The sequence below is a fragment of the Symphodus melops genome (assembly GCF_947650265.1).
Source record: "Symphodus melops genome assembly, chromosome: 13".
NCBI lineage: Eukaryota > Metazoa > Chordata > Actinopteri > Labriformes > Labridae > Symphodus > Symphodus melops.
Window position 1 is genome coordinate 19,000,797 of NC_136703.1, and position 288,358 is coordinate 19,289,154.

The window sequence follows — 288,358 nt, forward strand, 5'->3', positions numbered from 1 at the left end:
TGACTGTACGGTATTTGGAAACCAAGATTGCAGTGGCACTATAAACACACGCTTGAAACAACAGACTCTTTCCCTTTTTTTTTCTCATCATTTTCTTACAAAATGGTACAAACAACAATACAAAATATTTGTGCTGTTGACAATTTACAAAAAATTCTTTCGACTCTATAACTGTGCAATCATTTTTTCATCATTTTTTTTCTCTCCTCCATTTAAAACTATGTGGGTATGGTACACCAGAATCCCTTCTGGACTGCAACCTTGATCATGCCGGCTGCGACACATTTTGAAATGTTGTATGGTTACTGTAATAGAACTCATCTGTCCATTATAAAAAGACACATGCAAAAAGCTCCAATTGTACAGGTACAGTTTGCCTAACTTGGTCTGTTTAGCTTCAAGCAAATACTACATTATGTACACTTGGACTTGAGCAGTATTTGGAGAACCATTATGAAACACTGCTGCCTGTCTTTGCAGTTCTGGCTGTAGCAGAGGGAAAAAGTTGTCTTCTGCAAGCGCCCGTCGTCGTGTGTTAATGTGTTCATGGTCAGGCAGTGTCCAGAGAGACCAAGTGTCCGTTAGCTAACTCCAGTCAGAGAGGTGGAGGAGTTAGAAGACAGGGGTGGAGTTCAGCAGTGCGATCATTCTTCCTTCACTGTATCCTCTGCTAATTCTTCCTGTTTTAGCAAAGGCATGTCTTTGCTTCCTTCATCAATCTTCCTTCCTTTCCTCTTTACGACTTGCATTTACATGGTTGTGTCAAGTGTGACGGACTCCACGAATGATGTTCTGCCATGTGTGACAAGTGGTTGTTAACATTCAGTATCATAATGGCATTGTGTCATGTAAATATGTATGACACAGTTATAGGTCAGTTACCTTGTGTAAAGTCTGTGTATGTGTGTGTGTGTGTGTGGGGGGGCTCCTGCTTTGTTTGGCCCTGAATCCAGTCTGATATGACAGCCTGAAGCTTGTCTTCATCCAGTGAACGCTGGATGGCCTTCAGTAATGTTGGCGCCCCGCAGCTAAATAAGAACAATGCTGAAAGGGCTTATATAATATAGAACACTCACATATATACAGTAAGGCCTAGAGGAGTGAGTGTGTGCTAGTAAAGACTGTACAAGTTTGTTTGAAGTGAAAACGTTTCACCATGATGAAGCTAATCTTAAACAGCGACAAGCGTATGGCTGTAAGCTCACATAGAATCAAACCGATTCTCATAAATGCAACATGGCTTTTAGTGGTGAAATATACATTGCCGGGTATTCATTCGAAACAGAACTGAGAGATAATGCCACACAAAAACGGATAAATCATGTTCCCAAATGTATAAAACAGTTCTGTATATACAACATGTATGAGTCAGAAATAATCACAAATAGCAGAAAGTAACAGCTGTGTTTATTTTGTGGAGATACTCTGCAGGCTGTGCAGCAGCCGGGTAGAAAAGAGCTGATCCAGCAGCACGCTTTGGAAACTGCTCTTTTCTTGAGTCAACTATGTGTCTTCTCAGACATGACATAAGAAATGCAAAAAAACGAAAGAAAAAAAAAATGCCACTGATCATTTCTACCCCATAAAGTACTTCATCAGCCATTTATCTATTAATCTAAATAATAATGAGAATCCTACCCTGATAACCTTAGTAATTATTCCACAACCTTCCTCCTCTTATTTATAGTGTTTCTGTTGGATGTCTGAGGCTGTCATATGACTTAAATCTTGTCACGAGTGAATTCTTCTGAGTTCAGTCAGAAGGCAGTCATAACAGAGTTATAACAATTGAAGAAACCTGGGGAAAAAACTGGGAATGTTTTGATTGCCAGTTATTCTCATGTGAACAATGAAAAGGTAGCTTTAAAAGCAGTGGGGAAAAAAGGAGGAAAAGAGCAACCTTCTCATCAAATCACATCTAAAGAACACTGTCCCTACCGAGATTTCCTTCAAGTATTCATCATATCCATAATTAATAGAAAATCTGGTCAGTCCACTTCAAGATGAAACAGGGTACAATTGAGTGTTTCAACGGGTACTCAGAAGATAAAGAATGATTAAACCTTTCTATCATTCACCAGCATCTCTCTGCTTTCCCCTTGTGAGATGTTTTGCATATTTAAATAATTTAATACAAAGACTAAAGCACTTTCTCCCTTTTCTCAACGTGCAGTTCTGGGGACTGAAACATGATCACAAAAGCCTGTGGGTAGCTCTGCCTTTTTCATTTAGACACAACAAAACTCTTTTTCATAATGTCTCTCTATTATAACGCCATTACTGGAGCTTTAGTTGTGCAAGTCTGCTTTGATAAAGTGTAGAGCTTCACAGCACACTTTCCGTTCCTCTGACTTTCTCTGTAAAACCTCTTGAACTTTCAGCCAAAAATTTCAGGAGGAAATTTCTGATGAATGAAACGTTGCCTGAAGAGAGACAGATTGTGAAGGCGCTAAAACCCTGGCTGAGACTCAATTCCCACAGTTTCTGTGACAGGGACGAACCCCAAAGTTTGTTTGTTAAAAGTTTGGCGAGCTAGAACAGTAAATCAACAAAAGAAAAAGGAAAGAAAGAAAGAAAAAGGAGCTTTTACGAGCTCATAACTCTGTTTGCAATACTTTCAGAGCTGCTCGAACTAATCCTGTTTTTCATTTCCTCCATGTTTGTACAGTTTTTATATATGTTTTCATACATTTACTGCACAATAACTGAGGCCATGGTAATTAGCTTTGGGTAACAGTTTAAGCACACTAACCTTAATGGTCTTAAAGGCAAAGATTCCTTAAGTAACCGTCATAACACTTTTTATACAGCAACATTATAGAGGTGTGACACAAGACCTTTAAAATGATATAACAAACCTTGTCAAGTTTGATGTGAAAATACAGAGAGCCCAAAACAAACACAGCTGCTATTGAAGCCACAATAAACAAATACACACAATGCATTCCTTCTCTAAGACAGTCCCATAACATAATTTTGTGATTTTAGTTATCACATTCAAGTTGGCTGTGATAAGAGCACAGAATGTCTTATAATGTTTTGTTCATAACTTACAGACACACTGTAGGCCTGTTTACAGTATGACTAAATAAAGCGCCCTCGTAAGCCAGTCAATGCTCCTCTGATATCTCCTGCAGCCACCACAGAACTGCAGGACCATAGAGATGACAAGGGAAGGTCTGAGTTAAAGGGTCAGGGGTCATACAGAGGCAAGTGAGCCCAGAAAATGGCAACCAATCCTGAGTTAGCGGGAGTCTGCTAAAATATGCACCACTGAAGGCACTTTTTTAAACAACAGTGCTTCTGTTCTAAGTAATTCAAGTTCAAGAAAGAATAAACCAAAGCCCTCCATGCAAGAAGGACTTTCATATTCATGTTGTTGTTGTTCTTCTTTTTTTCACTTGTGTTTCCCTCAGACAAAGCAAGCAGCTCAACCTAAAGCTTCTGCAGAGAGAGGCAAGAGGGGGCTGACAGTGTAGGAAAAGTGAAAACCTTAAGGAGTATGGAGCGGCTCCAATTGAAGGTGAGTGGAGACAAAAAAAAAAGCTACACAAACTCAAGGATTACAAAATCTGACGAGCGATAACTAAAACCTACGTCGAGCATAACACCTGAAATGAAACAAGTTTGAAAATGCAAACTCTGAGAAGCCTGCAATCCAGAGCTTCTGCTTCAATCTGAGACAGGCTTAAAAGCAGGAGACTCGTGGCAGCGGTCCTCTGTGGTGGGTTTGGTTGGTTGGTTGGTTGGTCAGTGTGAAGATGTCTTTGTTACCGTGTTCAATCAGGGTGTAGTAGCCCCATTTGGGAGAGTTGGACAGAGCATAGCTGGCCATCTGACAGGACGAGGGTGTGTGTGTATGCGTGTATACATATGAGTCTGGGCAGACTTAATCGTCCCCTCCTCCATACATGTCGGCCAGCTTTTTGAAACGAGGGCCCCAGTCGTTGAGGTAGTCATAGTCCTGGTCCCCCGTGCTCGAGGAGTTGAGGGAACTGACGGAGCCGGCTGTGGAGCCGCTGCCCTCATAGTCAAAGACAAGCAGGGAGTCATACGGAGGAGCAGTGGGGTCATTGTCTGCCGCTCGCAAACCCTGAACAAACACACACACAAAAACACAAAAGAAAAGGTAGTGGTCAATACCTACAAACCTACAGTGGAGAATATGAAAAAATGTAAAAATCTGGTTGACCAGTGATGGAAATGTAGTCAAATGTTGGAAGTAAAAAACAAACGATTAAGAAATGCCCAAAAGAAAAAGTGAAAATTACAGCAGGAGTTCAAGGTCCGTCGTTTGGATCAAGCTCTGAAAATACTGATAACTACATATCCCATGATGCCCCCAGACATTTATACTCAATTTCGAATTTTTAGCCCCTTTCTCTCCCAGTTTATTAGCAAAGGCAGAGATAAACAGTCCTGATGACATCACAGTGACATCAACGGGGGTTATTTCCTATTTTTCTGTTTTCTTAAACATTTCAGACACTCCCATGAAAGCTCCCATGTTAAAGCTTGGCAGACCTTAACAATGACAATAGTTGACAATGATAAACAAACATTACCAGAATCGACCATACACAACTAAAGAAGTCTGTACTTTGTGGATTCTATAAATTTCTCTAGGCGGGGTTCTTACAAATAAAAAAATATTTTACAAAGCGTATTTCTAAAATTTAGTTTGGTTCCATGAATAAGAAGAGGTTTGTGTATTTGCTGCTTATACTTGTTTCTTAGGATGAGAAATGAGGATGATGGACCTTAAGGTTAGGCAAGTAAGAAGAATGGACTTCATCCACTTCACTGGAATACAGAGAGATGCTACGTGCGGAAACCTAAAAAGCCTCAAACCCCAAGGGGACAGTGCATGACAGGAACACCATGTGTTTGCTGTGTTTGTGTTTTACCAGACTGCTGGAGCGAGATCAGGGGAGTACAAGTATGAGTGAGGGAGATAGAGAGAAAGAGAGAGACAGAGGGAGGAAAAAGGATGAGGGAGAACAAATAGAAAGAAAGAGAGATAGAAAGAGAAAGAGAGAGAGAAAGTCAAGGCTGAATGGATCAAAGCTGAACAGCTGCCAACACCTCTCGAGTGTGAACGTGTTGTCACGAGTCTGTCAATCAGCATTTTCTCGCAACAGTGTGCCAGCAGTTTGTGTGTGTGTGTGTGTGTGTGTGTGTGTGTGTGTGTGTGTGTGTGTGTGTGTGTGTGTGTATGTGTGTGTGTGTGTGTGTGTGTAAGTGTGGATAAAGCTGGCAAGGTGAGTGTAGCTGTAAAGTAAAACAAAACTCTGCATTTCCATCACTCTGCTAAAGTTTACATATTGAACAGCATCCAAAATGAGTAATCACATTAGATGTCAGATCGATGGAAAGTGAAAGTGAGAGGCTGGCTTGCTGTGGAAGAAACAATCTGATGAGGGATGAGATATAATGTATGCCAGATGTGACGCATGTCCATTGTGTCTGTGTTAATTCACCTCATGGATGAAGTCCCCGATGTCTCCAGGGTGGGGCACGACCGGTCTGATTGGGTACTGGGACTCTGGGATGATGGGACGTTCATCCACCCTGCGAACCCCGGGCGGCTTGCTGATGATGTGCTCCAAGGAGTCCGGCTGCTGCAGCTGGCTCAGGTCATAGTCCTACACAGACATCAGGGTGTGGGTGAGTGGGTGCAAGAGGGCAACATAGTAAGCATGCTTGGGTGAATGTCTTTAAGAATCTCACCTGGTCCTCTTCTCCTCCTCCCTCTTCATCGTATTTTAGGATATTGTCCCTGACGTCATCTTCAGGGTCAATGAGAAGCTGCTTGGTCTGCCTCTCTTTCTCTCTGCGCTTGATCCACACCACAAACAACAGGACCATGCCTGCACACACACACACACACACACACACACAACCATTATGAACATCTACGTTGACACTGTGATAAAATACCACAACAGATAATAGGGAAATACTCTACCCTTATCATATACAGAAAAATAGTTGCATAGCCATGCTAGATGATTGCTAAAATGCTAATTTGAGAGGGTAGTGTTTAAATATGGTTTTATCTTAGTATGGGGTGTTAGCACAGAAACATGCTAATTCTCTGATAACAACATATAAAGCTGAACCTGAGGGTGGTGTTACTAATATTTGTTCAGAGACTAGGGTGGGCTAATGTACAGACACTTTGACATGATAACTCCTAAGGGGACATGACTGCACCAGTCAAATTTGATCTCATCCTAATAGGTGTTCATAGCAATGTTTCTCTTACAACCACAGATGTATGAGCCTCAAGACAGCGCTAGGGGAAAAGTCAGGTGAGCACAAAAGTCCTGGATTCTTTTCTGGGATTCAAGTTTCTCAGTGTTTGGTCATAAGTGTGTGCCATTCCATCTGGTATCTTTTGAGATCCAGTATATTGCAGAAAAGTGGAAAACTTTGAACTGCTTGTGAATGAAGATGAAAGTCAAATGAGCACCAATGTCAATACACTATTTCCTCTAGGGACTGTTGATGTCTGTACACAATTTTCCAGCACTCCTAATTCACAAATTAACTTGACTTTTTGTGGCTCGTTGACTTTTATAGATTTTCTCTGCGTGTGACTGTTTTCTTCTTCGAGAGATATCTAAAAACGTGTTGGTCAATTCAGCATACACATTTTAGAATAGTTGGAAAATTCCTCCAGCTGCAATATGTCTATAGGACTAGTGGGTACTATTAAATTATGCAACCACAGCAAGAAAATAAGCTAACAGCATGAATCAGACAGAGGCAGAAATTTACTCTAACAGAAATACAAGACAAAAAAGTCCCTGTCAAAAGATGCAGGAATGGATTCCAGCTGTTGAGGATTTAATATATTATGCAAACTATTGTTCATGCTGTTGTTTCACAGCCTGGTGAATGTTTCATGACTGCACCCATGACAGCACTTTTTGGACAGAGGGGCATATGAACGCCAACATTCTGCGGTTGAACTTTCTGAGTTGTATGTATAAGAGTGTGTGTGTGTATGTGTGTGTGTGTGAGCAGTGCGTCAGTCCTTGAATAAACTATGAGAAGCTGTTACTCACTGAGTAGTATGATGATGCAGATGAGGATGGAGATGATGGCTCCGGTTCCTAAACCAGCAGCTGCCACAGCCCCAAGGGTGGTGCAGTCTCCGTTTTCATCGCAGGGACACACCTTCACTTTGATGACTGACCTATTGGACAACGGAGGGTTCCCCGAGTCTGACACAGTGATAGGGACCTCATACACCCCTGGCTCTAGATATATCTGGTATCGCAGCCCAAGACGAGCATAATCACCTGCGTAGTGGGAAAAGAGAGAGGATAATCGCTAGATGTAAATTATCATCACAATTACTGATATAAGCATTAAGCCAGTTCCTATTTGGGTCCTGCATGATCATTCATTTTTACAATAACTCTGAAAAAAAAGGCTTCCATATAAGGCATGGGAATATGGTTACCATGACATATAGAGACCGATGATTATTATATTGGAGAGGATTAAATCTCCAATGAGGAACTTTTATTTTGTACTGGTTTTGACCCACGTGGAGGAAGCAGTATGTATTACTTCTCTCTGATTTTGCCTATGTGTGTAAGAAGAATCTTCTGAAAATTCTCATCTTGTTTATCATCCTTTAAACAGTCACATACATAACAGGAACAGTCCTGTAAGATGACCTTGAGTGTCATGAAAGGCGCCCATAAACTAAATGTATTATTATTATTATTATTATAATGTAAAAAGAGGCTGTGTCTTCAGCGTGATGTAACTGTAATTATATAGAAATAGCCAATCATGTCGCTGACAGTTTGGTTTGCTTTTGTAGGATATATTTCAGTTGGTTACCTAATCAATTAAACATTCTTCGCAGGAGCTTAATGTTTTCTTGTGTATGGCATAGTAAGCCTGCAAAGTAAGGAGCCTTATGGTTAATTAGATCTGGTGAAAGTCACAGTATAGTAAAATATGTAAAGATGGTTAATACAGTATACAGTATATTCTTTTATGGTCATTAGTCCTGCACTAACATGTCCTCACCACTTATCCGAGAAATTGTCCAGTTGCGTCGGATGCTGCTGGGAAAGCTCGGCAGCTCGAAGACGAAGGGACCAGCGTTGGGATCTGTGTCAGCATCAGCGGCAGTGATGTTGACACCGTTGACGTTTCTGTTAATCCGCTCACAGATCTGAGACTCCTTGGGTATAAGTGCTGGGGGGTTGTCATTAATATCTATCAGATAGATCTGCAGGGTGCCCGTGCCGCTGGCAGCAGGAGAGCCTGGGAGCAGAACGAGGGAAGAAAAAATAGTATCACGATGAATGTATTGAAAGGGATGATTGAGAGGGAAGAGGGACAGAATTGAGGACCAGTAGAGGGAAATAATGAAAGAGAATTACAAGAGTGATTGAAAAAGAAGGAGAAGAGGTGAAAGAAACAATGTTTAGAGGTAAGGATGTTGTACAGCTGGAGGACAATTTCTGCCTCAAACAGAAATGCTTCTGACAGTTACGCTCCGAGCTCCTCTTTTTGCCTTACAGCCAAATCAAACCCATCAGAGTCAATCCAGATGCAGGCACAGCACCTCACATCGCCTAGAGAGGGCTTAGGTACAATAATGATGACTGTAACACAATCAAACAAGTCCTTGTCTAAGTGTATTTACACAGTACAAAGAGAGACATCTATAATTCTGTAAATAAAGGCTCCTCTGCCGGCAATATTAACAATCGACTTCAGAAAGGTGAATGTCGCATATTCACTGTGATACACAATTTCTTTCTTTTACATAATCAAGCAAAAATCTTATTCAACATACAAACATGCAGCTGTTGCTTATAGTGAAGCTATTAAAGATGTGGTTTCCTCTGAAATTAACATGTTTAGACGTTACACTAATGTTGCACCTTAGTGTAAAAGTGTTAGATTATTAAGAAAGTTGTAAACATTTGGTCTGGTGCTTTAAGCAGCAATTTCAGGTGCTGCCGCTCCACAATATTGTATGTATTGGACTGGACTGCAATAACATGATGAACTGATGCACGGACACACACACACCTCTTCCAACGATACAGACCTGAAGCATTGTTCATTGAACAGAGTAACATTCCATTTGCTCTAGCAATGACAGATATTAACAATACAACAGAATAGGATACACTATTGTCCTGTTGGGGTAATTTGTCCTGGACTCAAGCGCTTCACACATTCAGTAGAATCCCAAAAATTACAACACAATGAAGAGCACTGTGACACTTTAGGAGTAAAGTATAGATACTTTAGAAAAGATACAACTGAGCGAGGAGAAGAATGCATATATGTAAATGAGTGGTATGAAAAACTCGCAGAGAAAAAAAATAAAAGAAAGGGTGTAGCTGTATTAAGCTCAGGGCTGTTTATTGAGTGTGTCAGGAGGTGACGACCCTTAGCTGCCTCCAATTATGAGTCATTTCCCCGCCATGCCCCGCTGGCTGAGCCATTGGATGGAATCAAGCAACCTCTGGGCCCATCTCAGGGATGAGATAAGGGCGATGTCATTTAGAAAGATTTATGCAAAGCTGACAGATGTGCCAATTAAACATGGCAACAGAGCAAGACATTTGCCACAAGAAGATTGTGACAGTCTGACTCAGTGTAAGTGAGTCTGTCGACAGTTTGAACTCTGTTTGTGGTAATACTACCATTACTTAATATTAAAGTTGTTCTGAAGCTCCAAATACAGCATTTTTTTTTAATCTCAAGGGACCATAATTGGGTGGAAGGATGGATACCGGTAGCTTCATCTGCTTCCTGGTTGACCTGTTGCTTTGTTCACGACACTTTTCGACCGGAAGAGAGGCCTCAGGATTACCAAGCGTTACGGCTGATTTAAACTCTATATGAGACCATTATTTACAATAAACATCACATTAGGTTGGAAAAAATGTATCAATCAAAATCACTAGAAACATTTTTAGTGGGTAATTAACAAAATGAGAAGTCATTTTTTTTTCTTACTGGGTTTCAAAACAGCGACACATTTTTCTGCAAGCAGTAAAATGCCCCTGCTGGCCATTAAAAAGAATGCAGTTTTAAGACACTTCTGCATTTTCCCCACTTTTAAAACAAAGAGGCTCTTTGAAATTCAATCATTATTTTATATGTCAATGTTTTATATATATATAATACCGTCTGTCAGTTAATAAACAGACTCTGGGCTAAACAACTCACACAAAAAGTGAACAACAGCCTCCATATTTTTAAATTGTGTGAGAGGGCAGTGGTAACACTGAAATAAAAACTAAATAAAAGCTAGAACTACTTACAGCATCATGTCAGTAGGTGCTTACCAAATAGCACTGTTAAAACTACTATTGCATTTTTCTCTAGATGTAGTTTTATCTTTGAACAGAGCACATTTTGATTTAATATTGTGATAAAAGTTGAATATTGTAATATTATGATGACATCATGAACCCCTAAAAGCTTTAACCATGTTTACAAGCTCTTTAGAGGATCAATGATTGTCTCTATTTAAACAGATTTCAACAATTCTATCACCAGTGGCTTATAACCAGCAGATTATATGCATACACTTAAGTATGAAACGCAAAAGTAAGACATATAACACATACCTATTTAAACATAAACACATGGAATGAACAAACACAAAGGTTCAAACACACATAAGCACGCACAGAGGCTTTTCGTTGTGCTGGTTTGTTAATCCCAACCATGTATGGGGGACATGTGGAAGCAGCTTGCCACAGCTGATAGGAGAATTATGTGGGTTTTAACCAGCTAAATAAATAATTATGTTTGTGTAAATTCCTCAAAAGGATTTGTATTAACTCCTTTTTTTGATGCTGGCTTAGAGATGTGAGGCATGGTGAAAAGACTTGTGGCAAGCCTGCTGCCATATGTTTTTTTTTTGAAGAGCACACTAACACATAAACAATGCCAGAGGTGTTCAAAAAAGAAAAAAAAAAATATGCCAGAAAAGTCTGAGGCAGTTAGATTGTGTCATGGGGGCACATGAAATATGGTAGCACTTCTCTTTATGCTGTCACCATCTCTTCCACGACCAGTTCTGTCTGTTTATACCTCTAACCATAATCCCTCTCACTTTATGAGGTCTGGCACTTCAGTTACACTTTAACATTCTGACTGATATACAGGAAGCAGGCACATGCATGCACACACACACGCACGCAACACGCACACGCACACACACACACACACACACACACACACACACACACACACACACACACAAACACAGACAATTTGACCTGCTGCATTCCACCCTTTAGACTTGCCATAGTTCAAATATTAAACAACTCTTGCAGCTGAATGCCTGAGAGTAAATGAGATGTTGAAAATGAAAAGTCCAAACAACAGCCTCTAACTCGCTGCTTCTTTTTTCCCCATCAGCACAGCAAGGTACACGCCATGGTGTCTGACATTGTCAGTCATTGCATGTGTTTCAAATGAGTGCTTTTGAAATACATTAACGCTCAAACCTAAAAATACACCAATGTTTTGACGCCAGCAGAACTTTAGATAAATACACCAGCACACTGCCTGTTATAGATAAGACAACTTAGGAGGACGGGGAAAAGCTTTTCCCTTTTTACTAGGAGAAGAACTTGCCTCCACTTGAGAAAAAGGGAGTTTATTTACTTGCTTTGATTGAGTTTGTGCTCAGTTAAACATGAGGCTTGGTATATAGTGTATATACCACATTGAGAAAGGGAGGCAAAGGCAGTCATGGACTGAAGATAAGAAGTTTGAGAGGAGAAGAGAATAGGGGAGAGGATCAAGAGTGTGACCAGCTGTGTGAATCCAGGATTTTCTCTAACTCTTACCCGGCTGCACTGCATTTAAATGCTGCAGAGCTTTCACTTCTTTATTTCCCTCTAAATCCTCACAAATGTCTTCATTTCTATCAAGCACCAAGTAGCATTTTTATTTTTTTTATTTTTTTTAACATTTTTCTACTCTAACTTGTATTTACCTTGACATCTGATTGTTTCCAACAATGATTACAGCTCTTAGCATTCCAAGCACTCAGCTTAACTCTCACTGGAATCAACAATGACAGCCTCAAGCAAGTGTCAGTGCTTTCAACTGTGGGTAATAATCGGATTGTTTTGTATACTGTCGTATCAGGTATAGGTCAAGATTACTAAGAAATTGCCGTACCTGTGCTCCAGTACAATAATTACTGGAGTCAGAAAGGTAACATTTGAAATGTAGAATGCATTTATGTTTTAGGAATTTAAAAATCAGTGAACACTTTTATATTTATTCATATTTATTACACCGCATCACATGGATTCAGGCAGACTGCATAGAGCAGCACAGAAAACAAACATACTGTAAAAAATAAAGCTGTAGGAAAATTTACATAAATAAATAAGAAGGTAAAAAAAGCCTAGAAAGCTGTGACTTTACTCAAGCAGATTTTGAAAAAAAAAAAAAAAAAGAAGCCCAGGTTTAAAACGTGTCTTAAAAGAGGCACTTACCATTGTCTGTTGCCAGGAATGTAGCTTCATAAATATTGTTTTTGACATAGACAGACTCCCTGTCGAGCATGCCGGTGGTTATGATCTGACCGTTGGTCCTGTTGATGGACAGCCAGTCTGCCGGGTCGTTCAGCTTTGAATACCTATAGAGACACACAAGGACAGATCGATGAAGGAGTTAGCGCTAGCATTTCTGTGTTTACAAACAATTGTAAATGTTCTCCTGAGTCTATGCAGAGATAGATTGCCTGCGCATACACACACTCGCAAAATCACAACAGCCTGACCTTCACACAGTTTAATTCTTCATTGACTTCTCCTCTGGCGCCTGCAGCCAACAGTCAATTTCACATCATTTTTCACTCCTGTGTACCAAACATTGAAGTCAATTACCTCCCTAGTTAAGCACCAGTGCAGCTGCCTGTGTATTGTATGCACACATTCCAGGCTATGCTGACAGAGGCCAAACTTCATGACAGGGTTGTGTACTGCACATTAATGTTTTAGTACATGTATTTCTCCAAATGTCACGGTGTGTGTGTATGGGCAACTCTGTATAGGGTGGAGACAGGATGATAGGATCTTGGTCCTGATCGTCAAACAGAAAAGTGGATGTGGTAGCAGGTGGTGACACTCCCCAGGGATAAAGGCCAGCGGAGGAACAGGGGATCATCTCCAGGATTGAATCCCAATCTCTCTCTGATCTAACATTTCTTGTTTCACGGGCTTTGGTAGCTTTGGGCTCGTTCCACACTTGCAATTCTATCTGATCTCTCTAGAACCTGTGCCACCTCATCTCATCTTGCTGTGCTTATGTATTCATACATTCCCCCCCCCCCCCCCCCCTTTATCTTCTTATCCTCGCCTCTTTCTTTCTGTGACACACAGTTCATCAACTGCAACCTCTCTTGGCTGCGGTCTCCCTCTTTCTTGTGAAACACCATCAGTGGACACCCTTGGCTTCGAAAAGAACACTCTGTGTGATGTTGATTTTCTTGACTTCATGTCAGTCAAAGCAGCAAGACCATGTTGCTATGTGACATATACATCCAGCTTTTAAATCGATCTAAATTGAAATTGATTTGTCCTTACCCCTTGCTTTTTATTTATTGAATTATAGGATGCTTAAGGCCACTGTACAGCCCACTTGATTACTAACACTACATTTAGTATTTATACGGCAGGGATTGAAAGCCTAGAAGGGTGGGTGGCTGGACGGAGGGGGTACAGAGAGTATAATCTCTCTCCTGCAGAGAGGAAGGTGGGATTTTCCCAGCAGGCAGTGGGCATGATCCCAGGCGTAGCACAGTGTGGGGAAGGGGATCATAGAGATGACATTCCCACACTCTGGCCGTTTTCACACAGGCTAGCCAAGCCCACAGCCACTAACTGGCGGACTGTGAAATCACCAAAAGGGCTACAGCGAGTCTGTCACAGTGGGAGGGGGGATGTAAGAGAGAAGGAAATCATTTGGAATTGGTGGGAGAGGAGAAAGGGACAGGGAGTGGTGATAATGGAAAGTAGTAGCAGGGCTGTAGGATCTGGTTTTTAATATCCTTGTTACCTTTGATTTGATACAAAAATAATTGATCTTGTTTTATGACCAAGTAAAGAAACAAAAACTGAACTAAAATCCACTAATACCTTATGTCAGACACAGTCTGAATTGGTTTTGCCAAGCCAAATTGACTCACTTTCTGATACGGCAGAAGGAAAGATATATTTCGGTGAATCACTCTGTCCAGAGTTTTACACTTATTTTTCACCTATTCAAACTACTGTTTGTTCAATCCGTACTCAAACACAAGTGATCCTAACATACAAGGACAAATAGCTTGATGTAAAATCTAAACATCCTTTTTTTCCCCCTCATGTTTAGTAAAAACAACATCATCAACATTTTCCACCCTTCTTTTCCCCTTCTCTTAACCAGATCACAAATTCATCTTATCATCAAGCAGGAACAGACACACCACTCATAACGTTATTTTCTTATCCCTGCATATCACAGGTCTGCACTTGGCCTTTATGTGTACTAATAGTGAGATTCAGGAGCTGTCTTAATAAACCGGAAAGCAGCCCAAAAACTTATTGACCATAAAAGAAATGAAAAGCTGTGACAGCACAGATACCACCTTAATTCTTTGATCCTACACTCTAGTCGAACCTTGAAGATGAGGATTGGGGAATAAATTAAATAAGTTTTGGCAAATATCAAATAACTTGCTTCCATAAAAAAATATGTTATCTGCAACTGTTGAAGAAAGGTGAGGAAATGGGATTTTTTTTTGTCATTTGGTTGCACTGACCCTTAAAAATGAGTAACTGGCAGAAAAATGAGAAAAAAAGACAATGTAGATGATGGTGTGTGTGAGTGGGAGCAAGAGTTTCTTCCGCCATAATGGGCTATAAAAGACCACCAGAGACCATTCTTTCCTCAGTCACACTGCATGATAGCGAGAGTGACTGTGTGCTCTCTGAAGATAAAAGCTATAACACAAAGGTTGTTCACAAAGCAGAGGGCTCTGTCCACCACCGCACGTTAATTAAAGTCCCCTAAACAGCTCTCTACTGTATGCAGGTTTAATAAACCTTATATGAACAAATGAAGTCCTGAATGAACAGCTCTTGCAGCAAAAGTCATTTCCAACACGCTGAATAGACAATCTGCAGCATTATTATTTCTAGTCTGGAGAAAAAGTCCAGATAGGTTGAGGGCAGAATGTGTCTGCCATTAAAACATTCTTACAAACGGGGTTACTCTGGCCATTAGAATAATGATTACGAAAGCGGCCACACTGTTTTTATTTACAAGTCCCTACTGTCAACAACATTACTGGCAGTCCCTTGCATACTTTTACATAAAGAGTTAAGACAATTTAGTTTGTTGTTCTTGAAAAGGTGAACAGGTCCTGTTGACTCGGCTGCTATTCTGGAATAAAAATCTGGTTTAGCTTTTTTATTTTCTGTGTCACAGTTTTATATTTACTCAATGCGTCTTATCTCCTGTGTTATCCTCCTGTCTTCTCACCCTCAAAGTTTCTCTCGTCTGGGAGTTGGTTGGCATGTGAATATAGCTGGATGCATGATTAGGGCTGTCAGGTTAGTTATCTTAGCAAGTAGCAGTGAGAGGTATGACATTTATTTTTCAAGCCCCCGACCCTGAGGATGAAAAATGTATGTCTCAAGCTTAACCAAGGCGGTTTGGGCAATCATTTATGCCGGTGTCTTGAGTCCCATGTCTCGACCTCACTAGTCGGGTATCTGACAAGTGATGCACGATGCCTCACTCACCCCCCCCCCCCCAACACACACACACACACACACACACACACACACACACACACACACACACTCCTGTCCACATCGCTCCTCTTCAGCTCCAACGGGACTGTCAGCCTGTCCCTCTCTTGATAAGCACCTGTCAAGTTCAAACCTTCACCTGAAGTCAGCTCAACATACGTAGCTTCTTTTGCCTCGTCGTCCTTTAGCTCTTTTTTATTTTTAGTTTGGACTTTTATAGCTCCGTCTGAATCTTCACTTCATCTCTCTTTGCTTTTAGTATCTTCAAAATCCATTTACTAAGACACACAACTCTGTTACAAGTAAGGATGTGCCTTGACATGTAACACAAACTGTGTCATAATATCTCCTCCAGGCAATCTGACATGTCAATTGGCACGTGACTGATAGAGTTTGGAGGAATGCACAGTTCTTTGTATGCTAAAAATGAGAAAAATTATAATTTTTCCGGTTTTAGTTGATTGGTAAGAATCCGCCCCAGTATATTTATTCCTCCAGAATAATACACATTCAAGAGACAGATGGAAGAGCTGTGATTAGTGTCCTTACATAACAGTTGAGTTGATACCTTTTATTGGATTCATGTAAATCCACAGATTGATAGTGATCCCTTTCAGATGGATCCAATTGAATGAGGATGTAAATGTGCCATCTCCAGTCCTGCCTCCTCGTGTAGCTAATAGTGCACAGGAAAAGCAACTGGGCTTGTGTTACAGAGACTGTAAAAGACCTCAGTTACTGCTGTAAAAGACTAAGTTAATTTTAAGATGTTAAGTACTGCAGTGAGACAGAGGTCATGGAAAACCAGGGAGAAAAGCAAAGAGGTCAAAGTGAATTGAGAGAGGGAGAGAGAGAGAGAGAGAGAGAGAGAGAGAGAGAGAGAGAGAGAGAGAGAGAGAGAGAGAGAGAGAGAAAGCACAGCTGGCGACTTTGGTGTCTTTCGAAATTATAATGTACACCCAATTTACTCTCATTTGCTGGGAGATTAGCTGGGAAATTTGTTCATATCTTATCCCTAGAGAAAAAGGGGAATGAAAGAGCTTCTGGAGTGTAAGGGGTGGAAAGAGGTGGTATTAATGTCATGGCACACAGCCATTTTATCAACTGGTTATAAAATATGTGACCAAGAGGGGAAACCAGCCCGCACGGGAGCCTGAATGAAGCTGAATAGTAAATACTGTTAACTCTTTCAGTTTCGTGTTTTGATGTGACACAGAAGCCAAGTGACTTGTTTGAAAGAGCACAAAAGTCCTCTTAAAGAATGGTATTAATGTATTCAGGAGACCAGGGTGGAGTTCATGTCTCACAAAATAAGGACCTCTGTTATTTTCCTTCACCTCGCTTTATGTATTACAGATATTTTACTGACACCAGAAGCTGTGCTAAATACAGAAGTAAGGTACATGTGTTTGTAGTTTTTAGTTAGTTTGTAGTTAGCCCTACACATGCAGAAGTGACACTCCAGGACTATCTAGAAGATCCAGCTAAGGGCCATAGTCCAAGCTGAGTTAAAACCTATTAGGGATATGTAAGATTCTGTCTTTGCAACATCCGTATAAGTGAAGTCAATAGATTACCTTTAAGTTTAATAGGCTGTCACACAGTCACTGCTGTAGGTGAGCTGACAGCAGGTTTCAGGAAAAGCCTGCTGGTTATTTAAAGGTTGGTTTACATTTAAGATCCAGAGAGGCTTAGCGCAAAGAAAAAAAAACAAAAAAACACTGCAGGTGGACATAACGCTGTGTCAGGTGTTTGAGCTCGAGCCAGCTGTTCTCTTTATGCTCCCCTTCTCCCACTCTCATATGTTCTCTCTCTTTTCTGCTATGAGCTTGACGTGTGTGTGTGTGTGTGTGTGTGTGTGTGTGTGTGTGTGTGTACGTGTGAGTTGCGTGTGCTCAACTGAATGCATGTGCTCATGCAACCTGCAGAGAGCACACACATCTTATTACCCCAGAGGCTATTGCTCCCTATTAACCTTACCCTCCCTACCCAGAGTTCTTCCCTGGCTCATAAACCTTGCACAGTAAGACTTTGAGAGATGGGTGATGCCAAAATATAGTACCCTTGTTGGACTTTGACCCCTAACTACTGACATGGAACCAATCCAAGAGGCTTTTTAGCCCACTGTTAGTGTATATGGAAGGATTTATGACAGACTTTTACTTACAATGTATAGAACGCATTTCTTAAAACAGAGAATACTTTTTTGGTTCTAGAGACAAATTGAAACTATCTTATCACTTATAAAAGGATTTGGAATCAGAGGGAAATTCAATGAGCGACGCTATTAAAATGTCAGAATTTGCCCGTAGAAGTAGACCCACACGGTTGCAGTATCTACTGTAAACACTCAGTACCTGATTGTCTGCTGCATCTGCAGTCGGTCTGGATCTGAGGCTGAGAAGGTTGTCAGGCTGGTGCCAGCAGGAACGCCCTCCTCAAAGCGGATGTGTTTTGGGTTTGTTGGAAAGTACGGGGGCTCATTGACATCCTGGACAGATATGGTGACCCCTGCTGTGGACTGGAGCGAGGACTGGATGCCACTAGCTAAGTGGGCCTGGTTGGACACCACTACTGTGAGCATGAAGGCCCGGTTCATCTCAAAGTCAACTGGCTGCAGGGAGAAAGGACGTAAACAACAGAGTGCAAGACGTGAGAGTCTGTCATCGCCATTGAATGAAAAACAGTCAAATATAGTTTGAAGATCATGGAGCATGTGGATCAAAATGATGCACCGAAACACTTACTGTATACACACTTACACATTCTATTAAATACACTTGTTCCTTTTTTTTAATCATTTAAATTGGTCACTTTCACGCATTTGAAAACATGAAATCAAAGGTAGCCCCATACACAAAAAGAATCACATCTGTAAAAACCCAAACCCCAAATCATCAACTTCGTTTGTGTCGTGAAAAAACCAACAACAATTACAATATTTTCTGCTTACTTGATGTATTAAAAGAAGTAAAGCAAAACAAACAAACAAAAAAAAACAACAACTACAGCTGCCATGCTTGTTTTTTAAGGTGAAGTAACATGAACAAATGAAGCCTTTTCTCAACCTGTATGGTCAGTGATTATTACTGCTGTCAGTGGCATTATTATCATTATTGCTTTTTATGAGCAAACCATGTCAAGTGTTGAAGCGCAGGGGCTGCACTATAAATATTATGCTCATTAAAGTGTTACAACCCCTGTCAACATTTCTCTTTCAGCCTGAGGAGTATGCGTTGAACCCTGTTGACGATAAAGGACACAGTAAATGAACAGATGCCGTGTCAAGTGGTCCCCTGATGAATGGGACCCATATTCTCTGTAAACAACTCACCAACACACATAAACACATACACACAGACATGTACAGAAGGGCTTAAGTCTATTCACAGAGGCTGTCATGGTGCTGTCTTTTGAGGGAGTGTGTGTTTGTTTGTGTGTGTGTGTTCTCTACAGGGGTTTTGCCGGCTGAGTCTAAACCAGAGTGACAGTTGTGTGCTCTCCTAATGAAGACTACAGGATCAGGTTCAAACGACAACAACAACAAGCAAGGAAGTAAAGAGGAGAACAAATACGATGCTTGCAGGTACTGCCGCCACATTCCTCAGTGGGTGGATGATGATTGTGGTCACACGTCTTGTGTCTGTGTCGTTTGATGGTGACATAAATGACTTTGAGCACCTCAGTACATTGTGTTTGCTGACTGTTCTGAATGGCCAGTTTCTCAGTACAGCTCCGATGTTAAAGAAAATATGTTTTAATCAGGCGGCTTTGTTGACAAGGGCACTGGAGCGGATTTGTTTCCCCTGTGCTTAGATGTTAGAAAATGTAAGCACATGGATGTGTATTCGTGTGTGACCCCATGGTGCACTGGGAACAAATTTACAGGCAAACCACGCTCAAGGCCCTTTGATCTACAGCCAGTGGTATTCTGGGCACAGGGAGGTCTAGAGTATAGCTGTAGGCTAACTAAAACACATATACACACACACACCCTGAGGGGAGCTAGAGGGGTGAGAGGTCAATAACGCGGCTTCCATCTTTTGCCCATGAGCCATCCTATCTTACATCTCCCCTGCATAACCTCACTCGTTCCTCGTTTCTCTTTTCTTTTTACTTAATTTGTTCCGCTGGTCTCAAACTCCAACCTCCCTCTTCTTACCTCTGCTCCCTCTGTAAGCCTCACTCACAGAGATCTGTGTTCTCTGCAGTCTATAGCTCTCAATCCACAAGAATCTGTCATCCCCCTCATTTCTCTCCTCCTCTCTTTCTCCCTTGTCATCTCCTGTGTTTATCGTAAGCTGTGATTTACATACCTTAATGACTCATTGGAACCAAGTGGCTGTGTTCGTGGGTTTTTGTGCCTGCTTTAATTCATGCTTGTTTGTCAACAAGGTTTATAACCACACGGCTAAATGAGAATGCGTCTCACAAACTCTCTTGGGAGCTGTGTAAATGTGTGACATGTTCTGGATGGGACCCCAGACCTTGTTTACAGGAGAGCCCAGGTCCCTCTTGGGAGACTGCAGCATACCAGGGCGTCAATTTGATTTGAAACACAACGGCAGAGATAGGCCCCCCGAATTCATCGCCCTTCTTATGGCTACTTGACTTCACCTTTTGCAGGTTTTCTGATGCAACCATTCCACCTCCCTTTTCTCCAGAGGGAGCAGGAGCCCCTCTGTTTACTGGTCGAGACCGTCTTTTTTTCTCCCCCAGAGGGTGTCCTGTCTCTCATTTATGATTTCCTGATAACCTCCCATGGGTCTTCATGGAAGCTTACGGCTACCCGGCTGCCTGCTGAATTTTACATCAGGGAAGAGGAGGAATGGATTATAAAAGGCAGTCATCTAGATATAATGAAGAGAAGCAAAATGCCAATGCTCATTGCTCAGGGTGCTGTGGGAATTACATCGAGATGTTATTGCTACTTTTTAAACATTATTGCAGGACGTGAAGTGTGGTTTGCGAGAGGCAGATACACAATCAGAGCACCCCTGGGTCCTCAGGGTCACGCAAATAAACAAGTCATTTCCATAAAACACATGCAACATGATACGCACATTTATAGTGAGCCACTCGGGTGTGAAAACAGAAATAAAAATTCCAACGGCCATTCAACAGGACACACATCCACAATCACAGTCACAGCATAAGCTGAATTTCAAACAGTTTAGTTGTCCATGTTCCTTGTTTTTCGACTAAAACCCTCCACACAAACTCCATCTGAGGTTGAACACTAAAACAGTAGGTTGTTACAAGGCACAGCTTTGTTGTTACGGCCATTTACCACAGCAGCCAGAACATTATGAGTGAATAAAAACCGTTGCCTTGGTAATTGAGAAATCAATACCTAATTTGCTACAGTGGTCTAGCCAGCCATTGTGTTTAAGTCTGTGTGTGAGTGTTTGAGCTGCTCTTGAAGGGCACAGTGGCCTCCAATCCCTCATTTGGACATTAAGGGGCATTTGAAAGGCAAAGACCCTGGCCTGTCCCCATTTAACTCTGTAGTCTATTATTATTGCATGTGCTGAAGTCCAGAGGGGATGTGACAGACAGTACAGAAAAAGAAACAACACTTTGTCTTCAACACTGACCTCTATAAGGCCACATACTGAACATGTTTTATTAGGCTGAAGTCTTACCTTCACCACGGTGACCATGCCATCGTTGCTAACCGGGTCGGTGCGAATAGTGAAGTGACCAGTTGGGTCTCCGCTGATGATCCTGTAGATGGCATTCCAGTTTGGTGAGTGCGGTTGGTCGGCATCGATCACCGTCAGATTAGCTACCACAACGTCTACACGGTTCTCTGGGACCTCACCGGAAAACTGCAAGGAGTAAAGGCATATGTCAGTTTGTGACCTAAATACTCATACTTTAAATGTAGCTGACGTCTTTGAGGACACAGTGATTTGTGTGAATGTGGCAATTTCTGCAAATGTTCATGGCATTTTTCTTATGGAGCAAGTCCTCCTGTCAGGTTCTCAGGTAGAGTAACTTCTCCTATTAAGCACAGCTGAGTAGTAAGCAAGCAGTAAGCACTAGAATGCACATGCACACATCAACACTGTTCAAGTTTTAATCTTGTGTGCCATTCCAGGACGCCCATCCTGAGTGATACTATTTCATTCTCTTGAAGAAAGCAAGAGTGACAAAGGAGGAGAGAACAGATGCAGAGAAAGAGGCTCGCATCTGGGAGGGTTAAAACAGCAGTTTGAGTGTATATGAGTGGCTTTTACGTGTCCCCCTGCTGTACAAACACATGTGCTTTGTCCTGATAAGCCTGATGAGGAGTGAGCCGCTGTCTGTCATGTGTCTGTTGTGGTGGGGATTGATCAAAGCTGTGTAGGCTCAGGGGATAAAACCTACAAAGACAAACCCACAACAGCTAGGACTTTGCTGCTTCCCTCTTAAACATAAGTCCACTGCAGCCCTACCTACGCACACAACCCGCCGACTCGACACCAACCACGTGGGGTCCGGCAGCGAGCGTGTTGGCGTGTCTTCATCTCATCTGGAGTCAACAGGCATGGAGCATCATACAGTCACCGTGTCACCATGGGTAACAGGCGTGCATGAGCCTCTGAGCTGCTTATATGAGTGTAGGATATCAAAGAGCAAAGCCCCAGACCAAACACTCCAACAGACCATAATACCCTGCCTGGCAACCCTCGCATCACCCTGCAAACAGCCGACAGCAGCGGGCAGATTAGGAGGCTGCGTCAGGAGAGCTGTTCAGAGACTCAATGACATTCTTAAGACAACAGACAAGTCCGGGTGGTCCTGATGCACTGCTTGCATTGGATAAGTAGGCCGGCTGTCGTATGTTTGTGTCAGATCGAGTGTGTATGTGTGTGCTTGAGTGGTTTATTACTGTGTTTTAGTTCAAGGACTCCCCAATGCCAATTCAATAAAATAAAATTTCCGAGATGGCTCTTGAGCTCCAAAGGGCCCTCAAGCTTCTTCTTCCCCAGCAAAGAGTAACAACTGAGGGCAAGAGTTAACCAGATCTGATGGAAGGCTTTAAGGGGTCCACTAAAGCTCATATTATCAATACACCAGCTTAAGATTTCTTTTCTCATTATCTTTTTAGGGGCTGGGGGAGTTGGAGGGGCTACATCAAGCATCCACAGCTCTAGCAATCAACATTTATTCTTCTGATTGGCAATCTTACATGGCATAGCTGCACATTCATCGTCAGTTCAATCACTTACAAAATATGTTTCAGACAGTTTACTCTAAAAACGGTGAAAGGCTGCGTTAATGGCAACTATTGGGTATTCAGAAACTTTGCAGTGAGCTAATTTAGTAAGTTAGTAAGCTAACTTTGACTCAAGAGAATTCTGTCGTCCACAATTTGGCCTGCAATGCTGTGTTCACAATGTGTTTGGAGCTTGAAACTGAAGTATTGAAATTCATTAATCATCGCAAAAGAAAGCACACAAGTTTATGCAGCTGCAGTTAAGAATTTCAAGCACATGACACATTTTACTCATTATATTAAAATTCTATTAAAGTTCCCTTTATCAATAACAAAAAAGTTTTTCAACAACAGAAGATTAAACATCAAACCAGCCAGGCTTTTTGACTCTGACACTTTGACACTGTACACTTTTTCTAAGCCTTTGCTTTTACCTTTTTTCGAGCTGTTATTTGTGTGACAGTGAGCCTTGACTGTTTGCATCTTTGTCATCTATAATGGATAGTGATTCAACATTTATTGCTGATTCAATTGTGAAAAGAAAAACATTGTTGTCTATTGGGAAAATCTTCCTGTTTCTATTCCTTCCACTCATGTATTGATATATCCATACTGTGTTGAATCTGGGTCTTTCTGTCATAGATTAGAAGTGTCTTTTCGCAGGTCTGTTTCCCCAAAACTGTTAATGACACTGGAGTTGCAGTTGGCCATCAAATAGCACTTGACAAAGCAGCGATGCCCGCAACTTCCTCTTTCTGTCACTATTTTGGCAGTGAGGAGAGACTAAAGAAGGCAAGGTAAGTGGAAGAGAGGAGAAGTGAAAGAGGACTTCATCATAGTGATGTTGTGAGGGTGCTAAGGAAAGGAGGGAGCAAATGGAGGACTGCAATAAATTCCCAGATAGCAGGATTGTAATCCATAAATGGTTTAAGAACATCTCTTGGTATTGTGTATGCATACAAATGAATATAACTTTTTTTCATCTTATCATTTCAATCTGCATCACAGAAAAAATGCAAAGCATGTGTTCAGCCCTGAATAAGCACCCAAAGCCTTCACATCTGTACACATACACCACCCTTTGCCGCCTTGAAAAATAGGGCATCCTCTGATAGGCGTGATGAAATATTAATCATCCAACATTAAAGACAAATTCCCCAAACTTTATATTTCTGGGACACACTGAAAGATCTATGGGGTTTATTTCAAACACTAAATATTTGCATAATGGCCTGTATTCTCAACAAAATGGCTTTTATGTTATTCTACCGCTAAAGTGGTTGATTTATGAAGGAGGTGGGTATGAGTGCTCCGCTCATCTCGGCTCTGAAACCTCCAATACAGTTCATCATCAATATCCGTAATAATATTAACTTCCTGCTGTGGCGATGATGGAAATGCACTTAAACATGGTGGAATACAGTAAGAAACTATTAATCTATTACTGGACAGCCTCATCAATACACCACCGTGAGCAGAGAATCTTGGATGAGAAGGGAACACAAAGTCAGGGAACTAAATGGTTGCTGTAGAAAATACCTCCTGTGACCCAATCATCTGTCATTCTTCCCTGTATCACAGATTCTTCTCTCAACACCTTTTCCCCTCTCCATTTTTGTTCTTGGACTTTTCAAGGTGGTCCAATCATCACCCCCCCTCCCCCCCAACACACGTTCCCCTCCTTTGTTCTCTTTTCACTCATCTTCCCCTTTGTGTGTACTTTTTTCTTCTTCCTCTGCCCTCTCTTTGTACATTTCCTGCTGTGTGTGATGTCGCAGCTCTCTGATGAGCTCTATGGCTGACACATGCTTACCGCCAGCGCTAACTCATCATCATAGAGTCTTAATAGCCCCCAGGGCAAATGCTAATGCTAACCCCTCTGCTGCTACCTCAAAGAGTAGAGCCTATACTGTATTGCTGATTCTGCCTCAGCTGTTACAGCCTACAGCTGCAGAGCTAAGCACCTTATCTACCCAAAAGGCCTGTGCACTCATCACTACTGATAGAAGAGCACACTCACTGAATTATTTTGACAGCTGAAGGCATACTGACTTTTTCATCGTAACATGAAATTATAATGCAGGCACACTCACTCCACTTCTGACCAATCTTCACTCTTCTCAACAAATGTGTGTCTCTGCAGTACATCAAATACAAATACATCCTGAAAATTTTAAAGTCATGCAAATAATAGCTTGATTTTTTCCCCCCTACTTCCCAGCTATCAGTGTGAAATAATGCTTCCAGCTCAGCTTTCCATCCACAAATCCAAACATTTAGCAGCACTGAGGGAAAGTTCCTTTTATGTTATTCAACTGCTTGTTTTTAAGAACACTGAATCTCCTGCTTTCCTTATAAATTTAGGGATGATGTTTCAGGATTGCATCACATTTATGTAACACACAGCTCATTACATTATAGTTTTAATTTGAACCTGCTCTCCAGAATGACCTTCTCTAATGCAATCATCATTCTAAATATCACTAACATGACAACAATCATTAACAATTTGCTGGCTCTGGATTTCTTGCTGATGAAAGTCGATGATATGGATTAGTTCTTTCCGTGTGTGTGCATGTATATGTGTGTGCGTATCCTCTACAAGAAAATATGTAATTACCCCTTGCACTTTATAACCCTTCCTCACTGTCCTTGTTTAAATCTTTGTAGCACTCATTTCCTTTCTTCTTTCCTTGGTCAGTCTCCCCCTCTCTTTTCTTCTTCCATCCCTCTCTTTTTCGCTCTCAGCCTCTCTTTAGGCACCACCGTTTGTTCCCCTCTCCAACAAAGTCATCAATTCCACCCCCATCTATGAACCCAGGCCCCTCTTTTCAGTTGAATAGTTATCCCCTACTGCACTGCACTATTTGAAGCGACTCACAGTTCTTGAGGTCAGCATTGGAGGGTTGTCGTTGATGTCCGAGACGGTAATGATGGCAGTGGCGGTGTTGGAAAGGCCAAAGTTCAGGTTGCCCTCCATATCCGTGGCCTGCACGATAATGGTATACTGGGATACTTTCTGTAAAAGGCAGAAACAGGAGAGAAACCAGAGTGTGTGGTTATTCATCTGAAAAAAGCTTTATGTTTCCTGAGTCTACAGCAACAGATACAGCCTGTGACTCCCAGGGGAACAAAAAAAAAGGAAAGCTTAGACTGTGTTGTGTTCTACAGTAGCAGTCCACAGTCTTATTTGAAACACAGATTCACAAGGGTGAAATCTTTCATACAACTGAGTTGAAAACTCTGCAGCGGAACGTATCCAGACTTCACACCATCTGAAGGCTGCACTGTGAAGCCTCCCCACGGGTATCTCTTCAAAGATATTGCCTATTCAGTGCCACTGATGGACAGATGTGAAGACAATGATCCAACTGACAGAGATTAATAGACTGTCTATGAAGCTGTAATAGAGGGAATGATAAATGCAATTTTATCTTTTGAAACGACACTGTGTCACTTCGCTGGAAGCTGAAATATAGTTCTCTTATTTGTATTTTTGTACTTGAGGGCATTTGTGTGCGTCTTCCCGTGTAGCTCCATTCTCCTCCTCACGCTACCCTCTTCAGCCGCCTCCTCTGTCTCCTCTGCAGTCTCGTGGTGCAGTTAATGGGCCGTAGGAGGGATAGAGCCCAGGAGCCGGCTGTCTGGATAATGTGTCCCGTCACTGAGATTCCCAATTACATTCCCAGTGTCTCTCTCACCTGCTAATTACCGGGTAAATATCCCAATTAGGCCGGGACGCCACGTCAGGAGGATTAGACAGCTCCTCTCAGTTCCTCTCATCTTGATTCTCGAACTTCAACCTTGCGCAAACACTCTCATTAACACCCATATGGACACACAAACACAGATGAACACACACACACACCTCTCTTTCTCCATATCTTGTTTAGAGGCAGTGCATATCTGACGGTCCCGTCAGCCAGTGTACGGCGTGTACACAACACTCTCACTAATTAGACAAGGGAGTAATTATGTAGAGCTCCTCTGAACCTCTCTGCCGTGCTGCAACACCGGGGCATACCCGGCTTCCTCTAAAGGACTGAGGTCTGCTGCTGTCAACAAGCTCTCAGAAGTCCACTGCAGACTATGTGGAAACCTTTAGAAAATATCAGTGTGGGAGTTTTTAAAGGAGAGGAAGAAGACATTTCAAATGTAAAGAACAAAGGGAAGGATAACGGCAGGAGATGCAGCTTAAGCGCAAGGGAGGAGAACAACTAGAAATAGAATCTTCTGTGTTTTTTTTTCTTTACAGCAGCAAACACCTATAGCCCAGCCCAAGAAGAGACAAGAGATACACAAAGTTTCAAAGGGCCAAAGTGCTGACTAAAAATGGACCAGGAAAGCACTGCAGCATGCTGGGAAGCATCTTTCTGTAAAAGTTGATATACAGTAGATAAGCTCCCATTTCTTTCTGCAAGCTTTCAGACTTCTTATCAGCTTTATATTTGTGTTCCAGGAAAATAGAAACATGCCTTTGTATCTAGTAGAATAAGTATGTTAGTCTGCAAGCATTCATCATAGATTGTTGGATTCTTTGCTGTTTGAGTACTTGGTTTTACAGTGAAATTCTAGTTATGGATAAAATAATTATCCACATTGGGGTCAGGCATGGGGAAAAAAGATGTTAATTCATGTTTTTAAAAAAACATTACATTTCTGAGCTCTTGTTTAGTTTGCCAGCAGTTTTCTTCTCTGCATTTTCCACAGGGTACAGGATTCATTGATCTGTGGAATCAGTGGCTAATTGATCAGTGGAATAAAGTGAAATCACTGACTAAGTGTTTATTGCGTCCGCTAAATGCCCTTCCAAAAATGTCACAGAATGCATTTAGGAGAGTAACCAGGGGAACCAACTCATCTAAAGAAGCTACAAAGTGAAACTCGAGGTTAAAACTCTCCAGCGAACCTGAAGGAAACAATTGCTTATGTATATACACATACAGCATCTGTGGGGTCAGAGAGTTGTTTTCTGTCGACCTGGTGAATGTAGGTCCAATATTAACTCTCTTTCAGCCCCGCTTCTGGTTGCTATGAACACCTGAGGGAAATATGTGGCTCATAAGCTGCTAAGTGTTTCATTTTGCTAACAAGCTAATTTCTTACTGTGTCTTTCGTTTGGCGCTGAGTTGGTCTTAACAGCCTTATTTAAAAAGGAAACAGCTGCCTCTTTTTGCTAAAAGTGATACAATGAGTGGTAAGCCAACCAAAAAGGCAAAGTTGCTGAATCCTAAACAATGGGCTGAAACTTTCTATAAAAGCTATAACAGAATTGTTCACAGTTAATGTGAGCAGGGTGCTTCTGATCTCTCAGTGATGCCACCCTAAAAAAATTGGGGTCAAAAAAATCATTAATCTTTGCAGGTGAAGCAGAACAAAAATGATTGTGTGTGTGTGTGTGTGTGTGTGTGTGTGTGTGTGTGCGTTAGTGTGCAAAGTGAGGGTAGGGGTTAAATCATACTTTACTGGTGGATTAGCAGTATGCTGAAAAGAATAGTAAAAATAAGCAGCTGGGGTTAAGATGAGACATTTTTACAAAATGTTAGTCTCACACCTCTCTCTCTCCTTTTGGCAGCTCAATGTCTCATCCTGCAGCTCTTGCTCCATCACCCTATCTTCAGTACAAAATGCACCCTGACTTCTCCCAACTCCTCGTAATACTCCGTCTGTCTAGCTCTGTTTTTGTCCTATCGTGCCCTTAACTTTTCCTTTCCTGTCCTCAATGGCCTGTGTTTTATCGAGTGCAGATGTGATAATATGGGCTTTTGTGTTTACCTGACAGGTGTCAAGGGCATTCTATTTTAGACATTTCCCCTCTTTCTTCACCGCACAAACATACGCACACTCATAAACACACACACTTAAGCTCACACACAGCACAACGTGAGCAGCCCACTGCAGCGTGATGTGTTGTTAATAGGTCTGTCACATGTGACAGTCTGGGAGGATAATCTGTCTCTGAGATTTCTTGTGCAGAGTTGTCACTGGCACATTCATGTCGCGAGAATAAACACATTTGGATCTTGTCACAACTTTTATGGCTCCATAAACAAGGTGACCGCAGAAGAAGAAGGCAAGGAGGCAATTTACTGTAAAAATACACAAGTGTGTGTGTGTGTGTGTGTGTGTGTGTGTGTGTGGGGGGGGGGGGGGGGGTAGAGTGACAAATGGCTAGAAACCATTTGTAAGCTGCATATCAGAATAGAATCAGAGTAAAATCAGTGCGCTCCATCAATGGTGATAAATGCGTAACCATAACCAGGCCAGCTATTCAGACTGTGGGGAAACTCATTAGTTGCTAAAATCATTCACAATTGTGAATATCAAAAACCGTCAGTGAATGATTTGGATAAGAAGAGACTTACCTCTCGATCAAGCCCAGGTGCCACAGTTACGATATCTCCTGTCTCACTGTTTATGGTGAACATGTTGGGGATGGGGCTGTGCGGTGTCTGGGACAGGATTCGATAGCGCACCATCCCGTTAGCTGTGGTGTTGTCATCGGCATCAAATGCAGAGAGGTGCATCACATAAGTTCCTACAGAAGAAAAGATTATTTATCAACAGATAGATCCGTAAAGGCAACACAATATGTAATATCTGCTTCTTTTTTTTAAGCAGGATAAATCAGATCAGAGCAGAGCAGCAGCAATGTTGATTAAAAGATTGAAGGAAATTAATTATAAACTATTTTTCTGATTGTTGCTCCAATCATAAAGTTAATATGTTTGGTGATTCCAGCTTCCAAAAACAGTTTACTCTTTTCTGATTGCAATACAATTCAGTAGAGGGTAAAATATGAGCTTTTGGTGGGAAACCGAGAAGCAATTTGAAGACACTGCTAGTGGTTCTGGTACATTTGATAAGCCTGAAAAACACACGTTTTCTCACTTTAACACTCCCTGGGATCTTACAGCCTGGGTCAGTTCAACCCAAAGACAATAAATATTTATAGACAAAGTCTAAGTCACGCATCTGTAACTGCAGGGGGCTCATCGGCGGCTGCCACCATGCTAGAAAACCTGTCTCAGCCTGGACTCTCTGTCATCCCACCGACAGGCTGAGAGCCGGAGCTGAGCTAATCTAAACAGTTACGTTATTAAAGTATGTTTACCCCAGGTGTACAGATTACAATGTATGTGTAGACATCATTTTGGATATTCTTATGCGACCACTTTTAAAAATATTGACTATTTTCTATCTAATCAAAAGGAAATTAGACGAAGACATGACATTATTCATACACTAATCACCATGAAATAATATTGCATTAATATAAGTTAACAAATGAATGAGATGTTTGATAACCCTTATATATATGTTAATCATAAATTATTGGACACCTGGTGGGTAGATAATTTTCATTCAGACTATAATCACAAGTAGGCACGGACATGTTGGAGAGACTACACCTCCATCCATCCCTGAATGCACCACTTGTTTGCTGCCTCCACACACACTCATAACTCTGTGGGATCACTGCCTGTCACCCAATCTCTCCATCTCGGCCTCTCTCTCGCTCTCACTGTACCTCTCTCGCTGCCGACTCTAATTGCCAGAGATAGTGATATCATGCCAGTGACAGGCCCTGTCCGAGGATAATTGTAACCGCAGCTCCCATTTCAAACTTCATTACATTTCAAAGCAACATTTGTCAATGACTCGGCCAGAGGGAGCACTCTAAAGGCCTCTCAGCGAGACGAGAGAAAAAGCCGACAGGAACAAAAAGAGGGAGAGGAAAAGAGAAACGGAGGACAGACTCCATATTTTGTTTGATTCCAAGCTGGGTGACTATTAGTCCTCCAAACATCACTTTTCCTTTCAGAGATGGAGGGATAGAGAGAGATGAAGAATCACAGTGTGTCACATCGCTGGGGTAATTTCATTAAGCTATACTCTTCGGGGGTTTAATGTGGACCCTTTGTACAGGCGTCCTAAGCTGCGCCTGACAGGATTAGATCCCTGTAATGACTCTTTAATTTGCAAACTAATTCAAGTCTGTAATTGGCCTTCTATTGAAACCACTGGAGCTTTAAATTCTAAAACCCGTTTTTTTTAAACATTATTGTTCATCTGAATGTCACGCATGCCACAGGGACTGTTGCGTGAGGCAAGGCGTGGGGCGGTAATTGTAGAGAAAGAGTGACAGGATAGTTGTATTCAGACTGCCGTCTTCAAAGCACGATATTTGTGTCCCTGTGTTCAATTTTAATGTCGCAGAGGCGTAATGGGGGGATGAAGAGATCCCCCCTCAGTTCCGTCTTTGGAGGTAGTAACAGAGGCGTAACAGGGGCGTGACGAGGTCAGCTGACCCAGCGGGGGAGTGCAGCGTTGTGTATTTGTAAATGTGTGACTGTGTGTGTATGTGGAGCTCCTGCTGTGCCGAAACGCAATGTGAAATCACAAACCGGAGCAAGAATATGACACCATGGCAGAATCAATATGAATGTACTAAGGCGTAATGATGGGAGAGAGGTAAAGAAAAAAAAGAAGGAAAGAAAGAATGAGGAAAGATAAAGAAAGGGAGAGGTAATGAGCACCTGGATAACTCTCAAGATCTCCTCTGGAGCGATAAAATCTGGCTCATCAGGCTCACGCTCGCATGCACACGCATTCAAAGAGCTCATCTCTGTGGTTCTCCCTCTCTCAGGTCAGACATAAAATGACCCGGTGGCGCAACAGCGTGTACATTTAATCCTCAATCTCCTCTCCAGCCTGAGCACCCTCTTTGGTTTATGGTCACTGCTACAGCCGGCTAAATGAGGAGCCGCTGTGGTTGACGGATTCTCCCTCAGCTTGCTAAATCAAAGGGGGAATGGAAAATTCTTTATACCGTCAAGATTCACTGGTGTGGTCATATTTTTAAAGGACTCCAATCTCTGTGGATATACTAGGCGATCTGCTTTCATCTACCCATATCCAAACCTCTCACACGTTCAAGTTAGTTTGATCTTTTAAAATAAATACTGCCGTCCAATGACCACTCCTGCGTCACAATTCATTAACTGTCAGTCGAAGTGCAGCTTCATGCGTTATTACCTGGTTTAGAGCCTTCGTCCACAGAGCCGTTGTAGACCTGATTTTTGAACTCTGGTCTGTTGTCATTCATGTCAATGACAAAGATGTACAAGTCGATGGGGTTCTCAACCTGGTTTCCGTTCATGTCCACAGCATGGGCTCTTAACTGGAAAACACAAGAACACAAGAAATGGTTAGGTTCGTAACCACTTAAGGAGCAGAAAGTAAAGATAAAAATAAATATGTAATGTTAAGTAGATTGTGAGTTCTTGTGTTGGTCGTTGGCTCTTCATTTCATGTCTTATTTATTTGACTTTATGACATTTCTGGTGACTGAGATGTCTTTTTATGGTCATCATTTTGTGTCTCTGATACTTGTCAACTTTTAGGCTTCACAGACCCATTGTGCATGACTACATTGTTCCTTTAATCCCACATGTGTTATGTACAAAATAAATCATTAAATATTGATTTTATTTTCTGGTACAAGGTAGTTTTATCAATCCAGTAAAGATCAATATATTTAAAGAATAGACATCAAAGGACAGTAAATCACAGACAAGTATTGACTTCTGTTAGTTAAGGATTTGATATTGATATTTTTGTCTTGTACAGTTCAGTCCTTTGTGGGTTCAGTATGCTGTTATTTAGTTTTGCTTTCATTACGGTCTCAATTCATCATCATCATTTCTAAAAAGTAAACCTACATTTTTGGTCCACATTGATTGATTTAATTTAAGCTATAAGAACATTTAAACATTATTTGTCTTGGTCACATTGGTTTACAACTGACTCTATCAGGGATGGACAGAACGGGAGAAACAGCATACATTAACCAACAACCAGCCGAAAGCAGGGATTTATTTTTACCCTTCAAGGTAAATACTTCCACAGATAAAAAAAACCCAAAAAACATCTGCACTGTTTTTTTGTATTTGGCATTCAACCCTGCTTATGAAAACATGAGGCTGATAAAATCTGCATTATTGAATAACAAAGTGGGAAAGTTTTAAAAAAAGTTTTGCGAAACCTTCACCACCATATTAAACAGGGTCAGAAGTGGAATAGGGGATATTTTTCTTGCAGTGTAACTGCCGTTGCGATCTCATACTTTCTCCACTTCTTATCGTTTCACTCTTTTAGTCCCACAAGTTGTTATCTCAGCGAACAAACAAAAACAAAAACATCTTCTTTTATTGGAAAGTTGGCTCTGTTTTAAAGACACGGTGTCTGTTTCAGGATCACCGCGTTGGATCCCAGGCCAACATTCTGTCCGGTGTTATTTGACAGCGAGTTTTGAAATCTCTCCACTTCCCTCTGACTACACAAACACAGTCAGCCCATCTCAGATTCAACTCGGCCGAGCTCAGATCAATGGAATCAGCAACAACGGGTTTCTCACAAAGTTTGGACATACTGTAAAATGAGTCCTGGCTGCTTTCTCTCTTATGAAGGACGGACAAAAAGGAAAATAAATGAATTATCAGGAAAAAGGTAGGCTTATATAAATGCGTGTTTTTTTTCCCCGTCTGCATATGTGAAGGTCAAACTATCCAATTGAATTGGCATTTCAAAATGAACTCCTTGCTTCTCTCTACAGCTGCTTTGATTCGCTTTACCTTACATGAGAATGTTTATATTACAAAACATGACTTATTCAGTGATATTCCCGTCAGCGAGAAGCATCAAGGATGTGTAGTTTATTTTATACAAAAGGGGAAAAATTCAGATGCTATCTACACCCTGCTCATGTCAACATAACCGAGGAAATACGAATTCCACTAAAATGTCAGCAATCAATTTAAGGAGAAGGACCAGACATCTGGAATTCTTTGATTTTTGGGACATTCATCTAATGGAAGGCTTAGGGAAGGAAAAATGAAACCGTGTGAGGAGCAGATAGAGAAGAAGGATTTTATGAGCAATATTTGCTAACATCATGTGTAAAGAAAAGGGGACGTTCATCCTTTCACCTGAGCATGCTTGATGGAAGAAAATGCTAGCTGGACACTGCAGGAGCATGAGAGTCAGATAAGTGAAATAGCCTCCAGGCTTGTTGCGGCAGGAAATAGAATAAACAGCGTTCTCCATCGGCTTCTTCCCCTTAGAGAGGTGAAGATACTCTCCTCTGCCGCCCATCCTCTCCTCTTCACACGTCTGCTTCCTCTCCACACCTCCACCAAAATTGTGCCTCCAGGTCCTCCCAGAGGTTAATTTGACTTTACTTTTCCTCTGCATTGTCTGATCCGTCCTGCACCCAATATCCTCCCTGCTGCCATCGTGCATCGCATCTCCCTGTGCTGGAGCTGGCAAGGAGCCAGGCCCCCTTATCTCCACCCACCCTCATCCTTCCATCCCTTATGCACCCACACCTTAATTCAATAACAGAAGGAGTCAGGAGATTACCGCCATGTTTAAAGAAGGCATAATGTAGTTCTGAGTCCACATTAAAGTTATTATCTTGAAAGGCAGGGGGAGAAAACAGACAGTACCAGGCAGCGCGTGGTATTTGGCAAAGCACCATCCTGATAAAGAAAACAGCCAACTGAGAACCTGTGAATGCATCTTGTTACATGGTTAGTTTTGAATCTCAGTCTGCCTTGTCTTTTGAAATAAAAAGTACCAGACTGTAACTTTCTAGTGTCCTTGCATGAAACGGGAAGTAGACAAAGAAAGAGGACAAAGTCAACTCAAATTTTTATGTGTTGATTCTTTTTCAGGATTGCGGTGCTCTGTGTAAACCAAACCGTCCTTGCAGTTCTGGGATCGCGGATGTTTTTTAACCCCCCTTCGTGGCACACTTTAATTGGCTGCCTGTTGCTCTAACAGAATGCACTGTGAGAGGCCTTTAATTGAACTCCAACACCTTTCCTCATTTGTTGACTCGTACATCTTTCCCTCGTCCCATCTGGTTTCTCCTTGCACTTTGTATTCTGCACTAAACTAACACTTTCCCTCCACAACAAACACAGAGTTTAACTTGAACAGCCCTCTTAACAAATCACCTCATTGATTGGGTTTTTTCTCCTGGGTATAAATCTGCTCTGCTTGCACTAGGAGGTAGGGCCTGCCAGAGACGGTAAGTCAGACTAGACCTCAACATAAATACTAGGAAAGCTGCAGGTACAGAGACAAAAAAACAAAAAAAACAGATACTGAAACTTAGAGTGATGAAGCCTGTGCTGTTACTCACTTTATCAATGCATTGGGGCTTTATATTTTGACAGCAAAATAAATGTAATTGTTTCTGAGATTCTAAAGTACTTTGCCAGGTGAATAAAAAATCTCCTTCTCTTAACCAGCATGTAGAGTACAACAGTGAGATGAGATGTAGTATTTTCGATGTTATACCAGCAGAGGCTGAACCAAAGATGACTGTTTAACACACTGGACTGAAAGCACTCTGCAGAATGTCAGTTGACTTTCTGAAGGACACATTGACATTGCAGTGAAAGGAAAGTTTATGGGTATTATGCTTATTTGCTTTCACTCTGAGTATCATATCAAATATTGATTCTAGTCTTATTCCTGTACATCTAATATAAAGCCAGAGATGGGTGGCTCAGCTTTTCATAAAGATTAGCAACTAGCCCAGCTCTGGTGTTAAAAGACTGACTACATGTACTTGGACATTTTAGGTGAGATATATCAAAAGGGGAATCAATTGTTAACATTTGGAGGTACTGTCAGGCAGAAAGCCCCTCTTTCTTAGTCTTTATGCTAAGTTGAGCCGATTGCTGCTCAGAAGGTTAGAGGTGTACACATTAGAAGGATCTTTTCATCATACAAAGAAGACTCATACAGGCACAAAAAGGGAACACACATGATGTTGATTTGTTCTTTTGACACAAATACAAGAGAATGATAAATATTCTAATCTAGCTGTCAGAAAGAAGACAAATAAGAGTACAGCCCAAAATGTACATTCACATCTGACCAGTCGTCCAGGTTTTCATTTTCCTCCAAGGCCATTCCTTCTTCATAAACAGTGAGTCTTTTAGTCATTGTGAACTGTGACAGGCACTGCATTATAAAAGTCTAAAAGTCAATACAAAAGCACTGTGACTGTCTGGGAGCTGAAAGATTCATTCATTCTCTAATAAAGGTGTTAACAGATGCTTTGCACATCTCTACACCTGCAGAATGTGAGTGAATGAGGGACATATTCACAAACACACTTTTATGAACATAATGGATCCTGGCAAGGGATCAAAGTCCAAAAACAACACACACACACACACGCACACACACGCACACACACACACACACACACACACACACACGCACACGCACACGCACACACTTTCAATGTTTGAAATCGACATTGTTATGCTGAACTAATGTATGATGAAATAATCAAACCACTTCTTCACCAGCTGTCTGTTATGTCAAACATGTTTTCAATAATTACAAAAAGATTTAAGGGACATCTTCGTGAGCACATCTTTTGATGAATTCAGAATATTCTACGTTAGTTTTTCATCTCTACACTAAAGTGTATGCGTCACTGTCCAAAAGTCGCTGGCATGTGGCTGGATACATTAGCCCAAAATCAGCAGCAAATTAAGAGGGCATGCCATGACAGCTGTCACTCATTAAAACAATGGAAGTGAATGAAGGTGATGCAGATGAAAGAAATACTCCCATTGAGAGGTACTGAACGCTTTCCTTTGGTACTATCAGGTTCCACATGTGGGTTTCACAAATACTACTGTAAGAAAGGTAATTATTCTGTTGAGAACCACTAAAGAAACTTTTTTATGATTAAGTCCCCCTTTTGTTGATAGAGATGTAGTACACATGTGTCAGAGTGACTTGTGATGTCAGCGGGTTAACTGGCTGTATATTAAGGTGTTTAAAGGGCCTTGTGTGTGCATGACGGTGAGATAGAGAGAGAAAAACACTCACGTGGTAAGAGGAGCGATGTTCTCGATCCAGAGGTTTGGTGACAAACATCTTTCCAAGCACCGGGTCGATGTTGAACACCTCGTTCGGGGGCTGATCTGCTCCCACCCCTGTGATGCTGTATCGGATTGAGATGTCCTGGTCCTGATCTGAACGGATCTGCATCAGAGAAACACAGAGCACTCAGTTGTACTGTGTAATGTAGAAACACGTAACTTTCTTTGTCTCTGTCTCTTCTCTTAATATGGTTTCCACCGGCAACCTGCAACTTTTGGTTTGTTTTTTATTCAAGACGCAGTTTTTCTCTTTTTTTTCCTTCTTTTTTTTTTGATGAACAGCCCCGGAGTTTCATCATTTTGTACTGCAGGAAACGGGATATTGCATATAATCGCTTGAAACCTGCACGGAACACACAGGCACACACAAATATATATATACAGATTCATTGTTTTCATCAAGGTTGGCATTAATACCTTCTACATATTCAAGGATTCCATTAGCGTTGCTGCAGGGAGCATTCTGTTATACAGAATGGGACTGTCTCAAAAGAGAAAATTTAATTTCACATTTTAGGGGGGGGGGGGAAATGAAATCAACAGATACTTGCTGTTAAATATGAGAGTCAGGTAGTGATTTGTTATGATTTACTGGGGCAGATCTGGGATTACGGATGTGTTGTGAACAAAATTGACAATTAAAGGGGAAAGCAAATATGAGCTTTCTGTTGTTGTCTAATAAGAAAAGCCACAACAGACAACACAACAATAAATGCACTCTGAGGTGGCAAAATTAGGCCTGAAGAAAATAATTGTCTCAAATGTAGGGGATTATGCAAGAAAAGAATTATGTAATAACTGTAAGAGATGGGGAGCATAATGTTCTTTAAGAAATAGGCCCGTATTTGGGGTCAGCCTTCCTTTCCAGATAGACAGCTAATAGGTGCATTAACTGCACTGCTGAGCCTGTGATTTGGGTTGAAGTGCTGTGTAATTGGGACTCATTTGGTGGAGTTTTTCAATCTTGCGCCCAAATAGAGTCCGAACCTCCGAACATCCCATCCCCGTCCATTAGCTGCATGACATCCCGTGAACATCAGCTGGTGTATCAAAATGACTCAATCATGCACTTACTTCAGTATGCGGGAACATACTGTACTCAAATACACAAACACACACACTGAGCAATGGCGGCATTTTCTAATAATCAATGACTTTTTCAGGGATAGAGCCTGAGTGCAGCAGAAGAGGAAGAGTGTCCAAAGTTGTCTCCATCTTTCACAACTTGAGGAACCAATTTAGCCCTACTCTTGACACACCAGCAATCCTGCCCTGCCGAGAAAAATAGCTGGAGCAACTAACAAGGACGTACATACAGTATTAGACAGGTGCCATCCTGACTATCTGCAAGTGGAATGTGAACCTGTCTCCATCCCTGACAATCCCATTAGCACGTTTTCCCTTTTTCTTTCTTGCCATCTGCGTCAACATCGCCATCAGCTCTCTCTATCAGAAAGACCTTTTTGATATGTGTTTTCCAATCAAACAAATGTGAACAGGTATAGACACTGCAAGCTGTCACAACATCTATCAAATGCTATTTGTGTGTGTCTGTATGTGTGTAGTCTTTGGGGAATAGTGGTGAGGTGAACGTCAGAATGCTGTGCACATCCCTCCATGAGTTCCTGTTGACAGCTATGATAATTAACGAGCTGCAGGCATCCACTGCTATTACTTCAAAGAAACTCTTCCTGTTAAACACCAGCAAACTAACAAATAACCGGCCAGCAACTTGGCTGATCTCTCAATGTAGCGCCATTACCCTCCTCTACAGACGAAGCAAAGAGGCTGCAGCGAGTCGACTTCACCTACCTCTCCTGTCGCATTAGAAAATACAAGCAATTATTACACATCCCACTGCCAAACTGTCTCCCCTGCTCATTCATCCCCCCATTTCTCCTCCCCTCTCCTTGTCTCCTCTTTCCTCTGCCCTCCCTTTTCCTCTCCAGCTCCGTCCCACTCATTTCCGATACTCCCCTTTCCTCTCATCTCTACCCCCTCCACCACACGCTCTCATCTTTCTCCCTCCCTCTCTCTTTCTTTGCTTCAGGTCTCTGCAGGGACAGAAGCCATGCGTGAAAAATGAAATTACTTCAATCCGTTGGCCTTGGCAGTGGCATATAAATCCTCACCAGTTAGGAAGTGATAGCTCTCCATAATTCCATTTGGGTTTTCCCCGCCCCCCTGATTTCCCACCCGTTTCCAAGTTGTTCCTGCTTGGGGGGGAAAAGAGATTCAGCTGCATGTTTCCAGAGTCATTCCAGCCAATTAGCTCTCCCTCCCACAACGTTCAAGTAAACCCTTTTTCAGAACTATTGAGGGAGGGCGCCAGAATACTTTTCCTCATCTGTTTCTACTATAAATATTTGTGCAGCGTTGTACGCACACTTATTTGATATGAGTGTGCACGATTAGGCTTCATGACTGAGAGTAAAAGTACATACAGTACATGGTAACGCATGAAGGGATCCAATCATGGATGTGAAGGGATCGAATCCACTTGCTGTTCCGGCATGTTATCAGTTTCCTCCTTTTATCTCAGAATAGTATGACAGGCTACATGTCATTTTAAAAACGAGCAGCTCTCACTATCATTCTGCCATTTTAGCTTCATAAAATGATGGAATGGGTTTAAAAAATTCACACCATGAAGAGCTTCTCCTAACTGAACAAGATTTTTTTTTTTCATTTCCTTTAATGAAATGAGGGAAACACTCTCTCTTACCTCGTCTGACTACAATGCAATCTTGCACCTCAAACTAAACCAAACTAACAGACACACACACACACACACACACACACACACACACACACATAAAATTTCTCCCCTGGGTAATAAGTAACAAAGCATTTCATTTTCAAGAGCTCCAGTGATTATCAAATACAGTGTTTCAGTTGTTTCTCTCTGTGTGTTATTTCCCCTTGTGATAGTTTGCGTGCATGTGTATCTATAGGGGAGCAAGAATGGACGGGACCCGCTCAGCAAACAGAGATTGATAATGCAAGACTCAGAGGGAGAGAGAGGCAGAGAAAGAGAGTCATGACTGTATCATCCAGCATCAGAAACCAGACACTGTCTAAATGACCTATTTGTCGATGGATCAAAGCAATTCCCTTCATTACTGACAACTTGTCTGCTTCTTAAGGAGATCTTATCAGTGAGCTTAGCTCCCTTCTGCCAGGCAAAACTGAATCAAATGAGGAATTATCATGCTTCTGGGTCTTCGGGGAAACAGAGACGAGGAGATGAAGAGAGGAGAATGAATAACACAAGGAACTGGGGTGCAGAGGAATTAATTCTCATTTAAAAATTCATGTTAGCTAAAACCTTAGTTAAAACTTCCCAATGACTACCATTTACCGTAGATGTTTCATTGTGCTGCAAGTTTGAGATATAAACCATTACATATCTTTCTATATATCTTGAATGTACTATATATATATATATATATATATATATATATATATATATACATAGCAGTGGTACAAAACCTCCAGAGGGTTACACTCATAAAAAGCGAGTTCATAAAAAGTAGACGTTTATAATATTACTACACAGCAATAAGGTGGGGTTTGAAAAACGATTAAAAACGCCTTCCAATAAAAGCCCATCTGATGAAACGACCAAATAAACCCCAGCCTTATAAAAATCATTTGAAACATCCTAAGAGAGATAACACAAATTTACGGCAATAAAATCACAATCAATATTTTTATATTAAACAAGAATCCCATCGCTATTTGGGAGTGAAAGGGGTCGGTCACAGCCACGAAAAAGAGAGTTATCAACTGACTCTGCAGTTCAGATCCACAGAGTCTTACAGTTTGAGCTCATTGTTTTGGCTAACTTTTAGTGCTTTACATGTCAGTGTTGGCCATAAGCAAAATGTAGTTCAGTACGATTTTCTAAAATTCACCTGTACACAATCTGAAAAGCTCTAAACACCACAATAAGAGGTTGCCTGCCAAAGATAGTTTTACATAAAGCTTGAGCAACTGAAAAGGTGTAAGTTAATGCAGGACTTCAACATTTTTAAAATCATTTAAATTTAGCTGCATGTCCTGCCATATTTGCTAAATTTCCACCCCAAATGTGGAACCTCAGAAGACAGCAGATGTTCAGTTGTTTGCATAATTCTTGTCTGCCTCCTAATTTTCTTTACATGCTAACAAATATGTTGTGAGAATTCGTGTTTGAAAACTTAATCAATGGTTATTTTTGTAGTTGTAAGACCGGCTTGTAGGATCTTTTTAAATCACTTTTCAATCTTTAATGAATATTCATTTGTGTAGCGCTAATTCATGACAAATGTTATCTTGAGACACTTCACAAAAAGTCGATAAAAGATCTTTATTATTCAATATTTTAAAAGAGCACTTGTTTGGGCATATTGGCATGCAAACTGTAAATAAGAAGTAAACCCACAGTTGTCTTGATGTAAGTAATCTTTAAAGAGGATTTACATTTGTTTGTTTAAACCCTTAAAAATGATCTACTTGTTATGAACAACGAGTATACGTTAAAGTGTGTTCTCGAGTACGTTCAAGTGTTGTTCAGGGTTGTTGATGTTTTTCATTATCATATTGGCCATTTGAGATCAGTGAAATACAGAAACACATGTTGACAATGGTGTTGTTCAACAGTAGTTTAGTTTAGTTCTTTTACCGTTCACTTTATTGTGTTTAGCAGACAGTTCACCTTGGTTGGCCAGATGAAAGCCCAATTCAGACATCATTCACTATTTAGAGTGTTTCGGTTATTGCTACGGTAAATAAAGAAACATCCTTTAGAAACCTTAAACAACTGAGTCTACCTGCTCTGCTTTGCGATGTAACTTAACCTTGTATTTGCTGGCTCTTACAGGGCCTCTCTGCCTTATGTGATAGCAGAGGATTTCTTAGCATATTACCAGTGCATTTGTTTGCCTCAGCATTCAAGCTTTCCCTCAGCCCACACAACTCTCACCATGATTAAGAGAGAAGGCACTGGATGTAAACGAAGGGGAGGAACATGGAGAGGCTTAGCGCTCCAGTATACGCAGTGTGAAAAAAGAATTGTCTGTGTTCTCAGACACTGTCAAAGCCAGTATATACTCATTATGTTTACATGTCGGCTCTCCTCAGTACAGAATGGAAGTGCTGGGAAAGTGAGGATACCAGAAAAAGAATATCAAAAGAAGGCGGTTAAAGTCCAATCCTGGTGCTTTTGTCACAGAAATATTAAAGCAGATAGCAGGTTTGTTTACTAAACCAAACAAGGAAATAGAAGGAAGAGGTTCTTGTATAAATGATGGATGAGGAGATGTATGTGTGCCAGCCAGATGGATGAACTTGAAAAACAAGTGGGTCTTTCATTCAGTGGTGCCCATCCATCCATCAATCTTGTTAAAACCCCCCCCCAAAAAACGGTCTACCTACCTGACAAAACATTGCTTGTAAAACATTTAGCTTCCTGTCAAAAACATGATCAAAATCAATCAATATCAGGGCCTGAGAAGAACCACAAATGAGCTTGAAACAATGGTAGTGCTTTACTTTGTAAGCGCTCTTAAACTTTGATGAACATAAAAACTCAGCAACAGACTAACTGAAAGAAGGCTTTCTATTTGTTTCCTTTAGTGGGTATCATTTAAAACATCTATTATACATGCAGGACATTACATATTCTAATTGATCTTCTCGCTCACGGAAGCCTTTGAAGTGTAAGTATGGCATGTCCGCGATAAGCTGCAGTTTAGTATGTACAGAGAATGGCAATTACCATATGCATGCCTGTAAAAGACTAGGGATGTTGAAGGTGAAATTGCTAAAAGAAATTCAGAAATTCAGTTTGTGTGTATTGCCTTGTGTGTTAATTAGTTTGCATTAAAATCACAAAAATTAAACTTTCCTAAAGGAATATTTTAAATAATAGCTAAATCTCAAAGATGCACCACATAAACATGTAATGCCTGACCAATGATGTGCAAATGTTTAAGTTAATCAAAAATGTGTGCAGTTACACTTAAGGAAAAACAATACAGTCCTTGATCAGAGTCTCATAATGACACTTTATTCTTTAGTTGACACTTCATCTTTGGCTAAATTTTTAGTGTAGCTGCACTGTCGTTCATTTACTGCTTTGTGTGCCTTTGAATTTCTCTCCAGGGACAAATAAAGTTTTTTGACTTGAACTGAATTATATTGAATGTGATTGCATGCATTGGTTTGTTAAAAGAGAACAGCCGGCAGAGATTAATGTGAACTTATAGCCGTAAAACTCAGAGTTTGTCCAAAAATACTGTGAGGTGGACGTTTCCTTGCTCAACTATCTGCATTTGGTTAGTGTATATATACAGCCTTCAATTTTAAGCCCACTAAAACAAAGTTGAAATGTCTTGCAGCTTTGTTCATCCTATCTTCCAGACAGCTTTAAATAATTGGAAGGCTGCCTGTGCGGACCTCAGTTTAGGAAAAAGGGATATCTTGAGAAATTTGATGAAAAGAGTTTTATTTTTAAATAACTTAACACAAAGCCCAGAGATAGCCCTCTGTGTGTTCAGCATTTATGAATATGTATGTATAGTTATTCAAGACCCAATTATCAGTGCAATTAAATGTACAAAAAGAAACTGAAATTTAATCAAATATTCAAAGTAAGAACTATAACTATACCAGCTTAAGCATGTCAGGCACAGCATAATAAGAATCCAAAGTCAAATACACAAACACACCGTCTGTCATAAGTGTCCAACCAGGTGTGCTGAAGTGTGCCACTGGTTCAGTGAGCAGAAGGACAGCAACAGTCACTTGCAGACAACAAAATCACAGCAATCCCCTGAAGAGTTGAAACCAGGCCTTTTACAGTTCTTACAACCAGTAAACATAAAAAGATACATCAAGTACTCACACAGGTAGGGCTAAACGTGCCTGAGCAGTACAGTAAAGCTGAACAGGAAGGGATCAACTAACAGTTAAGGATGACACTGGTTAGCTGTGGAGAGACAGAGCCTTTAAAAGTTTCTTATCACACACACTGAAAGACAAACACACACACGCACACACACCTACACACATGCACACACACACACACCATCTGTCAAAAGCTCACACAAACTTTCAACAAACAAACAAAAAAAACCCTGTGTGTTTCACTCGAGTCAGCAAAAGTTTTCCGGTGGCCTTTTAAAAAGACAGACTGTTTCTCGAGCTTTCATGTTCAGCATTGTTTTCAGTGACCACTATGAGCTCCGTGCATGCAAGTAAACGGCTGCATTATGTTTTCTGTTCTCCAGTATGTTCTTCTCCAGAGCTTTTGTTGATGTTGTGATACGTTCTGTTTACGTCAAGTCTTCCCTCACACGACCCCCTGCTCCCCTTCCCGTCCAGCAGGTAACTGGGTAACATCTTAGAGGGGATTGAACTAACAGACATGATTGCAGGTATGTTTAAAGATTTACGCCCACTTCAAAATAATTCTGTTGACATACGTGTTACAATAATGCACATAATAAAGATGTTATTTGTTTGGCTTAAGAGATGTCAAGGTTGGTCATTTGCTGAGTTTAAGACGTCTGAAAGTCTGAAGTATCTACAAAATGCTGGATGCTGGATTGGTATGTGTTTTTGAAGTCAAGATTTCTAAAAATAAATAAATACTTCAGGCTCACCATGAGGTTGCCATTCGTGGTTTTGACCTAAATGTGCTAATTAAAAAAAGAAATAAACAAAAAAAACCCTGACAAATAATAAAAAAAATAATACATTCAAGTGACATTGTAATAGTAGAAAAAGAGAGAAAGTTGTCACTTTAACTGTACTGCATCACAGCTCATGTAGAGGGGCTTATGTCACTGCCGTGAGTAAACCTCATTTTTACCTGTCTGCGATAATTCTCTCACAGAATGCCATTTTCAGATTTGCAGACGGGACCGAGAAGACAGAAAAGCTAAAGAGATGTTTCCAGATCCAGCTGGCTTTGTCGTCTCTGTCAGAGTAGGATAGTATCTCTATGCTCTTTTGTGTCTTTGGAGTGATAGCTGGAAGTGACGCGGGAGAGATTGTTAAAAGACCTTCCATCACGTTAGTGAAAATAACACAGAGTAATTCAAGTTAAGCATTGAACGACTTTTCCAATTATTGCACTGAGAAAGGAGTCTGGTCTTTAATAGTGCTGGCTTATGGCAAATTAGAGGTGCTATTCTCCCAAGAGTTGACAATAGAATGACTCGCCCTCCTCGCTCATCTCTTCCAGACAGGGAGAATAAAAATAAGGCAGCCATTGTATCAGCAGACAAAGAGCAGCCGCGCCCCTTTAGCTTTAGCTTAGCACAGGTAGAGTGTTGGGGTTACGTCGAACTCTCTCTTTCTCTCGCTCTCTGTCACTGTTTTTCATTAGGGGAATTGATTAAATTGGGAAATCAGGGGTGGGATGGATGCGTGAATGACTTCTCTTGTCACTCCCCTAGGCTTTGACAAGGACAATATCAAGGACCCCTCTGTTACTTCCCTTTCCCCCCTTATCCCTTCATCCCCGGGAAACCCAATCTGGGTAATTAGAGTAAAGAGTGTTCGAGACTTGTAGGCGAGAACGAAGAAGAGAGAGAGGGTGACAGTGGCAGAAAATCTGCTGCTACTGCACTTTTACCAGCAATTTACCCCCCCCCCCCCCCCCCCCCCCCCACACACACACACACACACACACACACTCCAATAAATGCATTCAGCCACTTTTCCACTGTCCACCCTTAATACACTGCTCTTCCCCTCTCCCTGCCTTCTTTTCCTCTTCTCACTTTTTAAAGCCATCAGGCAGCGGTGAAGACCAGAAATGCAGACTAGAGGAAAAATGGAGGGAAAAAAGTAAGAGTGAGGGAGGAGGAAATGAAAGTGGCTGTGAATTGACTGCATCAGCACAACTCTGAAGCGAAGCATGAGCCCTTCTGGCATGAAACGTGGAAACAAGAGATTCATAGAGGTAGCCAGGACTTGTCTGGTTGGATATCTGTTCCGCAGGGTTGATGTTCACTGTGAGAAAGAGGAAACTTTTTTAACCTCTTGACCAGACATGTGACCTTTGGGTGGTCTGGTACTGCAAGAATTTTTTTTTTGTAATTCCCACATTGTTTTCAGTCAAGCCAGAGGAACATCCAGTTACATAATTGGCCAGACACAATGGTGGACACAGCTGGACGGCTGTTTGTAAGAAAAACAAACCTTTCCTCCCAGCCTTCATGGACAAACACTTCTGAGATATCATGAGGTAAACAGATGTCTGAGGACCCAGATGTGAATGAGAAAGGCAAGGGAGAAAAGGTTTTTTCAGGTAAAAGCAGGAGCAGTATGCATGTTTGATGTTGACTGGAAGCCTGACAAAATGGGCAGCTCCCTGCCAAGGCTGCCTCTGCCAAGCACAGAAAGAAACTGAAGAGAGGCTGGACCTTGCCATGCTGCTGCTGGCTGTTTTGAGAAGTTGCACATTCACAACAAAAAGACACACCCGCTTGCTTGTTTGTATGCCCGGACAAACACTCATACACAGACACACAGCAGCCTCTAAGTGTGTGTCAGAATGTTTCCCAGGATGTTTCTGGCTCCCACTAACCAAGCGAGGGATTCTGCTTGGCAAACTCCACCTCTGCAAGAGTCCAGCTGTCATCTTGACAAATGAACCTTGGAGGAGTGAGGAGGTGTGTGTGTATGTTTGTGTAGCCATGCATCTGTGTCTGTGAATTCACGCTTGTGTGTTTTTTTTTAAGCATGTGCATCATAAGGACACAGATGGCTGATGTACATGTGCTGTTTTCCTTTTTCAAAAGCCGCTGGCCTGTCAGTCCTTGATTGATACATAGAAAAAAATAATCAGAGCCAGTGTAGGTCAGTTTCTGTGAACCCGTTTTTCTATTCCCTGAAATATTTAGTGAAACATTAGTGAAAACTAGCTGCTCAGTGCTTTTTTACATGTCACATAGCAACCAATACAAATCAAACTTATGTAAAAGAAGTGCAATGCACAACCTCAGATGAACCACTACATCACACCCTGTATGCTGCCCTTCCTGGCACTCTGTAAAGAGCTATACATCACCCTGGTTTTATGAACAATATGGGATGTTTACACTTTTATAGAGCGTGAGGAGGAAATGTTCTTCTCTTCTCAAAAATGAGCAGCAAATAAAAACAGGTTAAGCAGCGTCGGGGAGTGTTGAGCAGAAACGCTCATAAGCGAAAAGCAATGACAAAGTTAAAGGACTAGTTATAAAATACTGCCATTTTTTTTAATCTGGTGCTAAAGTGGTTTATTTTAGGAGACTCTTCATCTTGAAATGCAGTGAAGCGTTTCATTGCACAGTGAGGCGTTTTACTACACACAAACTGTGCTGATGTCTCCTTGCTTGTATCAGATCTTTATTTCTCTGTTTGCTCCCTTGTGTGTGCATGTCTGTATTTGTGATAGTGTGTTTTACCAGTCTACAAAACACAATCACCCCTTAGCCGAAACCATTGTACTTCCATGAAAACATGACGATGAAGGTCTTTCATTGTGCATGAAAAAGTGAAGACGATCATTTTATTTTGGTGCAGACACTGATTTGGATTCTTTCTCACTTTTCTCTTCGGTAAAGCATGTGCTAAATAAGGGGAAATGGAAAAATACAAGCACATTAAGTGAGATTAGAATTCTAATCTTCCAAAAGCACTTAAATTCAATTCAATTTCATATCCAAGGACTTTTTCGTCAATCATTCTCTCTTTCATTTTATCTCAATGCCGGCTTTTTTGGTTAGGTCTGCCTCTCAGGCCAACATGAGAACGTTACTGAGCAGGTTAGAAGTATAACTTAACTTAACAGCCATGTCTGTCTGTCTGTCTGTCTGTCTGTCTGTCTGTCTGTCTGTCTGTCTGTCTGTCTGTCTGTCTGTCTGTCTGTCTGTCTGTCTGTCTGTCTGTCTGTCTGTCTGTCTGTCTGTCTGTCTGTCTGTCTGTCTGTCTGTCTGATCTACTTGTCTGACTGAATTATTTCCCCTGTATCTACTTAAACCTGCCTCTCAGGGTGTCTGACTGCCAACCTGTCTGTCAACCTGTCCTTTCAATTTTCCCGACCTTGTCTCGTATCACAGACAATCTCTGCCAACCTCAGCCCCCCGCTTCATTGCTGGTCCCCACCTCCCCTAGTCCCCTTTCGCATATCTTTCTTCCAATTTCACTGCACATTATTTTTTCATGTCTTTAGAGGAATAGAGATTCTTGGCTCTCCTTCATTCAGCATGATCCACAGGGTTGCTAAGGCCAACCTCCATGGGACCAGGCAGAGGCTGTTTGTTAAGCTGTTATTTATCTCCTTCATAAAGTCCTCCTCATCTCCTATTAAAGAGCCCAGAACTGTTGCCCTTGACTCACACATAACTCTTGTGTCTTTTGGTGCTATGATTTACTGTTTAATTTAACACCAACTGAACCCAGGAGGGAGCGCTCCTGGTGCTGCCTGATGTCATATCAGAAAGGAATGTGTTGGGGGGGGATTTGTGAACATGTGTGTTTTCATCCCGGTGTGTGTATGAGTGAGTGGGCGGCTGAGACATGTTTTTTTTGTGTTGCTGTTTATTTGGTTAGAGTTAAGCTGTAGCATTAGAGGCTCTAAACCTGGACATGGACAATAAGACCACCTCTGGTTCTCTTGAAAATAAACATTAGCTGAGTGTGCCTGATGAACATGTTTACCGTGACTTCACGCTGCTAATTTCAAAATAATGAGATATTAAACGATGAAAATTACATTTCAGTCTCACTTCCCTGAACACAGGAGAGAACAAAGGCCTATTCATGTTGACAAATACATGAATGTACTGACAATTACTTTTTCTTGTCAATACCAAGAGATTGCAGGAGACTCCATTTCCTGGAGCTGATAAATGTAATTACATTGATCTAACTAATTTAATTAGAGAGGAAATGAAGTTCATAAGGTATTTGTTATATGCAAAGACAAGACTACGACTCAAAGACAAAGGCTCTTGGGAAATAGAGGATAGTTGAGGAAGCATGCAGAAATAGAGCTTTCACAGAATCCATAAATGTATTCTTTTTTTTTTTTTATTTCATGATTGCCCTTGACCACTTCTTCGCCTAAGATATTAATGTGCCTCAGGTGCTCACTTTTTGTTTGAAATACCAAAGTGTCACGCTATTCAGAATCTGATCAAATTGCTTTTATGGCCACATGTTTCATTAATGACATGAACTGTCTAAAACGACAAGGCTGAGCTTGTTCCTCCATCACAAAGACTCCATTAGCAAGAGTAACAATGTAATGCACTCTCCACTTCCTGTGCTGTTTTACTCATGCTGCTATAACTACCAGGCTTAACCCGACTGTCATAAGAGACCCCCCCTTTTTTTTTTAAATAAATCATTCTTTTCATTTATTCGTTAAAGTTATCTGATCTTGAGCATGAATACAAAATGTGATTTAAGGGTTTATGGCAAGATAAAGAATCTTTAGCTCCTGAACAAGGGATTTATTTAGCACAGTGGTGTTTTTTTTTAGTCCAATCAAACTAGTTCAAAGTACCATGTTCTTCAATGACAACCAGCCAATACTTGAAAATATTGCTGAAAGTGTACAAGTTTCATACCCACTCTACCAACTGTGGCTAAGTTGGTAGAATCTGTCTTCTCTTAAGCCAGAAGGTTGGGGGTTTGATCCTGTTGCTACGTGTCCAATGTGTCCTCAGGCAAATAAGACATTGAACCGCAAGTTGCTCTTGTTGCTTCATCAGCAGCGTAAGAATGTGTATGAATCGTATTAATTACTCCTGATGGTCACTTTACATAACAACCTCTGGCATCACTGTGTGAATGGGTGTGAATGGGAAAGTGTGGTCAGCTGTGTAAAAGTGCTTTGACTAATAAGCTTTACAAGGTCAAGTTTATCTACCATTTACCATGACCATGTAACAGTGTTAAGACATGCTACGAAGTAAAACGCTAAGGTTAATGGAAATGTTCAAAGTTGTGAGTAAGTAATTAATAAAAGTAGTAGATACATTGATTTTTTGTTTGATGTAACAAAAGGAAAGGTTAAGCCATAACTAACAGAAATAGAAAAACGAGCATGTTTATGAATGTTGATGACTATGCAGTCCTACAATCTAGAGTGACTAAAAAAAGAGAACTGAATAACAGTCTCCAGCATGTACTGTACAGAGGAAAAATGATCTGCTATGTCTCCAAACATCGTTTGTTTCTGCTAGAATAAAATTCACAGCTGTGCTTGAGAGACAAAAATACTTTCTAAATTCTTCAGGAGGTGAAATGAAACCAAAAAGACAGAGACTTTTAAGCTATCCAGGATGTGTTAGTGAGCAAATCAAAGAGCAAATGAAATGCTGACCCGACTGTTTGCGCTCTGCCCCTCGAGTTGACAGAGGTCTCTCCTTACTTTCCTCCCTCTTCAATCTCCAAAGGAGGTCCACTCGCATCTGAAAGGAGTTTATTGTTTCTATTTTTCCCCCTGACTTGATAGTTTGTGTAGTGTGTGTGTGTGCTCTGTGTTGAAGTCTTGTGCTTGCCAAGAAAAAGGACCTTAGCGGTGCACAAAAACATCGAAAGAATACAAGACAAAACATAGCCTTGAACAAAATATGCTTAAATATATATACAGCAGTGCACATCCTGTACAGTTCTTGTTTGATAGACTTAGTGTTGCTGCACATTTCAGTGTTTTCACAGCCTGAATTTATTTATGCCAGAAGATGGGTTTACTTTTATAAAGCGTTCCATATGGTCAGTAATGCGCTTTCTTAGTAACCTAGCTCTGGATCGGATTGTCATCCTTAAATACTTGTATCCCTGCGTTTCCCCATCCTGTGGTTTATCTGGCGGACTAAGTTTAAAAAAAAAGTCCGCAAGATGGAGTCCTGTTTTCTGGCTTAGCTTTTTCCTTCTATTTGTTCAGGGATGAAGCAGCAATGCGACCAAACAAAACCCTGAACAATGAACATAAAGGCAACAACACGGCCCATGCGCTTTACTGATCCTTTGTTTGCTGCTTGTGTATGACAAGTAATGTGTCTCCATGCCTGTGTATGCATACGTATGTTTGTTTGTGATTGAGCGAGTGTGCTTATGAGCATATGTCACAGCAGGAGGGAGTGGGAAAACGATGAAGTGGCAGGCTGAAGCAGTGCAGTGCTGCTGTTGGCCGGCTGGTGGGGTGGCAGATGCCAGAAGGCTTCATTAGACTCGAGGGAAGAGGCCGTGAACAGCAGTTCTGCGGGAAGTCTATCAGACCTAAACACAAACACAGACGTGCCTCTAATCCTGGTCTAGCCCTTCATTCCATCGCTCACTCCTTTTTCTCTCTTTCCGTTTCTTTTGCTTGTTCTCAATCATACCCACAATGTCTCTACCCAGCGACAATTCTCCAATGCAACCGGCTTCAGCTCTGACTCACTCACGTACCGTTTGTCCCTTTATCTTCCTCCTGTTCTTTCAGATTGTCTTCTCATTTGTCTGCATTTCTGCTGTTTTTTGTTGTTGCCGTGTCTGTCAGTGAAGCGGAGCAGTCATTAATCACTGGTAAACGTACGCAGAGGAGAAAGCAGACACCTCAGGGGGGGAGTTCTCTCATTCTGCTCGGAAAACGCTTTTCTCAACATGCTCCACGGAGAGAGACGCAGAAACTGGAGCACAGGTGCTGCAGAGAGTGCACTGAACACAGCGAGATGCAGAGCAACACGCGCATCAAATCAGGTTCAAAGTCGGTGTTTAAAATACAGGCACATTTTCTGAAGCTGCAAGCACGAACACATTAGTGATACGAATGGCTTGTCAATACTGGATATGAAATCAACCTCTTTCTCTACATATCAGCCAATAAAGGACTTTAGACATCCATTTATTCGGCTTATTGCTCTTTCAGAATCTTTTTTTCTCCATCTAGGGTATTCTCGTCAATATAATAGGCTATGATTATTGAAGGATGGAGCCACACTTAATCGGAATATCTGGCTTCTTTGTCTCAAGGACAGCCGGCAGACAGAAACATTTTCTCCCGGAGAAATATTATCCAATAACACAAAAGTTCAGGTGAAATTGCTGCCATTTCTACCTCCCTTATTCCACATCTCAGAAATCAATGTCCTCTCTTTTAAAATAATGTCTTTTATGCAAACACTTGAATGTAACCCAGAGAAGAGGTTTAACGGTAATAAAAAAAAAACTGATCTAAGATGATAAAGGCTGAACAGAAAAGACTAAAGACGTGGACAGAATTGATGTAATGGGTGAACAAAATGAAGAAAAGAGGTAGCAAGAAAAGGCTAAAGTTGTGAGAAATAGGCATTGTAACTACTTTAAATGTCTACAATCACTGTGGTCAGTTTGTTGCGAGGAAGGAGCTGATTATCGACCAAAGTCCCTTTTGTGTGCTTGTAGTTTTTCAAGAAATACTTTGACATTTCAGGAAATAAGAGTCTATTTGAGAGCTGGAAGACAAGTTTGATGCACTCTATCTGTCCATGAATGAACACCTTGAGGCTCTATACATAAGAGAAGATAATCCTCCAAACAGAAAAATTCACATAAGTAATGGATACTAGTATATGTGCTGCAAAATACTGCCACGATTGTTGTTTGTAAGGCAATGCTGTGATTTGAATTGTGTTTTATGCTAAGTTAGGCCCGTCATCTTTGGCTGTCAATTCACATTAAATGAAAGGATTAACCAGCGATCTCAATGTTATTAACTTATTCTCAGTCATGATGTTATCAAGGACGAATCTGTTGAATTATTTCTTTTTATGTCTGTAATGCCCACACTTACAGTCTTTCAACCATTCTCATTTCAATGTGGTTCTCATTAGGACAGGCAACTTTGACAAGCAAAATCCACTCTTTGTCTGTCTTTGTTTTTTTTTTCTTCTTATTGCAGACAAGAGTCAGCAGTACAATAAAAAAGGCATTTTACTGGACAAACATTTATTCATAGCCCGTACTGCTCACTAAACTGTTGTTTCATCAGGGTTTTGTTCATTTTTCTGCTGACGGCTGTTCTAATAGGGGGATAAGGGAGTTGGGTGGTGTTGGTGGGGGTGGTTACGTTGAGTCTTTATTTACCCGAGCAGAAGAAATCGATGCCTCTCTGCCGAAGGAGAAGTGTGTGGATCAATGGAAGGTTTCAAAAAGCCTCTGTGAAAAATCAATGTCCCTTACATGCTATTGATGGCTGCTTGGCTGTGGAAGAAAGAGAACGACAAAGAACACCTGTTTATTCTGAAAAAAACGACTCCCCCCAAATCTTTGTTTTAGTCTTTCTGGATCACTTCATTCCTTTATTTTTTCCAGAACAGCCTTGTGTTTACAATTTTTATTTAGTCTTTTGATAAAAGCTTTGCACCACTTATACATACACTCAACAAAAATATAAACGCAACACTTTTGTTTTTGCTCCCATTTGTCATGAGATGGACTCAAAGATCTAAAATTCATTCCAGATACACAATATTACCATTTCTCTCAAACATTGTTCATAAATCTGTCTAAATGTGTGATAGTGAGCACTTTTGCTTTGCTGAGACAATCCATCCCACCTCACAGGTGTGCCACATCAAGATGCTCATCAGACACCATGATTAGTGCATAGGTGTACCTTAGACTGTCCACAATAAAAGGCCACCCTGAAATGTGCAGTTTTTGCTTTATTGAGGGTCTGGGGACTCAGAACCAGTCAGTATCTGGTGTGACCACCATTTGCCTCATGCAGTGCAACACATCTTCTTCGCATAGAGTTTATCAGATTGTCAATTGTGGCCTGTGGAATGTTGGTCCACTCCTCTTCAATGGCTGTGCGAAGTTGCTGGATATTAGTGGGAACTGGTACGCGCTGTCGTATACGCCGGTCAAGCACATCCCAAACATGCTCAATGGGTGACATGTCCGGTGAGTATGCTGGCCATGCAAGAACTGGGACATTTTCAGCTTCCAAGAATTGTGTACAGATCCTTGCAACATGGGGCCGTGCATTATCTTGCTGAAACATGAGGTGATGTTCATGAATGTATGGCACAACAATGGGCCTCAGGATCTCATCACGGTATCTCTGTGCATTCAAAATGCCATCAATAAAATGCACCTGTGTTCTTCGTCCATAACAGATGCCTGCCCATACCATAACCCCACCACCACCATGGGCCACTCGATCCACAACATTGACATCAGCAAAGCGCTCACCCACACGACGCCACACACGCTGTCTGCCATCTGCCCTGAACAATGTAAACCGAGATTCATCCGTGAAGAGAACACCTCTCCAACGTGCCAGACGCCATCGAATGTGAGCATTTGCCCACTCAAGTCTGTTACGGCGACGATCTGGAGTCAGGTTAAGACCCCGATGAGGACGACGAGCATGCAGTTGAGCTTCCCTGAGACGGTTTCTGACAGTTTGTGCAGAAATTCTTTGGTTATGCAAACCAATTGTTTCAGCAGCTGTCTGAGTAGCTGGTCTCAGACGATCTTGGAGGTGAACCTGCTGGATGTGGAGGTCCTGGGCTGGTGTGGTTACACGTGGTCTGCGGTTGTGAGGCCGGTTGGATGTACTGCCATATTCTCTGAAACGCCTTTGGAGACGGCTTATGGTGGAGAAATGAACATTCAATGCCCGAGCAACAGATCTGGTTGACATTCCTGCTGTCAGCATGCCAATTGCACGCTCCCTCAATGCTTGCGCCATCTGTGGCATTTTGCTGTGAGACAAAACTGCACATTTCAGAGTGGCCTTTTATTGTGGGCAGTATAAGGTACACCTGTGCACTAATCATGGTGTCTGATGAGCATCTTGATGTGGCACACCTGTGAGGTGGGATGGATTGTCTCAGCAAAGCAAAAGTGCTCACTATCACACATTTAGACAGATTTATGAACAATGTTTGAGAGAAATGGTAATATTGTGTATCTGGAATGAATTTTAGATCTTTGAGTCCATCTCATGACAAATGGGAGCAAAAACAAAAGTGTTGCGTTTATATTTTTGTTGAGTGTATATCTGTTGTTCGCAGGAGTGGGTCCAATTGACTCACATAAACTCTTAAATATTCTTTAATTATTTCAAAACGTGTACTTGTTTCATTTATCTTTGGTAAGTAGACTTTAGAGATCATTTCTAATGTTAATCTTTTCCCTGATTTTATTCATTTTCTCTTTTTGTGCATTAATTCATCGTCTGATCAGAGGCTGATGGTCTGCTCCTATCTCTGCGGGCAATCTGGATTCTTTAAAGCCTTTTGTGTAAATGTATGGCAGAATAATTGATTATAGGTGCTTTGAAGGTGGCTTGAATTAATATTATTAGAAAACTTGTTCCAGTGTTGGAAAATGTTTTAAGAATTAGCAGCTGATATTCCTGAAAGACACTCCTGCAGAGAGCTTCAGTTTCTTCCACTGTCCTGAAATCCATTCAGAAGTTACACAGAGCAGAAAGTTGTCTGCTGTGTTAACGCTATAGGTTAAATACACATTACCATGAACAATCATAATCTAAGTTTGAGCCTTTCGAGCAGCATTAAACAGTTGATACACTGCACATGTGTACATCTTATCAGATCAGGAGACTAAAGGAAAACATTTAACCATGTCTTTGCCTACATCTGCTGACATGTGTCTGTGGGAAAAGGAGAAATGGAAAATAAACTTGAGCCTGTATCGTGCTTTTCTAGTCTCAAGTGCTTTTACACCGCAGGTCACACCTACACATTTACACTGATGGCAGAGTAGGTTGCTATTTTAAGTGACCACCAGAGGTGAATGATCCCATTCATACACATTCATCATTGTCAGGTTAACTTACTTGTCTAAGGACACATTGTATATGTGGCTAGAGTTGGGGATCGAACCCTCAACCTTTGGTTGAGAGACTATTAACTTTGTCACTGAGCTACAGCCACTCCCCAAAAAATGGTGGTACATTTAAATGTATCCGTTTGAATTGGTCTGAATCAATCAATATGATATGTTTTTGTTTATGTGTTGACTTGATTTACTATGCCTACGATGCGTACTAATAAAACTGTGTTTTACTAGCATACAGTTTTTTGGCCACAACTCCAGTAGTAAGAAAGCATCAGTGGTGTCCATCAAAATGGGAGGGAGAACTGGTGTTGCTTTGTTGGGCTACATTCAGTACAACTCTGTGACACTAGAGGCTGATAGGGTTGTATATTAAGCCACAGAGTTACAAGACATGAACTCCACCTTGATGTACAGTGGAAGAGTCTGAAGTGTCAGAGCAATTATTTCCGCGGTGCTATTAATAAGAAGCAGTCAATAACATCTCTGAGCTCTGACGCTGTCTTGGCTTCAGAGAGCAAAGGGAGTACAGTCCTGCCAAGAATTTACCTAAGCAGTCAACATTTCCCTGGAGTCACGTCAGGCTGCAGGCTCGGAGGCCAGTCACTCGGGCCTCTGTCCTGACACCTGCCTGATCGTGTGGCAGCCTGATCAAAGTGACAGTGCTGCAAACCTGTGGAGATGCAGGTGAGGGCTGCTGTCACCCAGCCTGTCCAACTGATGGCAACTTGGTCAGCGTGGGGAGAAGAGCGGCGGGATGGTGGGGAAGGCCGCTGCCTGCATGTCACTCAGGGCTGCGCAGGATGACAGAACAGCCCATTAGGAAAGGGACTGACTTCACAGGCCATTAAGGGAAGCATCACACAGCCACAGCACACAGAGCACTGAGTAATGGCACAGTTGGAGGAAGACGGGAGAGGAGATGAGAGAAAGAAATGCTGCAAGCTTTGTTTTGCACCTGTTCAGTGGAAGTCTTGATTGTAATTAATTGTGATTAACATATCAAATGTCAAAGCAAGAAAAACACATTGTCCTGACTTCTTTTCCACCATGAAGCCTCAGAGTTTTTCTTCCAATTAATTGAGAGTAGACAAAAAACATTTTCACGCATGCACAGAGGCCTGAATTCTCAACAGAGTACACAAGTGGTTATAAAAGTGGACAAAACATATTAACAATAAGTGTTGCAAAATGATCCCCATGCCATCTGGCCTTCAGAGCTGTTGCCTTGTTAAAATCACTAGTTCTCAGTATGGCCCGGTCTGCCCTCCAGTCATCATTAAAGAGAAAGACGGGAGCCGGAGAGCTCAACAGAGGCATCAACACGCATCACTTCTCCTCTGCTCTGAAAGCTCAGCTCTCAGCAATCCACCAGCCCCTGACGGACTTATTTACTGCACAGAGTGGATTGTGTTGGGCTGCACACCACACTACCAAATGTTCCTTTGATATCCCCTCTCTTTCTCGCCGCCCCGTCACCTCTGTCTCTCTATCTGGTTCGGAACAGCTCATGGATTCAGCAGAACTGTCTGGCCAGTTTGTGGTCGGTGTAGCAGTACTGAAGGGCTCAGCGGACTCAGATATGAAAGCCACTCGGAGTCAGGCTGATGGGACACTCTTTAGCTGTAGAAGCACTTCAGCTCCAAAACAAAGACTTACAACAAATGCTCTTTGCCCTGATGTTTTTGATTCACAACAAATGAAAAAAAAAAAAAAAAAAAGTTTCCTTTAAGCAGCACCCCGGGATTTTCCCTAGAGATTGAATGAATCCTCATAAAAAGAAAAAGAAAAGAAAAAAAAGAAGAGACAGTAGAAGAAAAGGGGGAAAAATGCTTCTTTGCACAATTTAAGACCCCAAAGAGATCAAATGTGAGAGTTTTGTAAACAGCAAGGCAAAAAAAAAAAAAGAAGAAGATGGTTAGATATGCCAGATAACGAGACAAGGAAAGTAGGAGCTGGGAGTGTAGCAGCAGTCTTTTAGAATAATGTTTTTTTGATGAATTACAGCACACACGACAAGCTTGGAGTCCAGAGTTCGCTTTGAAAGAGTCAAAGTGAGCAGTCTGCTGTGACAGAATCTCTGAATTTAAAAACTCTGCAGCTGGAGCATTTGCACAACACTGCATTTACACAAAACTTTATTTATTCATGTGTTTTTTTTTCTCTCTCTCTGACAGGCTTGCACAGGCCCGACCTCAAACCCTGCCATGCTGTGTTTATATTTTGTACTTATTAAAACTAGCGATTTTGCAGAAATCAAATTTGATGGGAGTCAGTTGTTATTGCCCTTTTCCAATCTTGAATGTTGAATAAGGGGAAGTTGCCTGAATGATAAACTTACAACTGAGGTGTGACTAAGCTATGAAGTTATCTCAGATATATTAACATTAAATCAGCAGGTCCTTACTGGGGCAAGGGGGATGAACCTCCACTCTCCTTATTTTGGGTTTCTTTAGCAGCTTTTCATACTTTATCCCCCCGGAGTTCCAGAGTAACAGACTCACTTAAGATTGTGTGACAAATTGCTTTCTTATAAAGGAGCTATAGAAATAGTATTGAACTTCAGGCAACCTTTCTAAAGTAAACCGATAAAGGAAAGAAAGGATGCATGAAGGAGCTGAAATAATCATTCGTTTCCCTGAGAGCCCCATGGACCGCACACTGTGCGAGAGTTCAGCTGCTTAGTTGTTTTGGAGCCTGCTCTTTGTCCGAAGGGAACACTTCTCAGGGCTGTTTAAATACCTAAAGATTTTGTGGCTATAATTACATCAGGGAAACACAACGTAATCATCTTTGAGGATGTGGAGAACAAACCAAATATGCTAATCTGTTTCTTTCCTCTATCCCTGTTCATCACAAACCCACAATCAGCATTAGCTGTGAAGTGCACTCAAGAAATCCCGGCTGCTAGTTTGAAAAAAACAAAACAAAAAAAAAAAGTCAGAAATCGAGGACCATAAACGTGTCACTTACGCTGACGAGCATCTGAGGGAATGGTCCTCGTGAATTTTCTGCCACGTTGATTGGTGGGATCACCCAGTCCCTCTTCTGTCTCCGTAGCCCTTTGGAGTCATTCACAGGGGACCCTGAGAACATGATGACAGGAGGGGGTTCTGTGTCCTTCTTCTCTTTTCTCTCGGCGACTTTGCCCTCCTCGTTTGTGACCTGTAAGACAACGCAAGGATTCAGTCAGCAGGCTGTTGAAGATAACGCTGATGTCTTTTTCTATTCAAAACTAAAGTTCCAAGCGCAACAGTGATTACATTTTGTGTTTCAAGAAATATGGGGATTGTGTTTGAGAACTGACTTTTTGACAGTTAGCTGTGATTCCTTATAGCATAGGTTGTATCTTCAATTAGTGTTGGCACGTTTGGATAACTAAAAGTATAAGCATTGGATGATCAACTTTCTATGTTTGTTTTACTTTATTGGTAAACCTGGAAAAGAGGTGCAAACTTAAGAAAAACCAATACTAAAAAAAAATATATATATATATTTTTTTTTTTTAAAACCATCACAAGGTCAGGTGACAGTGCAGACAAAATATTCAGGTAGTCAAGTCACGTCACTAGCTAAGGGCAACTTTGCTAAAGAGAGTATGTTAGGCATTTTATATCAAGAGCTTTCCTTGTTGTGCTGCATGTGCAAACACGTGCACATGAACACACACACACACTCACACGCTTCCCCTTGTTCACAACAACGTTTTTTGTTCTTCCACTTTGGGATGAGTGAGCTTCACATCCAGAATCACTTATAAACATGCATGCTTTACCCCGATTAAATGACTCCATTGACTACTTTACGATATTGACACTGGTATCTAAGCAACATGTAGCAGGAAAATAAGACAGGTGAACACAATTGAAGTAACAGCTTCTTGATGAGATTAAATGTCTCCTTCAGATATAAACACACTTGACTCACCAAATGGAAGAATTTCTCTAGCATTGAACTTTTACCCAGCCTGGTTTGAACTTGGACATTTCAATACAATAATGTTTTTTCCGTCTGTGAAATTGCTGATTTCCGTCCTCCAACTGAATTAGTTGTCTTTATCCAAAGACTCCCAAAGAAGCTTAGATGAGCTTGGACTAAAACTCTAATTTGAAGTTTGTGTTTTTTGTCGGAGTGTCTTGCACTTTATTTAGAAAGGATAGCTTGAGATAGTCAGGAAATGTGGGGAAGAGAAAGAAGGGGAGGACATGTATCTTATAGTGTCAGGATCAGGAGTTGAACGTACGACCAATGACCAGTGCTAAGAGGACTACAATTCAATTCAATTTTATTTGTATAGCACATTTCATACAAATATAAACCCAGTGCGCTTTAAAGGAGACAAATATTAACACACAAACACAATACAAACGCATGAAAAATAATAATCATAATAAATCAAACAGAACAGAGAAAAATAAACTCGCAGCCAAAGGCGTGAGAGAAAAAGCAATGTTTTAAGACCACTTTCAAAAGAACTTACATTTTCTATAGACTGCAGATACAGCCTCTCTTCATGGAGCACTTGTTCTATCAACTGAGCTAAAAGCAGCCCCCTTACAGTTATTTAAACTAATACTGTCATAACTTCTCAAATAACCAACCCAGAAAGAAACATGCTTCAGAGTAGTAAACCACTTATTACAGTATTTAAGGCATAAAATCTTCTGTCTAGTGAACCAAACAAACAAATGTTCAATGATTCTTACATCTTTCTCGTTCATTTCACTCATCATGCATTACGCCTGAGCTGTAAAGAGATGTATAAAGTACAAGCAGAGATCTGAAGTCTCAGTGAACGCTTTGCATCCGAGAGTATGTGTGTATACGTGCATATATAGGATAGAGACCATAAAGCACAGACTTTGTCATTTACAACGGTTATAAAAAGTCTATTAGCGCAGAGCATGTCTGAGGTCCGATTTATAGCCTCTCTCCGCAGACAGTGACAGCTGAGTCGCAGACACAAGCTTCAATCATACAATAGTCTACTGTCATGCTCTCCCCTCACACGCTCCCTGCAGGCGGAGAGAAATGACCACCGCAAAGCTGTCTGTTTTTTGAAAGATGCTTAAATAAGGAGCTTGAAAGAAGCCATTTTACATCTCCTCCTGAACATTAACTCACCCAGGAGTCAGAGGAGCTGCATCAACAGCTGAAGCTATCAGGCATATCACCTGTTTAAATTCATGCGAAAATGCAGCAGAACACATGGAGGAGAAATGCTTCTTCATCACAGAAGCTTCCTGAGTGGTTAGAAATGAATACATGTAATTGAAAATGAGCTAAGATACTTTTAATAATCCAGCTTGGGGCTATTTAAAGCAGCAGAGTAAAGATAATAACATATGTTGAGTCTTATATCCAAGTACATTATAGATACGGAGGCCTCTATGTCGAGGTTACATAGGGTCCAACATCTCAAGGCTTAAATAAAGCATGCTAGGTGTGCTAGGGGCTACATAACTGTGCTGTGTTCAAGTGATTTTAAGGTTTTAATAAACAGACAATCTGGAGAGTTGTTCTACAGTGCCTTCCGACATATACTGGGGTTACACGCCGGTAAAAACTGCTTCAAGACTCAGTCACAAACATCATTGCGGCAGCAATGGATCAGTTGCACTTGCTATCTCAATCACTTCCCCTTCAGCTATCTCTCTCTCCCCCCCCCCCACCTTGCCCATCTCTTGCAGTATTATTGTTTTTCTCTCCGTCTCTCCTCCCAGTCACTGGGTCTGACAGCTTGTCTCAATAACAGTGATTCCTCGAGCACTGGGCTGTGTTAGGCTGATGGTGAAGCAGCAGGTAAAACAGCAGCATAAGGTTTCAGCTACCAAACACTCCTCATCAGCAGGCCACAACAATCCATGTCTTTGTTATGAATGCCCCAAGGACACCGGGGGAGGGAATGAACCTTTATTTACATAGGGTGGTCTGATGATTACAGATCTCTCTCTTGGGACTATAAGAGAAAAAGCGAAAGTCAAGCAATTTAACATTAAATTACACAAAAAAAGCAGAATACGTTTGATGTTTAAATCAGACCAGCCGCACTAGATAATTTACAAACAAAAGGAAATCAGCCAAAGCAACCTTCTCACATTAAATGCTTTGTTAAGTCATTTCAGGATTAGGGAAAGTCAATGTCAGAGGTTTAATCTGCTCTGGAAAAAAGCTTCTACACTTTAAATTCCTGCTGTATTTCATCCATATTCCTGCTGCTTTTATTCACCATTTATCTCTTCTTATACTTAATTTGGAACCAGCAGGAAAAAAGTGCACTCGATACGTACAATAGATCCAAAGTCATGGACCAGTGTCTAAATTAATGGACGGCAAAACAGAAAGAGGGAAAACAAAAAAGACACGTCTGCAATCTATAAGTCTTATTTTCATTTTTACCAGAATGATCTTAACAAACATATTAGTATTCTACATGGCATACATTTATTTTATCCAAGAACTGTGATTGTTATTGCTAATGTTTGTTTATTGCTGAATTTCTCATTGGCTTAGGAAGCTTGAAGACAATGTATAGTGATGTTTCTCAATTAGTGCCATTATTTTTATCATCATCATCATTATCATTCTTTAATTTAATTAGTTTGTCTTTGAAGGAAAAATAATCTTTTGGCAATTTTGATTGAATGTTGGATAAAGGCAGCTCTTCGACTTGATACTAAAGTCGCTCTCTGATAGCAATGTTCATCCTTACATGACTGTGTTGCACAAAGGATGGAAGGGTTCGAGAGACAGGGTGCGGGGGAAAAGAAAAACAATTGGAAACCACTCACCAGAGATGATAGAGAAAAGTGTTCAGTTCTATTATGTTAAAAAAGAGAGTACAGGCAGAGTGGGAAATGTATGTGTCTGCTCCTTTTACATGTACGCATGTATATGTGTGTGTGTGTGTGTGTGTGTGTGTGAGTAGGTGGGAGGGTGTTCACGCTAGAGAAGAAGAAAAATCTGGTGTTGTACTTGAGAAAGCATAGGAGAAAAAGGTTCAATCACCATACATTTACATATAAAGAGGCCTCTGTTTTTAACACCTCATCCAATGTTTCATTGTATTTTACCCCTGTGCAATATGTAGCCTTACAGTTGCTCCAGCAGTTGACATTTGAGTATAAAAATAAAATTGAGAACACAAATCGGCTGCAGCGTTGGAAGGTGGGAATGGCTTCTGGCACACATTGAAAGTTGAGGGTCCTGTATGATGCAGTCTATAAAAAGTGTTTTCTCTTTGACTCTCTTTTGTTTGTTCTCGCCTGGTCAAGATCCCTCTGAGAGTTGGGCTTGTATCTGCCAATGGAAACAGTGCTTTCAGGGCTGACTTCATTAGATGGCTGCCCAGGAGAAATGCTTTTAAGACTGCTTAAAAGGAAATGTGTCAAACTACCTGGCATCTGGTGTTTTTCGTGTTCCCGTGGGCGGGGCTGAGGGAAAGGTATCATGTTCAGTTTCATCAACCGAGTACTACATATCAGGTATCATGCAAAGTGCAATCGAGGGCACTTTCAGTCGAAATGCAGAAAAAGAGATGGAAACAGGTCGAGGAAAAAAGTAGAAGAAGACATCATATTTTCCATTAAGTTCACAGAAAGACAGAATTTGCCTCCTGGGCACGAGGAGTCAAAAAATATATATTTCTAACACATGCGAAACTTGGAAATTCCAACTGTTTCCAATTTCAAATGTTACTTTAAAGTCCAACTTTAGTTATGTTCTTCTGTTCTTTGAAGGTTGTGATAGAGTTATGAATCATCCACCTTCCCATCTCCTGATTTCCATGTAACCACTTTCAACAACTATGCTCTCTCTGTTCCTCCACCTTGGAAACTGAGCTAACTAGCTAACATCAACAGGAAAGATTAAACAATCTCTTCATTGAGGGATTCTAAAAAAATCACCCAGAGATCAGACAGAGCAGGACAAAGTCCTGATGATGATCATCATAAAATATTTGATATTTGAATAAAATTATTTGATAAAATGTGATTTTATGTCACGATAAAAAAAGGTATGTATTGTATAGTAATCAACCAGGCCTGGCTCTTGGACTTGAATGAATTTGAGCCATTTTGACTAAGGCCCTTGGAGATATCAGATTGTAGCAGGTTTGGAGATGATGAGAAACTTAAGTCCCCTACTGTTATTAGTCACGATTCCATTGTAGCAACTATGTAATAAAAACTTTGAGCAAAAATGTATTAAGTAAGACACCATAAATAACAAAAATGCATGTTTGAGAGCATTTGATGAACAGTGGTTGATTGCTGAATAAATATTGTTTGGAAATTAGTTGGGCTTGAATGGTGACTTGAGGGCAGTGGAAACACTCTGTTATGTAAAAAGGAACATTAAAACCTTTTACTTGATATGGCCATAGTGCCAGCTATTTTTAATGACTAGCAGTCATTCAAAGTTGAGTTAAATTGTATATGCTCAATGTAAAAGATTTTTGTATAACCTACTTTGCTGTCTTGCTGCTGCAATGCCCGGATTTCCCCTCTGGGGATCATTAAATATCATCTTATCTGATCTAAACTTAAACTCCATCTTACATTTTTTTTGTAGAGATGTTTGTCACCATGGGAAAATTGTTCACATACAGCACACATTGTGTACACATAATGATTTGCTATATTGCTGTCAAGCAATTAAGAAACCTTGGATATGTTAAAGAGTACAAATGTAAGACAAGACATTTCTGTTTTTTAGATGTGGGTGGGCAGAAGGTCCTTTTCAGACCACTAGGGGAGTAAGAAGCCCTTGTGGTGTGAAGAGAGAAGAATGGAGAATCAAAAACTCTATAATAATAATATTAATAATCTCACAGCTTAAAACCAGAAGTCTACCCTCACTTCTCGTATTGGCTTTCTGGCTGGTTTCGGAGATGAACTGTCCAAACACACATGTTGCTCAAAACAATGTTAATTCTTGTGTGTGACAAGTTCACTGCAACATGGACATGAGCCCTTCCCTTCAGTCCATATTCAGGAGACCAACCTCTGCCAAATATGCCTGTGTGCACAAACATGGTTTGTCAGCAGAGTGGGATGAGACAGATGTGAGCCAGGTCTGGACCAATGTATTCTTTTTCTTCACAGGGGGAAGGCTTAGTGGAGTTGACTGCAGGGGATGGTTGTCCTACATCCCACCAGACTGGCTGGGGAGGGCAGAGGTGGAGAAAAAATATGTTTTGGATGGAATAATGGGAATAAGGAGAAGGGGTTTCAGAAGCAGATGTGACCCCCCCTCTCCTCCGCCCTGACTAAATAAGTCATGCTCCAGATCCTTTTATCTACACATACTAACAGGTACTAGTGAGTTCCCAGAGGACACAAGTAGAGAGAAAGAGGTGAAGAGAAAAAAGGAGAAAGAGACAAAGAGAAAGAGCTGTGCCTGTCACTGTTACAAAAGGCTTAAGTGAGCTTTTCTCTAGCCATGGTGTAATTCTGATCAAACCCTGAAGCTCTGATTCTCTTTTTCTTACTCACACTAACACGGAAAATGAAAAAGTACATGAAGGTGATGAAATTGATTAAAAAACAGGTTAAGTGGGGATGTGCAGGTATTGAAACTATTATGAAAGATTGAGGGTAAGGAGAAGAAGCAAACTGAACTCAGATATCAGAATTCCTAACCACAGCTTTACAGATTCCAGAGATTTGCAGAGTTTTATTTCCCTTGATCCAGCACAGTGAGCAGTATATACTTTTCGACATGCAACCCTGCCCTTAGCAAAGTAAAAAAAGAAAAACTGTAAGCTCCAAACATAAGACTCTTAATGCTAGACAAAGACAGCATTGAAAATGTAACGCAACATTAGCATAATTCACATTTGATCCAACTTAATCTCCCACAAATAAAAAACATTCTCGATACACACACGCTTATGCACACTAACGCTATGAGAACAGGAGTGTGAAATGGATGCGGCCCCCCCATCACTGGTGCCACAAGTCCTAGCCAGCTGGCGGTGGTCCCAGCTCTTCCCCTCCACGCCAATGCCTCCCCAAAAACCCTACACACTTTGATATCAGCCAGCCCCTGGCTACCCAGACATCTGGAAGTTATTATTCAATAGAGCACGCTACAAAAGCACCATTTCCATAAAGAAACATAGCATTTGTTTCAGCGCACTGCTTTCTGCTTTGCTGCATACATGTTTGTTACAACATGCAGTGCATTTCTCGCCCATGGCCCTGTCTAACCCTTTTTATTGCTTGTCTTCAGTTCATGGCTCCTCAGAATCTTCATATCACTTGGAACAATTGATAACTTAAGAAGGATAGCCAGTCATCATCTTCAAATACTGCTGTTCAATACTGAGTCTCAAACAAAGCTAACCAATGAATCATTTGAGGCAGCGTGAGCTACACAAGTGTAAGAGTGAAGGCCAACCTATTCAGAGCCAGAACAACATACTCATCCTAACACCCACTCCCACTAATAGATCCTTTGTTGGCCCGAGTCCCAATCCGCCTCTCTGTTTGTCTCTGTGATACTGACTTTGTGCCATCTCTTTTGCTTTCTGGCCATTTAAAGAAAATCCAGCAGAAAGCTATTTCTTGTTCTGTTTTGAATGAGTTCAAATGGCACTTATCAAGGGTAATAATCACATTTTGACAAAATGGCCTTTGAGATAGAGCCACAATGTAGTGTTTTCAAGATCTGACAGACATATCTGACTTTTAAGAGTTAAAGTGACTGTCTGGCTTGGCATGGCATAAACATGACCACCTATGAAGAGGTTGAGCTGTCTTCTCGACTTGTGTGACTAGGCGTTAAAAATGTATATTTTTGGCTACTTGGGGGGCAGCAAAAACAAGCTAACATTGAAATGTGAAGTCTTTTTAATTTATTATGGCTCATGTTACAAAAACTAACCGCCTGTTGACCAAAATAAACTTTGTCAAGCTATGATTTGTACTCCACTCATGCCTGAAGTAGATCTCTCTTTATCTGCTGAATGATCAACTTTAACCAGCTATTTGCTAACATTGTCTTTTTGCTGGTGCAAGGGAGGTAGCAAGTACATATTAGCTTTTTAGAGCTATTTGCTTCATAATAGCTGCTGACAACAGCTGCCAAAAACAGTCAAAACAAGAATGCATTACAAGAGAAGTGAGATTGAACAACTAATTGGGAGCTGCAAACCATGGACGTATACGCAGCTTTATTGTAGGGCTGAGGGGTACTGCAGCTGGGTGATAAACCTGTGTGGGTTTATCACAGTAAGTAGCTTCTACATCACAATCAGTCAACCAAAACTGCATTAAGTCTGCCTCTATCTTGTGTCCTATTTACTAAATTAGTTTCAAAGACAGCTTTATGAAGATTACCAGGAAGAGCTGATTCTTGTCCGTCATTATGTTGCGTAAGTAATGCATCTGTCTCAGCTAGGTGCAGTATGAGTTTATCAGAAGCATCCCAGTCGACATGAGGTGAACTAAATAGGACTTTCATCATAATATGTGTTGATGTTACCTAATCTGATTCACACTCATGCAGATATTGAGTCACAGATCTGGCCTCGTTGACTTCTAAAATCTTAGGGTGACGGCTGAGCTCCAGCTGCAAAGTCCTTCCTCGACCTTTGACAGCTTTAAGATAGAGGAGGAAGAGTCGAGGTCCCCAAGGGTATCCAAGGCACTGGATGTTTTCCAATAACAGCTTATGGCTGAGGGGAATTGTACTCTCCCCCAGTGGCAATGTGATTCTATCACTTTTAACCATGTGCTGTTGCTACTTTTTTCTGCTCCTCTCTCTCTTTCTCTCTTTCTCTCTCGCTCTCTCTCTCTCTCTCTCTTTGAAACCCCTCAGAGTTTTGACCTGATTCTGGGACGTCACTATCACCAGACCACTGGAGAGAAATTTGATAGGGAAAAGAAACTCTATGAGCATGACTGAAATTTAAGCATGATATTTCAATATACAGTGTGTGTGTGTGTGTGTGTGTGTGTGTGTGTGTGTGTGTGTGTGTGTGTGTGTGTGTGTGTGTGTGTGTGTGTGTGTGTGTGTCCATGTGCAGTAAGTGTGAGGCTTACCTCATTTTCATTTTGTTGAGGTGATGGTGGGTCTATTACTGCCAGTTGGACCACAGTCCCCCAGACCTGTGTGTGTGGACCGCTTGCTGTCAGTTTAAACTGGACTGGCTCGTCCAGGCTGGCTCCCTCTCCCTGGGCAAAGATGGAACCATCTGTCTGAACGCTGAAGTTAGGGTCACTGCTCTGGAAAACCACCGCTTGGTTCCCCAAGCAGTCATCAAACTTCACTGTGGACAAGGAAATGGAGAAAATTTTCATATATTCAGTAAAGCAGTTCTTATTAAAAAAAAAAAAGCCAAAACAAACAAGTCTGTGCACATATACATACACTGGGTACATTTGCATTGCACACAAATATAAGAATGAAAGGCACACAAAGAGTAGTAACTTAAAAGATTACATCAGCGGCTGCATTTTATGCTATGTTTAAAGGGTTGTTCTCTCCAGCTGCTGCATGTGAAAATAAGCTGCAGAGGTATTATGCAGAGCCTTGTAGAAGGCTTGAATTAGCTACTTCGACTTAAAAGGAATGGTCATGTCTTAGTATAAAAAAGGAAAAAAAACACTTTTTTTTAATAAAAAGTTTCAACTTCTAAAAGAAAGTTCAAAGTCTCAAAGGGTAAACAGAATGAGACATACAAGCAGTTATCTGCTACCATTCACATTTATAAAAGTTTAAAGTGTACTGATCTGCCAGGAAATATTGATTCCAGTGTTGTGGTATTCAAAAAGTACAAGGCTTTTTTTATTTCCTGACTGTCAAACACAATGCTTTTAGCTTTTAATCTGAAGGCCAAAATCGCTCTATTTTTACTTCTTCCGCAGTTATCTCTGGCAGCTACACTCAGATCCTCGTCATGAGGTCATGTGCTTTCACTATGATTGCAACACAGGTCGACCCTTCCGCTCTTTCTGCAATTTGTGTCCGTGATGAGACAAACTGAAGACATATATGAAAACCAGAGGCACCAAATGCTGTGCTTTAAATGCCACAATGTGCTGCAAAGCATTTTAAGTGCACTGGCTTTAAACTTTGAAGCATTTTCTTGACTCCAGAAGATGGCAACGTTGATTATGTTTTCATCCATTTACTGCAAATCACTGGATGTGTCTGAAATCAAAGCAGTGGATTTGAGCAGTCTTCAAGTGAAGCTTCGCATCGTAACGCATCATGTTATATGTTGCTTGCATTGTGAATGCGGTTGTACACTTTTTTTCACAATGCATTGTGGGATATACAATGAGTCCATAAGGGAGTTTTTGTCACGCATGTATTTGGCCAAACTGAGTAAATTGTTCATAGAGGGGTCTTATAAAATATGAAAAGATTTAAATTCAACTCCAGTCGAAAAATCCGTGAAAGCAGCTCAAAGACCTGGAACTTTATTGTTGAAAAATTGAAAATGTTAACCTCTGCCTGAGGGAGCTTGTGAGGGGTCAAACTAGTTTTATTTCTCAGGATTCTGAATCCGTTGCAAACATTTTGCACAAAATCCACTCCTTGGTAAAAACAAAACAAAACTAAACTAAACAAAAAAAGAAAACGGCCACATCCACTTTGACATATAGGCCTACATTTAAAAGTAGCTTTATTTGTTGAATTCAATATCTCAGTTATGAGTAAAAAAAAATGATACTGCTCCATGATATCATTGCTCAGGTGTCGAGGTCTGAGTCTTCTCCAGACTCTACATCATTGGTTCCCAAAGAGGGGGTCTGGACCGCCTCGGTGGTCATGAGACAGATATGTTATATATGTTATAAGACACCTTTATGAATGAATTAGTGAAGAAATTAAAAGTCTTGGTAAGTAATGTACCGGTATTCCCATTTTTGGATTCCTATGTAGGGTCTGACACTCCTTAATTAGAATTCGGACAATGCTACAAAATGGTGTATTCCTAATATGGTGCAATGCAGTGTGAGGCGTGATTTCAGACTCAGTATGCAACTTTAAGTTAGTGCTATGCATTTCCTAAAGCTTTTATTTTCCACACATTCATTGTTGCTATCAAAGTTTACAAAGATAATATGAGTGAGAATAGAGATAGAGATCATTTCTGCTTACATTCATGTAAAACGCTTGTTGCAACTGTGCAGCACTGAATTTTAAGTTGATTTCTCCTTTATCTCTTTTCTCAAATGTTCCCACACCTAAGGACCAAAATCCACATCTTTCTTCCTGTTTTTTTTTTTTTTTTTTCATATATAACGCCAAAACACGACAACTGTTTGGCATAAATACAGTCATGATAATCTATTCACTGTTATCAACGTCTCTGCAGGAAACAGTTTCACAAACTTACAAAGAATGGCCTTTTTCCACCAGTGCATATGAATATGAATTCATTCCAAGTCCTTTTTATGTGTGAAGCTCAAAACAGCGTTTAAAGAAATTAAATTGAAATGAGGGAATAAACAGGAATAAACAGAAATTAATCATCATTTCATTATTTTGTTTCAGTGTGTGCATCTCTTCTTGTGAGTGTCACAGATTAATATGTGCATTTTCACATCATCATGAACAGAAAGAAACAGCCAGAAAAGAAAATCTCTGGATTTGTTCTCTCTTTAATGAACACGTTCAGTCTTTTCCACTTCATGTTAGAATGGCAGTATGTAGCAGCAGGTCAGTATATGGAGCTTACTGATTTGTCAGGGAAGTCCTGTGATTGATCTCTTCTGAAACTGAGTTCATGAGACGATGAGAAGATGAGTCACAGAGAAGTATAGCCTTCACTGGCCTTCCGTCCTCATCTCCTTCCTCCCTTGCGGCATCAACAGCCCTCCCTCTCTGGGATTACAATGTCTAGACGGCATATCATAAGAAAACCGGAGCTAAAGGTCTTAACTTACTGCTGTAACTTCTCTTTTTCTATATCCGCATCTGCAGTTGAAACAAAGTTTCCATTAGGGAAAGTATAAACTGCACAAGTAAATCAGGCTTTTGGATACAAATGGCCTCAAGTATGTCTGTCATCATGTCAGCACCCATCTCTGTGAGGCCACAAGGCCAGACAGTCACTCAGTCAGAGGGGACAGCTCTTTAACAACTGTCCTCCGAGGACGGCAGGTGCTGCAGAAGTGTCCAAGTCTAGACAGGACATAAAGGATGGATTACATCAACTCGAAAGAGCCAAAAAGTCTCTGCAATTCATCGGGTTGTTCCTGTCTTTGTGTAGCTGAACATTTCCATCCCAAATAAACCCCCTGGAAATAAACATGTTAGCTTGTTCCTGTTTGCTTCATTCTCTTGCCTTTTTGTCAAATCCGATCATATCTATTTTGCTATTATTTTCAAATATTCTCAAAGATTAGATTTGGTATGGGTGGGGAGGGGGGAACAACAACAAAAACACCAGTTGGCAAACATGTCTGTGCAGAACAGAGTTCTGAAAGGCTGACAGATTACATTAAGAACGAGAAAGTAAGAAATCTAATTCAAAGCATGCTTTATTATATTACTAAGTCGTCCTTCTCTGTGACAAAATCAGCGACAGGAAAAAAAACCCAAAACAACAAGCAGCAGGTGGTCTGATGCCCCTTCTCTCACTGTCCTCCAATTATTGTCTCGTCTCTCTGCGAGCCAGGCACGTAGCCAGCAGTGCAGCACTACTGCAGTCATGTCTTCTCCAAGACTGTGGGCTTCGGCTTCACACCGAGGCAAGTGGGGGATCGTTATCTATATTATAGAGAACATGAACACCCTGGCTTTCACTCCATACTAAAAAGTGTGATTGTTTCTTATTGAAATACAAATGACTTGTCTGTGTTTATTTTGATTAATAAGCTGCTGACAACAAGATGAAAAATGTGTCTACTTCCAGAAAAAATGGGGTGAGAATGACTTTCTGCACTTAATGAATAAAAGCTGCAGTGTTGCAGTGGTTTGATCAAAATGGTTTGGTTTCTTTTGGTTTGGTGAAATGTTCTCTTTAATCAGTTTTATGTAGAACTGACGGCGCAGGCCCATTATTTCAAAGTGACAATAAAGGGTTAAAATTGAAAATAAAATCACACACACTGTTTCACAATCTGTTAAAGATGCTTGCTCGAGTTGTACGGTGAAAGGGATGGTAAAATACTAAATAGAATATATATAAAGTAGTGTATTTAAATAAAAATCTGTTCAATCGATGAGCAACTTAATATTGAGATAAGTGGTTGTGTCAATACTGTGGGGGTATATCCATCCCTCTCTCTCTCTCTCTCTCTCTCTGTGTGTGTGAGCTTTTTTTGTTCAATGATTGTGTGCATGCCTCAACAATGACAAGCTGAGCTCACTGCACCAATGCCCACACACAAATGGAGTAACAGGCTGCACATAGAGCACCCAGAGGGTCTCATTCTTGCACCAATTAAAGAAAAAGACAGTGCCAATTTTATCCCTCCATCAACACACACACACGTACTGTACACACACATCATTCTGCAATAGCTCCTCTTTCACTCAGGCAAGTCGATACTGCTATGAGAGAGATTATAAAATCGTCTGACAACAAAGCAATGGAGCCCATTGGCACATAGCCGCACATTAACAAGTCGTCTATAAAGCAGCAGCCCAGGTTGTGCATTGATCTGGCAAATAACGCCAACACCCCATTGTGCCAAGCAGCCAGTACAGCACTTCACTACTACTCTATGGAGGTAATGTGAGCTGTTACGTCCCTGTAAAGATGCAAATTTTATCATGTCTTAGGGAATCAGTGTATTCCATGACTTCTTTACCACCATTGTTTTGAGAACCCCCCCCCCCAACACACACACACTCACAGACACTTTTCTAATTAAAGTTCCCTTCTCCCTCCAACAAGACAAGGACAAGGAGGACAAGGAGGAGAGCAACGCAGAAAAGAGTTGTGACCTTCTTCTGGTGTTCTCTGGACAGCCTGACAGGAAGTAGGTGACAAGTGTTGAAAGGGAAGTGAGAATGGGATACAGTCAGGGGAGACAGAGGAGCCGAGAGCTGAGGAGTGACAGGAAGAAGGTGAGAGGAAAGAGGGAGGAGGGGAGGGGGAGAGTTGAGAGGGAGGGACACTGACGATGGAGGCTTTGTGGAGTTGGAAATAAGAGAGACAAATGAATGATAGGCAATAAAGGGAAAAAAAAGGGAAGAGGCCTACAGGCTCATACGCAGTTTAGAGTTGCTTAGTTTGAGTTCTCCTGAGGCCTCAGAGTTTACAGCTGCAGCCATTTTAATTGGTTTACTGTACATTTAATGCATCACATATTCAGGAATATTTTAGTTTTCGTCGGCCTCGGTATGTATAGGGCTTGCGTTCCATGCTTTGCAGCTGGTTTACTTCTGCAGCCGGTGTAAACCACAGTGGACCGATGGCCTCTCGTATGATGGCTGTGTCAGATTAAACTGGATATAAACAATCCTCTGGAGCAATGTGTAACTACATGCATCCAGATGGCCAAACGGTCCTCAACCCTCGCTGCTGTGGGTTCAAAACCATCCTCAGCCCTTTGCTGCACGTCGTCCCCCGCTCGCTGTCGTCCTAACATTTCCTGTCTCTCTTCAGCTGTCCTATCTAATACAGACAAAAAAGGCCAACCAAGATAACTTCTATGAAAAAATTAAAACATTGAGCAAAAGCATGTGGACGTTAATCTACAAATGCTGTAGTGCTAGCACTGTCAAATGTTAGCAACACGTAGCAAACCAATCTGCCATCCTTTACCATGCAGGGTAATGCATGTTGACTGACATTAAAAATATTAACTAAGCCACACATTTTATCTAGTTTAGCCGTGATAAATAGACTGTGCTCAATGTGACTGAGGGTTTTCTTACTTTTAAACAAGTCGTTTAGTCTGAATTTAAATTCCTGCTGCATCAACATGGAAATTAGTCGCTACGAACGTCCCTATCAGATGTCACGCTGACCAACAAAGCAGCAAAGAAATGACTATAGCTTTGATTTGTGCTCCTATCACTCCGATTGAGGACACAAGAAGTGGAGGCAGAAAACGATAGGCGGTGGGAGAGAGTAGCGGGAGGAGAGGCGTAGGCTGGGAAGGGCATTGGAGGGGGCCATGGCATTGGGATCCTGGCACAGTGCAGCACAGGCTCTCTCTCACACAGCCACATTGGAATGGATGGGACGCTCAGATGGCTGTTTAAACAGGTTAATTGGGCTGGCCTCCCTAGAGATAGGGACAGATGGATGGATGGATAGAATGAGAGAGGAGAGATAGAGGGAGCAAGAGAGAGACAAAGGGAGAGCGATGGTGCTCTGAGGGGTGGAAACAGGACAGGGTGAGGAGATGGATGGTGAGGGACAAGTATGGCGTCTGATCAGAGGCACCGTGGGGAGTGTGTGGTCTAATCAGAGTGGATTGCGGATAAACAGAGCCAGGTCCTCTGTCCACTCCTGATAGACTATGAAAGCAGAACTAACATGTGATGGAAGGGTGTTTAAAGAATGTTAGAAGCCCATCAGGGAGGGTTTTCATTGAAGCAAATCACTGCTCATGCCTCCATTCTGTGCAGAAACCTACAAACAGTGACGAGCTACAGAAAATATTCAGCCACAGACTGAGAGGAAACAGGCAGAACACAGAGATGTATCCAACCCGTTATGAACCCCCCCGCCCCAAAAAAAAAAAGACTGCAGAGAAAAAAATTTGAACCAAATACAAAATGTCCTTTCATGAAAATAAATGAAGCTTTCCTACACAGAGATGCAACAATGTTTCAAAGTTTAATCTATGAAAAGCTAATCAGTCAAATATGCATCAGAGCTAAATGCATTTGTTTGACTTTTCACACCTGCTTGCAATGCTTTAGTTCTCAAACTATTTTATGTTTTTACTACATTTTAAGTCCATTTGCACTTGGGAAATTAAGAGAATAAACTGCAGTCATGTCTGACAACTACCAAGTTGCAAGGAATGAACAAACAAAATGCTTCTAATATGGTTAAAGTCTTTAACTCTTTCAAGATACCATAGAGAATGGGCTGATGTTCACAGGAGTGATTCCATGGGTCTGTTGGGGTCCTTTTTCACCCCTAGACAGATAACTCCTCTGCATGAACAAATGTTGGTTTTCAATGCTTGGCAGGGCATTGAGAGTAAGTGCTCAGGTCCGATTAGCAGGTTTCCTACTGTCGTTGCAAGATTTGCACATTTTAAGGCAACGATTTGGTTTAAAGTTTGTCGGCCCTCATGAGACCCCTGGTGGTCTGGGGCCTCAAGCAGTTGCCTGCTTTGCCTGTTTACAAGCAGCGCCTCTGGATGTTCATCACAGCTTCGCAACGCTTGTCATATTTCACTGTTCATCGGTAGTAAGTGCACCTGAAGGAGGCGGGGGGGGAAATGGAGAATTTTTAAGTGATGAAAAAGATTTTTTGTAGGCACAAGTTGTGTTTTCATTTTGAATGGGAATGAGGGAAAAAGTGCAATCTCATTAAAGTATTGCTTGCAGTCTATGCATTTAAATGTCATACTTGTTTTGAATCTCAGTCCTGAAACAATGTAAGCGTTTCCCAGTTTCTTTTCTGTCTCTAAACTTTTCCAGCCCTGCTTATGCAGCACCAGTGCACCACTGCAGTACATCGTAAAGTGAATGGAGAGTTGTGTGTGTCCTGGATATGGATGGCCTGTGGTGTCTTATGTAAAATTAAGCAGCTTTTCTCTGTGTTTTTGTTTGGTTGAACAGCGATGCATATTACCTCACCGCTCGGCTTTCTCTGGGTCAGAATCCAAAATGTCAGCGTGAAATATGAGGCTGCAGGCTGTGGCTGGGAACTTTTTACCCTTATACTCTTCTGTAGGTTTGCTAGAAAAATCTCCCAGTGACGTGTTACATCAAACTGTAACTGAATGAATGACTCAAAGCTTGGATACAAGGAAAGACTTGAGGCAATCACGGAGACAATTACAGCAGTGTGTTTGTGTGTGTGTGTGTGTGTGTGTGTGTGTGTGTGTGTGTGTGTACACTGCTGGCTAAATCTGGATGCACTCCTGTAAGTGTGGAGGTCAGACGCCTCCTCTAAACATCTGTGTTTATTTTAAACCACTCTGTCAGCAGCAGTTAAAGACCAATTAAAAAGATGCTGTGCATGGGAAGTAAGCAGCTGACTTTCCTTTAATGTGGATGCTGTAATACATCCTTTGGCAAAGGTTAATTTTGTTGATTTTCACTCGATAATGAACAGTAATATCACTTGCCAGCCAGCTTTCCAGCAAAGCTTTTGCCATGATTCTTAAGGTCCAGGCTTAAAAACTTAAGGTCACATGTTGCGTATAAATCTACCTGACCATTGAAATTGTCTCTTGGCACAGCTGAGGCTCTGTTGGACAGCGAATCAAGGGGTTACTGCTGCAGACGTTGATGCTTAGTCATTGAATGGGGGCCACTTTTACTAACAGGCTGGTTGATCCCGGAGCTGCTTGACTTGGCATGAATATAGTTGGGTAGTTACAGACGGTGTTATTTTTCTTTTATGTATCCGATTTGTGTTCAGCGTTCAGGTTTGTCAGCTCAGTGAGGTTCTGTACATTTTACCAAAGCAATTCAGCAGGACCTGGAGAACCTCAACTGTTTATTCTTAGACCGCGGGAAGAATAAAGACGTAGTGGGTGATGTTTTACAGTGATCTTCATTACAGTATGAAGAACCTTTTACACACAGAACCCTGAGCTCATAGCATGCACGTGAAGTAAGCCAGAGTGCATGCATTACATTCATTTTGTGAGCCTCAAATCGATAAGCACAAGGACACATGCCGTTCATACTCATATTCAAGCCACATAGACATGGTTTCTGACTCTTCAGCATCACTCTAATGACTGATTAGTATTCCTCTAAACAAGCACAGAAGCGCCTGATCGGCCTTCATCAATTCTCAGCCATCTCTTCCTGTGAGGGGAGCTGAACTTCTGCCTGAGCTCGCATCACGACTCCAAACAACCTCAGTGTGTCTTTCATCACTAGGGACTCATAAAAACAACAGAGAGAGTCAGAAACCTAGCAACCTGACCCAAGTTAACAAATTTCCGAGGCATCACTAAATAATATTTTCATTTCACATGTCTCGTGAAAAACAACATGAAGATATTGATTACACAGGAAAATACAGACACGAACATAACAATCTCCATAAAGGATGTTCTGTCACTATCATCAATTTGCCACCTCTCCTGTTTATGTCCTTATAATCAAAACCAAAAATTCTTGTTTGTTTCTTTGGTTCTGATCCATTAAATTAGTTTCTTCCCTCCTTCATGGAAGACAGACAGAGAGCGAGAGAGCAAGAAAAAGAGAACATGAGAATTGTAGAGAGAACACGTCTTTTGGCAATTAGGGATGGCTTTAGTGGTGATTACGAGAGAAGGCAGTGTGAGAGAGAGCGGGATCAGGCAGAATAAAGCCTCTTCCAGGAAGAGAAAAGCCTCTTTATGGAGAAAAAGGGAGGAGGAAATAATAGAAGAATAAAAGTGAGGACAAACTTCCTCAACTTTTTTTTTGCAGGGGCGAATCTGTTTAGCTGTTCTGGAGTCCACATACACACACACACACACACACACACACACACACACAAACAAAACCCAAGAAGACAGTTAACACAGCCAAAGGTATTTACACAGCAAACCAAGGGCACATATCCACAGGATCCTCTCGTTCTCCTCAGAAGTCATTTGGCATGCCTGTATGAAAGTGGGTGGGGGACAGAAACTGTTCTCTGTTCTCAGGTTTTCTTCAATGTGTTTTTTTTTTTTTTCTTGGATCAATAGCCTACACATTTCATGGTGGATATGATTCATACAGTACAGGTTAGTGTTCAGATCACCACTGTCTGCCTAAAGCCTCTTAGCAAGATATTTGATACAGTCTGACCAACAGAACATAAGAGAAAAGTGCAGCAGCCTGTCGTCAGCATGTGTGTGTTTGTGTAACGGGGTCTGGCGTCTGCAGGACTGCTCGTGGCTCCAGTGGTGTTGTGGTTGGAGTGAGACGGAGAAGGCGAGGTGGCTCTCTTTGAGAGTGTACAGTTTACTCTGAAAGGGGCGGCTCCTGTCAGCCTTCTGCATCCAGTCAGCCTTTGCAGGATTATATTTGCTTTTATGCATTCTGATTTGCATACCTTGTTACACTGTCTTGGCTGTTCAAGATCAACAAAGCTGCAGGAGCGCCTTTTCTCGGACAGTGATCTCAAAGTCTTACTTTGGTGTGCCTTTTCCCCATTGGTCTTTTATGTCTATCTACCTGAGCTGGAACAGCTCCCAGTCTCTGCCCAGTCTCATTTTACTCCATAAGCCACTGTATCTCTTATTTTGCTCATCACTGCAGAAAACATGAGGACAAATGCAGATGCAGTGTCATAAAAAGGCAGCTTAGTGGAGGCCATAAAAAGCAAAGACTTCAACTTTATCTCAGTGTTTGCCTGCAAGCGTCAAATATGCTTGTTGTAAAGAAAAAGAAATCATTTTCATATTGTTTTTTTTCTCTCTCAAGCTTCCCCAAGGAAGCAAACAGCACAAAATTGCTTTCCCCAACTGCTGCAGGAAATGGAGGCTGTTTTCTCAAATCTAATCAACATCTCTCCATCAAAACTTTAAGAAAAGGTTCTGTTTTTCCTATTGTTGGGGTCAGAGCATTAACCAGAGAAATCCCTCTAGCCTTTAAACCGTGGAAAAACATACATGTAATTACACAGTCTGTATGGAGGCTTAGGAACATGGTTTTTCAATACGAGGTTATATCAACTGTTTTTTTCCCTTGAAAGATAGCCATCAGGCTGTGATCCCTGAATTCCGGGGGCTGCTGGGGGACTTTATTGGCTGAACCGCATAATTAGTGGGTCTGAAGTTTCACAAACATAGGAACTCTGCTTAAAGTTCATCTAAGGGACAAATCAGAAGAACTCAAACTCTGTAAAATATGTCTTGACACGTAACACTTATACTTAAAATTGAAGAACTGTTTATTGATTTTTGAGTTCCTTAGCTAGAACTGGATCAAAACTTCTTTTCACACTTGAACATCAAAAGGAATAGATAAACGCCTTAATAGATAAACTATTGGAAATGAGACTCTCTCTTTCATATTTGTAATTGCTGATGAAGTCAAACTAGTCCAACATTCAAAGGAACTGTGACTATTGTGGATGATGATTTTGCACCACATGACTTACACCCAGTGCCAACAGTTCAGTCAGACTTTAAGATGTGTGCCCCAAAAGAGAGACACAACGCAAACTTAGGTGTGGTTGTTTCTGACTTGATTCAGGAGAAACAGTTTGTGTCCCATCATAGTGTGTCTATTTCTGACTCAAACAATTTTGTGGAACAATCTTCTCCGCTCACAGGCTTGTTTTACCACATGTTTGTTTTTATTCTTGCTGTTTTCTTCCACTGACCAAGTTAATTTCCGGTTCGCCAGATCGACGTTGTTGTTAATGTCCGTTTCGGGTTGGGACTGATGGAGAGGACACATTGAAGCCACTGAAACATCCAAATTGAGTCGGATCTGTAGGAATCACATTTGAATCACATTCGAAACCGCCTGTGTATGTTGTTTGACTCAGATTTGGAAACATCAGATCTCATGTGGCTTTTTGTGTCCAGACAGGCAAAAAAAAGAAAAAAAAGAAAACTATAATCTGGATATGCTGAAAAAAAATCAGATTTGGAGGTGCAAGGTGAACAAGACCTTCAACAAAAACATAAACTGTGCATGTTGGTGCAAATAGGATTGTGAATGTGTGTGTAAACCTATAAGCTACATTGTAGTGTCATAGAGCAGGCTAAAAAAGACAGATTAGTCACTGATAATTATTTACACCATCTTCCCAAAGAGTCTTTAGATGAGAGATTACATGATGTTTTGCAGCACTGAACCTTCCCCGGGCTGAATGACGACCTTTAGAATGAGGTGAATGTTGGGTCTTAATTCTTTCAGCTTAATGTGTTCGAGGGCCCTTAAAACAATAATAAGGCTATAGCCCAAAAAAAGAATGGCCTAGCCAAGTGGTTGTCGCAATGGTGAGTGAACACGAACGAGTTTGTGTGCACACACAGTCTGAACGGTCCACACATCTCTCCTGCAGGTGAAAGTGTGAAATACAGAAACGCTTTGCAGCAACTGTTGATTTGATGAGGCTGTCAGGTAACACCTATACACCGGCAAACATCCTTTGACTCATTTTCAAACACATGCACACACACACACACACACCTAAACACACACACGAACACACACACACACAGTAGAGAGAGTCACAGAAGCTCTGAGCTGAAAGGGGCTGGCAGAGACAGGATCCCAAAGGTACAAACACAGGCAGCAGTGTAACAGCCCACACCTCTTCTCTACATCCAAAAAAAACAAAACAAATCCTCCAGTAAACACAAACACATATGCTCTACAATCAAATTAATTTATCATTTGACAGACTGTCAGAGATGCAGCTCTAACCTCTATTGTTGTTAATTGTTGTGCAGTCTAGCAGAAGAAGGCCCCAGAGCTCTGTAGAAGAGGCCATGTGGTGTGTGTCTATGGGTGGGATTTTATTTGAGGTGGATGTGTGAGGGATATGAACATAAACAAACACATGTGCATCAGTATGAGTGTGCGTGTGTGCGTTTGTGTTAGTGGTCTGATAGCGGTATGTTCTGTGTGTGGGAAAAGCACATTTGCTGTGCTGGCAGGTTGCTCTGACAAGTCCTGTTAATGAGAAAATCCCCACAAGTCTTTTGGGCTGGGGAGAGAAACTAGAGACCTTGATCATCATCTGTTCAGATTTGAAGAGAGACAGAGAGAGAGAGAGAGAGAGAGAGAGAGAGAGAGAGAGAGAGAAAGAGAGAGAGAGAGAGAGAGAGAGAGGGGAAGGAGAGTGCAGAACAGCAAAAAGTATATGCACAATTAGACAAACAGTCTCCGGGAGTGGTGAGTGGTGCTAAGTAGATGCATCGACCAGCACAGGATAAGACACACGATAGGTGTATTGAGGAAGTGTTTCGAAGACGGAACAGTTTCACATCACATGCTGGATGCAAATAAGAGTGAAATAATATTTGTTTGTAATCTGGACATTTGCACTATTGTACTCACAGTGCGTCAAAAAACACATGGCAGTTTAAAGTTAGAAAGCCTGCAGGCAAACACGCCTCAGTGAAGTACAGCATCGGAGGAAAATCAAAACTTGCCAAAGGCAGGTTGTCCCCATAGGGTGTGTGACAGCTCCATTTGACTGAGTGAAACAGAGTCAAACATGTTATGACAAAGCTGTAATGTTGTATAAAAAGTCAGAGATGTGAAACAATACTTTGAACATTAGTCTGTCAAACATTCCTTTGATTTATGCACAGTGTAAAAGTGCTTTTATACTCATGCAGGTATATGATTATAATCTCTGCAGACATATTGTATACGTATGCGTGTGATTGAACGAGTGAACATACAGTGTGAGAACACTGGTACTTGTGATAAGCTGCCAACTTGGCTGCAGTTGAGTCACCTGCGCCTGGCTCAGTGAGGCAAAGACAACTGGCTCCTCGTGAGTTTGGAGAATCACACACCAAGTGGAGAGGGTTTAGAAATGCATGAAGGGCTCTGCTGTGTAGCATTACCATGATTCATCTTCACAAAACTGCAAAAGCTTGTGATAATCGCTTTAGCTAATCCTTGCACGCTTTGGGCAAACAAGCATGGAGAGAGTGAAGGGGTGGATTTTCTTTTTCACCCTGGGGGGAGGACTGAACTGGGGGATGGTGTGGGTAAAATATGGTCAGACATGGAGGAGTGTGGTATTTATGTATTTGTTCAGAAGAGTCAGTGCAACCACTTGCAACATGTCTTCATTCAAGATGCTGGGAAAAGGACTGTTGCACTAAATTGTTTGGCTTCATACGCAGGCCCAGAGCAAACCTACTTTATACGTTTCGGGGTATGATTGCCTTGATTGTCTGTGCATGCAAGCGTTTTTTTTTTTATCCTGGCCGATCCATCATTATCTGTGGCTCCTTTATAACCAATAAAGCCTCTCATTCTCAGCTCTGCCAGGTTGCCTGTGCTCTTTCTATTCCTAGACTTTGGATGCCTCCAGTAAAGCGCAAGCACCATGGTTTGCACCCGCGCTGACACTTTCCCAAGATATGGCCCGTAGACATGGCCAAGGGATCACCTCATTAGCATCTGAAGGTGATCTGCTCCCTGACAAGTGAGACTTCAGTCCACAGCTCTCCAAAAATAATGAGCAAATATCACCTCTAACAGCTAAATATACTGCAGGTAACGGCTGTCTCTAGCAGAAGAAAGCATAGGCTGTTCGGCGTGTCTTGAGCCTATCGAAGTTTCGTTGCTGTGTGGGTGTGAGGACAACACAAAGTAAACAAAAGACTTTAAGAGGAGGAAGTGATAGTTGAACAGTGTTTGATGAGAGCTTTTAGCCTGTAGCTATAGCGCATTAGGCACAGATGAGCCACAGCCAGCTCCCACACTGTTAATGTGGAACACATTACAACTGCACAGTGACTTATGATTGTCATTAAAGAGCAAATGATTCAGACTCCACCGCTGGATTTAAAGGGCTGCGACGACTGTGCCCTGTCCTTTTTCATTCCTGCCCACGCTTCCTCCAGCGACAACCGCTCCTCTGAATCTGCCTCAGTGAATGCGTCCGTTCACTTTGAACAAATCTGTCCACTTTTTTTTTTTTTTTTTTTGAAACACACAAAGAATACAGTCTCGTACTTGGATGATTCTATGAACTTATTTCCGTCACTCTGCGTGGAAGCAACCTTGGGCTGTGAAGTGAGTGAATACATTGACCATGAGAAGCATCATGAAGAGCATGCAGCATGTTCGTTTAAAAACACATGCACCACAAAGATCACAGCAGTCTCAGTCAACTTAAGAGCTTCATCTTCAGTCTCTCATAATCATCTTTTGTGTCTCTCTCTCTTTTCTTTCTGTTTTAGCAAGAGTTCTCCAAACGGCCTCATACATTTCGTTAGACCACGAGGAAGCAGTAGATGGAGACCAGAGCGGAGAGAGAAGGGGTACAAGTGAGAAAGGGTAGAATCACAGACAAAGAGACCTCTCTTCCGATTGCTCTCTCTCTTTCTCACCCACATGATCTATCTCTCCCTTTGGGGCCAGGAGGCTAGCTGTGAAATGAATGAGAGGCAGAGCGTGGGCAGGCGCTAACGCTAAGATAATGACGCCGTTTTGTCAGCCCTGGCCTAAAGCTTCATCTTTTGGCACATGAAAGAGGAGGAAGGTGGCAGGACGGTTTGATAGACGAGAGGCTATCTGGTGGTAAGCTAACAGTAGGCTACGGAGCGTGAGTTTTTCAGAGTCTCCAGGCGTCAGCCGTGGACAGAGAGAAAGCATTTGATACAGCAGTTTGATTACTACAAGCACAGTTAACAGGCTAAAAGATCTTTCTCATGGCGTCAAACGTGTCAGTGGTCAGAAACCTCAACTGTTTCTCTCCATCCACATCGCAGCTTGAGGAAGCTGTTTGCAATTATGGCAAAGACAAAATCTGCCCTTTCAGAACCGTGTATTTGAGGTGGCAGACAATTCTTACAGTCTGATTTAATATGAGAACCCCAGTGAGTTGGCCCTGACCGCTGTGAAGAAAACAAAGACGAGAAACCTGCAATTGTTATTAGGCTGGGATTCTGAACTGTGAAAAGTTAACCAAATGAAACCATCAAAGCATCGATTGGTACTAATTATCTCTGCTGTTAACATCAGACAAACAAACAAACAAGCACAGAGCAAATAATAAATGTGTTCTCCATGGGTTCGAATGAGCCTAATTTATTTTAAGTCCTGCTGGAACATGATTTGTGACTGTGAACACCCATGCTGTGCATCAGATACCCAGCAGATGCGTCGTTACGACTAAACCAGTTAAGACAACACTTAATGGTACAATCACGTAACCGGGAGGAATGGGGGGGGGGGGGGGGGGGGGGGGCACACAAAAATGATAAGCTGCAAGAAAAATCAGAAAGTGCAAAGCTTTGGAAACACATGATTAGATCTGTGACAATAGAGCACAATAACGATGTCAGCGGGGATGGAGACGTCTACATTGCATGAGACAACAGCACAATGCTCCAGTTTGAACGATTCTTACATATATCACGCTCAATGACTGAGTCATATTTTGTATCACAGTAGCGGCTAATATGAATAATGATGCCAAGATTAAGAGGAGAAAAAGTGTATCGTTCAATAAATCATTGAGTTTTTTTGGCAAGTATCCCCCTGAGTCATTGGGTCTTCTCCCTCTGTCACAGGCGATCACTGACAACAGCACAGCAAGAGACAAAAGGCCTGTCACTGCCTCATTAGGCTGCTCATTAGGAGGCTGCCTGTGTATTCAAACATTCTCCATGGCTGACCATTTGAGTCAAGGCGAAGTCATCTCTCTTTGCTCTCGCCAGTGAGGCTGAGGGCTCGAGGTCAGTAGGATCCGTCATTATTAGTTCCGTTACATTTTCTCACACTTGTTTGTATCTAACGACCCATTCCTGAGGTCAGACAGCCTCGGGCTCCGTCTGCACGCCTAGCCTCTGCTGAGACACAACCGTGCATAGTCTTCATGTTGTAAATGACTTCATTTTCATTTTCTTACATGACCCTCGCCTGAAGGTTCTTGACATTGTAGTTTGATCTGAACCTCACACTATAACTCGTCAAGAGGCAGCACTTATTAAAGAAGATGTGCTGAAAATCGATTTTGCATTCATTACTCTGTACAGTACGGGATAAACAGGCTTCAACAACAAAACGTATCCTTACTACTTCAGTAACAACAGGAGACAACTGTCAATCACACATACATAAGGTCTGACATTGTGGGACAGCTTGAATGTCTGGTGGGATTAGTCCCAGATGCTACTTACCACAGCACTGGTTGCGGTCAAGTATGGTCATGTGGAGGAGGTGGCACTGTCTGTCTCTGCCAAAACAAGCTTTCTGCTACAGTGTTTGGCACCTGTGTGTGTGGAAGACAAGCCTCTGGGTCTGCAACACAAGCTTCTCTCCACATCCATCCCAAAATAATCTTTATTACTTTGAAGAATTTTACACACAACCCCCATGTTGCTTCTAGTGCCAATATACTGTACTTTGAATATGAGCTCAAAGAAATGTGTTTTTTATTTATTTATTTGTTTCCCTTCAGAGGAAACGGATCTACTAATGTTCTATATGTTTGTTCTGATGTATTTTTTATCCTAAATCTTGGGTGCTGATTTGAATTCAGTTATGATACTGAACTATTTCAACACAAGAACGATTGGTATTCTCTACTTCTGAGTATGGTGGTAAACTTCTGAAGGAAAAAAAAGTTGATAGAAAAAGTATAAAACGGATAAAAACAAACAGGTGAGGAGTGTAAAAAGCTACTTGTTCATCCACTCCTTCTTCATCAACTCCTATAGGACCAGGCGAAGGGTGAGAGAAGACGGCAGAAGGTAAGAGTAGAGCAGGAGGTGCGGATGCAATTAAAAGGCAGGGTCAGAGGTGAGGGAGGATTGTGGGTGATAAATGCCCTGAGCACTACTGACAAAATCCTGACACACACACACACACACACACACACACACACACACACACACACACACACACACACACACACACACACACACACACACACACACACACACACACACACACACACACACACACACACACACACACACACACACACACACACACACACACACACACACACACACACGCCTAGAGAACCTAGTTTCATGTTTTTCTTTACAGCCACCTCTTGTTTTGTAACGCTCTTGTGTTGCAGAAAATCGAACTAAAAAGTAAGACTTCATTAAGCTGAAATTACAATGAATGCACCATTCTGTGCTGGTGGATTTGTGACTCTCGTCCTTGGCTTCAAACCTTTCTGGGAGGCTACTACAAAGCAGCACAAGTTGAAAAGCCCCACAGTCCATAATAGAATAAATTGCATTAGTAAACAAGCAAGTCCCCAATCACATTTAATTGTCTTTTTCACACTTAAATGAAAATATTGAATAACAATAGAAAAGTGTAGAAGTCTAATTTGTGTGCCCATTTGTTTTTGTGTATTTTGCTTCACTTAATCTGCTTTTTTCCCCTTCACAGTGGGTTAGAGCAGTGGCACACTCTTACAGAGACATAATGACTGTATCTTTGTGCCATAATTACTGAGTGCAACACAAACTGTCGATACACTTGAAAGGAGGAGATTCCACACGCACGCACGCACACACACACACACACACACACCTACACACACACACACACACACACACACACACACACACACACACACACACACACACACACACACACACACACACACACACACACACACACACACACACACACACACACACACACACACACACACACACACACACACACACACACACACTGAGGCACAACCACACTCACAGACAATGGGAGCAGAAAGTATAAATGGCTTTCATACGATCATTGATCTCCATTCAGCTGCTTCACAGCGGGACAGAAGATGAAAACAGCACTTTTGTTTATGCTGCTGTAAATGGTGAGCTTGTCTGGAGAAAGAAGGAGGGGGAACAGACCACATCGAAATACACCAAATGGTTATTTGTTGTTACAGTCCAGGACACTTAAATGTTAGAAATGAGACAATAGGACCTGACAACTTTATGAAAGTATAGCAGAGAAAAGAGGTGGGAGGGAAAATAACATTGAAGTGCCTCACAAGAGGTTTAGTCATTGGCTTGATTACAAAAATGACGTGATTTGTTTTCTTCAAACAAATTGAATTTCTTTTTGTAAACATGGTTAACAGTGACAATACATGAGTGATGTAAACAGTCGACACAAATGCAAAAGTGCAGATTCTTTCACATCTCTCAGAGAACTGTAATATGTCAAACTGAGGTTTAATCAGAAGCCAATAAATGACAGAGACAGTTAAGATATGAAAACTCCAACATCTGTGCCATCAACCCCGTTAAATGCCATGGCCGAGCCAACAGAGACTGTTCCTCAGTTAATATTTTTAAGCAGCACTTCAGTCTTAAGTACCAATTAGGACTGGCAAAACGTGAAGATGGTCTCAACGGAGCTGTTCTCTTTGAGTGAAAACACACCTATTCCCACAAACAGTGAGCGTGCCCACAACAAAAGCTACAAGTGAAGGGTGCCTATTAGTCAGTTGTCATTGCCCTCAAGGAATAAGGATGGTATTTTTCTTTGGCTGTTTAGGGACGGAGGGAAATCCAACGCTTCTGGCGACTCTCTGAGGGCTGAGGAACACCAGGTAATTCAGAATTGAGCTGTCACTGACAAACCCTGCCGGACACGTGGGATAGAATCTTCCTCGCTCTAGCTTGCAGAGAATAGAAGCTGATAAATAAGGACGAGCCCATGAAAAACACTAAACACTAAAGCAATCTCTCGTAAAACTTGACAGTCAGAGGAGAGTGAGGTTAAGGGTTGGAGCAGAGTTGGTTACACTGCTTCTAAATAAACAATCAGTTTCCAGGACAACCAGGATCAACTCTGCAAATAAGCAAAAGAGAAAAGAACAGAGAGCGACAATAGAATGAAGAGTGCTGTAGCGGAGGCTGGCGTGTGTGTGTGTGTGTGTGTGGGGGGGTGTCCATCGAGGTGTGAGTGTTCGGTACGAGGGAGTTGAGCATCATTATTCTAGAAAGAGAGTGGAGCCTGTGGAGAGGTAAATCAGATGATAGAGGAGCCTATGATCCCCCTTCCTCTCCTGTATCGCTGCCCACGAGACCCACCCCTGTGAAACTCGGAATCTGGAGCCGAGTGCGCAGCAGCAGGCAGAGAGCTACTCATCAGTATCGCAACAGCGGACGTGCTGTTGCATTTACTCCCGAATCAGAGCGCGGCAGGTGGGGTCGAGTGAGCTCGCCGCCTGTTTTGTACATAACCCGTGCACTCATGAATACAGACTCAAGTCATCTCTTCAAATCAAGTCTGCCAATCATTAAATCTCTGATCAGTTAAGGCATCGTTAAGCCTCCAAAGTGTCTGAAAATGATTTAAAAAAAAGCAAATACAAGAGGCCAGGAAGTCCAAAGGGATGTCTTCGTATTGCTTGTTTTGTTAAGCTAGCGGTCAAAACTCAAAAACTCATTTACTTTCAGACGATCAAAATGTTCAAGATGGATCCTAAATATGTCTTTGTATTTTTGTGATTGAGTTCATGTTTTCAAATAATCAATTGATCCACCAATTGTTTTGGCCAGATATCTATGTGGATAGCTTTCCATTAATTTTAAGGTTAGAATCTATATATACTATGTTATCTAAATATCTGGAAAATATCTCAAAGACAGATATCTCCTTATCTAATTTATGGTACATCTAAGACACTTTATACAGCAGCTTTATATCTTGGAAAACAAAAAGCAAAGATCTGTTCTTTATCTCCAAAGATAGGTAAGCAGCTGGCTTCAGTTTTATACAAAATCACATGAGAAGAGATTAATTGAAGAGATGAGGCTCTCATCTATTGCTGAAATTGTCCTTGCAGCAGATCTCAGGAGCCAGAAGAATAACAGGCTACACTAGAACAATTAAGTCGGCCTCCTGTCCAGATGCTATCAGGGCTGGAGGAGAGTAAACGAGAACAGATAGGACAAGGCCCCAGGATGTGAAATGAATCACAGTCTGGGTCTGAGACGGCAGCTTCTCTTTGGCTTCCGTACACACAGCTCCTGCTTTTCAGCCAAAGAGCTTCTTTTCAACCCATTTCAAATCAGCTACATGTTTTCTTAAACTCGAGATAATATTAGGCAGCCACTGTATGTGTTTCATTGTGAACTGTTTGGGTGAGCAGCTTTGTGTTTTCCTGTTGTGAGCATACCTGCCTGTGAAAGTTGGTTTATGTGGAAGCATGCACATGAATACAGTTTGTGAGAGAGTACAGCATGCCGGAATATTTTGGTGTCCCGTCATGTGTCCTCCTCTCTCCGTGTGCCTGTGTATCTGTATTTGGGCTTCGCCAGCGTACACAAACTATATAAGGTACAGAAAGCGGAGATAGAGATGACAGAGCTGACATGGGCTCTGTCAGCCAGAGGTGGCTATCTGCTGCCTCAGACGTCTGCTCCGCTCTTCCCACCAGATTAAGTGTCTGGCGTGCTCAGCCCTGCTCTATAACTGACAAACGTCACTCGAAATAGTTGTGTGTGACTTGTGATGGATTTGCGAGAGCTCGTCTAGCCCACCGAACAGACCCCACAGACATTTGGCAAAGTGAACACCGTTCGCGATCCACCAGGAAATCTATGAAGTCACATCATTCAAAACCGCCACTTCAACACAACACGTTGTGTTTTCTAGGCCGTCGTGAAGAGGCATTCTGTGTGCTGCATAATGATGCAGTCCTGATGTGGGAACAGGGAACAGGATGCACTTGTAGACCTGTGAACTCTGTCATCATTTATTGAGGATGACATGTACTTTTAGCACACATCGCTCCCAGGCTTTACTCCTCTGCGCTGCCGGTTTTAAACACACTTTGGGGAGCGCTCACTGAGAAACAGAGAGCATTACAGACACACATAAAACACACAGGAGCTCATAGTCTTTGATTTTAGCAGATAAAACACACCAGGGGTAGAGATACTTACTGTACACAAACACACACACACACACACACACTCAAATTAAAGTGTCTCCCAGGTCGTCCTTTTTTGTACAATAATCCTTGTTAGAGATGCAGAGGCGTTGTAATGACAGCGATAATCATTCTGAAGCAGTTAGTCTTAGTATCACCTCAACCCCTCAGTCTGCTTGGAAGGCCACTTCACACACTCCTTTATTGCCTTCATGACCATTAGTATCTCTATTTTATCGCTGTCATCGTCACCATTTACCTGACAAACGCAGCCTCAGCAGGATTTCTTTCTGCCCTCGTCCCCTCTCTTGCTCGCTCTCGCTATCTTTTTCTCTCTAATCCACACACGCACAGATTCAAACTTTAGTACTGATAATTAATTGATAATCATCACAAATGTTCTCTGAGTCAAATTTTCTGGTGAAAATGTGTCTGATAGTTTTAAACACCAATTCAGTAAAGGCATTTAACCCCTTGACGCCTGAATTTGTTTCCAAGTATTAAAACATTTTTTTACATGTGTTTCTGCTTTCAAGTAGACGCTAAATTAAGTTGAGAACATGTGTTTGAAAACAGCACATGAATAGATATTACATAAAAATAGCACATACACAAACGGATGCTGTTCTGTCTCCGACTGGTCCTATGACAAACTAATGCTTGCAAAAGTTTCCGAGGTATGTATTGAAAGTGTATCAACCGGCAGTGGAGGAATACGGACGCTATTTTGGCTGCATTTGGAGCGGAAGCGGTTTGATGCAAATTTGCGACAATAGGCGTCAAGGGGCTAACCTATTAAAACCTAATGTTATTATTCAACTTGATCATTTTTACGGTTGCTATGCACATTTTAAGGGAGTTGTCTTGCACAGACTGCAACTTTAATAAACAAACGGGTGAGCGGACACATTTCCTATCTGAGGAGAATGTTGCAAACATTGTGCATCATGAGAATCAAATCAGATTAGCTCTTTGTTAAGTGTCATTAGGATGTGTATCTTGAGCTCTCTCTGGACTCTGGTCATAGGAGTTAGTGGTTGTGGACTACAGCTTGAGTCATGGAGTGATTGGATCAATACTAACTGATCCTACTGTGCTGACAGGCCACCACACATTCCTCTATGGACACTTAAGTCTGGCCCCTGGCCTGATAAATGCTGACATCCTGAAACATGACACTACTGTGATGGACAAGGGTTTGAGTGAGAGTGTGCGTGCGTGCGCGTGTGGGGAGGAAGATAGATGCTTGCAGTTGAATCTCCAGGGCCGCTCAGATCTATCCCGGGATTTCTCTGTCAGTGTACAGTGTTTGGTGGCAGTGGTTAAGTCCAGTGTGGCTGTGTGTCTTGAATATCAGGGGTATTTTTTCCACCTTCGTGGCTTCTGTCCTTCATTGGAGCCGAAAATACTCTGAGAAATGGCAAGCCTGCCTTTATCCACAAAACACCTCTGATCCTGCGACTCTTAAGACAGTGGGATTTTCTCTGATGTTGGTACCGTGACTTAGGTTTGTGTGTATGTGAAACTGACTTTGTGTTTCTGTTTGTGTGCGCACTACCAAAATGCAATTACAGAGAGATTAGAGCAGATGATGTGCTCGGTAGAAATGTTGGATACAAGCGTTTCATCAGAGGATTTCATTGCTGAAGTGTGTTTATTTGGGCTGTCTATGGTGCAGGAGTGTCTGTGTGTGTTTAAGACCATATGGAATTAAGGGAATACATTTGTGTGTATCCATGAGGTGCCTTGTTCTTTTTTACATTCCTTCAGTTGTCGCTCTTGTTTCTTGTCCCTTTCCTTTGTTTGTCTTTCTTTCTCTGCAACCTTTTCCTCCTTGTTTCTCTCTATCCAGCTTTTGAAGTTTTAGTTTTCTTTAAATTTTTTTTTTTAAAGATTTATTTTTGGCGTTTTTATGCCTTTATTGTAGAGGGAGGACAGTGGATAGAGTCGGAAAGGGGGAGAGAGAGTGGGGAGAGACATGCGGGAAATGGGCCACAGGCCGGACGCGAACCCGGGCCGCCCGCGTGCGAGGACTGAGCCTCAATACATGGGATCGCGCGCACTGCCGCTGCGCCACCGGCGACCCCAGTTTTCTTTAAATTTTAAATCAAATTATAGGATTTTTTCTCATCTGTCGCTTTTCTTTATGCGAACAATACTAAAAGCATAACAACACGGCAGCCTATTCAAAGACCCCCAAAAAAGTACCTCCTTTGTTTCAACTCACTTGTTCAACAATAACTGCCTTTGAAAGAGGTTCTCATACATCCACTCGTGATCAAAGCTTTAGACAAATACCTAACATGGGAAATATGCACAAAAACTTTTGCCTACACATCTAGCTGAAAAGGAGAGGCACTGTTCATTTCTATTGTTGGTGATGGCGACAGGATCAATGAAATCCTACATGTTCTCTTCATTGTAGCCTTTCTTTGTCATCTTAATACAGAAGTAGTCAACTTCGCTTCTCATTTTGTGCTTGGAAGAAAAATTGGAGTGTGTATGGTTGCTATGCCACTGAAAACAGATGTGTTTTTCTGTCCAATGTTGAGGAGAGCACCTATAGAGAACCAAAACAGTGAAGTCGTGGGTCGCTAGAACAAATTAATGAGCAGGAAGTGAGGTAAGTCTAGAACTACAAGAAAACCCTCCTTTGATCATTTTGCTAGAGACTCTCGGTTACTTTGTATTAAAAAAAGAATCGGTCCAACAAGATTTGGATAAGATAGATAGACAACAGTAAAGGATACAATAACAATAACGTGAGACCTTTAGTTTCCATGGTAACTGACCAAAGTGCATAGCACATGGCATTGATTTCCCCATCTCTCCCTGTCCAGGTTCAACTCTGCAGTCCAGCATAATGGTGAGATGGCAGAGGTACAGTATTGAGTATCTTACTAACTTCATAAGACTTTTTCATCCATAATGTGTAAGGCTAATTGTCAAATTTAGATCCAGTAGAGGATACATTTCTGCTTTTCACATTTCAGTACAATAGATCACAAAACGAAATGGCAACTCTGCTGCTCCTGTCTAAGAAGGAGGTGTATGCTAAGAGCAGAAAACATGCTGTAGTTAAGATAATAGATTCTCCTTGTCGAAGGTGAATGTTCCGCCTCAGGCCATCTGCTGCTCTTTCTCAACGTAACCATCACCGCCATTTGTCAGAGATTAAAAGCCACGGAAGTTCAAAAGTGAGATTTTGAACAGACTGACAGTCATTACTTTATCTTCTGAGCAAAGCTTTTGATCTTTACTGTATTGAGCATGCCAGTTCTGAAAATGTGGGATAGTCATTGTGTCAACTCTATACGGAAGAGAGAGTCCAAAGAAACACGAGTGCACAATCAAAACCAACAGATTGAATCCCAGACGTCAGTTTCTTTTTATGTTGAAAGTAGACAAAGATTTTGTTTGTGCCACAAACCTCTGTTCGAATATGCAGAAAGGGAAAAAAAAGCATAATTTTTCAACCAATCTTACCAATACTTTGTTTAGGACCGACCATGTGTCATGTATGCATACCTGCTCTGGGTTTCAGTCTTTGTTTACTGATGGCATATTCCTCACAATACTCACACAGCTCCTCGTTTCACTTTTCATCTTAAACTCAATATCACAACCCTGCCCAATGCTTAGAACTCTCTTTATTGATTTTTTTTCCATCACTGCTGGTTTAGTGTTACAATTGCCATTTCTTTGTAAAAAACCAATGTCCCTCAAGTTTTCCACTAAATAATATTTAATTTGATTTATTAATCAATAATTTATAATACTGTCTTGCACCATATACCCCTCATAAAAGCTGCATTTTTTATTTATTTTTTGTCTTTTTTTTTTTTCGTTCAACGTGAACACAAATCACCTCCTGCCCGGAAGTGAGCTTAAAAAGATGAATCTAAGTCAGAAACATTTCGTAAGGAAACCATATTGTTTACAAAAATGCTCCGGAAAGTTTCGGATTTGATTGTTTTGAATTGTGCCTCTCAGATTCAATCTTGAAATACATTCTTGAAACTGATGGTCTCATATTCAGTTGCTGAAGGCATGCACACGATATATGTAAATGATATATGCAAATGTGTTCAATTCAAATGAGCCTCTGCAAGCACAACTCCCATTCCATAACATAGGAGATTAGACAGGCGGAGGAAAAAAAACCCCAACAAAACCCCCCTCTCATTTCCTGGGCTGCACAGCTCAGCAAACAGATGGACAGAGGGCAGACTGAGTGGAGAACCTATGAACATGATTCTCTTAGCCGAGCTGGAGGATTGTTGATCTAAACTGTCACGTCTGGAGAAAGAGGAAAAATGAAATGAACACAACTCTCTTCTCCTCATCCTTTTCCTGCCATGTCTTTGAGGAGAACGCTTTGTTCAGCTGTGTTATTACATTATCAGCAGACACACAATTTGTTTGACAGTGCTTCTAGAGAGAGAGCCGTGACGTGAGGAACACATCGCCTCATTCCCCTCTTTCTGATTTCAATTAAAGCTCTTCTGCTCTCCAAAACAGTTGATGCCCCCTTTTTTTTTCTTATTTGCAATCTGTTTTTTTTTTTCTTTTTCTGTAAGTCAAGAACAGGCTTTTAGGAGTTGGCAGAGCCTTCAAGTTCACTCATATGTTAATTGCTTGGTAGAAAGAAAAGTAAGAAATGTAAGAGAGAAAGGAATAAAGCAACCCAAGGAAAACTCAATACATCTGAAAAGCTTTCAACAACGTGGAAGTGTTGACTTGAAATGTTCCTCAGTGTTTTTACATTATGTCAATTTACTGGCGGCAGACAGTCACTCCAAACACAAGAACTGTAATACATGGATGCAGTGCTCACCACCCCATTATCTACTGTTTGCAGTGCTGTATTTGTCGACTGCACATTATCAAAGTTTGCATGCAAAAGTAGGAAGCTGTCAGGGGAGTCAGGTGGTTACTTTTATTGGGTCTGGCTTTGGCGGTGTGGTTTTGAGGAAATGCACTGAAAACACTCACTCAAATGTTGTGCACTCTAGTGAGTCCTAATTAAAGCTGAAAAGAATGACAGACATTGTAGTTGACCTATTCCCTCTTAGTGTAGCAGAAAAAAAAGACAGGTATGTCAGGAGAATGTCAGAGAAGGACATGTCCAGTGTTTCTTTTACTACTCTGCCTTTTTAAAAAAATGAGTTGCAGGAAGCCAGAGTGTGATACTTCATTACAATTCTTTACTGAATCAAACCACTGTGGCATCACTTTTAGACATCAGCAGCCTTTATTAAAGTGTGCGAGTGCAGAAACACACAAACACGCAAACGCAGTGGCTGTATGCTCTGAATGACAGTTAGAGCAGCTTTGCACGAGAATACAGATAATTCAGTCAGGTGGCGAGGGAAAACAATGTCAAACAGACAGGTCTTCAAACGAGGCACTGAGCCACCTACCCCCCCCCACCTACACACACACACACACACACACACAGTCAATGAACTGACAGCCTCTGGCCTGAGATTCAAACAGCGTCAGGATGTCAAACTCTGGCCTGCTTTGACACCCGGTGCTATCCTCAGCAAAAAAAAGAAGAAAAAAAAAGAGGCGAAACAGCAGTGGAGGCTTTTGTAAACACAAGAATTTACAGTCCATTTGTGTTTTAGTTCTTATTGAATGCACAAACAGGATGTGCAGTGAAGGGACACACAATTGCACATACACACGATCCCCAAAGAGGGAAATGTAATACATAACTCTTTCAGACATTGACTGTGAGAAATACTTTCAAGTTCATATGTCGAAAGAAGCAAATTTAAAATTTCTCTTTAAAATTTGCCTCATTGTTAAATTATCCAAAAACAATTATCCATATTGCAAGTAGAGGTGCACACAGCCAGCGTCGTCAAACGAGCACGCTTAAAGTTTAGTTCACTTTGATTAAAAGTTCCACTGAAACAAAGTGCACATATATAAAAAAGAACTAGTTTACTTTAAAACCTGTTCATTGTTTCTATTCTATGGAGCTACTCGTTTTCAGTAGTGTCCAGATGCTCCATTCCTTCTTGTAGTCATCATTCACACATTTGACCCGAATTAAGACAATAAACTGAAAACTATTGAAGTGTCTTGGTTATATAAATATGATGTTATTCCAGAAAGCAATCAATAAAATATAAAATGTATGTCAAGTTATTTTCAGTGTGCCATGGACTTATTTTTCAAGCTAGATATTCACTCCATATCTGGACAAAAAGTTCACAATGAAAGCATTGTGAGAAAAAAAATCACGGCTAATCCCATCACCCCACCATTTCTTTAAAAGATACATTAACGCAGCAGTGTCACAGACTCCATGAGTCAATGCAACTGGGTACAACGTATTAAAGAGGGGGCGAGGGAGTGAGAGAGGATGGGAAGAAGAGATAAAAGAGGGGACTGAGAGCACATCTATTACTGTAGTGATAGTGATTTGGTGCTTACTGGCGAGGATGGGGAACAGAGGGGTCCATTCATGTGACTCTTGTCCCAATAGAAGAGATAAGAGAGCAGTGGAGCTCAACTAACTCTGTAATTACACAGCACAAAAATCTGTGGAGAGGGCTCTTTTTTTCCCCTGTTACTGTTACACGATCCAACAGACACACTAAGGGTTAAAGGCATTTGAGTCTAAAATAATCCCAAATGTACTTTATCATTGTCTACCATCTGTAAATCTTGAGTGGATATTATGTGTGTGTCCAGAAGTGTGTGAGTCTGTCCTCTCTCATCTGTGTGTCATATTTGTCTTCACTCCGTTCCCCTGAACGGTCTCCATGCAACGCTTTCTTCCCATCTACTGTCACACGAGCCCTAACAGGAGGCAATTTTCTGACGTTGTTTGGGTGATTTTATTTGCTCAGTAGTGCACAATGCCCCCAACTGCCACTGACACATTTCCAGTTCTCTGCAGTCTCCCCGGTGCACAGCCCACCTGAGACATGGTGGAATCAGAGTAATGAAGTACGCAGCACACTGACAAAGGCATCTATCAGATGACAGCAGGAGGATGGACAACAAAGGAAGAGAGAGAGGTGGAGAAGCCTGAACAAAAGGAGAACGGCAAAAGAATCTCAACCAGGAGATGTAATTGTAATGTGAAGCAACAAGATGAAGGAAACGTGTGCACTGCCATGAAATATTACACAGGCATACATTAAGGAGAATGTTGGAGAGTCAAAGTGAGAGATACTTATGAAAGGGTCTGGTAAGGCAGAACAAGGCCAATAATTTGAGACCGGATACACCCTTCATGCAGAGTGTGTGTCTGGGTTCCCCTCTCTGACAGCTTATTAAAGTTTCATGCTAAAATGAGTCAATATTAGATATGACATTTTCAGGGTGACTAGTCTGGGGCGGAGATGGCAATAGGGTATGATTTCTGTTGCCATGGTGGCCAAATGACCAGTCCTGGCCATCGGGCTCCCAGACAGGAAGAGAGATGCACAAGTTTCCTTCGCCCAGGCTGAATGATCTCGTCTCAATTCAAACAAAAATAGCCTGTAATCGAGCACAGAATAAGAATCAAGCATAAAGAGCACTTTTTGCAAAGCTGCAACTACGTTATCATGCCATGAGAAATCACTTCTCCAGCTCTGCATCTTAAAGACGGACTCCGATCAATTGTTGAGAAATTCTTGAGTCAACTCTTAATTCCTGAAAACCATCTTTGCACTTTTTTTTCAAGTTGTGTTGGTACACAGATCGATGCAGAAACAGCATAGGAGGTCAACTTTATAGCCATTCAGTCTTTAGCATTCAAGAGGTCTTCACCAAAATGTCAATTATTCAGAGATGTGCCTTCCTCTACAAAGCTCTAACAAGGTTCAGCTGTTATGAAGCCTTTTCACATTGCATCCTCAACAGTTAATTATTGGTTTCCAAGTGTGTGATTTTGCACAATAGGCCTGGCACGTCAACACCCAGCGGGAGCGTCAGCTACACACAAACTCAGACGTGGGCGCAGAGAGCCAGCCTTAAGTGGACATCAGATGAATTCCATTTTTTCTTTTTTATTCTTCCTCATGCATACTTTATTCTTCAACATGGATTTAAACACAATACATTTCTGACAAGACATAACAGGGGCATAATTATCCTGCCTTGAACGGATGATGTATTATTGGCGAACGGATAAAACTTTCTCTGATGTCCTAGAAGTCCTTCAGTGGTCATTGTTCAGAAGGTTTTAACTTGGAGCAGGGTTCTCCACAACACTCCTACTTTTCTTAAAAACTTGTCAGTGTGTACTATCAATTAAGTTCTACATAAGACAATGGTGATCCTCATTTTGTATGAACACATGAGCAGATCCAAAAGCATGTACAAGCTGTTTGAAATGCTACGCTTTGTGCGGTGTGTTCCGTCATCCCTTACACTATTAAACTTAAGGTGTGATATTTATCCCTCATTAATTCATTTTGGTCTCATTCTCGTTTTTGTTTAAGCTGTCTTGATCATTGGCAGCACAAAGACACAAAGTGACTTGGATCAATCTGTGCTTTACAGTCCCCCAATGTGAAAGAAAATCACTAGGAACGATGGTTGCAAAATAAAAAAAATAAAAGATCCCTGGGTGTTTCGTTTCCTTTGAGAGGTGGGGAACAAAGTGAAGATTACATTAGAAGCTGTTTGAAACAAATCACACAGGCTTGTACAGATCTGCAATTTGCTACATTGTTTGAGGATACAAAAGGGAACGTGCATAACAAGAAAAAAAAAGAAAAAAGAGGCGGAGCACAACTTGGAAGAGTGCATAGATACATGAAAATGGTTAACATTTGTGAGAGACAAATGTCATGGTCTCCTCTTTTATCGTCTTCCTCTGCTCTTCCTGCCGAACCTTTAGAGAGCTCACTTGACGGGCCTGAAGCTGACCACACCGGAACTAGGCAGCTAACAATCACAGCGCCTAACCTTTTATTTCCTGGCTTCAAGTGGGAGATCAAAGACATGGAACAAATGACTCGGGACTGGGTTGATAGAGAAAAGGTGCTTTAAAAGACAGTGATAAGAGAAGTTAAAAGGCCGAGAGGGGCAGAGTTCAAGAGGGATGTGAGACAAATGATTGACAGTAAAAGACGAAGGTGACAGAGTCAGCGAGAGTGCTTTTAAAAGGGGTTGTGGGGGAACAGAGCAGCAGCAGGAAGGCAGCAGAATTGGCAGACCAATTAGTTGAAACGGATGAAAGATCACATCCTTCTTTATTTCCGTGCTGCCTACATGAGCTTTCCTCAGTCATGAGAGAACGCAGACACGCGCACAAACAGAAGTCTGAACAGGACAAAGGCTTTGCATGCATGTCCAGAGACTCTTCATAGGCTTATACATCCAGAGGACTTCTCTCAGATGTGGTTGATTCATGAGGTGAAACGACTACAGGTTGTTGTTTTTTTTTTTACATGCTGCATCTCTCATGTGGCAAACAGACTTAAGACGAATTAAACACACTAAATGCAAATTAATGCAAATTGCGACCGCTGGTGCGATCTAAGCAAATCTCACTTCACTCTTTACACACGATCTACTCAACATGCTTTGATCTGCTAATATCAAAGTACATGGCTGCACACAAGGGCAGCACTGTAGACTTAACCAGAAAATACATTCTTCTTTTCATCTTTTCCAGTTTAACAAGGACACATTTGGGGAAGTTTCTGAAAATGGCTCATGACGGTAAGGTAAGTCGGTGTTCCACGGCATTATCTGCCGTCCTGGTTTTGAGAAGTAGGAGGAGATAGTGTTAGGTTGTAATTTCACACCTTAACTTGCAGTACTTGCGTTGCAGCTGGGGAGCGAGAGAAAATGTTTAATTTCGATTCAGAGAAATTGGAAAATGCATACAGCGAATAACAATCTATCCAAAAGGAAATTGGTTTCATTACCAGGTTTTATTACGTGTGCGTGATGCATGTGCTTTTTGAGGTTGCCTGTAACCACACTGTGCACATTTTCACCGCCTGTGACTTGTAGGGGAACTGAGATGCTGGGAAGTGGCATCTCTCCTCTTTAATAAGGATCTCTGGAGATGGCAGGTGCATGTTCAGCCATCCTTTGACAAGCTCAGCAACAAATAGGCCAGTCCTCTCTGTCTCCCACTGCAATTACCTCGGTCATTAGCAGAATCACATTATCAACAACAGCAAACAAGCAATATTGCTAATAAACCCACACAAACACTCCTGAAGAACTTGCATCAGCATGTACAGCCGGATATTAAAAAAGAAGAGGCAAATCGAAAGAATCGTGTCAAAGACAGAAACAAGGGATCTTTTTTTTTTTTTTTTTGATGTCATGATGTGCTTGATTCAAGGGATAATTGAGTCGCTGACATCAGATCGTTTCTGTTTTTGGATTCACCTCCCTAATGAGTTCAGGCTCAGTCAGTCTCCTCCTTTCAAGCCCTTTTTTTTTTTTTTTTTTTTAAAACAAACATTTACATAATTAACTTTACTTAATAGTCCTTGAACTGCCTTTTCGTGTTTTATTTTTATGATGACTATTTTGGTGTTTCAAATCTTTCCCTTTAATGCAATCTTTCCCATTGTCATTCAGTTAGGAAGTCACTTAATGTGCTTTGAAAATGGCTATGGCCTTTAAGATAATGATGATGATGATGATGATGATACATGATAGTTGTAGTAATGCTACTAGTAATGGTGTCATTAGTTGTGGTGTGATCTAAGATTTTCACTCGTACATTACCCTCTCCCTCACTGTGGCGTTGAATAACAAAGTAGGTATTTGGAGCCGTGCATCCTATAGTTAAACAGAGAGAGAGCGGTACCTTTAGCAAAACCCCTGACACCAGTAGGTGAGCACAATTATTATGTTTACTCTTTAAAGCTAGAGTGGTAGCAGGGGAAATCATCTACTCTTCTCTCCCAATGCCAATTTCTTTTTCTCTTATGTTTTCTCTCTCTGGCTCAACTTTGTTCCTTAGACTATAGATAACAAACCCCTCTAGTGAGGTGCAGGGAGGCGTTTAAAACACAAACAAATAATGAACACATTTGGAATTTAAAACTCCTGAGGGGGACAATTCTGCGGTGGCATGCAGAGGCCTTTCATCAGCTTTCTTAAAAGTTTCCAAAAAGTGAGTTTGTGGACCCCCAGAACACAGCAGGGCAGGATAATGACTTGTATCCTGAAGAGGTGTGTGTGTGTGTGTGTGTGTGTGTGTGTGTGTGTGTGTGTGTGTGTGTGTGTGTGTGCGTGTGTTTGCCTGGGTGGCAGGCAGGCCAGTCTGTGCGTACTGATAAACTGAAGTTACAGTATCAAGGAACTGCAGTTAAGACATGAGTGGAGTGAAGGTCACTTGTCAAAATTGTTTTTTCTTCTGATCAGGTTTAAGTTTTTATATTCACCCAGGCCACTAGGTAGCTCTCACATGACAAACACTGAGTCCAGAATCTGCTTCACTGAGTCAGGCAATATGTAAGAGCTTTGGGGAAAAGCAAGAGTGAAACCAAAACAAGTTTGTCATGCCATTGATGTTGCGTGTAGGTTGGTTAACCTGCTCACACAGCTGGAGAAGCAGAAAGCAGTAGGACCATTAGCCTCACTGGGTGGTCACTTCTAGATGGAAGATCACACACAGTCTACACAAACACGTGGCCACTATCCACCTCCCACTCAGTCCTTTGGGGGGGGGGGGTCTGTGATTCAGCAGAGCAGAAGTGGAAGGGAGGGGAAGTTTGGAGGTAGTTCATCCCTTTGAATTCCTGGAGAAGTCTGCTATGTGCTGTCTCCAGTCAAAGCTCGCCCGGGGGGGTGGCAGGGAGTTTTTTTTATTTACTGGAGCTGACATGCCAGGGGCGGCATGGAGTCCTAATTGCTTCACGGCCTCCTTGAGCTGCATGATGCGTTCACTTTGAAACATGGATGTCTTGCGGAGAAGAATTAAGGGGCAGTGGTAGGGAACGTTGCCCTCGTTCACTTTTTAAGGCAACCTTGTTACTAGCATGCACAGCGTAATGCACTGACACACACCCAAACAAAACAAAGTCAGTGCTCTGTGAGGTGTGAGGAGGTGTCTCTGGCTGGACCAGAGAGGGCTTAAGCACGCTGCACAACACTAACACCCAAACGGAAAGCAAAACTTAGCAAAGATTTAAGTTCAACACATCTATGAATGCTTCAAATAATAATATGGGAGGCCATTAGTAAAATCTCATCTTTGTCAGACATTAGCATGATGCACAATGAAGTTAAATGACCAAGGCACATTATGCCGAGCCACTCACACAGCTCAGATTCTGCATAAATCCTGTTTAATCAGAACTAATTGTGAAGATTAGGAGGACTTGTGTATGTTAATGCCTGAACAAACACCCAAACTGGAACATCTATTGTCCCCGAGGAGGGTTTATACATTTAAAGCTGCAAGTCGGCTCAAGACAAATATGATAATAACTAGCGGATTAAATTAGCACTTCCCAAATAAAGGTCATCTGGCTTTATCCATGACTGCCATCATGAACTTCTGGGTAAAAGTCAACACTGGGTTTTTTTTTTTACGACATGCAACAAAGGATTCAAGATTGTGACTTGTTTTCCATGCCTTGCGTTTTCAGCTCTCCGACTTGTTGATTCAAGACATGTAATTTCGACGACTACATTTTTGCCTACTATTTGCACTTAGGCAACAACTTTGTACTGCAGCCACTTCCTTTTGAACACTCATCCAAACACAGGAATAGCATCTGACAGGTTAATTAATAATGAAAGCCTCCCTCCACCCTGGAATTCTATTCCTCCCCAAATAGGATTGCTACTAAAGTTGATTGACCCAGGCTCATGCAGTGCCACTCAGGCACAGCTCGCTGCTACCCCTGTGCCTCCTTGGGTGCCAGTGCAGGTTAGCAGATACATGAATAATTCCCAGTGGACATTAGCAGTGAGAAGTAGGGCAGAGGATTCGGTGGTGTGCTTCTCTTCCCACCCTCGCTCTCAATCCCCTCATCAGCAGGATGTTAATATTTAATTATACAAGCTTCATTTCATACTCTCCAGCCGAAACCATGAGGTGGAGACGAAGGTGCGGGAGACCACTATGAGGAGAATGATGAAACAGAATACTGGGCGTAGAGGGGGTTGGTTAAGGATACAAGGAAAAGAAGTAGAACGTGTATAGGAGAGAGATAGTAGAGCCATTGTATCTGAAAGTTTCACCAGGCAAGCCAAAGTCATACACCAGTTCATGTGTGGTGGCCTATCGATGCCTAATGAAGCCACAGATTCTGACAGACACTGTTAGTACATTAAAGACACAAAATCTTACCTGTATTATGCATTCTGGTGATATAATAAGTTTGTGTCTGCATAATGTTCATTGTGAACATTTGTGTTATCTTTACTTTGAATGTCTTCTTCATCATTTCTGTTTTCAGATTCAAGATAAAAATGCAGAACCTGTAGGTGCAGATTTAGTTTTTTTATTGGAAGTGTTCTCTTTTGCTTTTGTATTGACTTTTTTTTGTACTGATTAGTATTGACCACTCAGCAGGTATCAGCAGGTATTGGCAGTAGAGCAGAAGAGGTGGAACACAATCTGCCACCTTGGAGCCCATTGGTGGTTTCCTGACATCGATGACATTTTTTTTATTCATCTCAGTAAACAGAATCTGTAAACAAGTGCAGCTCAAACATATCCTACTGTCAGGGTACTTGTTGAGTGGCTAGTCAGACTTTAATAAATGACATTACAGAGAAACAGGCAGTACTGGCCCAAAATCCTTTATCGTTAAGCGCGAGCTACTGTGCCGGAGATACATGTGTCGCTCCCAGAAGCAAATGAAAGCTGATGGGTTCAGGGACTGATTCCTTCAAAACATTCCTGTTAAATAAACATTTCCCCTTCACAAATTAATGCAACAAATGCTTATGGGTTGACACAAACGGCTTTCCTTATTTCTGTTTTACGTCTTCTGTATCTATTCCTTTCAACTTCCCTTTTCACATCTATAAAGTATGAAAGCATTTCAGACTCTGAATGCTTCGTTTGTCCCCCAAATAAACGTAAAAACTTTTGGTACAAAGTTCACATTAAACTCCAGATAAGTCAGTATCAAAACAGAAAGTTGTTTTCTAATCGTTGAACCATAATTAACTCTAATAACAGGGGTAAGTGGATGCATGTCTTCCTAAAATGTTTCTCCGAACACCCCCCCCCCCCAACAGATAAGTGCTCGGGGCTTTTCATACCACATTATCTGACAGAGGAAAGGCCCTTAATGTTATAAACAGACAAATTAGGCTGCTTTGTAGGATTCCTCCACTCTGTTTACATTTTATCCATGACCAGTTTCGACCAGAGATTTCCTGTCAGGTCCCACCAGCTAATGATGAGAAGGTTCAAAGCGCTGCCAGAACTTTTTGGTAATGTGGACCTGAAATGTACAGTTTTCATAGAAATACCCACAGAACTTGTATGAGGCGTATTCAATGTGGAAGTTCCTCCTAGTATTAGACCCTTTGGGTTATTTCCTTTTCAACCAATCTTATAGGAGTGCGATCTTGCAGATGAAGTGGTAGAGCATTAATAATTTATGTCTGAGCCTTTTTATAGAGCACAGCCCTTGAGATTCATAATTCTATTCACATTAGGCATCAGAAAAAAAGTTGAAGTTTTAATAAATAGGTATTAAAACTTTAACTGATATTAATAGCAGCAATTAAAGGGCATAGTGTAGGGTTATGCATCATTTCTGTACTGGTTGGGTGGAAAATCCCACTCAGCAGAAGCTCCTTCTTTCTCTGCCATTCTCACTGTCTTCCTTCCTATGTCACTTCATCAATGTCTCTTTTCCAAACTAAGATAATATTCAGAATTGACACTCCATTGCAGGCATTGTGTAGAAACATTAACATCTGTGCAAACCATTTATGGCCGTCATAAAAAAAAAGAAAAGAAAATGTCTGCTATAAATGTGTTGGACGCAGCATTTTACTCCACCTCATCATTCCATAATCAATTCACCGAACATTACTACAGGATGAGAGTGCCTGACCGTCCATGTTGTGATTGATGAGCAATTTTTTCCGTGTCTCCCCACGTCACCATTTTTACTCTGTGTGCCAGGTCAAATGGTGTGTGTTAGTCGGCCAATAATCATCCATTTTAGTTTATGGAGTGGAACGTGTGCTGCGTTGGTCATGCCATTACGGACATTAGCATGCACGTCATTGCTGCAGGTACCGAGCGCATGCATGTGGCGCTGTTTTAACCAAAGCTTCATTTCACAGGTGACTGAAAATGCCTGTGTGCATGTTACTGCTGTTTGTCTCCACTGATTCGCCATACAAGTACATCAGGACCTTCGGCTTGGCCAGCTTTATTCGCACTACAGAGACTGTCTCTGGATTTTCAACCTCTCTCTCTTTCGGGTTTGCTCTGATGCACCAAATTTCCCAGGGAGATAGGGTAGGGAAAGAGACTGTGTGTTTCCTTTGTTCTGCAGCTTTGAACACAGCACTATTGTTTTCTCGCTGGAGTCAAGAGAAAGGGTTGACTTAAATAATGGCTTCTGTGTACTAATTTGTGTAGGGACTTATCCCCCTGCTTGGCGAGTGTAATGCGAGAGAGTGTTGCGAGTTGATCAGTAAAAGCAGAATGAAATAGTAGAGTGGGGAAATGAAGACAGAGAGAGTAAGAGCGGGAATGAGACAGAAAGAAGGGAAGGATACGAGAGGCTGAAAGAGAGAAGTTCTGCTTCTGTGCTCCGGTGATTCTCGATGAAATTGATTCTCATACCTCCAGAGATCCCACTCTGTCCCCCTTTCTCTCCCTCGTTCGCCTCTATTACATACCTGTCCAGGGGATGAATGATCTACACATTTACCCATGAGCACCGCTGACCGCTACATGCATCAGTGACTGCCATGGAGAAGTTAGGGACCTCAGAGACACGAAGAGACTCAGGGAGAAACAGAACTGGAAAGACAATCGAGATTTAAATGTAAAGGGATGGAGAGAACAGGAGAAACAATTAGAGGGGGAAGAGCTTGGGGGTGTGAGGGTCAGAATGAGTAAAAAGAAGTCCAGCAGACAGAAAGAGTGGAGGTTTCATTAGGGCGTCAGATGGAGTTGTGCAGGTGAAAGCAGTAGATAACGGAGGCAATGAGTTAGTGTATTAAGAGGAAGGCAGGGGAATGAAGGATGATGCTAAAACAAGAGTAAGGATTCCCTCTGAGAAAAAAATACAGGGATCAGATGGAGTGCACGTTTTAGGATGCAGGTGCATAGGCAGTTTATTTTTCCTCCACCAAATAGCTCAGAGAGACTCAATCAGGGATGTGCCTGCAGCCTCAACCCAGCAGTTCAACACTGTTCTCCCGGGGGATAGGTGTCACTCGTGTGGGGAAAGAGAGCAGCCACTTTAATGAATGGAGCTCTTTATCTGAGGCTGAACAGCGGGTTATTACCTACTGAGTAGACACTACGGAATGGGTTCTATTTCAACAGCCGTGATCCCCAAGGGCAGTGGAGGGGAGAGCAGGGGGGGAGGAAGAAGGGGTCATATTTGGTGCCTTATTTTGTAACAGGGTATGACATCTCTGGCCTCTACACTACAACAAAGCCCTGAAGCATGGCCGAGCATCGCTGACGAGAGGAGCATTAGTGTGGAAGGCTGCAGGAAAACCGCACAATAATAACACCCACTGGGAAGACTGCCGATTCTCTTCGTCTTCCTGCTGCATTTCTACCAAGGAGATGTGAATGATTAAAAGTATTCAAGCAAACATCCTCAGAGCAAAACTTCTCTTTCAGAAGTTTTTGAGGTTGTTATGAGAAATAAGGTCATACAAAAAGGAGGGTTTGGATTTACCAAAGTAGGGCGTGATTTCAATCTGATCAACACTGGGAGCAAGATGGAGCTGAATGAATTCTCTATTGGTTTGGAACTCCTGATTCAAAGTAGAGACGTGAACACATTTGAGTTATTTTCTTTTCTCATGGAGCTGAACTAGATTTTCAAAAGGCCCATAAGGCCTGGTGGAAATGTCAGCAACATGCAACATCACAAAAGGTGCTGGATTGCTTATTCTTAACTGCCCTTTAGAATAAGTATGAGTGATCACTTGTCTACATGCGTTAACCCTATAATAGACACACCTGACCTTCTGCTGGTGTTCACACAGCCTCGTGCGACTATGTGTGGAAACAATGGATCTAGAAAAACTACAATAATCTTTCTGTATTGGGCTAATTAACGCAAGTAGATGCATTACAAGAGATAGAACAAGACAGAAAAAAACAAGGCAATGAATTAATCTACATATGTAATTTAGAAAGTATTTAACGCGTGAATGTCCCAGAATCTCGAACTTGTATCTGTCTGCAGCTAGAGAGAGCTGATGAGGACAATGGAGCCAGTCTAAACCCTCTGTTCTGAAGCTCCGCAGGCTCTGAGAGCAGCGCGGCTCCCCTGACGCTGCCTGATGGCTTTAATTGGTCTCCTCTGTCTGGAAGCAGAGCACTGGAATCTCTACCCAACTAATGGAGTGAGCTGCAACAAAAGTGATATCACTCAAACCCTGGAGTGTGCAAACACATGCCCATTCAAAACAGACATACATGTGCACGCTCACCTGTATGAAAACACATACGAAGCTTCACACACACGCACAAAGTGAATGTTTAATCCACACGGGAACTCCTCCGTCTCCCATGGTCTCACTTCTCTGTGCATTTAGACATGAATACATATACCTGGAAACCTGCTGTACACACCTGATCCTGTGTGAATTTACTTGTTTCCCAGATACCCTCAGGAAGTGGCTGTTTGATGTCTATCTGTTAGAACGTACTGCTCAGGGACCACTTGTCCCCAGCAATGGGAGGTTAAAGTAAAAGAATGAGTTTCACACTTCAATAAAAAAAGGGGGAAAACACTTGACTGACAGACATGACTGCAAAACATGAAGGGCGAAGAAAAGATAAGTACCGGAAAGAATTGGAGGAAAACAAATCTGAATCTGATTTCATGTAAAAAAAAAAAAAAAAGAGATAAAAAAAAAAAAGAAAATGCTGCATTTTGAGAAAATCTTGTACAGTTGTCTGATAAATCCTACATTTGACATTGTAAGTTTCAAAAATAAAAACTATTTGAAAATAAATCTTTCATTCCATTGTTGACCCTTTGGATCGATTATGGATGTTGTAATTTTTCTTGACTGATGCTGTTTGTACTGAACACACCATCTCTTGAGCATTGCAAAGATGAGAGAAAGAGTAAGACAAAGAGAAATAGAGGCAGACAAACAGACTAATACCACTGGTGGAAGTACACAACAGTACACAAACCTCCTCTTTATCTAATGAGCTATCCAGACAGACGAAAAACGAGACCACTCCCTCTGTTTCATTGTTCAGCTGGGGATAACAGTGCTGTGGATGGGGAATTGCTAAAAGCTACATGAACATACGGCACATCCAGCAACTCCCAACAGTCTCAATATCACAAACAGACCTTGAAAAAAGTGCATGAAAGGATAGAGAGGAAAACGGCTGATGCTGAACGGGAGAAAACTCGATGCGCAAATGACATTGGAAAAGGAAGAGTAGGAGCGAACTATACAGCGGGGGGGGGGGGGGGGGGGGGTCCTCTTAAACATCTGAGCTGTGTGCATTAACTGACTGAATGAGAGCACAGGTCTCCCATAGCTGTGAAGTGTGAAGAAACATAGCTGACAGAGTAGATCAATCCAACAACACTCAACACATCCCAGCACCAACTGTCTCTTTAATTGCTTCACTCTACTGTCATCTTTAACATTAATCGCATGCTAACCCTGCAGCAGGTACCACCGGTCACATCAGCAAAAGATTCCCCTTCTTCTTGTGAGAACTGGATTTCCATAAGAGCAAGCATTTTTGTCTGTAGCGGCTACACACTGTCCATATGTAGTGTTAAGTTGTGTACTGGATCCAATGCTATTATGGCTTTGTGCCCATCTGGGTTTTTAATGGGCTCAGCAGTGTTTACTTTTCAAAGACTTCCACATGAATTATTGATGGCTGAGAGTTGATTTGTGCTTGGAATTAGCTTCGAATAATCCATCTGGGCCTACCTTCCGTCTTAGGTGCCATGTCTCTCTCCAGGGTACACAGGCTGACTGGAAACACAGGTAGCCTTGAACTGTAATTTGTTATCCTGATTTCTGCTGAGTGTGAATTGGTCACTTTAAGTGGTGCACTTAAAACAAACAACAACAAAAAACACTTAAGAAGGCAGGCTCTGTGAGCACAACAGGAAGGTGATGTACTGGATTTAGTTTTCTCACTGGAACCTTGAGACATGCATGGATGATCTTAAAAAGTTTTTTTTGAATAATCCTTCCTTTGTACAGCTGACTAATCATTTGCTAATGAGAAATACTGGATCCCTATATGTCGCTGTAGACAAAAGCAACTGTTGATTGAATTGTAGAATCAGAGCACAGAAATATTTCCAATTGAGACCTCCACTGTCAGTTCATAATTCAATCATATGTTGACTCTTACTCTCCTCTTTCTAAATCTTTTACTCTTACCCGTCGTTTTTCCTGAACGAATCAGCATTTGCTCCTTCTTCTGGTTATGAGATGTCTATTTATTCAATCTCTTACCACTACAATGGCTTCCAAAGGAGAATACCCCTAGGGTCTTTCTTTGTTTGGTTTCAAGCACTGAAGGGGCCCTGGGAATTCCAACACATTGAAGATAGGCATGTGAAGCCTGAGTACCTGCAGCAGCAAATGTCATCTCTGCATTTGATTCTTTTCTATTTTGATTCTTCTCACTGTTTTTGTCACCTGCACTGATAGAAGAAGATATTATTACATAGGCCTACAGTATTTCTTTAAGGCTACCATACAAATAAGTGACTCTATATTGGCCTGAACTGTTAAACAAATTCCTTTGTTAGATGTCCATAATTTTAAAAAAATAGGATAGTTGTCAGATTCGTTATCAGCCAAAGTGCAAACGATGTGGCAGAGGAGCTAAAGGAAGACAAAACTTCGACATTTGAGATTTCCTTCCTACTGCGCCTTTGTGAGTGATGCCAATTTGTCCAGACCCCGATTCGTATTCTTGGCCCTTTCTGGTGTCAGAAAACGGGGAGGCTTTTCATCTGAAGTTTAGTAATAAACTCTTGGATTGGATCCATCCCTCAGACAGAAATGAACCAGCCTCAGCAAAGAGTAAAGAGACGTCTTCTCAGCAGTCTGTCAGAGGCAACTAGCTCTGCTTTCTTTTCTGTCTTTGTGTGTGTGTGTGTGTGTGCGTGTGTGTGTGTGTGTGTGTGTGTGTGTGTGTGTGTGTGTGTGTGTGTGTGTGTGTGTGTGTGTGTGTGTGTGTTTAACCATTTACATGTACTTATTTTGTTTTGGCTTGAGAATACCCATCTGCCGTTACCGTGGTGACATCCCTTTGAGCAGTAGACGAGGTCTGGGAGCATTGCAATGTAAAGGAATAAGCTTTTTAATTAGTGTGACTGTGGAGTCATGAGATGTGTTTATCTCATTATGGACATTTGAATACATTTTCACATCTCCTTGCTCAGAAATGTTTGGCTGACTTCATGTGTAAGAAAAACAAATCAAAAAGTGTGAAAAGAGGAAAAACTATTCTCAATGTGAGGTTTAATGTGTAATTTTTAACATGGGCCTCGGCTAAAAAGAGATTGACTGAGGTTTGGGAATCTGTTCTGTTTTACTGGTGTAAAGTGTGCAACAGTGCATGAAGAAGACTATGAATCTCTCAGGTTTCTCAGGCAGGCGTGTCCTGAGCAGAGATTGATGTACTCTGTCTTCCACTTCCTGTATGTCCCTCCCTGTCTCTATCCCTCTGTTTCACCCTGCTGAGCTAATCCAAGCTGGCCAAATCCCTTTGCCAAGCAGGCCTGCATAGGAGCTGTCCCGCTGGGTGCAATATGCCACCCGCTTCCCTGGCAATGCCAGCACCATAGGGCATCTAGCCCAACTGTGGCGTCCTGTCAGTAAGAGGACACAGATGTATGATTCGTGTAAGTGACTCTGAGCAGGTAGTCCTGTGACAATAACATGTTGTTGAATCATGACAAAGAGTTATGTTCTCCATGAGATTACTGCACCTGAGTTCCTGGGTGGCTTCATACAGCAAGATAAAGCCGCATCCAGACACCTGCCACACATCATCACATACGTACAAACCCGATGCAACTTTTTTGATCAGCTGTACTCTCTTCATACAGTAGTTATGGTTGGCCTGTAGGGATGGCATGAAAACTCCATCCGCCAGTGCAATCAGGGTTTTGGCCAACAGGAGGCCAGAGAATATTAAAGTAGGTTTATCTGTCAAAGGAAAAAAGCCGTTCTAAGTGGCAGTTGAGGCTTAAGACCAGAATTCTATCAGATGTGTAACGATCACTTTACTTTTCATTCCATCTGTTTTTGTCGGCTTTTATCTGTCTTTTTCTGAGAAATGTTTCAATGCCCAGACGGATTCAACGTAATGAGTCGAAAATGGGGATCTGCTGAGGCTCTCTTTGTGTGATTTTGTCTTCGTCTTTATCTTTATCTCTGGCTAACACTCAATCGGACATGTTGCAGGGTTCAGCCTGGCAAACAAAATGCATTACCAGCCTATTGTGAGCAAAAAAGGAGAGCCTTTCGCATTGTTGCAGGAAAAGAAAGGCAAACTTTCATGTGCAGGTGACATTATCCACCACCTCATCATTTTCTACCAGTCATGTCATAGACATTTCAATTATGCTTATGTCCAGGTTTGGTGTGAGCCCACAGTGTCTTCTGTTGGCATTTAAATACCATATATGCTGGACCTTATTAGTTGGCCTGAGGGAGTTAATATAGGAATATCATGTCCATAGTGACCGCTCTCCTGCAGAGTACACAGAGCTAATCTCAGAAAATAAAAAAGAAAGGTCAAGGAAATCATGGCTCTCTTTGCAGGGATCCAGAGTAGCTTCTGAAGAACGCAGCAGCAGACAACCATACGCATCTAGACACTCTCATTAAGTGAGTTACTGAAGTTCTACTCAAATTGAATTCAATTAAATAAGTGCAGTCTTTTTTATACTTTTGGACGGCCAAACTATGACTAGAGATGAAACCTTTAACACAATAAAGAATGTTGCGGAGAGTTGATAGGGACATAAACGTATCTTGCATTGACAAAGGTATTTTCATATTCAATAAACTAGTTTATTGTTGTGCCAAGAGAGGAAGACTGTTGGAATGGGAGTTTAATATGATAATGATAATGACAACCAGTATCATCTTTGTGTCAAACCATCAGTAGCAGTTTGTGATAATGCTGCTATATATCTATTTGTTTCTTTAATGGCAATTATTTGAGGCTAATTCTGTTACTCCGTCGATGGCAATTTTTACATGTGTTTTAGCATCACGCTAATTAACTATAATCTTGGTGGATCTGTGGGAAGTTACGTTCCCCCCTGGAGAATAATGAACCAGCCGCCACTGATGAGCATTCTAAAAAAAATGGTAAACATAGAACAGCAGAGACTCATGGGAATGTAATAACTTCTGAACTTCTAAAACCAATATCTAAAAGAATTGGGTACAAAACAAGTTACTATATCTCATGAGTTGAAAAATGTAGAATCAATGGATGATAAAAGTATTTTTCATTCGGGGGGAGAGGGGGGCACGGATGAAGGAAAACATGATTTCACTCAAACAGAATTGTGACATTGTGTGTTTGGAAAAAAGGTCATTTGACGACCATAATTATGCCAAGGAACTTAAATTTCAGAGTAACACCAAGATCATTAGGAAATGACCTCTGGAGATCAGGAAAATACAAAATAAAATCTATAACAGTTCATCCATAACGTGGAAAGCTATTTGCATCCGGAATAAATTGGTGGATTCAAGTGAAGGAAATAGCTGAGAAAATGCAGGGGAAAAAAAGCCAAGAAGGAAGATTGTTTTATATTCAGTTTGTTGCTAATAGCAATCTGTTCATTGTAATGAAGATCTTTAATTGCATGCCACCTCTGAGAAAAACACATTTTCATCCCCTTTTATAAAAACAAGAGATGAAGGACATTGTTTTTTTGTTTTTTTTACAATCACAGAGTGTAAATGGCTGGGAAAATGTAAGAATCAAAGTGAAAAAAAAAGGCCACTCTCTTTCACAAGATAATTAATTTGATCCAACATAGCAGCACTCATAGATGGAAGTGCAGTCAGTGAAATAAAAACAATTGGCTACAGCTATTTAATGATGTTAGAAAATGTAATTTTTACTTTTTAATACAAAACAGCGATAAATTTGGCTGAATTTAAAAAAAAAAAAGATATGAGTGATATAAGTGGTGAGATGAAGAGCCGTTTGGGAGCTGAAAGAACCAACATTTCCATCACTCGACCACGGCTTGTCATATCCCATCTTCTGAACACTTTTTTTTTTTTGGGGGGGGGGGGGTGCATGGTCAGAAAAGCCTAAAGGGGTCATGGTGTGGTTTAAATTGCATTACTTTTTTCATCGGCATCCAAGTTTTACATCCCAGCAAGTAATCAACTCAATGGTCATAATTGCATCTCTGAACAATAGAGCATTTTCTTTCAGAAAGGCTGGATTTATAAGGCTGTTATTAGCTGAGAAGATCCCATGAGGATTACTGCATTATGATTATCAGTAACCAATTTGGAAAATTTCTAAATTCTGTGTTAAATATTAATGTTCAAGACAGCAAACAAACCAATTGTCTATAGTTTCTGCATGCGGCTTTTCTGTATTTTGTATTCAGATTAAGGATAACTGTTGTTCTTATTTGCATGCTTTCTTTGTACGTCTCTGCTGTGCTATCAGAAATTGCCCATAGCAAAATACAGAATCTACCAAACCATCAAGAGGAGGAAAGCAAAGTCAAAAATGAATTTATAATGAATTTAATCTTTTCTTTTTTTCCCCTTCTTCTTTTGAAGCTTTGGGCATAAGATAACAGTTCTTAACAATCAGTAACAGCAAATGCATCCATGATTAGACTGCCCTGGATCTGTTGGATTAAAATGCAGCAGCAAGACAAAAACACACATATGGACCTTTACATCTTCAAGATCAGATACGATGCTATTATGCAATCCAATGTTTTCTGCAGATAGCAGACAATAACAAATTTCAATTAATACAACTAAAAACCAAGAGTCAACATGGCAGCTTTGATTTAACTTTGGTTCTTGGATATGAATGAAATGCTCCTTTCAATAATTATATCTAAAAGTACTTTCTCCAAGTTCTTTCAGGAAGGCTTTGCAAAACAAGGAGTAACACTATGGAGGGTGGGAGCTGCAGTCGCATATTGAAAGCAATGCACATATCTCAAATCTTGTGTTTTAAGATTCCTCGACTTGGAACAAAATGACTGGTTCAAGAAAAGAATATGTTTCAAATGTAGCTGTAGAAGAAGTAGACTGAAGAAAATGAGAAAAGGGGAGAGATGTTGTGAAGTGTCCTCGTGTAGATGTACGTTGACAGGTAAATTAGCATGTGCGGTTAATGGGGCCGAATTTAGCCAAGCCCGAGCAGGAACCCTTTCAGTCTGATAAACAGGCAGCTTGTTGACCCAACCATTGCCTCTGTCACTCCATTTCTCAGCTTTTAGACACACAAACAACCTCACTCTAACACTATCATGCACACACACTTCAGAAGAAGCATACATTAAGCTGCCATGGAGGAAGAACGAGTAAGAAGCTTGAAGCTTGAAATGTTCACGAAGGATTTTCAGATATTAGACTTCTGATTGATCTTCTTTCATGTTTCTTTTTTTTGTGCAGAATTGAGAAGCAGGGAAAATCACAGATCACAGCATGCATCTTGAATGGAGCATGTGGAGTTGTTTGCAATTTGCTCATCAAGACGAGGGCTAAATCCCTCTCATGCAGCTCACTTTTATTCTCCACCTTCCTGCACATTAAAGGAATCAATAAGAAGATTGCTGTTTCTGACTCTCTCTCTCTCTGTCATCTGTGTTTCTCCCAATCACTTTGGTGTGTATACCCTCGATACCATGTTAGAGCCCAAGAGAGGAGTGGGAGTTTATGTGTGCACGCACATGCGAGTGTGTGCATGTGTTTGTCTATTGTATTCGTGCACATGCATAAATGATATGCATGAAAGACACTGCGGCAGGGTATTACCACATATCAGTGTGCCTGTCTTCTCGTAGCGGGTGTCTGAATGTTTCATCTTATCATTAAATGCTGACAGGCTTCACAGAGTACTGCCACTGATCCCCGTTAGAGGAATAAGGGGCCTGACTTCATTAGCCCTGTTAGTACTAAGCTGCTTTACCCTCACTCATGCCTGGCTTAACCTGAACAGTGATAAATGCTGAGAGGAGGAGGATAGATAGGGAGAGGAGAAGAGGGGTGAAGGAAAAGGCGAGAACGGACAACAGTGTTTCAAGAGGGAGGCAAAGGTGCCAAAGTCAGGTAGAGAGGAAGAGGAAGTGAGAAAACGGTAGGGGCACAGAGCGTGTGAACCTGCAGTGTTCAGAGGAAGGGGAGGGGTTTGAAGCTCAAAGTGCCGTTTGAACTGAGAGGGATTTACAAATGCAAAAAAAGAGGCAAAACAATCAATTCACTTGTCCTGCCATTAATCAATTATTACACTGAGGCGTTGGCAGGCGAAGTGCCTCACTGAGATTCCAGCGTGAGGCTTCTCCGTGCCGAAGAGTTAACGTTGACCTCTGTGCACATTTGCACCCGCTCCGTGCTTGCGCGTACACATTGGAGCGCAGATCATTGTTCTCAGCATATTTCACCAGTACATTCATCTGCTTTCCCTCCTACCAGGAACACCCCCCCCTCTCTCCCCCCCCTCCCCTCCCCTCTCCTCTCAACACTCGGGCTTTTTCTTCTGCCAGCGGAGGTTTTTTGGCCGGCTTAAATACGCCCACAGGCCCCTGAGGGACAGCCCGTGACGGATGGCACCGCGTGTGACTCCGATTCGATTCAGCCCGTTTGATAAATTTATTGCTGGCATTTTGAAAATGAAATTAGAGGGACGACTCGTGGAGACTGTTTTTCCAGCACAGGTGCCATAAATACACTTCATTTGGCAGAGCAGAGGGAGGAGGAGAGCAAGGGGGGCTGCGAGGCGTTGGATAAAGGATGTCACGGTAAGGGGGCAGATAGTGGGGATGTTCCACAGTAGATGAGAACTAAAGAATAAGGTCATGTTATAATGAGGTCCTGTATTAATCATTTTATTGGTGACTTACAACAGCAAAGGTTATTCAAGCATAGCATGACTACTGTGGACCTTGTTACTATGTGCTGGCCTTCAATCTTACACATATTCAGCGGCATTGTACCTGTTTGAACAGATGTGAGACCAACATCACTCATGCTGGATAATAACAGACTGAGACTGTGGGGAGTTGACATTGGCGGTGTGCACAAATGTTCATTTTTATCCATTTTCCATTCAGGTACGCTCATAAATGCACACACTTGAATGCAGGTCTTTTCAGAGATGTGCACAAAAAACGCTTGGGTGTATGTACGACTGTAAACGTTTGCCTCAAAGCATTGGCTTGTCAGAAGCAATAGCCGTTTCAAAAGGGCAAACCATCAATAAATTGTAGTGTACGGATAAAAACGGCAGGGCACGTTCCTCCTTGGCATGCATAGTATGTAACACAGAGCCACTGAAAGATTTTGCTGCTCTTTCTGGCTGAGCAGATTTGAATTGGCCGTACTGGATGGGCCAGAGACGAAAGTTCTACAAACCCAGAAGAGTCAAACACAGGCATGGACACACACATGCTAATAAAAGTGAGCATTCACTCATCCGCTGTCTGTGGCCTTTCTTATCTCCACTCTCACTCCAAAGTGTGCGCATGTGTGGCTGTGGATGGATGATGTACACCACGCCAGCCTCTGCTCTCCTCCGGCATTCATCAGAGAGGGAGGCCCAGGCAGCAACATCACTTACCTTTATGGGCCCTTCTGACAGCATCATACACCGCATAGTCGGCGCATACATAGGATTCACAAATCTGTGTGTGTGTGTGTAACCTGTCACCCAGGTGTACTCTATCAATGCCTATTGCACTTTATCTACAAGGAGCTCCAAAATATCTTAAAGCATATCAAGTTGGCAAATGTTGCCCGGTTCCCAAAGACAATTTCCTGCTGTTCAGTTTTTTCAAATAAACATTATATCAGATCGAGGTGACAATGGAAATAGTTTCAATTTCATTCTTGTCTGTTCTATTCTGTAAGAGCCGGTGCAAAACAACAGATATGTTCTTATGAGCACAGCTGGAAACCAAATACATTTTCAACAAAACCAGCAGGGAATTCTGCTGACTGACTGTCTGCTTCTGCTTTGCAATCACAACAGTGTGACACACCCTCTGCCACTACTTTACCCCCACTACGAAGACGAGAACGCCGGGACGGCTATAGTACCGTGCATACACCTGCAGACACCTGAGACCTAACCCGTGGAGGTGTTTCGACGGTTTGAATGTCCTATCATCTTTCAAATCAAAACAGGTTAGAGCTCCATCCCTGCAAACATATCCCACCTCCAACATCTCCAGTGTCTTCCTGAAGATCGGCTATGCAAAACATCACCTCCCATTAACAGGCTCATGGAGGTGTGGAGGAGTGGGAACAGAGCTGTGATGAGACCTCGCGTGAGACTTACAGAAGAAATGCATGAACACAGGCTTAAGGATGTCGATCATAGCAGGAGCGATGCATAATTTATTCTGGGTGTCAGTGGGTGTGAGTGATTGACTTTGTAATCAAACAGATTGTTCTGTAACAGAAACACTGGATGATTCAGTTTCAAATCAACATCAACACCATGGCGGAAATGTTTTTTTCATCTCATTAGGAAAATCCGAGAACACACGCACAGGCAGGGAGCAACACACCCACATGGCAACCATCTGAAAATGCATGGGGATCCACAGGTGACTGATGGAGTGCTGTCTTACCTTTTTGTGATGACACGATGGTATCTGTAAATAGAAGAGAGGAGACACACAGAGGAATATGTTAGGGGCTGACAGCAGGTTGTACAGCAGAAACATAAAATGAAGGCGATGACAGCAGCCGCAGTGATTTGCTGCGAGGGGTAACGAGCCACCCAAGAGGATAAACAGATAGGGGGGGGGAGCAGGGGGGTTGCACAGCCAGAGGGGGTCTCTCATCTCAGACCTGCAAGGAATATCCACTTCACCCTACTCATGCACACTTACTTGCATCTGAATATGCAAACACACATAGCGACACAAACAGTGGGGGAGCTGGGAAAACACACAAACATTAAGGCACTTTTTTTTCTCCACTCCACAAGAAAAGCCCAGGTGGAGAAAAAATAAATAAAAAAAGCATCTTGCCAAATGCATTGAAGGGAGAAGAAGAAGTAGAAAAATAAGAGTCTCCAGACCCCTGGAAACCCTTGATCTCTTATGCAATTTACCCTGAGTGAGCTTTCTAATAAGTAAAAGTAATGTCTTTGAGGTGCAGCTAGACAAAGCAAATCAAATCCTTTTAGTAAGCATCTTAGCTTCTTAGTCAGAGCCCACTAGAGACGCTCCTGGGCCGTGAGGTGTGGATGAAAAGATGGGTTGCTTCAAGAGAAGCAGGTACTGCAAAATTTACACTCCAAAATTACCAGAGGGAAGGAGGCATGTTTATGAAAAAGAAAATAAAGTCAATCTATTTTATTCTAAGCATAAAAAATACACATGACAAGTGTTTGTAAAATCACACAGCTTCATTTTTATTTAATAGACCTGTCAAACTTGCATGGAGACATTTTTTTTCCACAACTTTTTTTTTTTTAAACTTTGTACTTTCAGCAACTGAAATCCTACACAACAATTTCTCTCCTGGCCATGTGCCCGAAAAAGCCCAAATGGCCACAGACATGGGAGGGGAATAATTGAATCCAGGTGGATTTGGAAAGTGCTGGACTGAAGAAGCGATAATCCAAAGCTCTTCCTAATTGCCAGAGTAAAGATGGTGCCCATTGTGGGGGAGGCATCAGTGTTTATCAAGGCAGTGTGGCGTAGGATTGGACTGAGCATTAGGGCTTTACACACTTTTGTTTTGTGAGGTGTTACAGTGGATTTGAGCAAATATTGGACTTCTGGTTATTACATGGTCTGATTGTCTGCTATGCGACTGTCCATAAGCTCTGAACGTCGACCCTAATCTGAGAGGAGGCTTCAAATAATTAGTTAGTGAAGCACTCCCACAGCCCAGCGCAGTCAGCCTTATCACTAAAAGAAAATCCTCGGTCCATTTCCTTCTCACCCCAAAGGCTTACAAACTCTCACAACTGTTAAGACCTGCAGAATATCCACATGGATGATAAAATATTACCAGACTTGTCACTATTACTGGCCAATTGCCGGCTCTTTAAGTCTTTTATTATGTAAAAGAAAGGCTTTTAGGCTGAACATTTCCAAAAGACTTTCAGAACTACTTTGCATGTGCTAACTAAAATACTCTGGAATTTATTTCCTACGTCTACTTATTATAATAAAACCATCGCATTCATGGTGAAGTGCTATAAACATTTAAGCTAACTAATTTCATACAAAATGCTGGTCTTTAGGGAATGGTTCTATTCCAGTCTCTCGTCCTTCGTCTTTCGGCAGAACATTCCTTATAATACCAAACAACATGAGTTTAAAAGTTACACAAAAGTTCCTCTGCAGAGACCACAGCTGTGAATTGAAGCAGAAATCTACAGTGTTCAGTATTTCAGAACCCACTGGACCTGTCCATGTATTTGAAGCTTTCGGGGATTATAATGAAAGTCAAAACCACGAGTCGGACAAGTTTGAACAGCTGAGACAGCTGCATGTGTTTCATTCAATGCAGCACCTCTTAGGATTTACACACACTTCGAGCTGGATTTGTGCAGCATATAAGGTGCGGCTGTTTAAACCTTTTTTACGAGTTGATCACAATCTATTTTTGAGTTCAAGAAAGGATGGTGAACAGCACATATCAATCAGTGCAGTAGATGTTACAGGAGATGAAGGAGGAGTTAAAGGAGATTAGGAGGCTAAATCTAAGACAGCACAACATGGCCGTGATTTAATTTGATATAACAAGGCATAATGTTTATTATGGATTCATTAATTAGCCTGATGCACAGTTACCTGGAGTACACAGGAGGGTGCTACACTGGTGTCTCTTTCTCTCTGTGCACACTGGAAGGATATGTTGGGCACAGGGTAACATGAAGGAAAATGTGATGTGCTCTCTTTTTTTAACAGTTTTTAAAGCGATTATCAAAAGTACTTCTTCTCGCTTTAGAATTTGCTGGGTCAGAGCAGATACACCCTGCTGATTAGTTTTAGCACACTTAAATAACTCTCCTGTTTAGGGAGGTAAAGAGCCCCCCCCCCCTCCCCCTCCCAATCATTGATCAGTGCATGTCTTCCCACCTATCAGTGGCTTATATGGATTTGGAGACTAATTTGCAGTGAATATGTGAGTGGCGTTCTGATGTGCCAATGCTCCCACAGTAGTTCTCCTGTGGGTTTGAGTTCTATGTAAAGTAGGCCGAATGTCGATACAGGTTTCACACGAAGCGAAGTATGCATACAAGCCGAGTAAAGGCGAGAGTGGCCAAGGACATGAAGCTGGATCTTAAAGATGTAAAAGGGAAATGTACATTCTCTGAAATTGTTTGAAAAACAGTTCAGCATAGTATGTAAAAACAGCATTCATTCTGCAACTCTGTGATATTTGATGTTGCCTTGCATGTATTTACTGGGCCATAAATGTAAAGCCTAATATTTTTATTACTGAAAAACCAGTTTAGGTGAGCAAAGAAAGAATGTAAGCTTAGCAGACAGATCATTATGTCAACGGTTTATTGGTTGATAATAATATCCTCCTTTAGATGACGCTCTTTTTAAATTACTGTTTTTTATGTATTTACCAGTGAGGATTTGTCGACCACACCAAACCATAAAATCAACTTCTGCATTGTATTCCACATTTTGGTCCCTGTGCTTGGATGTGCTAAGTTGGCAGCAAGCAGTTTTACCAACAACCAAAGCGCCAGACCATTAACTACAATGAACCATTACAGCTTTTTACATCAGCATCTAATGTCACTCAGAATCAGTGGACTATTCGTTCTTTTTCTAGAGCTGCACACACACTAGAGAAAGGAGAGAAAACGATTTTGTGTAAAGTACAAGTTGCTCTTACATGACAAATAACACAAAAGTTGCTAAACGCAAAAAGTGCTGTGTTGAAAAAGTTGACAAAGTCTTTGTGCCACTGATGATTATCAGCGTCAGTCTGTTGTCAGCACTTTTTTGCACAGTGTGGCACATTTTGTACCATCTGTCACATGAGGGAATCAAAATAGAGAACATTATATGCAAGGCAAGCTTCAAGTTGATTGAGAATGCTTTCTCTGCTGTGACCAACGAGCGCCTTCTTTCTTCTCTTACTGCACGTCTCAATGAAAGATAGGCGCACCTGCACAGGGCTAGATTGAAGCTATAAACAGCGTGTGATGGATTTGACTTTAGTTAATAATGATAGTGAGAACAATGATGAGAACAGCTTCAAAAATAGTATCTCTCGGGTGCAAATTTCCTGGATTCTGCCCTCTTCCCACGTCTTCCCTTTGTCTTTTCTAATTTATATTTTCAACCTTGACTACTGTCACAAATCCTCTTTTAGTTTCTGGAGATTGACCCCTGTATGGATGACTGTAGACCCCTGGGGGGATGACTGTCGTGCTGTATTTTTACATTTTTTTCTGTGTTTTAATGATGTGGACTCTTTCTTTTGCTCTGTTATCTTAATTTCTGTTGCATTCTTTCCTTAAGCGCTGTTTTAATGTATTTCTGTAAAGCAATCTGTCAATTGCCTTGTGTCTGAACAGCGCTATATAAATAAACTTGCCTCGCCTAAAAATGGGATTTTTAGAAACTTATATATGAAATTAGAAAAACACTTTTTTTGTATTTCTGCTTTGCACTTCTAAAGCTTTAACATTTGGATTTGGAGAGACCTTTCGATGATTGCGGGTCATTAACTCTGATCTGAGCAAGAGCCGTTTACCATTCGCATCAATAAATCAAAAAATTGAAGGCAGTTCGTATCAAACCAAGCATGCAATGGAATTTTACATTGCAGAAAAGCTGTTACAGATGATGAGCAGATTCATGCTTTCTTTCTGGAACTGAAAAAAATGAATGTTCTATGTATGAAGGAGAGAATCAACCACTGATCCTTAACACACACAATTCATCCTAGCCTGATTGAATTAGACCACTATTGGAAACCTGTCGTCTATTGACCTGTTAAAGTTGTGGCCTTCCAGCAGTCCGCTCTGGGAATAGTTTTAATTACAGCCAGAAATTGGCTTCGATTTCATCCCGATCATGAAGTGAGAAATCCGTTCTGCTAATCATCGCTTCATCAGGACAAATGAAAAGCTGATCATCGTTGGAAGCTGCGGCAGAGGCACATGCATGGATGTATTTGTTTCTCTGTTAGCAGTCACTGCTTTAGTGTCTGCGCAGGAATGAAAATATATTCATTGCGTAGCTGGATGTGAGCTGTAGAATAAAGTGTGCAGTAAAGTGTGAAGACCGCAGTGGAAACAAATGTGGCTGTCTTCAGGTGATTAACCACTATTGATTTATTGTCTCTATAATGTAATTAGGATAAATTCCAACAAGGTAGCTGATCATCTGTTAATCCCCCTCACTGGTGGACAGTGTCAGAAGCTGCTATATGATGGATGGTGACACTAGAAAGTTGTTACCATTGACCTCCATGTTAATGATTCTAGCAGGACTTAGTGATGGTACAGCTCCTCACAGATGAGTTAAATAAATCACATGAAATCCCACATGATGTGGACAGGATTCAAACTCTCGGCAGAGCTAATCATTTCCCATCATCATTGTACATGAGTCGTATGTCTGCATGGAACCTGAGGATAATACATCCTGAATATTCATAGTGGGAAATGTTTCATCCTTTCAAAATGAAAAGATAACATGTAGGCCTTCATGACGTGAGAAACATATAGAATGTGTGATGACATTTGTTCAATAATGAGATAATCTGAATTGCAAGTACAAATTAGCTAGCTAGCAATGTCCTTTTCCTTTTTTTTACACCTGTTTGCAACATGTCCCTTCTTCTTACAAAAACAATAAAACAGTAAGTTCATGTGAGAGTAGCTAACAGCGAGCTTTATCATCAAAACACAAATCAAAGCTTCACATGCTGAGTCAGACAGCATTGCTTGACTACATTAAGTGCTTTTTATGTATTGCGATAAATTCAGACTTTCCCAACATGTTTATTGCAAAGCCTCATTTCCCGATAAACGATAAAATCCCGATTTATTGCGCAGCCCTAATGTCCACATTAAATTTATTGGAGGCCTGACAACACATTTACAGTTTCAACAGGAAGATGGAACCTCTGGCTGCAATTTTTCTTTTAAACATTAAATTAGCTGAATGGGTGTAAAATATGTAACTGAGCTGAACTCAGTCAAATCATTTACACGTTACAGCACAAAACATACGACTTTGCTTCAGACTTTGTGAGAGCAGGTTGTTGTATGCTAGAGAGACAAATACAGTGTACACGTCCTGAAAAGGTGAATTATGTTTTCTCTCTGTTAGGCAAAACACTTGTGTAAATAACATGATTCATTAAACCCATGTTTTAAAAGCGTGCGCCTGTGCTCTGCTTCTAAAGAAGAAAACAAAAAGACAGAACATAATCCCGGGTTTTAATTAGCGGAGTGTAGCGCATGCTCATCTGCTACGTGTGGCACAGGGAGCGCAGGGAGTGCTGCCTTCTTGCTCATTATGCACTAATGAGTTGTCTATTAATGAAAATGGAAAGCATTTATTTTGTGAGCACAAAGGGTTCAGCTGGATTAATTACTGCACTACAGCAACAAAATGAAAACAGAAAGTGCAGCATCACTCTTGTGTGGCACATTAGCCATTAACCAACTGTTATCAGGGCCTGGCCAACGCTGCTGCACGACACGCAGCGGGAGCAGAAAGTGATCGCACAGGCCATTAAAACTTCACATGAACTGCACATCGGAAGCATTTTTGTTTGCACACTTGCTCCAGTGCAAACATGGTTATTCTCGTACACGTCCACATAGAAAGGAACACCATGTCGTGGCAAAATCAAACACTGAATGCCATCATAATGATGCCATTTAAATCAGAAGGTACAAGTTTCATTGAAATTTATTTATTTTTGGTTGAAAATACAGTCTAAAGATAGATAGATAGATACTTTATTGATCCCGAGGGAAATTCAAGTGCACATATTCTAAAACATTGTCACAAATTTAGGGAAAAAACAACATCAGCATTTTCTCACCATGGGGGGGCTCAGAGGACGAGAATGAGGGAGCAGGATGAGCGGCCCTCCTTGCGATAATGGTGATCAGAGTCATTCAAATAGCCTGTTGATAGCTTGATTTCCCACTGGGCTCTCCTTGGAGAGGTCAGGGGCATGGGGAGCATGTGGACCCTGGCAGCCTCAGCAGATGGTTCTTGATCAGATATTAGAGTCTGGGCAGCGAGGTCATCTGGCCATGAGAATTCTGCCCTGCCTGGGGGATAACAACCCTGTCTGAACTTTTAGTCTCCAGCTCTGGTTCCAGCGCCAGACCAATCGCTCTTCGACAAATCGAGTCCATGCCAGACTAGAGGGACATTGGAGCCGTGACAGACTTCAGTCTTTAAGCCTTGTGACAGTCTGGGCAAAGACAAACTCTGAAACATTCTTTCTGCTGTCGTTTGTTCCCCTCCAGGAATTGGTTTCTCCAGGATGTGATGACAAATGCTTATGTAATTGCTAGCGCTGTCTTCTCTTGTAAAAAAAATAAAATAATCACATTGATAACCAAAATCCTACTTAGCTGGATTTGAAGAGAAGCTATCCTTTCATTATCCATCACTGGCTGTCCCTATTGTGGAAATGTCTGGAGGACAGACAAATCATTAAATAACAAGAGCGCATTTTAAAAATGTGTGATTCGAAGCATCAAATGTGTTGTATTAAACGCTTGGAGAAGGAATAACAAGGAGGATCAGGTCTTTGTTATTAAAATCGAATATTAATCTCGGGATGACAGTGTATGAATGTCTTTGGTGAAAAACAAGGACGATAACATAAATCGCACTTAGATGACTCTCAATCATCTATTGGCTTTCCTGTCTTCCATTTTCTGCCTCATCTGTCCTCGCTCTGAGTCCTCCTGCACTGACAAATCCGCAGAGAAAGTGGGGTGAATAGGCACGACTCTCTGAGCTTTATTTATCCTTTCCCCTGCGACAGTGGCAGTCTAAAATGGCAGGGCTTCGGACATGACCTTCAGTTAGAGTGCTTCTCCATCAGTCATCGCTGCCACCCACAGATCAGACAGTGGATGAGGAGTAGTGGCACCCTCTGTCCTCTTCCCCTCTGCATGGTAGATTTCTCTCCTATTTTTTTTTTTTTATTTGTCCTTTTTTTCCTGTCTCACGGTTTTACTCCCTCCTTTTCTTCCCCTTTGTGTATCTTTATTTGGTCGATGCCACTTTCAACATCACCTCTTTGTTTCCTCTCTGAGGTACTGTCTTGGTAAGTAGCACATGGAGCTCTGGTTTGTTTAAAGTGTAAACATCTGATAAATGTTTCGCAGGAATTGTAAAGCAAACAAAATGAAAGAGGAGAGAGGAGGATGATAGCTGTAAAGAACACAAAAGAGGAACATTACAGTAAGTTGTAATTTTCACATCCACTTGTTCTCTTTTGGCACTAACATACTGTCTGACTATGTTACACCTAAAAATGCTAAATCATTGGATCCCATGTTTCGTGTTGTTGGATCTTTTACAGAATACGACATGATAAGCAGTAAAGTTAGAGTTAAATTACAGTATTCAAAAACACAATGGTTAAGAGTCGCTATTAAACTAAAAGCAGGTAAGATAGCCTCACATATACTGTATACTTTTGAATCATGGAACCAGATGAAACACCCTCCACAGCTTTCTCAAACCGAACAGCACATCCTCCATCAAAGGGATGGTTTGTGCGAAAAAGACAGATGAAAAGTGTCCAATCTGCTTCAAAAACTCAGTTTGAAGGTGACACAGCTCTTCTAACACAGCGATTCATCATGAAGGAAATCAAGTAGGGACATGTGTTTTTATGATCAGCATACAAACACAAACACACCCCCACACACACACAAACACTGCAGAAACTGACAAAACGCATCATTATCAAAACAAAGAGAGCGCCAGCAACAAAATGTGTTCTTTAGACTTTATTATTGGACCAAATGAGTAGGAGTGTTCTTTTTTTAAATCTGCAGGTTTAAATCAAGCTCTTTTACACATCCTCTCCCTATCTCCTTCTTCTTCTTCTTCTTTGTGCCATGTTCCTGGAGGTTATTTGTGACAGAAATACTTCTGTTTACTCTGTTTCATATTGGTAGAAGTTCAAACTTTGCGTTTCTGCAACATAAATGATTCTCCTCTTTCCTGTGTAAATTCAAAGCTTGATCCAAAGGCAACCGGACCTAGTTCAAGATCTTCGGCTGAGTCCAGTTGCTTTTGTATCAAGCTTTCGATTTCCCATGACCTGGGTGACTGAGGACCTACACGGACAAACGCTGGATTCTGCTTTGAGTCAGAGGATGACAGAGGAGGGAAAACAGCTCACAGAGAAGGAGACGATCTGTAAGTTTACCAGCACGAGAACATTATTTATCTTGAAATCCACACTTTCAGAGTTCTTATTGCAATAAATATCATGACAAAATGATATCCAAAGCAATCATCTCTGTCAGAGCACATGTACCACAAAATAGCTTTCAGGAAATGTCTTGGTGACTGGTTGCATTTTTTAATAATTGTTTATTGCTTTCTATTTCATACACGCAGAAAAATATTCATAAGGAATGTTCTTATTTCGGGCCTCCGGCTTCTCTATAAAACCTTAATAATGAAGACTAGGTTTGAGCATGAGATGCAGAATTACAGAGGCCTCAGGCTAGACTGTGCATCTCCAAACTATTCATTCAGGAAGAGCGAACAGTGTTCTCCTCATCCTGCGTGGGGAACATTTTACATTTTTACATGAAAGCTAATGTTAAACATATATTCTTCCCTTTTTTTTGTGTGAAACAAATCGTTTACTCAATTATATCCTGGAAAGGAGAAAAGGTCAATGCTTTTAGTTCAGCTTTTTTAATTGGCAGTGTAAATACATGTAAAAAGTCCTGGGAACAGTAATTGTGACTCGTGTTTATGGAAAAGGAAACGCAGTAATTAAGGTCAACAAACGTTATGAGAAACTGTGCAGCTTTTGTTGGTCTACCCTCAGTTGTATTCATGGGGCCACACTGAATTCTTACAGTCAAAATGGTTGCAAAATGTCATGTCACTTCCAAGACTCGACTAAACACTGCATATCAGTGCCACTATAGTGTGCAGAAACCTTTAATACTCAGCGGCTTCTCAAAAGCTACTCATATGGAAACTCAACTCAGCAGGATATAAACAGCCCCGATTTTAATTAAGAGTTCAAGACTGGATTAACATACTGAGCAAGTTGAATGAAATAAGCTACATGAACGCGTATTAACTACGTAGGAGAACCAATGAACAGATATAGCTGTAGCTGTGGATGGCCTGGTCCTGTGGCTGACGGTCAGTCCCACCCTTTTCTTCAAAATCACTCTCACGCTCAATTTCTGACAAATCTTCCTCTTTATCACCGTTCAAAGCTTCCCTCTTTCTCTTCAAAAATCATTTCTAAGGCCCTCTTAGCAGAGAACATCTTTTGAACATCGTCATCGATTGTGATAAGAAGCCACACAGGCAAAGCTATTCATCTGTTGGACCCTGCTCCCAATTTGGACCTTGGATAGCGTGTGTGAAAATATAGAAAGGTTCCTGCAAGACAGGAGGTTAAAATGTGTGGGAATGTGTGTGCAGGTGCTTGAACTGAAACAATGTTGCAACCTTGTGTGGCAGAAAAAGAGGTGAAGACAAATTCAAACACACACGCACACACACACACACACGAGTGAAGTTACAGCTTCCAGACTCCAGTGGACCCAAACACCACACCTGTTGTGTAAAAGCATTCAAAACATCTTCTTTTATGTGTTCTTTGCAGAAAACAAGCCAAGGCCAATGAGTCTGAGGTTGAATAGATTCTTTATCGCATCATTTGATTGAAAGCAGGTCCCACAGATCTGAACACTTCACAAGGGTTAAAGGAAACAAAGTATTTATTCATTCAGTTCATAATTTCGCGTATTTGTTCCTCTTTGATTTTGGAGAATGCATCTTATGTGGCCAATCTCAGAAAACTCTGTGTGCCCCCATCCACACACTTACATATGAGTAATACTCGGCATGCAATTAAAAAAGCACTGGGAGGAAATTTACATATAACTCAGCACAACAGGATAGCTAACCTGAATATACGAGGTCAGGATGTTTTCTGTATCCATCATCTAAAATGATTCACTGAGTCAAAAATATGTTTGGTTAATGTTGGAAACGTGCCAACAGGTTGAGCTGAATAGATCCATCGAGACACTTCAACCGTGTGTGGTCTTTCAGTACGTGACACGCACAGTGTTCAGGTTATACTTGAGGCTGCAGGTCCTACACAACCACCTGTGGGTTGTCTGTAGAACAACATGGTCACACAACAGCCTCCGAGCCAGCAAAAGGGTGAAAGTGGCTGTCCATTTCAGCACCTGGGACAGCTCCCAGGTAGAAGGACGATAAGAAGGAGGAAGGAAGATGCTTTTCTATTTTTACATCAGTGAGAGCTTTGTCGATAAAAACATTAATTATATTCACAGCTCAGCAATAAAGAGTTTTACCAAATAAAAAAAAATAAAAAAAATGTTTTCTCGCATTTCTTTTGTATCTTATTGGAGATGCATGTCACATCTGACAATACCTCCAGAGACTAGACAACACCCTGATACAGAAGAATAAATCCAGCTTTGGACCTGGACACACCTGAGGCCCATCATCTTATCAGTGAAGCTTTAAATTGCCCAGCAGGTGGAAGGAATGGTTAGTCAGTTGGAAAGAGAGAGCCAAGCAGACAAGCAAAAGAGGCCTGTTCAAACCCAGCTGCAGCACTGGGAAACTGGAGGACCTCCTGATGGGGGGGTTTGACTTTGACGAGGCATTTTTTTTTTTTTTTTTAATTCTTTCTATCCATTTATACCTTGGTGCAAAACCAGTGGGTCAAAAACAAGGTTAAAGAGGGAAAACATCACAATAACACAGCTGTTCTGTGAGGACTGTGTATGTCGTCTCTCTGCTGTCCTCTGCAGCAGTCCCGTGGTGACAACAAACCGAGGTGAAGGATTAGACTGAGATGATGGGATGGCTAATGGCGATAAAACACTTTGAGGACAACAACAAAAGACAGGAAGTAAAGACAACCGAGACATATTTGCCCAGTGGAATGAAGAGTAAGATAAATACAGAGTGGAAGATGAAGGGAGTGAAGTGGGGGAAATGTGGTGATGCAGGGCCAGCCGAGGGATCAGGACACTCTGTCACACTGTCACACCCAACAGGCACCGCTGTCAATCAGACACACACACACACACACACACGGTTGACACCACAAGGAATTGAGCACCCCGACAAAACAACACACATATCCAGATATAAAACTATTCCTGTGGTGTTAACATAATCATAAAGTACCAAATAAGAAGCTGCAATGCAACGAACAAGAATACATTCAGCTTTCAAGGTTTTAAGACTGTCAAAGAATACAAAAGTAAGCCTAATCTTTTCTAAGTCTCAACAGCCACTGAGAAAAAAAGGTGATATAAGGATTTGCTGTAACATCAGCAAGCGCTTTTATTTTCTTTTCCACCAATTACTGAAGGAAACTGAGAATAAAGAACGGCGTAGGAGAGAGGTGAAACCTGAACCACACTTTCCAGAACAGTCTCTGGCTGTCGTGTCATTACTTCAGTTTTCTCCTGCTAAGGGTTTATTGCACAGAATTTAAAGAAACTTTATTTTTATGAACTAAGCAGTTTGGAGCCAAGAACTTCATTTGTGTGTGTGTGTGTGTGTGTGTGCGTGTGTGAATACACATGAACACATGAACTGAAAGAAAGATTCAGCCCACAAGGTCAAACTAATAAGTGTGAGTAAGTATGACAGAGTGCGATGCAAGGCACTTACTGTAAAATTAAGTCTCCCGCAAGTGAAGAAAAAAAACAAAAAAACATTTCTGCAGTTGACGGTTGAGTTAAATGAATTTTTTGCATTTCTTTCGAAACAGGGACATGTTTTAAAATGACAAAAACAAAACAAACTCCTCCGATGGACCTTTGGTGCTTTTAGCTTCTCATCCCCCTAAGTACATTTTCTATTGATAAACAACAGTGACACCTGCACTCTTCATTAAATTATATGCACTGCGCTGATGCCAAACGCACTTGACAAATCTGCCCCCATGGACTCTTGTGGAAACACATTTAACTCCCGGCATTAAACCTGTTATCACATGCACATATTAAACCATGCCAGGCTGTCCAGAAGTACAGAGGCAGAGCTTTTAAGCAAATGGCATTTGTGTAAACTAAAATGGCAATGTTGAAAAAGTCAATTCAATAATAGCTGAAAGCCATTACAACGTTGTCATTAACAAGGTTGCTGGAAATGCAATTAGCCCCCTCACACTGCTCCTGGCAACAAGCAGGCAAATGTTTCAGTGAAACAAAAGACCCTGGGAAAATACAATATTAACAGAGTGGCCTTAAAGAATGATGCTTTCTATGGAAAAGAGAGAAAGAGATTAAAGAGAGACTGGACACGATGTAGGAGAAACCAAGTCCAAATCTAAAACATAGATAGGACGGAAAAGAGGGCAAGTGTAGTGCTGCTGAAGCCTCATCCCCTCCCCCCGAAACTCACACACAGAGCTTTGTTTTATGTAAGACACAACTGAACGCTTGGTGGCGCCGTCACAGTTTTAGGAAAAATAATTCCATGTCATTTTTCAGAGTGAACGACTTGATTTTAGCGTACTTTACGGCGACGCGTCTCCCGCCGTTGTGCAAACACGGCATGTTGGCGTTCAATGTCTTTTGTTCAAGTTTCGGAGGCTGCGAGACTGCATGTGCTCAGATGTGAGTGAAGGAGGATGAGGTCGTGGCTTAATGAATGATAGGCATCACTGTCGCACAGCAGACTCTCCAGCAGGTCTCCTTGGAGATAGGGACCAGCTGTCTATCCCCAATACTCTGTCGTCAAGGTCACTGCTCGGCTTATCATGGAAAAAGACATCACAAAGGTCTTAAAGCTTTTTAACAAATACTGACTTCCTGTTCATGCTTTAAAAATGCCTTTAAATAACTGCGTATATGTAATAACTGAAACATGGCTGCTTTATTATCAGGGGATGTCATTCTAATAGGGCTGCATCTGTAGTCATAGTACGCTTCCTGAAATACTGTAGCATAAGTTCATAAGGAGTGTTTAGAGTGTATAGAGTTCTGTGGTTTGCTGTTCGTGTATCAAGGCGGCTGCCATTGATATCCCAGCGCAGCACTAAGGCAGCAGACGGGAGGGTAATGAGGAGGCAAATATGATTAAAACCATCTCCTCAGGCTGCCTTGGACCTGCCATTAAACCAGCGGACGCTCCTCATGCCTAATCCATCACACTGCTTAGCTCCCACTGAGAGCGATGGGAGAGGCGACTGTTTGTTAAAACACCCCTCAAACCTCCAATCTCCCCTCTCTGAAACATAACTAACACTCCAGGAGGCTCCTGCTTTATTAAAGATCTGCCATGGAGGCCTCCGGGCAGGGGTATGGAAGGGGAGTGTTGGTGACATCCCGATAAAACTGTGACATCCTCGGTAAAAAAAAAAAATAAACAAAAAATCTACATGGGGGGGTTCCTATCTCCCCAATAAAAAGATAAAACCATAAAAATAAATCTACAAAAAAAAATCTAGATAGAGAGTAGAAACCTATTTCCAATAGCTCCACAAGAGCAACTCTCCCTGCAATAGATTTAACCGTTCGCAATCACAATACAAACTACAGCCTGAACGTAGCTGCATACCCTTCAGAAGTTGGCATCGCAACTCATCTGCCTTCGATGAAATGAAACACAAAAGCCCATTTTCTGTTTGTGAAATAAAGCATGAAACATTTTCACAATGATGGGGACTCTCTGCCAAGACACCTGACTGTGTAAAACAGCGTGTGCCAGGAACAATAGATTACGCAGAAAATTAGCACAACATCACAATATCTCCTTCACTGCTTCTGCTGAAAGATCAAAAACACAGGGGCTTCTAAAAAATGTACAACTGCAACAAACTTAGCTGTTGCTCCACTATAAACATTTTATCAATGCTGGTATGGTGAAGGGACATACTCGGTATTGTTGTACACTGTTCATTCATATCTTTCTTGGAAACTAAAGGCATGCTTTTTTGGGCTATTTGAGATAAGACGGAATTAAAAGTAGTTAGTGTCCTTATATGCTGCTGTAAGCGTCTGCAGGCTATACTAAAACACCCCCTTTTTCTTCCCTGAAGACAAGAATCGTGCAGAATCCACAGGCAACTGTTGAGCCCAACATGTCGGATTGTTGTACAAGGGCCGCAGGATAATTATCAGCAGGAAGCACAGCCTGTGGAGAAAAGAGGCATCTTTTGACCAGGGCCTTTTAAATGAGCCCTGCAGACCAGCTGAAAGATGCTGATGCCTCTCTTTGTTGAAGAAACGAGAAGCGGTTCCATGAAATGGATGAGGACTCACAGTTTGAGTGTAATGCTAGGTGCTGGACTATCAGTGCAGATGGAGGTGGCTCGGCTCGTGTAACCCAGGCTGAAGTTGTTCTGTATATGTGGTCCTAACCCACGTCATGGTGAAGTGGTGAGTATGAAATGCAGCCTAGTCCGTACACTTACTTAAAGCCACAGTGAATGGTTAATGGTCGATATGAGAAATACACATCTCATTCTGTCTGTCTGTTGATGGTGCTGCATTATGTAAAAGTTCCGTGTCAACACATGTTCGTGGAAATGAGAGTGCAGCGGAACCATGTAGGATACAACACATATGTGCACAATGGTTTGTCATGTTCTTTTTATTCAAATGCTTATCATTTGAAGTAGAACGGCTTTTGTTTTAAAGAAGTCTGCCTAAAAAAAATGCCTCCTACAATTAGAAACGCTGATTTGTTTGGAGCAACTTTCTGGAAATAGCTGTTAAAATATCTGAATTAAAGAAAAGCACAGAGTATAATTGTTTGAGGACAGCAGAAGGTACTATGTCCAGATATCCCATTATCATCTCCGCCTCTTAGAGACTTCATAAAAATGATGGGTGGACTGATGGAGAAGACAGACTGCTAATGAACAGGAAATAGAATTTTCTTTTCTTTTTTTTCTTCTGTGAAGCGCACAGTCCTCTGGTCCAAATGTACGTTTTTTACGTTTCTGTCTCTGTGTTTGATAAAGATAGGAGGATGGTGTGGAGTCGTTCCATTTTAACAGCTTCTGCTGAGCCATATGTTTGATCTGGTCTTAATTTCCTCTCTTCATGCAATGGGGTCAAAATTCATTTTTTGTGCAGCCTAATGTTGTCAAGGCAAGAATGCCACCTTTTTCAGAGGATCTGATGCCAACACTGGGGCAAATTCCCCACTCAAAATATTTCGCGGGTTGAGCATGTGTGTTGCATTAGGCCTCTCCCTGGGGCGAGTCAGTTTAGCCGACACGAAGAGCGATGAGAGCCAGATAAGTACAAGACCCTAATGTTTTATGACACCCAAGGATGCTTTCATCTCCTCTTCATGACTCACACAAAATATAAACACTCACACATGGAACATGGAAGCATATGCGCTCGTACAAATACAAACACACACATCTCAGACACACACACGCGCGCACTTCAGCCGCCAGTTACAATTTAATCATTTCAGTCAGACATTGCGTGGCCTGTCCAACCAAGCATATCTTTCCATCTCTTTTTCGATTTCTTCTCTTGGCCGAAATTTCAATTTTGTGTGTCCTCGCCACAACTCCGTCTACTTTTTAGGCCGCACTGTCTGTACTTCCTGATCCCGTTTCCATACTGACTGCGACAGGACATTTCCTGTGCCGTGATGGATTTTAAACTAACGCAGCAGCCATGATGACACGCAGATCTACTCTGCTGACAGCGGGGATATCTCTCTCCTCAGACTCAAACTCTCACTGTCTGCACCCATTTCCTCGTTCCACACCTCCATTCATTAGCATGTAAACATTTCCAGCACTGACGGATTCCAATCTTCCCCACCGCGACTGCAGTGCATGACAGCAAGAGGTAAAAATATCGAGTTACATGCGGCAGTATAATCATCGGGCTTTCTTGTGTGCCATCAAACTGCAGGTGACGGGAAAATAGAGTCTACTCATGAGTCAGAAAATGCAACGTGCACAGCAATAAATAGTTCTAATCCGCAGCTTTTGCAAGGGAGGCAACAAATCCCACGAGGGATTTTTCTCACACACCTGTTCTGTCGGAACAGATTTACAGCTCAACACAGTCAATGCTATAATGCATATTGACATTAACATGCAGCACCTTTCTCCATCTACACCATACAGACCCGTGGATGACCTATATCCTATCCGTTGCCAGCCTAATGAATTTGCCATTATTCATTATTTCTTGAGAGCGGGAACAGGTACGGCACGGCTGCATGCTGCAGGGAAGTAATGGGAAGACTCCGCTCGTCTTCCTCGTGCCTGTTCCTTTTGAAGTGGTAATGGGCTTAAGGTGCGTGTAATTTCCTGCCGATAGCGGATGTGGGAGAGGGCCACACCTGGGCGTGTAGGATAAGGAAGTGGGACTCAGGTTCTCCCAGAGGCTCTCGTGCTCATCGTCTCTGCTATCGCGTGGCTGATAAAGGAACAGGTGTGGCACTGAAGTTGGATACAGATAATACCGGCGGAAAGATTGTCCTTTAAACCGTGACGAGATGAACTTCCCGAACACTGGAGCTGGGATATGTTGAGTTAACAGTCACTGGGGTCGATAGGAGCAACCAGTGTCCGAGTTGTTATGGAGAAATAAACTGGAGTCTTGTGAGGTTATTTGTGGCTCTCAGATTCTAAACCGGGTTTTAAGAGCATTTCATATATAACAAACTTTCACTTTTTTTTTAGAGAGGATTCCTTGTGTGGTTTACAATCCTTCCCTCTAACACATCACATTAAAGGAAGGCACTCTGATGCAATGCTCTCGACAGTCTGACACATCAAATTATAGATTATTCAGAAACTTCACAGTGTATCTGATGAAATACCAGAATGCGAGAGTGTGGTGCTTCATAAGACGACACAATTCACAGTACAAATTCCGGTGCGCGCTACAGAGTGCGCAGTGAAAGTTCAGGCGTATGTAGGTGGCTGGGAGGATGGATGGCAGCCTCTGTGTCCTCTAAAGTCTCCTGGTGTAGGCCAGAGCTGAGTTCACCTTCATCTATCAGCAGCATCGCTGTGACCACCATAACTCATCTTCACCTACACAACAAAATATGGAGGGGCGCATGTGGAGGAGCAGAGAGGGGACGGAGAGTGGAGAAATAAAGTCAGAGATCGTGGGGAAGAGGATCGTTGGTCTGCTTGATTGCGCGCTCTCAACGCTATACGTGTTGCATGAATCGGCTGGAACGTTTCCCCGGGGAGACGCGCAAAACGAACGCTGCAAACAGCTGGGTGAGGCGCACGCACACACACACACACACACACACACACACACACCTACACACACACACACACACACACACACACACACACACACACACACACACACACACACACACACACACACACACACACACACACACACACACACACACACACACACACACACACACACACACACACACACACACACACACACACACACACACACACACACACACACGAAGCCAGCGTATGTCAGGATCTGGCTCTATTGGATTACCTGAGGACACACTGTCTGTCTTTATTGAAGAGGTCCTTGTCGATTAAAGTTGCTGATAAATTGATTATGCCTCAAGGCCACCTGCTGGGCGCCGTCTGGCAACAATCAGGCTCAATAGCAAATCAATGTTACATAAACCGGTTATCATAGCGGATATTGACCTTATCAGGGTATATGAAGATAAAGATCAGAGCTTAACATATTGCCAAAGAGAAACAGGACGGGGTTAATCACCTGTCTGACCAGTGTCTTGGCAGAATCACTAAAATAAACAACGAATGGAGCCAAAGGGATTTTAACCGTTTCAAAGAATAAACATTTGCTTTTTTTTTTTTTTGATGGCGAACAGAAAGAGAGGCATTTGTGTTGATGCACGCGCCTGTTCGTTTTCCTCTCCCTGAGTGTGTGTCTTTTTGAGCAGGTGCTCCCCATTCTCCTGAGAGCTGTCCTACATACTGTCACCTTGGGCTGCGTCTGTCCTGGTATAGAGCACGGGGACGACTTGACTCGCTAACTCGGGGAATCCTGCTTTTTCCTTGAAACGAGGATGCAGAAAGAGGTAGAAGGGGAGGGGAGATGTGCAGAGGGAGAGACTTGTGACAGAAGAAAACAAAGAGACTGACAGAGAGGAATTTCAGGTCAGAGGGAAGATACACCACAGAGAGAGGGCAAACACAGCATCTCCAGGATAAAGGACAGGAGCAGAGGGGTTTTATCTTCAGCAGCAGAGAAGAACTGACACTGGTCTGATGTTGCGGGACGTGTTTTGTGCCCGTGTGAAATGGGCAGTATGGCGGCAGAGCTATATTATAAATGTGGGGCTAAAAATGAGCTGTATACCAAAACATGAATAAGGAGGGCAGAGGAGACAGACAGAAGGACTGAAGGGTCTCTGTCCCTGTCTCAAACATTCACCTTGCTCAGCAGAATCTGTCAGATGAGAGCAGGGCGCCGCGGAGAGAGTGAGGGGGGGGGTAAGTGAAGCAGAAAGTAGAACTGAAGAAGCGAGAGAGGGAGCACTGCGAGAAAAAAAAATAAAAAGCACCGCATTGACTCATTTAGTCACACATACATTTTTTAAATCTGTCATAAAATCCGTCATTAATTAAAAGGAGTTATGCATTTCTGCCAAATGGACTGTGATGATTCCACCTGTTTCAATTTATTAGTTTCCCTTGACTGGGAATCTTTCGGCAAAACAAGAGTAAATACCCTGAGGCCAAATACAAACACAAAATATGACACCTTATTACAATAAAATCCTTTGTATTTATGCTCATTAAATGAAAGAAAAAGAAAAACGTCTAAGTTGACGACATGTTTTTTTTTTTCTTCTTTTACAGTGCAAAATGAGTGCATTGGACTTTGAAATTAAAATAGAGGTGGCTTAAAAAAAAGGGAGAGAATGATGGATTGGGACTAAAAGAAACAGGAGAAACGAGCAAGGCAGAGCAGAGGGGAATTGGTGGGGAGGATAAGGGGGTCCATTTTTATGCAGTGTGGGGATTAGGGGCATGACACCAATCCAAACAAAGCAAAAGACTAGAGGGAGAGTTAATGGAGCACGGACAGAGAGGGGAGTTGGCCTTACACTGTTACAAAAGCACACACACACCCAAAGACACACAGACACACACACACACACACACACATACATCTACAATGAGTAGCACAACATTTGCTTTGGTCTGGATCATGAGAGTGGGGAGGGGGCCATTTGAGAAGCAGCATCACTGACAGAAGCTGCTGTGGAGTGAACATGTTGAAGACAACCACCTCTTTATGAACTGCATCCCCCTTCAGTCCTGGACCGATGATTGGCTCTTTGAAGCTGCGATGATGACTGATGAAACGATAACGGTTGGCCTCTGAGATATCCACTCTCAAAGAGAATCGTGCTTCCTGAAGATGCAGAGATAATGCAGTCCTCCAAAGCAAGGGAGCGAGAGAGAGAGAGAGAGGGAGAAAGAGGAGATGCGAGTGTGGCGATAACGGGCGTACAGAGAAATTCAAGCCCTTATCATGTCTCCGGGTGAGAGATGAGAGCCGTTTTCCCTGAGACGACACCGATCTACTCAATAGCAGCTATGAAGACTGACACACCTGTCCACTGACATCCTCTGGATTCTTGATCTATTACTTCCAAACGTCTAACGCAGTGTTCTTTGCCGTGTATGTAAGAACAAGATTTGGCACCTTGACAACTTTTTCACCTCAATACTCAGCCGATGTGTGACGTGACAAGAACAGATTCCTTGTTAGTATTCCTACTCTATGTGTGGTTTTTTTCAGGATCCTGAGCATTTAGAATTCTAACAACTTTAATTGGATCCCCCGTTAGTTTCTAACACCTTACATTTCCAAAACAGCCTTATTAGGCATTTTAGAGTCATTAGTCATCTTATTCTGTCTTGTGTTAACTCTTCGATGGATGTAACATTTAGACAAGAGGAGGAATGCTGTTCGGCTAAACAGAGAAGGGAGGAACACTGCCAGGAAACGCTGCATGACTTTACTTCAGCAAGAAATACGTCTTCCAACAGATTTGCATGTTGGAGCAAAATGCACGGTCATCATTATTATTAAAACACTCACTATTTGGGGTGTTTTTGTGACTTGAAGTTAGAATGATTAAGGTTCTTTGGTCCTCCAAATATGATAAGTGGTTGAGTAACATTTTTCACCGACACACAAGTAGAAATGTCCTTCAGAAGGTGGCTCTTTACTTTGGAGAATAAGTAGCATCAGTTAACCAAAAAAAACAAAAAAAAAGGATTGTTATTTTACCTAAGTAAAGAATGTGTGCACTTTTGCAGCCTTTGATGCAAGAGACAACCAGCAGTGTCATCCAATGCATTATGTAGTGTTTTAAAAAATGCTAAAGGGAGAACAGGATGGCTTTTACAAGTGGATTGGTCTGCCAACGCAAACTCTTTAGTGTATATGTGTGTTCTCTTTCTATGCCACTTTAACCTCTCCCCATTTCTACATAATTTAGTGCACCTCGGAGTAACAGTCCAACTTCACTCTGCTCTGAAATGACACATTTAAAAGCAATGTCCTTTGCCTTGAGCGCAATCTAATGCCACATAGTGTATGAGCCACTGGTAAATGCCCGAGTTGTGCCATCTCGCTGAAACACCTTCTCCCTCTCCTCTGGAATGCAATACAAGAAAACATGCTTTTTGTTATTCCATTCCCATTTCCATTAAAACTGACATTTCATCTAAACTGAAGCCTCCAGGGCAAAGTAAGAGCTCGGAAGGAGATGAAGCAATAAGTCTCGGTGTGCGTCTGCGTGTGACCATGTAGATGTGTGTGTCTGTCTTCTGTCAGATGCCAGTGTATGTGCAGTCTGTATCCTGGCTGAATGGGAGAGGGGCGGCACATTTTCACTGGGTGCGTTTGCACGTGTGCACGACTTTTTGATATAATGTTTTTAAAAGGCACGAGCTGGAGCCTGAGCGCATGTAAGAGCCTGTGTACGTGGCCCCAGGCCTCACGACTCATCCTGCTCTTCCACTGGATCAAGAGAAATGTCATTATTTGTAGCCATCAGTGAGAAATCAATGCTATTATGTTTGGAGTCTCCGCTCTACTTTTGCCTTTAATGCATAATTTGCAAAGTCATAAACGACATTAGCGCATGCTGCCTCCACAGCTCGCCTCTCTTAACCCTTGCTGGTTTGATCTCCTGCGATAGAATATTAATTATTCTGTTTGCAGTGGAGCCTTCGGAGCTCAACACGAGGGGGATCTGACACTTTCATACCACTGGGTTGGGGTGAAGCCTTTGTGCTTTTTATTTAACCACAGGAGAATGAGTGACAGGGAAGGAAATGCAACAAATGTACACTCAGACATGCACATACATTCGGAAACAAAGCAGCAAGGCCAGCGAGAAGGAGCTGAGCCCAGTGGTTTTTTCTAATATAATGAGACGTACTTCTGTTGGCTTCAAGCAAGCAAAGCTCCATCTCTAGTTAGTCCTTAAAAAAACACCCTGGAGTTAGATTGGAGGGCGCTGCGTACAATCCCAAACAAGGCCTCTGCTAAACCTGAGGACGGATCTGAGGCTTATTTTTAAACATTTAAAGAATTCAAGTAAGGTCGGATTTTGACATCCATAAGTTCAGCAGCAAAACGGGAAGAATGCAGATGCAACAAACACACTGAGGGGTACATAGATGTGAACCGACACACAAAGTTACTCATTATTCAATTTAACCACCACATCTTAACAACGAACTCCACCTCTACATGTATACTGTAGGTCTCTCTCTCCCCTGTCGCTCTCTCTTTTTGCACGAGATATTTAGTGAGCTGTATCAGTGTTTTATTATCTTTATGTTTGTATCGTGTTTCATGTTGTGGGATTGTGATGGCATTAGGAAATGTTTTTTTTTTTTTCTTTAAATGTGTCTGAATAATCCCATAAAAGGTGTGAAAATAAAGATTTATTCATTCATATAAAAAAATGTGACAGCAGATTCCCATGTTCTGGCTACAGTGAAATGTTTGATATTTCTGTCTTTCCTGAACGGAATATGAAGACGTAAGAGGTGAAATGTAAACTGAGAAGGTTCTTTTCTGCTTGTCTGAGTGTAATTTAGCAAAAACTGAGTTGACACAGTGAGTATGATAATGCAAATGAACAATTTCAGAGAATTCTCAGCGAGTGAAGATGGAAGCAGGTAAAAGTAACTATCAATAAAGCAGGAAACAGAGGCAGAGCTTATTTAGAGTGGCAGCAGGACAAACTTTGTCACTGCCTGTCACCGTGCATCTCGCCTTGCCAATCTGAGCTTTCTATTTTGAAGAGAATGAAGATGTATCGTGGCGAAAAGACACGTTTATTTCTCTGCCACAGAATATACTGTCAGCAAACAAAAAGACCAGCCAGCAGTATCTATCCCCGCTGATACTTCTACTAATAGAACCTGGACACTGATAGTTCTGAGTAAAAAGACGATCAAACTGTCATGAAGCAGTCCATAAGAAATCAAAGTAAAGGAGCAGACGTCTAAAAAAAAAAAAAAAAAAAACATATAGGAAGAATCCAGTAACGCAGTGTGAAACCCAAAGTACCCTCAAAGATTTGACGTCATTCGATGATGCAGATGAAAACAGACTGCAGTGGCCTCGTCTATCTCTATAAGTGGAGACCCTTACAATGGAATACAGTCGAATCACTGTCAAGGCCCATGACTTGATATAACGCAGGCTTTCCCAAAATCGACGTCCCGACCTGACGTGGGGTTGGATGGAATTCCAATGGTGCGCTTTACATTTTTTATTTATTGATCAATATAAAATAAATGATATATTAAAACCGACTACAACAGACTACTGTCTCTGTCTGTCTCTCATCCATTGTGCAGAAATGTCATTCAAGCAGTTCTTCCTCCGTCCACAATGAAAACACAAGAAAGCCTAACCGTGGTCTAAAACAAACGTTAACTTGTAACACTGTAGAAAAACTAAAAAATGACATGACAGAAAAGAAATTAATGTTTTACGAAAAAGTACATACTTTAGATTTTTGGGGTCGTCAGAGTTTTTTTTTAAGTCAAAGTGAGAAACAACTGATTTCTACACTTGGTTATGAAGCAAGCACGTGTTCTCATGACACTGTAACATTTGTGCCATTTCCTACGACGTCGAAGTTACAGTCAACCTGTGAAATCTTCCTCCTGATGCCGCTGCACAAACATGACATGAGGCCTCTTTTCTTATTCCTAACTCGGACCGCAGACTGTATTCTAGTGAAACGTCTAGTGAACTGAGTGATTTTATGCTCTGCAGAAGAGAGACCAGCCGTAGCTGTGGTGATGCTGGGTGAGAAGAGAAGCAGGAAGTGAAAGCGAGCACTTCTTTTCAAACAGATGAGTTTCTCAAAAATGAGTGGAGATGGAGGACTGTATGTTGCATTCCAGCAGAGTAGAATAACATGAATGCTTTTTTTTCTGTGAGCAAGTAAACAGCTTTTCCATAGTTTCTTTGAAGCACAATAATAATAATTCTGCGATGACAAACAGACATTTCTAAAGTTCTCTTGGAGACCATAAAATGAAACAGTCTGGACTGTGTGTCCATGTGCTCAAAATCCTGCAATGTTGCAGCAGTTTAAAAAAACAAACATCTCCACTGGCCTGTTGGAGGGGAGGACTACAGCGTTGCTGATACTCTTTTTCTGTCTGCGGTGTGAAGACACACACAGGCAGAGCGTGCTCTGTTTTGGGGGGTAGAGGGTGGGAGTTACTCAGTCTGTGCAAAGACTTTCTCCTCTGGTGCCAAAGTTTGGATGAAGCCAGAACTGCTGCACTCTAACAGTGGATAACGTCAATGCTGGTGATGCAATTTCGGTTAAGACTCCAAAGAAGTGCCTTTACACACACTGGGGCTGGATGATATTGTTATTTCTTAGTTACAAAGGAATAATATGAAGCAATATTGCATTGACTCTCACTGTGGAGAAGACCTTGAATGGATGTAGCAACACGTCAGATGGGACGTGTTGCTACCATGATTTGGTAAGTAGGCTAAAGGTTAAGGAGAAAGCTGTTGCTGATGAGGCGCCGGATTGCCGGGCAGTTTTAAGGAACGCCCCGTGAACAGAGGCTGTAATCCTCATCGCAGCAGCCGTGGGTTGGAGTCCAGCCTCGGCTCTTTACTACATGTCACCCCTCACTCTCTCCTCCCAACATTAACCATCTCTCGACAGCTGTGCTATCCAATAAACGCTAAATACATGTTTAAAAAAATAAGCATATAAAGATGTTGCTGACCAGTGCTTCCTGAAGAAGATACTTCACAGCTTGCCAAACTGCCTCTACCTACAGCTGAGATTTCTTTAAGGAGCTCTTACCACCACCACTTCTGACTGCAGGTGTTGTGGGGAAGCTCGGGAAACTTTCACAAGCGTTTAAAGTTGGATTGAGGATCAAGTTAGAGTAAACTTTGTAACAGAGAAACACAATGAAGAAGGATGAGGGATTGTATCTGAAAAACAGAAATCGCTGTGTAGAAGTAGATCTTGCAAGTGCTAAAAAAAATCCCATCTCTTCCTGTGACACATGTTCAAGTATAAACAAAGAGAAGCGCTAGGTGTTGGACAGAGCTCAATTCATAAGACAGAGTGTTTGAAATCAATATTTCCACATCTGAATACAAACCCTACTTGGATTTTCAGAAAAAAAAAGAAGAAAAAAAAAAAAAGAATCCATCTTCACTGTTATGGGATGCTCACACGTCTGACTCATCTCAAGCAGCTCCATCACACAGCTGTCAGACACTACACTCCTCTGTGTTCTCATTTCATTCAGATGATGTTGTTCAGACTCTCTGTGGAAGCTCTTATCCACACTGTGAAAAGCTTTTTTCAACTTCAGTTGGAGGAAGACAGACGGGAAAAGGTACATAAAGATCCTGAGGCAAAGAGTGACAGAAGAGCCCACTCTGAGTTTGAAAGACCTGTCTGCTGTAAACATGTGGTGGATATGCAATATATAACATGAACACATGACATTTGGAAAAGCATTTATCAAAGTGAACGGTGCACAGTGAATGGACCTTTAAAGGATGATTATTCAAATGTGCTCAACACCTCTGCTTATAGAGCCTCATAGGATAGGATAGGATAGGATATTACTTTATTGTTTATTCATAGGCTTATAGTTTAGCCGTCTAGCCAACTTCACTGTTTTCATTTGTTTACCCCACTCTAATGATCATTCTTTTTGACCACAGCAAGGAGACGTTTTAACGAAAAGAATAAAAAAAAAACCCAACTGTACATTGTCAGCCCTGCTCCAGACAGACACAGTCAGCGACCGTCTTCGCAAACATCCAGTTAAAAGAGCGATGACTGCTTGATGTGTAAATAAGTAACTGTTTGTCTCCAAGTTCACGATTCAGCTCAAGACAGAGATTCAGAGGCATCCAGCGGTGAAAGTGCAGATTTCCCATATTCAGTATAACAACAGCTCTCAAATCACTTTCAAATTATGTAAGAGGACTGGTTGCTGCAAAAATTGCGACGCAACACAAAAGGACCACTTTTCAGCTTTCACTTGATTTGTTGGTTCTGGACCACAGCAAAAACATGACAGAGCTGTGCAACAGTTTCACTCTAGGCTGGTGGGGGGGGTCCATGGGTGGAGATACCGGGGGAGAGGAGGGTATTGTCTTACCAGAATTCAAGGTGATGTCACAATTCGGGAACATTTGACATGGAGCATTTTTCTCTGTGTTGTAAGGACTGGATGGATTTATTTCACATTTTGTGAGGCGATAGACACCAAATAAGTTCAAAAACATAGTCAAAGTGGATTTTTCACAATATGTCCCCTTTCAGAGATTCTTTTTTTTTTATAATGCTGTTTTTTATTTCGAAAAGAGACGTCATCAGACTGAAGCAGACGGAAAAGAGGAGAATCTAAGGACGGTAAAGACTGCTGAGTGTGGGAGAAGGTCAGAGTTCAGGTTGTTCAGTGAACCCTTAATGGAGGGTAAATTAGTAAACCGAGGGGTCAGCCAATTAAGGGGATGACTCAGGATAGCATAATTCTCCTTCAATAATTTATTATCTTTTGTAAGTTATTCATTAAAAACCTGCATGCAGCCAGCCCCCTTTAGTGAGAGCTAATAAACATGGACCACTTATAAACATAGAGCTTAGCTAGTTCCTGAAATAACCAGATGTAAATGTGGGGACACTGCGAGTTCAAGGGTATCCTCCTCCAACACTGACGTCAATAGAGCTATAGAGTTGTTATCCTCAGTACTTTGAGTTTGCAGTAATCCTCCAAATCAAAGTCTGAAGTGAGGGCTTTCAGTTTTAAACACAATGTGATTAAGGTCAGAAATGAATGCATTCATGATTTTTATGGTGCCTTTTGAAGTTAAATAGCAGCAAAGGCACTGACAGAAACGATAGGCACAGTGATGGAAATGAAAGGCACCTCTGTGCCTTTCACAAAAAACCTCTCCAAAGGCTCCGTTGACAAGTCAAGATCACCTCATGACACTTTTACCGTCCACTTTCATGAGTTCCGTTTTTCTGTAGTTAAGTTAATGTTGTAACGGTCGATGGTCTTAGTGTGGTCTGAGTGATGCGTGTACACCATAGCTCTTTCAAAACTAATTCAAGGGAACGACAGGGCCTACTCAAACTCCAGTATGTGTGCTACATGCTTTGCCACCTTTTCTCTTGATAGCTGGTTTATCCCTCTTTATTGGGGTCAGTAACGTTACCCATACATTTTGGAGTTTGTGTGCGTAATTCATAATAAGATTGTATAGGTCTGCTCGTGAGATCGGAATGAAAGAAGGGATGGTCCATAAGGTACCCACACTCTTAATCCCATGCCCACCTCATGGCAGATCAAAAAAGCAGCCTGTAAGGCCATACAGTTCACCACAAATGTGTCAGAGCATACAGTAACATTACATCATGTGCAGATCAGAGCGATACCAAACACAGATAACAGAGGGGTTGATAGATCATTGAATCATCTTGGTTTTCAGATCTAGGATCTTAAGATTTTACAACAATAAGTATCTTATTGCTCTGAGTATAGGACAGTGTTTTTTTTTCTCCACTGAACGTCACCTGAAAAACGGTGAGATTCAGGGTCTAGACTGTAAATGACAGTATACTTTCAGAGCAGTAGTAGTACCACGTATCTGTACATGTGTGCACCGCTCATGACTGAGGCCAGCCCTCAATCACAGCTGCTGAGGCAGGGGGAGTCACGCTGATTGTCGGAACAAAATGGCTCAAAAGTAGGTCAGGTAAACTAAGGCGGAGTTATCATGCCAATTTTGAAATAATGGTTATCAATGCAAAGGCATTACCGAACTGTCAAGAGCCAAGAAACATGGTGTCACAGAATAAAGTCAGAGACAGTCTAACCGGGCTACTCAGTATGTTACTGAAATAAAAGGTGTGCAGCACCTTCGCTCAGACTTGAGAGGCTTCTGTCTTTTCAGGGCTAAAGGAGAAAACACTTATACCAACTGAACAACACTGACCCAACACCTGTATGCGTCTACATGCCAACTGGAGTGGACAAAAAAGTCAGTGTTATGTCTACTGAAAATAACCAAATGATACTTCTCTTTCCTATTCGATATTGGAACAAAAGGTTAAAAATCAGCACTTTATCTTATTACTTTTGAATATGAATTTTCTTCATTAAAACTAAATCTTCCCTTCAAAAAAAAAAATCACCATTTCTCGACTCACTCATTCTAATTCTCCCCAACATGTTGCCTAAGAAAAGTAATGTAATCTTGGAAAAGGTTACATCTCTAAAACAGGGCAATCATATTAACAGCTAATGGATACATAAAATCAGGAGCTCAGAGGTGATGATTAATCAACTGCTGAAATGCACTGGGTCTAAATCAGTTTAGACTGAATTAATCCCCGACCAGCCACTGTTCTTCCCCTCTGGGCCATTCAGTGAGAAAATACAATTATGGCCTATGAGTTACACCTGACTGATTCATCTCACCTCTGTGTTCCTCCAGTGTGCCAGCACATGACTGCATGGCTCAGTGTGTGCCTGCCAACGCCCAGGCTCAGTAATGTGATTCAAAGATATGCATGGTTCTTTTTTAAAGTAATGCATGTATTTTACATCTCTCCCTTAGGTCTCCTTATAAAAACATCCAAAAGTTTTACCTCATCTGTTTCAAAGTTTACGTCCACATCCTGAAAAGACATAACTTCTCATTTCAGACTATTCTTTATTTTTTTTTTAAACTCATAACTGCATTTATAATTTAAGGTCTGGGGGTGTTTTCGGGGTTCTTCCTCTCTTGTCTGACTTGAATAAGCGCTCACAACATAAAGCAAAACATTTTATCCTTGCTTTTCTTATTACCAGCTTATGCAGTGCTCCTGAGATCTGCTTTACCCCGGGACAAGCTTGATTCATCTTTAAACCTTACTTGTGTGTTTGTATGTATGTGCGTGTGCATGTGTGTGTGTGTGTGTGTGTGTGTGTGTGTGTGTGTGTGTGCAGAGTTTGTATTTGTTGATGTTAAAATGAGCGTTTGAGGGCTGAAAGTATTAGCATTAGGTTGCTCAGGGAAAGGAGGCGTTTGTACACAAATCCTTCAACTATAAATCCTCACAGCAACCTCAAACTGGCTGAACAACAGTGGACATTATGGATTTAGTGTCTTCAGGGTTGTAAACCCAAAATTATTTGTAATAAATTAACATGTAATAAATTAGCTGGGTTAGTCAATTTTCTAAGTGTGAGTTGTTCTTGAGAGTGACACTGAGTGCCAGTGTTTTCAGCTGTGAAATCATAATCTTAAATTGAAAAGGAAATGTTGCACAAATGAAGGTGAAATGCGATGAAATGTTGACGGGCATCTTCAGTATAACTGTTCAAATATAGCTTTGAATAAGACCACTGCATATGGTCATTAACAGAATAAGGAAGTTTTTAATTTTTTAACTGGTGAGGTCTGTTGCTTTATTGCGAAGCCAGATTTGAGTATTTGTGTTGAGATTTGAGCCAAACATTGTCTGAAAATGAATTCGAGTGTCGCTCACTCGCTCTTCCCAGCGGATGCTTTTAATGTAAGCCAGGAAAAGGGCACTGACTTGATATATTTGAAGAGTAAATGGCAGCCAGACAAACCGTCTGGCACTCAAACGCTCCACAGTCGTTAACATTTTTTAAATTTAAATGAATGTCTTCACTTCAAGAAGTCACCTCTCTGCTCCCTCTCTTTATTTCTTTCCATGTCTTTTTTGGCAAACTCCTCTCATCTCTGGAAAAAAAAAAAAGAAAAAAAGAAAAAGAAAAAAAAAAAGACACAATTTGTCACGCTTGTTCTTGTTTTCAAAGCCAAACAGGGCAGTGCTGGACTCCTGCGCGAGCATAATGTGTGTGTTTATGCGTCCATGTTTGTGCGTGTGTAAATCACTCTTGTTGTTTATCACTTGCTTCATGTCTGTAAATATGTTTTGGGAGGGAGTGTGTGCTCGAGTGTGTGCTCATTCTGTCATTCCGGGTTTCGTTCTCTCAGATGCCCACTGAGAGAAGCAAATCCACTCAGAGAAACAAATAGTCCCCCTGTTGTGAGTGTGAAGTGGCCATAAAGAGAAAGGCGGCCGTGTGAGGAACAAAGGAGGGAGAGAGAGGCCTTTAAGTGGGAGTATTTGAAAAGCCAGGTAGAAAGTGTGCTCCTCTTCTCTTCCCCACTATCTCTCTCTTCCTATCATAGCATTTCTACCAGAACGCTCTCTTCCCTCTCGCCTATACCTTCTGCCCTCATCTGCATGCCTTTTCACAGGAAAACATCCCCACGCCTGACACTGGAAATGAATTTCAGTGTCGCTTATCACAGGGAATTCTCCAGCGGTCTGCTGAGGAAGGATCTTGCTTTAGAATCCATTTATCCTTGAGAAAACCTTAGAACTCCGCTCGAGCATGCTTTGAAACACGCTGGTAATAACACACAATGTTGAGTTAGGGCGTTTCTGCTTTGGCTTACAGTTTAGCTCTGCTGATGTTATTACTGTGGTCAGTCCTTTGTACCCAGATCCATATTCAAATATTAGGGATTTATGGGTATTGATGTTTTTAACCTCATTCTGCTGACATGTTCGAATTCAAAATAGCATTCCTCAGTAATGGCAAAGCAGTGATGCGGAGGCATATTTTATGGATACTATTTGAATGTCAAACTGTGAAAATCACCAGCACAGCATAAGAGACAAAGGCGCACGCGTGTGTGCGCGCGTGTGTGTGTGTGTAGGTGGGTGGGTGGGGGGGGGGGGGGGGGGGGGGGGAGTGAAACACAGAGAATAAAAGAGACAGAAGGAGACAAAGAAAAACAGAAAGATTGAACAGATTAAGGGAGCAGAGCAGTGTCTGAGCTTCATAGACATATATGAGCTTGATTCATGCAAATCGTTGTGCTTGTCAGTTTGTACGACGCGGCCACAATGGTCCCTTTGTGCTGGCTAAAGCTTATCGCTCCTCTGGATTGCTACAGGGCAATAATTATTGAACATATCCAGCCCCAGCGTCATGTCTCTACGACAGAAACTGTCTACCCCCACGTTTAAATGACAGCGGCTCCATAATGCTGGAATATCACATTCAAATGTAGCACTGCTTCGTCTTACACACGAGCACACAGACTCCCTTCCCTCTCATTGACTCCTATTTTGGATTCCATTCTGTCGGCTCTCTGAGCATGGCTAAACAGCAGCAAATTAATTCAGTAGGAGGTGATGTGTGTCGCGTATTGGATGTTATAATGCATATTAAATTTCCATAATTGGAATCTAATTAGAGCGGTAATAAAGTAGATTTAAAACTCCAATGTAGTCATCTCTACGGTAAGTCTAACTTTTGTTCCCTTGAGACCTTTAGGCGGTAGAAGAAAAGCTGCTTTCAATGAGCTGTCATGGTGACAACAGCTCAACTCAGATCACTTTTTACTTTGCATGTTTCTGTTCATGTTTTAAAGGTGAGCGAGCTTTCAAAAGGTTTACGGCTTTGTTGTGTTTCTTGAAGAGAAAATGTGTCCATCAAAAGGCCTTAAAAAAAAAAAAAAAAGACTGCAGTTAATTGACCTCAGGCATCAGCTCCAGAGTGTCGCGACTATCACAACTAAACTTTCACATAAAACTAAACATGCAAGGCACATCAAATGTTATTCAGATGTGCTATAGCTCGCTCATAAAAGCCTGGGGATGATGACGGGCCATGCAGGTGTTTCAGGTAAAGTGTTGTCTCTGCCTTTTCAATGCATCATTAGCACCAGGCCTCGCAGTGACACCTCTCACAGGCGGAGCCACCTCCTTTCAAAAGCACACACACACACACACGTTTCTATCTTTAACGAATGTGAAAGTAATGGAGGGATTCTGAAGGTGTTTTGGCCGAGTCTGGAATGTTCACCTCATATGCTACTCAGCTCCGTTTCATCCTGTCAGCAGTAAAAAGCTCACACCTTCTGCACCATGTCCCAGTTTTGGACCATTTGCATAAACTGCCATCATAAATTATTCACAGCTGCTGTCTTGGCTTTTCTGACTAATTATATTTTGAGCTCCTGTGCTTTCTCTTTTACCACTTAGACAAGTATAGAGTCTAAATAAAAGCTCAGACTCACACACACACACACACCCACAGAGTGTACATGCATGTTCAGCAGCACCTGCAGCTTGCTCCTGTTGATTAGTGTTACTGATTTAAACTGCTTTTTACCCAGTCATTTTGCCTATCTTACCCCAGTTCCTCCGTCACCTCCAAATATTTAGCCAACAACTACACATTTTTGTTTGTTTGTTTGTTTGTTTTTTTGTTTGTTTGCTCTCAGTGTTGGTGAGCAGCATCCACAACATACACTGCAAAACAAAAGTGAAGCAGACACCTGGTGAGTGTCGTCACTGTGATGATGACTGAAGTTGGACTGTTGCTGACTATCTGGAGCACTTACAATATATTCTCTCATCATAAACCTTCATGTTTCTTCAACATCCATTGATTTGACTCCGAATCGACTTATCTGAGTTCAATAGTTACATTTGACAAAACTCACAGGTTCTGTAATTATGATAGGTCGTCCTCCTCCCTGCGAGCAAATACTGATTTATGGGTTCATTAGAAAGTATGAGGTATCGCATCCTTCCTCTTCTCCTTCCTGCACGTTTTCCTGCTTCTGTCCCTCGTGTGTTCCAGTGTAATTGAGTATGTGTGCATTTCTTGGACATTTTTAATATGATATTCTATAATGTGTATATAGTGATGTGTCAGCGACAAATGTACCGCTGAAGGGCATTCGTCATCATCTCCTGAAAGCCGCAGATAAATAATGCCAGGAAGATAATCAGAGTGTTGTTCTAGAGGCCACAACAACGTGTATAATACAGCCGCTTACTCACACGCAGTACATGTGTGGTGGTTTGTATGTGTTACGCACCAGTAGAGAGCCCTTAATCTAATCCAGGGGGAGCTCCTACAATAAATAACTGAAATTGTGAAATCTCTCATGAGCAGAGACGTCGGCTTTTAATATTCCTCCGCATACGCCGTGTCTCCACTCTCACCCCTACGTTCCCTTTTCACAAAGTGACGTAAGTAATGCTTTGCGAGAAGTTATGCCGAGGACTCTCACACGCTATTCTCAGCTCTGACGCTCACGTTCTCTGATCACATTGCAAAGATTCTTTCTTGAGTTTTTGTTTGTTTGTTTGTTTGTTTTTTCCGGACACTTTCTGAGCACAGGCTGCGTGAAAGTCAGGAAAAAAAAAAAAAAAAATCCAACTTGTAGAAACAGAGAGATGAGAATGTCGTTTGGTATAAATCTAGCATGTAGAGCTGCCTTCTGCTTTCTCCCCGTTTCCTCGACTCGGTCTCTCTCTAGAGATTGTTACCCAGGAAGCATTTTTGCTGAATAACTTTTTGCACATTTACATATTCTATTGCCCGCACACCTGCTCTGTTATGCAGAGGCCAAGCACTAGTATTAAATATTAAAGTTAAGTGCTAGGGAGAGACGATGTGTCACCTTTCTAACTGTAGACACGGAGGAAAGAGACTGTACATGAGCAGCATTTTGCGCGTCTCTAATCTATATGAATATTGGAGCAGAATAAAGGGCAGTTCGAAGGGGTGTGAGCGAAAGCAGAGCATGAAATCACCTCCATAAATCACACTGTTTACCACTGATGACATATCTCATTCATCAGTCTGAAGCCATCAGTTGATGTAAAATATGCCTGGGCCTGATGATGAAGCTGCTGATGTCTGAGGGAACAATAACCTTGTGTGACTGAGTGTGAGTGAGTGTGTAATGTGTTTGGACAGAGCGCTGCTCCCTGATGCTTACACTTTGATGGGAGGCAGGCTATTCTTTTCCAATTTGCATTCTGGCTCGGTTAAAAAAAAAAAAAAAAAAAAAAAAGAAGCATCTTTCTTCTTACGAAACTAAAAGTGACACTTCAATGATACAAAGTAATATGACACGTGTGTTTCTGAAGCCTTCTATTGCTGACAGTCTTGTGCACGGTATGGTATTGATTTGTTGTCTTGCGAAGGCTTGTGGGATTGAGGTTTGTCCAGACGAATTTTTTTCAGACTCAGTGGCCATTCTGTCAGCCGTTGCAGACTGTAAACATCCCCTAACTGCACAGTATGTGTGAGAGTCACTTTGCCATTTCAGCCCCTGTGCTGTCCTCGTGTCACATGACTGTTGACAAATATGCCGGACGGAGGCTGAGGACATCTGCTGTGACTGTCCGACTAACAGATGGATGAGTAGTGTTGCACGTAATGACAAAACATTCGAGCCTTCTGTACAGACAAAACATCATAATAGTTAATAATAACCGTCTATTTGTCTGACAGGAGAACCTCACTGACCCACAGCTCTATGACTAACGCTGCTCACCCTCACTTGTGACTGAGCGACAGCCCGGCACGACAGCTGATGTTACGCCTCGTCATTGTTTGCTTTGAGTGTTAGCCTGAGCTGAACCCTTGGGACTGCCGCTTATCGGTCTCGGACACACACAGACGAACACGCACACACATTGGAGATTCAAGGACAGAGAGGTTTGTGTTCACAGAGGGAGAGAGCAGACATGGGAACAGCTACGATACACTACACGTGTACTTCAAATCAAAATAGCATCGTCCCTCGACGGTCTTCTTTTTCAATGTTCGATGTTGTGCTTCATCTCAGGTGATAAAAGGCTTTTTAAAACTTCATATTAAAAACACAATGAATGTGTTTATTTCTACAAAGAAGGTTCATCCACTGGAAAATTCCTGAATGATTCGGAAGCAGGTTAATGATTGTCTAACATATTAATTTTGTAATCCTTCAGAATATTTGCAGTCTGGCAGAAAGACAACATTTTTTTCCTGAAACAGTTTCCTGTCTTCTTTGTATTCAGCATGTTCCTTTGACACATGGCTCATTAAATCTTCATTTAAACAAACTGTGATGTCTTTACCTAAATGCCTTCCATTGTCCAATCAGCATGAAGCACTTTGTTTTGTTTCTGTTAGAAAGTGAGTCATGTCCAATGTGCCTGCTCAATAAAGTTTCTCTTCTGTTTCCAATTTCTTGCTTATCAGGCTCTCCACAAATTCAATCACAGATTGCACTTCCAATTTTCACGAGGAGATCCTCAGATTGTCCAGGTGGGCTCTGTTTCTAAAATATTCCCTTTTTTTTTTCTTTAGATTGATCAGATTAGCTTCTTCTTTGTTTGTAGAGCAGATTTATTTGCGTTACATTTGTTTTGTTTTGTTTTATAGTTCACCGCAAACTCACTGAAGGGGGACTTTGTGAAGTTGCAGTGCTCGTCTTTGGAAGAACTTCATTCTAAGAACGAGATTTTGCTCAATGAGTGGTGTTTTTTTTTTGTGTGTGTTGTTTACTTCTAAAACGTTGCAGCGGAAGATCCTATATTTACTGAATAGTCAACACTGAATATGACGGTGATCATAAGAGGGCTATGTTGCCTCGAGAGGGAGAGAACGTAAGAGAGCGAGAGGAAAATAAAACGAACGTCGTAAAGCCCCGGGTTCCCCAGCTAATGACTACACTGAATGTGGTGACTTCAGGGGAGTCTTTGTAACCTTTACTCCTCCCTAAATAAAAGCTCCAGCACCAGCTCCTTCCAGCTCTGTAATCTAAATATAATTGAAGGGGGAGAATTACTTCCTTTGAGTCTTTGTGCTGAATATCTTCAAATTAAACTCTGTGCTGACGGATCAGCTTCGCCTGGAATACAACATGTGCTCATGAGACTGTGATAGAATCAGTGGGATGTTATCTCTTTAGTCTGTCGGGGATATGCGTTGCATTATTATGTGTGCACTAATACACATCTTAGTGTGCAGGATTATATTTGCTTCTGATTTTAAACTGCATCAGAAGTAGAAACCAAACAGAGTTTTCTGATGCAGTAGATCATAAGACAAACTACCCACCCACATTTTTGTTTGATTATAGGATTGCATATTGACTCCAAAAAGTTAAACGCTAATCACAACTAATCACAACTTAATTAGCTTTAATTAAAAACACCATGAGCATAACCGTGTCACTTTATGTCTTTCTTTCGATGCTTTTCCGATGACAGTAGTGTCTAAAACATTGATGAAGTGTTTTTGTCTCTTTCTTCAGAACACAACAGCCTGACATTTCAGTAGTCTAAATAAAGAATCCTGCAAACTCGATGTCATGCTGCCACAGTTATTATAACCAAGTGAAGCCCGGGGTGTGTGAATTGCTCTGCTGCTCTTATGAAACAGGTGCTAAGAGCTACTGGCAGTGAGTCGTGGTTTGCGCTCTGGATGAAGGCGATGGGAATGCGTCGGATGAATACGGAATAGTTAGTGAATGCAAGCCGCGGCTGCGTTTAGCTCTGTAGCTGCTATACAATTACCTCTGAAAGTGTAACACTGTGGCTTCTGCTGCCATTTTACAACAAACTGCTGTGTTGCTCGCTCAGGTACGCAGAAACTCAAAGACACACACCGACAGCGTCTGCGCTAGGGTAACCTCTGACAACATTATCATTGTGAGGGGATAGACAGAATGCAACTTTAATGAGTACTTACAACCACACAACTTTCTTCATTGTAAGTTGCAACACATCTGCGTGCTGGTTTCTTCATATCAAGCCACAGGAAGTCTTATGAAAGTCTTTGACTGAACCCCCTTATGTACCCAACCACCGAGGCTATAATTCCCTCAACCAGTTCCCTTTTCACTCTGCAATCAGTGGCAGTATGACTTTACGTTATTGAAATGTGTAGGCTATTACTTCCTTTGCCATTTTCTCTGAAAAGCTCACTTAGGCCGTTAGGTAAGAAGGAGAGATGGATGACGAGGGATGAGGGGAGGTGCAGCTCGATGTTTTACACAAATACACGTTTTCTTCTTACCTGGTTTCCACGAAGTCAAAGATGGTGCAGGAAGAACATGTAAAAGAAAAGGAAAACATATTTTCTGTCAGTAATACACTCATAAATAAAGAAATACGTTCAAAAAATACTTGGTTTTTTTTCTAGATGCATTTAGTTAGAAATACAGGTATGCTTCAGTTTTGCTGTATGTTTTTTTTTCTCCCATAAAAGTTGCATGGACAGCTGAAAGTTTGCAGCCTCCATGCTGCAAGAGATCAAGCGCTTCATTTTATGTTCTTCTTTCTTTTGCTCTTGTTGTTCCCTCTGCAGCTTTTTCTTTCTCTCTGTCCCTCGCTCTTACATACTTGCGCTCACACAAAGAGAAGTAGCTGGGTATGGTCTAACGCCTCTCAAATATTTTGAGCAGATCCACAGAGGTTCTCCTACCGACAAAATCTCACCCTGTCCCTTGGCACCAACAAGCCATGCACCAAAACAGCATAAAGTACTGGTGTGTGAATAATTCATAACCTGTGATTGTAAAACTCCAGCACAGTGTATGTATTGGTACTTTTTATCATGACAGATTTTTTTTTTTTTTTGTTAGCCCCATTTGCTGGCAGTGGATTGTGATTTAAATTGTGCGGCCATGCAGCACTATTCTCAAGCCAAGACACAGAGCTAATGGAGGCACACACACCGCTTTTATTAGCTGTGAAATCCAGTGGCATCAAATATTAAACACTTCATTATGGAGCACTGCTTGTCTTGTTCCACAGAACAGCCACTTAAACCTACAACAACCAGGAGAAAATATAGAGAAAAGGAATATGCTGTGACAGCTGTAATTACTGGAAATCTGTTTCATAAGATGTGCTTGTCATGGGCAATCGCAGTGTTGGTGCATGTGTTTGTTTGTGTATGCATGCGTGCTTCATGTCTGTCAATTTGTTGCTTGTTACTCATCAGCATGTTTGCCCTGCAACAAGCAAAAATAATGTTTGTTAATAATTCATCCTTATATATGAAAACAACCGTTTTCTCAGTGGACAGGGCGAGGAGTGTGTTTAACAAAATGAAATGCCCCTATTACATCTCACATCATAGCCTGTTGAGGCCTGACTTACCGTAGCAACTTACGACATATACAAGAGCAGCGTTGACTTTAGAACGAGAGGAGAGGGACTGGGATTTTTTTTAAAAGAGAACGAGGGATGATAACGTAGAGAGAAACGACGAGAAGGCGAAGAAACGGAGCGGCAGAGAGCGAGGGAGACGTGGGACTGGAGAAGAACCAGACAGACAATTGTCCCAGCGCGTGAGTGACAGCTCCACCGACGACCTCTGAATGATTTATCCCTGGACATGCTTCTGTCTATCAAGGCATCAGAGGCCATTAATATCAGGGAACGCAGTGGGTAGGGACAGAGTGGAGCCCGTGCTCATCCGTCATTACTGAAAAGTCGACCCTCAGGAGTGAGGGAGGAGCGCGTCTCTCCCGGAGCCCTCCTGTCCTGTAGTCTGCTGACATTCTTCTGAGGAACATTTACTCAGAGTTAAAGGTCTCTCCAATTTTCTTAGATGTAAAAAAAAAAAGAAATAGAGAGACCTTTTGAGCAAAGAACTTTAATCAATTTTAATCTGGTCCACCTTGACCAGAGCGAGAGGAGCTGTATTTGACTTCAAAAAGCACAGCCGCTCACTCTGACTCCCCATGATTGATATTCATAGAGGTTACCTTCAAGCAGCTTTGATTTGGAGGCAACAACAAGGGTTAAAGCCTTTGTTTTGTTTTTTATGTTTACAAAAAAAAAAAAAAGGGCTGGTAGCAATAACAGTGCTCACACTATGATAGAGCGAGAATTCCATCACCATAGTTAATGTATTCATTAATGCTACTTTATTGAACATGGTGTTCTTCAGTAAGCTGTTTGGCCTTTAGGCCCAACAAAACTGTTGCAAGCTGTGCCAAGATTGAGATCACAACCCCGGCAGCTTTGTAGCAGACCGCTGAACTCTCACTTTTCTGCACACGTAAAGAAGGAAGGCGAGGAAAACAGCACAGAGTGATAGCACCGCTGACATCTGTTTGTGCCCGGTCTCTGCTCTGAGCGAGAACGCACCAACGGTTATGCTCGTACATTTCCAGCAACCAAATTCGGCACTAACGGAGCATTAAAACAGTAATAAGATGGGAGCAATTACGCAGGGCCGCGGGGGAGATGGTAACACTGGAGTGAAGAGCGTTGAGAGGACAAGAGGTGGAGAAGGAGGGGGAGATGGACAAACAAACGGTGAGACTAAAAAAAACAGCAGAATTTAAAAAAAAAAAGAAAAAAAAAAGGCTACGGCTTTCAGAGAAGGTGGAGTTTGAACTTATCTCTGCAGTGGTCGCTGCAGTATCAGGGGTGGCAGAAATGAAAGACAGGGGTAAGCAGAAGAAAGTGTTTAGGATTCAATTAGCCTTGTCTCTTCTTGTTAGACGAGACCAGCGCTGACAGCAGGGAGGCAGACAGGCCGGGCACATGACATCTGAGCCACTATCACAGCACTATCAGGTGGGAGACTCGAGACTATATCTAAACAGTCTTGTTTACAACTATGAACATCACTTCCTGAATTACTCTCTGTCAGATTGAACGGGTTTCTGTTCTTGTGAGCACAAGCGCTGGCAGATCTGAAACATATCCCATCAAGCAGCACAGTCATTTCAAAGTTATCTCACTGCACTGAATGTCAAATTATTTGTGTTAAATTTCTCTCGAGTGGAGGCCTCGAATCATTAGATCAAACCAAAATGTCACATCTCAAAGTTGCTTTTTTCCCCTCCGGCTCTCAAAACGTTACATCCGTGCTTCAGGGAGGATGAAACTTTCATCACCTGAGTGTGTCTACGATAAGGATGTAAAGACTGCAATCATGGGTGTCAATAAGCCGAAAGCCACTGCCAAAGTGCGACTGTTCTGAAGTTAATGGTTGTTTGAACTGTGAACAATAAGACCTGACCTGAGGAAGCAGTGGATTATGATGTTGCACCTGAATGAATAATTTGGAAGGAGCCAATACTGAAGTCATAAACAGGATCCGTCCGCTGCCCTCGGATCAGTCAGGAGCAGGCAGAGATGGGGAAGCATTGATTTTCCTCCATGGCCCTGGATGTTCTGTGGATCTTGTCTGCAGACTGCCAACTCTGTGCATCAATACGGACGTGCCTTGCTTAGCCAATGGCACCCTTCAAAAAGTGGAAGCGGGGCAGAGGGAGCCCGTTTGTGTCCGGGGGTCATCTTACACGTTACTTGCCTTTGGCTTCCAGTCGATAGGAACTTTGTCTTCGAGCTGATAAGGACAATGTGTCCACGTGTGCGAAAATTCAGAAAAGTGAAAGACTGACAGAGCTCATGTGTTCAGAAGGCAATGTGGGACTTGATAGACAAGTTTTCAGTCTTTGTAAAAGTAAAGATAAAAAAGTTGCAGACGTATACAAGAGGAAGAACAAGAAAATATATAAAACTGACTTTAAAAAAAAAAAAGTCCAATTTGAAACATAAACACAATTCTTGAGATAGCATCGATGATACATGTCAATAGAATTTGACAAATGTTTCCTGGTGTCTCTATTTTAACTCTGCTTGGCAAAATCGTCCACCATCAGATAATGTTACGTACTTTTATGTTTATCAGAGAAGTTTTGTTTTTAACTTAATCTTTTCAGTTGTCAAAAATGAAGACACCATTTTGACTCTTTAATGGTTTGACAGTATATTTTGAATCTAAAGAACATATTGCTTTACCGCCTGTCAGCACAGCGTTATTAATCATGTTTGTGACTCACAGTTGAGCCAGGTGTTTGTCTGCCTCCAGCTGGACATCTTCCAGTCGATCTCTAGTGAAGCTCAACCAGGTATGAGCGTTGGGCTAATCAACCCTGTCACCACATGCATCACCACCGATGTTTATGTTTTTAATTAGGCCCCTCACTCACCTCATGTTTGGTGTGCACGTGTCTGAACCAATCACTTGTACGGGCTGCCGTGCGCAGCACTCAGCGGGTAATCATGGGACTGTCAGTGACGTGCCATCTCTGATGGGCATCCACCATTAATATTTATGATGCTCTGAATCAGCCCCACACTGAGCACGATGACAGCAATCACCCCGGTTTTTTAATATCCCCATCCAGATCAATTGTGATTAGCATATCGAGCATTTGGTGGAGCCACGCAGGCAGCTGAACTTCTGCTTGTTCTCAGACAGACAGAGAGAGAGAGAGAGAGAGAGAGAGAGAGAGAGAGAGAGAGAGAGAGAGAGAGAGAGAAAGCTGAGACAAAGTTCCACCCAAACTGAAACGTTTGGCATCGAGCAACAGCGGTGGAGAGAAACTGATGTCTTGTTCTTTAATGAAAAACGGAGTTACAGTGTTGGGAATTTAAAAATAAATAAAGATCTTCTGCAAACAATAACAAATTAGACGGCGTGTGAAGCAGTCACATGGCGAGAGACAGACGAGGCAGGAGACCCAGATGTAAAATCTTGACAAAAGTACCTGGGAAAGAATTTGCATGTCTTTATTGTTGATATGGGAAGTGACATTTTCTGGCATTAGAGGTAGGCTTCGGAGGCTCCGTCTCTCCTCCACCGCTGTGCTGGTGCCATTTTATAAACCTTTGTGTGAGCTGAGCTCCTTTTGTCTTCTCCAAAAGACAAACCAATCTGCTTATCTCGCAATCCAGAGGGAGCGAAGGCGTTTGTTTCTGCAGATCGAAATAATACGCAGGAGAGGATAGTAACCTTCTGAACAACTGAATCTCAGGGAGGAGGCGGGGTGTGTGTAAATGCGTGTGTGTTTGTGCATCTGTGCTAGTGTGTGTTTCTGTGCAAGAGGAAGCCTTCCCTGGCCTTGAGGCTCCCCCACAGATGTTTATTTGTAGTGACAGCAAGGTTTGTTCTCTCTGTGTTCCTACTTATCACACTGAGCTGATTGTAAGGCTGCGGCCAGATCCCACAGAGAGGACACAATCACAGCCACGACAGATCTGCATGAGTAAGCAATACAGCTCTATGAATCCACGGACATAATCTATCAGCTTGGATCAGCAGTCCCCAGGAAGAAAAATGAACGTAACGCAAGGAGGGGCCGCGGACCCTGCACTGAGTATGGGATGTTCATTTGTCCTTTCATACCATGTATTATTTATGAGGGATACACTGAAAGGTTTGAGGTGGATCTTAAAAGATCAGAGACGTTTCTTGAGCTCCAAGTGCAGAAAAGTCATCTGAGAAATAAACAAATGAGAGACACTGGCTGGCACCGGGAGAGGAAAGAATGGAGAGGAAGAGGCAGGATGGAGTGGGTAGGAGCGACTCCTTTGGGAAACAAAATGCTCTTTGCGGCTTTAGTGAAAATAATGACTCACCAAATGGAGCACTTTAAGGAAATTCACACTCAACTCTCTTGGCTCTCTTCCTTTTCCATTTTCTCTCGTCTCTGCTTCCCTCTCGCTCCGCTGCTACATTGTCTTTTTGCCTCCCCTGAGGAATATCACAAGCCTCCCAAAAACCACATGGAGACACTCTCACTGTTTCAGCCTGCTAACAGACATAGAGCTGTGCACACACCTCCGTCTACACACACACACACACAGAGCAAGGTGGCATACACCTGCGCATCCTCTGTGTGAATCTTGACCTTTTCACATGAGTCATGTTTCCCATAAATATCTTCTTTTGTCCACTGTCTTTTCATTGTGTCTATATGTGTGCTTGTCTGTCTGCACTGTGTGTGTTTATGTGTGTGTGTGTGTGTGTGTGTGTGTGTGTGTGTGTGTGTGTGTGTGTGTGTGTGTGTGTGTGTGTGTGTGTGTGTGTGTGTCCATATCTGTGTTTCACTGCAGAGTTGACCTTTCCATCCCTGCTTTGTCCCAGATTAGAACTGACACCGCCCTCTGCTACGGACCAAACTGATACAAATACTGACAACAACAACGGCACATCCGCACACCGGATAAAAGCCCATACATGCAGAGCCACTCAGACAGGAAGTGTTGACAGGTTCAAACTTTCATTCTACAAGATGTGACCAGTCAAAGACTTCCTTTGAGACATGAGGAGAAAAACAAAAGGACTGACTATTGATGATATTCTCAAGGCCGGTGGCTCAAGGCTAAACGTCCATAACAATGAGACTGTGCTGTTAGCTACATGCAAAGATTAGCATGCTATGATTCTAAAAAGCAAGTGTGACATTACCATATTGAACACCTTACTTTTGTCATCAGATAATAATAATTCAAGCTACATCTGTTGTCAGGCGATGATGAAGTACTTAGGGAGGATTACTACTCTTACATGGATGTTTATGAGACTTCATTGGCAATCCATACAATAGTTGGTGAGACCTTTCACTTCTGATCTTGGTGGGACTAGATAAAAAGAGAAAATGAATCACCAAAGCCATTGGATTCATCCTCTCCAAAACTTTTTCTACAGCAAAATTGACAAATTAGCACAAAATAGTTCAAGTATTCTATGATGCACAGAACCCAAAATCAAGTCACCGGGAACACATCCAGAGTTGGACTCGGTAAAAATGAAACTTGCAATGTAAGCCACTGCGACAACACCAACTGCTGTGGCCGCAAAAAGTTATTAAAGAGTTTTCTGAGTCAACTGGATGTGCTCAGCCATGAGGGAGGGGATCTATGAGGTGTTGGTGGTGGACGTGGCTCTGTCTCAGTGGGAGGAAGAGCGGAGAATAAAGCTCAGACTGAGCTGAGCAGCACTCCATTTCACTGATCGCTGAGCAGCCTCTCAGCCTCAGCCGCAGGGGGGAAAGGCTCACTTACCTGGCCTGAATGTGTCTAAACGTGTAGGTGCTCGCACACATCTATCTATCCCTATCCACCTCTGCATGACTGTGTGATACTGTTTTCTGTCGTTCCATCTGTGCGAGTGTGAGGGTTGATTTTGGCAGGTTGTTGGGATGCTTCAGCTCACTGTGTTCGTACTGAGTTTGTAGCTGCATGATGGGTTTGAGCCTGCTCGTTTAACCTAAGCACTGACCCTCATCGCTCATTGTTCTGGCGAGGAAGCTTGGACTAAGGAGCTAGAACCTTTGGAGCACACTGGTTTAAGGGCACCGCCTGGTCTGCGTGACCATCAGGGAGGATGTGTGTGTCACGTTTTTTTCTGACTGAAAACACAGCAAGAATACGATGATGAAGGAGAAAATCTAAAAAGAGTTCTGCCTGCACAAACGCATGTGTCCCTTTCATAAAAGTATACACCGTGCTATGAAAAGAGATTCCTCAAGCTCTTCTTTCAACAACAACAATACGACAATTGAACACAACAGGATCTTTTTTCGCTATATAAGCTTTAGTAAAAAGACGTTTAGAAGTCTGAATCTATCGCAATAAATTATTTCTCACTTATTCATTCATCCGTACATGATCTTCTGCTTATCTAGGGCCAGGTTGCAGTGTCAGCAGGCTAAGCAAGTCGCCCCAGACGCCCCCCTCCACAACAACCTTTTTCACCTCCTCCTGAGTGCTTCCAAGGCGTTCCCTGGCACGATGGGGTAGAATCCCTGCAGCGAGCTCTGGGTTCTACCCTAGGGTCTCCTCCCAGTTAGACGTGCCAAGAAGACCTCCAGAAGAGAGGGAGGAGACTAGGAGGCATCCTGATCAAATGCCCAAACCCCCTCAACTGGCGTCTTTCGATGTGAAGGAACAGCGGCTCTTCTCCGAGCTCCATCTGGATGTCCAAGCTTCTCCAAGGCTAAGGCCAGCTGACAACTTCCAGCCGCCTGTACCCGGGATCTCCTTCTTACGGTCGCTACCTCCAGCTCACGACCATAGGTGGGGGTTGGTATGAAGACTGACTGGTAAATTGAAAAGCTCTATCTTCAGCTCCCTCTTACTCAGTATGTGCACATTCAACCATTTCTGGAGGCCCAGATTAAGATATTGCAAACAGTGTTTTGTTGACTTTCAAAAAATCCTCGTGTCGACATTACAGCCAAGCAATTGGGACTTTTAAGGTCAGTGCTTCTGGCAGAAGGTCTTTGCATAAAACAGATTTCTGTTGGAACATCCTTTTTGTGAGGTCACATAAAGCTGATAGTGACTAAAAGACCATACATGGTATCACACATACCACTCCAAACAAACACAGACTCAAAGGATGTGGATGGAAAAGCAGTGGCACACAATCACGTCCCTTCACTTTCACACACAGGCATCCTAATTCAGTACCCACTGGTTGCATCATGGAGCTCCCTGCGCGGCGAAACGAGTGACTGGACAGCCGAGAGAGGCAATGGAAGAGTGCAGTGAATATGTAATATGTATGAAAATGAGACAAACACAAAGTATAACGATGGAGATGGAGGTGGTATTGAAAGGAAGTACAGAGAGAGAGAGAGCTGTGGGGCGGCATAGTAAGAGAGTGAGAGTTCGTCAAAGGAGTTAACATTTCATGAACTCCCATTGTCACTATGGGAGCAGATGCTAAGAATAAACCGGGCTCCTGTGAATATCTTAGGAGAGATCCATATGGGAACAATATTAAAACTGCTGCCTTTTGCAACGAAGACAGAATACAGAGGGGATTAAAAAAGTGACAGTTTGTTTGTTAAGTTATAAAATGTATGGTCACTAATATTAAATAAAAAGCCAGATGGTTTATGAACTACGATCGCAGAGACTTTGTCAGATTGTTTTAAACAATCTGCCACGTGTAGACTACGCCTCTCTTCCTTATTTAAGATTCAAAAGCTTCAACTTCCGTTCAACTTAAAATCGCCCTGACAGTGAGTTGAGTTCAGCTAACGACGCTTACGAATCACCGTGTCAGGACACCGTGAAGACAGAGAGCAGAGATTGTGAAGAAAAGGAGAGAATGAAAAAAAAAAAAAAAAAACGGTGTGACTGATGAGGAGCGATTATAAACATGCTGATTCATTCATCTGCAAGCACTGGGAAGCGCTTCCTTTGGGGAAGAGGGGTCAAACACATTAGCTGCCTGCATTTTGAGCGTGTGCAGCGCTTTAAGAGAACTGCTAGTGCGAGACCAATCGGATACGCGTCACCTTTGACTCCTCCCACCATCTCTCAAACAAAGCAAAAGAACTCCAGAGAGCGAGCACGGACAAAATGCAATTTAAAAAAATAAATAGAGAGTAACTAAAAATGAAACAATGTACATGTTCTTTAATAATTGCAAGCTTTTAAATAAAATAGGGTTTTCCATTGGGATGCAGACATTTTTTTTTAATGAGCACTGTGTAATCACATGTGAGCTTGGAACTTTAAAGTTAATAAACTTTTCATATTACTTTTATGTTTCGTGTATTTTTTTCAGAAATCCCTAAAGGCCTCTTTCAAAAGGCCTGAAGGTGTTACTAATCAGAGCCGGGCTTCTTATGAACACATCAATATTAATACAAAAACTGAAGCGTGGATTAACACAACTTTAATGCCTGCTGATACAAGTGATGTGGGGTGTGCTTTAATTACTGGAAAGGATAGTAGTTTATATTGCACGTTAACATTCCCCTTTGGAGTAGGGATGAGTCAATGGGGAGTTCCCAGGGCTATCAACATGGTGTAATTAAGACTTACACTTGGAAAAAAAAAGACGCACACTCCAACGAAACTTCTGTGCAGCCAACGTAGATGAAATAGAATGGATGTATGTCCAGGATGTAGAAAAAAAACGGCAAAGGAGATTGCTTTACAGTCTGCATGAAATAATAAAAGGACTAATTAAAGGCACGTGACAGCCACAGAGGCCAGCTCCAACTTTTTCTGGAGCGTTGATTTGTGTTCGTTGCTGTTGAGATGTAAGAGAGAGAATTTCAACAAACAAAAAAAAAATGCTTCTAAAATAGATCCCCCTTTCCTTACTCTTTTACTGATATACTGGCTGGTCTCAAGAGATGCAGTCATGGGAGTTTACTGAAGTGTGCGGATTCAACTTTTGCTGTGCCTTGTCCCTGCTGAGTAGCTAACACGAGCTAGCCAGCTGTCAAAGGGTATCAAACACAAACAGCAGTGGAAGATGACTTACTGAGCAGCCTTTTCTGCTGCTGAAACGGATAACTGAGGTGGATGTGTGCACACTACTTTGTTGAATTACAGATGCACGCATGATAAAACACAAACAACCTTTCTTTCTATTCTTTTGAGAATATGCACAATTACGACAGCCTTAGGTCTGAATCATCCCCAAGATAGAAAAAAAGGATCTATTGTCATATTGCCTTCAATGAGATTATTATTATAATTAATCAAGATCTATAATCTATCTTGTTTTCTTTTGGGTAAATTTCCCCCCCACAACCCCAAAGTCCCTGTCAGTCAACGAACCCCATCCTCAGCCAGTCAGCCACTTCCATCAAGAACCATCGCTGCGTGAGAGCACACTCAAGCCTCGAGTAGGAAACTGTGTCATCTGTGAAAACGTTCCATTTGCCATGGCCGAGTGAGACAGCATCCCCATGAGTAAATGAAGATGTCATTGATTACAAATAAAATTAATTAATGTAATTAATTAAATTACGCACAAATACATTGAAAGACTAGATTGGATGTAGCTTTAGGAATGGCTCTGTGTCGTTGAGGGAAGGTCGTACAGAGAACTGGTTAGAATGACACATCATTTTCTCCTACTCTTTATGTGTGTGTGTGTGTGTGTGTGTGTGTGTGTGTGTGTGTGTGTGTGTGTGTGTGTGTGTGTGTGTGTGTGTGTGTGTGTGTGTGTGTGTGTGGACACTGGGGGAGGCACGGGTGAGGGGGGGGGGATTCAGAATAATTAATAATTCCATCACAGGATCCGTGAGCTGTTTCCAAACCTGACAGGCTCAGGTGAGGGTACGGTGTTAAACCTCATGTCACTTCCCATTTCCCGTGTAACAGGTATGTGAGCAATGTTATCACAAAGCCCCCAGAGCCCAGATGAACTCGTATAATCAGCTGGCAAAAATGATTTAGAAAATTGCCTTTTACTATTAAGAGCACTCCATTACATCCTGAAATAAATGCATTCACTGCTTGGTGTGAAAGGTGTGAAAGGTGCAAACGTTTCCTCCTCCTCCTCCTCCTCTTCAAGCTGGCACCTTCCAGACCTCGTGCTAGCCAGAGCCTCCACAGAATAGCGTGCAAAATGTGTCGGATGCGTCGACACCCCATGCCTTAGTGGCTAAATGAAAAGGTATGAAATCAAACAAATTAATTCTGCTCTTTGACTGGCTGGCAGCCTTGCTGGCTGTCACTGCTGCTTAGTGTGATGCTGGAGGGGTGTTGGAGAGGACGAGAGGGGCCTGTGGTGGAGGAGCCAGGCCTCTGCGTCAACTGTCAAGCCTGGACATGATGCTCAGCAGGTCGAAGGGATACCAGCAGAGCAAAGAATGGAAGAGGAAAAGAGGGACCGGAAAGAAGCTGCACAGACGAGAGAAAGCTTTGTAGAGAGACAAAAGGGAATAAAAGGAAGAGAGACTACAGCGAGAGATAAACTGAATACTTGTGGTGAGGAAAGGTGGAGATAGTAGAAGTGTGTGTGTGTGTGTGTGTGTGTGTGTGTGTGTGTGTGTGTGTGTGTGTGTGTGTGTGTGTGTGTGTGTGTGGTTGAAATTTATTGCAAATAACTGCTCCTGATGCTCCGCCGTTTCAATTTCACACAACACAATTCCACAGCTCTGGAGCAAATGTGTCCCTGTCAGCATCACTTAGGCTCCCCCTGCTCTCTGCCTCACACCTCTGCCTTCTCCTCCTCCTCCTTCACCTTTACTCCTTCATCTGTCTCACACTCTCACCCTCACTTTGTCCAACCCCTCACACCTTATCCCCTCCCATCTCTTTTTAACGTTCTTTTTTTTTTTTTACGTTCTTGGGCCAGACGGACAGTGATAGAGAGAGGCAGGAAATGGGCAGCGAGTGCGCAAGGGAGACAATGGACGATGAATAAAAGGCGAAGACGGAGGAGGAAGTCAGAGCGAGTGGAGGAAAAAAAAAAAGTTAACTGACAAGAAACTATTCTGTTATGAACTGTAGAATAATTCAGAAAGAGAGAAAGATCTAAACAGATCAGCGAGATACGGGGAGGAGGGGGGGGGGGGGATTGGAATGACACTTTGAGAAACCAGGGGCAGCCTGTTTCAGCTTTGGTCATAAAAAGACGACTGTTGATTAGCGGGCTGACGCCAAACTGTCCTATATTCAAGTTCTGACAAAAAGGAAACTTGCCACAGTGCCTACACCCTCAAAACAGCAGGAGGAGGCAGGTTTTAGGAGAAAGACATAAAGGCAGAGGGCAAAAGGAATATTATTCATTTGGGCCATCTTTTGAATAATTTATCAATGGTGTAAAGCAGCTCCGGATCCATAATGAGGCGGAAGCCAGTGTTTGGATGACTTTCATCTCCCTCGTCCAGAGACCTTCTTTTTCACAATACAAATTACAATATAAAAGCACCAGTATAACTTAACTCTCTCCCAACTCACTGGATCTCCATATGCATGCACACACTGATAGAGACCACACAGCAAAGCTAAGCATCAGGGATGGGAATCAGCAGCGTTCGCTACATGGTACACCGTGGCTGGATTAGCGCTGAATGCTTCAGCAGCAGCATGAAGAGCGCTGGCAACTAAATGTGAGTGACAGGAAGAATCAGTGAGGGAATCAGCCTGAGAGACGAGTGCTGAGGCAGAGACAGGAGCATAGCACAGACAAGGAGGCAGAGAGGAGAGAAGAGGAGCAAGACGAAAGCGCTGCACTCGGTCTGCACGGGTTTGATAAGAGTTATTATTTCATTATCTCTCCCTGGGCCTAGTCCTGAGCTGGCATACACAGGCACATGCACATGCAAAAACATACACACACATATATCCATACATACATAAACACAGGGAAGAGATAGAGAGTGTGTGTGTGTGTGTGTGTGTGTGTGTGTATGGGGTGGGGGTGGGGGGATAGGAGAGATTAAGGACATTTTAATAAAGGGGATAAGAAAAAACAGGCCACGGAGCACTTATTACAAGTTAGTGCAGGAAACGCACAGGGAAGTAGTTCCACCATCTCATCTCACAAACCAACAGCATGTTTCTGCACTCTTAACGGAGCGGGATTTGCATCCGCCATGATGTGATAAAAGTGGAATTTTTCAGGTTTTTTCACATTTCTTTCAGAAATACTGGGACTCATCTTTGAACAAATAGGAGTTTAGTTTCCCTTTACTTTGGACATGTCTGACTAATGTTGTCAGAACTATGACTTCAATAAAAGCACTGCTGTGGTACAAACCTATTGCCCTATTTTTGTTTCATCTTTGAAAAATACATTTACAGCGGTTGTTTAATCATCACAGCAAGCTAAACAAATTTCCCGTTTCTGTCATAAGCTCAGTCGAGTTTAGGAGGACCTGGATTCAATTCAAAGTGTGGTGTGCTGTTTGATGTTAGCACTCTATCCTCAGTGGGATGTTTGTCCCCATTAGACATTTATTTGTCCCGTTATCTGGCATGGAGCCGAGCTGAAGCTGCAGGCATCCTCTCTCCCACCGTCACTGTCAAGTCGGAAGTGTTCGCCACACACACATCAATGACATGCAAAAAATGGTATGGGATCGCAAAATAATAACCCACCTTTGACCCTGCAAACTTCAAAAAATAATATTTCATTTTGATTATTTCATCTAATGATTTGAAAATGATATATTTTTTATTTTTATTTTTAATGGGAAAAGGTCAGAGGTCAATAAAGGGACACATCAAGATTGTGTCGGTGTGCATCCAGCCGACCGACCAGCGAAAGGCGAGGATCCCGCTCCTGACATGTTTGGGAGCGTGGTCGGGTCACAACCAAAACATGACAACAGATGTGGAATCACTGATGCGTACTAAGAATAGGAACTGACAGGTATGTCCTGTACAGCAGCGCTGTAGTCTGCACACACATACAAAACAAACAGGCCACCAACTGTGAACATTAAGAATGCTAAATAAAGCTTCTTTTTTTTCCATCTGCAACACAATGTAGAAATATAAAAATAAATATTGTATGTACTATCATTTAAAGGGATCGGCTTTATAGTAAGAAACTCACTGAAGATCTGGTATCAAATTAAGAAGAACTTTAAGTTGCCTGTAGCCTCTGTTTTAGCGCCTATCTGTCACAACCATGCATTTCCCCCCTCTCGGTCGGACGCTGTCTTTTCAACGTGGAATAGGAAAGGTCTTGTTACAATTAAAGACTTGTACATTAGTAAGGCATTTTCTTCGTTCACCCAACTCCGAGATAATTTCTCTCTGCAGCCATCTCGTTTTTTCAGGTAACTGCAGATAAGGAACTATGTCAGAAACCCACAATCCCTCCAACCAACTCCTGTCCCTGCTAGTAGCTGAACCGGATGCTAAAAAACTGGTCTCTAAGTTTGTAGATGTATTCATGAGTCAGACCGCCCCATCTACTCAACACCTGAGGGAGTCCTTGGAAGGGTGAATTGAGGCCTGGGTTGAATGTCTTCACGGCATAAACTCTTGCTCAATTAATTCGAGGCATCATAATTATAATTCAGTATAAAGTCATACACAGGCTCCATTACTCTTGTGTTAAATTACATTCTTTCTAACCATCCTCTTCCCCACTCTGTATTAAATGCAAACAAAATTCTGATGGAACTTTGGCCCATATGTTTTGGTTTTGCCCTTGGCTGAAGAACGTCTGGTCATCTTCTATTTTGACTCGGATGTGTTTGGACATGACCTCCACCCTGGCCCAGAGATAGCCATTCTCGGCTGGTCACAGCAGCTATTAACTTTTAGCCGTTGGAAAATCCCATCGATTCAATACGGGATGGTAATCGCGAAGAAAGTCATTCTTGAGGTCTGGGGCAAAGAAATATCTCCCTGTTTCGACGCTTGGCTCATAGAGTTTTCGAGCACTTTATATATGGAAAAAAATCAGATACGAGACCTGCGAGAACGCAAACAAGTTTAAACCCATTTGGCAACCTTTCCTTGACTACATCGCAGACCATAGAGGGACCCCATGACACCAGGAAGATTTATTTTCAATGTATTGATTGCTCTTGTTTTTTGAAGATGATATATCTGAGTCAGCGGATGAACCATACATACTCATGTAGCAGAGTACGCATGTGTGCGTGTGTGTATGGGAGAGCGCGTGCGTGTGTATGTTTGTGTGTGTGTGCGCATGGTTATGTGCGTAGATATCTCGATGCACATGTATGTGTACCCTCTTGCCATGTATCTCTCTGTTCTTGTTAATCACGCTCCTAAATGTGAGGGGAAGGACATGGAGATGCAGGTGTGTTTTTTTGTTTTGTTTTTTGTTTTATTTGTTGCCTGCCTCACTGTTCTGTTCTTTTTCTTTTTTGTAAAAGACATTTTTTTTTTTAATTAAATATTAAAAAAAATATTGTATGTGCTCAAACGGCCTTATAAAAGCTTCCTACGTTATTCTTCTTTTTTAACATGATGTAGCTCAAATGGATCAAGCGGACATGATGCAGTTACAGATGAGTTGCTGTCGGCTAAATCAGCAAACTTCCTGCTACAGCATGTGAGCATAAATTCAGAGCAGCATGGGGGAAACGCAGCAGCATATGAAGGGTGGAGGCTGGATTCTTCACACAATACGATTGTTCTTCAAAGATAACCCGATGTAGCGTTGAAGTCCCACACAAACGGGTGGACTTGAGTGCATGCACAAATGTGTGGGTGCTTTTAAAGTCAGGCCTGTTTAAATAACAGGAAAAGAGCACAGTTGAGAGCGGGCTGTGCGAGTGATACAGTAAAAGCTTTGACATTTTTCCAACGGCATTTTTATGGAGCTCTACAAAGTGCAAGGTACAAAGAGGTGAGAAGCTGAGAAGAGAGAGGAAGTTATTTCCAACGCTCGCCCTGTCTTGAAAAACGGTGCTGTAATTAAAAAAGATAGACCTCAAAATATGAAGAGTTATTGTTGAAATAGTTTTTACGTACAACATGAGCTGTCTATTTCTCCCCCTCTCCAGTGTGACCCACCTCCTCTTCTGTGTCCCTGGGGGGGGGGGGGGGGGGGGCTGGTGGTGCTTGGCAGGAACCATGTGGCCATGCTCAGCCCTTCATACTTCATTAGTGTCTCCCATTTACTCCCTAACCTTTTTTTTCCCTTCGTCTACTCTCTACAGCCGTCCTGACCTCATTTATCGCCACGCTCTCCTGGGGAATTAGTTCACCTGCAGAAATGTCCAACAAAGAAAAAAAAAAAAAAAAAGAAGTTGACCATGCACCTAGAAGATGAAACAGCTCTGCAGAGCATTACAGCCCATACATTTGGTGTTTCCAAGGCACCCTTGAACATGCCTTCATTCTACAAGCCCTCATTCCCAGAAAACTTTCAGTCCAACCAATCTCGGAAATTCTCGCTCGATCACCCAAAAGCAGAGCTCTCCACCTTGCACAGAAGGTGAAGCCCCACGTTTCTATACCTTGGGTTTCATTTGCTGTATAAAAGGAGGTAAAATTCAAGCAGTAAGAGTATCCATACACAAGCACTCATACACGAGAGCAGACAGGAACACATCCAAAAAGGACAAGTATATATTGGAATGTGCACTTGTGATGGTTTTTCTTTCAACGTGGATAATTCAGCCTACCTTGGGTCTGAGGAAAGTAGCAGGTACACACACACACACACACACACACACACACACACACACACACACACACACTTACATACATACACACCTGACTATAAACCAGGAGAAAAAATAAATTAGTAGCTCTACATTACAGAACAGCATCTGTGACCCTTGTAGCACCCTTGCAAGCCCTCTTTCTCTCCAGTCCTTCAGTTTCTCATGATTTCCATTATAGCTCATTCCAGCTTCACAAAGAGGCTTTGACTAATCAGAATTGTGTGTGTGTGTGCGTGTGCGTGTGTGTGTGTGTGTGTGTGTGTGTACGCGCATGTGTGTCAGAAACATACACATCTGGTAGAAACTGCAGCTCTTAAATAAAAGAAAAAAATAAATAAATCGAGGGATAAATACACTAAAATGGATGTATTAGAAACTTGTTATGGGTTCATGACATTACATCAGTAATGGCCTTGGCAGCACATTAAATCATGTAAGAGACTGTAATAAAAAATCAACCGCATACAAAGAGGTCTAAGAAAATGTCTTAGTCAAATGTCTTCAATAAAAATTCTTCATAAATTGCTCTTGTTGACCTGCTAACTCTTTTTTACCCAAGGATAAACAAGCTTTTGAAGATAAAAACAACAACGAAGAAATACAGCTTTTTATTTGTGAAAATCACATGAGGCATTAAATTGGGTCGAAATAAACTTGCTCCCACATGTGAAAAGGCTAAACATTTAAAAAAAATCAAAAACCAGGAAACACGTCTTGTTACTGTGACTCAGAAAAAAGAAAAGAAAAAGAAAAGTAAATGTTAGAGTCTCACATTTTCTGCAGTCCCCTCAGGAAAAGTAAATACCCAAATCATACAGTAATAACAGGAAGGGATATAGCATGGTCCAAAAAACAATTGTCAGCCTGACATGTTAGTTTTCTGTCCCCAAGAATGCTGGCTAGGGATTTTGAGAAGCAATGAGCATACTAAACACATGTGGCTGCTTTTAACAGCAAGCACCTAAACGGGACTAAAGCCAAGGCCTTGTCACTGAGATAGATCTGTGATTACTGTATAAAGCTGACCAAGGTGGCTTTGCCCAGGAGAAACAAAAGCAGTCTAAAAGGGAAGATCAAGGATCAAAGCAATAATGGAAAAGGGGGGAGAGAGAGAGAGAGAGAGAGAGAGAGAGAGAGAGAGAGGAGAAAAGAGAGAGGGAGCAGAGAGCAGAGGGACGAACGTGAAGCCAAACAGATTGAAAGTGTCAGCGCCCCACTTTACAGCAGATGGGGATTTCACGATGCACAGCTCTCCTCTCGTTCTCTATTTACTATTCTCCCACTTAGGCTTAGCGAGAAGCATCTTTTTAGTGAGACTGCCGTGGCTCTTGTCTAAATACATTCATATTCGGCTGCACAAACAAGTGCAACACAATTTAGTGTGGTGATATGAATTCATCAGCGGCCATATAAGGTTATTGTGTCTATAAGAATAAATAAAAGCACAGAGGCGCACAATTGTCCGTTCAAGCAAAAGATAGCAGAGGCAGAAGAGTGTATTTGGCCTGATATACACACACACACACACACACACACACACACACACACACACACACACACACACACACACACACACACACACACACATCTTGCTGTCTCCATCTTCAAGGACTGCTGTGGGGACAAGCTTAGCACACCCAGCTTGGTAATGAAGGGGAAAACTAATATTTGGAGTGCATTAATTTTGTTGGTGTGAGGTGGCGATGAGGCTAAGCAAAGCAGCTTCGTGGGAGATGCTGGTGTTTGTTTGTTAGAAGTGCAGGGGTGCTGTATGAGGAGCATCACTCCACCATACAAATGGCCAGCTGAACTCTGCAGAACTACTCACAGGTATTCAATCCATCCTGCAAACTCTGTTTACTTTTGCACATGCACGCAGTGTGGTATATGCACCTGCAGACAACGACAAACATCTGCTCATTGACACAGCCAGAAAATGGAATTGAACCAATTTCAGTTGCTTGTTTGATTTTACATTGTAACTGTAACTGTCTTCCCAGTAAGAGTAAAGACTAATCCATGATTTAGCATTTCCCATCAACATTTTCAAAGAATAGACTATCGTATTTTTAACACTAAAATCTGACAGAAGAGTCTCGATAATTGCATTGCTCGGCAGTTTTCAGGGTTTTTTTTTTTAAATGAAGTACAACTTTTAAGACGCCTGACTAATCTTCAGCACTTTGAAGAGTTTACTTTCTCCACTTTATTTAACCTGAAGCACACAGAGCTGTTTATGGTTGAAACGTACAAAGTCACTTTAAATTCTACAGTCACATTCAACTTTGAAAAAGTGCATCGTTTCTGTAACTTTATACATCAAATTAAGTACTGTGCAATTACTGTAATTCCTTGAGACGAGCGATTAGCTATAACGCTAAAATATATACCATAGCAACAAAGGGGGACCCCCCACACACATACACACAGAGAGAGAGAGAGAATTATTATATTTGTGTTTGTTTTTAAGAGAGGAGTTAGAAGGCTGTGAAGGACAAAAAATCCCCCTGTTGTGACAGGCACCAGAGCTTTGAGGTGCTCATACTCCGGGGGATTTTGGCCTGAGGTCACTTGAAAGAATCCAGAAGGATACATGGGATGTCACTTCAATTTATTCCTGCCTCCAACAGTCTGTTTTACACTGTTATGGTGAATCTGCTGCACAGAGAGATGGAAGGGAAAAGAAGGGAGAATAGTGCTTTTGAAATGTTAACCCCGGCTTATAACTTCTCTTCTCATAGAATAAACTTTATGGGGTTTTTTTTAATGATGCCACATCATTTTTGATTGCTTTTCTCCTTTTCTAACAAGCCTGGGAAAAGATTTGCTGGTCCAATTTTTTCCTTGTCTCAATCATTGGTAGGTCACTGAGGCCAGTGCCTGCTCATGGTCGCACACATTTGTCTTGTGCTCGCGCCAAAGCAGAGCTGACAAGGATGACACCGTAACAAGGATGACTCACCCTTTCAAGCTGGGAAAAAAAACACCAGCCATTTGCATTTGGCAGTCCTAAGTTACTTTGGTTTGATTGGTTAAATAAAAAAGTTTAAAAAAAAATGTGATTGCGTGCATTTTTAACAAATATATTTTTTATTCATCCCTGGGACATCCCGCTCCTGGTGTCTCCATTAAAAACTGTTATTTTAGTTTGCTTTCCTCACCGGACTCCCTGATTCTAAAAAAATAGAAATGAAAACTTTAATAAAGCTAAAATCTCTCATGGTCGTCAAAATCTCCCCCATGTGTTCAGGAGGCTAAATGTGGTCCAGTCCCTGACCTCCTGTAAACTCAAACATAACACACACTCACTTCCCACACCTGAGTCGGGAACACGCTATCTCACCAGAGTCATCCTGGCAACTGCTTTCATACTGATTGTATCTCAAGCATGGCGGTGTCAGGATATATAAAGGCCTGGTATAGGCATTAGCACATGTGGCTAACCAGGGGAGGCTGCAGATTGAATTACGACTGCCTCATGTGGGCAGACTGAACAGAAACACATGTGGGGCTGTTGCTGGTTTAATGAGCACATTAGGCACATCAGCACACTAACCATAAAGCGTCTGCACGGACATCTGTATGTTGTCGGAATAAGGAATCTTCACAGTGGATGAGAGTCTCATTTTTCATTCTCTGTGGCGGTATGTTTAAGGTTGAGATCTCTGGGAAAGATCTGCACTGGGTTGTCATTTTGGGAAAGCAATTTGGCTGTCAGCACGAGATTTGATGACCACTTTGATTTTATGAGAATAATTTAGTGCTGGTCTTATGTGGAGAGAAAACCAAAATGTAGCAGAAAAACTATATAATCCAATTAAGACAACTAACTTAGAAAATCTGAACATTAGCCGCCATCTTTTCACTCTGTCCTTTGCACATGGAGACGATGGACTTAGAGCACCAGCAAAGGATTAACACGATGACATAACATGCTATCAGATCCCCACTACTGCATATCTGAACATCTTGCATGACTAAAGCTAGTGCTACACACCCACAGATGCAAAGAGATCAATTAGCATAACAACATGTTAGCTTCAGTTGGCTCAAATCAATAGTTATTTACTCTCTCAAACTGGCTTGGGACAGAAAAGCAAGAAAGAGAGAGAAGGAAGATGTGTGTGAGTGAAGGAGCGATGGTGAGTAACGAGGCAATCAATTTCAGTTGTAAAATAAAGAACTTAAGTCCAGAGCTGCAAGGAAACGAGAAAATATATGAAGTGAAAACTAACTAATACATGTCAAACCATGTGTTCTTTTGTAATCATTCCATCCATCTTGCTTTATATTCTGCACATGGGGTGTGTGAGCAGTCCAGTGAAAATCAATCAGGCAAAGGCTGGTCTCTAGACCTGCTGATGCTGCCCTGTGATAGGCCGCTTGACAAAGAACTGCTGCTGTTATCCTCTAAAGCAAAGAGTGGGAGGATGAATGGGAAAGATACATGGTCTAAAGGTGTGTGGGTACATGACTGTATCCATGTGCATGTGTGTTTATGTGTGACTGTATCAGCCGGTGTGCTGGGAAACCTGTGTAGGGAAGTGTGTTGGAGAGGTGACGAGTCGTTCAAATGGGAACCTCTATTGGCAGACTCCGACTTCAAGAGATGGAGATGGCGAGGGCAAGGAGATAAGGGAGCCACAGCAAAGAGAATGTTGGACAAAGTAATTGAAAAAGGAGGGGGTTGAAAAGGGAGAAAAAGGGGATGGAAAAAAGACTGGAAAAAGGTATGCAGTGAACATAAATACCTGGGAAATTCTGAGAGGAAAAGCAGGCTGTCTAGCCTTGACATAGACTATATATATATATATATATATATATATATATATATATATATAACAGCTTGAACCAGTGTTTCGCTGTCTTGCTTGGCTGTAAAAGCTCAGATGGAGACAGCGTGGACAGACATTAGAGGTCACATCTCATCCTACAACACAAGCCCTGTAATTGAATCTAAATTATAGCCAGGGCTCACATAATCCATCCCAGAGATCACTGCTGAGTGTGTTACAACCAGAGCCCAGCTCTGTGCTGTACAGTACATTAAAACCCTTCATTACCATAAAAACATCGCCAAACAAGATATTGAGTACCAACCATTCTCGTCTGTATGAGGGGATCCCGATGGGATACGGAGTGAGAGAGGGGAAAGAGGGGAGTGGGTGGAGGCACATAGCGTGAGCAAGTAAAGAGAGAGCGAGAAGTGAGAAAGTCCAATCACTGTCAGAGACCATGAATTATACATGAGTTGTAGTTTTAACACTGTCTGCTCACTCCCCCGCTTTGTCACGATTAAATATTCACACCAACGTCTTTGGAGGCCATTGTTAATTACTCATCACAACAACAAAAGGTCTCAAACGGAAATTGCCGACGCTAACCTCCATTAGTGTGCGTATGAAGCTAGCAGATAGCGCTATCGCATCAGTCGGCTGGTGGTAACTTATACTGTTACTTGTCCTTTGCAAAACTGGTGTGAGATACAGTATACATCTTAGTGAAATGTGAGTGAATAATAAAAAAGACACTTTTTTTAAGGACCCCTCCTTGTTTGACCTCGAGCACAGAACAAGTCGGAACTGCGGATAAACGGCTGTGTTTGGCAGGTCCGGATTTATGTTTGGCAGGAAAACATTCACGGAGGTTGCGAAAGAACTGGAGACAAAAAAAAATCTTCAGGTTTTGTAGATGCTGAAAAGTCAAATGTGCATTGTTCATTTTATTTTACTGCTGGACTTTCCTTTAGTTGGACAAAGATAAATGAAAGGTACAGTATTCAACAGAAAATCACAAAATGAAGGTTTTCTTACACGTAGTATTTTATTTTATGTTTCTAAATGCCTCAGAAACAAATGTTGCTTACAGGATACTATAAACTTTATCTAAGTCAACGAAGTACTCCACCACTCTGGCTGGTGTTGCTGCTCGTACTGTTTTAAAAGTGATAATTGATTTTGTAAAGTTTTTGTGAGTTTTAACGATATGGTGAAATACTCTCTCTCTCCAATATGATTTCTGAATGTGATGTTTAAAGCTCCATTCAATTAGAGCTAAGAGTTTACATGAGAAACTTCCAACACGTGTCAACACTGCAGGCAAACACTGGTGTCTAACTTTGTTTAAAAAAAAAATGAAGCGACCACTCTTTTGTGTGTCGGCTGTGTGGCAATTTTGTCTGTTGCAAAAGAATAGCATTTCTTCCTTTAAAGCATCCGGCTTCCATCAGATACAGAGACATAAAGTAACACCAGTATGCTGACAAACATCCTTTGAAAAAATAAAAAAATAAATGTCTTTCACCACGGAAGAGAACAAAGTGGGCAGGAAGAAGAGTTTTGCCCCTGGAAGCTGAAATTTACACACTTTAATCCTGAGCTGTGCGCCAACACACAGGAACCGCGAGCTGTGTGGCTTCACTCTGCTGGCCTGGCTAACAAGGCTGCAGGGACATGCAGGAAAGTCATGAGGCAGAAAGTGGAGACATACTTCTTAAAAACACAATCTCTATTTTGTCACAATAAGTGCTTTCAGCGTTTACACATATGTAGATTTGGATTTGCACACTTGCATGATGATGTTTTGTAGAGCCCTGGCACAGTCACACTTCTTGAGTCAGCTGCTGACCAAAGTGAAGTGAAGTGTGTGAACTGAGGGTGGTTGCAGTGTGGGTGTGTGTGTGTGTGTGTGTGTGTGTGAAGGGGGGGGGGGGGAGATGGTGTAAACACGCCAGCCTACATGGATTGGGCTAATATCCAGTTTGTTCCCTCTCGCCTGAGCTCCACGGTGGCTGCAGCGCAATTTCTTCCAATTGACCTCCCTGCCACCGGCACAATCATTCTCCACCGGAGACACAACGGCCCCAGAATACGGAGCAGCCAGCAGCGCAGGCCTCACGCTGGAGGAGCCACAGCTGAAAGGAGGTGGGGAGTGAACCAACCACGGTGCGGAAATGAGATGAATTAGAGAGCGGGAAGAAGGAGGCACAGGGAGGTGAAAGAGTAAATTTATTCAGTGGTGTAGTGGCAGTGACAAAGCGCAAACATTCAGAGATCAGCTTAGGAGGAAATAAGAAGCATTACAGCCAGTCCTGCTTGTTTCCGTGTTTTCTTTCTGGCTGCCTTTTTCTTGTTTTAGTAAGAAAGGCAGTAGTGAGACTGTAAAACTAAAAGGATACTGATAAAAAATAAAAACAGATAAAGTTGAAAAACTTCTGTTGAATGATGTGAGCATTATGACAATTATATGTGAGCTCGATTTTGTCAGTTTACAAATGTCGATACATAAAAATGCAATAATATAAACGTTGGGGAATCGCCCAAAGGAAAGGAACCAGATTTATTGGAGCAATAGCCCAGCCAAAGGCTAAAAGGCTTTATAACGGTAAAGGATTTCCAATAAAAGTGAGGTTGGAGCCCTCTTAGAGCTGCACTCTGGAGTAATAGGATTAGTAGAAGTCAAGAGCACGGCCATCTTAACTCTTTATGTTGCAGAAATCGCTGAGAAGCATCTCTGCCACAGCCAATACATCTGTGCTGATGGAGCAAGAAAGATCCTGAACATGCTCCGTGATGCTGGGCTCTGTCCCTTTAAGCTCACACACACACACAGACACACACAGACATGCATACACACAGAAAAAAACAGACACACACACACACACATTTGTCGTCAGCGATGTTGACGAACAACAGGAAACAAGCTCTCGGTGTGATTTTTACACACCCTCTGCATCCCATCGATGTTCAGCGAGGGACAGACCGTTGAAGAAAGGATGGACAGGCCTCAGGAGATTTAAAGAGGTGTCGTTGAAAATGAGTAATATGCAGAGTAATGAATTGATGGCTCCCAGCTTATCTCTCACTCAGAATCCTTTCAAAACAAATTGCTGACTTCACCAGGTTTCTCCCCAACAGCTCGCCTCCCTCCCCTCGCCACTACCACCACCACCACAGCCAGTGGCAACTCTCCAGGACCCGTTCATGTCATTTCTTTCTAATGTTAAATAAAATTAGTGCAATGAGTCAGTGAGTTCATTTTTCTCCCTGAAAAATCACTTGGTAATCTGTTCTGCACATGAAAGGAAGGCACCAGGACACCTGAAGGTCGTCCACATCCCAGCGCTTACTATGCACTTTCCTTTTAAAAACACAGGAGTGAAGTCATTGATTTTCTCTTTTTTTTTTTTCGTCCACCTCCCTCTCTCACTGTATCCACAGTGCAGACATAGTCACGTGTTCTCTCTCTCTCTTCTCTCTCTGTCTATATGCTGCTCAGCTGAATTTGGAGTAAGTATTAAGTGTTTGGCTCTTCATTAAAGAAGGTGAGCCAGCAGATGAGTAGGGCATCTTTACCTGTGTTTATGTTGGCCAACGTAAATGAATTGTTTGTCCCATGTGACGGGCGCAGCCGAGCCCCGCCTCTTCGTGTTGTCGCTTCACTGGGCTTGTGTCCTGTGAGCGTGCGTGCGGTTGCTGGCGTCTGCGACTGTCCATTCCTCAGGTAGCGTTCGAATCATCCAACCGTGCGGAGCAGCGCCTGGGAGGTCTGAATGGTGCGCACCCATCATCTGAGCAACCAATCGGAGAGGAGCAGCCCAACATTACAGATTAAGAAGTCTGCCGGCGCGGCAGGCAGCGGCTGCTTTCGGACCGAGACATTTCGTCTGTGTTTGATTGACTGAGTCCTTCTGTTGACAGAAGGACTCGTTAATATCGAGGCTAGTAGCATTGTTGATGTAGTAATGTTGTATTCTTTTTGGATCAAACATTTAAATTCACTAATAGATATACAGTAACTCCTTTGTTTGGTCATGCCAGGTAAGTGGGGCTGTTTATTTGTTGTTTGGGTAGTTAGAGTAGTAAGTTTGAGTCCTCTTTCTGTTTTTCTTATTTATTGATTTGAACAACTCGTTGGCCCTTATCAGTCGCCTCACATTATATTGATTCACAATTTGACTTCTTTATAACAAATAACTTTATTTTACCAAAAACAACTGGTTTCATGTTGCTTCTCTTTTCCCTACACGAGCCGGGTAGTAACAGTCTTTAAGTGTGCATATCCGACACGCCACTGATTTCAATCTTTCCTGTGAGTAAACTTAAGGGGAGCCCACCTTATTAACCACAATGCCGGGTTGGATCCTTTCTGCACCTTCCCTTTTATGCTCTAATGCCTTGATGGGTTTTCAGTTCCAAGATCTGGCAGTCTGAATCACAACCCAAAATTTTTTGTGTCCCAAGCGCTCCTTTCGCTTTCTGCAAGCTTTCACAATGCTGACGGCTCTCGGCTTCTTTCTCCGACAGAGACAAACTCTTCTGTGGAAGTGCTATCCACCGCTGGGAATAAAGCTACAGGAGAATAGAGCAGAGAGCAATGAGAAGTGGAATTGCACAGAGATTTAATTCACCTCTGAGGAGATGGCAGCTTAATGTATATAAATGCACTATACAAGAAAGGAATGAGGGGCAAGAGGCAGCTGCTGCGAGGGGGATCATCACGGCTATCTCAAAGCTAAGGAGTAGAGACATAATACGAGATAATTCAATATATTACTCTCCTAGTGGAAGTGTACAGCCGCAAAGCTTAAGTGGCACGCTCTTGCTGTTTGTTTGCTGCTGCTGCTGCTGCTGCTGCAGGGGTCATAAAGAGCTGATTTCTTTAGACAGGAAGAGATAAAGAGATGAAAATAAAACCATTCCATTTTTTCTCTTTGTTAGAGCTATTGTTTGGAAAGTTGAAGCAAATATAGAGCTGTTCACAGACCATGTGTTTATAAGCTTCAAACGCAGCTGTAGGATATCTTCTCAGATTTAGAAGTGAATTAAAACAATCCTCACTGCAAATATTCCTTTGGTTTTAATGACTCCATCAGTCAAATAGAACAAGGCTTTATGCGGTTGGTAATACAAAATGAGAATTGTTTTTATCTTTTTTTTTTTTTGATTAATTGGATTTCACTAGACCCTGCTTGTGTTTTCCATGTAGGCATCTGATGGATACAATAGTAAATATCTTTTAAAAAAAATTTTTTTTAATTGTAAGCTTTCTTACTTCTGGTGAGTTCATGGGTAGCGTGACCCTCGAGCAGGGGTTTGGCATCTCTGCGACTCCACGCCCAGCCGGTCTGCCATGTAATGCCCGACAACGCTCAGCCCAACAGTCTACCCCGACCACTGACTGTCCTCGTTCCCCCTCATGGCTCTCCCCACGCGCCTCATGAGGCCTACAGCTTCAGAGTTTGGTTTCATCCCAGCTCGAGGCTCCGGAGTGTCAGATCTGGGCCATGCTATGACACTAGGGGCTGGCTTTCATTCCACCCTCACACACTGACACTTTGTTCACTGTCACACTCCAGCAGGACGTGCTAAGAAAACAAAACTAAGACTGTTAAGCCACTACGCGCGCTATTTGCAAACACGCACTCAAAATGTAGGCACAAATATATACACTTCCACATTTGCCGACACAGACACGCATCTTCATTCCCCTTCTTCTGGTAAACTACCCAGCTGGAGGGATACTGTGTCAGCTATTGCACAGTGGGAGAGGGAAGCAAAAAAGATAGACAGACAGAGAGGCAGAAAATAAGCTCAGATAAGAATTTAATAGGTAGTAGAGAATTCATGAGAAAAGCTACATGAAAGGCGCACGGGGACATGAAGACATAAAAAACAAGAACAGAGTGAGAGCTCAGAAGTAGACAGATACAGAGCGACAGACAAGGGGAGAAAAAGAAAAGGAAAGATGGACAAAAAAAAAAAAAAAAAAAGCAGAGCATCAGTCATCATATTTGGCATTCTTCTCGCTCCGGTGTCTGTCTTGTCCAGCTACTCAACTGTGCAGCCGAGCTATTCAAAAGCCTCTCACATAGCTCTCACAGTGCCTTTTCTCCCACTTCATCTTACTCTCCCTGTCGTACTGTCTCTTGACCTCCTGCTTCCATCCCAGCTCCTCAGTGTGCAACTGTCCAACAACGCTTCTTTGCATGGGGGGGGAAACTTTCTAAACGTGTGAGCTTTTTCACAACTCTCTCCCTCCTCTGTTTCCTCACCTGTTCATTCAAGTAGGGAAGGTCTTACTTTGCCTACTGTGACGTATTTGCAAAAGAACCCTGCATTTGCAACAACAAAAAAAGTCCATCAACATTGCCTTTACTAAATGCAAACATACGGAGCTCTTGTCCATCCATTGTTTTCTCAATCCGACTATAACCCTATCCAACAACGTCTAATGAAGTGGAGAGAGAACACTCCTGCGTTATTAAAGGCACGGGGTGAGTTTAATTAAACAATGCTAATGAGCAACTAATTAAAAGCTTTCCGATCAAAACAAGCCAGTAATTACCTGAAGCAGAGATGGATAATGAGCACACTACAATCACTAGCAGACAGGCAAACCCAGGGAGACCTGGGAAGATCAATTCCTTCAGTATTAATGACCGCTTCATTTCCCCAATGTCTTTTTCTGCTCCTTCTCTTCAATATGTCAGATCATATAGAGGGTGAGTATGGGCTGACGTGGATCCGAGGAAGGGGCTCTTGAGGAAATACTGAAGCTTGAGTGTTGACAAAAACATCAAGAATGCGACTAATGCCAATGTCACCCACTCACTGTCTCTCTCTGCGAGTCACACCTCCGCTACCTATTGATTCGGATCTCCTTGTCTTCTTCTCTAGTGGTTTCACTTCTCACCTTTTTTGTTTTTTTTTGTCCAGCTAGCAATTAACTGTGTGGTGGAAACCTCTGCAGACTGATCCTCCTCAGTGATGGAATGGTCTTCACTTTCTGGCCACATTGACAGGTGGGTGTCAATGACTGCCGTCCCTTTCTGGCACTCCAGGAAAATCCATGGCTGGGCTGACAGGGTCCCAGCGAGAGACCAAGCGAGTCAGAGTATTGAAAACCACTCTGATGCCAAGGACTAGCGGAAGGATGTATATATAGCAGGAGAGGAGAGGTGGGGATAAATGACTAGGAATTATGTGACGACAACATTTTTTTTGATAGTCACCTACCTGGAGGCCTGAGTGATAAGAGGGAGAGACAAGAGATGAAGAAAGGCAGGAAGACAAAAGTTGTAGAAAAGCAGAGATCACAATGTGCTTGGACACCACATTATGATGAATGGCAAGAAAGAATGAGGCAGGACAAGGAGGATATGTGAAGATGGATCTAGCGGAGAAGTAAAGAAAAAAAAACGATAAATAGATGGATAGGGAGCAATATCCTCTCGGCATTTTTCTTCCTTTTCATCCTTTCCTCGCAACTAAAAGGATTAGCAGTTTTTTTTTTTGAAACGCCTCAGTCAACAGGGATCATCTGTTTCCTCTAGTCTTGCAAGCAACTCCACAGAAGGCTGCCTGTGGAAATCTCTGTACAGCTTATGAGTGAGGACTATTGTTTATGTCAAAATGTATATTTGGCAAGCTAGACACCGATTGGTTCCATTGTGTTTCGATGAAGAACACGTGAGAGTGTATAGTACTCTTGCACATCAAATAAAAGGTTCGACTCTTGTGCTTGACTGCATTGTAATTAAAATGTATTACTCCCAAGTCAAACTGTTTTATTGGTATCCTTGATTTATTTACAGTTTATAGTTTAATGTTAAACTGCAGCACATACAAACACAGCTCGTTGGAGTTGGCTTCGCCATCCTCCTAGCAATCCTCACCCTGGATGTGTGAAGCATTTAACCAAGTGGTCAGTTCACCTGCTGACCAATACACACTTACTTAATAATAAATATGTTAGCTGAACAGTTAACTTAAGCAAACACATTTTTAAAAATAAATATTTTTTTGAGAGCACAGTCTGAGGAATTTTTAGATTTTTTTAATTTCTTTTTTTTTTTTATTCATAGATAACTGTAATGGCATGCTAGTCAGTACATTAATGCCCAGGGCTTTTTGCAGAGTGATGCATCATGTTGATGAAGCCCAAATGATGAAACCACATGAAACGGAATTAAATCCTGTAAATGCTATAATAAAATGGAAGTAAATCTCTCTTTATGGGACGTTATAGGCTTAGAAAAAATATATTGTTTACTTTTTTTTGTGCATCAGAAGCAGACTTAAATATTCTGGGAATGAGAGCATTTCAGATACACTGACATCTCAAGAGAGAAAAAAGATGTTGAATTGTCGGAGCTCTATGCCTGCTGCTGATACTTTCAGCTAATCTCACTCCAGCAGCGGAAGGTGTGAAGGGACAAGGTGACTTTTGACTTTTTGTTTGAATGTCAGACACTGAAAATGCAAAAGATAGTCATGATGTTGTTTCAGTCAGTCGAGTGCACACAAACCCAGGTCAGTTACACTTGGCTGCATGGTCAGACAAAGAGTACTGTGTTTTTATAGTTCTTAACATTTTCTGATGGCCTTGATGTGAGTGACTTTTAACAAATCCAAAATTCTTTATGGACATGTCTCATTGTCATGCGCAAGTTTAATCTAACCAAGAATGCAAGCTTTTGGATACTTAATTGCTTGCCTCTAATTTCACCACTAACAATGTTGAAATATCTGCAATCCAAAGGCAAAATGTGATCTGTTATGAACGTGTTACTTTGAAGGACATAGAGTACAGTCTTAGTCAAACAGATTCAAATTAAACAGGGACGCTTCAATGTGTTCAAACCATTCATCAGAGGATAAATACTACAGGAACGGTTTCGAAATTCAACATCAAACAGCTTTAGTGGTTGCTAATTCTTTCTGTGGTTTTTTGGGTTAACGTATACACTAGAACTAAAAACAAAGCTACAAATCTTAGCAACAACCTTTGTTTACATGGTCACTTACCTACGTCCACATGAACACATTACTTTTTCAGATCTTCGTGTTTGACACATGTTTGTATGCTGGATTTGTGGCTGCAGCTTTAAGGGATTTCCTGTGTGGCTCTGCAGCTTGAGTCTCTGCAGGACAAAGCTGCAGCCTCTTGCAGACAGCTACCTCAGATCTCACTACATGTATCTACCTCCTCTCTCCACTTCTCTGATCCTCTGTCCACCCTTTCCACTTTTCTTCTCCTCTGGTAGGAAGGGGGAGGAGAGACAGATAAGGCTGCTCGCTCAGAAATTGCCTATCACAGCTTGGCAATGTGTTCAGCCTAGCTGTCTGAAAAATGCTGAATCTGTCGGTCCAGTCCAACTGAAAGCAATACACAAGCTCATTTTTTTAGCTGTCGTTTTAAATGAGTCAAGGACTGTAAGAGTATGGGTATCAGAGTGCATGTTGCGCATTGCTAAAACCCCAAAACAAATCACGCTCTGTAGCTTTTATTCACTCTTTTTTTAAAAATCCAGATTAACCCAGAGTGAAGACCTTCACAGGCTACGATCAGAGGACATTCATCACCAGCAGCAAAGCAGGCCAGATCGTATCAAGCTAAGATTGCTCTCTGGGGCTGTAAGGCGCTCTCCCTCAGCTTCACATTACAGTAGATATATAACTGCTACAGTAGTTCTCTGCAGTGGTGCTTTGAGGGGCCATAAATTAGAATAAAACAGCATGGCAAGACCCAGCGCACAGTTATTACAAAATCTGCAGTAAAGCACAGAAATAATTGTGTGTAATGTGTATTTATTACTTACAGACTGCAGGGGAAATTCATATTCATTATTTTAATGTAAGAGGTGCATTTCTATCTTCTATCTCTTTCTGACAGCCCAACACAGACGCATCAGATGGCTGTTCAACATCGGTCTGGTTGTTCTTAAAGTCAGAAGTTTTTTCTGCCACTACTGCTTGCTAAATAATGCAAATTGATTACAGACTGAGTTATCTCGACCTCTACTTGAGTCATATACCACCATCATCAAGAACAACTCCCTGAACCATAAATAGAGCTCATAAAAAGCTCTGCCTCAGACTCAACTTATATCGTTTAAATCTAAACCGGAGGACTTCACGAGCCTCGTGATCGCAAAGGGAATTTCCATGGTGTTCAGAGGCTTTAGTCCCCCTGCTGTCCAGTGTATCCTTTACTTGTCTCGACCAAGTGTTCATGAGAAACTACCGCCTGCTTGGCTGTGCCTCGGCATTTGCCTGGAAGAGATGTAGCTCTGCTGTGAAGCGTTATGCGTTATGCTCTATCTGGGACGCAGCTCTTAGTAGCATGCCACAGCCGAACTGGATCAGAGTTGAAGTGCGATGATTGGAACAGATGGTTCTAGGTTCACCCACTACCACTCAGGCTTTGTGTAAAGGCCTGAAATAGACTTGGCAAAGAATGAAAATGCCAAATGTGACACTAGCTGAGACGTGAATGTAGTGTATCTTTAGAGTTCAGGCAAGTCTGTACAGAATTTGTGGGGCGGAAGAAGAATTCCACTATATTTCTAATATTAACACTTAAATTGAGCAAATTGAAATTGTATTCACTCCGAGTGAAATTGCCTATTAACATTTGATTATTGTTGGGAAGAGATTGTGCCCTGTTGAAAAAAAAACGGAGAAAACAAACAACGTCATATACTTTTAAGATGATCCTGAGGTTAATTAACCCTTTCTCTCTGGTCCGTATCTAGTTCAGGCTACTGTAAAGCAATCACAAACCTCAAATATGGATCAACAAAAGTAACTGGAACTTTAGCTTGAAATTTCCTAACAAATCCACAACGGTGAAAAAAAAAAAAAAATCTTGATTGCACTCTTTGGTTAGACACTGGATCCAATGACTCATAGCCCATCTGGTACTACAGCAGTGATTGTGACAAAAACGTGCTGTACATATGTTGCCACTCTCCAATCAGGCCCACATTCCTCTCATCACATGATTGAATAAAGTTCAATCATGCCAGCATCCTAAATGTCAGGACTAATTTGTAAATCATATGCTACTCCTTATTACGCAGAAATTTTCAAGAGCAAAGTAAACTTCCCTCTTTACTCCATGTCTAATGGCTTCTCTCCAGCTCTCCAGCTCTGGAAAGGTTTTTTTTTTCCTGTCTTTTAAATGTTACTGCCTTTTGGGGGAGATGAGCAAAGAACACTTTAATCTAACCTTTAAAAGACTCTTCTGCTTGTCCTTTCACATCCTGGGGTTCTGATGTCCGGAGGGGTACAGCGGCTATCTAAGAATCAGAGAGTTGTCATCTCACGTTTTCAGGCTGACTGGATACATGTTAGTGGTGGAAAAACGTAAACCGCTCTAATGTCTCTTTTGATTGCATAGTGTTGGCCACAGTTTCAGTCACACCTCAGTGTCTATGTGTGTGCACCGTGCCATTATGTAAGTGCCTTGACTGATAAAGTATTCTGAGGAAGCACAATGGTGATATACGAGTTGACCACAGGGGTTAGGACAATCTGAGGGTCATGTCAAATGAGTCTTGTGGCTCTAATAGGCAGCATTGGCCTGGAGGGTCATAGGACAGGTCACACTAAGACATCTCACGGGAGATGAAGGATCGCTCCGACATCTTAACCCACTGGGTACTATCATCATTAGAGATGTTTTTCACAACATCGCCTCAGGAAAGAATAAATGATCCTATAGAAAGAATAAATGACTGGTCTGGAAAAGGCCTTGCTTTACTACTGTAAGGGTAGAACTCCATGAGTCCCTGGCCTCCATTAGGAGACAATGTGATTCTTTTAGGCGGCTTCCCCATGGCCTTTTCCCTGTGTGAGATGAGCCGAATCCTCAGCTGCAGCCACTAGAGAGACATCACATACTGAGTTTAGCATCTATCGCTCAGACGTGCAGACAGAATGGAAAAAGTTAGCACATTGAAAAGACGCTGCGTCTGGAGAAACAACACATTACGGTTCCTGGCGGTCTGGAAAAGGGGCGAGGGCTCGCCAACCTTGATCTGAGGACCCTGACAGAGAAGCAGCGAGCACAAGGCACACTCAGGCATCCCATTAGCCTTTGAGTCTAAATGTCAGTGTCTCTACTGGCCTAGTTCAGCAGCCTATCCCGCTCTCCCCTGGAGACCCAGAGTGCAAAAACACAAACACAAGCAGGATAAATAAGTCAAAAGTCATATTAGACTCTCACAAGGAATACCAGGCTTTGTTTTATTTAACCTCCTGCTGAACATGCAAATTGAGAAAACTCTGTTTGATTTGATTATTTCTCATCACACACAATTTCCTTTTCAACTTCTTTTTTTTTTGTTTGTTTTAACTGATTGAAGAAATACAGAAAAAAAAGTCAGTCAAACAATTCTCATCTGCTTTAAACCCCCCAAAGCAGATGATACATCACACAATGGGACCGGATCCTTGCAGTCGTGTGTAATTATGTTAATGCTAATGTGTAAAAATGCAAGCAGCGTGTGCGCAGAGTGTCTTTGTGTCTGTCACTCTCGTGGACCCTGCAGCCTGGGGCCCTGCCCTGACAGTGGACCTTGATGCCTGAATGCTTTGTGTGACATTTCCTGGTAAAGGCCACCGCAAACAAAAGTATCTCCACAAGGACCGACGACACGAGATCTCCACCTTCCTCCGTGAAATGATAACCTCATCCAAATGTCCTTAAACAGCAGAAGAAAAACCTCGACATCGTCCTGCAGATTCCTCTCCCTGAGGAGTTAAGAGAATTGTTGACTTGAGAATCTTCTTCTCCCATTACCTTTGCTGCAAGCTATCTGCAGAAGTATTAACTGCTGAAAGGTTTTCTATTCCCATTGCATTGTTGGGGTTAAATAGACTGCTTAAAAGTGTAAATCTTTTTACTTTGCTTTAAATAAACCTATGCAAAGCAAGTCATTCAAGACAGAGGCCACAGTTGGTCTATTAAGGAGCCATAACGATGGAAACAAATGGACGCTGAGGAGGACAGTTTGTGAGCCAACACACAACTGCAGACCAATTTATACACTCTAAACATGGCAACAGAAGCTAACTGGTGCCAAAAGACTCGCAGAGTACGCGGCGGGAATGCAAAGCACTCGCTCTTGCTCTCTCCGTCTCTGCACTAATTGCATGCAGGCTGTTTCGGCCAGCACAAGTGTACTCGAGCCAATTTGTTGGACAATAGAATCGCATTAACGACATCTGCATTGTTGTCTTTGCCCCAATCCATAGCCTGCTCCCTGTCACCGTAACACCCTGCTCTCGTTCCATCGTAAATGAGTTGCACACATTGTGCACACTATCAGCTAATGTCTTAATACCTTGACTGCCTTCACTCTAATATTCATCACCTTTAATAATCCCACAGTCTCTCCCTCTTTCCTTATCCTGTTCCCACATACATTTTTTTTATTTCTCCACACAATATCTTCAGGAAGGAAAGGTAGGAGAAATTAATCACTAGTGTTGGTTTAGGTTTTATTGCCATGGCAACATTTGGCTTTCTGGGTCTGCAGCAACGTTCAAAAAGGGCAAAAACAGTCGGGGGCCAGCCCCCGTCCGAGAGCTCAGAGGCCATCCATCACGTTTCATCTTATCTCCTTCTATCCCAAACAGCAATTAACTAACCCCAGACTCCACGGTCCAAATCACATCCAGCATCTCAGGCTGTGGTTCACCATCCCATTACACACATTCAATGCAACTAACTTCCATTTTATGACACACACACACACCAAACCCTTTACTCCCCACTCACACACTTCATTGAGGTTGCCTAGGCTTGAGGTTAACCTATTCACCATCTAATGTGCTTCGCATTGCTTTGTTAGACTTGAACATTACTGAGGGGAGGTTGGGTATAAAAAAAAAACAAAAAAAACAAATGCCAATCTTTTTTTAAGACGCCAATGTGGCCATGTGGTTTCAGCTTCAGCCCAGTTAATGGTAAGATTTCCTCGACATGGAAGCAGCACAGGGACACGCTTATTCTGCACACCGCAGATGGAGGAATTTTTAAAGGTATAAACACATTTAAAACTGACTGCGAGCACAGAATGTCAGCAAAGAAATATCACTCAATATTTAAAATCCCCTTTTGACGAGAAAGAAAACATTACTGTTTCTTCCAGCTGTTATTGTTCAGGAATTACATCAAGCTGCTGTATACGCAACTTTGAATAGACGGCGTTGGATTAAATACAGACATTAAAGTTAAATAACAACACTTTTAAGCTCAATTACCCCTGGTGGAAGTAAGTGTGATGTGGAAACAACAAAGAAACACAAAAGGAGACAGATGCAAAGAGAGACAGAGGACAAAGTGAGACACATTGAGAGTGATAAAAAATGCAGGAAGCTGGTTTAGCAGTAGCTGCGATGTCACCAGGGAATTCACTCAATTGTTGACTTCCATGTAGAGAGAGACAATGAGTTCAGCTTCATTGACTTCTACAGAGGCAGTGAGGCACAGTAATTACCATGGCTCAGACTTAGGAGGCGCTAACACCACAAACACACTCACATGCACACACACAGTCTGAACTCAAGTTTTAACTTATTCACACGAGGAAAAGCTACAGTAACACCGATTATTTTTCAGCCCAAAGACACGGACAGAGAGAAGAAGTAGTTACAATCGCAAGTGATGGAGGTGGATAAACAATATCACTGGGGCAGGAATATGCTACAGGATAGGAACACAGACACCAGAAAAGTATGAAAAACTGAGGAATGACAATCCCAAAACAATCTAATCTGTCCTTGAGTGCCCTCCTACTGCAGCATTGCTTTGTCAGAGGCAGATAAGTTGGGAGGCGCTGCAGTGAGTGAACAGAGGAGAGAAGAGAAAAGAGAAAATCAATGATAAGAGTCTCGACTTGCCACAGTAAAGGACTGAATTGGTGTGTGTGTGTGTGTGTGTGTGTGTGTGTGTGGGGGGGGGGGGTCACAGTCTTTGCAGATGGTCTCTGCAAAGACCATCTGAAATCCAAAATACCCCACAGTAAAGTTACACAAAGGCCCAAACATGCCTTTACCTTCCTAAATGTTTGTTGCATTTCAATCCCAGGACAACTCGTCTCTGATGACAAGTAATAGGGGACAAAGAGGAAAGCCTCGTCCTCCAGTTGTCAGATTAGCAAATCCTTTTTTTGCCCCTGATGATGACATAAGAAAACATTATACTAGATGTCCAGACGTCCCATCAGGTAGCTGTAATATATACAACCTCTTTGTCTTCCACCTCAGGTCAGTCGTCCAAGCCCTGCTTAATTCATTAAATGCTATCTTAAGTGGCTGAAGTGATGGACTTCCATTATTTGAAAAAGTTTCACAGCAAGTCCTCCAGTAGTATTACCTCTGAGACGTACTGCTATATAAATTAAAGTTAAATATTTAGAACATCTCCCTAAAGCTGCTGGAGGGATGGGCTGGCTGTTTTATGTGTTCATTTCCAAGTTAATCTGACTGCAAACAGAAGTAGAAGGAAAATAATTTGCTGCGAGTCAGTTCTGAATTCCTGAGCGCTGCGGTGTTCTCTGTCCAAACAGGAAACGTGATTGTACACATTCTTACCCAAAAAGCTGAAACACATACTGTATGCATCAGAACCTGCTGATGGATTTTAAACAGGACGCAGATTGTTGAATACATTAAAGGGGAAATCTGAAGGTCATCCATGTGTCTTGGTTTAACATGTAAGACGGCAACGTTAACACGGACTGGATCAGTTGGGGAAATGGGCCAACTCCATTCTTGCGCGGGTTCTAAATGCTCTAGACAGTGAGGTAATGTGAAAGATGGTGGCAAAACCGATTGGGAACCGAGGACAATCACTCATCGATTCAGTACATCAATAATGCTAATTGCCATCTAGTCTCTTACTTTAGTCAGCTTGGAAGATAGCCTCCCACAGCGAGTCCACAAATTTTGCTCTGCTCACAGGGGTGTGACAAGGACCTGGCATTGGCATGGTTTAGGGACGCTGTCGATGTAACTATGCAGGCGGTAAGGTCAGCCTTTAATCACAGTTACAGAGGACTGATAAGTGCTCTCCTTCACAGAAATATAAACATGAAAACTTCCTACACATGCTGACAATGATGCCAATGTTGTTGGGTTTTCTATATTTAAAACTATAGCTGTCATCTAAAGCATTTTCTAAAGCTTGCTGATTGGCCTTGTTGTTACTCCCAGGCTGCATTAAATATGCATAAAGCAGGCGTCCGATGTATAGATGTTAACTCTGGTTAACGTTTAGACTAGATTCTGACACTGTTCTGTTTTGTGCAATCTACACTCTACACTCTCTCACCATCTTTTCAGCTGTTATGTACAAATAAATCTCTTGAACTCCTAGATTAAATCTGGCTCTGGATATCAACTATAATTGTTCCAGGCCAATATATCAGAGTGTAGCATAGTGTCAGAAAAAATAATAATAATAAGGAGTAAGCATATTTCACTATTAAGGCTTTGATAGTAATGTTATGTCAACGTCCACTACTCTGTACTACACTTATAGTGGATGGACTGTGCTTACTTCAAGTGGATGAAACCCACATTGTTTCACTCTTTGCTTTCACTACCTCCATAAGTGTATGGATGTGTGCCAGTGAATTTGGTACAGACGAGTAGTTGGACCTTGGTTTCCCAATTTTCTTCCATGATCAGGTCAAAACTTAAAACTATCAGGTTAATAATTTGGTTTTTGATCACAAATCTGCTTTGAAACTTCTCTCTGTAGTGTTTTCAAAGAAAGCCTAACAGTTTACCTGCTTAACCTGTTAGGATTGTGAAATAGATTGCATCTGCCTTCGAAAAAAAGAAAAAATCACACGCAGACTCGCATACTAAAATATATCTTCTGTTAAGCGAAAGGAGTGTCTTTTGTTTTTTGGCATAGATTAGTGCTTCGGCTGTGAGGAAAGGACAGCCCAATTTGTCAAGAGAGTGCATGGAGCTAATCACATCAAAGGAACTGCTACCCAGGCTAATATCAGCCCAGGAGCAGGATGCCTCATTCATTAGTCTGCATCTGCAGGACAAATCACTTCTATGCTGACATACAAAAGCAGCGCTCACATAAGCTAGATCATGCCTGGTAAAGCTTACGACATTAGAACTAGAAAAGCAGGAAATATTTGATTTGATGTGCACATCACACTGAACTGAGTTGTTTTTCAAGCAACAGCTCACCCTGTAAATCTGTCCGTGGTGAAGTAGTGCGGCATTGCACACTGCAACAATCATGTGTATGCAAATGTGTGTGCTTCAAAGAAAAATGTATTTTTCCTCACAGTTCCATTTAGAGCGCCATGGCCTCTCTGTTTAAGTGAAAGTGGATCCAATGGATGGAAGATATTTCCATCTCTGTTATATAGAAAGGAGCATGCGTCTATGAAGAATATTCCACCATCTTAGAAAAAAAACAAAAAAAACAGAAGAGAGCTGTGCCCTTCAATGCAGTGTAATTTGTCTCTATTTTCTCTGTCCACTGAGTATCACATCCGACTCAGCATTTCCACACACACTCACTCCTCCGAGGAGACAAGTCCTCCTCTGGGCTTTTCTGGACAGAGATGAGATTACAGTCAAGGTAGAAGAAAACCAAAACTATTCAAACTTCTCGACCGAGATGCATGCCAGACGCTGGGTAGAAAACCAAACCACTCAGATGGTTATTTACTTAACAGAGTCATTATATTGCAGCACGTCAACCACAAAAGCTTTGCAGTCAAACAAGCCTCAGTCAACGTTTTTTTTCCTCTTAAATAGCTCACTATTGTCCCAGTGCTGACAACTCAATGCTGGGCTTTTATTAAAGAAAATGCCATCTCTGCTTTGACTGTGGCTGAAATGATTGTTTTTTACTATTTACATTGTTTTCTACTTAATAAGATGTTCACAAATAACCAGAATTCAAACGTGTGAAGCTATATAAAGACGCTCTGACTGGCAGCAAATTCCAGTTCATATATGTAGCCTGTCACATTTTTAAGAGGGTGTTATTTAGCCCTGCTTCTGTTCCGTAACTCCGTTTTATCATAGATGCTGACAATGTTGTTGTTATTGTGCGCTGCTGTAGCATGATGAGGCCAAGTCTTTTATCAGCGTCCTAGTGACTACCTTTATTCTGTTTTTCTTTTTCATTTTCTTCGGTTCATCTCAGTATGTGGAGGAAAAAAAACAAACCTCTCAACTTCAATCTTCACAAACCAGTGTCTACAATTTTACACACACTCCTGCACCTGCTCCTGTTTGCACACAAACCAACATACGCACATGCTGTGACGTGTAAAGAAACAAACAAAGAACACATCCCTGTTTCACAACCTATTTTCTTAAAACACAACAGGAACTGTCAAATTGCTGTCCCTAAACTTTGTGATTTACCAAACTATGAATAATTTGTGCATAAATTAAGGGAAGGGATAATGAGAAATGCCACGCTTGTGTGATGAGAGGGAATGGAACGCAGCAGTGGCCAATCAACTCATGAAGATTGAAAATAGAAACAACAACCTCACCTGACATAAGAAACGTGCAGGGATGAAAAACCTGACTGGAGAGGCAATGAGCTCTGAAGTCTGACCAGCCGTAAATGAAGGAGCAGGGGCCGAAACTGATGAGACGCACGGCCTTCTTCGACGGCCCTCCTAGCTAGCGGTGGGCGATTCAGGTTCTTCGTTTTCGAAGCTATGTAGCCTTAATGCTTCTGTCCTTTACTTATCTCCTTCCATATGCTGTCCATTGTGCGTCTGCTCATGAGCAGGACAACGTGACAGCACTGCAGCCGACCCGCAGTGGGAATGGTGGCCAGGCCTGTCTTTTGAAACAAGCAGGGTATGCTAATGTGCGTTCATTAAAAAGCTACGTTTGGATGCGACGGTTACATGTAAGCTTGCTGCTGTGCGAGCTTCATATTGTGTCCGTATTAGCCCTGCCACAGCGTCTGAATTTATAAACAAGAGAAATCAAATGTTTCATAGCAGGGTGCACTGACGTTTAATCCTCTTTATTCACCACTGGAGGTGAAATTAATTTATCAGGTGCAAGGCGATGACCACAAGCCGTAGGCTCAGCACTGCTGAGGCTTCAGTGGATTCAGGTTGGTCGGCTGTGGTTCAGAAAAAGTTAAGACGAAGAAACCAACACAATTCAGATGATCCTCTTTTTGTTTCCATGCCCTATGTCTTCTTCCCCCACAGCCCGGGGGTGTCTGCCTGGGAGGCACGACAGCATGCATCTCCCTATGGTCTCTCTCTCCGTCACCATGGCAAATCAATTCTTAATAAACCATCTGAAGGCTTCCTCTGTGATACCTTTCATTTCCCCTCCTCAAAGCTGTAGGGCAAATTAGCCTGCCAAGAGGATGAGAGGGAGCAAGCGGCAGAAGAAAGCAGGAGAGAGATGAAAAAACCATGACCCTACACCTTAAATTAAATTAACAAATCACTGCTCTTAATTAATCGGGGAATTACAAGCAGAAATGCAGGTTTGAGACGTGACTGACATGGCTAACAGACCCTGAATTTGCTTTTGTTAGTGCTACTGGGGGGAGGTGGGGGAGGGGGGGTTTGCAGGGAGAGGTAGAGGAGGAGAGGAAAGGCAGATGAAAGCTTAATAAAAAGTCTCCGCAGAGCCCCCTGAGCGGAATAGTGAGACCGTTACCTCTACTCCTCCTCCCTTACTCTTTTTGGTTTTCTATTCCTCCCACTCTCTTACATCCGCCTGATTCCTCCCTTACTTAGTTCCTCTCCCCTGGCACTCCTACTATTTCTATCCCCTGCCTATTCCCCTTTATCCACCCCGATGCTCCAGTCTCCCTCTCTACCTTTCACTCCTCCTTAAACCTATGTTTGCTAATGAGGTGTGATTGACAGCTGGATTACACCATCGCTGTGTAATCCTTTCATTTCTGTGTAAGGATAATAACCCACCAGACCAGGTCCTAGCCTCCTAACTCTAGGAAGAGTCAACAATGTATGTACGTGTTAGCGTGTGCATGTGCTAAAAAAAAAACTATTAATGTGGGATATTTAAATGTGCTTGACTAACCTTTTCTAAAGCTCAATTCATAGAAGGGAAATTAAACATTTATTATCCAGTGCACTGGGGCCAACAAAATGCCAATCATCATGTAAGACCACCAACACTTTGCTACATAGCTCATAAACCACTGAAAGTGAACCCATCTTCCTGTCCTCAAAGTCCTATACAGCAGAGAATGTAGCTTATGTGCCGGCAGTTTTCCATCACTTTCTACCCATGAGACGTGCAAACACTGTGTTCTCTCCTGACTTTTTCCTCTAGTCCTTTCCTCCTCCTCTGTCAGCCTTTCCTCCCTCCCTTTCCTCCCCCCCCCCCCCCCCCCCCCCCCCACTCCCTCACAGGAGCTTGTTCCCTCAGTGGCCACAGGATTCACTTTGTTTTTTGATCATTCTCAGATTCCGAGCGAGACAACTTATCTGCTTCTCTACATTCTCCCAGGCCCGGAGGAGGAAAGCGGGGCCTTTCATTACCTCTCGCTCTTTGCTTCTTCCTCTGACGTGCTGAAAAAGACAATAGACGGACAGGCAGGAGGAGAAGAAAGGGCTTCTGGCCAGTGTGCTTTTAAAATTGTGTCTGTCCTGAAGCTTGGAACAGCTAGCCTACATTTAGTCTTGTAATTTGACCAATAGTATTAAGGTGGAAAACTACTCACTTGCCAATCTTTGGTATTTGGAGCCTGGCTGAAAATAATTACCAATAAGAGTTAAGACTAATTACAGCAGTACACTATCCTAGTTATCCATCATACTGAAATGAACAACATGTGACTTTATAAATGTTCTTCAGACTCTTATTTGAAGAAATCTCAAATGCCAAGGCAATAAGCGTATTAAAGGCGACTATTGAAGCATCTGAATTCCACTTTTCAAGTACAGGCTAGAAAATAATAGAACTAGACTCCAGTAAAATGTTACACTTGTCAGTGCAGTGCATTTGCGTATTTCTGATGCCGACACTGCAGTCGAATTCAAAAATAGCCTTGATGAAGTGTCTACACTGTGGATGCACTGTAACCTCCATTCAACAGTCTTCACCAATTTTTAAGCGCATGTATTCATTGCTCGACGAAGTGCAAATGTTAACGAGTGAGTATTTGTCAGTTATCAACACCCCATGACAACTGTTGCCACAGCTACAATGATGTGTTTCATAGAAGTACAGCGGTGGGTGCCACAGTTTAAATGTGTGATTTCTCTTCACCATCTCTAGCTGCTTCTTTTAAACCAAGCAAACGGGAAACTGGCCCACCATCAAAACATGTTTTTAAGTTTTTGAACAGGGCATTAGAAAAATAGTTTACACAAATCAATATATTTAAAAACACACCATACAATCAATTCTGTCACTCATAATAATGTCAAAGACAAGACAGGTATTTAAATAAGGTTGAAATGAGCAACAAAAAAATGACCAATACCTATATGCATATCTTACAAATGTGATTGTGTTTCTTTCATTTGCCCTTTAAAAAGATATTTTTTTGTTATTTTAGTGGATGAGGGGGTAAGGAATTCCATGTTTTCATTGCATTATATAGTATATTACTGTATGTTTGCATATAAAATCGATACCCACACGGATGCTTAAACCAACACTGCACATCAAAGGCCTGTTAATTAGTTGCATTAATATTGAACGATTCCACATTTAAGTTAACCCATGCATTACAGATCAAAGAACCAAGTGCAATGGACTGAAATATTCTGAGGAGATTCTAGTTTCACCACTGACATGACACTTAATAATTATATCTACCCAGAAATGGCTGGACTTTCTCAAACACTAACATATGTATCATAACAGGAGCTCAACATGCCAAAACGACAATCTCAGCCAAAAGTTTCGATAGTTAATAAAACTTGTGAATCCAAAAGTAAGGATTCGATACTGAAAGATGACTTTAATTGAAAGAATAGCTCACAGATACTCAGACATCAGTGAATGTGATCCAGTAAGTGTCCAACTCAGTTCCTCTCCAACCAATGCTGTAAAAATGTCCTTGAACAATAGTTTAACCAAAGCCTCAAAGGTCCTAACTAGCTAGCTAAGTCTGCCACAACCGTGGGGATATATGAGGATTTCCCTTTTTGGAAAAATCAATGAAGTCTGTGAAAAGAAGGCCGACATGGATCTTGACATAAATCATCAGACTTTGCCTGCAAAGATCTAAGGTCCTCTGGGGGGGGCCTTTGTTCGCCTCGTATTAGCTTTTGGCCTGTTGAATTACGTAGGCCAGTTAACCAGGGACCATTCATTGTCTCCTCATTAATTAACATTACTGGCACTCTGTTTGTCGACCCCCGGCCCCCTACCCTTTTCTCTCTCTCTCTGTCCCCTGTGTTTCTGCACGGCTTCCTTGTTCAGAGGCTACGATTCAACTGTGCATTGAACTTAAGAACCTAATGGGGAACATACACAGCAAGTTCAAGACACAATTAGCGATTACCAGACAGCCCAAGTCTTCAGAGGGTTTCCATCCTTCTTTTCATCCTCCATTAACAAAGAGGGATCTTCAAGCAAAAGGAATAGCATACGAGTCTGTAATGCTCTCGGATTTGTCCTGCCCACATTCTCAGGGAGATCATACACTTTGGCTGGTTTGATTAGCAAAGTGTGAGAAATGGACAGAAGTCTCTTTAATTAGCAATAATGATCTGATCATTGTTTTGGCCAATCAGGAAGGGTGGAGAGATAGAAGAGGCCTGGTTAGAGGTGAGATCACTTCAGTATTTATTCATATTCCATTTGTCCCTGTTTTGAGGACTTTTTTAAATCAATGGTTGTGAATGAGTCAAACTCTCTCTACTTATGTTTCGATACAAGAAATGGGAGTAAAGAGTTGTTGAGGAGAAGAGTAGAAATATCCAAACTGAGTTCATGCATTTTTTTTTTTATTATTTGCTCGGTGCTTAATAGAAACTGAAAGACAAAATAAATGGTGTCATCCGCCTCTCTTACACTGCCCGGCTTTATCACAACTCACAAACCAAATCTAAAGGGATAGAGCTGGGATAGCTGAAACAGCACCTTTTTGGGTGGGCTTTGCAGCCGTTTCTAAGTAACTTAATCAATTAGGCTGTAATTAAAATGCTACCATAGACAAACAGGAGGCAGTGCAGGAGATGGGAGAGCGTGGGCAGAAAGAGGACACCGCAGAGTTTGGGCCCAGGCCAAAGCTGTGGTGAAGTAGTGGGCGGCCTGGGAGGGAAAATCTGGATCCTTTTTTGTTTCAGAATTACTGTAAGGGGTTTTTGTGTTTCCTTGTGTATGTCTGCGTGTTTGTATGAATTTGCAATAAAATGTAAAAGCAGCATATTCTATGAGAAGCGACGGATCTTTAGACTGAAGTGCTAATACTGGCTCTTCCCCTGTTGAGAGGAATGCGTCTCCCTCCACTCCATCCTCAACCTGACAGTAGCCTAGCTGAAGGACATGGTCAGTGTGACTCTCGGGCAAAGAGAAAACCGCCTTACTGACTAATCGTTATCCTGCTGGTGTAATCCCTGTCCACCACATCCCAGCAAAGGAACAGGCCTGGGAGCGCCCTGCATCGCCTCGCTCCTTGTGACAAACTGTTTCTCCAAAGACAGTAGGGACACCTTACAACAGCCGCTGAGTCTTAATCTGACACGAGCAACAAAGAACACCTTCCTAACCTCAGACAAAATGTGTGTGCATGTGTGAAAGAGACAGAGAGAGAGAGAGAGAGAGAGAGAGAGAGAGAGAGAGCTTGAAGTGTCCCCTTGTCATCTAACAGCCTTCATAGCCCATACACACCATCTGTGCGTTAAAGAGCTGGAGTCCAAGCAAAGTATTTAAACGGCCTTAATGTCTTCAGGAGGGCCATAACCTTGGTCTTCTAGGACCCCAGAAGGCCCATCATACCAAGGCAGGAGGTCTCTTAATGTAGCAAGCAGATGACAAGGCTGCAGAGTTCACACACCGCAGAGTAACTCAATCTGCAGGAAGTCTCCCACATTTGTTCACCCACTCTCCTCTCCCCTCCCTCCCCGTCTCCGTCTCCTCCGTCCCTCCTCTCAAAACCAAGGGAGAAGATGTCAAAAAAATCTCATTAAAAAAATAATGGCCAAGACCTGCTTTCTTTCTGTACTCATTCTCTCCTGCTTGGCTTTCTAATGACCAGCTTGGAAAAACCTGGAGGAAACTTTCTATGCACGGAGCACCAGACAACCATCTGAAGGCAAGCAGCCTATTAAAAAAAAAAACAACTACTAACAAAAAAACACAAAACTGTTCCATGGTAGGGGTTTCCAGCCTGACAATGTTAAAGGGGACATATTATACCCTTCTTTCAGCTTTTTCAAACAGTCCCCTGTGATCTAAATAAAACATCTGGGCTGTGGTTTGGTCAAAATATAACATGAATCAAGCACCGGAGGACGTTTGTGACCCTGTAGAAACCAGCTCTCTCCGAACGCTCCGTTTTGGTGTGTGTGTCTCTTTAAATGCAATGACCCCCTGAGTTCTCCCAGTAGACATCACTTCTCTGTAGAGACAATAAAAATGGCAGACCTGCGCAAAATTGTTGCTCTACGCTGGAGGTGGACTCCATGGGTGGAAATACCAGGGGAGGGAAGGATATTTTCTTACCAGAATAGAACTTGTGATGTCACAAACTGACAGAATTTGAAATAGAGCACTTTTCTCCATTTAGTGAGACTCATGCAGACCACAAACAAAGGACTGGATGGAGTTATTTCAAATTGTGTGTGTCGACAGACACTCAGGTTACCCAAATAAATGTTCAAAAACACCGTAAAAGTGGATGTCCCCTTTAATCAAAAGATACTTCTGCAGGCGTAACGTCTTCTCCCCCCTTTTCTCATCCCATAAATTAATTTTCGGCAAGGGGAAAAAAAGTCAACCATGTAGCTAAATCCTCTAAATGATTCTCTCTGGAACATCCACACAGCATTCTTTCAAATTATTGAGAACATACATCAGGCCTTAGGTTACACGTTAAGTAAATATGTGTCAACTGGCTATTTGTAACAGCTCCCTGGGGTCAGATTAGCCTTCGGCCTGCAGAGCATTAAACCAGCTCCTCGCTATGTCTGTACATTCTTCACTGCTTTACAAGCCATCCAACAAACGTCAGCCTCATTGATTCTGTAATTAATAAGCTTGAAAAAAGTGAGGTGTCTGTGCTGTCCCTGAAAATACTCTGAAAAATGAGCTATAAACCGTGTCATACTTCAAACAGATGGCACAAGGAGAGCAAGGATTTGTGTTGTTATTCGGCATTATAGAAGAGATTAGATGTTTTTAAGGGAGGAGCGCAGCAGAGAAAAAGAGCATGAATGATTCTGAACAACAGAAACAGAATTAAAGAGAGATTGGACTTTACATAACATTTGAGTAAAGACAGACATCACAATGCAAAACAATTAATGAGCGAAAGCAATGGGAGTAATTTAGGCAGAAGAGAAGGAAACAAAGGAGGTTATTTTTCCAACAATTTCTAATCTCCATGCGGATGCCTGTCTGCTATCGACCCAGATAACACTGCAGGCTCTGTATCATGAGATTCAGGGCAAAAGGTAAACAGAAAATCAAAACAATCTAATTCTGTTTGAGGGTAGAGTGAAAAAGAAAAGTGATGTATTGTCCAACCCTTCAGAGTGTATGAAAAGTTGCATCTTTCAGTCAGTCTCCCACAAGTCACTCGTTCAAAGCAGCTTCTGTCCCAACATGACCCGTACTCATAACCACTGATGGGTGTGTGGAAGCACTGTTTGTGTGGAGGAGAAGTGAATTAGACTCTTACTCTCTGTGTAGTAACATTTCATTAGGGAGAGGATTCTGTAAGGTTATGTGTCATATTGAGCCGTTTTCTAAAGTGGAAAGAGTTATGTGCTTTAAACGGGGTAAAATTGATTCTTTTATCAACTTCGAAGACTAAAGTTGAAAATTATCCAATGCCGAAAATAGAAAGCCTAACTGAGTAACAGCCCATCTATTGGATTTTGAATAAATACCTTACAGGGAAGCTTCACCGACCAAAGCAATTGAGACTCATAACCTTGGGCCTTCCGAATGTGAGCTGGAGGAGATTTTTGGAAATAATATCATGGGGAAATTAGAGCGCAGAACAATTTGTTTTATTCAGAATGCAAAGCTCTTGAGGGCATTGCTCTTGGTTTGTGGTTATCCTCTTGGCGGGCAACAGCCAGAAAATATTATGAATAAGATAGAACCAACGTGGCACTGAAGGAGGGGCAGAGGGGATCTGGGTCAGAGAAAAGGCATATATTTAAAAGACATCAACTGCACATTGAATTCTATTGAATGGCGGCATATAAAGAACCTGGAACAGATATTGTGTAAGTGCATAATGTGTGTGTAACATAGTACAGAAATGTGTGTACATAAGGGTGAGAGTTAGGGGCTTGCATGAGAACTCCTCACAGCATGGGTTTGCAATGTAGCCAAAACAATTATTCAGGCTGATGAGTGTGAGAAGGACCACATTTTCTAAATAAATCCAATTCGCTGGATTTTAAACCCAGCGAATTAATATCCCTCAGAGAAGCTTCGTACGTCAACACTACTATAGCTCAGGAACTCACGTCAACAGACACAAATCAGAATTTACCAATTGGGGGTTTTTTTAATCCGCCTTACCTATATATGTCTCTCTCTCTCTCTCTCCAACATCAACATGGACTGCCATAAACACAAACACAGACTTGCATAGAATAAGTGAGGGCTGCCCAAAACCACCAGTAACCCAAACAAAGTCCAAGGTCAGCAGAGTGGGCTCACTGAGCTGAAACCAGCAGCTCTGGCTTTCATTAGCAGGAGCAGAATAAGCAGAGGGATGCAGGGACACATGGGATGAGGTTACTTTAGCCTGCTGTGTTTATCTGAGTGAGACTGGCCAGGACCCAACTCTGGAATACAAAACACTCCAAACATTGTGACAGCCTCTATTGTCGGTCCAAATATCAGACTGTCAAATCATTTGAACAACTGTTGTTTTTTTTGCAATGCTGAAATAGACTAGAGTAATTACACAGATTTTGCAGCACTTTTTGAAGTGTGTGTTTTTTTTCGACAGTATCTGTATTGAACATTCTGCGTGTAGCATTAAGTAGGTGGAGCTCTGCCTCCGATGGTGCCCTGAGTGTGTGACTGGTAATGACACTGTCACAGGCCTAATGAAAACCTGGAATACAAATCAGCAGGCATCCTCAAACCTAAATGTGTCATACAAACCGCACATGTATGTATGCACACAAACAAACACACACAGAAGATTAATGGCACCTCTCACCCCTTGAAGCTTTTATCACACCTATTACACCCCTGCTGTTCTTCTGTTGGTTACCTAAATCCTCTTTTGAATTAAAAACAGTACCGGAAATTAATTTGCAATTTCTTCCAAGAAATAATACTGTCATTTATAAAACTGTAAACAGTGAAGCAGAAGAAGATATCCAGGTCAAATTTAAGGGTGGCCGTTTCATTCCCTGACCCCCTTCAATCTTTGTAGTCTTCTGACACAAACTAAGCAGTGGCCATGTTTATGTGCATTGCCATGAACAACCTGCTGGAAATGTTTCTGACAAACACAAGGTGAATCAATTCACTCAGCAGGACCAATTCAGGGTGTAGCATTTATACTCACACCTGTTTATTGGGCAAACCGTGTGTGTCAGTAGAAGCCTTAGGCTCCCTGCAGTTTTTTCTTAGGAAGTGATCAAAATGAGGGTCACTGCTCATTCAAGAAAGGATGATAGTCAAAAGTTGTTCAAAGCGGAAAACGATATAAAATTACTGACAACTAAAGAAAATGATCAAAAAACAGGGTGTGTTTTTGAATAGTAAGATGGAAATAAAATAACCGCATGTTACTTCATTCACGTTTATACAATACAGGTCGGACATTTTTGATATTTTCACACCTTCCTGGAAATTAAGAAAAAATGGGGGACTGCAACACCATCCTCCTTTTCCTTTTTTGATGATCCTCTGTCAAAACCCGGGCACCGTCCTCATCATGGCTAAGGTCCTAGTTCTGTCCTTTCTATTATTCCCTCAGTAACATATATACAGTGTGTGTGTGTGTGTGTGTGTGTGTGTGTGTGTGTGTGTGTGTGTGTGTGTGTGTGTGTGTGTGTGCGTGTGTGTGTGTGGGTGTGTGGGTGTGTGGGTGTCATCACTCCTGCCCCCATCTGACGGTTTTGGGTTAAACAATGTTAGTGCTAAAGCTTTTCCTGGACGAGCCCGGTCTCCCTCCACTGACACCCTCACCGACTATAAATCAACGGCCTGAACCCTGTAGATCACATATGATGGTTGAATGTATGCGCCACCGCAGCTGTACTCTGAGATGAACCTGAAGACAGACTTGCAGCTGTGAGAGTGTCACAGCGAAGATGAGCTCATTTTAAAACAACACAGAGAAAACAAATGATAAATGCTACATTCTAACATTACGCTTCATGACTGGTGACGGTAGAGTTTTAGGTGGTCTGATAATAAGCGATAATTAAAGCTGACTTTTGTGTGATAGCTTGCAGTAAAATCACACTAAAGCATCAATTGAATTCCTCACACCAGACACAACCCTGTTAGACCACTACAGATGAGTTTATGTCTGAATGGAGCCACAGAGACAATTTCATCTCCAACCAAATAAATACTGCTCTCTGTAAAAAAAAAAAAAAAAAAAAAAAAGCTCTTGTGCAGCAGTGATGGCTCATTCTGTCATTGTTTGTGATTGTGTTGACACCCCCTGCTGGGCTGAAGACATCACTACCACACGGAGAGCAAACTCACTCCCAGCAACAATGTCCCACGTCTGATCCCTCGACCACCCAGGCAACAATATACTGAAGCTAATGAAACACTGAAAATTACCTGATATGTCCACACCTGTCGCCTGTTTATGACTCTAGCACAGAGCAAACAAAAATACATGCAACAAGAGGAAAAAAAAGACCAAACAACAATATACCCAACCCTCTCGTACTGTATATCTTTGGTCTAAAGCACTAACTTATGTGTATGTATGTTCACTGGGCACTCTCAAGAGGAAGAGTCTAGACAGCTGTATTCCAGCCAGGTCTCTCCTTACTAAGGAGAGTGAGAAATATATACTGTGCAGCTGCCGAAGACACAGTCAACCCACAAAAGAGCTATTGTGCGCCCACAGCAAAACAATACAGCTTAGCTGAGCTATGAGAAAAAAAAAACACTGGGATCAATAGAGAATTTGCAATTAGCCCACATTGGCAGGAGCAGTGCCAGATTAGACACAGGATGTCGATTCCATTTCCTGCACTATCGGGCCCTCAAACTTAGTTGGCTCACTGTGTAATTGGAACAACACACACACAACTGGGTAAGATGCTGAAGTGTGAAGGTGATGGTACATGAGATAAGAGTGATAAAGACAGTTGTAATGACGATGATGTTGGATTAAAACGCCAAATTTTAGCACACATACAAAAAGTATCAGACAAGCATTTTGGGAATGAAAATGCATATACTATATCCACCTACAGGTTTTATCAAAACATATTTCTTTTTAGCACTTTTTACTCTTGATCAGCTAATTGTGTATTTCACAACAACAACTATAAGCAACCTCTGATTGTATCCAGATTGTTCAAGCTGCAATTCAAGAAACCCATCTTTTCTTCTTTTCTATATTTTACTGTAGATGCAAAAGTGCTACTTCAAAGATCTGACAATATTCGCACAAGACTTGTCACGACAGTGGCCTTAATGCAGAAAGGGGATTTTATCACTCACAATGTAAATCTCCTTGACAAGAAACTGTAAGTCCAATCAGAGGTCCTACCTTTCTGTATGTCCTGGCCTTGCAATACATCCCTTGAAATCAGCACAGAGTAGAAGCTTTGTGAAAAGCCAGCTCGGCAGGGACCTTTGGAAAGCTGCTCCCCATTATTCCTCTGCAAAGAAGAAAATACAATGTGAGACATCGATAAACATGGATTCCATTGATTTCTGGTTTTCTGTATGGCCCTGAGCCTTGGAAACGAGCAGCATGTGGAGAAGCAGATTGCGGAAATGTATTCAACAAGTTCATCAACTTCAAGCCCCTGTATGGAGCACTATGTATTCCCTCTTAATATTAATTTGCTGATTAAGTACTGTAGGTCCATGAAGAAAAAACAGCCCTTGTTAAAATAAGGACACTTGTGAAATACGGAGCTCATTGCTAAGTGAGACAAAAAAAGAAAACTGCATGAATGCAGCAGAACATTTTCTCATTCTAGCGCACGTGCGTGTGTCAGTGCGCGTGTGTGTTAAGTGGACTGCAGAAACTAACGAGATCGAGCAGCTCCTCTTAAATCGTTTCGTCTGACCTATTACATCCAACAACACCGGCACGAGAGTAAATATGCGCGTGCACAACACACGCTCACACAAAGGGGATACGAATTACGACGAGACACTCGGTCCTCTCTTCTCTTGATGTGGGTGAAAAAACGCCGACGTGAAACATGTCTTTCCAAATATTATAAAATCAGTATAAAGGGCATGAGAACGTTCGCTTCAGTTGGACGTTGTCAGTGAAAGATTCAGCAAGGGACTTATTCATGCCGTAAAGACAAGCAGACCGGCGAAGGGCTGGAAAAGCCCCTATCTAACTACAACTAAAGTTGAAGTTATTATCGGACAAATCGGTTTAATTTAGGAAACATTTCGTTTAAAATATGCGACATGAGTTTGAGGAATAATGCACAAGAATAAATAGTGCATCAATTAACTTGTGGATGATGAATGGATTTGAGCGCTGAACACACAGCGATCCGGAGGAAACCTTACAATGATCAGACTTGACATATTGAATTGTTAACCGTTTCTTTCTTTTTTCATTTCTTCTCATACTTCTCATATTCAGTAGGGAACCAATTAGCGTACTTGTGGAGGAATAACGACCGGCGCTGCGCTGCTGCTGCTGCTGCTGCATTGGACTGACACTGGACTCCATCCACTACAGACTGCATGACTTTATCACAAACTGTGCGCTATTACCTCCAAACCCTGCACAATGGACACTGCGTTTCCCACTCCAACAACTCCTTTACACAGCTATTCTGAAATGAAAACAAAAAAAAGCTCACCCAGACTGTGTCAAAAAGAAGGGCTGCTGTCAGGACCAGAGCGAAGTCAGATCTCATCGTGGCGAGCAAGCAAACCAGGGCTGCCTGGACAAGGAACCAGAAAGAGGGTCGATAGGAAATTATTCTTCAATAATTGTGTAATTCCCCCCTCTTTGCGGTCAGACTGTTCGTTACGTCCCTCCTCGCGCTCTGTGAGTGTGCTGCAGCTCTGCCCCGAGTTTCCCCCGGCTCTCTCATCTGCAGGTGAGCGCTCAGCTCAGCACCAAGGCGCAGCCAGCGTCACTCACCAACCCCTCCTATCACCCGGTGCAGGAACACTCCACACACGCACTTAAAGAAACACTCGTTTAGGGCTGAGAATCAAAACGTCTCTCCGGGGACAACGGTATTTAAGTTCCTCTCATATAGTGTCCTTTAGGGGATTGCAGTTAAATGATGGGGGGAGAAGCTTAAAGAATCGACTCACTGTGTCCAAACGTGTGGCAAACTCATTATCCATTAGCCACAAAACTTCCAGTAAGCTTTACAAGCGTCTGCAAATACGACTATATTCTGCTGCCAACCAATCTTAAAGGAGTGAACGTTTTGTTTCTTTCATGTCAGCTTTCTATTAAGGCGCATTATTTTTGTCGCGCTAAAGTTGCCTCCTATGTGTGTGCGGGTGCTGTTCCATGTGACAGGGTAAACTAAATATAAGAAATAATGTTGTGTGCTGCTTTGGTTATAGGCTGTTTTTCAACACTGAACGCAGACCGTGTTGCATGACTTGGACATCATGAACAATATGTTTTGGCCTTGCATTCACTAATTACTTGGAATAATGAAATACAATTAGTGGACATTTGTTGTCTGTTGTTTGTGTGCATGTTTTATTTTTGTAAGTCTGTGTTGTTTGTACTCTGAGTTGAAGATTATGTTATGTTATGTTTTGATGATTTGTTAGAGATGCAGTTCATTTAAGTCAGACATTGATAATGAAACAGGGTTCTAGCACTGCATGGCTTTTTCTTGATGACACACTGATGACTCAGCTCAGCGTTCAAGACAAAATGCTGTCTGAGGCACAGTCTGCGAAAGAGACAATATGACCAAAAGAGAGGTTTATTCAAAAGCGTTTAAATGCAAATCCAGATGTTTCACAAAGCACAATAAACATCGCTATCTTTCACTCCTTTTTACCCTCTATCATGCAGTTCAAAATGTGTCCTCTGACTACACACAATTTTATCTGTTTGGACTAGTGAGCATCTAATGACCTTCATATTGTGCTCCCTCTGATTGGCAGACTAGTGTCCATATCAGCCTTGTGAGCCACTTGCATATCAAAAAGAGTATGACTCTGCATAAGTGGGTGCTGCTCAGCCAATTTCCTCAATGTGACATCCAGACATTGTACCACCTCTGTTATCCCACTTCCGCAGTCCCAAGAGTGAGCGCCAACACTCCTATCCACTGTTACTTTTATGTCTGACGCGCTAGGTGACATGGTTGGGATTTTTGTCCTGTTAAAGGCTGTGACTGGCAGGTCTGTCTCCCTGTCTATTTTGTGTGTGTGTGTGTGTGTGTGTGTGTAGGTGTGTGTGTGTGTGGCCAAGAGTTATGCACTATGTCACCAGTCAGAATGTTAATAGTGGTTCTGCTAAATCCCTGATGACATATGATTTATTCAGCTTATTAATTCCCCAAAAGATTCACATTTGGAAACTACAGTGAGCACAGCTACGCTTTGGCAGCTGACACTTGGTCAATCCTAACCCTAATGTCAGGATACTGTGATTCTTAATTATAAAAAGAAAACGCCATTGGTCTGCTATTCTTTGGACATTTGTGGGCACTATGTTGTTTACTGCTCATTCTTACCCTCTGTCATATTAAGAAGAAAAAACAACAGCTGAAACAATAAAGCAGAGTTCAATGTTTCCATGTCCTGATCTTAACAGTTTGTCTTGAAAAACTGTAAACTCAATGAAAAATTGAATCCATCCTGCTATCTCACTGGAGCTAGGACAACAGGATCTGTTCAGATGAAGGACACACTTGTGCACACACTGCCACTGAAATACAGAGCTGTGTTGGACTCTTTTTGCTGATTCAAAGCATTGTGTACAAATTCAGTCAAAAGTTATAGTCACTGACAATGATCTCAAGCGTCTGTGTTCATTCTGAAAGGCTGCTTCAGAAGTGCTTTCAGTCTCAGTCCAATTCAGGGACACAATATATGAACACTTCTCATGAAGTAAATTGTTCAGCAGTTATCTCTTTACTATCTCTTCCCAATAATGCAGCTTCTGCTCGCTTTGAGCTTCTAACCATGCAGTAAAGACTGCTTTATCAAAGCTGGGCTTACAACCATGCTCTCAGTTACCAGTGAGGGGAGCTCAGCAGTCAACTGTGAGTTGGGAAAGTCGATCCAGTGGGAGAATATTGCGCTACAGATGTGTTCATAAAGGTACTGAACAGCTCTAGACTGAAAGGTGGCATGGTGTGTAAACAGTGTAGCATTACTGCTATGGGGCAGTGTTAAACTGTGAGACCTTTTAACATTTCCGCCAGAGTCTGCAGTGAAAATATGCTTGTCAATTTGGTATAAAAGGAAGTCTTTATAATTTTTTTATTTCATTTTAACCTATCGCTTTGGTAAAGGTTCTCAGTTGACTAAACATAATCTAGCAACAATGAGCTTGTTTTAGTGTTTGTTTTAATGCTGTACCAAGGACTCTCCAGAAAGGAGCGGTTGACTGAATACCCTTTAAACCAGTTCAGATGATTTTAAAAACCAAGGTGTAGGGAAGCTAGTTTGTGTATGGATTGTTGCTCCTTTTATTATATTCTCATTTTGTAGTTAAGCACGAGGCTTTTTACAAACCACTTGAGATGCAGATACTGAGCGCCAACACTATTGTTCTCTCACATAAAAAAAAGGCATTTCAATTATAAGAACAGGAGACAAAAGGGGTTCTGAAGGTTAACTTTCTTTGACTACCGTTAATGCATGAGTGCACAATGGATACACCAATGTTTTGTTTGTTATTTTGTTGTGAAGTGCAGTGTTTGTAGAATACTCCATTAGCCTATAGATAATAATATTTTGGAAAAAAAAAGCAGGTGATTCATAAGCATTGTGCCTCCCAATCGGAACATGTAAAAGCTAATGCTTGTTTAGAAAGGATTGAAGATTGTCTGAATCTCTACATGGCTTTCTTTAAGACATTGGGTGGTAGGCCTACAGTAAGGTACAATTTCACTGTATAAAACAGGGTGTTCTGGTGCTCTTGGATAGTTTATAAGATATTGCCGGCTGCTTTTGCACTGTAACTACAGCCTACAGCCCAATAGATAATGTAAAAAAGTACATAATTGACCCAAATATGAGATTAGCAACCAGAATAATATGGTTGGCATGTAATCACTCCAGTATACTGCAATTATTGTTGTGACTTAAATAGCATAAAAATATATACTGTTTACTTCAAATTTCTGCATTAGGCACAGCAATGCCACCCATCTAAACATTCATGTAAAGAAACGACTTATAGATTGATAGTAGAGAAAACCTGTACAGACATGCTACATGTTCAGTATAGTCAGGTTAGCTAATTGTTAGACAAGACAATGAAAACACTAGCTTGGTAAGTTATCTAAGATAAGCAGCCATATTCAGTGGTAGCTAAATTTAAAACACAACTGGCTGACTCACTCAGGTGTTAGTGGTTTTATCTGCAGCTGAATCTTTAAATTAATGGTAACTCACCGCACCACACCAGACTTTTTTTCACAACAGGGATTTAACTTGTCTTGACAGAGACCGGGAGGAACTGCCAAAACAGCAGGCACAGTAGGGAGCTGTAACCTTAAAGGAATGTGGCCCTCGTTAGTTGTATTAATCCCACCTGTGCTATCCACCAGCATTAAACGTCATAAAACATATCATTTCAGCTGAATTTGTTTCTTGATATGCAAAATAAAAAATGTGTTCATATGTTTTTATTTAATAAACCATCAATTAAAATGTAGGGGGTGTGTGTGTGCATATATATATATATATATATATATATATATATGTCAGTTTCAAAGTCTGTTTATTACAATCAGAGTCGGTACACAAAAATCCAAAAACTCCAACAAGAGGGATCCAAAACGAGAGGCTAAAGACTAGGTCACAATACAAAACAGGGCAGATCAGAAGGTTTTCAGAAAACTTGCACAGAGGGAGGGAAACAGACTAAATACTGGAGGGAGGCGGAGACAACAGGACACAGGTGAGACACATCAGGTAATCAGCAGCGCAGGAGACACTGGTTAATAGGACCGAACCTTCCTTCCCCTTCCCCTTCCCCCCAAAGTAATATACAAATACAAGACATGAAACATGAGGAAAACAGAATAACATGTAACACTTAACTCGGAGCTGTGACATACTCTGTTAATTGACTTATTGACCCTCTCTCTGTCTTTGATGTCACTGTTTTTATGGTTGTGATATTTCACCAAGGAAGGCAATAAACAAAAAGTAATAATTCAGCATTTGCTAAGGAACTATTGGTTGTAATGCAGTTACACTTGTAACAGAAGCTTTTGTAACAGTTCAATAGAAAGTGAGAAAGTATGGTATAAATTTAGGGAATACTTTCCAGCTTGAATTACATTTGAATCATTCACAGTGCCTAGTGGCAGTTCTGCTCTGGAAAAACTGACCTCTATTTGACAGCAATGACAGGGAATCCAAACCTGAATTTATTTCCAATGTGTATTTGTCAGCTCAAAAGGTGTCCATGTCTGGTTGAAAGTAATAGAATTTCTGCTGGCATTGAATGAATTCTCATTTTAGAGTATATTGATATCACAAAAGCTCATTTTACATTTTTCTGACGGAATTCAAATGTAGCGGAGATGATCCAACAAGTTATTATCAAGCACATCCTTTCAGTCGACAATTTCAAAGTATAAATTGCCCAACAAAATCACATGGACTACTACTGTCATCAGCAGTTCGTAGGAGCTGGCCAGTTCCTTTATAAGAAAAAAAAACAAACAGGATCTGTCTGCCAGAATCCCATTGAGGCTTGCCATTGTACTGTGAGCAGGGTGCTTCATTATGTCATCTCACATTACTGTATTCAAAATACTCAAATAAACTCAAGCCCAGGGAGTTGTAAACAGCCAGACAGCCTGGGTCTAATGTCAGTAAAAAGAAACTAAGGGAGACAGGCTGCATTGCTCCAAGTCTGAAAGCATATTCTAAAGGGCCCAGTCGTCTCTCTCCTCTGGTAATGATGCTTTCATTAGCCATTGGGATGCCTGGCATGTCCCATACACTAAAATCATCAAGTCTCTCTCTCTCTCTTTCTCTCTCTCTTTCTCTCTCTCGCTCGCACTGTCAGTGAGCTTATTCGGTCACAGTTCGGGTTTCACGTTTGTATTCCGGGCTCCACTTCACTCTAAAACCCATTAATGCAAATTACACTGAGAAAAGACAAGGAGTAAAAGTGCAAAGGGTAAAAAGTAAACCCAATGAGTGTTGTACCAATCTTTTATAAATTATTCTCTCTTTATGTGCCACCAGGGACCTTCTTCCGCAGCTGAATAGCCACTCAAGACACAGAGCATCTCCTGTCACCCGCTGGACTCGATTGTAAGAAAATACTTGATATGATTTTGGAAAATTGGATTCTTATGAAGGGGGGAGGATATGATCCTACTCCTTCCTTCTGTATTATGTGGCCTGAGGGGTTTCCATGTCCTGGCCCCTGTATCCTGTGGTATTGCCTATGGTTGACTCAGGAGGCAAGGCCCTCAAAGGTTGATGATGGATTCAAAGACTCGTTGACAGCTCTGGAACAATGACCCAGGGAGGAATCAGGGAAAATTCTGGGCTTGGAGCAATACCGAATACGATTGTTTGATTTTCCATCTCTGATGGAGACTCCGTGGAAAGAAACTGCAGCTGAATATCCCCTGTGGCATGACTGTGGCATGACGCCTCATGATATTCAGACATCACAAAAGCCAGCTGCAAAGTGGTCAGTGGAACAATGGGGAGCAGTGGGTCCCACAGCCTGTGAAATTCACATGGCAAGTGAATAAAAATGGTCAGCGGAATGTGGCATTGTACCATTCAAATGTATTCATCTTTTTAATGAATCATGCATTTGTGCTGTGTTTGAAGGCCTTAAGGTTCTGACAGATTTTTTTTGATGTGTGAGCTACTCTGGAATAGTATATGTGAGCCTAATTAAATTTACATCTGTAGTGTTTTAAACAGCTAAACTTTAACTGCCATATGAGAATGAGGGGTGAAGAAGGGAATCTAAGCTTAGTAGTGTTTTATTATCAACCACAGTTTAGCGTAGCTTTCATGTGCAGCCATCAATCACGTCTACCTTTAACTTAGCTGGACTGTGCGAACATCATCTTCAATTCTCTTTCATTAAAAAACACTTCTATCATATGTTGTTGCCAGTGAGAATACATGAGAGACCCCAGAGAAATGTACAGGTGCTTTCATGTGCAGTTGATATAGGGCGCATGTGCAATGACGTATGAATGGACAAATATGAGAAAAGAGGTGCTAAAACGATTCCAAGGCACGGAGAATTTTTTTTCCAGCTATGTGAGCCACTCAGCAGAGATGCCCCTAAGGCTGATAGGACGCTTTGATCAGAGACGGGAGGGACACGCCTGTTAAAAATCAGCAGCCGCCCGTTCCCCCTCTATCTCTTTGTATTCCTCCCTTTCTCCATCCCTCTTTCTCCCTCTCTGTTGCTCTGTCTTTCCACCTCCTATTTTATATACCTTCCTCTCCCAGTTGGCCTAGCTTCACTCTCTCTTCTGTCTCTTCTCTTCCATCTCTTCCTTTCAGTCTCTTCGTCTTGCTCTCATGCAAACATGTACAAACCAAAAGGGTCAGCGCAGTTCTTTCCACTGCGTTGAGGCTCGTTCCAGCTCTCCAGGTGGTTGCTTAGTCTTTTCCCATAGGAGACAGCATTACCGGACAGATGGCCTGTAGCGCTCCCTTACACCTATCATACCCATAAGACATCCAGCCTTAATAAGCACACAGCACACACAAAGCATGCATATGGTACAACAAATGCACAAAGGGAAGTACAAACAGCTGCAGCTGAAGAATTATTGTATCCAGATTTTTCCTGTTCAATATGGTTTTTCAATTGCTTTGATTTCACAGCAGCACATATATTTCTGAAAACACTCTGCCAGTGATTTGGTTTAGTGGTTCACTTTATGTCTTTTCCAGGGTTGCTGCAGTGTGGGGATTCTCTGACACTGAGCAACAGTAGTGAGTAAATTATTCCATTCAATTATCTGAGCATTTGCTCAATATAAATACCATCTGGGTGCTAGAAATAGATTAGTTTAAGGCCATACTAAATTATTAAGCTACTCCCAGTGAACAAGTCCCCATTCCCCTTTAAATGAGGCAGACTTATAGGGTTCATACAAAGCCTTTGGTCGTCTGATGCACTCAGCACTCAAACTGTGTCTGGCCAGAACTTTGTGACAGGATTCCCAACAGGAACATGAAAACGGGGTCCAACAACACTTGACCTTCTTAGTGCCTAACAGTTTTTAACATTTCCCAGACTAACAGGCCAGGCATCCCTATTATAACTCTAACTCAGGATAGGGTGGGATGAAATATTAGCTCAGTGAGTTCTGTATATTACTCTGGACCTTAATGTATTTGGCAGGGAGAGTTCTGCACGACATTAGTTTATTCTTTGACATGACCTGAATCTATCTCTCTCTCTCTCTCTCCCTCGCTCTCTCTCGAAGTATTTTTTTCATTTATTTGGTAAGTTCCCTTAGGAGGACAAAACCAAAATGTGAACATATGGCTGAACTGCATCAGGCAGACAGTAGTATCCTCCAAACTGCCTTAGCTCAGTGGTTTAGGGAGTGGAATGCCTTCACGGTGTACACATCAACTCTGTCAAGTATAACATGCATCATACTTGACAGTACAAAAGCTTTCAGGCTCAATTTTAAATTGCTTTTAACCACTTTATGACCTGTAAAGCATCACCAGTGTGTCTTTGCCAGGGACTTTATTGAAACGTTATACCTTTCATAGAAAGGTAAACTATTTGATCCTTTTTACAAATTTAGAATCCAAAAATATAAAACTTAAAGACAAAATTTAAAAGATGTCCGACAGTAAAAAGACTATTAGAATGAATGACATACCACGACACATTTTGATTCCACATTTGAAGAGGACACAGAAAAACCCCAAGTCATTTGAAATGTGAGTCAATAAAGTGTTTCTTTTGCAAGTACCATTAAATCAATTTATCGTGTTTTACTTTGGCTGTTCAACTGAAACTTTAAAATCTGTAAATATAAAAAAGAAACAGCAGTTGTTGGGAATTGAAGTTTCTCAGGACTTTTCAACAACGAGGTGTTTCAAAGTGCTTCGTTATTCATTTAAATCTGATTACTAAAGACATAATCACCTGCTTTTTTTGTTTGTATAATGGTGCCAGAGGTCAAATTCATATTTAATATTACATTGCACAGCTTTAAAAAAAAATATATCAATCTTTTTTTGTGGGGTTTGATCAGTTATGAGATCTACAGTTTAGAGTAGACAAACATGTTTATCCTTAATGTTTTAAAGACTCCATAGGATAGGCATTTTTTTGATTACTGATGTGTTGTGTTTTGTTTTTAAATACAGAAAAATGCTGAACTTTGATGAAATGAAAATAGGAACATGTCGTTCACATGTATAATTCTTTCTCAGTAGTTCATGTTGTATAATAAAACATGGCAGTTTGAGGGATATTAACTCATTTCATTTTCTAACTTGACACATGCAAATATATGTTGGCACAAGTCATTCTCCCCCATGAGCTGTAATTATTAACCTAAAATCAGAAAGAGCATTTGTGTTACTTAAGAGCAAACAGTGTTTCTGGGTGTCTGTGCTGTTTGCATGTATTCAAATGATACATTATGCATTCATATGGAGCAAACACAATATTAATATTATCATGAATATTAACCATTATAATGATAATGACCAGATTTACAGCTGTGTGGCTGAGGATACTATCACAGAGGCAGCGGGACAGAGAGAGGCAGACAGATGGCATTATAAGCTGATGCAGTTTTGATGTGTTTTAATGGTCAGTGTTTTATTATGAACGTGGACTTTCTTGCTTTTTGTACTACATCAACTGACTTCCTTCGTTTTTCTTCGAGATCAAAAATAAAATTCCTGCTTGCCAAACTTGCAACAATGGTGGACACATATTCTAATAAGTAAATAAAAAATAGCTATATTGGTTGAATCTGTATGGAAGGCTTTACTATGTCTTGTTTTTTTCTTCAATCAGAAAACTGACACTTGACTCCTCTTTTTAATTGTACATGAAGTCCAGACACTTGTTAGCACTTGCACTAACAGTAAAGGAAGGACCACCAGATACAATGACTTACATTGATTAAGATATGAAAATATGCTTGAATGGTGCGGGAAACCAGATTAATAAGTAAAAACCCTTCACCTTGGTAAAAGTGACCCTTTTTCTCTCAGCGCGAACAAATAAGATTTAGGTGATAAGTGTCTCCCTTACAGTGTGGGCTGAAAGATTGTCTTGAGCTCAGATCAAGATATTGTATCGAGAGATTAATGCAGTGGGATGCTTTTTCAAAGATGCAATCTCTCAGCAGATGGCACTTACTATAATCTTTTAAAGCAATTATGTGCAACAACTATATTTTTATACCACTCGCCACAATATGTTTGAAAAGAGAGCTGCATAAATCAGTGATGTCCCTCAGTCAATAGTTAGCTGGTACCTTGAGCGCACAATCAAACGCCTCAAATTTCATTTTTCTGCACAAAAGCCTTTTCAGATGATCAGTCAGTACACTTACTTTTTGCAGATCATCATGCTCATGCGTCCCCATACAAGGCCTCTTCACAATAAGACCCGTCATTTATCTCTTCCCCCTTGCATAGACATAAAACAAAAAACAAAGCACTGTTACCAGCGTTTTTTGGAAAGCAGGTCTGAGACACTTCATCAAACAGCACATCATCAAAACACACTTTGAAAGAAAAATAACTTCCTCTATCTAACCGCACATCGTGAGAGCCATTTTTCAAAGAGCAACTATAATGGAAATTATGGAAAGGCAATTTCACCCTTGGGTAGAATTGGGGCGACCGAGTGCGATGCGGGCATTGTGTTTTCTAATGTACGGTTGTAAACAGTGAGATATAGGTCTGCAAGTTGTTGACACATCTCTCCTCGGTGCACGTTAGCTGTCACACCGAGTTGGCACAAGAAAAAGAACAGAAAAAGTGGAAATGCGACAACTTTAAACTTCTTTCAATAGAGCGAATAGGGTAGCATTACAATAAGTTCACTCTTGCTTTGTCCTTCACAATACTTCTTCACTTCTTTTAAACCAAGTAAGACCTGCTACATTTTATGATTAAGCCTTTCTATCACACTCAAAGATTTGCAGAAAATAAAAACACCAATTTATCTCCGCTCACTTACTTTTGGAAAAATGTGAAGCACATTAATTATTTAAAACACTTGTAGGCTAAACCATCATTCTGATTTGATTTGATCATAGAATAAATTTACACCAAACGGCAGAAATAATGTCTTGTATAATTTGCTGGAATCGTTTTTTTGACTGACATTTGGTTAAAGTAACAGGCAAAGAGCTCGAGCTGAGGTGGGACTTAAGCCATCTGACTAACAGCTACAACGCGCCCGCCTGTCATTCAGATCAGTCACACCCCTTAACTTGTATGACTAATATCAAAGCAGATTATAAAAAAATTCACCCCACATACAGTGTGTGCCCATAAAGACATATTCAGACTAAAATGTTTTTTTGAACATGGCTGTAAAAAATCGTTACTCTTTTAGTACCCTAAATATGTTAATTTCTGCTGCCAAACTGGACATTTTAGTAAGGGGTGTGTATTGGACTGCTGAGCCTTTTGGAGCAAGCCTCAAGTGGACACTTAAAGACACTTAAACTGCAGTTTTTTTGCACTTCCGCATTGCCTTTTTTCCCAACACTGGAGGACGGTATGTGTTGAAACTTGAAGCCAGTTGTTTGTTTATTTATTTTTTGGCAGTTTTGACATCTGTATACGGTTATAAAGTATCAAGAAGCAGCATTATCATTTTCATTCAAAGGCAATGCAATAAAATGGGACATATTCAGAAAAATACTTTCACATCAACCTCATTTTACAACCCCCAAATTAAATAGATGAATAAATTTGCAGAATAAGCTTAAATTAAAACAATCTTTCTTCACATACTTTGAACTTATATGATGACATCATTTGTACATTAAAAAAGTTCTAAAGTGTGTTTTAAGTTAAATCAGGTTCGTCTGGGAATGTGCCAATTGAATAATCCAACATTTCAAATAAAACTATAAAGAGGATCTGCTTTCTTACTATCTCTGAATAGTGTGTTCTCATGGGTAGGACATTTGAAGAGTTTGGATGCTTGGTTCAAAGATATTTAGATCTGCAGTGAATTATGTGACAGTTCCAATCAACACCTGTGATCAACCTGTGCTCAAAGCAAAATGCTTTATTCTCCCGAGACAAAGTTTAAATTAAAACATAGTCTAATTTAAACACGGCAAAACGGGGACTTCCACACTTGAGATTAACCCCCATAATAGATCAAACTTGACAAACAATTTTCAGTCTTGTTATCATAGTAAATTCCCTATTCTGTCACTTTTATAGAGAATTTTACTTGCTGATTAAAATGTGGGCAGTATCATCACAGCTTCTGTCTAATTTCATTTGCCCAGCTCTCTGGCTCTCACTATCTTGCTTCAACTTTTTGCATTGATCCCTTTTTCTCTTGCTTGGGCTGTTGGATTTGTTGATCAGCTAAGCTGTCAAAGTCTTAGCGGTGTTGCGACTGCTAAAGCATTTATGTCAATCCCTGTAACAAAGACGAAATGTACAGTACAAGTACTACAGAGGCATTTTATCAAAAACATCTGTAAATGGAAATAACTAGAAAGGGACTAGAATCTACACTTCACTTGTAGAACAGGAAAGTATCCTGCATGTGCATATCCAACTACATCATACAACAATTGCATGCTAGGTGAAAGAGAACTTTCAACATTATCGAGTTCATCGTCTATTTAGGCTGTACATTCCAGTTCATAGCGGCTAGACATAAAGCTTAACAGTACATGTAATCTCATAAGATAAATGTCTCAATCACTTTTTGCTTTGGAAATTGCTTGAATTGAATACAAATGGAGGATATAATAAACCAGATTTTAAAAAAAACTCTTCACAGGTCATTATGACCAAAGAAGCATGATGTTCCCAGCACTGTTAATTTACTGCATGTAGCTGCACTTTAGTATTACTAACGATAACCCTCCCTCTTGCTTATTGATTTTTACAGTTTATTGACTAAAAGTAACCCTGTCTTATTTCGACCTTCAATCCTTGAATAAAAAATGCATGAACACCATTTACCACATTTCAAAGATCCCTGAAAACATTGACAACCCATGAAGTAGTGCTTGACAGTTATACACAAAAATATGCATGATTTCAAATTGATATATTTTCTTGTCAGATTGTGGAGGTCTTATTCTCGCCCTCGGATTACATATTTTTGCAGTGTTGCCACCTTGAGGTTAGAGTGCGCTTTCTCCTCTCTAACTTTTGGCTGATAACACACCAGTCTGGAATTATGGAGAAGCTCTGCATCAGCCCCAAGTTGGCTTTGATATAAGCTCCCCATGGTCTTATCCTTGTGCGTATATGTATGTAGGAATGCATTTACACATATAGCAGATCTCCTCCAAATGAATTATGCAATATGTAGTGCAGTTTTAGGGCACTGTTAGTGATGCAGCACTTTATTGGAGAGCTAAGAGAAGTTAAGCATCCGGAGCTGGATGGTTTTGCCATTTACTTTCTTATGCACTTGAGGGTTTAGTATTAAAACCATTGAGGTGCCTATTTACTTCACAGTGCAGTGAGTACTTTTAATACTTATATTACCTATTGTAATAGGTTAATAAATAAACAGTATAAACATGTTATCTATTGATCGCCAGTTTTGCTAACTGCTACAGGATAAAGTTAAACTCTTTTTACCTTTATTACTATCTCAAGTTAACATGTTAAATTGGGCAAACCAATATTCAGTTATTCAGCTAATTAATGCAGTAATTAGCAAACAATTCAAAGTGAACATTCTCGGGATCCAAGTGGGGATATTGATATGAATGTGGTGTTAAAGCAGCTTATTAATTATGTTTCATTAAGAGCTGTACAAACACTTAAATAGTTCAGGAGTTTTTTGTGTTTTTAGTAGTTTTGCGATACACAGATACACGCTAAGATATATTTGGAGGTGGCTGTGGTGTTGGGAACAAAATATTTGAACCGCAACTCTACAATGTGTCACTTTCTTACGTCAAGCCTAGCTCAGATTTGTTGTCACTTGTGTAAGAGGAGACGGAGCAGGTGTGCGTAAGGTCAACACAATGTCTCTTTGTTGTGCTTGTGCTGTGATTAACCTGTCTGGCACCTGTAACTCTGGCTGAACTCAGGTCAGTGACACTGTTGGCAGGGATTGTTAACCCAGCTGGTGCCTGTGACTCCAGCTACTTAATGTTTGAACTCGGATTGGGTGGACTTATTAGTGCATAGCAGCCCACCTGGGAGGTTGAACTTAGGTCAGTTGGACAGTTAATAGCAGTCTGAGATCCATTTCCCTCTGTGTCCTGTCATGTAGCCCTGGCAGTTACTTTGACCCAATACATGGTTCTCCGTGTAGACAGTGTGCTCTGCTTCATAGTTTTTAATTCATAAAGCACTGGTAGGGATCAGGAAACAGGCTAGACTAGTACTGAGCCTCCTTTGCAATGCACACACACATTGTGCAGAGATGTGGGGGCAGATGCGTATTGGTAAAGTGAGTGAATGTAGAGAATGTATTCAATAACATATGAACTGTGATTTTTTTTCTAGTAAATGTAAATGCAGGTGTTTGTGCTTACAGTAATTCATTTATATAAAGTTAAGGTCTTGGTCATACATTGTTTCTGTAAAGGAATTCACACTGCCCTCACAGTTTTTACCCTAACTGGTTTTAATAATAAGGCCATGAATGTTAAGCAGCATATCAAACATACTACTGATATTTGCTTTTTGTATGTGGTAACCTTATGAATAAAATATGAGTCATCTATAGAATAATGTTGCTTCATAATGATATCTTTATGTATTCATGCATATTTTACAAACTTAAGAGGTGCACTGCAAGGTTACAGACACAACGAATAACTCTGAGATACTCCAGGAAGTGGCAGTGCGGCTATGTTCTACAGACAAGGTTTAACATATATTTGTTTGAAAATAAAGGCAGGCATTCACTGCCTAACTTATCTTAGAAATCATACACAAATATTTGACATCCTCAGCTCAGTTGTAGGACTTTGGTAATATTTTCTAAAAGCACTAGATGTGAACAAATGTTTCCAGCTTTTCCCGTATTCTTTTGCATTTCTAGTATCTATCTATCGAAACAAACAGGACTTCCAGGAAGAAGCAAGGAAGAGACTGAAAAAGAAAAAGTAGCACACCAACGTGTGCACCAAACATTTTAAAACGCAATTAACGTGCAAACTACGATTCCTGTCTGTTGGTGCATGTTGGAGCATTGTATGTGCCAGGGTTACCTCAAAAATGGCGGCATAAGCCTCAATGCATTTTACTGAGTGTAAAGTGCCTGATTAGATGCACAAATAAGATGCCTGAGTGATATGAAGTGCATGCATGGATCATATAATTCTGAGAACAGTGGGTAGCTACTATTAAGAATATTGGTAGAAATATTAGAAACATAAAAGAGCAGTTGAAAGGAAATGTATATACTGAAAGTCAACAGCAGCTGAATTGTCCTTATCCTTTGCATCATTCTTATTAGTTAGCTGAAGGAATTAAAAGTAGCATCCTTAATTTAGTATGACAGAAAACATAATTGATGTTGGTGTTAATGGATAAAATCTTTGGTCCATGTATTGCTGATCGTCTAATTTCACCTTTTTTAGATTTAATGTTTGCCTTTGTGAAACAGTTATTTTCTTTCACCGAGATCAATGGTACAATATAACAAAACTTCTACTTTATCTATTGGATGATCTCAAATAAGAGAATAATGGCAAACCTTTAACAAGTAAATGTTGAATGCTACAGCCTTCGCTTGGCAGATCGAAAGTCATGATTTATATAAAGAAATATGTGGTCAAACGATGAACGAAGGCGTTAAAGGCTAACTTCAATAAAGGTATATCAACCACAGGTTGCTTATCTATAAAACATACTTTATTGCATGCCCTCCAAAAGTAGTGGTTATTGCTTTGGCTCAATGTGTTTCGGCCTATTCTATGTTTTTGTTGTGTGGTGGGGGGGGGGGGGGGGCAACATTTAAGAAGCAACCATTGTCTTTTTTTTTAATTTTTAAAGCAGGTATAGAGACATCACTATCCAAAACAAAGACAACAAAAAAAGCAATCCAAGGTAAATATAAATGAGCAAGATACTCGATTGGAGGATGGAGGTTTTCATTGAACTGCACATAACAATGTTGGGGAAAACAGTATTTTTTCTAATGAGCTTGCTTAGACAGAGCACACATTTAAAATAACAGGAGCCAAAGCATTGGCCCTTGAGAAACATCACATTACAAATGGCCGTTGAATAACAAACAGAGAGAGAAAAAACATATATTTTCAGACAGCAACTCAGTGACTATAGTTGCTACTGTTTGTTCTCATTAAAAAATTGGATTAAATATAAGAGAGTTAGTTTCTGATTTTGAAAAACCTATGCAGGCTTGATGTGTACATCTTAACCAGGTCACTGCTTCATTAACCGCATATCAGCTAAACCCAATCAAAAGCTCTGGCAATTACACTGACTTACATACTTAAATGTTGTTGGTATTATTGTTCTCAAATTTGATATCCAAGGACCTTGGAATCCTATGTGATTATAACCTCTCTTCACTTCAAACAAATCTTCAAGACAGACAATTATCCTGCAAACAACATGGCTTAAATCCTCGAATTTTAGTCTAAGGTTGATAAAGACATCCTCATTCATATCTTAGCTACAAACAGACCTAATTATTGTAACACTCGTTCTACCTCTACTCAAAGTCTTCAAAAGGTCCCCAAAAGCAGCAGCTAGAATGTTAACTAAAAAGAGAAAATGTCTACCTAAAATCTCTGGTTGTTTGATGTCCTGAGAGAACATGAGCGTGAAAACTGTGTGCCTCACTCACTCTCCATCTGTCTCTCTCGCTCTCTTTTTTTATCCTCCCTGCCCTCTTTATTCACTCTTCAGATTTCCAGTCCTGGATGACCTGCTGTCCTGGGACCTCTCTCTCTCTCTCTCTCTCTCTCTCTCTCTCTCTTTCTCTTTCTCTTTCTCTGTCTCCTGGCTATTCATGCCTCATTCTTAGTGTCAGGGAATTAAATCTCAGTTTTTATAGTTTTTTTTTTTTTTTTTTTCTGGGGGGAGGTCCACCAAGATTCTCTTCCCTCTTGAGGGCAAATTTGTAATTTGTGATTGTGAGCTAAAGAAACAAACTTGACATGTTGAGTACTGCATCCATCCTTCATTGTTGTCTGTGTTTTGTCAAAAGAAGTTTACAATACTTGGAATGCTATCCTGATCTTGATTCAGGAGACAGAAGTAAAGAGAGCAGGTTGGGTGAGTGTGGGAGACAGGTGGGCGGTGGTGGAGTGTGCTTTGATGTCAGGAATATTTCTTTGAAGCCGTTAGCTTTGTAATGTGCTTTAAACGTTTTCATACCTGAGCAGAATTTCTACCTTGTGGTCTTCCTTCTACCTAAGCCTGACATACGATGTCAACATCAAATTCCCTAAAGTCCTACAATACCAGGACCTCAAGAGTGTACAAAAAAACATGAAATGATCACACAGATGCTGTGAAGCAGTCAATATGCCACTAAACGGTAAGCTATATCTTCCTCTCACTCCCAGTCTTTTCTTATCAGATCTCCATGTCCTATTCCAAGGATTCAGTAGGAACCAACATCAAATGAAGATTTTTAATTTTTCTCCTTTTTTTCGGACAGACTCGCAGCTAAAAAAGGACGACAACAAGCTGCCGTGCCTCTGTGGTTTCCTGTCACCTCCCCTTTCCTGTGACCTAAACCAAATACAGCATCACACCTGAGGCACTGGGACCATAAAGAGCACTAATCGGCAGATGCCAGGGTGTTCTGCAGAGTGCTCCAGTACGACAGTCCTTTCCCCTTGTAATTACTGCATCTTGGTTAGGATCATTAAATATTCATCCGGCATCAGCTGGGAGCAGCTCCAACTTTGCTGCTCCAGTGGCAGCTCTTTTCACACTGAGATTGCAATGCACCTTTTTTTGTTTTGTTTATCCCTGCTCTCACATTATTGTTCCTAAACTTCTAACTTTAAGAGTGTCTCGACTTTAACCCAATTCAGAAACCGTAAAACCTTTATGAAAGTCCATATACAATATAATAGAACAGCATGATCTACTTAAGGACGTCTAAATAAAAGATATGTATGTATGTGTTATATTGGCAGCCGGCAGAGAGGAGAAACAGATGCTCTTGTGATGTTGCAGAGAGAGGAGCTAGGAGTGAAGGCGTCGCCTCCGTGAATCACACAGCAACAAAATGTGAGAGAAAGCTGAAAATCACCACTGTCCCACAGGAGTAAGTCTGAGTCTTATTAAGGCACGGGTAGCTTTTGGGTTAAATCTGTTTAAAGGAGGTGCATTTAATATGAGAGATGGGTCAATTTAATACACTTGGCTTTATTACTCCGGTGGGTCTTTAAAAAACAAAACAAACGCCCACACTGTACACAAGGGGACAAGCAGAGGTTAAAGGTCAAAATTTTACTTGCACATTTTGGAAGACTGCGAATTCTGACCCACAACACAGCAAACAAGACTCAGACATCTAGTTATATCATATTTTATTACAGTTTAAATATATACAGATTCCAACATTTAAATTAGTTTTAATTTTTCTGATCATTTTAAACTGGAATGTGTTTTAACTAATCATACTGTATTCATTAATAATTATTAGGGTGACTGCACTAACCTGTACAGCAGATATGAATGGAATAGATTTGAAAGATGTGCTTTAAGTGTCAATGTAAGGTGTTTAAAGAGAAACCATTACAATACATGTCAGACAAATTGCCTACCATTAGCTGTTAATGACTTTGAGGTTACTGAGACAAAGGTGTGACATTTTTCTTCAACAAATAGAGCGTTAATTTAAGCTTGTACAAATGTTTATTTATGAAGCTCTTTATCATAAAGCAGGACTTTATCCCTAAGCCCTCCTAAGTCAATAACAATGGCTCACAAAATACAAATGTGCAAGACTATATTTACTCATAGTTTGAACAAAAAATGTTAGACAGAGGAAAACTGTGGAGATGCATTCACTGTGTGGGAAATTCACTGAGATAGCAGACCTTTTGAACCTACAGTATGTTTCTAGCAGCAGTGTTGTAACTACCCTTAGTCCATGGATGCTACTGAATGAACTTGCACTCATTAATATCAAGTTTCTAGCATGATAGCACACTTCTGATGTAATGTTGCTAAGCGTGGTTGTTGAATCCTCTCATCATTTTTGATGTGCGCTCTGGTAGCCTATTATCAGTGGGGCCTGTACACAGGGTTGTCAGTTGCTTGTGGGGCTGCCTCAGCTGTTTGAGGTTTGCAGCAAAAGTTTTTGATAACCCTTAGTCACACTGCCATAAAAGCTCCCCCCCCCCCTTAATGATGTAATATAATCCACCAGATTGTTATTTTAAATACGACAGTTGACTTTTGTTTTAACCTGTAGTCCACCTAAAGAAAAAAAACGTCACTTTTCTCGCCCATTCAACTTATTAGATCACGCGCAACTTTAGTGAGGGATAGACGATTTGCAAACTCTGAGATACACAAATGTTTAGTATTTGACTTTCTGTCTTTGAAAATGGAACACTTAAATGTGTTAAAAAGACATTACAAAATTCATGCTGATTTGACCAATTAATGCCAAAGTAAAAATTTTCTAAACTTTTTTTTTCCTTTTCCAAAAACCCAAACTTCTAAAATTCAATCTTAATTTCTGTAAATATGTCGCAGACAGAAAGTCTCAAGCTTCAAGGACTTTATAGCCTGGAATCCGAATAACACATAATTAATTCAAAGAGAAAAAAGGCATGTTTTAATAGGCTTACTTAAGGACCTTGACTACATAATAGGTTTATTCATATGCATCAATCAGTCTCAGTTCATAAGAGCAGTAGTGTGACAGCTGCCTGCAGCTAATCACAACAAGCTACAGCAGCACTTACAGAAGGTTTATAAGGTCATAACAAGCACATGGCATGACAGAAGACACAACACATACAAAAAAGCTTAATGCAAATAAGAATGACTAAAGCTGGGTGTACACTGTATTTTTTCAGGACAATTTAGACCTAATTTTTGAGTTGCATAACTCATTTTGAAGTCAGGATACATTTCAGCCCTATTGCCTGGCTTCCGATCACCATTCAAACAACTGCCCGTGATCAGTGGGATGTATTTCCGACTTCTTTGATATTTTAGTTGTAGGAGTACAAACAATCCCACAATGTAAGCAGAGCAACAAGCTGATTCCCCTTATCCGGGACTCTCTCCCCTGAGATTTTACCTGCACAACATGACAGACGGCGTCTAAAATTATGATGGAAACAGCAGACGTCATTTTTTTTATGCCCCCCCCCCAACTCCTATCATGAAAGAAGAATGGTAGAAATATCTGCAGACCTCCAGTTGAGAGGCGATATTTGATTTAGCTACTAGTTAGCTTGTGTTTATTAATGAAGTAGATTGTGTGTGTGTGAGAGAGAGAAAGAGAGAGAGAGAGAGACGTAGAGAGAGCATGTTTTTTGCCGGTGTGCCAGCCCAGTTGAGCCGTGCATATGAGACTGTTATTAACCTCTGTCTTTAGGCGTTTTCTATTGAGAATGTGAATGCTCCCGATTTTACTTGTACATCGTTAACTCTCAGGTCGTATCTGAAAACAGAGCCATACGGTCTGAGCACATTAACCCGTTGCTTTGGATGTCACTTTTCTAGATTAATATACTTTCAAACTGCGTTGATCCGAGATGCTATCCATTCACTGTTCTTGTTTACATTCTGAATGCAGAGCTGGTAGAGAAGGCCTCTTAACCACAGGCACAGCCAGTCTAAGGCTACAGCCCTGACCTGTGGCAGAAGGCTGCGTAGTTTGAGCATAACATTTTGAGTCGAGGGCCAACATATAAATATTAATAATTCCTTAAACCAACTATTAACTGTAAGGCTAAATCCAAATGATCAGTACCAGAAATGAATACAGGGTGAATACGGAGAACGGATGCTACTTTCAAAATCATGCTTTTTTTTTTGGAAATGACGGGACCCTGCCTTTAATAAATATCTAGTGTGACTTTGTGAACTTTGATGTGCAACACTACTTTGGACAAGGCAAACAGTAAAAAATAGTTGAAGTCATGGTGCAGGCAACACAACCACTTTAGGATCCAGAACAAGGTCTTGGTGCAAGTTTAAATGAGTACAGAAACACGCAACATAACTTGAAACAAAGTAAACTTCGTGAACCTTACACTTTTGCTCTGTATTTCGTACTTCCCTTGACTTCAACATGAGAAATACAGTATAAGCTTTGTCCAGATATGGTGCAGTGGGGTAGCTAAAGCATCATACTTTAATGCTTTGGTCCATTGTACTCGCAGCCATACCTCAAGAGTTTAGAGGGAGGACGAGCTGGTAGGATGTTGTTCAGGTAGTGCAAGTGTGCTTCACACACTGAGGTGAATTTAAAGAGCTGGATGTGATTCTGTGTACTTTGAACACGTGCGCCTTATCTGCTGAAGTGTTGCCGGCATTAACTGAAATGCCATGCCTCTTGGTGTTGTCCTCAGTTTTCCTCACAAAAAGGCAGTGAAATTGCTCTTTTTTTTTTTTTTTTACTCCTCGTGGAATATTATTTCTGTATATTACATTTCCAACCACACCTATGAAATTGTGTGATACCACCGCAAAGCAAATATGTGTTTATACTCATTTCAATTAGATTAATACTGTCGGAAACTAAATAAACATGTATTAAAAGAATCCTCGGAGTATAGTGATAATAGCTGCCTTCCATTGGCTGCTGGGAAATGAGCAGAAAGCAAAGACACTGCAGCAGTGTTCAGAGAGGAGCTCTCTCAGAGGAAGCACTGCTCTGCCGGCTGTAATAAATTGGCTGTTTATTACGTTACAGGAAATTAAACAGTGGCCCAGGAAAGGCTGTGCTGCGTTCAGTTTTTTACTCTTGAAGAGAGGAAGAGGTTTAAAGCACCAATAAAGTCGCACTACAATTCCTCCAAAGGAGAGTGAGATGCCTCCGAAAAAAAAGCCCTTTGTCTTGACGATTGACTTTGCTCTCTTTTACTTCTTTGAATGTCAAATTTGCTCTCTTATCTTAATCCTCATTAACAGTGTTCTCCTTGCTCAAGTCTGATCTCCGCTAATGACTTAAACATTAGGACTCACCGTGCAGCTTACCATTCATTTCTCCCTCTGAGAACTAGATGTCAAGGAGAAGTAATAGTGTTCAATGTTAGGAGAACCATTCACAATTTTACAGCACCCATGTCACTGCCACTACAGTAGAGTAAATAAAAATGTTTATATTTTTCTTAATGATTACTTGCAGCAAGTGAATGCTTTGTTGTAACAGAGGGGGGAAAAGGAGACTGTAAGCATTCAGAAGAGCCCTTGCATGTGCATTATCAACTAATGGAGTTGCCCAAATTGCCTCCAATATCTGTCCAGCCTCCTGCTCATCCGTCTTTTCAGAAGTGAACCATTATTAAAACAGCAGAGGCTTACTGTAGAGAAATACTTGGAACAAATACTTTCAAAGCATAAACATGGCTCTGGGTTTTTACCAGTCAAGACAGTGAAAATGTCTTTACACATTTATCCTTAACTTTATCAGTGTTACAGGATCTGGCCACATTCACGTAATAGAACCACAAACAGGCAGCGAGACGGAGAGGAAGCAGGAGAGACTATGAGTCAATACGAGACAAAAGTGGCAGCTGGATAATGTCCAGATCCAAAGTTATTTTAGTGAAGGGCTGACGCAGACAGACTGCTATCACTGTAAGCTTGAGCCTGCTTCATCAGCCAATGACGAGTGAGCCTGTTCGCAGTGTCAAGGAATCAAATTCTGATGCTTTGTTGTGATCCTCTGTGTGTCATACAGACTCACAAGGTACACTAGTTAGACTTACCTGGCTTCCAAGTGACTGCAATGTAACCCTGTCTGCAGCAACATTGGATACTCAGAGAAAGTGCTCTCAGTGATGTAGAAGAAAAAGAACAGAGACGGATGGGTCGAAAAATTTAGGAACAGGCGACTTGATCCATGTCCGTCTGTATGAAACAGAAAAAAAAGCAACATTTTTCAAGTGTGAATTCAAGGCTGTCTGCAAAAGCCAAAGAATCCTCCTTTAAGTAAATGTGTAAAATGTCTATTTATTCAAGCAGAAATAACAGCAATTCCAGCCCAACACACACATTTTTGGTTTCTCTTGCTTATTTATATACACTGTACACAGGGTCAAGTTTTTTTCCAAAATTGAACCATTTTGATTATGTAATGGCTAAGAGTAAGGCATACATGTCCATAATTGGAGACCTGACTGTTTCTCAGGAGTCACCCTATTTGAATGTTAGACTGGTCAAAAGTCAGGTGGAGATAGGATTTCCACTATGGTGACTGTTATCATTTGGAGACTCCCTCCATGTTTAATACAGTTTACGCATGCAACAGACTCTACGTTGTGCATCTAAGTGAGACAGGAGGGGGAGGAGACCAAGGCCTGGTGTTTGACGACTTGTTGATCGGGCCACAATGGAATAAAGTTGGGCTTGTGACAGTGCAGGGAACGCTGTTAAGTAGTGGTGACAGAAGCAGTCATAATATGTGACCTTAGCATACACTCACACATGCACACACACACTCACGTACACACACACACACAGGCAGTTGAGTGCTTTAACTTTTAGGTCCATTATACAAGCCTTTCAACGTAACTTGCCTGTTATTTTCATAAATGATTCACATTTTGCACCTTAAATAAGCAAATTTGTCCTCCAGATGCAGATTACCTTGTTTATTCTGCATAATCACACAGGGAAATAAGTGGTTGTGTTTTAGTGTGTTGTACTAATCATTCTGAGTGCAGCGCTTTAGCAGGCAACACAGCACAGCAGTTTTGTATTACATTATTCAAGACCCTCTTTCACACACTTCAACCTCTTTGCAAATGTCCAGGATGTAATAAATAGACCAAACTGGAATGTAAGTAAGTAAGCAGCGGAGGACGAATGATTAATTGAGCTTTTCAGAGGGCAGATTGGCTAGAATTTCCATGTGTGTAGAAGAGTGGATATGCAGTGCACACTCCTGTATTGCTAGCCTAACCTCAGTTTAAGTGTCACCGTGCTATATATTCAAGACAAAACAGAAAAGAATCTGTGGAACCTAGGGTAGAATAATACTGCCTCTATAAGTTACTGTATAAGTGGTTCAAAGCATTTCACTTTCAAATGAGATAGGCAGAGGATTTTCATATTGCTTAATGAAAATATGAACCCACCAAATAACCTCCTGAAACATTATGTTCCACAATTACATTTCTTTACAGTAGCTAGAACTTCCCTTTTACACCACATTGTCCTTTTACTCCATTTCTTTATATTTGTTTCTTAAAGCTTTCTCCCTCTATTCATTTGTTTAAAAAAAAACAAAAAAACTTCTAGTCTCCTTTATTATCCACCCATTCCATTTTCCGTTAATAATACCCCCAGTTTTGTGCATTTTTCAATTTCCCATTTCTCTTTTCTGCTTCCATCCTCTCCTGCTATGATGACAAAATGATTTCCTATCCACACAGGGGATACTCATCTACTTTATTACACAGGTGGTGGGAAAAAAGGCAGGTTATTCCATCACTGTTCTCTCTTGGCTCCCGCAGACCAAAACAAAAATAACAATGATTATGATGGTGTTGGTTTTTTTTAAAGATAGAATAAGAAAAAAGCCATTCAGTATTAATCTATCTCCTTTTGGTGGGTTGTAGAGTGGGCTGTACTTGCTGGGCCTCAGCGGAGAACGGAAGAATGTAGAAATGAAAAGCTGGTCATGAATAAATATGGCACCACATTTTTTCTTCTCCTTATCGAGGTTGCCCAGAGAGAGGTGGAAAAAGGAAAGCTCAGTGATTAGAGCTACTGCTGCTGACTCCCTGACAGCAGATGTCTTGTTGATGATAGAGTCCACAACTACATGAAGGCAACAAACAGATCTGTTGACAGTTAGCATTAAACCTCATACAGAAGCAGTGTGGTTATAGTGCAAACTGTCCATTAGGCCGATGATTCTTTTTAAGTACATCATAATGTTTGACGTCTCAGCGAAGCCTTGTCTGGATTCTAGACTTCTGGTGTTTAATTGCAGTCTGTATGATTATTATTATTATTTGTACAGATTCAATGTGGCTGCTATTATTGTGAGGGTGGGACTAAATAATGTAACATATCATCGTCCTGACTCGTGTATTACAGTTCCACTTGTGTAAGATATTGATATTTCCATTTTAAAATAAATATGGTGCTCTAAACAGATTCCCATTTGTCTCTCTGCATCTCTGTTTCTTGGATCCTCACAGTGGTGTATATGGCAGGAATGCAGATAATGTGAAGGTAAGTCCATTGTTAAAAGAAGACATTGACATGGGGGCGCCGGTGGCACAGTGGCACTGTGCGCTCTCCGATGTATCGAGGCTACAGTCCTGTCCCTCGTGTCCGACTCGTGGCATCTTTACCGCATGTCTCTCTCTCTCTCTCTCTCTCTCTCTCTCTCTCTCTCTCTCTCTCTCTCTCTCTCTCTCTACCTTTCCGACCCTATCCACTGTCCAATAAAGGCTAAAAAGGCCATAAATAAACCTTTAAAAAAAACAAAAAACAATGACATAAGGTGAAAGACGTGATAAGAGGTGAAAATGATGCCAAATGACAGTAAATGAATACCCTGCTATTTACCTTTAGGAGGAGGCCCTTTGTATTACTCTGTTAATCAGATATCATGATGCAAGGTATCACAATATGATAGTCTTGCAATCTCTAAATGATCAACAGAATCACTGTTTTGTAATTTTATCGCAATTTCTACCGCTAAATAAAATAACAGGATACATTTAAGAGAATATACGTGACTACACATCTGTGGATGCATCAATGCTGAATTATAATTGCCATAATTATTTTCTTTACAATAACTGGTATATCAGAGAAGTAGAAAACAAAAATACAGACTCAAACATCAACATTCAACATTCAAAATAGGGCTCCAAAAGGCTCCTTTATAAAAAATGCATGAAAATGATTCTCATGTGCATTTGCCCATTGACATGATGATCTCCCACTGTGTCCAAGAGGCTTAACAGGAACTAAGTGTACTTTGTGATATTGACTGAATTTAAAAAAACAATACGTCACAGGTAAACGTGGTGACAGGCTGCCATTGGTGGTTCAATTATGTGAAATAACAGTTGTGTTTAATGCTCAGGCAGGTCCTTTAGTGGAGGGGTTGATAAGCCCTGTCAGGCTTTACAGTGTTTCTCTGAGGGCTATTCTCAGCACACTGTGACGCTCATCAGCTCCTTCTGCCTCGCCACACACCCTAAAAAAGAACACGCTCACAGATACTCCCTTACGTCCAGCTCATGCACTGCCTGGCTTTGTTAATGTTTTTGTTTTGTTTATTCCCCTTATTCGTCTCCCCAATCTCTTCCAGGTGATTGAACAAAAGATTGCAGATTGCTGTCTTTAGCTTGGGAGGAGCAACGGGAGCTCTATGCAACAGTCACTGCAGCTTAAAAAGAAACTGTGGTCCAAAGATTTTTATAAACTGAGAATGGGAGCATTTTTATACCAGCAAGGAATAATCCGTCAAAGTAATGTAAGCTTGGATGTATTTCCTGCAAGTGATCATGTAGACAAGCAAAGAAACATGTAGCATGTAACGTATGCCGGTGGATTTCACCTTTGAATGATGGCTGGCAATCGGATAACAAAGTGTCTGAGGAAGGGACTGCATGAATACCAAGCAGATAAACTGACATCTCACTTAAATCAGTGTCTATCTGCTTGACACACCTGAATGGGGAGAAAGACTGGATCTGATGTTTTTCCTAAATGTGCTGCAAGAGAACGTCACAATGATTGACCTCGCCTGCAAAAAGAAAAATCTTTTATCAAGAGCTACATTTTCCTAAAGGTCATAAAAAAACAGAATGCTCAGGTACAATCTCCTTATACCTACCTCTAATGTGAGGAGCATTCCATGGGGCTGCTTGTTATTCAAACACTTTACCAGCTTTACTCTTGGTCTTCTATAGCTAATGGAGAGGACGAGTAGGAGTGAAAGAAAAACAAAAGGAACAAGGATAGGTTGATATTAAATGTACCAACATATTTTGTACCAGTGGTTTTGAAATTCAAATGATTGAAAACAAGACTCAGGGAACTAGAGGTTGCCCAAAATGAACCCATCACGATATTAATCATTGAGCCTTGGAGGTTGAAAAACAATGACTAAGCTCCATATCGTAGATATAAAAGAGACATCCAAAGTGCTGTTAAATTTTGCTGGTATTTTCAGCCAACACACACTAGTATTTCTACATTAAGTAGCCACTGAACATGTTCATTATTGTTGGGTTACATGAAAACATGTTAAGAGATTGAGGAGGAAACTCAAGTCCTGGTTCCTTTCTGATGGCTGTAATGAATTGTGCCAAATCTTATTGAGTTAACAGCATTGGCGGGCCGTGGAATTTACACTTGGGCCTTCAGTGTTGACTTACAACTACAATGAATTCACCCCCTGATAACCCCATTATGTTGTCAGAGTTTTAGGATATTATAATTTCATGTGATAACTTGATATTCACAATACCACTGTAACCTTGACATGATATAAGGGATGGCTCAAAAACCTATGAGGACTACAAATACATTTACAGCAGATACATAACACAGAAACCATGAGGATGTAGGCCTTTCACTTATTTGCTTTATGACAGGATGCTGCGTCAAAAAACATGTATTGCATAGGCTACCTCCAAAATGTATGTCATTACTGCTGTAGCAATATCAATTCAGAGCAATCAGTCACGTTTACTACATGACAATCAAGTTGGTAGAAATGCCATAAAACCGATATCAACAGGCCTCCCCACACTCCAGCCAACCGAGTGCGCTAAAACTCACATCACACATTTAATTGCACAGCCAGTCCAAGGAAGCATCACTGACATCAGCCTCATCAACATTAACCATGGATTTGAAAAAGAAAAAAAAAAGAAACAATGGAAAAGTAAATACATTAGATAAGCTAGTTAAGATAAGTAAAATGCACAGCACTCACCAAAGTTTTTTGTTATTTAAAGACAGTGTGTTGACACAAGGATGATAACACCACCCCGTGTGCCATTTTTATAGTGTTGCAGATCTCGTATTATAACAGTGTAAAGACAGGGATTTTAAAGAAAGGTATTCATTTCAGTTCATACTGAACATAAGTTAAGGGCAAGCTTAAAATAATTCTTGAGCACACGTAAATATTTAATTATAACTTCAGAAAACAGTTCTGTCAATTAAAGCCCAAGAAGTTTGAAAAATGTCAATGCTAATTTATTGTCCGATAATTCTCAACACTGTAAATAGATTTAAGCATGTATGAACAATGAAAGCAAGGTGTCTCAATCATGTTCTGTCAACTTGAGGCTGGCTCCAAAAGCCAAGTAATCTCCCATTTGGTCCCATATTAAAATACCCATCTTTACAGCAGAACTACATCCATCAAAAGCTTGTTACGATGCGGTTTTTTGGTGAAGACTGACATATATATATATTTTTTTTAAAGGTTTATTTTTGGCCTTTTGCCTTTATTGATAGGACAGTGGATAGAGTCGGAAACAGGGAGAGAGTGGGGAGAGACATGCGGGAAAGTGGCCACAGGCCGGACGCGAACCCGGGCCGCCCGCGCGAGGAGCAAAGCCTCGCAACATGGTGCGCGCGCTGCCGCTGCGCTATCGGCGCCACCGAGACTGACATATTTGTTGATAAAAACTGTATGGGGCATGGTTTCTTTTTGTAACTCACCCATATTGATTATATCATAGCTCGGAGTTATGCATATATCTGCATGATTTGGGGCGGGATGAGATAACAGATAGGCTGACTCATAGCTGTTTGCCAGGAAGCTTCGACTCCATTTATTTGCATGTTGCTAGGTTGGTTGAAAGTTAGGTTTAGATAGCAATGCCAACATAGCCACAGCCTTGGGCTTTAAACATCTCTACAGAAACCAATGGGTGACTTCACTAAGACTATGCCTGCTGTGGGTTTTATACAGTCTACCATTAACCCAATCATAGGATTTCAGGATGAAAGTCAGACTGTGACAATGAAGAGGTAGTATGTGCCAGAAGTCCTTTATCTCTTTTCAGATAAGTGCCGTCACAGACAAAGCTCCTTAAAAATGTCAATCAAACCATAGTTTTGAGAGTGTTGTCATAAGTGCTTGATATGGCTAACTTACATTAAACTTTAAAAGATACAAAAACATATAAACATACAGTACATATGGACTTTTTTGCATCCATGGTTTTAAATATGCTCACGTCTCGAGTTTGCTCAGACTATCCTTTTCACCACTGCTGCTATATATATCATGAGCTTTATCTTTAGCTTCAACAATTTGATGAGACTTCGTTCAGCCTCTTCAAATTCTCATCCCAACTTGGAATGTAAAGCTGTAAATCAGTGCTCCTAATCCTTGATCTTTAGACCAATGTAGATAGCAGGTAAGTCTTATCTCTGATCCCAGCACGCTAACTCAAAGCCTGCATTCATTAGTCGGCTGGCTAGATTAATACCGCTGTGGAGTTTTACAGTCTTGAAACTCAGATGAGTGTTAGAGGATGGTTCTCATAATGAGGCATCCATTTTAATGCACCTGTTAAATCTGTTTTATCCATTTTATCTGTGGTCAGAAAGAAGATAGGACAACGAAGAAGAGAAGTAGAAGTATTTCTCATGTCTCCTGTGAGTACCGCAGGTAAGAATGATTGGATATGTGTCCGCCTCTGCCTCATTAACGGGCACTCTCCCAATTAAAGAGTCTGGAGCTAATCAAAAGATAGCACACTGAGTTGAAGCTCTTTCCCTCTAAAGCTTTCACCTTTTTTTCCACCATGTGTCGTTCTCCCTTCATTGATAGCATGGTATCCTTTTTATGGACAAAGTGCCAACCAGCACCTTTCCTTTTAATGCCACAGTGGCATCTAAGTGGCACTTTTCCTTAAGACATATTGAGAGTCAGCCTATTTGGATTTAGCTGAGCACCCTGAGGCTCCAACACTTTGGAGATCTCTGTCACTGAGCATGTCTGGATCAAATACACTTGGCTGGATGACAACCCTTACGATTGAGAGTAATAACGATTCTGCAGTTGCTGTCTTTTGTATTTATGTGGTACATGCACTTTTGAAAAAATCATTTGGGGAATGTATAAGGGAACAAAACATATTTCAAGTTGGGACACTAATGAACATTAAAACATTAAAAATAAGGATGTGGGGCGCCGGTGGCGCAGCAGCAGCGCGCGCGCCCCATGTAGCGAGGCTTTGCTCCTCGCGCGGGCGGCCCGGGTTCGGATGTGTTTTATAGAAGCAGACAGATTTCCTCTAAAAAACATCTTTAATGTCAGCCGTACTTATGTTATGGAATTTTAATGGTTTGAAAAAACAGTAGGGATTTCTTTATTATGGTTATGTCAGAATACTGTAAATTTGGTGGTTTGAAAATAAAATTCAATTCAAAGTGACTTTTATAGTGTTTAATAAGCTAATGAGGAATGTAATTATTATGGTCCAGGCTTCGTTGGTCTGATGGCAGGGTAATTGTTCAGACATTAGTGAATAGCCATTAGTTATCTTGTGCTAATGTCCAGTATAAATGTAGCAGCAAGTATTGTAAGAATACAAAGGATAAGGCGCTGTCTGCTTCTCAGTTTGTGTTGAAAAATGATTGCTTTTAATTGACATATTGCTCACATAGATGGTTGGTGGATTTAAATATACCAGACACTCATTTTGCTGCTCCAACTACTTTATTTTAAATGTAAGCATGACGCAAAACATTATTCATCAATAAATTCATCTCAGTAATCTAAATATTCTCCTCCTCAAAAATAGTAGAGTGAGTTTGAACAGAAACCTGATTATTTTGGATTGCCGCATTAATCACACGACCATTCTCTCTTTTTATAAACAAAATTTAACATTACCAAAAAACCCTTCGAAAATCCTATTTAAAATGGGACAAAGTGAGAAGGAAGAAGACTATGTTTTCCTCTGACATGATTTGACATGACTCTGACTGCACACCACTCAAACTCTCAATTTGGACATGAATTTCCACCAGTGCACACTTCTACTTAACAGTTCCACTCAACTTGACAGCCACTCCACAACTAATGTCACAGAGGAATACAAGAAAAGAGTGAACTGTAAACTTCCCAAAAAAACCGCAAATGCCTGGGCCAACTCAACACAGACATGAGAGGCAAGGATTTAACACCATATCCACAAACTTCAAAAAACTCTATCCACCTACTGTTTATTGACTCAATTGTTTAGCAGTAGTTTCACTGCATGCTCTCGTCTCAGTAGGGCAGGAGTGGGGAGATGGAAGACAATCTGCTGCCTCAGAGAAACGGGATATTATTTGAACAGAGCAGAAGCTATCGGCGGTGTCTGGGAAAAGGGGATGAGATTACAAAGTGCTGTGTGGCTAGGACAACTCTTGTCCTATAGGCTTGTTCAAACTGATTTGTACTGCACAGTGCTCTGGAGAGATTGGGCTATAGAGACACTGTTTCGTGTTGTCAAAAGTGTATGTGTCAGCCAAATCAAAACAAGTTGGAAAAGACAGTGAGTGAGAGCAAACTGTGCGAAATGCTATTGGTGTGTAACCACTTTAAAGCCTGAAACAAACAAATGCTATTGGATACTAATAGATTCATGAAATTGATGTAAACAAAACTAAAAAAAGTGAGTGAAAAAGCGATTCTAAAAATATTATTAATATTATCTATCCAGAGTGTTTTTTGGAAGACACTGTGAATGTGTACAGTATGTCAATATGAATGATTCATTTTAATCAGGGCTAAAGAGAGGATCTTATCACAGCCGACTGAGAGGCTTATCAATATCTCTCCGCTTCAAAGGAGAGGGCTAACAGCATGGGCCAGAGAAATATCTCCAAATTACTCCAGTGGTATCAGGGACTGGCACTGCTAATGAAGAAGTGAAGCATGATTATAGGGTAAATAATAAAACTGGCTGACATCAAATGAGCCTGTTATAGGTTTTTTTAAGCCCTGTCGTGATTTTTGGCACGTTTTCTACATCGTAATATATAATAAGATGCCTGCCTTACAAATGGCCTTCCCAACTGATTTTTTTGAATGAGCTGAGAGAGCCAGAGCCCAGTTATTCGTTGAAAAGAAATATAGCTTCTTGTTCTTCTTTTACAAGACCGACCCGATTCTTTCTGCTCACAGATCAACTCAGAAAGTCATTCGAAGATCTTACAGTAGCTTAATTCAGCGTACTTAAGTATAAGGCAACATAGTTGAGCTCAAATTATGCCCCTTTTTGTTCTGTCAGCTTCTACTGTTAATAGCTTAAGCTTATTGTTCCTTTTAAGTGCAGGTTCAGCTTTCATTCAAACAAAATGAAAAGAAGATTTAAACTTCTCACATAGCTGCATAAGTAAAAATCACTTTGAAGCCTAAACTCCCATCTCCTTACCAAGGAATCTATTTGACTTCCACTCACATATTTTGTTGGAGCTTTCAAGATGAAAGGTAAGGTAACTGCTTGTCAAAAACTATTAATGTGGGAGTGAAAGTAATTATATTGGCATCTCTTTGAAAATCAGACACATTGTCGTGAAGTGCTCGCAGTGGATGCAGTTGCCTGTTTCCACTTGCAGGTTGATGGATTTGGTTGAAATGTTAATAAAGAAGCCAAGCTACGCGTGTGAAAAAGAGTGAGAAGAAGATGAAATAGTTTTGATTTGACTACTGACACATGCTTGACTCGGATCAATTTGTAGTTCCATCTAACATGACTGATTTCACCAAATTATGAAAACTCCTTTGCATGAGCTGGGGTTTAATCATTTTTTATTCATTTACTTATTTTTTTCATTATATTTTTTTTCCTTATAAAAAATGTCTTTGCACTTTCATGTTAAGGTACAAAATAAATAATTGATCACAAAAAAAATCCTGTGCAATAGATCAGAGAAACAAAACACAGAGATCAGTGAATTTACATGAGTTGTTTTTAGAAATCACATGTAAACCTCAATGGAATGAGAATCTCTGTAAAATATGGATGAAGGCATTCTGTCGAGCTGATGAAGCCAGTTTTAACAAAGAAAAAGACTAAATCTCGGCCGAGAGTCATATTGACTGTACAGTTTGCAATCTTTCACCACAGCACATCATGATCATTGACGAATGGAAATCGTCTGTGGCACTATGTTGCACTATATATGTATGGAGGGAAACACATAGAGGCAGGACAGAATACAAGACTTGAATCAATGAGGACAACAACAAATTAAATCATAAAATATGGAAGACAGAGAAACCAAGAAACAATAACATACACTAGATTTTAGAATACTGGGATAAGAAATTACCAAATACGACAGAAAACACTCAAGACTAAACTATGAAACATTAGGACAAAGTGAAGGAGGTAGAGGCTGATGCATATTGATGATCAACAGATAAAATCAGAGAAAAACCTCTTTGCTGACAGAGATATCACTCACTAAGGCAAAGGTATAAAGGAAGGGAAAAAGGTATATTGTCCCTTACCTACTATTAAAAAAGGTCTGTGAGTCATGTCTACGACCAGGGAATGCATTTATTCAATTGAGCCTGACCGCAAGCAGAGCTAAATGTCACCCGATTGTAGTTATTTGATGGGTCATAATTCCTTCCATCAGGTCACCACAGGAGGAAAAGAGAGTAAAGAAGCAATATTGAAGAAATTCACTATTTCCTTCCTAAATCTTTTCTCTCTTATTCTAATAGAGCTTGGGCTTCTCAGTGTTATAATGGCCACATGAATGACGGCTATTTCACTCTTGCCGGAATTTGAATTTATACATGTTGTATTAGTACATGGTGTTCTCTTTAAAAGTAAAGAATTTATTGGTTTTCTTTGTATGTGCAAGAGGAAAATTGAGGCACGTAGTACTGTCTTGGGGAAGGATCAAACCAACCACCTTATCTGTGCTGGTTTCAATATGACCTCAAATAGAGATTGGACTCTCTGGGATAGTTCAATATGTTATAATTAAACAAACACTAAATTGTGTTTGTTTGGTCTGATTTGTAAGCACGGCTTCCATTGTGGAAGGCATGAGTCCTGGTATGTCTTGGTATACAAAAATGAAAAAACTTCATATGGCTGAAAGGTTCAGGTTTACAAAACAGTATCCATTAACTCAAACACACACTGATAGTAGATTCTCTGCTCATAGACCATGGTGTTTCCACAGTCATAACAACACCTGCTTCTTATCAGCACCAGTTAAAGTGACAGTACCGCCTTATGACCAATGAAAACCAAATAATGGCTCAAACAGCCTTAATGGTAGGTAAGACCAAAAACAGGGCTCGTTCTATCAATCAGTTTCCAAATTCACTTACCAAAAAATGTGTTTATTTTAACATTTGATATAACAAATGTCAATTGTTTTACTCACCTAAGAAAATGACACATGTATTGGACATGGTCATGGATAGTGACAGAGACAGAGACTGCAATTGTTATCTAACTATCTCAAAACTGTAGCTTCTTTAAGTCTTCTTGCTTAACTATCAGCAAAAATTCCAAATTCTGAAGAGTTTCTAATCAGTTATTCAGTATACATGGGAAACCTTGATGTTTACCAATCCCACGGCCCAAAACTGATTTGTTCACTGAGCATTTGTCATCAAGTTCATTGAAAGTGAGGTCACATTAGCTCGCAGAGGAGCAGCTGTCTGATTGGCTGCTTATCACCACACCATCCAGACATTCCAGTGGACACAACCACTGTCAAGTTGATTTTGTCCACGTTGACATTGTGCAATCAGGGACATCTGATGAAGAACAATCCGAGGGAGAGCGTCGACTGAAGCTTACAGAAAGAATACTGTGTGAGGGCTGTTTTTTATCAAAAGATCATGGAGCATGTCTCCTCTAATATTCCCTTCACTCATTCACTGATGTGTTCATTTATTTATGGATCTGACCAAGCAACCGACAGAGAATTCACATCAGCCGTCCTCAAGAGGAGTCCTGTCACATCTACATATTTTTAATAGCTCATAACTCAAACAGTCCTGGCTTGACATGTCCCATCAAAAAGATGCCACACTTCATATAACATCCAACTTTCTCCCGAAAGTATAAGGAAATGTGTCCTCATAACCTTCACTTTCACTTTGTTAGATGTTGGTCACCTCAAAATGCATTATGACCTTCAAGTGGTACAATAAACAGCCTTACATCGCTTGCGCTGTAAAGTTTTTTACAGTGGGCTCGTAAATCTTCAGTTACACAACATTCCTACCAGAAATATTGGACACTAAATGTTTCCAAATCATTATTGATTAGCAATTGCATGTACAGGCTTGGCTAAGACAATAATAGTTACATGCCATTAATTTTAAGCTCCAGTAGGCGGAATGTACTCTACGACCAGATCTATCCCCAATAAAGCTGGCTGACTGCCATGTACTTGTATACCTCCTCCTCTGGCCTGGAGGATAAAACTGTTTTAACAGCCAAATGAATCAGAGATGCAACATCTTCCTGCCAGCTTTGATTTCAAGTCAATATTTACTCCCAAAATTAAGAGAATTGAAAAGCACCAGCAGAGGCTATTAAACTGAAGATTTTGCATCACTCCGGAAGACACGCTTGCTTCCTCACAGAGTCATAGATGTGACGCTAACCAGGCAAAATGCCAACTATGCACAAAAGACAAACACCTCTACATGGATTTTATTCTAATACAAAAGCCATAAATGTAGAGGTCTGGTTTCGTTAATTTCAAACAGCCGAATTTACATTTTTGTTTCAAGCTTAATCTCATTGCAAAGTTGGACCTGTATGTCTGCGAGTCAAGACTCAAGCATCAAGGTCTTTTTGACATGCTTTGCAAGAAAATGCCATAAAAACACATGAAACAGCTAAATTGATGGTTTGGTGCACTTTTATGTCAATGGGAGGTCTAATTTAAGTTTGCCTAAAGATAACATTTAGCACTTATGTTATCCTTAAGATTTTCATGATATCAAACTCCATTGTTTTACACATAAAACGGTTGGCAAGTGAAATTACCCTTCAGCGTATTCCCTCTCTATGTATTATATATTTGTAGTGTTTGAGTTGGTTGATCTTGAATCAGACTTCTCTCCCACATCAGGCACTAACTGGAAAAGGATTCCTTTTGTACATGCATGTGACCCAGTAAATGTTTTACCACATTGATATCAGCCTTAACATGTACTGTTGTAGGTTTCATTTAGTATCAAGATAATTCAAACTGAAACGCTGCTGCTTTACATGAAAAACATCAAACAAGTAAACCACAGGGGCAACGTTCACACTGCGACCGAACTGCTCAATTTGGAGTTATTGCTCCAATTGGACTTTTTTGTTTGTTTGGCAGATTCGTGATTGAACTGGACACCATTCTCAACTTGGCTCACATGCACAGAAGAACAAAGACATCATATGCACCACAATATGCTGACCGGTGCCATTAATACACAGATCTATGTTATGTCTCTTAACGGCTCTGCATCCATAAACTGATAATCACCCATTGGTCAGTTTTCCTTGTTCATTTACAAATTAAATATTTTCATCTTCTCTCTCTCTTCTCTCTTCATTAACATGAAAAACATATATTCTCAGTTGATGACAACTTTTTACTTTCTTCTTCTTCCCACCTCAATTCAGGATTGTCCTTTAGCACCCCTGTAAAAGATAACATGTAGTCTACAACACTGAATTTATTTGAACACTATACATCTGTATTTTTGTGCACACAGCCCTGATGCATGGTCTACATCTTCCCATATTGCAATGGTGTGAGAAATAAACAAAAATATGTATTGCACAAGTAACACCGCATAAATACAGTATTAGTCAAATAAGTCTCTGCTGCTTCACATGATCGTTGCTATGGATACGGGGAGACTCTCCCTCCACTAACTACCTCCATCACAGCTGTCTTCCATATTTGATTTCTTTGTGTCAGTGGCTCCCGCCCCCACCCACCCAACCAGTGCAGAACACTAAAGAGTGACGTCAAAGTCACATGCATATCACTGTTGACTGACAAAGCTGGCACTGCAGGAGGTCCTGAATCCGATCTGAATCTGATTCAGGACCACATATGGATACGGCCGAAATTTGTTTTGAAGATCAGATTCCATGCAACTTGCGCTGTTCAAACTAAAACATTATTTCCGTCATGTGAGGGAAAAAAATGGTTGTATTTGGGTCACTTTTGCCTGCAGTGTGTGTGAAACGAACAGAGACATTTTTGTAGGGAAAGAAGGAGCAGCCAAAGAGAGCTTTTAGATGGAAAGCTACAAGAAACATGCTTTATGCTTCCAGCCCATTTGGAAGGCAAAAAAAATAAATCAAACAAACATTATATATATATAATATATATATATAATGTATTATTAATATATATTATTTATATATATATATATATTTCAGCTAACATACACTGTAAATGTTTGATGAACAAAACAATGCACTAGCCTTTTGAATAAACTACATGTCCTCAATCAGTTTGTTCTTTTCTTCTAGCTTGAATCACCTTCCAACTCGCCATCAGCACCGTTAACTTCATCATTTTCCCAGTATATTTGGCCATTAGTTTTTATCCCCTCCTGCTGGCTTCTCTCTCTTTCCACCAGTTTCCACCACTTTTTTGTCACTAGCTGAGGCTAAAAAGTAACCTTACCTGGCAGCAATGAACTGGAACAAGTACATCAACACTCTTGCACATTTATGCTTAAACTCATATGCACATCGAATGTACCGGTAATATGCTAATTATGAGATGGAAACATTTTCTGAATCTAACATGATGATATTGTTGATGCTTTATTTGGACTGGCATCATTTTGAAAATGTAGCCACAAGAATTCCTTTAAGGTGCAGAAAAAGAAACTACAAGTCATGGTGTGTGTACGGTTGTATAATTAATAGTGTCCATAGAGGAGGACATTGAAATAACTGGTGTCATCGGTACATGTTCCTGAGAGGGGATCATCCATCAAACACCATGGACAAAGTCACGCCAAGATGCATGCCACTATATCATGTTACACTGAGAACCTGTTTCACTCAGAAGACCTATAGTCACTACATATATATTTTTATTTATACATAGATGCTTGTTATTTAACGAACAGAGAAAAAAACATGTACAGCAACACCACAACAATCATATTCAAAGTTAGAATCTGAACACAATGCCTCTGCTTGTTGAGTCATGTCTCCTTATTCAAAGAGCCACCGTATGTGAGCCTGACAGCGGTGAGTTATGAGATGCCATGACTTCAATCAATTGCACCCAACAAATATTGGCTGACCTTAATTTCTCTGCTTATAGAGCTCTTTCAAGGTATGTGAGTTGGATACCTGTCTTCTTCGTCTTGCACTCTCTTGCTCACCCCCCTTCCTCTCACTCACTCTCTTTCTTCTTCTTTCTCTGTGTAACCCACTGCCCATCGTTTGTCTTGTCAAAAGCAGAGGGTAGACAGGTTAATGGAAGCATGCTGGTGGGTGGGAGTGTTTGTGTGTATGATTACAGGAACTGTATGCTGAAGGTCTCTGACCTGTTCAACACGGTGCTTGTGTGTATTTACGGTTGTCTGAAAATATAAATCCAATAATATAATATCTGAACCTAGCACACAAAGGTTACCTCATACATTATGTAGTCACTTACACATTTTTCATGATATAAACCTTGATATCATTCATTATACAAAAACACAAATACAAATGCTATTATTATGTAGTCACCAATATATTTTCCATTAAATTTTTCTTCTATGAGCATGTGGTTTTATTTAACATACTCATAAGACAGCAGAAAGAGCATAATAGAGGTAAAACTGCACCCGGTGTCTTTTTCCTGTTGTAGAATTTGGTGATGCACAAGAGAGAGGAAATTGGCTGCAACTGACTTAAGCATCATGATTTTAAATGGATAAAAAAAGGATTTTGAAATGCATCTGAATCGCACCTGGTATTTCAAAAGCAATCTGTGCACTGCGATGCCAGCTTTGAGTTTGCATTTAAATACTCAGAGGTTTCTGTTAGAAGTCCCCACTGAAACACAGTAATGTACAACACTGCTGAGAAATAGAAAACAATAAGCAGATATTAAAACCTTTGTGGGAAATTGATTTAAAAGTGGCAATATTAGCTTGAGTCACTATATATGAAATGTTCAGGTATACATCACCGAGAAGCAATATTTTTTGCCAATGTCTGCTGAAAGTGAATGAGACTGCTGAAAGTGAACGTGACCTGACTTCTGCCATTTGAAAAACTAACTTTCTGTCCTTGTGGTAAATAACGGCTAAAAGCACAACTGAATGTTGTCGGTAAGGCGACCTCATATTTGAGGTTTGTCGGCATGAATATGTCAGCCTGAATGACCTCTCCTCCTTTTATGTTGGAACATCAGAGAGACAAATAGATAAGTGCTCCTGACTAGTCAAAGTAATGTTGGCGCAGTGAAGCATTACCAAAGTCGTCAAACCACTGGGTCATTTTGGCGGTGGTTTTAAAATGTGGTTGTCCTATTACGGCGAGTATGTCTTTATCATCACAAAATAGTGATCGACCCATATGAATGACTCTACTGGTGCACATTCAACCTGCAAAAGACTGCATATGAGACAACTGCCATCTGTTTGACTGATGCATAAACATCAGGAGTCATTATCAAATCCACCAGTTGTTGTTTCGTGACCACTTTGGAAGAAGAATTATAGACTAAAACACATGGATTAGAGAGGAAATAAAAAGACACAATCACTTAACTGCAAAAATAAAATAACAGTCACTAATGAGTGGACAGGTAGAGGAAATCAAACGGGTAGAATGTCCTTCATTAGCCTCAGAATCACAATGGTCATGAAAACCACTAAAACATTGTTTTAACGATACACAGGATGGTATGGAAAAAGACATGCATGTCTGTAGTGAAACAATTCAAAATAATTAAGATACTTTAGGGAAAAATCTCAGAAAAGTGCTCCCCATTAAATTTTGAAATGAATGACTATCTTTGAATCAAACATGAAGATGAATAGTGAAGGGAACAATGAGTCTCTGGCAATATGTGGTACAAGCTGTACAGACTGTCCTTTGAAAATACAACTCATGAACAATTGACTTGTTACCTTACACTGTAGTGAGTTTTGAAAAACACTACAATTTATTAGGAGTGATAATGATTCCTCTCAACTAGTCTGTCAATAACTGCACATCAAACTCAAGTGCAAAAGGGGCTGAATAATTATCTGGGCGAATTAAACCTCAATCATCTGATGAAATGAGAGACATCAGGATAAAAATGAAAAAATAAATCTTCCAATAATGCAACAAGTACTTTGTTTAAACTAGCCTTGTTTATTAACTGGGGCCACTCTTGCATCTGATTCACATCCGTAAATCTTTCATTGCACTTTGTTTTCCTTCCAGAGTTACCGTCAGCAGCAGAATGTGTAATAATGAATAATGCGTCTTAAACAGTGGATAATAAGTCAACCATACACTGATCAGCACTGGTTCACTTTATTATGCTTTATCCCTTTTGTTTTAATCATCAGCGTGAGTAATCATGTTTGTACTGAACATTTTAACCTGCAGTGATCTGTGGCACTATAGCAATTTGGGTTTTTCCCATGCCACGAAGTGCAAAGACTGACAATTCATTCTGTTCGCTGGGAAAGGAACATCAATGTGATGTTAATCACTGAAGTCATTTATTTCCCTTAAACTCTGGAGCCAGCTGGAGGCGGCAGCAATAACGGTTCTCTGATACCCTTCTCCATGGCCACTCAATCAGGATATTAATTGCCCAGCGATGTCCCCCTGTTATCAATCTCTACCAATCACACTTTATTAAATAAAGATACAATAGCCTTCTGGCAGACACACGCACACAACAGCGGGCTTTATCATTATGTATCCACATTCGACAACTCCGCAGCTCTGGGCACATAAAGATGATCAGCAAAAGACTGATGCACTGCTATCTGTTCTATACACATAGTCCAGGCTTTCCAATTAAAAACCCCTTTGTGTTCATCTGTCCACCGCGCATTGTGTGTCTAAGTGTGTGTGTGATATACACATATGGTCCAGTATGATAACACTTGAAGGCTGCAGCTAACATGACTAACAAACTGTTCGATATTTAATGCCGTAAGGAGCAGTTGTTACCTCTAGTGATGTACGCTGCTGTTTGTTGTCTGTCCTACACACATGGGATGAGTCAGTGGCTTGTGGGCTGCCGTAGAGACCGTTTTAGTTTTTTTGAATGATTATCCTTATTGTTGATCAGATCTGCTTCAACACCCACACATACATTTGGTAGATATTCCATAAATCCTGACACATTTAAGTTTGTTGCACAATATGGGTTTAAAAAACAACCTTGGTTCAGGGTTGATTGTCAATTTCATGCCGCTTGGAGTTGTGGAAAATGCTTTTAGTTTCAGCTTGGTAATTGAAAGTGCCCAGAAGTCTTGTTTGCAAGGAGAATGTGTAATTAATCTGAGGAGTGATGTAGCATATAACTTTAGTTTTAGTGAACATTTTGCAGCAGGCCATTACATTTATGAAGTGAATGTATTTCTTCACCTCAAACGCAAACTAGCATTATGCACATTACAGTGACAGCAGAAAACAATGCAACAAACAACAAAGGAGTGAAATCAAAAATTAACTGGTGCCTTTAGAGTCCTTCGGGTCCAACACAAATCTAGCAGGGGATTCTGTGGATGCCAGTTAAGACTGAACAACCAGATGGCTTCACTTGTGTGTCATATTCGTGCAAATGTTCATACAGTATGTAGAATGCTGCAGGCTTTGAAACAACACAAAGTTAAATATGAAATGAAAAACTTTTGTTCAGTTTGTCAACTCTTCTGACTGAAGGCTAAAAAAGGAAGTGGGACAGAAATGTGTCAAAGAAAGGTGAGAATATTCACATCATAATCAGTGAAATGATTTCACTCCATGTTTCACGTAGTCTCTGAGCACAGACAAAAATTGAATACTAGGTTCAGATTAATTGCCTTTGTGCTGCTATCATCCTCCCACAGAATAGCTTTTATCAAAATCATTATCTAATGGTATAAAAAATTCTGGTTAAAGCTCGTGCAGCTAGCAACAACTCACTCATATTATGTCTCATGAAAGCTTAAATGACCCACATCCATTTTCCTCCCACACCCTCGCCTTCCTCACCGACACTTCAGCTCAACATAATGCGGCAGCACATTACCCAACTGAAGCGCAGCTGCAGAGACAGAAAGGAGCAGATTTGTACCTAATAGCAAAGTCAAGGTTCATTCGTCATTATGCTGACCCTCCCACTTACCTTGTATCCATGGGTGACCCAATGTCAATCACCTACTGCAGCCAATCACAGCCCAACCTTTAAATCACTCTCACACTGCCCTGCCTTTGAACTGAGCAATAAGGTCATCGAATATGAAATATTTTTCTGAATTATGGATAATTTCAATGCCCTTAGCTCTCACACTACAATCTGTGATGTGTTGGAAGTCGAGCAGATCGGAATCTTTCAAATAAATTAGGTTGGAGTCAGCTTAATGCGATGCCCTCAAGATGAGAGTCAATGTATAAATTCATATCAAGGCATTTTTTATAAATAGTTTAGGGAAGAATTAAATAAATGCTTCTGCAATAGACTCCAGAGTGAAAAGACAGGAGTATTAGTCTCTAGATTGTAATTGCAGGTTAGCCTTATTACATGTTTTCAGCAAACGTTAAGAGCAGGCCGTTTACAGAGGCCACAGGTCGTTTATGATCGTGATGCACAAGAACAGAAAATGAGGATATTACAAACACAAGGTCAATGACAAGTTGTGCTTTATCTCATGTGATGCATTATGTGAAGCAAAAGTGGACGGTAGCAATGATCTCATGCTCTCAGGTCAGAAAATCGTTCATATTTTGATGACAAAATTGTGTTTCCTGCAGCTATTAAAACAATGATATGTACATGTCTGTGAATGCCAGTGTATATGAATAACTTGATTTCTAACAAGAAGGTCAGCAGGGTCTTCTGCTAAACCTCATCCACCTTGGATACTTTTGCTTTAGATGTCAAGTGTTCTCTACACATACTGTATCAATACAGTTCATGGTGGCAGATGTGCATCTCTTTACAAATGTGTAACTTTATAAGCTTATGTGAGATTAATAAGTAATTATTAGTATTTTTTAAACACTCTAATGTGCTCACTCTTGGCTTAGAGAAAAATACTATACTTTATACCTGCTTTACATCAATAACATTCACTCAATGCATTCCCTTTTTATTTTGGAAATAAAAAGAGAGTAGAAAAGTCTTTGGATTCTCACTAACAATCTCATTAGAGCCCTGTGCTCATATTTCTAAAGCGCAACTACAGACTAAAGTTTCCTTTCTGTGAATATGCTTATACTGCTGCCCTTGAGGGACACTATTTTGAAGTGGAAAAAAATGGCATAGGTGACTGGTGAGTATATGTATTGCTATTCAGTGGACTCATTTTCCACTTAGAATTATGACCGTTTGGGACCTCATTTAAGTCTGACTAAAGGTTCATTTTGAGAATCTGAACTTTAAGCTATTATCACTGTAATGGGCACATTACTGCTTTCAAAAGTCACCAGAATATGAGAGCTTAAAGGCAGCTTTTTAAAAAATTGCATCCCGCAGGAATATACCTACTGTGAAAGAGAGGAAGACACAGCAGAAAGAGAGAGAGTGAGAGAGAGAGAGAGGGAGAGAGGGAGAGAGAGAGAGGGGGAGAGAGAGAGAGAGAGAGAGAGAGAGAGAGAGAGAGAGAGAGAGAGAGAGAGAGAGAGAGAGAGAGAGAGAGAAGATGTTAGAGGAAAAAACAGATGAATTTGGTGGTTTTTCTCAATTTTTTTTCTCAATAACTTGCAGGCTGTATTCTAGCTGTCTCCTGCAGATAATGGGGCGTTAGGCATGCTTCTGCCAGTGTCAATGGAAGACTAATGAGATGGCACCAGGCCCATGAATGGCTCATTGGCCTGATGCACATTACTATCTGTAAGTGTTTCTTCATCCCGATATGGCCGGCCATGCAGCGGATCTTCTACCTGTACCAGAGATTGTGATGAATAACAGAAACGCACAGTATGATGGCAGACAGTCAACCACCATTTCGACTGATTGTGAAGGCTCTTTTTGAGGCATTCAAGACACACTGATTTTTATAGATTCATATCTTGGTCATATTAAGGTGTGGTGTCGAGTTAAAGCTCACAGAAGCAAAGTAATTCACTAAAAAAAAGGAATAGTCAGCAAAGTAAACATCTCTTTTTTTTAATTTTGTGATATTTCCAGATAAAAACATGGTCAATTAATGAACAGATAAGTGCGTCAACTTGCTGATCCATACTCATGCAACTTGACTACTTAGAGGTTTTGATTTCTATATGTTGCATGATTCAGTTAATCTAAGCTCTAACTACCAGAATATTTAGTACCATATATAGAAAAATTAAGTGGAGGAAAAACAGCATGTGAAATTCACAAGCTGCTATTTCAGCTACAGTACACGGAACACGTGTGCTTGCTGAAGTTACTGCCCAAGTGAACATCAAGGCATTTAAATGTGCTCATTAGTGTCAAATCTACTCTGCCTAGTGTCCACTCAGAGCATACCAGAGACATAAACAGCACCGGGCTGCAGCTGAAGAAACAAGGAACTGGAATTAAACCACATAAACACCCAAGCTTGTGGGACTTTGAGACAGTAATTTAGCAAAAGGAAACATCATCATAATTGTCAGATTGACCATCACTATCTCAAAACATAGCAAAACTTTGGATTGGGCATGTTTTTATTTCTAGTAGATGTCAAGCACTTATTGCATGGCCACTAGCGCCGCTTTGAAGACAATTAATTTCCCGACGTCTGGAGCTGATTTAATCTAAATTGGCCTTTCATATGCTTTCAAAATGTGTCATTGTATTCAGCTAATTTGGAGTCCAAGAAAAGCTGTAACTTTTGTAATTTCTAAGTAATCAGATAGAATCCCATCAAGAGCCAAGCTATGCTACACTTTAAATTCATAAATGGTCTCTGCCGTCTTCTTCTTTAGCCTTTCCATGGAGACCATTTGCCTTCTTTAGTTTTTGATCTGTCTACCTGAAATACTCCGTAGGACTGTGATCAATGTTTGTCCAAGCATTATAGAACATAGGATGATTCAAAAGCAAACATGTATATGTAAATGGGATACAGTGCTATACATAATCTATGATACTTCAAAAGGATGCTGCCGGCTACCCTAAAGCTTCTCTCCAGGCTAGAATTGCTCCTTGGTTCCAAAGGCATGGAAAGGAGGGCAAAGAGAGAGCAGAGTGAAGCAATGGGGGAAAAAAAGAGAACACACACAGCATGGGTGGTATTTCAACACGGGATGCCCAGTCAGACTTCAGGGAGGTAATTAATTAACAACAACAACAAAAATGTCCAAGCTGAGACCTCCAGGGGCATCCTATACTTCTTCAGATCTCCGTCCAGGAGAGAGAGGGCTGGGCTGGGTTTATTTAGAGCGCAGATCCATCCAGAATGAATAAATCCTGGAGATATCAAAAACGCTTCCAGGCCTGGAGGGGGTTTAACAATTTTAGTCACTCAGTTACATAACATCGGAAAATTATCTCACTAAAAATAACAGGTTGGGAGGTTTTTTTATGAATCATTATTTACAGATGTATGTGCCGCTGACTGTCTCTCTCATCTAGATCTGTTGCTTTACTATGTATCATGACATCACCTCCATTTTTCAGACAGTTTGTTTCTTCACAGGAGAGGAATTCACTCCTTATCTTAACTGGCATTGGAAATTCTAACTTTTTAAAAGTATTTTGAGTAAATCATCAAGTTAAGTTTGAGGGGTTTGCATGTTTTTAGTGATTCTGTATTTGTATTAGGAACTCATTCTTTGAAGTCTTTGACTATAATGTAACATTTTAGAAATAGTATTCACAATTAAGGGATTTTACATTCTGAGCATACTCCATACACTATGTGAACATAACATTCATGGTGGTAATCTTTTACATTGCATTCACAAAGTAAATCAATCATTGTACAAACCTGTATCTACATAATGTTGTAATGAGATTACAGATCACAATGATGGGGAATGCTGGAGGATTTGTATTGTAATGACAAGTCTATATTGTTAGTTATTTAATTACTGAGCCTTTACCATGTGAGAAATAGAAACACTTGGATCTGGAACGTGAACTGCCTGACTGGCGTCATGTACATGGTTATAAAATATGCATTTGACATGTAGATAGGAGAGTTAGAAGTAAAGGGAAAGCTTGGTGAGGACTATTTGACAGAAAAGGAGAACGAGTGGCATTCTTTGATGCCTGAAGACCAGCTCTGCAAATTAACAAACCCCTTTAGTCTAAGCTGCACACTAAGAAGCAGTTAGTTACTTTCTATAGGCTGTATTCAAACATTGGTAAGATTAAGGTTTAGTTGGAAGATTTTGCATTGATAATTATTGAAACTATTGCAGCAACATTAGTCGAAGCAGCAGGCGAAAGTCCTTACAACACCATGTCCCTTCTCCAATTTGAACAAAACTTTTAATACATGGTGTCCTTAGTCTAAGAGCCACAAATTGATCAGTTTTATCGGTTAGTTTTTAGTGGGAGCCAAATGTGCAGTAGAGTCCGCTGACAGAGAATTTGTCTTTATAATCATGGAGTTAAATGTTTTCTCTACTGCATCTGACTGTGTCCGACCTCCACTGTACGCTGATGAATGTTCTAAGAGAAGCCAAAGACCAGGAGTCCTATTGCTGATCAAGAGTCACAGCAGTCCTTTTCTATGTTTCCCCATCATGCATGCATTGTGTGCTAAGAGGACATGGTACTTTATTAGTCCTCTCAAATGCAATTCCCATTTAATTTGTGAGCTGGCTTCCTGAGTCTGCGCCTGGCAGCAAAAGGTATAAATCTGGCCTTATCTGGCCCCGGCATGCACAGTTCATATCCACACACCCTTTGCCAACAACAGATCTATAATTCATGGCCAGGCACACCCACGTTATTGGCTGCACATGTATTAGAAAACGCAACATAGGGGAAAGAATTCAATGTAGTGTCATCCAAACAGTTCACAAGGCAAGAGGGGATGTTGTCTCTCCCGAGAGACCAAAACCATGTGACACAAACTTCTCTGTAGTGCTATTACACATACACGACAGGGGTGTACTGCATCAAACTTTTTGCATTTATATTCTCCATGGTTGGCTTCTTGTGTCATAATGCTGAGCTTGGGGTTAACATTAATGTGACCCCACAGGTGAAAGAGGGCTGTGTTTGACAGATGGAGAATTATTCCTCCAATTAGGCTAATTGGATGAGACAGGTCAGGGCACATAAGTTATTGAATGACGACGAGTAAACGGAGAGGACGATAGGAAATTATCTTGAGGAATACTGCTGGAAGGACCAAATCAGGCAGAGATTAAAGAGAAAATCCATATTGGAAAGAACAAACATTTCTGCTACAATTGTGGCTATCCTTGTGAGCAGTTTTCTGTCTTTGATGAGTTCTGCTAAAAGCTCTGTCCATGGATCATTATCAAATCAGGCTCTACAGCTTGTCTGTGTCTGCCTCCTAGAGCTTGTCTGCAGCACATCAAACTGCCAACATCAATAATCAAAAGTACGAGCAGAGTCATAAACTTTTACAAAAGAACTGACTGTCTCATAACTTGTGAACACATGAAGCATTTCATGCAGAGTGGAGGATATAAAGGGACATCCAATTTCTCAAAATGAGGGAGTGTAAGTCTTTGTTTAAGAATCAAAAGCTCTTAAACTTACATGGTGAGACAATCGGAATCCCTGTTAAATATGTTAACATCTTGGCAGGAAGTAAGAGTCCCACGCTCCCTCTAAGAGCTTGGGGTTCGGGGTTGCAGAGGGTAGGCAGGTGGTATCAGCAGGAATTTGTGGAGTTTTTTTTTTTCCCAGCCATTCCTCAACACATCGTGTGAAATTGAGAGGGGAAATGTAGGGTAGAAGATGAGAATTGAGAGCCAGTCCCTTGGGTGTCCTCTTTAATAAGCATTACTGTGGCATCAGAGGGAAAAAAAAGTAAAGCTCAAGCACAGCAGCATGGTCAACATGGCAATAAGCTAACTTCATCTACTCACGAGGGCCTACTGAACCAGGAACAGACAGCCATATGAGAGAGACATCAGACACTAGGTAATTAGGACCACTCGAGAAAAGAGGTGGAGGAGGACACTACAGCTAAACACTTCATCCTCTTTTCTTCTCTCCTTCACTGATTCCTTTGGGTCATGCTTGTTTTCGCCTTGATATCTCTGTTAATGAATGAGCGCAGTGTCTAATGCCCAGCGGGGAACAATGTTTGTGTCTGAAAAGCAAAAGGCAGGGGAGGGAGGCAGGCGGGTGTGAAGGGCCACGCAGCGTTTTGTTTGTGTTGTTCTGGAGCAGCTGGAGGCAATGACGGGGAACACAATAACAATTTTCAAGCAGTGAGTGAATGCATAAGCACCCACTCATCACACAATCATAGGCATTCCAACACAACTGTAAAGGAACACCTGGTGCCTTGTACAGCATGTGAAAATAATCATCACCAAAACTTATCAACATATTGTATTTGCATTGTGAAGCATGCCTTAATCAACTTGAAAATCGAAGTGTAAATACAAATAAATATGAGAGAAAGGCCTCCAGAGACATTACAATTGAATTTCACAATATATTAGATTCTGATATGTCATCTAGACTTAGCTATCATCAAACATTAGAAGATGGATACCAGACCCAAGCCCTGTTGGGGCAACCCAATCTATAAATAATGTTGATGGTGATGTTCAGGATCCGGTTGGGTTTGGTCACATGGGCTGAACGGTAGGCAGCCAACATTTCAGTTGAAATCATCAGTATTGGTTTGTCCACAGCTATTTTGACAGACATTATGATTTGTGTAAAAATACATCGATAGGATGCGTTGATACAATACTTCTTGTTAAGCGCTTGGGTTTTTTTAATCTGCGTAACACAGCACATGGGAGGAGGACATTTAGAAAGTACTATGCAGGAAAATCAATGCAAGGGACATGAAAAACACAAATCGAACAACATGGATCTTCAGGCAAGTGCCTCACTTACCCAAAGCTGGGTCTACGTGCTCTGGGCATTTAGACAATGGTAAGTTTAAAATATGATTTAAAATCCTGAGTTTCTACGCGATGTCTCAAGTCAACAGACTGCTGGTTAGCTATTTGTTAAAACAATTTGTTGGTGTTGCTTCTGTGGGGGATGTTAGCTGGCTATCATAAGCTGCTGATTTATCGTAGTAGCTCATGTGCAACCGAGCTCATAAAGCTAAGTGTTGTAAGTGTTACACGCAGACATAAAGAACAGCTGATCATGCATTTCATAATGTTTGTTTGAACAATTGACATACAGCCAAATAAAATATTTTTTCAATGTCTGCTCATGTGTAATCTGTGTAAATTGATCTGTTACCATGGTAATTCAGGTGTTCTTCAAACTAACCAATTGGCAGCAAAGCAGTGTGCAGACCTTTTACTTGTTTTGTGCAGCCCTTAAACTAGCAATAAACTTTAAGCATCTGAATTTAAATTTAAAAAAGGTTCTTCTGGTAGGGCTTTGCTGCTCATCAGTTCACTTTTGGATTGGGAGAAAAGTTGGAGCTATGCAGTGTTGAAGTGATTGATTGAGACATGCAGAGCAAACTTTGGCCTCGTTGATTTGACTAGCATATACACACCAGTGTCAACCCAGGCCCTTTATTTATTCACCTCTCCATTCCTCTATCCAACTGTCCAGATGTTTCATGTACCTGCTGAAATATTCACACCTGGTCTGTTCTTGCTTTGAGTCACCTAGTTCCCCCCACAGCTGTGTCATGTCACTCTAGATAAAGAGGAACATGGCCAGCTAATCACCATGCTGCTGAGTTATACTTTGGCACGGCTCCGGGAAAATCCGAATAGAACATTATATTACATCCCTGTCTTTTCTGAAACCTCTCCTCCCCAGCATAAGGATTTGTTTCCATGAGGTCTATCTAAGCGTCCTCAAACAACGGACAATACACGAGTATGTAATGGCATATTAAAACGTCTTTATAAGTGTAATGTTTGAGGAGATCATTTGATATGTGAGAGCGGGGATAGTATTGAGCAAATTGTGCTATAAACAGTGTAGTGTGAGAGTCGAGGGGAAAAGAAGCGGAGGGTTTGAAGAGCACCCATGGGGACAATAACGTGTTGTACCGTAAATCATTATACTTTAGTTGGCTAAGCACTGTAAACACTATGATTAATATTTCATGTTGCTTTAATGGATTATTAGACTATAAACAGGAGGAGGAAATGAGTGTTTAAACTGAGTCATCGTATGAGATTTATTGTCAGGTCAGTCATCTGGAGACGTTGGGATCCTCTATTACTACGCTTCAAACTGCTCTATGGATAGCAGGTGTCTTCATTACATAGAACAGAACAAATGGAAATCCAAAGGGCAAAAAGGAAAAATACCAAGGATAATAACCAATTCAGTCAGATCCTTCTCCTGCCATTTAAAGCCTTCTGAATGGACAGAAATATGAAGGCTATCGCATCACAGACAAAGAACCAACAGGGAGCTGCACAGTCTATTGTCCTGCAAAAAGGATCTCCTGGAGGTCTCTGGGGGACTTTTGAAGGCTCACTTGAACTTTAACTGATGACAAATGTCTGTGCTAACGGAGCACATATAAATAAACACAATCAAAGATGGCAGATTCTCTGATGCCCTTTGAGTCTCCTCCACCATTTGAGGGGATTTAAAACTACAGTATGAGATGGGAGAGTGGAACAATGACCATATGTCGAGCGTGGTGCAGCCGCAGGGGGATCTATTGGTGAATATTTCATTAGAGCTGGAGCTAAATTCTCTCTCCAATTGAAAACATACACTTCTCCCTGAAGGTGGGCTCTACCATATGTGCATGTTTATAAATGCAGCAGCCTCGAATTTTGGTTTTAAGATGATGGATATAGGTAATTAGTTTTTTTATCCTATTACCTGCTGTAGGTTAATTATGGTAAACTCATACATTTTACACTTCCGTGAGGCTATTTTAATTATTTGTTACACATGTTCTTCTACCTTTCTGTTGTTGCTGTTTATTATCAAACCAAAAGATGGCACGGTGTGAGTAATTCTTGCAGTTTTTACAAGGATTGGTGACAATGCAGTTGATCTTCTTACTCTGGCAAACCAACAGCTAACATGCTAAAGCTTATCAGTTACAAACTATGTATTTACATTTTCTCTTTCACAGGAATGTGGTAAACAATGCACTGACAGCCTTTCGTGGGATTGCCAAAAATATGATTATATGAAAAAAGTTTTTAAAATGAAAATTTTAAGTTTTATTTGTCTCTTACAGTTCCTACAAGGAAATGTAATTGTTAATAAAACAGACTGAAATGTATACTGATTCTTTTTATGAACAATAAAAGCTAAAGATTTAAAAATAGATAGCTAAAGCTATCTATTTTTAAATCCAGTAACAGCTGCCAGAGGGTAGATGTCAGATGAGTCAGTTTACACAAGCGGAAAAAACTCATTTTATTATTATTTTTTAAAATATTCACAAATGATACTTGGACTCTTGAAGGAAAGCGGGTGAGACATTTTGTTTTTGTCAGTAAACACTACATATTCTTATAATCAAAGAGATTAAAGGTAGTTTTGTCCACAGGGGACGCCAAGATTGTTACAAGCTGAAAGATACACATATAGTCTGAACTCAGTAGTGAAAGCTCACAAAGTCAAACAATCTATTCAAGGAAACATCTTGTTCATCTGTGGTTATTGAGACATAGTTAACAGTAAAACGATGAAGTTGCTTATCTCATCTGGTAGTAGCTTGCTGTTGGTAGGTTGAACTCAAATAAAATGATTAACTTTCAGAACATTGTTTTTTTTCCCTTTTTAAATCCTGGTCTGACTAGTAAAGGTCTTGAATTTCATTTTATTAAGTACCTGGAAAATAAAAATTTAATTAGTGCCAGGAGCGGCTGCAGTCTGCAAATTAAATATGTTGAGGATGTGCAGAAGAATTGGCAGGTAGTGATGACACTGATGTCATGGAGGGAACGGTTTATTGCAGTTTTGTCACATTTCTCTCATGTGACAAGAAACAATTAACACTTTCCTCTACTCATCGTCCTGCTGTAACGACAGCTCAAAGAAGTGGAATAAGAGAACAAGGAGAGGAGGAGGGGAGTTAGAGGGCAATAAATCCTAATCAAAGCTCTTTATCTTTGCTTTTCCTCTTCTCATCTTTCTACCTGTCTCTCCTATCTGTCCTCTGTTGTCTTTCTTTTAAACCTTTATCTACACATCTGTCTCTCAGCTCTGCAATATCTTTCCTGGTCCTCTTCTGTCATTACCTGCCAGTCTTTTCTTTCTTTCTACGTTGTTTCAACCTTCCAGGTTCTACGCACTGTTGCAACGCCCTCCAACTGTTTTTTTCTTTGTACTACACTCTACCTCCTTCTCTAAGAGGACTACTTCATCCATCCTGTAAAGAGACTGGGTGATGTAAAAAGCAAAAAGTATAAAGACTAGGTAATAAAAAAAAAAATCTGGTAGTTTAAGCTGTGTTATCTGGATCTATCGTATACATAGACTTTTGTTGTCCTCGTGCTGTGTTCTGAAGGTTTGTATTAGCAATCTTTAATAAACTACACCAAGTAGTTTTTAATTTAATATATATTCAATATATAATAATCACGTTCTATTTTATTTCTTCAGGTATGGCTTATAAATAACCTATTTCCTTCTTTGTTGCAGCTTTTTCATAGACCTTTCAATTTCATTTAAACAAATTCAAGCATTGTGTTCTTATTATTCTGAAGGGTCATCTTCTGTAAGCCGGTTTAAAGGCAACTCAATCTATCTGATTTGACTATGGATCATCCATGTATATCTATAACATCTGTCAGTATGTCATGCAGGTGTTACTGATCAGCTAGTATGAGGGATGTACTGAAAATGAAGGTGGTCAGGCCTTTAACTAAACTCTTTAAGCATGTATTGTATTGTGACCTCCCCCCTGAAATCGCCTGCACAAGGAGCCAAAGAGTCTATTTCACATTCGTGCCCACTTATAATGAATTATACATTACACATACTGTACATTCACTATGGCCTTCAAGAAATTGAAAAATATTTTGCCATTGTTTTCTCACAATACTGTTCAGTAGATTTTAATAATAATAATTTTAAAACAAAAGAAGCATAGGTCTGTCGTAATGCACTCACTAGAATAGTTTACGGTTTATAGTATTTTCAAACGCATCAAAGGGAGAAAATATAAAGCTGTACCATCTGAATTGTGCTGTTTGGGCATTTCATGGCTGATTTTTGAACATTGCATGGCAATGATGTTACACAGCGACAGAGACTCTGCTCTCCTGTGGCAGACTACAAGTTCACGGCCTTGTCTTCTCAAAAATCTAAAAGCCTTACTCATTCATTTCATAACTAGAACTAATTACCTGGCCAATCGAAGGTTTCAAACTATATTGTGATTTCTCTATGGCATGTTGGAAAAAAAAGATTTCTTGAAAGATCAACCTCAGATAAATATACACTCAACAAAAATATAAACGCAACACTTTTGTTTTTGCTCCCATTTGTCATGAGATGGACTCAAAGATCTAAAATTCATTCCAGATACACAATATTACCATTTCTCTCAAACATTGTTCATAAATCTGTCTAAATGTGTGATAGTGAGCACTTTTGCTTTGCTGAGACAATCCATCCCACCTCACAGGTGTGCCACATCAAGATGCTCATCAGACACCATGATTAGTGCACAGGTGTACCTTATACTGCCCACAATAAAAGGCCACTCTGAAATGTGCAGTTTTGTCTCACAGCAAAATGCCACAGATGGCGCAAGCATTGAGGGAGCGTGCAATTGGCATGCTGACAGCAGGAATGTCAACCAGATCTGTTGCTCGGGCATTGAATGTTCATTTCTCCACCATAAGCCGTCTCCAAAGGCGTTTCAGAGAATATGGCAGTACATCCAACCGGCCTCACAACCGCAGACCACGTGTAACCACACCAGCCCAGGACCTCCACATCCAGCAGGTTCACCTCCAAGATCGTCTGAGACCAGCTACTCAGACAGCTGCTGAAACAATTGGTTTGCATAACCAAAGAATTTCTGCACAAACTGTCAGAAACCGTCTCAGGGAAGCTCAACTGCATGCTCGTCGTCCTCATCGGGGTCTTAACCTGACTCCAGATCGTCGCCGTAACAGACTTGAGTGGGCAAATGCTCACATTCGATGGCGTCTGGCACGTTGGAGAGGTGTTCTCTTCACGGATGAATCTCGGTTTACATTGTTCAGGGCAGATGGCAGACAGCGTGTGTGGCGTCGTGTGGGTGAGCGCTTTGCTGATGTCAATGTTGTGGATCGAGTGGCCCATGGTGGTGGTGGGGTTATGGTATGGGCAGGCATCTGTTATGGACGAAGAACACAGGTGCATTTTATTGATGGCATTTTGAATGCACAGAGATACCGTGATGAGATCCTGAGGCCCATTGTTGTGCCATACATCCATGAACATCACCTCATGTTTCAGCAAGATAATGCACGGCCCCATGTTGCAAGGATCTGTACACAATTCTTGGAAGCTGAAAATGTCCCAGTTCTTGCATGGCCAGCATACTCACCGGACATGTCACCCATTGAGCATGTTTGGGATGTGCTTGACCGGCGTATACGACAGCGCGTACCAGTTCCCACTAATATCCAGCAACTTCGCACAGCCATTGAAGAGGAGTGGACCAACATTCCACAGGCCACAATTGACAATCTGATAAACTCTATGCGAAGAAGATGTGTTGCACTGCATGAGGCAAATGGTGGTCACACCAGATACTGACTGGTTCTGAGTCCCCAGACCCTCAATAAAGCAAAAACTGCACATTTCAGGGTGGCCTTTTATTGTGGACAGTCTAAGGTACACCTATGCACTAATCATGGTGTCTGATGAGCATCTTGATGTGGCACACCTGTGAGGTGGGATGGATTGTCTCAGCAAAGCAAAAGTGCTCACTATCACACATTTAGACAGATTTATGAACAATGTTTGAGAGAAATGGTAATATTGTGTATCTGGAATGAATTTTAGATCTTTGAGTCCATCTCATGACAAATGGGAGCAAAAACAAAAGTGTTGCGTTTATATTTTTGTTGAGTATAGTTTAGTTTACAAAAAAAAGTACTTCTGTAAACATTTGCAAGAAATAAATTCTACATGTAATTGGATGTATGTACAGTAGCACGGAATGAGTGGTGAGGACTTCATGCAGGCAGAAAATCGTATTAAGTAGCTTTACTACATGCACATTGACCCCACCGGTCGCTCAACAGTAACGTGATAAAATCATTATCACCATGTCAAATTGCTTGCAGAGCATTTCCCTTAATACTGCTGAGTTCACACATCGACACAACCTGACTTCATGTGGACATTTTTGGTAGGAGGATAGCAAAATTACTGCATGGAACTTGACATTAAATGTTATGGTTAAAAACAACCAGAGCACTCATTGTAAGTTGTGAGTAATGCCTGCATTGTGGTGTTTATTGTGCAGCTTAAAAACAAGGAATTTGTCAAATGAGCGGCAGGACATTCTACCCCCCTGCCTGAATGTTGTTGGGTGTTATACTTTATTTGCGTGGCACCTACTGCTACTGTTTGAGATTCTTGGCATTATTTGTATTCTCAAATTCATATGAAAACCAATGGAGTATATTTATGTATCACCATTAGATATCCTGAAGAGAAGCCTTCAACTTCAGCATATACACATGATGAAATGCAGAGCTAGTCAAACGGCTCCATTTCAGTTCACTTAAAAAAAACATTATCTGTTTTGCACATCACAGGAGCCTAAGCTGTTTATTTGTAAGTCAGTTTTCAGAGATAGCAGTGTGTATCTGAGTGTGTGATTGTGTGTGTGTGTGTGTGTGTGCGTGTGTGTGTGTGTGTGTGTGTGTGTACATGATGGTGCTTGCTGACGGGTAGGAGGAAGGCGGTTTTAATCACCACTAACCTTAACACCCTGCTGACAGCGTCAGAGAGTTCCAGTCTCACCCTTTCGTACGATCAGCCTCATCACCTGTCTTCTTAGCTCTCCATTCATCTCTTTATTATTTATTTTCTTCCACGTTGTACATACATATCCCTGAGGAAACACATCCTCTGAGCATTTAGAGCTCCTGCAAAGGAACCTCTGTGGAGAAAACGTTACTCTCTATTTGTCTTTCACATGAAAAACCCAGTTAGCTTTGAGGCTAACTGACTTTTTTTTCTTTTTTTCAAAGAAACAAGATGCCTCATTAAAAGAAATATTTGTTATTGGTTTGATGTATTTGAGCTTGACATATCTCCTTAATTTAAAACAGAGCGCTCCTTCAAACAAAAAAAATAATCATGTCATTCTGGTAGTGATTTTGTATATGACAAATTAAGTGAACAATAGACGCTGTTGTGTTGATGCTGTCCTGTGTGTAGCAACAACAAACCACACCAGTCTTCACGGTCTATCTTTTTGACTCGAAACGTCACTTTGATTTGCCTTTGCAGCCACAAAGAGCAGATTATGCTGGATTCATTAGATGAGGTCATACTTTGTGGGCACCAGGGTCAGTTTCAATTCCTTGGTTTTTCTCAGAGATCCTCAAAGTCTAGTGTTAGTCGTGTCGTGTAACACCAACACTGCATGGGCAGGAAACCAGAGAGTCCCTCCAGACTGCATCACTGCGTCAAAATTAAGGGCAGGTCTGGAAAGGTTACTTTTGAAAAAAAAAAAAAAAACTGAAAACATAAATTTTGGAGCATAGTTGTGGAAATAAGAAACAGTTAATGACATCTATTCTGTAATTTGTGTGCCATGATGGATGCCATTATCTTGCTGCCTGCAAAACATATCTACCTATGGGTTCCAATATAGTAACCTCAACATAAACCTATACTGAATGATTTCTTAAAGTTTCATAGAAGGCAGTTTCTCTTTGTATCTTTGTATTTTAGGAAGTTATTATCTTTAATATTTTCAGTTACCTCATTGAGTTGTTTGTTTGAAGTAAACTAAAGTTCAATCTTATCTTCTTTTTTACAACCTGCTGTGGAAGAGATGACCTCAGACGAGCAACAACTCAAGGGAAATGATCGCATTAGCAACTTTCACACGTGCACTACACACATGAAAGTTTCCTGAAGTAGCCTGACTTCATCCCGAATGGTCACTGTAACCCCCCTGCAGGGGATGTGTCAATGTACAGAACGAGGAAAAATTCAGGAAAATTGACAGTGAGCAGGTGAACATGTTGCCGACATGTTCTTTTCCACTCCTTTGTTTATACTGTAAACACATAGCATTGTTATAACGGCTCAAACTCTCGTCATAGTAGTAAACTATATCGCTTTATTTACCATGCTGAATATGATGTTAACATTACACTGGTACTTCTGCCCTTCTCATCATGAGGGTCATGGGTAGAAGGAAAACTTTCCATGAATTTTCATAATAAAGGGGCTATTAAGAGCTTTGGGTTGTTAAAGTCAAGTTGTTTGGGGCAGTCGTAATCAAGATGTGCCTTCATGTCGGTCCAGAAATGTGCTATCGAAACAACAAGACTTAAACCTTTGAACTGTTAGTTATGCACGGCAAATATGCCAGGGAAGTGAGACCAATCGAGTTTCACCCGACAATTAGTTTCGCAAGACCAGACTTATTGTGTTAAATGTCAAGGTAGGTTGACCAAATGTTTAAAAGGGAGAATTAAACAGAAGAAGTCAAACTGAGAAGGCTCAAAATATGAACAATCCGATCCAATCTCACAACACTACGAGATAAGAGCTATAGTACATGCATACATGCATACATACATACAGAGGTATGAGAGTAAGTTGGCTTTGTTTCACTTGAGACAACTTATTACAACAACACATGGACATCAATTACACTTAGTCAATTGTGTTAGGATTGTACTGTAAGAAAAACATAAATCATCATCCAAGACCCACTGTGGATTTGTTGTGTCTGGCCCCATTGTTGACAGAAACAAGCAAAACAGCAGGTATGACTTGGACACTTACTCGTGAAAAATATTCCTGATTCTTGTGGAGATAGAACAAATAAACAAGGTCCTTGCTGTTGATAAGGGATACAATATTACAAGAGGAACATGGGACCAACATGCTGAGAACCCTGCAATTTAAGGGGACAGAGGCAAATATTAAGGATAAATGTGGTGAGATTTTTATTTACATGTTTGACAATCCATATAAATACCTTCAATAAATTCATACAAACAAATAATGTCTCTCGGCAATGCTTAAATGGCTCTGTGACATAGAACTCAATATTTACACAAGAAGTAAAATCTGCCATACTGTAGTACTAAGAAATCGATTGCACATTCACCACTCCTCTGCCAAGAAAACTCACCAACAAACCAAATGTGCAGCATAAATTAGCTCCCTAAATAAACTCCGGAAAAGTCATAATCCTTTTTATTCTACACAAATTCACTGCCACATGATTGAAATGCTTTATATAAATTGAAAAAGCAGCATCTCGTAGCACTGTCGAGCAGTAGATCACCAACTCAATCAATACGCGGGGCAGAGCAGAGCTGTGAATCTGCAACACGCAACAGCTGTTAACAAGTCAATGCATGGCACTATATTGATTGAAGTCGAGGTAGTGCAGACAAAGAACACAGTTTTCCAATAAGCCAAAAGACACGTGTTACCATTGATGAAGACAAACAGATCCCCAGACACATGTGCCAGAGACTCCTCTTGGTGACCAGTGGAACATGGATCCTGGAGACAAGGCACCAGGCTTCCAGTAACAAACATGAATAAGTCAGTGTGATGACATTGGCGGAGCGGCTGTGTCGAGGTTAGGGCAGCGCGCGCAGAACGCTCTGATAGTTCCAATCAAACAACAGGCAGCTTTGATTGATGGTGTGCAGCCATCATATAAGTATTTCTTGCCTCATTGGTCTGGCTAATTTTACAATAGGTTACACTTCACGTGAGCTGCTACACTCTTATGATGGGATTCGGATATTGTTGTCAAATCAACAATGAGAGCTAATCAAGACAGTTTTGAGTGATCAAGCTCAGAACTGAATAAAGTGCTGCCGGAACAGAGCGGTGACGGACCAGACACGGATTTGGTGGAATTAACCTTACCCCAAAAAAGGAACATGGAACTTAACCATTGAATATGGAGTCAGGGCTCTTCCTTGAAATCGTCTTCAACTTCATTTTGGTGTGGTACAAAGACAGCCCCATGGGAAAATTTTTTTACTGAATGTATAACCCATGTGGGATGTTACTCATTTACAAAATCTATTTGGAAAAAATATTTAAAATAAGGTCATTCGTACATACGGTTGCAGTAAATTGATACTCAGGAACACTTCAAGCAATATCCACATCCATAATTCAGTGATGATTTGAGATTTTAAAAATAAAGTGACAGCCCCAGTTTATATTGGTCATGTAATCATAATTTGAATGCTGTGTGATTCAACGTGTGATTGTAGAACAAAGGCTCTGATCAGTGGATAAACAGCTGTTTATGCAGAGCGGCATTGTGAAAGTCGCATACTGACTCTCTTGATGGAATCCCACACGTCTGACAAATAATCTCCCTCAATTCTGTTTACTGAACGCCTAACAAGTGTTAAATTTGTACCACTAATCAGGCAAACTGTGAAACCATGCCATTGTGTACTGTGCAGTAATCCATTTCAGAATTTCATCATTGTTATTCAGCGCCAATCTCATTACCTCTATTCAACATTTAAGTACGCCGAAGATGAAGACTGACACTGTAGTACAATCAATAAGAATTTCAAACCTGCAACACATTCAGGGACAAACAAAAACCTAACACTTCTGTGCTTTCAGTGTTAAAGCCAGCTTCTTCCATCACCCAGTGGCCTGTCTCTGGTTTATGAATAATACAGTAATAAGAGACATGTTGGAGGTGTTTCATATTCATAACAACTTGAACAATGTATGTAAGCACCTTTGGATTTCATGCATTTAAAATTGCAGCTTCCCAAGGTTTTCCCACCAACATAGCCAATGAAATTCATTCACTGAATGTTTCATCATGTCTCTACCAAAGATGTTATTGAGAAATTACAGTGCAGACAATGAGTCAGGAAGCGCTGTGACAGTGGCCCGAGTGGAAATCCGGGGGAGATGTATTATTATGATATTTTCTTGGAGGAATTTGGAATTGAATTCTGATTCAGTGGAATGTGATTTTAAAGCGAGGTTATGCTATCCCCTGATAGATGATACACAGGCAACAGTCACGCTACACGGAGCACTGCAATAGATACACCGAGTACAGAGCTGGCCATGCACAACACCAGCGGGCTGCATACAGATGAGATCTGAAGGAATCGAATCACTGGGGCATAAACACAACAACAAAGGATGCAAAGGAGGGTTTACCACAAGAACTCTGCTAATCCACTTTATAATCTGTGGAATATAAGTTTCCCGACATGTTCCAGAGGGATAGAAATGTTGACAGAAGGAATTTATTGCATGCAATAAAGAATCCAGCTGATGGCAGTTGCAAAGTTCTGACAGCACACTACTGGGAAGCTTTTGACTGTTTAGTTGAAAACTTTCTACACATGAACAAAACGAAGACCCATTACCAACTCAGATATGCAGCCTCTAATTTGCGTGTTTCAGAGTGTCTCACACTTAAAAGTGAGTGTCTGTGTTTACTTTTTGGAGGACATCTTGGTCTCTCTTTGAGCACAAAAAGGGCAATGTGACCCTGACAGCCATTGTGGAAAAGTAAGATTGCACCACGGCTGAGAACTGGAAATGGAAGTTAAATAATATTTCCTTCAAAGAAAAAGTGAAAAAATAATGTCACTTTTAAAAAAGACAGAGAGTGGCATCCTGATACAAAACAACAGTAAATTGTGTGAGAACACTTTTTGAAGTTTCTCATGTGACACTGGAGCTGTGCCGTCATTGAAAAGAGAGTACTTTTGTGGTGGACGGAGATCTAAATGAAGGAGTGCTGTGCAGGTAGTTTGAAGGATAAAATATTAGGATGGTTGTGACGTTGGATCCATCGCGTATTTGTGGGGGCACCATGGAATCACATCAGTCCTCCGGGGGACAGATTCAGCTCTGATAAATTGCTCCATGGGGATGAGATGGCTCTGAATGACTCCTTGCCTCCTCTATCTTTGTACAAACACAAACCTAATCTAATCTAATCTTTTTGTTTACTTCTTTATCCCTTACCAAACCAGACTTCTCTATCCATGTTCTTCTCAAATGGAATGCACTGTTAGCAAGCCACTGCTGAGATAAATCACATTTATTAAAGTAAGCTGCCGCAGTTCTACACTCAAAATAATGGGGTGGCCACATCAGCAGAGATTCAGGTTACACAGGCCTAAGAATACTGCTTGATGGAGGATTTCATCAGGTGAAAGGTGCTATTTATGGCACACCTGTACAGTACATCATGACCAGTGATTCACTTGCAGGTGAATGATATGAGAGCTCCAGGTGATGAATCTGTGCTCTGTATCCTGGGAGGTCATCCACATGACATCAAGAGCGATTAGGGGCCTTGTCCCCAATCTATCAGGAGACAATCGCTGTATTTCATCATCACATCGACCCTCTTTTTTCCTGCCTCCTTCCCCCATGGGAAACCGCTCATCAGAAACACTGCCATTTAAGTGTGTGGTCATGGACAAGGTCAAAGCTTGACTGTACGCATGTGTGTGTTTTTACCTTGCCATGTATGCGCCACAAAGACAAAAAGGGAAGACGAGGAGCAGCTCAGCTATCTCATGTCCCTGTGGAGTCATCCATCAGAACTGGATCTGACCCTGGGGAATGGATGTGGTCCTGTGGTGCAGGCACTCACCCTTGGATGGATCCAAGGCTTTATTCCTGTGCACAGGGAGAAGGAGTGGTTGGGCTCATTAGGAACACTGTAAGTCTGACAGGTGCTGGACACGGGACCGTGTGGTTCTGTCCGTTAGTCTTTAACAGACATCAGTCTTTGTGACTACCTTTAAGTGTCTGTTTGTAAAACTTCACTGATGCTTCTGGGTTTTTTTAGACAGGCTCATCAATTTCAAAAACTTGAAGAACTCTGCTTGCAACATATGAGATTCTAGAGTAAAAAACTAGCACTGACAAAGACTGCAGACCATTTTTCCAAAGACCAGATTGGATTGAGGAAACCTCTTACACTGATTTATGCATGTATATTCACACCCATATGGCAAGACACTGTGGAGAAGTGTCTCATACATAATCTCACACAGGCCTACCTTCAAGTATGTCAAGTTATTTCAAGTTCAGAAAAAGGGCAGCAACTGTATTATGTTGTACGCACACTTACTTTGTACCCATTTCTCATCATTTTAACTTGATTGAGATATAATGTCAAGAGGTGGTAAGAGAGTGTACGAGTTGCATGTTTCGTGACATTTTAAGGAAAGAGAAAAAAAGAGCAAAGCATGATGGAGCTTGATCAAGAAAGAATGGGAAATGTATTTACTGTGCTGTACACATTACTGCAGAGAAAAGGCAACTGAGCACCTTTTTTTAAACTCCATTAAAGTTCATCAAATATTTATTTGGCAGGTTATCAGAGACTGATAGGGCTGGAGTCATTTGTAGAGTTGACTTAAAAGTAATTGATGTAAACTCGCTGGTCACTGTTGGCTTCTAAACTATTAGAAATTAATTCACTTTAAGACAATAGCAAACCATGTCAAAGGATTACTAAAATGTGACAATGGGAGCAAACACAGTGTCTAAATAATGACTGTGAAAAAATCTGAACTTTGTTTGGAAAATGTGATTAAGCCCACAAGCTTTATTTATCAGTGTAACCAGAACAGTAGAATAAAGTCATAGAGTATGAACAACAAAAGGGGTGATATATATGTAAAGGCTAATTTTCATGAATACACATGAATACTAAACATCTGTGAGAGGCAAATCAAATGTCATCACCAAGTCATCAACCAATCATGGTTGGTTATTAAGCATGCAAGACGTATATGACTACAGAGAAAATTGTAAACCTAAATTTATTTCTTTTTTATTCTGGAAACTTTAGCTTTTTGTTTCCTCAAAGAAGTATGTGACCCCTCGTGAACTGGGTGAACAGGCACTGTGGGAGATGCTTCAGTATGTGAAACAATTCAGTCGTCATTTTTCTGCCAAGAGTCAAGATTTGACTGATGCGTTTGGAAAGGTGGACGCTGTAGTCCCCAGCAGGCTGGACAGGGGCTCTGTAACACATCTGTAATAATAGACAATGTTACACAGTCAGAAGTGTTGTTGAGCTCTTGTCATGTTAATGCTATATTTTGTATCTTTCTTCAGCCTGAAGCCATGCACTCAAACTCAATTCATACACATACTCTTTTCTCAGTGTTCAAGGTATGAGAAAATGTATCTGCAGTGTCTTTTAGAAAATTAAACGTACAACATGGCAGAATTTAAAATAAACACATGGTACTTGTGGCTTAATGAAAGGATGAGCGTTCAGTGAAGAGACCGCTCATTCCAAGTATCCCCGTAAGCCCTACTTATAATTGTCCCTATGGCCCTTTAGTGGCCACTGCAACCAAAACAGCTTTGCCCCCTTCAACAGACACAGCCTGTGTTGATGCGAGCTCCAAGATAGTGACAAAGCTGATACTACCTACTCTACCACATGGCCCCTTCTGGCCTCCACAACTCAACTGTGGAGGCTGATGGACAGCTAGAGCCAGGACGTCATTGGGATTGTCAAGTGGGAACCTCCCTTCGCCTTCGTTTTGTCTGATTAGTGCCACGACACCGTGGGAAGGCCGGACAGTGAGTCCCACCCTTCATGCTAGCTCTCAGCACACATCACATACAATGTAAGCTATCCACATACATGTATTCATAAACACAATTTGACAGCTGGACTCATTCAGAAATAGTGACGACTTACCACTGCATCTAACTGCCTCTTCTTGAAATTATATGTATGTGTTGTTAAACTGAGTAGAGAGAACATCAACATATTTTTATTGCAGTATGACACAGCACTTTCATTTAATTCACTTGATGACTTTAAATGTTGGTACTTTTCTATCTCATGGTAATCATAGCTTATTTCCTTCCCGAGTCATGAAAAGAGGAGTCAGTCAAGTAAAGCTGTCAGCTTCCTTTTATTAAAACCTTTTCTGTTGGGAAACACCTCTCAGACGTAACTAGCTTTTGGTCAACAAGCCAATATTGTAAACTATCTCAAGGGTAGTCCCATTTTGGTGGTGGCGCAGTAGTTAGTGCTCGCGTCCCCATGTATGGAAGCTATAGTACTCAACACGTACGGCCCAGGTTCGACTCCAGCCTTTGGCTCTCTTCCTGCATAAAAATCCCCCCCACACTCTCTCTCCCTGATTTCCATCTTTGTCCACTCTCCTGTCTCTCCAATACAGGGAGAGAAAAAAAAATGAACCTTAAAAAAAAAAGAAAAAGAATTTTTGTGCAACCTCAAAGGAAGTTCAAGGTGAGTGGTGCAAAAGGCAAACAAAAACATACTTAGTTTCAAATCCAAAACAAAGTCCAGCAAAAATCCACAAGGAAACATATCACAGAACACAGGTCGGAAGACCTATGAACTGACAATGGGGTTATCAGACACGTGAGACGAAAAACGCACGAAGACAATCAGGGAAATCAAGATGGAAGGAAACCAGACATAAAAGAGAAATTCAGAGGAGAGAAGAAACACTGGGGACAAGAGGTGAAAAATAAAACAGGAAACACTGAAGACACAGAGCAGACCAGATTGGGGAGAGACGCGCAACACGAGAAAAAGGACATGCCCAGTTTAAACAAAAAGAGGGGGAAAGGGAGACATAACGGGCAATGTTAAAATTCTTGAGAATGCAGAGGCCGTGAATGTTCAGTAATATTAGTTAATTTATTGTTAACTATTGAATCGAAATAACAAATAAATGCAAACCATTCATTTTTCTGTCATCCGAAACATGTTAACAGGTTTGGGGGAAAACAATTTTTTTTTTACCTTCTTTAATTGAGCCTATGTCTCCTCCTAACTGTGATAACAGCAGCCAGTTGTGCGTAACACTGGGCTCCTGGTTTAACACGTTCCTTTAACAGGTTTTAAATTTAGACACTGTCACAATCACTGCAGTTTTTTTGCCAGGGTTGGTAAATCACAATTTGTGTACTAACTAACTTAACTTCTTTGCATTTTCTCATCCCAGTATTTTGCACACTGGGGCAGAAACGCCCAATATTTCATATTCATTAAGGCAAACCCATGAAATGGACAATACGTATTGTTTTGCTCATATGAAAGAAGCAATCCTCACTGGACACTGTTAGTAAAGCAGATGGCACACATAAGACACACAAACCTTTGGTAAATCAGGCCCATATGGCACTACATCAAAAATGGAAGATTACATTTTATTTTGTAGTTTTGTTGTCATTTTGAATGAAAAAAGAAATTTAATTTTGAATATTACAGTATTATTGCATGTGGATTAACCAACCTCAACTAATCGCCCTTTGAGTCATTGAAAAACATGTTTGTGGTCCTTTAAGATACTTAGTACCCCTGGTATACAGTATCTTCAAATACTTAAACTCTAGTCAGTCAACATAAAATTACCTATGACACTTGAAAGTACACAAAGAGCCTACAGAGTACTCTAACAAGGAGAAGAAATAAGAATGGGATTTCGTGTACACTGTTCAGGTAGCACACAGCTTAGGCTGACCTCACTGCTGTGTGCTTTGTTACTCTATTCTCCCTTACAGACTGAGAATCTGTGAGCACAGCTCACAGCTCCTGAATGGTTGACCAGCAGAAAACATCAACAGGCTTACACCCTGTGATTGTTAGGTTTCTCTCCTTTGTTTCTCACTCTTCTTTCTCTCCCTCTCATTCTCCTGTAACACAACTCAATTCTATTCTGCCTCTGCGTTTCTCTCACTGCATGAATCCCTTCAGCTCTTTCGCCCTCTCTCACACACACACACACACACACACACACACACACACACACACACACACACACACACACACACACACACACACACACACACACACACACACACACACACACACACACACACACACACACGCACACAAGCACACAAGAACACTCTCCTTCCATCCCTGGCTTCACAGTATCCATCCCTGAGGGCCGATCAATAGACTGCAACAGCCTTTCAATGAATTCTCCCCTGTGCTACTGGAGAAAAGAAACGTCGTTCAATCGAACGATAACTCTCTCCATCTGTTCCTTTTGATCGCTCCTTCCCTCTCTTTCTATATATACAGTCTCCCTTACTCTGTGTTTTGCTTGGTGCAAGGAGAAGACTATGGAGGCAGTTATAGCAGCAGTCAGAGGCCAAGGCTGGAGGCTTGTTTGATGATCAGTGGGGACCAATTCTCAGGAACCATCATGCTGCAGGCATTGTAAATTACCTCTGAGTAATGCAAAGGAGATATAGCAGACAGCCAGAACAGCTATAGGTGCATTCAGTCTGCTGGTCAGTGTGGATAAGTACACACAGACACGCAATCGCTGTCAAATAAAAGAAGACTGGTTCAATTCAAGATCCTGCTTATGACCTGACCTCAAGCCTGACACAGCTGCAGCAGGTGTGTCTGAATGTGTGTGTGTGTGTGTGTCTACGTGGCAGTCAAGCATACAGAAAAGCTGGTGATAAAAAGATAAATAATAATAATTATGTAGGTGTGAGACATGACTGCAATTGTCAGCACATTTATCTCCAGAAATTCATAGTCAACATCCGGAATTCTCTTTGGGACCAATGAGCGAAACAGCAGCTAACAAAATCAGCTTTAATCTTTTGGTAAGTGGGCAGCTGTGATGACCAACTGTGATCACATATACATCGTCCAGAGTAGTGCCCAGTGCAAGCCTGTTTAGTCAATCACAGGTAATTATGATGAATAGAGAGAGAAAAAAAGGCTGAACTCTACACAATGTCAACATATTAAAACAAAAAAAAGGTGCTCTAAACTTAATTCCCTGTAGATGTCACGAACCATGTCTATTCTATTCACTATTATTCAGTTCTTACAGAACAGAAGAAAAGTGCTCACTATCCCTCTTCCTGCATCCTATCCCACCTCTCCCATCCCCTTTTCAAGCTTGGTGCAGTCTTGGCTGGTGGCTTTTTCGTCATGAGCCTGGGATTTGCAAAAGATATCTGCCTCTCAAATGGAAGTTTTTTCTTGTCGCTGTAACTTTTGCTGCTTTCCTAAAGTTCTCATTATGGATTAAGCCAGGTCTTTGTGATATAGCAATGAGTAAGGACTTTTTTTTACCTGCCCTTTTGTAATATTAAACAATGGCAAATAAAGTCCTTTACCTGCTTTTTGTAGTGTCTTGAGATAACACTTATAAAACAAACAAATAAAGATTGATTGATTAACTTACTGTTTATTAGAGAAGTAAAAATGAATTGAGAAATCTGATGACTCTCAGGGATCTATAGTAATGTTCAGTGATATTTTACCAGCTGTGCAAGCTTGGATTTGTCATGACCCCTCATGAACTGGGTGAACAGGCGCTGTGTGGGATGCTTTGGCAACAATAACATGTATTTGAAAGGGAGTCCCTGAATTAACCAACTGGCTGGACAGAGTTTCTATAATATATATATATGTCATAATAGATAGTGTCAAAATGTTGCTGAGCTCTTGTCATTTTTTTTTTCTTGATGCACTCAAACTCAATTAATACAATACATTTGTTCCTCAGCCTTCGACACATAAGAAAAAGTATTAAGCTCTGCAGTGTCATTTAGAAAATGGAACGTACAACATGGCAGAATATATCAAAGGTTTCGTAAACACAACATGACAGCCATTTTAAAGAAACAGTGACAACTGACCACTACAAGTAAGTGCCTCTTCTTGAGCGATGAATATGTTGTTAAATTGAGTAGACAGAGCATGTCTACATTGTCAATGTTCATCCAAACTGACAAACTTAAGTGTTGCTGCCTCGTCTCTTTTACTGTAATCATATCTTATCTCCGTCTCTAGGTGCTCTTTCCGTTACGTCTTCACCAATAAATCTAAAAAACTGAACACCATGTTTGGGTCTTGCTACTTAAGATTTAATAGCACTACTTCTAATTGCAATTTTAATGTTCATCTCTCCTGATCTTTAACTCCCTGCGGCTTTTACTTCAATTACTTTAAAAAAAAAAAACTATCATTGGGCATCACACATAATGGCGCCATTAGGAAAAGTTTCCTTTTTGTGTATGGATGAGCAGAACAGTCTGATTTTATCACAGCACTGCAATTCATACAGAAGTGACATATAATTAAGGCTTAAAGACCTACACTCAGTGGGAGGGGTGTTAATGATGGTCTTTACACCCCAGCATATCTCTTTATGTTTCCATGTGGCAATAGAAGTAACTGAGAGTCTGAATATGCCAATGAACATTTCTCCTCATCCTTGGATCCTCTGATACTCTAGCGGCAAATTTCCTGTATAATGTTGTTTTTCCATTTATGTTACTTTTTCAAGCGTGTGCCATTCAAGTTCCTGTTGTGCTGTTCAATGCCATCACTGGAAGGAAAAGGATGCAACATGTCCAAGGTTTTATCGATGTGTAGTGGCTTCTCTATTATTTTTCCTTGAATTTGTCATTCAAGGACCAAAGCTTGAGGCATGTGATCCCTTTCACACCTTTAATGTAGAATCTCTATCATCTTGATTTGACTCCTCTTCAGCACAAGAACGCTCGGTTTCATCTGAAGTGAAGTGTTTGCAGTGAATCCACCCCAGATGTTCTTGTCCATGAAAAATTGTATAAAGTGCACAGCTCTTAAAGACAATGGAAACAATAGATTTGAAGGAGTCATGACTAATGCAAGCACCCTCTATAGCTATTTCTTTAATTTCACCAAAACTCCAACCAAGATACATTCCACTCAAGCATCCACTAAAATGGAACCAACCACAGAAAAACAAATATCTGTTAATTGTTCTGTGATTGGGGGCGATCCAAAAAAAGTGTCTGAACGTTGTTGAACAAAAACTCTAAATTCTAATAATAATAGTAGTCTAATAGTGTTTCCATTCTTTGTTTTTCTTTCCAAAAGTGTTAATTTATTCAAACATTGCTTCATTTCTTTCTTGTTTCCGAACATGATATTCTGCTTTACCACCCCAGAGTCTCTTTACAAATTATAAGTTAAGCTTGTGCCATGTCACAGCCCAATTATTGAGTAGAAAGCCTCAGAGCCTCCTGCAGGGACCAGATACAAGAGGCAGTAGGTGTCAGAAAGCTTTGCTCGCCTTAAGGAGCTCTCATAATGCGTGAGCAGGACTCTCAATGCCTGATCAGCACAATGATGACATTGATGCTCAGGTTTGCCATTCCACCTACCTCGGCTTCTGCTGCATTATTACATGTCCAGATATCATCTTTAATTCTACTTCCTTAAACAAGGTTGATGTCAGGGTCATTAAACCTCCATTCATGACGTTAATTACCTGATAAGGCTTGCTGAGGTAAAATGGACAGAGAGACTTTCAACAGTGAAAGACTGAATGAACCAGTTGATTTTCTCCAACAGTGAGCACAGATATGAAATATTCTCCATCCTTGTCGCATGTATGATCATCCCCTATTTTTTTTTTTAAAAGTGAAGAGCTGTACGTTCAGCCTGCGTATCAGAGTTCACAGAGCCTAAACTTGGGTTTTCATTGTTTATGTTTGTGTATAGACTTTTTTAAATTATATTTTCTTGGGTGTTGCATTATTTTCAGGCCTAGAAATCGTTTTGATGCCCGCAATATGAGCATTATCATCAATATAAAAACATGAAGTATGTACACTCAACAAAAATATAAACGCAACACTTTTGTTTTTGCTCCCATTTGTCATGAGATGGACTCAAAGATCTAAAATTCATTCCAGATACACAATATTACCATTTCTCTCAAACATTGTTCATAAATCTGTCTAAATGTGTGATAGTGAGCACTTTTGCTTTGCTGAGACAATCCATCCCACCTCACAGGTGTGCCACATCAAGATGCTCATCAGACACCATGATTAGTGCACAGGTGTACCTTATACTGCCCACAATAAAAGGCCACTCTGAAATGTGCAGTTTTGTCTCACAGCAAAATGCCACAGATGGCGCAAGCATTGAGGGAGCGTGCAATTGGCATGCTGACAGCAGGAATGTCAACCAGATCTGTTGCTCGGGCATTGAATGTTCATTTCTCCACCATAAGCCGTCTCCAAAGGCGTTTCAGAGAATATGGCAGTACATCCAACCGGCCTCACAACCGCAGACCACGTGTAACCACACCAGCCCAGGACCTCCACATCCAGCAGGTTCACCTCCAAGATCGTCTGAGACCAGCTACTCAGACAGCTGCTGAAACAATTGGTTTGCATAACCAAAGAATTTCTGCACAAACTGTCAGAAACCGTCTCAGGGAAGCTCAACTGCATGCTCGTCGTCCTCATCGGGGTCTTAACCTGACTCCAGATCGTCGCCGTAACAGACTTGAGTGGGCAAATGCTCACATTCGATGGCGTCTGGCACGTTGGAGAGGTGTTCTCTTCACGGATGAATCTCGGTTTACATTGTTCAGGGCAGATGGCAGACAGCGTGTGTGGCGTCGTGTGGGTGAGCGCTTTGCTGATGTCAATGTTGTGGATCGAGTGGCCCATGGTGGTGGTGGGGTTATGGTATGGGCAGGCATCTGTTATGGACGAAGAACACAGGTGCATTTTATTGATGGCATTTTGAATGCACAGAGATACCGTGATGAGATCCTGAGGCCCATTGTTGTGCCATACATCCATGAACATCACCTCCTGTTTCAGCAAGATAATGCACGGCCCCATGTTGCAAGGATCTGTACACAATTCTTGGAAGCTGAAAATGTCCCAGTTCTTGCATGGCCAGCATACTCACCGGACATGTCACCCATTGAGCATGTTTGGGATGTGCTTGACCGGCGTATACGACAGCGCGTACCAGTTCCCACTAATATCCAGCAACTTCGCACAGCCATTGAAGAGGAGTGGACCAACATTCCACAGGCCACAATTGACAATCTGATAAACTCTATGCGAAGAAGATGTGTTGCACTGCATGAGGCAAATGGTGGTCACACCAGATACTGACTGGTTCTGAGTCCCCAGACCCTCAATAAAGCAAAAACTGCACATTTCAGGGTGGCCTTTTATTGTGGACAGTCTAAGGTACACCTATGCACTAATCATGGTGTCTGATGAGCATCTTGATGTGGCACACCTGTGAGGTGGGATGGATTGTCTCAGCAAAGCAAAAGTGCTCACTATCACACATTTAGACAGATTTATGAACAATGTTTGAGAGAAATGGTAATATTGTGTATCTGGAATGAATTTTAGATCTTTGAGTCCATCTCATGACAAATGGGAGCAAAAACAAAAGTGTTGCGTTTATATTTTTGTTGAGTGTATATTAAACACAGGCATTAAATTGGTTGGTCTGTTTAAGGGTTTCTACAAACTTGGAACTATTATAACCATGCTAGTGCTGTTGAATTACACATATTTAAGAGTTTCCTCGAGGAGAAGACGGCTGAGAAGAAAGTGTTGTTTGTAGCTGAAGTACTACATGAGAGACCTAAAGGTAAAACAGGAGAATGTGAATGTGAAATGAGTTTAGTATGGCTCTGATCTGAAAAAGTGGGGAACAGGAAATGGAGAAGCAGCCATAGAATGTGCTTGCAGTAGTCGTGACCTATTCAAGCCTATTGTTTCCCTTCTCTTCAAAAGCTGTGCACTGTGGGGTCTGAATAATGGGATTAATGGACATTTTTCAAGTTTGTTACAAGGTGATATTGCGATATACAATTTTATCCCTCTTACAGATCTACTGAAGTACCATCACTGAAGTACCTATAAAGGCAGGATTAACCCTGAGCAAGAATGGTGAACTCCAGCATTTCTAATTAAAACTACTCTTTGGAGATATTTGATGACTGATTTAGACGCATTTTGAATGTCAACTGCCGGAAAGAAAGACCATAAATTGTTTAATTTAGGGGTTTTGATAAACTGAAAAATGGCCCGCATAACTATGACCGACAAACAGTTGTAAAACATGCCCTTTTTATAAAGAGAATTTACTCATGGGACTGAAAATAACTTTAATGAAACATAAAGCTAATTCATTTCAATCTCCATCAACTGTTTTCCCTTGTCGCCTGTACTGCTAGAGTACAGCGCTTGCATTACACAGACTTCCTTGCATGTCAATAGTCAGCCATCTGCTCTGGCTGCTGTAGTGCGCCCAGCAGAGAGTTTCCACCACAGGAGGCCTTTTTTGGATGAAGGCAACACAGACAAGATGGTTAAAAGTTCCGCGTGGTCAAATCATCTTTGCACCCAGTCACCTGTGTGAAAATCCCTTAGCTCTATATAGAAAATGATGTATTGGCATCTCTTCAGCTGTGACCTGTGGATGACCTGGATATCACTCTGCTCTCTGGAGAGGGAAGCTTTAGAAGCAGTCTGCGGAGTTAAAGGAGAGCCTGTAAAACGCTCACAAGCCTTTCTGCTGAATATAGAGCCAAAACAATTAGAGATTTTGCTCTGCTTGGTTTATGGACATTTTGCGGAGACAATCAGACACAAATCCATCACACATGCCATACACTCCACCTACAATGCCAGCACACAAACCACATTCACTATGTACTACTGAAGGCTCTCACAATCATTTGCACACACCCACATTGATCCACCCCCTCACACGTGCAAATTATTACACACACACACACTCAAAGCTCAGTGCAGTGTGCAAGTTGAGTAGAAAGGAAATAGTTCAGGTTGCAAATGGGCCACGTTGCAATCAGTGGAAACAGTGGGAGATTCAATTAAATTTCTCTCTGCAGAGAAATGCCACATACACAAAACCTTTTCTGTTTAGAACGTTCTGTTGTCACCATCCATGAATCACAATGAAAACTGTTTCACAACGGCTTCAATTTCTCTGAAATGTTTGGTATAAATTATTTTTCTAACCCCTGGCTATGTTTTAATTATGTAAGTACTTGCTTTGAATCCTCTGCCCGCTGAGGAATGATTCATTTTATTTTTAAGATATTGAAATACATTTTCAAATACATTTTCTGGAATTCCAAATGAGTTTTACAATCATGTTTTTCATGACTTTAACGTTTCCTGCAATTTACATATGAAAACTCTTAATAAAATGATCATCAACTTGATTTCTGGAGGCACTTTTTTTTGCACCTCAGGAGTCTAAGCCCTGTGCTTTACTGTCACCATACTGTCACCAATTCTGATAGAAGGTGTTGTTTCTGAAGATACACTGTTAAGTGAAGAGAGGATATGAGGAAACTATTTCAAACGCTGAGTGAAAGTCCCTGAGGACAGTCAGTCAAAAGACTGCAACACTTAGGAACTAAAATAGAGCCAGGCAGAGAGCATAATTAGGCATTTTAAGTGCTTTACATAATACAGTCAGTCATAATGAAGGCCCTGTGGGATCCAAAGGCTGGGCAGCTATTGTCACTCTGCTGAATGAGGAGCAGTCCTAAGAAGTTAAAGAAAAAGATGGAAGGACGAAGGAGAAATGGAGAGGTTGAACGTAAAACTGCAGAAAAAAATGCTAATCTGTAGCTACAAAACATGAAGTCGAATAGGGAAACTGAGACGACTTAATTAACATATTGTTTGATTTTCAAGTCAAAAAGGAGCGGAATTTAAGGATTTACATTTTTTAACAGTCTCCCCAGAGTGCAGAGGCACATAAAGACAAACATCATCCACAGATGTGTTAAACGTAACAAGGAGACAGAGAACCACTCTGCCATACCAGCCCTCTCCGTTCTCCGTCTCTATCCCCACCTCCCTCTGTCATTCTTTGATGAGTGAACCACTTGATGGTGACAGCAGATTGATATAGGCTCTTAATGAGTGATGTTTTATTAATGGTCCCATAATCAGATTTACCTGCAGGCAGACAGGCTCTATCCAGTCTTCTCTTTCGGACGTCTAACAATGAAGAAAGAATAACACATCTGCAGGAACAGAGACACTTGCCTGGTCCACGTTTCACCCTAACCAGTGACAGGATCTCCACAGTGAATAAAACACAGGAGACAAGCAGGTAATGAATGTCTGTAATCATCATAGGCAGAAAAAACTGTTACTTCTTGATCAAGAACAAAACAAGCATAAATTGTCTGGGGCTTTCTTTATTTGGTCTTTACACAGTGGGGATAGTGTTAATCAGTCAGTAAAATCATCCAACACTTTGCAATGAAACTGTTAAGCCAATTGGACAGTTAAGGTCCACAGAGGATAACAACTATTTAACGCCACCAAAGTGTTCAATATCTCTTACAGAGACGCTCCAGCCTAACATAGGCAGCATGTTAACATGAATGTTAAAGAAGAACAGACTATAGCATGTACTTTATGATGCTAAAGGCAACATAACAAACAATGGTATCAATTGTTGCTAACTCGTAAATCTTCACATGCGAACTAATGCAATAATACTTTTTGTATAAAAGCAGAGCTAGCTGAAAAAGTTCACATATGACTATGACAGCTGGGCTAAGCTTCCTGTATCAACGACTACTTAAAAAGGACTGTCTTGGGGTGCTGGTAGCGTAATGGTTAATAAGTGCACCCTATGTATAGAAGTTACAGTTCTCCAAGAGGGTGGCCCAGGTTTGAATCCCACCTTTGGCTCCATCCCTGCATATCATTCCCCCCTCTCTCTCCTGGATGTCTGACTATATCCACTATCCTGTCTCTACAACATACGTTTATTTCACATTACACATTGATGAATTTCTTCACAATAAGCAGGAAGAAAAAGGCACATTGCACATATATATTCTAAGTTAACATCATCTTGATGGTATCATCATGATTATTTTTCTGTCTAGCATTCTCGTGACAAGAGCCCATCAAAAGATGATATCCAGGGTGGTATTTCATTATGTGGCAGAGGCCTTAAGAGGGTATTCAGAAGAGTACATCCTGTTTACTTCATGCCCTCTAACTTTGTTCCCACTCACAGAGAAGTGGTAACTAAGTAAGTATATGAAAAATGAGAGACACAGTTTTCACTAAGTTTTCTGCAGCAGCAGTTTTCAGTTAGCGTCCAGGGCAGAAGTAAAGTGTAGATCAGTTTCTAACTTTTTAAGGCTGATTTATGGAGCTGCTGTGATTGAGGTGTCAGGATTTATGGCTGAACCCGCTGACAGCAATTACTCCCCAAACACTAATGCAACCCAAGACTCCCTTTTTGATAGATTTGGTTATTAATGCAAGTACACAGGTAGGCAGCCACTGGGGGCTCCCCGGAAAGGTTAGATTCATCATACTGACATTTTGCTTGTATTATGCACCCACATTCTCCCAATGTGGCCAAGGGACAGGCAAAGTAGATGTATAGTGAACCAACAAATAATTAAAGTAAATATGTTGCATTCCTCAGTGATTTTTGTACATTGTTCAGGAATGGTCATCTCTAAAAACACAAATAAACAGATTCATTTTTAAAAGGCAAAAATATCAATTAATGAGGCTACTGTCATAATAGCGAGTAGTTTTCATCTGCTTCTAAAAAGGGGAAAAACAAAAAGGATGGTGCACTGAAAAAAAGTTCAGTCAAAAGAGAAAAAAAAAGACCAAATGTTCTCATTTAGTCATTCTGAAGTGCTGCCAGGAAACATTCTGCATGGAATAATTATTTTTGTAATATATTTCAATGCTGTTTGAAATTAAATCACAGTAGTTTTTACCTCAGGACATCAGAGTGCTGTCATGTACCTACTTGTCACATTATTTATGTGCATTGGAAATACAGTTTGTGCACCGCTTTGTGTGTGTGCGTGCGTGTGAGCATGTTTTTATATCCAATTTTGTGTCTGCAGGTTTGGCATCCTGTTCTTTGCAACCAGATAGACGCATTCAACAACAGTTTTGGTAAAAAATTAATTAGCAGTTCAAGAAATGATCAATGTTTCCAGCAGAAGGAGAAAACACTGACATAAAATAGAGGCAGAAAAAATGACAAATCATAGAGAGCTGCTCACTGGTCTACCAATAACATGATATTGCCTACAAAGGAGAATGTGCTTAATCAAAGATGGATTGTTAAAACAAACAGTTTCCAGGGAAACCAGGTACAAAGACCCCTGCCTCCATGTTTTGTGATCTAGCACCCATGTGGTGAACCATGGCCTGTGGGGAGAGCATGTCTCATTTCCTGTTTTTCCCACCGCACCCCAACACCTCAGGGTTGATGTTTTAATATAGTGTGGGAAGCAGACTTCTGGGTGTTTCTGCATGATAATCTGAACTCTGTGGAGCTAAGTGTGGCCTTGCGTGTTGACTGCAAATAACACCATAAGATAGGATAGGGCTGAATTCTTAACTCTGCCCAAGAGTCATTTGATTTTATTTATTTATTTAACATATTTGGGAAGCCACGGTGCTTCTTCAAATTAAGTCTTAGTAAATTCAATCCAATGACACAAAATCTTTCTTTCAGGAGATAAAGTTCATGTGTTTTTTTTAACACCAACATCTACCCAATCTTGGAAATGACAGTGATGTACACTTCTGGCAGTATAGTGGCTATCTACTCTGTGTTTTGCGTCAAGCCTAGTGTTAAACCACTCCAAGCCAAGACATCCTTTCCCATGCATTGTATTGTGCACTGTGTCTAATTATCAACAAGAGACACTTTCACTCCATTCAAAGGTTATATTTGGCCCAACAGACATCTCTGCAAAAATAAAACGCTGTCATTTCTTGGTTTATTACGTCCCAAGAAGAGCAAACTTTAATCTGTTTCTGACAAGTGGTTTTAACCCCTAAATGGAAAGTTACCTCTGGGTAACTTAAACTGTTTCTTTACTCTGAAATACTTTAATGGCAGAAACACAAAAAAGAAACCAATTTTCTTGTTATTTACTAAAGTTTCTTGGTCCTAAAACTGGCAAAAATAGCATCATGCAGATTTGTAAAAGTGAAAAAGCAAGCTTTGGTAGGTCAGTCCTCAAGAGAAGATTGTTTGTGGAATGAAGGTCGGATCAATCATTCCAGAAAGTCAGAGTGCTGATTGGCTTTAACACCATAGTGTCAGACAGATCTGTTGCTCAAGTTGAAATGTTTATAGGGTGGATTATTAGCAACACTTACATGCTTTCAGAGGTAAACACATCATAAGCAGACGAGAGCCGATGATGAGAGATGTCATAGCAAGTTGTTTTATCAGCAAAGCCTGCTGATATGTCATGGTCAGACTACGTCTATGAAACTAATAGAAACCAGAACACTGTTTTACCATAACAAAGTTTAGTATGGAGTTGACATTTGCATGTAGATATCACATTTGTATGCAAAATCTGTTAGTAGAGATTAACTGTTTCTAGAAGGCCAGCACTTTGTGGCCAGCACTTTGTTTCTAAGGTTCCTTAACTGTTTACAGGTCTCTTTTAACCAACACATGTTTTTCTCTCCTCACAGGTTATGTACATTATGCTATATAAGTTTTAAGTCTAATTGCTAATGCTAACTGCACAGGTTTAACATATAATTATGTTTACTCTTAGTCACATAGGGGCTGCTAAATCTTGTTTGGGGGATTATTGTATACAGAGGGGAGGGGGGACAGCGGGTGTGTATCGTAACTAATGTCTTGTGTCCTGCCTGTCTGTATACTGCTACTGGATGCCTTGAAATCTATCTATCTATCTATCTATCTATCTATCTATCTATCTATCTATCTATCTATCTATCTATCTATCTATCTATCTATCTATCTATCTATCTATCTATCTATCTATCTATCTACCTACCTATCTATCTATCTATCTATCTATCTATCTAACTACCTAAATCCACCATAAATGTGTGTTGTGTTTTTTTTTGTTTTTGTTTGGTTGTTTGTTTGTTTTTTATCTTATATGAATATAATCTCCTGTGAGACTAGCATTTGTTGAATTGTTATAGTGGAATCCAATGTTTGTCCTGGACAGTTCCTTTGAGAATAAAAACTTAAGAAGAACAACTTTATTATGAACTAGGAAACAATATCAAAACTCAAAAAGGTAAGCATTTTTCAACTTCATAAGATGTCTTAACGGTCTGCATAAGAGACACTCAAACGACCTTCCACAGGGAGGAAGGTGAATATGTGAAGATTCTTGAGAGACTGAACATCCTTATTCCACACAGGACTAGTCATTATGGAAACACACACACACAAACCAAAAATGCAAATAATGCTTACAACTCACGTAATTCAGAAGGACAAATAAAATTGGGGGAATGATACAGTAAAAGTCACCCTCTCATTCTTTTATGTAAACATTTATGTAGTTAAGGCAGAGAGAAAAAAAGAACACTTGTGAGAGGATTAGGAAGCCAAAAGAAAAGATGTCGAGGGGGAGGAGAGAATGTTCCAGGTGAGAGCCAAAGCATGCAATAAAGATTATGGAGGCAAGGTGAATTATAAAGCTCCAAGGCTGTGGCAAAGAGAGAGCTGACAGATCTACAGTTGTCCTGGCTCTGCTACTCCACTGCAGCGATGACTGAGTTTAAAAAAAAAAAAAATTTAGAGAAGAAAAGTGTTGTTTTTTTTATTATGCCCCGACTTTCCCTCTACACTCCATCTATGTATTGACTGTTTGGCAGTACACAAACTGGGCTAAAGAGGCGTTGACCCTTAGAGCACATTTTCATAACTTGGAGGTTGTGCAGCAGTGTCATATTTTCAGAAAGACAGAATGAGATGGAGAATATGTAATGTTTAGAAAAATCTTGTTGGCCCTGTGCAGTGAATGCTGGTGCTGCAGTCTTACATACAGGCTCAATTTAGAGAGTTATTTAAGAAGGGCAGTGGAGCTCAGTTCAATGTGTTTTCAATGTGACTTTGGTCAAACTGTGAATCACATAATTACCATTAATTAACATTACCTACATAACATACTTACCTATTTATACACATTCATATGGATAGTGTCTTCTTTACATACTATTTATTTCTATTAAACCGCCTCTACTTTCATTATGAAATAACCCACAGAAGAGTCAGATACAAAACTTTAAATGTTCATTTAAATAGTTTTTTGTGTCAGATATAAGGTCTCACTTAAATCTAGTGTTTTTTGCTTCTTCTTTTTTTGTATTTGCTTGTTGTTTTTCTCTTCAACGTGTGGTTCCATCATTATTTTGCTACAATAATTTCTGCATCATGGACAATGATATTTGACAAAAAGATAGCATTTAGAACCAAGGTCCAAGTTATTTCTCTGTTCAAAAAAATAATAATAATTCAAATAATTTTATTCAGTTTGTGTCACTCTGAGATTGCAATGCTCTTTGAGACTGACAATCAACTCCAAGAAACATGTATTCAATAACTGTTTGGCCTTTCCTGATTGACCGAGAGGCAGGAATAGCAAACACTCATAGGCAGGATATCGAAAATCAAGCACATGTATGATCATCACAGCTGCTGTGCCTGATTTTTTCGAAAAACAAATTGCTATACCTACAATTTGCAGTACTATAATGGTCTTAAACTGACACCTATTAACAAGATGTTCAGCAATTGTGTTATAAAATTAATGGTACATTGAGGGGATATTTCATGGTGTATTTGCACATACTGTACAGCTGTTTTTTTTCTTCTTTTAATCGACAAAGTTTCAAGCTATTGTTACTTACATTACACTATTTGATCGGGATAGAAAAGGTGAAGAAAAAAATCATTTGCATGTCTGTGCCCACAAACTTTATGCCACCCTTGCATAAGTCAGTACCCCAGGTGGGCCAGGTGCACCAAAAGTCTTGACACACAGGGCATGGCAAGCAACCACCAAACCACTCAACTTTTTCCTTATTTTTCATACGGCTTGTTTTACACTTCAATCTATGTGAGTGTGTGTGTAATTTAAGTGAAAAAAAAACAACCTTCAAATGTTACAAATATCATGACTGTGCCTATTTGTTCTTCTTGTGCTGCAGAGTTTGAGTCTTTGTTTTTTGTTTTTAGCAGGAAACAATAGCAGCTGCTGCGTTTGCAAAACTAAATGCAACCCCACAACTTTGGGAAGATTTCAACCGAGTGAAAAGGGAAAGCAATAAAATGAAGATGAAGAAAAGTGCACAAAATGCAATATTATCCACTTGTTTAAGACCAACTGCACTCCCAGCACCAAGTCACCAAACGGCCTCAACAGTGACAGCTCAGACCTGTGCCAGGCCAAAGGGTTGCTTAGTACTGTAAGTAACAATGTAGAAAAGCCTATTAAGCAATATCTGGTTGACAAGATTATTCCATTAGCTTATTTATATAGCACTAATTTATACAGCAGAAACATGAGGATAACTTAAGTGATCTGAAAAAAAGGACTTTACCTGATAAAGCACAAATTCTCCAGCCTAAATCACTGCAGAAATCCCTCCTGTGACAGCCCTGCTGCCAGACTACTTCCACTGCTGTGGACTCCCCTTTGTTCTTCCTCTACTCTAAAGACTGCTTCTGCCTTGACAGTGATATCAATTTAAAAAACAAATATTGTGATCATATTTCTGGCCGTCTTGCCAGCTGCCCAAAAGTACCTCAATATGATAACAACTACCAGAGAGGGCCAAAAATCTTGAAATAGTGCTATTAAAAGAAAAAATGGATTATGCTATCTAATAAGGTCAGGTAATCCAATTCTGTTTTTTTATATCTGGATGAAACCTCCAATTTATGTGGTTTAAAACTTGAGTAGGATTAGAATGACTTGGATCCAAAAACTTCAGAGTCATCCTGATCCTGGGGCTTTAACTGGATTAAAGTGAAAAAAGTTAACAATAAAATTGATTGTTATTTTTTTTTTTTTTACAATGTTTAAGTCCTCACTTCGCTCTAAAAATGGGACTAAATGTGGAAATGTATTTTTCTCTTCAGTACATATTCATCTTATTCGTGCCATATGAATTAGAAAGTGTTTAAAAGAAAAAGAAACTTAGCAAATTTAGCAAATGTCTGAAAAATCTGTTGCTTTCTTCTCCAACCTACATGTCAAGCGAGAGCTGAATTCACAAGTCACTCATACATGCCAGATATTAAAGTTGCAGAGCCCTGTGAATTAATGTTTAATCCTGGAAGTGTTAGGCAGGGAGAGCAATATGTTTCTTGTCCCCCCGTAGGCGAGTTGGCAGCCATAAGGCTCAGTGTAGCTTGAGTCAGGGTCTGTTTACCGGAGGGGGGTAGGCGTGTGGGGGGGATAAGGGGAGGGAAGTGAGAGAAATCTCAACAACA

The 288,358-nt window shown here is 41.1% G+C and overlaps 1 protein-coding gene across 3 annotated transcripts; it reads right to left on the bottom strand.

Moving 5' to 3' along the window:
- Positions 1–1,389: 1,389 nt before the first annotated feature.
- Positions 1,390–210,968, bottom strand: LOC306833603 (cadherin-4-like). Of its 3 annotated transcripts, XM_079358979.1 has the most exons (18): positions 210,901–210,968; positions 207,150–207,233; positions 205,859–205,970; positions 117,468–117,491; positions 67,883–68,109; positions 58,806–58,997; positions 36,955–37,110; positions 32,068–32,212; positions 29,394–29,566; positions 25,910–26,047; positions 21,470–21,655; positions 18,182–18,438; positions 12,522–12,664; positions 8,056–8,295; positions 7,074–7,310; positions 5,731–5,870; positions 5,481–5,645; positions 1,390–4,093 (listed from the first exon to the last, which is right to left on the bottom strand). In XM_079358979.1, exons 2-18 carry the CDS (start codon positions 207,204–207,206, stop codon positions 3,890–3,892), a joined length of 2,796 nt encoding a protein of 931 aa, XP_079215105.1. In that variant the 5' UTR covers positions 207,207–207,233; positions 210,901–210,968; the 3' UTR covers positions 1,390–3,889. The 3 variants fall into 3 exon arrangements, with proteins under 3 accessions (XP_079215105.1, XP_079215104.1, XP_079215106.1); XM_079358978.1 differs by lacking the exon at positions 210,901–210,968 and having other exon boundaries at positions 207,150–207,597; XM_079358980.1 differs by lacking the exons at positions 117,468–117,491; positions 210,901–210,968 and having other exon boundaries at positions 207,150–207,597.
- Positions 210,969–288,358: the final 77,390 nt, after the last annotated feature.

Bases quoted from the DNA above. Each gene is read 5' to 3' on its own strand.
- LOC306833603 (XM_079358979.1), bottom strand. From the start codon at position 207,206: ATGAGATCTGACTTCGCTCTGGTCCTGACAGCAGCCCTTCTTTTTGAC. The intron at 8,296-12,521 runs GTAAGTGCCTCT...TTCTGCTCCCAG, and splicing joins ATTCCTGGCAACAGACAATG to GCTCTCCTGCTGCCAGCGGC. The intron at 5,871-7,073 runs GTGAGTAACAGC...GTGTGTGTGCAG, and splicing joins CTGCATCATCATACTACTCA to GCATGGTCCTGTTGTTTGTG.